At 37.4% G+C, this 288,358-nt stretch overlaps 2 protein-coding genes, 2 long non-coding RNA genes and 1 pseudogene across 4 annotated transcripts; 2 read left to right on the forward strand and 3 right to left on the reverse strand.

Moving 5' to 3' along the window:
• Positions 1–41,211: 41,211 nt before the first annotated feature.
• Positions 41,212–108,520, reverse strand: FAM171B (family with sequence similarity 171 member B). Its single transcript, XM_058711871.1, has 8 exons — positions 108,164–108,520; positions 68,469–68,702; positions 62,464–62,556; positions 59,167–59,325; positions 55,201–55,371; positions 51,759–51,875; positions 45,987–46,110; positions 41,212–45,726 (listed from the first exon to the last, which is right to left on the reverse strand). Exons 1-8 carry the CDS (start codon positions 108,375–108,377, stop codon positions 44,382–44,384), a joined length of 2,457 nt encoding a protein of 818 aa, XP_058567854.1. The 5' UTR covers positions 108,378–108,520; the 3' UTR covers positions 41,212–44,381.
• On the forward strand, positions 51,780–56,563 carry LOC131501587 (uncharacterized). The gene is made up of 3 exons (XR_009256836.1): positions 51,780–51,883; positions 54,106–54,262; positions 56,375–56,563. It is a non-coding gene; the product is annotated as an uncharacterized LOC131501587 (long non-coding RNA).
• Positions 108,521–110,027: 1,507 nt separating the features above from the next.
• On the forward strand, positions 110,028–122,726 carry LOC131490377 (tRNA selenocysteine 1-associated protein 1-like; annotated as a pseudogene).
• Positions 122,727–125,712: 2,986 nt separating this feature from the next.
• Positions 125,713–218,787, reverse strand: ITGAV (integrin subunit alpha V). Its single transcript, XM_058711908.1, has 30 exons — positions 218,475–218,787; positions 207,440–207,567; positions 181,532–181,623; positions 179,013–179,127; positions 173,786–173,847; positions 171,339–171,384; positions 168,176–168,301; positions 166,105–166,149; positions 165,272–165,315; positions 165,128–165,184; positions 162,758–162,810; positions 162,201–162,403; positions 156,944–157,135; positions 154,399–154,444; positions 152,937–153,044; positions 151,113–151,171; positions 149,453–149,607; positions 147,604–147,741; positions 143,589–143,656; positions 141,608–141,755; positions 140,987–141,079; positions 138,580–138,659; positions 138,121–138,201; positions 137,296–137,401; positions 136,525–136,683; positions 135,719–135,829; positions 131,125–131,238; positions 130,916–131,023; positions 130,196–130,318; positions 125,713–129,478 (listed from the first exon to the last, which is right to left on the reverse strand). Exons 1-30 carry the CDS (start codon positions 218,657–218,659, stop codon positions 129,383–129,385), a joined length of 3,141 nt encoding a protein of 1,046 aa, XP_058567891.1. The 5' UTR covers positions 218,660–218,787; the 3' UTR covers positions 125,713–129,382.
• A 42,071-nt stretch (positions 218,788–260,858) lies between these two features.
• Positions 260,859–267,557, reverse strand: LOC131501601 (uncharacterized). Its single transcript, XR_009256839.1, has 2 exons — positions 266,415–267,557; positions 260,859–261,152 (listed from the first exon to the last, which is right to left on the reverse strand). It is a non-coding gene; the product is annotated as an uncharacterized LOC131501601 (long non-coding RNA).
• Positions 267,558–288,358: the final 20,801 nt, after the last annotated feature.

Below are 288,358 nucleotides of genomic sequence, written 5' to 3' on the forward strand. Positions count from 1 at the left end.
TCTTGATGATGACAGCTTTGTAGTAGAGGCTAAAGTCTGGGATTGTGATGCCTCCTGCTTTGGTCTTCTTCTTCAAAATTACTTTGGCTATTCGGGGCCTTTTGTGGTTCCATATGAATTTTAGGATTGCTTGTTCTAGTTTTGAGAAGAATGCTGGTGCAATTTTGATTGGGATTGCATTGAATGTGTAGATAGCTTTGGATAGTCAATTTCAAAATTGACATTTTGAAAATATTCTTCCAATCCATAAGCACAGAATTTTTTTTCCATTTCTTTATATCTTCTTCAATTTCCTTCATAAGCTTTCCATACTTTTCAGCATACAGATCTTTTACATCTTTGGTTAGATTTATTCCTAGGTATTTTATGCTTCTTGGTACAATTGTGAATGGGATCAGTTTATTTGTCTTTCTGTTGCTTCATTGTTAGTGTATAAGAATGCAACTGATTTCTGTACATTGATTTTGTATCCTGCAACTTTGCTGAATTCATGTATCAGTTCTAGCAGACTTTTGGTGGAGTCTATCGGATTTTCCATGTATAATATCTTGTCATCTGCAAAAAGTGAAAGCTTGACTTCATCTTTGCCAATTTTGATGCCTTTGATTTCCTTTTGTTGTCTGATTGCTGATGCTAGAACTTCCAACACTATGTTAAACAACAGCGGTGAGAGTGGACATTCCTGTCGTTTCCTGATCTCAGGGAAAAAGCTCTCAGTTTTTCCTCATTGAGGATGATGTTAGCTGTGGGCTTTTCATAAATGACTCTTATGATCTTTAAGTATGTTCCTTCTATCCCGACTTTCTTGAGGGTTTTTATTAAGAAACGTTGCTGAATTTTGTCAAAGGCATTTTCTGCATCGGTTGACAGTATCATATGGTTCTTATCTTTTCTTTTATTAATGTGATGTATCACGTTGATTGATTTGCAAATGTTGAACCAGCCCTGCATCCCAGGAATGAATCCCACTTGATCATGGTGAATAATTCTTTTTATATGCTGTTGAATTCGATTTGCTAGTATCTTGTTGAGAATTTTTCATCCATATTCATCAGGGATATTGGCCTGTAGTTCTCTTTTTTAAATGGGTCTCTGTCTGGTTTAGGAATCAAAGTAATGCTGGCTTCATAGAATGAGTCTGGAAGTTTTCTCTCCCTTTCTATTTTTTGGAATAGCTTGAGAAGGATAGGTATTATTCTGCTTTAAATGTCTGGTAGAACTCCCCTGGGAAGCCATCTGGTCCTGGACTCTTATTTGTTGGGAGATTTTTGATAACTGATTCAATTTCTTCGCTGGTTATGGGTCTGTTCAAGCTTTCTATTTCCTCCTGATTGAGTTTTGGAAGCGTGTGGGTGTTTAGGAATTTGTCCATTTCTTCCAGGTTGTCCAATTTGTTGGCATATAATTTTTCATAGTATTCCCTGATAATTGCTTGTATCTCTGAGGGATTGCTTGTAATAATTCCATTTTCATTCATGATTTTATCTATTTGGGTCATCTCCCTTTTCTTTTTTGAGAAGCCTGGCTAGAGGTTTATCAATTTTGTTTATTTTTTCAAAAAACCAACTCTTGGTTTCGTTGATCTACTCTACAGTTTTTTTAGATTCTATATTGTTTATTTCTGCTCTGATCTTTATTATTTCTCTTCTTCTTCTGGGTTTAGGCTGTCTTTGCTGTTCTGCTTCTATTTCCTTTAGGTGTGCTGTTAGATTTTGTATTCGGGATTTTTCTTGTTTCTTGAGATAGGCCTGGATTGCAATGTATTTTCCTCTCAGGACTGCCTTCACTGCATCCCAAAGCGTTTGGATTGTTGTATTTTCATTTTCGTTTGTTTCCATATATTTTTTAATTTCTTCTCTAATTGCCTGGTTGACCCATTCATTCTTTAATAGGGTGCTCTTGGAGGTTTTCCAGACTTTTTCCTGTGGTTGATTTCAAGCTTCATAGCATTGTGGTCTGAAAGTATGCATGGTATGATTTCAATTCTTGTATACTTATGAAGGGCTGTTTTGTGACCTAGTATGTGATCTATCTTGGAGAATGTTCCATGTGCACTCGAGAAGAAAGTATATTCTGTTGCTTTGGGATGGAGAGTTCTAAATATATCTGTCAAGTCCATCTGATCCAATGTATCATTCAGGGCCCTTGTTTCTTTATTGACCATGTGTCTAGATGATCTATCCATTTCTGTAAGTGGAGTGTGAAAGTCCCCTGCAATTACCACATTCTTATCAATAAGGTTGCTTATGTTTGTGAGTAATTGTTTTATATATTTGGGGGCTCCCGTATTCGGCGCATAGACATTTATAATTGTTAGTTCTTGTTGATGGATAGACCCTGTAATTATCATATAATGCCCTTCTTCATCTTTTGTTACAGCCTTTAATTTAAAGTCTAGTTTGTCTGATATAAGTATGGCTACTCCAGCTTTCTTTTGACTTCCAGTAGCATGATAAATAGTTCTCCATCCCCTCACTCTCAATCTGAAGGTGTCCTCAGGTCTAAAATGAGTCTCTTGTAGACAGCAAATAGATGGGTCTTGTTTCTTTATCCATTCTGATACCCTATGTCTTTTGGTTGGCGCATTTAGTCAATTTACATTCAGTGTTATTATAGAAAGATACGGGTTTAGAGTAATTGTGATGTCTATATGTTTCATGCTTGTAGCGATGTCTCTGGTACTTTGTCTCACAGGATCCCCCTTAGGATCTCTTGTAGGACTGTCTAGTGGTGACGAATTCCTTCAGTTTTTGTTTGTTTGGGAAGACCTTTATCTCTCCTTCTATTCTAAATGACAGACTTGCTGGATGAAGGATTCTCGGCTGCATATTTTTCCTGTTCATCACATTGAAGATCTCCTGCCATGCCTTTCTGGCCTGCCAAGTTTCAGAAGAGAGATCGGTCACGAGTCTTATAGGTCTCCTTTTATATGTTAGTGCACATTTATCCCTCACTGCTTTCAGAATTTTCTCTTTATCCTTGTATTTTGCCAGTTTCACTATGATATGTCGTGCAGAAGATCGGTTCAAGTTACGTCTGAAAGGAGTTCTCTGTGCCTCTTGGATTTCAGTGCCTTTTTCCTTCCCCAGATCCGGGAAGTTCTCAGCTATTATTTCTTCAAGTACACCTTCAGCACCTTTCCCTCTCTCTTCCTCCTCTGGAATACCAATTATGCGTATATTATTTCTCTTTAGTGCATCACTTAGTTCTCTAATTTTCCCCTCATACTCCTGGATTTTTTTATCTCTCTTTTTCTCAGCTTCTTCTTTTTCCATAATTTTATCTTCTAGTTCACCTATTCTCTCCTCTGCCTCTTCAATCTGAGCTGTGGTCGTTTCCATTTTATTTTGCAGCTCATTTATCGCATTTTTAGGTCCTTCTGACTATTCCTTAGACCCTTGATCTCTGTAACAATAGATTCTCTGCTGTCCTCTATCCTGTTTTCAAGCCCAGCAATTAATTTCATGAATATTATTCTAAATTCACTTTCTGTTATATTGTTTAAAACCTTTTTGATCAGTTTGTTAGCTGTTGTTATTTCCTGGAGATTATTTGAGGGGAATTCTTCCGTTTGGTCATTTTGGATAGTTCCTGGAGTGGTGTGGAACTGCAGGGCACTTCCTCTGTGCTGTCTTGAATAACTCGTGTTGGTGGGTGGGGCCGCAGTCAGACCTGATGTCTGCTCCCAGCCCACTGCTGGGGCCACAGTCAGACTGGTGTGTGCCTTCTCTTTCCCTCTCCTAGGGGCAGGATTCACTGTGGGGTGGCATGGCCCGTCTGGGCTACTTGCACACTGCCAGGCTTGTGGTGCTGGGGATCTGACTTATTAGCTGGGGTGGGTAGGCAAGGTGCACAGGGATGGGAGGGGCAGACTCAGCTCACTTCTCCTTCGGTGATCCACTTCAGGAGGGGTCCTGCGGCAGCGGGAGGGAGTCAGACCTGCCGCCGGAGGTGTGGATCCGCAGAAGCACAGCGTTGGGTGTTTGTGTGGTGCCAGCAAGTTCCCTGGCAAGAACTGGTTCCCTTTGGGATTTTGGCTGGGGGATGGGCGAGGGAGATGGCACTGGCGAGCGCCTTTGTTCCCCGCCATTTGAGCTCTGTTGTCCCGGGGCTCAGCAACTCTCCCTCCCGTTGTCCTCCAGCGTTCCTGCTCTCTGAGCAGAGCTGGTAACTTATAACCTTCCAGATGTTAAGTCCTGCTTGCTGTCCGAATACACTCTGTCCGGCCCCTCTGCTTTTGCAAGCCAGACTCGGGGGCTCTGCTTGGTCAACGGGCCACCCCTCCACCCCGGCTCCCTCCCGCCAGTCCGTGTAGCGTGCACCACCTTGCCGCCCTTCCTACCCTCTTCCGTGGGCCTCTTGTCTGCGCTTGGCTCCTGAGACTCTGTTCTTCTAGTCTTGTGGCATTTTACTGGGTTATTTAGGCAGGTGTAGGTGGAATCTAAGTGATCAGCAGGACGCGGTGAGCCCAGCGTCCTCCTACACCGCCATCTTCCAATCGAGCGGAACTGACATTTTTATAAGAAAGTCTGGAGCTATGATCTGAAAACATCAACGAGGAGTACAGAGAACTTGACCCCACTCCGTGATCCTGATGCAAGGACAGTGTGAGAAAATAAATGTTTTCTGACAGGGCTTCAGGAAAGAGAATTTCTCAGAAGGAACACACGTTAAAGCAAGAGGGGAGGGAGGAAGGAAATGAAGCATTTTATGAAAAGACCACAGGTGTAGGGAGCTCATGGTAATGGAATCAGAAGTCCAGAGAAAAAAGGTAGGGGTTTGGGTTGGGAAGCGAAGTGTGCTGTTAGGGGAGTGTTGGGAAGAAGGGAAACACAAGGTATTCTAGAAATTAAGGTGAGCATAAGAAGATGGGACTTTTCTTGAGAAGTAACCAACAAATGGAAATTTGAGGCAGAGTTAACAGGTCATTTCTAAGATTGACTTTTAGTTGCCACTCGGTTGTGGACAGGTAGGGAGACTCACAGGTGGATATGACCTTCAGCACTGGATGCTCCTTAAACTCAATATCTCAGTCACAAATTTATAGGCCCAGTCGTGTTGCCAGGTGTTATGGCAACGAAGCATGTAGTGAGGCAGCAGGAGCCTAAATCAATGGAAGGTTGCTGGGCAGTGCAGCTGTGCACTGGTGGGAAGAGTAACCAAGAACCCAGGGGGAACATGGCAGGAGACTTGGGTGAAAGGAAGCTGGCTGGCTAGTTGGCTCAAACCCTTTTCTGTGTCTCTTAATTTCACCTGTCAGAGTGTAAGAGCTGAAAGAATTTGGAGGGGGTCCTGGGTTTTTTTTTAATGAGGAAAAATAAAGTTTAAAGGGTTTCAATGTCAAACCCAAGGTGAGAAGCCAAAATGAGAACAAAAAGTCACATTTTCTTCTAGTCTGACACTAGAACATAGTGGTGTTCTTTCTCAGTCTCTTTCTCTGAGTTTCTTTCAGATTTTAATTGAGGGAGTATTATATTATCCCATTTTAAACAAATTTTTTTTATTTTATGTTTTCTGGAGCTTGTAAAGAAAAAATATTGTTCTTAACAGTGAGATGTAGTTATAGTCAGTATTATATGGAGCACATACCTTCATGAATATTATCATGTTCAGTTACTCCATATAATGTTTCCTTTACACATGGTAATAAATATTTTATTCAAAGCCATTAAAATGAAATATTCAGAGGTACACATTTGCAACAACATTTCCAAAAGCAATTAGAAGATTGCAAACTGATGGAAATATTTTCTAAGTGATGTCTACTGTGAAACAAGTTCTACTTTTAATCTGTTCTTTGAAGAGGATGACCAAATTTTTTTAAGTTAAAATGTCATAATGGTTGGATGAGTGAGTGATCCCTTTGGGCTGGAAGGAGCATTTTTCAAGTTGGAATAGGAAACATTGATTTATATAAGACAATTTGGCATATCCTGGATGTTTAAATCATTGGAGAGGCTCTACTGTTTGAAAGTTAGATTTCAGCTGTTGAATAAATTGTACTGTTTTGTGGCCATCTGTTCCATAATGAAACACATTTGTTAGATGTATACTTGTTCAAATATTTGAAATCCTGAGAGTAAGAACTGGAAGATGTAACACTAAAGATAAAATTGTGCTTCCCATGCAACTTAATTAGCATGTTACTCTTATAGTGTAAAGGAGCATGGCAGTGAAGAAAATTTAAATATTTTAAGTAGTTGCTTTTATTTGAAAAATGTCAATAATTGACCAGAAGTATTTCAGTGATATTTCAATGATATCTGAACAAAGAGCACCTGGGTGGCTCAGTTGGCTAAGCATCTGACTCTTGATTTTGGCTCAAGTCATCATCTCATAGTTATGAGATCAAGCCCTGCATCGGGCTCTGCACTGAGCATTGAGGCTGCTTAAGATTCTCTCTCTCAGAGTGCCTGCGTGGCTCAGTTGGTTAAACATTGGACTCTTGATTTCAGCTCAGGTCATGATTTCACCATTTATGAGATTGAACCCCGTGTCAGGCTCTATGCTGACAGCTAGGAACCTGCTTGGAATTCTCACTCTGTCCCTCTTTCTTTGCCCTTCCCTTGCACTCACTTCCTCTATCTCTCCCCCAAACCCCCCCAAAAAAGAATAAATAAACTTAAAAAAACACACACACAAAGTAGTTGGTATTAATTATAGGTAATATCAGCTGTTCACACTGAATATTTTAGAACTTTATACCTTTCCTAAAGTAATAGTTAAAACTGTGATTCAATTAAGAAAATGCATTCAAGAGCATACACAATTACATTTATTTTTCTATTATAGAGATTTTATAAAAATAATTTTTAAAAATGGAGGCATGAATATCCTGTTTGTATAGCATCAAATGATGTGTTTTTGACCTAACTGAAAATATTGTAAAATATTTTTGAGTTTTAAATATTTTGCATTTGTAAGATAAGTCAAGTGAAGAAATCTGGTCAACAATTACCAATCTTACATAAACATTGCATGTATTAAATATTCTGAAATTTTTTTGTTTATTGATGCTTGAAAGTAATATTTTTTAGACTGAACTTAAAGATGAAGGCCTTCTTATAGTTTTTCCCAATATGTGTAACTTTTATAATTGTTGTAAGTGTTTTGCAGTTAAGATTCAATCAAGTAGAACCAGAAAATGGTTTTCAGATTATGTTGTCTTTTTGTTTGGTAGGATTTTGTGAAATGAAAGGGGATTAGAAAAGGAGAAGCAGTAACCTGAAGGAATAGTACTCAGCGTACTGATGTTAGGAGGGAGCACATTTTTTGTACAGGGTAATGTTTTATTTCCTTTGTCCTATTCTGTCCCAATGCCAGGAGTTACACAGCCCCTTGAAATGGAGTGTTTTGATGGTGATGATTGATGCCCAGATAATGCTCTCTGGACCAAGGCTAAGGATGCAGGCACCTTACTGTATACATTTCTGGAAAGAATATCAGTTAATGTCCATTAGCCTCCAAATGGTAAATTTCAGCAGCTGCTTGGAGAAGATGGTGGGGGAAAAGTTGAGGGTCTGAGAAATCATTTCCTTAAAGCAAGATTTAAGAAGCCTGGAAAGTTTTCAAGACCTATTATGAAAATGAAAGCTAACTTGCTTGGCATCTAACCTGTATTTGCTTGGATTAAAAAAAAATAGTTGTTTTTATTGAAATATAATTGGCCCAAAATACTGTATTAGTTTCCGGTATACACAATAATGATTTTATATATGTATATATTAAAAATGATTACTACAATAAGTCTAGTTAACATCCATCACCACAGTTATATATTTTTTCTTATGAGAACTTTTAAGATCTACTCTCAGCAAATTTCAAATATACCACACAATATTAACTAAAGCACCATGTAGTACATTAAACCCTATTGCTTTTATGTAACTGAAACTTTGTATCTTTTGGCCACCTATCTCACAGATAACCCACCCCCACCACTAGCAACCACCAAACTGTTCATTGTCTGTAAGTTTGGTTGGTTGATTGTTTTTAAGATTCAATATATACATGAGATGATACAGTATTTATCATCCTTTGATTTATTTTACTTAACATAATGCCTGCAAGGTCCAACCATGTTGTCCAAAATTTCAGAATGTGTACACACACACACACACACACACACACACATATACATCACATCACATTACATTTTTGTTGGCTATTTCCATCATGTCTTGGCTATTGTAAATAATGCTGCAGTGAAAATGGGGGTACAGTTTGGTATATTGTATTTCCATTTTCATTTCTCTCAAGGTGTTTTTTGACTTCTCTTTCAACTTTTAACTTCTTTTTTGACCTATTCGTTGACCATAGCATATTGTTTAGTCTCTATGTTTTTGTGAATTTTCCAATTTTCTTATAATTTCTAGTTTCATACCATTGTGGTCAGAATAAATGTTTGATATGGTTCAATCTTCTTAAATTTATTAAGAATCGTTTGTGATATGATCTAACCTAGAGCATGTTCCATCTATGCTTAAGAAGAATGTGTATTGTGCTGCTGTTCAATGGATTATTCTGTAAATGTCTGTTAAGTTCATTTTATGTAATGTGTCATTTAGGTCCAATGTTTTCTTATTGATTTTCTGTCTGGGTGATTAATCCATTGATAAAAGTGGACATTAAAGTCCTCTACTATCATATTGCTATCTATTTCTCACTTCAGGTGTGTTAATACTTCATATATTAGGTGTTCCTATATTGGGTGCACAAATATTTACAAATATTATAATCTTTCATTGGAGGAACAGTTTTATCATTACATAATAACTTTTTAAATTTTTATGTTGCTTTCTTTTTGAAGTATAGTTGACACACAGTCTTACATTAGTTTCAGGTATATGACACAGTGCTTCACCAACCCATTTGTTATATTATGCTCACCACAGTGTAGCTACTATCTGTCACTATGCTAATACCACTTACTATATTCCCTCTGTTGTGCCCTTTATCCCTATGAGTTTATTCCATAAATGAAAGCTTATATCTCCCACTCCCCTTTACCCATTTTGCCCATTACCTTACCCACTTTTCTTACAATCTTGAGTTTATTCTTTGTATTTATGAACCTGTTTCTGCTTTTGTTTATTCATTTGTTTTTTAGATTCCACATATAAGTAAAATCATATGATATTTGTCTTTCCCTGACATTTTACCCAGCATAATACCTTTAGGTCCATCCATGTTATTGCAAGTGGTGAAATCTCATTCTTTTTCATGATATCCCTGTGTGTGTGTGTGTGTGTGTGTGTGTGTGTGTGTGTGTGTATGTGCACACGTGCTCACACGCAGGTATACTATGTCTTCTTTATCCATTCAACTGTCAGTGGACACTTGGTTTACTTCCATGTCTTAGTTATTGTAAATACTGTTCAATAAACATAGAGGTGCATATATCTTTTGGAATTAATGTTTTCATTTTTTCTGGATAAATACACAATAGTGGAATTACTGGATCATATGGTCATTGTAATTTTAATTTTTTGAGGAACCTCTATACTGTTTTCCATAGTGGCTGTACCAATTACATTCCCACCAACAGTGCATGAGGTTTCCTTTTTCTCCATATCCTCATCAACACTTGTTATGCCTTGTCTTTTTATTTTAGCCATTCTGACAGGCATGAGGTGATGTCTCATTGTAGTTTTCATTTGAATTTTTCTGATTAGTGATGTTCAGCATCTTTTCATATGTCTGTTGGCCATCTGCATGTCTTCTTTGGAAAAATGTCTATCCAAGTCCTCTGCACATTTTTAAATCAATTATTTGGTTGTGTTGTTGTTTGTTGTTGTTTGCTGTTGATTTCTATAAGTTCTTTATATATTTTGGATATTAACCCCCCATCAGATATGTTATTTGCAAACATCTTGTCCCATTCAGTAGGTTGCTTTTTCATTTTGTTGATGGTTTTTTTTCACTGTGCAGAAGCTTTTAATTTTAGTGTACTCCCGATATTTTATTTCTGCTTTTGTTTCCCTGGCCCAAGAGGAGATATCTGGAAAAATGTTACTAAGGTCAATGTGACTAAGGTCAAAGAAATTACTGCCTGTTTTCTTCAGGGATTTTTATGGTTTCATGTCTCACGTTTAGATCTTGAATCCATTTTGAGTTTATTTTTGTGTATGGTGTAAGAAAGTGGTCCAGTTTTATTCTTTTGCATGTAGATGTCCAGTTTTCCCAATACCTGTTTGTTCAAGAAACTATCTTTTCCCCATTGTATATTCTCTTTTGTCATAGATGGACCATACAAATTTGGGTTTATTTCTGGACTTTCTGTTCTGTTGATCTTTGTGTCTATTTTTGTGCCAGTATTTTACTGTTTTGATTACCACAGCTTTGTATATATCTTCAAATCTGGAATTGTGATACCTCTGGCTTGTTTTTTTTCTATCTCAAGATGTCTTTGGCTCTTCAGCGTCTTTTGTGGTTCCATACAAATTTTAAGATTATTTATTCTAGTTCTGTGAAAAATGTTGTTAGTATTTTGATAGAAATTTCATTGACTCTATAGATTGCTTTGCATAGTATAGGCATTTAAATATTAATTCTTTGACTCCTGGAACTTGGAATATCTTTCCATTTGTGTCGTATTCAATTTCTTTCAATGGTGTTTTAAAGTTTTCAGAGTAGAGGTCTTTCATCTCCTTTGCTAAGTTTATTCCTAGGTATTTTATTATGTTTGGTGCAATTGTAAGTGAAATTTTTTTCTAGTTTCTCTGCTATTTCATTATTAGTATATAGAAAAACAACCAATTGCTGTGTATTAATTTTGTATCCTGCAATTTTGCTTAATTCATTTATTACTTAAAGTTGTTTTTTGGTGGGATCTTCAGGGTTTTCTCTGTGTAGTACCATGTTATCTGTGAATAGTGACAATTTAATGTCCTCCATACTAATGTGGATACCTTCATATTTCTTTCTCTTGTCTGATTGATGTGGCTAAGGACTTCTAATATGATGAATAAAAATAGCAAGAGTTTCCATTCTTGTCTCATTCCAGATCTTAGGAGGGAAAGCTCTCAGTTTTTCACCAATGAGTATGATGTTAGCTGTGTCTTTTTTTACAGATGGCCTCTATTACATTGAGGTATATTCTCTCTAAAGCCACTTTGTTGAGTTTTTGTCATCAACATTATAAATTTTATCAAATGCTTTTTATGCACCTATTGAAGAGATAATATGATTTTTATCTTTTGTTAATGTGGTATATATCACTTTGATTGATTTGGAAATATTGAACCACTCTGGTGAATAATACTTTCAATGAATTTTTTAATTCATTTTAATGCAGTTTGCTAACATTTTATTGAAGATTTTTGCATCAGTGTTCATCAGGGATAATAATGACCTTATTTTTAAATATTAATATAATATGATTAATACCATTAGAAATTAATACAGTGATATTATACAAGTTGTCATGGGTCAGTTTACAAGAGAATGATTTACCTAAGGTCACAAAAATTGATTCTTGCCACCATTAAATGTGAAACAGTTTTGACCCTTATTACTAAAGAGAAGCCAATCAATGTTGAGTCAAGGTAAATAATGTAGTATTTTAGGAAGTTCAGCTTGCTGGAGTCTGGGGATTAGGTTGGGGGGAAAAATACAAGAGATAAGAACACCAGTGAGAGATTGTTGCTATACCCCAGGTGATGCAAGAGTCAAGGTACAGCATGGTACAAAAGAACCAGCCCAGGCAATGGCATCAGAGAGTTGAAGATACTGGCTCTACCACTTACCAGCCATGTAGTATGGGGGAGTCATAGAATCAATTATCAATTTTATAATGACATTCTTTTCTATTATCACAGTCTTTCTCCTAAAGTCTATTTTGCCTGAAATAAATGTACCTCCCCAGCATTCGTTTAGTTTCTATTCGCATATAATATCTATTTCCATTGTGATATTTTTAGTCTATGCATTCCTCTAGTCTATGTATTTGTTTTTGTACCAGCACCTTACTGTTTTGATTACTATAGCTTTATAATATAGCATAAAATCAGGAAGTATGGTGCCTCCTGCTTTGTTTTTCTTTCTCAGAATTGCTTTTGCTATTTAGGTGTTTTGAGTTACATATAAATTTTAGGATTCTTTTCTTCTGTAAAAAATGCCATGGGAATCTAGATAGGAATTTCAACAGGTGGCTTTTCATAGTATGAATATTTTAATACTATTCCTCCAATCCATGAACATGGGGTAATTTATTTGTATCTTCATTTTCTTTTATTAAAATGTCTTACAGTTCTCAGTGTAGAGATCTTTTACCTCCTTAAGTTTATCTCTAAGTATTTTATTGTTTTGATGTTATTGTAAATGGGATCAATTTCTTTATTTTTAGATAATTTATGGTTAGTGTTTAGAAATGCTCCTGATTTCTATTTAACTTTGTATCTTGCAAATTTGCTTAATTAATTTATTTGGTTTAGTGTTTTGGTGGGGTCTTTAAGATTTTATACATATAAAATATATCATCTGCAAATAGAGACAATTTTACTTCAGTTCTTTTTTTTTCCATTAAAACAAATTTTTTTTTTAATTTATCATCAAGCTAGCTAACATACAGTATATACAGTGTGCTTTTGGTTTCAGGGGTGGATTCCTGTGATTCATCGCTTACATACAACACCCAGTGCTCATCCCAACAAGTGCCCTTCTCAATGGCCATCACCCATTTTCCCCTCTCCCCTGCCCTCCCCCAATCAACTCTGTTTGTTCTCTATATTTAAGAGTTTCTTACGGGTTTGCCTCCCTCTCTGTTTGAAACTATTTTTTCCCTTCCCTTTCCCCATGGTCTTCTGTTAAGTTTCTCAAGATCCACAAATGAGTGAAAACATATGGTATCTGTCTTTCTCTGACTGACTTATTTATTTCATTTAACATAATACCCTCCAGTTCCATCAACGTTTATGCAAACGGCAGGATTTCATTCTTTCTCATTGCCAAGTAGTATTCCATTGTGTATATAAACCACATCTTTATCCATTTATCAGTTGATGGACATTTGGGCTCTTTCCATGATTTGGCTATTGTTGAAAGCACTGCTATAAACATTGGGTTACAAGTGCCTCTATTAATCAACACTCCTGTATCCTTTGAATAAATTCCTAGTAGTGGTATTGCTGGGTCGTAGGGTAGTTCTATTTTTAATTTTTTGAGGAACCTCTACACTGTTTCCAGAGCAGCTGCACCAGGTTGCATTCCCACCAACAGTGCAAGAGGTTCACGTTTCTCTACATCCTTGCCAACATCCATTGTTTCCTGAGTTGTTAATTTTAGCCACTCTGACTGGTGTGAGGTGGTATCTCAGTGTGGTTTTGATTTGTATTTCCCTGGTGATGAGTGATGTTGAGCATCTTTTCATGTGTCTGTTGGCCATCTGGATGTCTTCTTTAGAAAAGGATCTATTCATGTCTTCTGCCCATGTCTTCACTGGATTATTTGTTTTTCTGGTGTTGAGTTTGGTAATTTATAGATTTTGGATACTAACCCTTTATCCAACATGCCATTTGCAAATATCTTCTTCCATTCTGTCCGTTGCCTTTTAGTTTTGTTGATTGTTTCCTTTGCTATGCAGAAGCTTATTTTGATGAGGTCCCAATAGTTCATTTTTACTTTTATTTCCGTTGCCTTTAGAGATGTGTCAAGCAAGAAATTGCTGTGGCTAAGGTCAAAGAGGTTGTTGCCTGTTTTCTCTTCTAGAGTTTTGGTGGTTTCCTGTCTCACATATAGGTCTTTCTTCCATTTTGAGTTTATTTTTGTGTTTGGTGTAATAAAGTGGTCCAGTTTCATTCTTTATGTTGCTGTCCAGTTCTCCCAGCACCATTTGGTAAAGAGACTGTCTTTTTTCCATTGGATACTCTTTCCTGCTTTGTCAGAGATTAGTTGGCCATACATTTGTGGGTCCAATTCTGGGTTCTCTATTCTACTGCATTGGTCTATGTGTCTGTTTTTGTGCCAATACCATATTGTCTTGATGATTACAGCTTTGTAGTAGAAGCTAAAGTCCGGAATTGTGATGCCTCCCACTTTGGTTTTCTTTTTCAATATTACTTTGGCTATTTGGGGTCTTTTCTGGTTCCATACAAAATTTAGGATTGTTAGTTCTAGCTTTAAAAAGAATGTCGGTGCAATTTTGATTGGGATTGCATTGAATGTGTAGATTGCTTTGGGTAATATGGACATTTTAACAATATTTGTTCTTCCAATCCATGAGTATGGAATGTTTTTCCATTTCTTTGTGTATTCTTTAATTTCTTTCATAAGCTTTCTATAGTTGTCAGCATACAGATCTTTTACATCTTTGATTAAGTTTATTCCTAGGTATTTTATGGTTCTTGGTGCAATTGTAAATGTGATCTATTTCTTGATTTCTATTTCTGTTGCTTCATTATTGGCGTATAGAAATGCAACCAATTTCTGTACATTGATTTTGTATCCTGTGACTTTGCTGAATTCATGGATCAGTTCTAGAAGCTATTTGGTGCAAATCTTTCAGGTTTATTATGTAGAGTATCATGTCATCTGCAAAAAGTGAAAGTTTGACTTCTTCTTTGCCAATTTGGATGCCTCTTATTTCATTTTGTTGTCTGATTTCTGAGGCTAGGACTTCTAACACTATGTTAAACAACAGTGGTGAGAGTGGACATCCCCGCTGTGTTCCTGATCTCAGGGGGAAAGATCTCAGTTTTTCCCCATTGAAGATGATATTAGCTATGAGCTTTCCACATATGGCTTTTATGGTGTTTAAGTATGTTCCTTCTATCCCAACTTTCTTGAGGGTTTTTATTAAGAAAGGATGCGGAATTTTGTCAAATACTTTTTCTGCATCTATTGACAGGATCATATGGTTCTTATTCTTTCTTCTGTTATTGTGATGTATCACATTGATTTGAAAATATTGAACCAGCACTGCAGCCCAGGAATGAATCTCACTTGATTGTGGTGAATAATTCTTTTGATATACTGTTGAATTATATTTGCTAGTCACTTGTTGAGAATTTTCGCATCCATGTTCATCAGGGATATTGGCCTGTAATTCTCCTTTTTTGTGGGGTCTCTGTCTAGTTTGGGAATCAAGGTAATTCTGGTTTCATAGAATGAGTCCAGAATTTTTCCTTCATCTTCTAGTTTTTGGAACAGCTTGAGAAAGATAGATATTAACTCTGCTTTAAATGTCTCGTAGAATTCCCCTGGGAAGCCATCTAGCCCAGGACTCTTATTTGTTGGGAGACTTTTGATAACTGATTCACTTTCTTCACTGGTTATGGGTCTGTTCAAATTTTCTATTTCTTCCCATTTGAGTTTTGGTAGTGTGTGGGTGTCTAGGAATTTGTCTATTTTCTCCAAGTTGTCCAGTTTGTTGGCATATATTTTTTCATAGTATTCTCTGATAATTGTTTGTATTTCTGTGATATTGGTTGGGATCTCTCCTCTTTCATTTGTGATTTTTATCTATTCAGGTCCTCTCTCTTTTGTTTTTGAGAAGTCTGGCTAGGGGTTTATCAATTTTGTTTACTTTTTCAAAAAAACAGCTCTTAGGTTCAATGGTCTGTTCTACTGTTTGTTTTTTTTTAATTCTATATGTTTTATTTCTGTTCTAATCTCTATTATTTCCCTTCTTCTTGCTTTGGGGCTTCTTTGCTGTTCTACTTCTATTTCCTTTAAGTGTGCGGTTAGGTTTTGTATTTGGGATTTTTCTTGTTTCTTGAGCTAGGCCTGGATTGCAATGTATTTCCACTTAGGACTACCTTTGCTGCATCCCAAAAGGTTTGGACTGTCATGTTTTCATTTTCATTTTGTTTTCATATATTTTTTAATTTCTTCTTTAACTACCTGGTTGACCCATTAATTCTTTAGTAGGATGTTCTTTAACCTCCATGCATTTGTAGGCTTTCCAAATTTTTTCTTATGGTTGATTTCAAGTTTCATAGCATTATTATCTGAAAGTGTGCATGGTATGATCTCAATTCTTTTGAGGGCTCAAAAGGTTTTGAGCCCTCAATTTATTGAGGGCTGTTATGCGATCTATCTTGGAGAATGTTCCATGTGCACTCGAGAGAATGTATATTCTACTGCTTTGGGATGAAAAGTTCTGAATATGTCTGTCAAGTCCATCTGGTACAGTGTATCATTCAAGGCCATTGTTTCTTTATTGATTTTCTGCCTAGATGATCTGTCCATTGTTGTAAGTGGAGTATTAAAGTCCCCTGCAATTACCGTATTTTTGCCAATAAGATTGCTTATGTTTGTGATTAATTTATATATTTGGGTATACCAAGTTGGAGGCATAAACATTTACAATTGTTAGCTCTTCTTGGTGGATAGATCCTGTAATTATGATATAATGCCCTTCTCCATCTCTTGTTACAGCCTTTGGTTTAAAATCTAGTTTGTCTGGTAGAAGTATGGCTACTCCAGCTTTCTTTTGACTTCCAGCAGCATGATAGATGGTTCTCCATTCCCTCACTTTCAATCTGAAGGTGTCCTCAGGTCTAAAATGAGTCTCTTGTATGTAGCATACAGATGGATTTTGGGTTTTTTTGTTTTTATTTTTTTTAATTCATTCTGATACCCTGTGTCTTTTGATTGGAACACTCAATCCATTTACATTCAGATTATTATTGAAAGATATGGGTTTAGAGTCATTGTGATGTCTGTAGGTTTCATGCTTGTGGTGATGTCTCTGGTCGTTTGTATTCTTTTCAGCATTCTACTCACAGAGTCCCCGTTAGGATTTCTTGCAGGGTTGGTTTAGTGGTCATGAACTCCTTCAGTTTTTATTTGTCTGGGAAAGTCTTTATCTCTCCTTCTATTTTGAATGACAACTTTGCTGGGTAAAGGATTCTTGGCTGAATATTTTTCCTATTCAGCACATTGAATATTTCCTGCCACTCCCTTTGGCCTGCCAAGTTTCAGGTCTGCTACTACCCTTATGTGTGTACCCTTGTAGGTTAAGGCCCGTTTGTCTCTAGCTGCTTTCAGAATTCTCTTTATCTTTGTATTTTGCCAGTTTCACCATGATATGCCATGGAGAATACCTATTGTTGTTAAATCTGAAGATGGTGTTCTCTGTGCCTCCTGGATTTGGATGTTTGTCCCTTCCTCAAATTAGAGAAGTTCTCAACTATAATTTGTTCAAGTAAATCTTCTGCCCCTTTCTCTCTCTCTGAGAGTTCTTCTGGAACTCCTATGATATGGATATTATTACATTTCATTGAATCACTTAATTCTCTAATTCTCCCCTCGTGGTCTAGTATTTTCTTATCTCTTTTTTCTCGGCTTCATTGTTTTCCATAATTTTATCTTCTGTTTCATTCATTCTGTCCTCTGCTTCCTCTATCTTTGATGTCACTGCATCTAGTTTATTTTATACCTCATTTACAACATTTCTTAATTCATCGTGGCTATTTCTCAGTTCCTTGATCTCTGTAGCATTAGATTCTCTGCTGTCTTCTATGCTTTATCTAAGCCCAGCTACTAATCTTATGATTATTCTAAATTCTTGCTCATATATATTGTTTATATTTTTTTAAGCAATTCTCTGGTTGTCATTTCTTCCTGGAATTTCTTTTGGGGAGAATTATTCCATTTCATCATTTTGGCTAGTTTTCTGTCCCTTGTGTGTTTTACTAGCTTATTGTGTGTACTGCACCTGTGAGCACTATTATATTAAAAAGGGGTCATACACTGTCCAGGGCGTGGCCCCTCAAGAGGTGTTTTTGGAGTGTGTTGCATGCTCTCTGATGTTGTGACTCTGGTTCTTTATCTCCCTACTCGTAGTGGTGGTTTGGGCCTTCAACCAGGTGTGCTTTGATTTGTTCTTTGAAGTAACCATTGAAAAAATTTTTTTTACGTTGGGGGGGAGAGTGGTAGAAGAAGCCTTATCCCGTACAAAGAGAGAAATGGCAAGGGTGGGGAAAAAGGGAAGAAAAAAAGTTGACCAGGCAGAAAATCAGAAAATCTATACAGTTTAATCCAGAGAGAGAGTGGGGAAAAATAAAGAAGAAGGAGATACAGAAGAGGTATAAAAAGAATAGATTAAAAATATCTGCTTAAACAAACCAACACTCAGAATAACCAGAACATAGAAAGGGAGGAAGAGGAGGAAGAGGAGGAGGAGGAAGAAGAGGAGGAGGAGGAAGAAAATATATATATTTGTATATATATATATATATATATATATATATATATATATATATATATAAGAACTGACCAAGAATCAAATCAGAAAATGCAAAACCACTGGACTGATACCTGATGGTGCCTTGGAACCAGTGGCTGTGCTGGTCTGGAGGAGGGGCTGTCTGGCTTGGTCGGTTTCTATCTTGCTCTGGTAGATATGCAGTTACCAGGTGTGGGGGCGTGGTTTGGTGTAGTGGGTCCTGCCTGCACTGTAGGCCCTTTGTCCATTCCCTGAAGCCCCACCTTGTTGGTGATGGGGAGAAAAATGGTGACACCCAGTCTCTCCCCCACCAGACCGGGTGTCCCACACAACTGTTCAGGCAGTCAGTCCTCACAGTGCTGTGTGGACGCAACAGTGCTGGCTTGTTCTGTTCCACAGTCTATGGTGCCTCCCAGGTACTCAGCTGAGATTCAAACCCTGATGTCTTAAAGGGTCCCGCTCCACATGCCCCAGTTCTGGGGAAGTGCCATTCCATGCAGCCCACTGACTAAGAGTCTCTGGCTGGTGGGCATCTGCAAGGTCTTCTGTCCTTGAAGGCTATGTGCTTCTTCCCACAGCACTCAAGGGAGAGAACTGCTCTTTCCAACTGTACCTCTGAGCTGCCTACCAAGCCCAGAGCTGGCTCCCCTCCTCCCCAGGCATGGGACCAGGGTGGCTGGGCCCAGTCTAGAGAAAGCCCCACAACCCTAGAATGAGGTAGAAATTGGTTCTTTCCATTTTCATTTCTCTCAAGGTATTTTTTTTCACTTCTCTTGTGATTTTTCTTTGGCCCATTCATTGGTTGTTCAGTGGCATGTTGCTTAATCTCCACATACTTGTGAGTTTTCAATTTTTTTTTCATGTAAGTGATTTCTAGTTTCATACCACTATTGTCAGAAAAGAAGGTTGATATGATTCCAATCTTCTTAAATAATATGTTTTGTGGCCGAACATATGATCTAACCTGGAGATCCCACCATGTGTACTTGAGAAGAATATATGTTCTGCTCCTGTTGAATAGAATGTTCTATAAATGACTATTAAGTCCATCTGGTCTAATATGTCATTTAAATCTGATACTTTCTCATTGATTTTTTTGGCTTGTTTGGATAAACTGTCCATTGATAAAAGTATGGAATTAAAGTCCCCTACTATAATTGTATTACTGTCTATTTCTGACTCCTAGTGTGTTAATATTTGCTTAATATATTTAGGTTCTCCTGTGTTGGGTGCATAAATGTATATAAGTATTGTATACTTTTATTGGATTGACATGTGTTTATCATTGTATATTGACCTTCTTTATCTCTTATAAAAATTTTTGACAGGTAGTCTATTGCATCTAATATATATATCTTTGCTTTCTTTAGGTTCCCATTTGCATAAACTATCTTTTTACTTTTACTTTTTACTTTCACTTGTGTGTTCTTAAAGCTGAAGTGAGTCTCTTGTAGGCAGCAAATAGTTTTGTTTTTTTTTTAATCCATTCAGTTGCTCTATGCCTTTGGATTGGAGAATTTAGTCCTGTTTAAAATAATTATTAATAGGTATGGACTTACTATTGCCATTTAAAGTTGTTTTCTGGCTGTTTTATAATTAATTTTTTCATTTTCCTTTCTTGATCTCTTTCTCTGGGATTTAATGATTTTGTGGTTATATGCTTAGATTCCTTTCTCTTCACATTTTGTGTATCAGTTATAGGTTTTTGCTTTGTGATTGCCATGAGGCTTTTGTAAAGCATTTTATAACATTTTGTGTGTCTATTATAGGTTTTTGCTTTGTGATTGCCATGAGGCTTATGTAAAACATTTTATAACAGTCAATTTTAAGGGGATAAAAACTAAATTTTAAAGGGATACTAAGGCTCTACATTTTTCACTCCTCACATTTTGTTTTCAATGTCACATTTTACATGTTTTTAGCTTGTTTAACATTAACAAATTATTGTAGTTATTTGTAATGATTTTGTCTTTTAACCTTTATACCTGAGTTATAAGTGATTTATCCATCATCATTATATCATTGCACTATTCTGAATTTAACTGTATATTTTCCTCTACTAGTGAGATTTATTCTGTTCTGTGTTTTCCTGCTACTAATATTCTTCCTTCAGCTTGAAAAACTCCCCTTAACATTTCTTCTAAATCTAGTTTAGTGATGGTGAACTCCTTCTGCTCTTGCTTCTGGAAAACTTCTTATCTCTCCTTCAATTCTGAATGACAGCTTTTCCAGGCAAAATATTCTTGGTTGACAGTTTTTTTTTTCCTTTTAGCACTATGAATATGTCATGTCACTCCTTTTTGCAAAATTTCTGCAGAAAACTCTTCTGATAGTCTTATGGGGTTTTCCCTTGTACATAGGTTTTTCTCTTTGATTTTGATATTCTTTCCTTGCCTTTAATGTTTGACAGTTTAAATAGAACATGTTTTGGTATGAGTCTCTAGATTCATCTTTTTCGATTTCTATTGGCTTTATAAATCTGGATATCTGTTTCATTCCCAGATTAAGGATGATTTCAGCCACTATTTCTTTAAATAAATTTTCTGCCCCTTTCTCTCATTTCTTCTTCATCTTGGATCCCTATAATGAAAATACTGTTCCTCTTGATGTTGTCCCATAAAGTCCCTCCCTCCCTCCCTTTTATTCTTTTTCTTTTCACTGCTCTGACTGTATGAATTCCACTGCCCTGTATTCAAGTTCACTGACCTCCTTCTTCTGCTTTATTTAGCTTGATGTTGGACACCTCTATTGAATTTTTCAGTTCAATCATTGAATACTTCAGCTGAGTGATTTCTGTTTGGTGCTTGTCTTATATTTGCTTTTTATTGAAATCCTCATTTTGTTCATGCATTGTTTCCTGAGCTCTGTAAGCATAGCTTTATGACTGTTATTTGAACTCTATCAGATATATCACTGTCTCCATTTCACTAAGGTCTGTTTCTATAGTTTTAGCTTGTTCTCTTGTTTGGAACATATTCCTCTGTTTATTCATTTTCCTTGAATCTCTGTGTTGGTTTCTGCACATTAAATAACATAGTCACATTTCCCAGTTTTGAGGAGTAGTCCTGAGTGTAAGATGAAACTTATTGTTGGCCTGTGTCTGAGTTCTTGGCTGTCTCTCAATTTTTTTGTGATTGTTCAGGTTGCTTCTTTGTTCCTAGTGACTCACAGTAGTTGACAGTGTACCAAGACTGTCAGTGTCCCAAAGGAGAGGATCACAGCACCTGAATGAAACCTCTTGGCAGCAGGACCCTCAGACAGCAGCTGGGAAAGTATGTCATTGGGTGACCTCCATGGAGAAACTAAGGGATGGGTTTTTTATCTGCTCCCTCCCTTATATATACCTTGGGGTATAGCTGTGGGGGGCGGAGAATGCTCCTACACCCATTAAGAACTGTTTCATTGTTTGCTACTGTCCTGTAGGTTTGTGAATGCAACCCCTGGGAGAACAGTCAGTTAAGAACTATTTCTTTGCTACAGTCAGGTGTGAATCCTCATGAATATAAGCCTTCTTGGCCACAAGAGTCAGATGATCTAGGTGTCTGTCCCTTGGTTAGCAGCCCCAACAGCTGGGGTACTAGACATGTGTGCAAGTTCCTTCCTTGGAGATATTGGTTACTTGGAGTGGGCTAGAGGAAGAGGTCAGGGGAAATATCCATGGACTTCCCTGGCCGTGGGGGAGGATCACACATCATCCTCTATATGAATGTTAAATTAGAAGTCTGAACTTTGGCAGCAACTTTCAAGGTTATACAAATAGGCCTCTGTCAGGGAAAGATGGAAGTGGCATTTTTTGCCCACTGCCTCTGTGCTGAGTCCCGGGGGAATAGTCACAGTGAATTCTTGTGAGTTCCTTAAGAACTATTTCTTTGCTTGCTACAGTCTTATTGATCCTTCTGGATGTGTGCCTCATTGGTTTTCAGAGCTAGTTATCTTGGGGCCTGTCTCACAGTTGGAACTCTTAAAATTTGGAGCATCATATTTGGAGTCCAAACATTTTGCTTCTCAGAGAGAAGCTGGGAGTTGGGAGTTCCTTCCTGATTGCATGGCTGTATGCTAGTAGTGAAGTTCATGATAAAAGTGTGTCTCTGCCTTGCCTGCCCATTTCAGTGTAGGTGATGTGGGTATTTTCTTGTTTTCCTGAATATAGGATTCACTCAACGAGTCTCTGGATTTCCTTCAGAGGGACTTGCCCCATGTGTAACTGTTGATTCAGTTGTGTGCTTGGGAGAAGGTTAATTCACAAGGCTTCTACGTTACCATCTTGGATCAAAAATCTAAGAAGTTTTTGTCTCCTTTTTTTAAGACTTTATTTTCTTAGGCAGTTTCAATTTTACAATAAAACTGAGAGACAGATACAGAGTACCATATGCCTCTTGCTCCCATACATGTATAGCCTCCACCATTATCAACATCACTCACCAGAATGGTTCCTGTTTTACCAAAGGTGAATCTATATTGACACATCATAAGCACCCAAAGTCCACAAATCACCAAAACCAATAAAGAGTGAACTTTAGGGTTCATTCTTAGTAGTGTATAGTCTTTGGGTTCGGACTAATGTAATAACATATATCCATTATTATCATACAGAATATTTTCACTGCCCCAAAATCTTCTGTGCTCTGCATGTTTATCCCCCCCCACCACAACTGATATTTTTACTGTCTCCATAGTTTCGCCTTTTCTAGAAGGCCATATTGTTGGAATCGTATGTAGCCTTTTTAGATTGGAATCTCATTTAGTAGTGTGCATTTAAGTTTCTGTCATGTCTTTTCATGTCCTGATAGCTCCTTTCATTTTCGCTCTGAATAATATTCAATTGTATGGATATACCACAAGTTTATCCATTCCCCTACTGAAGCCATGTAGGATATCTTGGTTGCTTCCCAAACTTCCACTTTATGGGAGGAGATATTTCCAAGGATTATTTTAATTACAAAATGGGTTATGTATGTTTACTTTGTTTCTTTTAATTTTACAAAATTTTTGTTGTGGTTAGTCCCCTAATATAAATTCTGAAAGTTTAAAGAGTTCCTCTACTACAAATATTATTCCATTGAGGATCTATTCTCTTTTTCTTTTGAAAAGTCAAATTAAATCAGAAGAAATATTTCTTTTCAAAAATGATTCTTATTCAATATATCTCCCTGAGATTCTATGTTTTTGACACTGAGAACCCAAAAGACTGTGTGTGTGTGTGTGTGTGTGTGTGTGTGTGTATACACAGATATGTATCTTTTGAAAACTTTACTTTGAGCTCTCAGGAAATTATTAATTTCAAAAAGTAAATGAATATAGAACAATTCAAATTTGACATAACTGTTCAGAAAATAAATAAACTACTCGCCATATTATGGAATCTCTATTTCAAGGGACAGAGCAGGTCCTTATCCTCCAGAAGCTTAATATCTACCAGGGAAGGGAGAGAAGTATGATGAGGAGCATAAGGCAGACTGAGGGAAAAGTATAAGCTAGCACCCCCCCCCCCACCAGGTGGGATATATATGATATTCCTTGGACACTCCAGGCTCCCCCAAAACAGAAAGGGACCAAAAAAAAATGGTTAAGTTGATAAGAGTCTTCACCAGTTTACAAGAAAAAGCCAATCCCATCAATAGCCTAAATCCAGGAACTCCCTACTGTCTTAATGTTAATGCCTTGCAAAAGAGAAAAACAACTTTAGCTTGACAATAGCTAGGCCTCCAGTAATCTATGAGTCTTTAGCATTTGAAAATCTCTTTGGAAACTTCCCTTTTGACTTTACCTCTTCCAAGTCCATGGTATATAACCAGTCATTCTTCACAACCCCAGTGCCCATGGGTCCTATCCCCATGCTTTAATAAAATCACTTTTTTTTGCACCAAAGATGTCTTCAAGAATTCTTTCTTGGCCATCAGCTCCAAACCCCACCATCACACCAAAACTTCATCAAGTAGACAACCTAGGTAATTTCAAACAGTGAGAATGAACAGAAAGCATAAGAGCAAGATAATGTGATAGGGAGTGTCTAGGGATTAGGGGTCAGAAGCCAATTTAGACAGGGTGGGAGGAGGTCTAAGGAATTCATCAGAGACCTTAATAACAACAATCAGAAATAGGCAGGAGCATTCCAAAGAGGGAAGGGCAAATGCAACATCCCAAGGCCAGAAATATCTTAGAAATTTCAAGGACTTAGAAAAATAAAAACAAAAACCAGTGGGTTTAGAATGCACTGTTCCAGTAGAAAGAAATGTTTTTGTATATGGGCCAAAGAAAGAATGGACCAGGGGGTTTTCCTGATAGTCCGTGAGATTTCCATAGCATGTAAGTCAGATCCTAAAAGACTTTACTTGCAGAGATGAGGATTAGAGTTGTGCTTCTCAAACTGTATTGCCCACAAATCACTTGGGAGATCTTATTAAAATCTGAATGTGAATGAAATGTGTGTGGGAGCAGCCCCTAAGAGTCTGCATTTGTAACAAGTTCACAGGTGATGCTGATATTGCTGGTCTAAGGACCACATTTACATTAGAAAAGTATTAGGTATTAGATTTACAAATCTTGCTCATCATCAAAATCACCTGTTTATCTTCTAGTAAATATATTTTGTTGTGGGCCGACCTACTTGGAATTTCTGGAAATAGGACCCAAGAATGTTAAAACAAAAACAATCACCTTAGGTGGCACAGCTACCAAGTTTGAAGAGTACTGACAAAACACTACAGGCCAGGGAAATAAAATATGGGAAGTAGGAAGGTGTAATCTGTAAATATAAGTTAGCTACTCTTTCTTGTTTAGAAAGATATTTTACTTTTATGAACTTCAGAAAATATTGTGTAGTTGGAATCAATTAAAGATTACTTTAAAGTGAGATAACATAATGATCTCTGGATTAAAAGATCAAGAGAGAAAGAGTTCAAGTTGCTGGGAGAAAGAAAGAATAAAGTAGGACTGAAACTAGGGACTTTTGATCCCTACAAGATTTCAGCTTCTAATGGGTTTTGTGGCCTGGTGTGAACCACTGGAACTCTCTAACTCACACTTCTCATAAATAAGATCTCTGAAGGTTTTTTTAGTCCTTACACTCTAGGCCTCTTTGGTAAAGGAGTATTTCTTCCCACCTGATCAGAATCACAATGCCATTTCCCCTAATGCTCTTTCCCCACTTGTACTAGGACAGGGCAGGAATCCTTTTGTAATCAAACTAATCTGGGTTTACTCCTTGGTGAGTTACTGTCAGGGAATAGGAATTCCTGTCCCCTCAAAGATCCTTCTAGCTGGACTAAGAATCAAGTTGACATGAGACAGATTAACAGGCGAAAATCAAATTTAATAGTATATGTACAGGGAATCTGCACAGACATGGGAATTCCAAAAATAGGCAAAATGAGGTATATATGTCATCCTGAACTAAGGAAAAGAGGGTGGGGGTCTGGGACTTCAGAGGAAAGGAATGCAATTCACAGGGTGATAAGAAGAGCAAATGTTTGGTAATTAGATGTTTGCCCTGCCATACACATGGGTCATTCAGATAAAATTTATCTCTGTTAATAACCCTTATTCTGGGGAAGGCCACCAGTTTAGCTGTTTCTGTATGGTTAAGGGAGGGACAAAAGTTTCTTTTGAGCCCATAGAGATTCAACTGCTTTCAGCTCAAAATACTTCATATGCCAAAGTGGCACATTCGCAGCAGGGGGAGGGGGGAGATGGGAAGAGGAAGGGAGAGCTGTCCTGAACCCAGTCATTACAGATAGAGACTGCACTAGGTGGAGGTGTCAAACAAAGGAAACTTTATTTGCAGCAAATAAGGCGATCACAGGGAATAACTTCCAAAGCCATGACTCCCCATGTGGGAATGAGTGGATTTCTTTTATTTAGGTAGGATGAATATTCAGAAAGGGGACTTTTGTCATCATATGCAGAGGTGGGCATAAGGTTGCACAGGCATACTTAGAAAACATACCTAGGCATGCATCCTATGTTAACGAAGCTTGTGTCTCTCATTGGGTGGAGATTCTAACATTATAAAGAGGTAGAAGTAACTGCTAGACACTCCAGGGTCCATCTGCATAGTTGTGAGTTGCTGGTCAAGATCAAACTGGTTTAGGCCAGCAGGGGCTCTTCCTGTTTGCCTCTAAAAAATAAGGTTAATATTCCTGTGAAGAAAAAGGGAGATCAGGGGGGTTCTTGCTGGTGATTGTTTTAGTCTCATTACCCTCTGGGGCACATTTTCACTATCACGGGAAAAGGTATCTATGTCCCCTTATTGTGGAAACCCCCAAACTTCACCAGTGACCTTCTTATTCCCCACCCAAGGTTCTGGAAGAAATACCACTAAGGTGTTCTCTTCACCACCATAGAAGGTGAGGTGAAGGGGATAGCTCCCTTTATAAACATGCCTCTCCAGAAAAGGTATTTCTCAGCTTCCTGGTGTTCCTCCTACATTAATAAGATGGGGGTAGGAAATGTGAAGTGAGTACCAGTTCTGCAAAAGGGTAGGTCTCAATAAACCCTTTGAAGAAATGGTTGGCCTGATAACTGAGCATTCTCTATACTTAAAACACATTTTTCTTCTATGGACTTGAGTCTTCAGGCGAAGGGGAAATTTCCTATATTTTGGTATGGTCTCTTAAAAGTTTAGAATATATTCAAACTATGAGTGAAAAGATCAAGAAAAAAACTTTTCTAAAAGCATTTTTTTCTGAAGAAAACTGTATAATTAAATACTTTAAAATTGTGTAACTTATACTTTGACTTAATAAAAAATTACAAAAAAATACTGGGGTGGCAGATGTTAAAAATAAGCCATTTTCCTTCAATTCATGAATCACTGAATAACAGGCCCATTAAAACATTCTTCGTAATGCCTTTTCAACAGTTATTGCTAAATCATTCTAGATAACTGAGCAATTATTACAGTTATATGAGATTTAGTATGAAGTATGAGAAGCAAACTATGCATGAGAGCATCTGAGCTGTATTACCCCATCCTATTAAATCCCCTAATTGACCTACAATATTATATTAGTTTCAGGTATGTAACACAGTGATTCGTATTTTTATACATTATGAAATGATCACCACCACAGGCCCAGTTACTATTTGCCACTATACAAAGTTGCTACAATATTATTGACTATATTCCCTATGCTATATATTACATCCATGAGACTTAATTTATTTTGTAACTGGAAGTTTGTACCTATAATCCTCTTCACCTATTTTGCCCATTCCCTGAACCCCCTCCCCTCTGGCAACTGTTAAGTTTATTCTCTGTATCTATGAACTGCTTCTATTCTGTTTGTTTTATTTTTTAGATTCCAAGTATAAATCAAAGCATACGGTATTTGTCTTATTTCACTTAGTATAATACCCTTTAGGTTCATTCGTGTTATCACAAATGGCAAGATTTGATTCTTTTTTATGGCTGAGTAATATATCATACACACACACACACATACACACACACACACACACACACACACACACACGTCTCACATCTTCTTTATCCATTCACCTATTGATGGACAAAGATTGCTTTCATATCATGGCTATTGAAAAAAATGCTGCAAAGAACATGGGGTGCATATATCTTTTTGAATTATTATTTTCATTTTTGTTGAATAAACACCCAAAAGTAGAATTTCTGGATCATATGGTGTTTCTATTTTAAAATTTTGAGGATCCTCCATACCGTTTTCCAAGTGACTGAACCAATTTACATTCCCACCTACAGTGCACAAGTGTTCCATTTTCTGCACATCATCAGCACTTGTTATATCTTGTTCTTTTGATAATAGCCATTTTGATTGGTATGAGGTAATATCTCATTATAGTTTTGATTTGCATTTCTCTGATGATTATTGATGTTGAGCATCTTTTCATGTGCCTATTGGCCATCCATATGTCTACTTTGGAAAATGCCTATTCAGGTCTTTTGCCCGTGTTTTAATTGTGTTCATTTTTTGTTGTTATTGAAGTGTATGAGTTCTTTATATATTTTGGATATCGACCCTTATTGGATATATCATTTGCAAATATCTCTTCCCATTCCATAGGTTGCTTTTTGAGTTTGTTGATTTTTTTTCCTCTGCTTTTTATTTTTGGCATAGTCCCATTTGTTTATTTTTGCTATTGTTGCACTTGCCTGAGAAGACCTGTCCAAAAAAAATATTGCTGTGAACAGTGTTCTATAGATTACCCTCTATGTTTTCTTCTAGGAGCTTTATGTCTCATATTTAGGTCTTTAATCCATTTTGAGTTTATTTTTGTGTATAGTATAAGAAAGTGGTCCAGTTTCATGCTTTTCTAGGTAGCTGTCCAGTTTTCCCAGCCTCATTTGCAGAGACTATCTTTTCCCCATTTTATATTCTTGCCTCCTCTGTCATAGATTAATTGACCATATAAGTGGGGGGTTATTTCTGGTCTCTCTATTCTGTTTCATTGGTCTGTGTGTCTGTTTTTGTGCCAATACCATGATTAGTACAGCTAATTTGATCAGTGCAGCTTTTATAGTATATCTTGAAATCTGTGATGGTAATACTTCCGGCTTTGTTTTTTTCATCAAGATTGCTTTGTCTATTGGGATCTTTTGTGGTTCCATGTAAACTTTAGGATTATATGTTCTAATTCTGTAAAACATGTTGGCACTTTGAGAGGGATTATGTTAAATCTGTAGATTACCTTGGGTATTGTAAACATTAAAAATATTATTTTTTCCAAACCGTGAGTATAGAATATCTTTCCATTCACTTGTGTTGTCTTCAATTTCTTTCATCAGTATCTTATGGATTTCAGAGTACAGGTCTTTCACCTCTTTGGTTAAATGTATTCATAAGTATTCTATTCTTTATGATTCAATTGTAAATTTGATTGTTTTCTTAATTTCTTTCTCATAGTTGATTATTGGTGTATAAAAACAGATTCCTATGTATTAATTTTATATCCTGAAATTTTATTGAATTCATTTATTCTGACAGTTTTTTGGTAGGATCTTTAGGGTTTTCTATATATAGTATCATGTCATCTGCAAATAGTGACAGATTTACTACCTTTTTTTTCAAATTGGATGACTTTTGTTTTTTTTATTGTTTGGGGATTTTTTTGTTTCATTTTGTTTTGGTTTGCTTTTGGCTTTGGTTTTGGGTTTTGTTTGTTTGTTGTGTTTGTTTTTGTTTTTGCCTAATTGCTCTGGTTAGGACTTCCAGTACTATGTTGAATAAAAGTGGCAAGAGTGGGCATCCTTTTCTTGTTCCTTATCTTAAAGGAAACGCTTTCAGTTTTTCACCATTGCATATGATATTACCTGTGGGTTTGTCCTATACAACCTTCATTATGTTGAGATATATTCTCTCTAAATGCTCTTTGTTGAGAGTTTTTATCATAAGTGGATGCTGAGTTTTGTCAAATGTTTTTTCTGCATCTACTGAAATGATCATATGACTTTTATTTCTCATTGTGGTAAGTGGTACATTGTGTTGATTGATTTGTGGTGTTAAACCATTCTTCCATCCCTAAAGTGAATCCCACTTGGTTATGGTATATGATGTTCTTTAATGTGTTGTTGAGGATTTGTATTTATGTTTATCGGGGATATCGGCCTGTAATTTTCTTTCTTTTTTCTTTTTGGAGTGTCTTTGTCTGGTTTTAATCATAGGGTAATGTTGGCCTTGTAAAATGAATTTGGTAGCATTCCTTCCTCTTCAATTTTTGGAATAATTTGAGGAGTTTAGGTATTAACTAATCTTTAAATATTTGGTAGAAATCACTTGTAAAGCCACCTGGACCTGGACTTTTGTCTGGGGGAAGTTTTTGATTAATGTCTCAATTCCATTCCTAGTAGTCAGTCTGTTCAGATTTTCTATTTCTTCATGATTCAGTCTTTGAAGACTGTATGTTTCTAGGGATTTATCCATTTTTTCTAGATTGTCTAATTTGTTAGCATATAATTATTTATAATATTTTTATGATTTGTATTTCTGTGGTATTGGTTGTAATTTCTCCTTTTTTGTTTCTGATTTTATTTACTTGACTCCATTCTCATTTTTTTGTGATGAGTCGAGCTAAAGGTTTGTCAATTTTATCTTTTCAAAGAACCAGCCCTTGGTTTCACTGATCTTTTCTATTTTATTTTTTAGTCTCTATTTATTTCTGTTCTGATCTTTATTATTTTCTTCCTTCTACTCACCTTGGGTTTTCTTTGTTCTTTTTTTAGACCCTTTTGGCATAAGGTTAGATTGAGATTTTTCTTGTTTCTTGAGGTAGGCCTATATCACTATATAAATTTACCTCTTACAACTGCTTTAACTGCCTCCTACAGATTTGGACCATTGTTTCATTTTCATTCATTTCTACATATTTTTTTAAATTTCCTCTTCGATTTCTTCATTGACCCATTGGTTGCTCAGTTGCATGTTGTTTATCCTCCATATGTTTGTGTTTTTGCCAGTCTTTTTTCTTACGATTGATTTCTAGTTTCATAAGGTTATAGTTAGAAAAGATGCATGATAGGGATTCCTGGATGGCTCAGCCAGTTAAGCAACCAACTTTGGCCCAGGTCATGATCTCATGGTTCACGAGTTCGAGCCTCACGCCAGGCTCTGTGCTAACAGCTCAGATCCTGGAGCCTGCTTCAGATTCTGTGTCTCCCTGTCTCTCTGCCCCTCCCCTGCTCACACTCATACACTCTCTCTTTCAAAACTAAATAAACTTTAAAAAAATTTTTTAAAGGTAAACATTTTTTAAAAATTAAAAAAAAAAAGATGAATGATATTATTTCAGTTTTCTTAAATTTATTGAGAATTGTTTTGTGGCCTAACATATGATCTATGCTGGAGAATGTTTCATGTGCACTTGAAAAGAATGTATATTCTGCTGATTTTGAATGGAATGTTCTGCATGTATGTTAAGTCTATCTAGTCTAACGGAGTGTTCAAAGACCCTGTTTTCTTTAATTTTTTAATGTTTTTATTTATTTTTGAGACAGAGAGAGACAGAGCATGAGCAGGGGAGGGACAGAGAGAGAGGGAGACACAGAATCTGAAGCAGGCTCCAGGCTCTGAGCTGTCAGCACAGAGCCCGGCATGGGGCTCAAACTCATGGAGTGTGAGATTATGACCTGAGCTGAAGTTGGATGCTCAACTGACTGAGCTACCCAGGCACCCCAAAGACACTGTTTTCTTACTGATTTTCTGCCTAGATGATTTATCCGTTGATGTAAGTGGGGTGTTAAAGTCCCCTACTATTATTTTATAACTGTCAATTTCTCCCTTTATGTCTGTTAATATTTACTTTATGTATTTAGATGCTTTCACGCTGGGTGCATAGATATTTACAATTGTTATACCTTCTTGTTGAATTGATTCCTTCTTTTTCTCATATTACAGCCTGCTTTAAAGTCTTATTTTTTTCTCATGTAAGTATTGCTACCCAGCTTCTTTTTTTTCCTTCCATTTTTATGGAATATCTTTTTCCATCCTTTATTTTCAGTCTGTGAGTCTGAAGTGAGTCTCTTGTAGGCAGCATATTAGATGGGTCTCATTTATTTATTCATTCACCAACCTATATTTTTTGATTATTTAGATCATTTATTGATTACTGATAGATATACAGTTATTGCCAGTTTTAAAATTTGTTTTCTGGTTGTTTCTGTGGTTCTTCTCTGTCCTTTTCTTCTTGCCCTCTTTTTTTTGTAATTGATGACTTTCTGTAATGTTATGTTTTTCTTTCTTTCTCTTTTGTATATTTGTTAAAAGTTTTGGGTTTGTGGTTACCATGAGGTGCATATATAACATCCTAAGTGTATAATTGTCTATATTATGATCACTTATGTTTGAGCACATTCTTAGGATCTTTTTTATTCCCTCCATCATGTTTTATATATATATTGTCATATTTTACATCTTTTTATTCATAATTTTCTTCTAATTATGTTATTTTCACTTAAGGAAGTCCTTTTAACATTTCTTATAAGACTGTTTAGTAATGATGACCTCCTTTAACTTTTGTTTGCCTGGGAAAGTATCTCTCCTTCCATTTTGAATGACAGTCTTGCTGAATAGAGTATTCTCAGTTGTGGGCCTTTTTCTGTTAGCAATTGGAATGGATTATGGTATTCCCTTTTGGACTGTAAAATTTCTGATGAAAAATCAGGTGATAGCCTTATGGGGTTTCCTATATATAAACTTTTGCTTCTCTCTTGCTTCTTTTCAACTCTATCTTAAATCTTTGACATTTTAATTATGTGTCACAGTGTGGACCTCCTTGGGTTCACCTTGTTTGGAGCTCTATCTGCTTCCTGAAACTGGATTTCTGTTTTCTTCCCCATGTTAGAGAAGTTTTCAATTATTATTTTCTTCAAATAAGTTTTCTGCTTCTTTCTCTTTTGATCATTTCAGTTGTGTTCTTCAACTCTAATTGCTTCTTTTTTATATTTTCTATCTCTCTGTTGAAGTTCTCACTGAGTTCTTCTATTCTTCTCTCCAGCCCAGTAAGTATCATTATGATCATTACTTTAAACTATCTATCAGGCATATTTCTTATCTCCATTTCATTTAGTTACTTTTCTAACATTTTATCTTGTTCTTTTATTTGCAGCATATTCCTCTGTCTCATTTTTCTTGACTTTCTGTGTTTATTTCTATCAATTAGGTAAAACAGCTACTTCTCCTAAATTTGAAGAAATGCTTTCCTGTATGGTCACCCCTGTGTGTAGAGTGTGTGCCTGGGGACTTTGGCTGGCTGGCTGGCTGGCTGGTGCTGTGGCTGATGTGGACAGGAGGTCCCAGAGCACTCCATGCTGGGGTTGCTGTGGCAGGATGGCTGGAGCTGAAGTAGACATGTCCCAGGTGATGCTGGGGCTCTTTGCATAGAAAATGCCCTATTAGTACAGCTAAAGCTAAATTTGGGGGCAAAATTTTGGTGCAAGCCAGAGGGCCTTAGGGTGTTCCACACAGGGAGTAGACTGGCAGAGTGGCGGGAGCCAAGCTGGGGTGCAGGCCAGGGGGTGACAGAGTGCTCTGTGCAGGGGTTGCTCTGGTATGGTAGCTGGACCCTAGGTGGGGCTCTCGTAAGACAGCTCTAGCTGAAGTGGGTGCAAGGCAGGGTATCCCGGGGTACTCTGTGCAGGGGGTGCCTTGACACAGCAGCTGGAGCCAAGGTGGAGTGTGGACCAGGGTGTCCCAAAATGCTCTATGCAGGGCATGTTCTGGTGGGACAGTTGGAACAGAGCACAGGCTGTGGTTCATGGGGTGATCCATGCAAGAAGCACCCTGGCAAGGTAGCTGGATCCCAAACAGGCATGAACTAGAAGAGCTCAAAGGACTCTGCACTGGGGGTGCCCTAGGAGCCAAATTGGGGTAGGCCTGGAGTGTTCCAGGGTGATTGGCACCCGTGTCACCTTGGCAAGATGCCTGGAGCTGTATTGTCCCGGTGCATGCCATGCTGAAGCCACCTTGTGGGGCTCACCAAGGCAGCAAGCCAGCTCGAACATCTGGACCCTGTTCCTGTCCATACTATCAAGGTAGAGAGGAACATAAACTATGGTATTTGCCAACCTCTCTGACCTGGAAAGAGTTCCAGCAACTCCCTTGCCATTTGAGAGGGTTCTAGGGGCTAGTTCCTTTATATTCTAGGTGTTTAAACCATGACTTTTTTTTTTCCTGTAGCCAGGGCATCCAGGGCCAGAGTAGACTAGGGTCCCAAGGCTCACTGAGGCACCAGGCCAGCTATGGTTCCCATCTGTGCTATCAAGATGGAGGGGGCGTATAAACCATGGCTCACCAGCCCCTTGAACCTGGAGAGTTCTAGCAGCAACCCCACTGTTTGGCAAGGTTTTAGAGCTGGTTTCTTTATATTCTAGTTGCCTTTTTAGACCATTGCTTTTTTTCTGTGTTCCAGAGCAAATGAATCTGTTCATGGTCCTGTAGTACTATTTCTCCCCACTGTAGTTCACAGCAGGAGGTTGGTTTTTTTCCTTACTGTGTCTTTGTCTTTCTTGCCATTCTCTATCTCTGTGTGGTCTGTATTTTGTTGTGCAGAAACTGTCCAGTCAGTCCTCAGTTCTTCTTCAAGAGGAATTATTCTATAAACAGGTGTAGATTTGGTATGTCCAGTGGGGAGGTGAGTTCAGGGTCTTCCTACATCACCATCTTGGATTGGAACCCACATCTTGCATCTTTTATTTTATGGAATTCATGTATTCCTTAATTATTATACAGTAAAACCTTGGATTGTGAGTAACTTGTTCTGCAAATGTTATACAAGACAAACATTTCTAATAAATTTTAACATGATAAATGAGTGATGTCTTGCAATACAAGTAGAACGTGACACTGAATGTCACATGATCACAAGTAAGCCAATGTTTCTGAAATTCGCTTTGATATATGAGTCCTTTGAATTTCAAGCATGTTTCCAGAACAAATTATGCTTGCAAGCCAACTTTTTAGCTTTTACTGCATTTTTTTTAAAATTAATTCTACTACTATCTTTTATCCTTCATACTTTTATAAGTAGTTGATCTACCACCTTTATTTATAAACCTCTTCTGGTGACACATCTACTCTCCTATATTTTCTTATTATTAATTAGTGCCTTTTCTTTTTAGCTCAGAGAGGTCCCTTTAACATTTCTTGCAAGGCTGGTTTAGTGGTGAAGAACTTTGGCTTTTGCTTGTCTGGAGAATTCTTAATCTCTCCTTCAATTCTGAATGATAACCTTGCCTCCGTAGAGATTTCTTGGTCGGTGGTTATTCCCTCTCAACACTTTGGATATCTCATGCCACTACCTTCTGGCCTGTAAATTTTCTGAGACATCTGCTGACACCCATATGAAAATTCTTTTATCCATATGTTGCTTATCTCTTGCTGATTTTAAGATTCTCTTTATCCTTAAATTTTATCATTTTAACTACAATGTGTTTCAATGTGTTTCTCTTTGGGTTCATCTTGTTTGGAATTCTCTGGGCTTCCTGGATCTGGATGTCTGTTTCCTTCCCCAGGTTAGGGAAATTTTCAGGTATTATTTCTTCAAATAATTTTTCTGGCACTTTTTTTCTCTCTTCCTTCTGAGATATCTATAATGTGAAAGTTATTTCCCTTTGATGTTGTCCCTGAGCTCCCTTAAGTTATCCTCACTTTTTTTTAACTCTTTTTTTCATTCTGCTGCTCTGTGTGGATATTTTCTGTTGCTTTGTCTTCCAGCTTCTTGATTTGTGCTTCTATTTCATCAATAATGCTGCTGTACCCCAATAGTGTATTTTTCAGTCCAGTTATGACTTTTGTTTGGTACTTTCTTTTATTTTCTAACGCGTTGTTGAAGTTCTTGCTGTCTGTGTTCATCTAATTCTCCCAAGTTCAGTGTCTTCATGACCATTACTTTGAATTCTGTATTACATAGGTTGCTTGTCTCCATTTTATTATAGTCTTTCTCTGGGGACTTGCCATGTTTTTATCTTGGAACATTTTCCTCTGTCTCATTTTGCCTGTTTCTGTTTGTCTATGTGTATTAGGCAAAACAGCTACCTCCCTTAGTCTTGAAGGACTGGTCTTGTATAGGAGCTGTTCCATGTGGGCCAGAAGTACAATCTCCCTTGGTAACCAGAACTAGGCTTGGTCACCAGAGCCAGGAACTATATGAGCATCCCTCATATAGGCTATTGCCCAGCAGCTGTGATAGGGCTACAGCTGCTGTGCAAAGCCCAGGGCACTCATCCAACCCACTTCTGTGCAGAATAGCCATGGTTCAGGGTGCTCACCTAACCCAGTTGTATCTTAGGTGCTGAATAGGGAGGGAAGGGCTCAGGTACTCCCTTGGCCAGTTGTAGCTTGGTATCTGTGAGGGCTGGGCAGGACCTGATGCTCTAACTCAGTCTGTCTCTCCACTGCTGAGCAAGGAGCATGGGGCTCAGAACTCTGACTTGGCCTTGTTCGGGGTTGGGTGTTATGATTTATGAGTGGGGTCTTGATTCTCACCCAGTTCAGTTATGGCACAGGGTAGGCAGATCATTCCCTCTGGTGCTCGCAGGTTAGAGGGAGGGCACCAAAAATTGTGCCCTTTGGCTCTGTTACTAGCATGTTAAGAATGAGATTGTAAAAATAGTGTCTGTGAGGACTTCCATCCCTGGATAAAGTCCCTGAAGATTTCTGCCTCTCCAGAAACTGCTTTAAAATTAGTAAATGTGTAGGGGTGCCTGGGTGGCTCAGTCAGCTGAGCGTCCGACTTCAGCTCAGGTCATGATCTCACACTCCATGAGTTCGAGCCCTGCGTCAGGCTCTGGGCTGACAGCTTGGAGCCTGGAGCCTGCTTCAGATTCTGTGTCTCCCTCTTTCTCTGCCCCTCACCTGCTCATGCTCTGACTCTCTGTCAAAAATTAATAAACATTAAAAAAAATTTTTTTAATAAAATAAAATTAGTAAGTGTGTCTCCCTTGCTTATGGCTTAGTCTTAGATCTCAGGGCAAATGAGTTTGTGTGCAAGCCCTATGAGAGTGGGATTTCTGTTCCCTATAGCTCTACGATTCTACTGATTTTTATTGCCCTGATTTTCAATGCCAGATATTTTGGGAGTTCATCTTTCCAGTGCCAGCTCCAAGTGTTGTGATGCCTAGTGTGGGAATAGTCCCTTCACTTCTCAAAAGAGAGTCCCATATTTTGGAGATCCTTCCTGATTGTGGGGTCACCACATCTTCAGTGGGATCCATAACAAGGTCATGTCTTTGCCTCTTTTATTCTTCTCAGTGCATCTCTTTGTTGTGAATATGTTGAATTGTTGTGAATACATTGTTCATCTAACTCTCTGGTTCCTCCCTTTCAGAGGAAAATTATTCTATATATAGCTGTAAGTTTGTTGTGTTCCTGAGAGGAGGGTCTTCCTACACCACCATCTTGGATCCCCTTCCCCCTAATTTTAGTGATTCTCTTTTTTCCCCTCAATATCTAGTGGTCCTGATGGAAAACACAATAATGGCTGTAAGAACTCAGTCAATTATCAAAGTGTAGCCTTCAAATACCAATTAGTTTGCAGTGATGCTAATGAAACCTTAAATGAGATAATGTTGGTTAACAAGGTTGAACCACAAAAAGCAACCCCTTATAATTTGAATTCATCAAATGTAGTGTCAAAAAACAATAACCAAGAGTACCTAGGTGGCTCAGTCAGGTAAGCGTCAGGCTCTTGATTTCGGCTCAGGTCATGATCTCACAGTTCATGAAATAGAGCCCCATGTTGGGCTCCGTGCTGGGCATAGAGCCTGCTTAAGATTCTCTCTCCCTCTCCTCTGTCCCATCCCCCACCACGTGCACATGTCCTTGCTCTCTTGCAAAACAAACAAACAATAACTAATATTTGCCTAGCCTGTGCTTTTCCTCTATACCACCTTATTTAAGTTTTCCATCAGCCATGTAAAGGAGGTATTACCGTTGTGGGCGTAGCTAGATGGCTATAACATGAGGAAATTGAAATTTACTAGAAATGTGAATCACCATGATTTGAACCCAGATCCTCCTGACTTTTGTTCCTATGTTTGTCAAATGTTTACTGAAAATCTACATTGTGAAAATGCTATACAGAAAAAAATTTCAGTGAAGAGGATAGAAATTAACATAAAAATAGTTATTCATCACTTTTTCTTAAAGTTTATTTTCAGAGAGAGAAAGAGAGCGTGCACATGAGTGGGAGAGGGACAGAAAGGAAGGGAGAAAGAGAGCCCTGCACTGTCAGTGAGGAATGAGCTCAATGTGTGGCTCAGTCTCACAAACCATGGGACCATGACCTGAGCCAAGACCAAGAGTCAGACACTTAACTGACTGAGCCACCTAAGCTCCCTGCCACTTATTTTTAAATAAAATTCTACTTACAAAAATTGAATTTATACCCAATGAGATATAAAGTGAAAGTCACATTCATAAAATTTAAGAGGAGACACTGAAGTCACTCTTTTTTCCAACTTAAATACATGTTTATTTATAAAAGTTAATATTATTGATATTTTATTTATATTTTTAAGTTATTTATTACACAAATAATTTAATGATTTCAGTGGAAATCTTTTCTCACCTTACACACTCTTTCTGAGACATCTCCCCTTCACCTTTAATTCCAAACAATCATCTGGAATTTTCCAAGTCTCTACTATCTGCATAAGAACTAACATCTGATGTTACCTGAGTAGCTAACCCAAGATGGATTCAAAGATGCAGTGGAAATCTAGATGCCCCACCAAACCTTATAACTCAGAACATCTGAAAGAAAAGGACTAATCTCCCCCCAGACACCCCCAAATCCGTAATAAACACTAAATGAAAAAAAATTAGTAACAAGAACTAAGTATCTATAAAAGTACACGTTAATAATGAAACATTTCTGTATCTAATTTACACAAATCTTTCAGAAGTTATCTAAATTAGAAACCAGGGTTTCAAAATAGCATTTATAACAGAAAGCTGGATATTGGAGGCAAATTTAAGCTGAATAAATATACTTGAAAGACATATTTCCTATGTAAAACAAAAATCTACATTTTCTGGACTGAACTATAGAAATATATAAAATAAAAATTATTTTCAGCCAATTACTCTATGTTGCTTAATAGCCACAATTATGCTTTTCAATACAGTATTTAGGAAAGGTTTTTAACAAAGCTGTTCAAGTGTAATAAGCCCAGAGACTCCTGGGAATATAATTATCTGGTTTGTTTTGAATCAGACTGTCTGCGGTTAGTCGAGTGTTTTAATAAGGTCTATAAGGATTAGAATCAGTCAACATATGAATTATGAAACTTCTAGTTTCAGGCTGAAGTACAGACAAAAAAAACCTAAATCATGTGGGAAATTGGGTATCCCTACAGGACTATGAAGTATTATTTGCAACCATAGCAAGTATAGGTTTGAAAACCAGGAAATAAAAGCTTCAATCAAGAAAGGTTTTATCAAAGGGAAAAAAAAAATCATATATTTCTCAACATGTAAACTTTCCCAACAGAAGCAGGTAGGTATTTATCTACTATAGCTAACAAAGTGAAAAGAAGTGTTATTGCAATGTTTTGATAAACAACTCAAGTAATTTTAAAATATGATCCTTAAGTTTATCTAATTTAGAAAGAAAATAATTATCACAACTTTTTCCCTAAGAAAATTGCCATATATATAAAGTGAAAATGTTTTTCTATCATTTGAATTGATTTTATTACCTTTTTGGTATTTAACATTATAAATTGATTAAAATCAATATGGTTTATTTCTAGATGACTTTTTTCTAGTCAAATTCTGAAAATGTTTTTATAAAAAAAAAAAAACAATGGACATAAGTCCATAATCCTAAAATAAGCAGAGGTTCAAAATAAAGGATAAAGAAAGTAAGCAAATCAAGGATTTTGATGGAGCAAATAAATCCAAATCTAGGGACAATAGAGCAGAGTTCTTGAATTAACCCCACAATTGATTCAGAGAGAGCTAACTGATAGAATTAGTTTATTTCACTGTAAACCATAATAGAGAAATCTACCTATAAAAAGAAGGCCAAAAAGTGATTTTAAGCAGTCTGGATAAAAGAACACTGTGGTATAATTTTAATGGGCACTATATTAACAGCATGTAGTTTAGAGAAATGTCCTTAATTAGCTGTCACGATTATCAAGTACTGATAGATTTTTTTTTTAATGTTTATTTATTTTTGACAGAGAGAGACAGAGCATTAGCAGGGGAGAGGCAGAGAGAGAGGGAAACACAGAATCCGAAGCAGTCTCCAGGCTCTGAGCTGTCAGCACAGAGCCCAAAGCAGGGCTCGAACTCACAGACAGCGAGATCATGACCTGAGCCAAAGTCGGACTCTCAACCGACTGAGCCACCCAGGCACCTGTGATAGGAGATTTTTTTAGTGAATTTATCAGAAGTGATTAACCTAACTTCATCCAACTACCTCTCCTATAGTTCTTACATACTAGTCGTCCCATATTAATTTCCCTTCTGAGATGAGCCTGTGATGACCAGCTCATGAACATCATCTGTTTGGCAGCTATGTTTGTGATTTATGAAATCTATTTTCTATTACAATCCATTCCCTGTGAGCTTGGGTCTTCCATGACTCCTCCAGAAACTGCATTATTTCTGTTAAGACTCTATACTATCCAGTGGGAGATCAGGCCTTGGAAAAAAGGTAACCACAGCCTGGCTTATAGTCTGCAGGGATCCAAATGTGTCTGTCTCAAACAATAGTGCTGGGTCATAATCAATCTCCACTATAAATGTAAATGGATTCAGAGCCCAATTCCCATTAGAACTAATCAAAGGTATTTCTACTACAATATTAATTTATATAGGTTATACAAAATGTCTGAAAACATGGCAGCCAAGATAAGGATTCTAAAAGATATTCTAGGTGTCCCTGGCTGCCTCAGTAAATAGAGAATTTGCCTCTTGATCTCAGGGTTGTAAATTTGAGCCCCATGCTGGGTGTAGAGGTTATATAAAAAAATCATACATACTAAAACCCCGAAGTGCAAACTGCCTGAACTTAAGTATGGTTCAACTAGGTGAGCAGAAGACCTCTTGAAGTTCTAACACTCTTAATAGTGAACAACCTTTGTGTTAGTATCTTGTATCTGCTCTTATGTTTAAAGTCCAAATAATTTTTTTTTCAACGTTTTTTATTTTTATTTTTGGGACAGAGAGAGACAGAGCATGAACGGGGGAGGGGCAGAGAGAGAGGGAGACACAGAATCAGAAACAGGCTCCAGGCTCCGAGCCATCAGCCCAGAGCCTGACGCGGGGCTCGAACTCACGGACCGGACCGCGAGATCGTGACCTGGCTGAAGTCGGACGCTTAACCGACTGTGCCACCCAGGAGCCCCCCAAATAATTTTTTAAGTGGAGAGGTGATATTGTATCTTGTTCTCACTTAGGAATTTTGGGTACTGCAATTTAGTTTATATTCTATCACACAATCTTAAGAACTCTTCTCATTGAATGGAAAAATAATTTCTCTATACTTAGCTTTAACAGTAAAAACGTGAACTTTGGAAAACATGAAATATAAAGAGAAATCAAATTCATTATATAACCAAATGGTATTCAAATATATAATATTTATTGTTCCATAGGGAGTGTAATAATGGGTGAAGTAATAACTAAATTATTATTCATTATTAAATGACAGTTTAGGGAGAAATGTTTTGTAGTTTACCCAAAATTAAAGAATGAATCAAGTACATTTTTATATTTATTATCTTTAATGAACTATGTTTAACATTTTACAAATCTTCAGATTGTTACAGTTTTCAGCAGTAAATATAGTAATAATGGCAATAAACAGTGAAATGTGAGATTTCTCTGTTGAAATACAAAAGATAGAAATACTTGGAAACAAGAGGGCAAAATGTCAACTTAAGGTTCGAGATGGAAATTAAAATGGTCAAATTCTTTACAATGTCAATACATTTTGAGGGACATTATTTGACCCACAGATTCCTAAAATTCTATATGTATTGATATCAGAGGATTCAAACACAGAGAGTGATCTGAAAATGATTGCCAAAGCAAAGAAGTGCTTTTATTCCTCAACATTTGTGACCTTCGTGGTATACTGTGTATTATATAAAAGGGCATAAACCCTAAACTGCATAAATGTCGTAAAAATTGATTTTATAAAGTCTCAAGATCATAATATGTATTCAAAAATACACACAGCTGTGCTTTCATAAACGAATCCATCAGTTAATTGAGGGATAATTTTGCTTTTAAGATATAGCCAAAGTATATACAAAGGATACACAAATGTTAACAATTTGTGATCAAAATTCTCTAGAGTTACATTTGCAAAAAACTGTGTTGGTTTTCAATTTAAAAATTTAAGAAATGTGAATATTGTAGGCTTATTATTACTTGGGTTAAGAAAAAGTTAGATGGCTTCAGCTTTTTTAACAGGAAATTTGTGAACTACTCAAAATGAGAAGTTACACATTTTTGATCATTAGAAAAGGTAAATTGCCTATACTTCCCCACTGAGAACAGAATGTGCAGTGTATTAAAAAAAAATAAGGTTTTATTCTGAAACCAAAGAAAAGGTATTTCTAGAAAAGCCCCTGGGGATACGTCTTCTCATTTCCTTTACATAAGAATGAATAAGTGGCATACTTCAATGGTGTACCATTATGTCAACATGTGTATTCCATTACCAAAAAGATGAAATATTTTTATTTAAAGGTAGAGAAAATATAAACTTAAGATATTGAAGTGCAACATCTTACTATATAGTTTCTAACTTCATTCCAGCACAACATAATTTATCAATATAACCTGGATTCAAAGAAACACACAAAAGAGAGAAATGTTACTTGCATGCAAAATTCATTGTTCCAACATGAAACACTAGGTCTATATTTTTTAATTAAAACCTGCACATCTGTTTAATTTGGCTAACAAAGAAAATGCACATTAAAGAAAGATGTTCTCATATCCTTCCAATAAAGCAAGTCTATATCAAAGGCACTTCAGCAGAGCACTAACTCCTTAACCTTTTCCAAGTCCTTTTCATTTATGCCGCTTTTAATGCATCTTTCTGTAGACCAAGAAACCTCCTCCTCAAAAAACTAGACCTAGGTATTACCCCAAATATTTAGCTCTTCTGTGGATTGGGTAAAAAATGGGTTTTTAAGTTCTTTGGGTTAATACAGAATGGGAGGAGTGTGATCTGACAGGTTAGGTGTTACAGGAAAAACTGAAGTAATTGTAGGAAAAAACTGGCTGAAGTCTATCTTGGGGAAAAAAAAGCTGTTGTCTTTCACTGGATATCCATCTGTAATTTGACTACAGCTAATATGGCTAATTTTGCTTCTTTCAACTTGTTTATGTGCCTTGCGTGTCTATGTTGCTCCCATGTTGAGTAGACGCGAATGAGAAATAAAGCAATTTAGTTTTATTTTTCCCCCAAGGGACAGGGGAAGCTGCTTCAGACATTTGCCTTCATGGGGATTTTTAGAAAATTGGATGAGTTGATTTTAATTAACAAGGAGCTTTATTTTTAGGACATATGAATGACAATTCAGAGTTGAAGACACTTATAATTAAAAACAGCTGTTGAGTGTGTTCATACTGAACTCTTTGCTATGATGAAAATAACATGGATATATTACTTCCAAAACTAGAAAAAGAATTGTAAATTCTGTAAGTGATTTAAGAAGAGACCATATGGATATATACCTAAATTCTGGAGATATTTTTGAGTCTTAGGGAAATAGAATTTCTTCTCCTGTTTATCAAAATTTCAGAAAAAAATGAAATATTTTAATAATATTTAGGTGTTCATAAGAAACTTAATTTTTAAACCAAGTTTAAAAGGTTTAAGTGAATGAATTAAAAAATATCTTAAAGCTGCCTACATGTATCAATGAATCTTAAACTAAAGATATGGGTTGTTTTTTTGTTTTGTTTTGTTTTATGTTCAGACTGGTAAGAAGTTTTCCTTGACAGCTAAGCTCATTTCTCTTTAGAAACGGGGAAATTTTTTTAAATAAAAATGAAAGTATCAGAGCATTCATTTTCCATATTTCTAAATAACAAATTAACACCTTATTATTCTGTGAGGTTATATCTAAAAACAACCAAAGAGCTGGCATTTTCCTCTCTAACCACCAAGTAGCTTCTTGCCCATCTTAAAAGTAAGATTTATTTTTGGGTTGACACAGTACACATGCTGTTGACTGCAAAAAAAGAAAATATTGTTTGGCCTTTATGTTCTAGAATAACATCAATTCCCAATATTTGTCCTTATTTTCAGGGACAGGCAGAGGAGAACATAATAGTAACCTTTCACAACACTATGATGCCTGAAGAATACAGTTTCATTCCTAAATGTTTCACAGGGGCAGTCATCAAAGCAGAAGCAACATTTTTTGAAAGCAACTTTAGGAGTACACATTTCACAGTTGTTCTTTAGAGAGGACTAAAGTGGCTGAACATTTTCAGATAAATTACATCTTGAAACTATTTTACATTTTGAACTCTTGGATACTTCAAATTCATCACCCAAAAATAAATGAAAAGAATAGGCCAGAAAAAGCATTCCTTGGTATCTTTCTCTTTTGTTAGTGAATTGCCATTTTACTATTTACTCTGCTTGAGACATGTCCAGGGACCATGAGATTGCTCAGTCTCAACTTCTTAGAAAGTTCATACAGCAATTTACACGAAGCAAGAATAAACAACACGAGAGAGCAGAGACACAACCACCCTTGATGTTAATTTATGGGAATCAGTGGACGTTCCTCTCGCTTCTTCCAGATATTAGTCTTGCTATCTTTTTTGGCTAGTGGTGGTCTGCCCCTTTTTTTAGTGGGGGACATATTGGCTTCAAAATCTTCAACAGTGCTTTTTCTTCCTGGAGACTCTTCCCCAGGGTGTTCCATGATAGCTCCACTCCCTCCATCTAGAATGTGTCTTAAAGCTGGGTCCTCGGGGGAGCAGACAGTGGTTCCACTCTCACTGCTGCTCAGGTCTAAATCTTCTAAGTAAAGGATCTTAGGCTGATGCATGCTTTTGATGAAAGTTTTCTCCCTCTCGAGTTTTCTACTTGAGTGGTGCTCATTCATGTCCACCCCAGAGTCCAAACTCGTGTCATTGCTCTGGGCTCTCTTGCCCTTTTTCAGGTCTATGAAGGAATGTCTCACTTGTGCGACTGGTTTTCCATCAAGAGATACAAACCATGCTCTGGGATGGGGGGAAGGCTTTCCTTTGGACAACTCCAGGAGGGTCTGTTCTGAAATTCCTTGAAGCTCTGATGAAAAGGGAGTCATTACAACAGCTTCATTTAGTGTTCCAGGAACAGAAACAGATTCTAGTAAGCTGTTTGAATACCGGCTCCAGTCTGAAGTTTGGGATGGCAGGCTCTGTTGACCTTCGAGTGGAATATTCTCTTCCCTCGCATCTGGGGGCTGTGTGTGAGAATGCACTGGCATTTTGGGCAACGTCTGTGTAAAGTTCTCTCTACTAACTGGTTCCATCAATTGGCCATAGACTAACTGTCCCTTTCTTGGCAAAGTAGCTGACTTAGCAGCATGTAACTGCTCTGGAGTGGAGAAAAGGTCAGATGTTTGAAGGATGGCGATGGGCTGGCTGTAGATGTGCATAAGCTGTTCAGGAATGTGGGAATGTCCATATACCTCTTCATTACCTGTGAGATACCTCTTTTCCTCTTGTGCATCACCTAGAGATGAAGATGGTTTGTTGTTAATGTGTTTAGGTTGTTTGGACCCTACATTGGGCTCCAAAGACTGTGCTGGGTTTCTTGAGTAATTATTTGGATTGGCTGATAGAAATGAAACCTCTTCATTGTAGACTTTAAAATTGTCCCGAGTTTTTACCATGGAAACTCTTTCTTCTGCTTCTGCCTTTGATGGTTCCTTTTTCTGAGGGCTATATGAGGAGTTTTTGGCATTAAATAACTGTGACTTGTCCTCGGCTTTTAATGCAACTTTGACTGAACTGATGTGGTTTATGTGTGTTGTTGAAGTTGTCTGGTCTCTCTTGAGGACCTCGAGTTTAGTGATATTTCTTTCTCTCTTCTGCGGAGTACCACACTTGTCCCTAAAGGAGAAGAGATAGCAGAAAGTGTTCAAAACTTATGACCTAGAAAATTCATTTTTAAAAACCATCCCATGATATATTATATATATATAATTATATATATTATATATGCAGTGCTCTTAGACTGTATCCAGTTTTATTTTAATCAACATATTTTAAAGGTCACACTGATTTTTATAAACTGTCATACCCAGAACACACTGACATGATACTATGATCAGATAGTTTTCTGTGTTTATACATGTTAATATTCTTCTTACCTGCAATAACAAAGAAGCACAGCAAAAAATCCAATGACAATGACTATTGTTCCTCCTAATATGGCTGTAAGAAACACTGTGTGGTAGGCAGTTATATCCCTTGAGTCTCCATTTATACCTGAACCTAAATGGTTCAATAGAAACAAGTAAAACAGAGAATTTATTATTTTAGGTAGATCAGATTTTCAATCATGTCCTATCCTGGGTAAAGCAGATTAAGTGTGTGTACACAGCTATACTTGTTTGCTCCCATCCAATGGCGGCTTCCCTGTGGGTAGAACATAACTCCCTATGTGTTGGGCTTAATCAGTTCTTGTTCTGTTCAATGAAATGTGAGCACCTTAAATGAAGTGGCATGAAATGGCCCTGCCCTCTTGCTAAGATTTTCTAGTATCCAGACAGAATATCCAAAAGTGCTGCTATTCCTTCAACCTAGGTTCTGGAATGAAAACAAATGCTGAGCTGAACCAAGCCAGGCCCAAAAGTCATGAGGCCCTGCTGCTGGGCCAGTGAGGAAATCTGCTTCAAGAGGCAGTAGTAAAACTGACTCCTGTTGTGTGGTAGCAAGATATGTAGTGGAATAAACTAGGGGAAAATATTTCTGTGCAGAGAGGTTTGGGGATAGAATGTTGGTAGCGAGGGTTGACTTAGTAGCTATATTCAATTATAAACGAAAATCTAAAGATAAATTCAAAAAGGAATTTGCCAAGGTAAATAGGTATGAAAGGTTCTCTAGAGAGAATCTAAAAATTGGGCACTCGAAGGATTCAGAGTTGCAACTTTCAATCTGGCCTTTAGAATAAGACACCATGCAGAGGCACAAGATACCCACCGTCTTTCTTTATGAGAGCACAGATATACACTGCTGTTGTAATCACCTTAACTGCAGTAAAAGTAGATTAATGCACTAGGATGATCAGTGTAGGCTATTAAGATTCTACATGAGGGGTGCCTGGGTGGCTCAGTTGGTTGAGCCCCCAACTCTTGACTTCAGCTCAGGTCATGATCCCACGGTTGTGGGATTAAACCCCACACTGGGCTCCACACTGAGCATGGAGCCCACTGAAGATTCTCTCTCTCTCCCCTGCATGTACTCTCTCTCAAAAAAAAAAAAAAAAAAAAAAAGGAAGAAAAAGATTCTGCATGAGCATAAATGCAATTAATTTTGAGGTAATCTGTTTTAATATCACTAAGATTTCACTTTGTTAAAAAACGCATATAGGGGCACCTAGGTGGCTCAGTTGGTTAATCGTCCGACTATGGCTCAGGTCACGATCTCATGGTCCAAGAGTTTGAGCCCCTCATCAGGCTCTGTGCTGCCAGCTCAGATCCTGGAGCCTGCTTTGGATTCTGTGTCTCCCTCTCTCTCTGCCCTTCCCCTGCTAGTACTCTGTCTCTGTCTCTCTCAAAAATAAACAAAATGTTAAGAAAACTTTTTTAAATACATATAACAAGTCTACTGATCATTATCAACTAGAGTCTAATATGAATTCAGGGTGATAAAGTGACAAGACTGGTCAGACAGGTGGTTCTCTGGCAATCTCTACCACGAGAAACATCCAGAATGAGGCTTTCAGCTTCACCAAGGACCTAGAAAAGACTGAGGATGACAGACTTTAGATCCTTTAACTTTTGCATCATCTTATTTGATAAAAATAAAATAATAATAATGGTAGTAAGAAAGGTTTTGGAGAAGTAGTATTGTGGTTATGCATACAAACTTTGGAGCCAGAGTGCCTCAATTAGAATCCCAGTCTCACTATTTCTTTTTTCTTTTCAGGGAAACTTATTATCAAAATGTAATTTCTTGGGGCGCTTGGGTGGCTCAGTCAGTTAAGCATCCCAGTTCAGCTCAGGTCAAGATCTCACGGTTCATGGGTTCAATGATTCTGTGCTGACAGCTCAGAGCCTGGAGCCTGCTTTGGATACTGTGTCTCCCCCTCTCTCTCTCTCTGCCTCTCCCCCACTCACGCCCTGTCTCTTTCTCTCAAAAATAAAATAAACATAAAAAAAACTTTATTAATGTAATTTCTTTAAATATATACCCTTCTCCCACCCTCTACTCTCTCTGGGGAGGAACAGAATATCCCCAGGAGATTCCATGTATAAAGTCTTATATGGTGAGGATGAAGTATAAAAATACTATTAACAAAAGGGAAGAAGGTACCTGTTGCTACCTTAACCTTCAGAAACCCCCAGCCTCCATTACCACATGCCCCTTTTGCTCCTTTAGATTTGAGTGTAGAATAAGCCCTTCCTCTAGAGGAGGACTCAAACCCAACATCATCATTTATTTCTTTGTAACATTCTCATTTAGTTTTGGGGCAAGTTTCATTACTTTGTGTCTCATTTCATATCTATAAGATCTCACCTATATGGCTTGTTATGAGGATTAAGAGAGTTAATACTTATTAGGGGCATCTGGTTAAGTATCTGACTCTTGATTTGGGTTCAGGTCATGATCTCATGGTTCCTCGGGCTCTATGCTGACAGCACGGAACCTGCTAGGGATTCTCTCTCTCCCTCTCCCCCACTTGCCCTTTCTCTCAGAATAAATAAACTTAAAAAAAAAAAAGTAAGTACTTATTAAAACACTTAGTGCTTGGCACATGATAAGCACTCAGTGTACAACATCATTGTTATTAAATGAAACTTCACTGGCACTCCAGTATTAGCCACACTTTCCTATATATATGGTAAGTGTTAACAAAGTATTTATCATATCTGATAGACAACCAAGTACAGCACTCATAATATGAAATTTCTTCAGAAAGAAAAGAAATAAAAGTAACATTTCTATCTGCAGATTCTAATTTAGGATCCAGGGTTGCAATGGAGTAAAGTTTGATTATAACTGGGTGAAATTCAACTTCTCTAAAAGTCTATGTTTCCACAATACAGTAACACTTTTCATAGCACACAATTCCAACAGAACTCCCTTTTGGGCACACGAGGCTGATACTTTTGGGTTTCTCCCAAATTTTATATACATGACAACACCAAAAAGTATGCATCTGTGTGTTTGTGTGTATGCCTAAAAAGAGTCAAAAAGGCAGGAAATTATATTTTCATTTAAATATATTTGAAACTGCATATTTAAAAACTGTCATAAGTACTTGTTTATTAAACTCTACTCAGCTGTCTACTTGCCTATAGCAATCACTTGATTTTAATTTCTTGCACTTATTTTCCAAGGAATTCTAGAATTCCATTCAAAATGTATTTTAAAAACAGATTTAGTATGTTATTGGCTAAACTTTAAGTAGCTCCAGCACCTAGTCCATCAGAAGACCAATGTTGATTTTACAAAATGTGATTTTACTCACAATCTAAAATTTTAGGGGGCATTAAGGATCATCATATCCAACTCCTACCATTTAGAAATAAGAAAACTAACACTCAGATAGGCAAGTACGTATTTCAAACTCAGCCGGATAAATTATCGGCAAAGCCAGAGCTACAATCAAGCTATCCATATTTCTAGTAGAGTGTTCCTCTGTGATAGGCTCACAGAATGGATTTTTCAAAAGCATCACTAGAAGGTATCTAATTCAAACTAAATGGGAATCCCACATTTCTATTTTCATACTCTGATTCACACAAAATCTTCTCTGAACTATAAGCTAAAACAAAACTGCCACCTACTTTGGAAAATTTGGCTTTTGTAATTCACAGTCATCTTCTATAAATTGATTTCAGGTATATTTTTAATGGAAGGTACACTTCTCTATAAAACTCAAGTGTTCCCTGGGTTATTTTTATTGGAAATGAAATAACTGGGATTTAGTTGAGCTGAATATTAAATATTAATTGTTCTTTTTCATCAATATTTCATTATAGTTGCAAATCTAGAATGAAATACGGCCAGACAGCTGGCAAGACTGCAGGATATTTTGCATCATGAAGAACAAAAGTAACCACCCTCTGGTTTCTGAATAAATAATCTCATAAGTACTAAGTTCAAACAAAAACAGAGAGAACATCCCCCTTGATCATAATGGTTAAATGGCTCATATTTCTTCTATTGGAATATTACATGTTAGCTTCATTGAAAAAAAAAAAAAGTCTTGTTACCTGGCATGGTTTAAAATTCAAAGGCTGTCAATATAAAATGGTAAAAATTAAACTATTGAAAAAGACATCTTCAGAAAGAACTGAGAGCCTTCGAATTATTAACAGGCCGCCATAACAAAGTTAGGTGACAGAAGGCTGCAGAGAAATGTATGTACAATGTCATCCACATCCTGGGTCAGGGTGTGCACTGGGGCTGTGCCTGACTAGCGTGAAATAGCCAGGTTGCAGCTGCCTCTCAGCTGGGAGCCAAAACACTCAACAAACCAAAAGAATTCTCTGACACATGATTAAAGATGTAGGAACGACATATGCATTCAACCTTCACACTCCCCCAAAGCTTCACTAAAATGACCCTGATGGTTTTGCTTGGTTTTGTTTTTATAAACAAACCCACAGGTTAAAGGAGAATGTCGTAAGAGACCAGAGCAAGAAGATGATGAAGGCTGGAAGCTGACTTAGCAAAGCTGGCGACAGGCAAAGCCACGAAGCAATTCAATTGATACAGTGAGCACCCAAAAGGCCCAGAAAATGATACTAAGCCCGTGGTGCAATCAGACTACACTACCGCAGGTTAGAAGACTTTAAGAAGATTTAATGGATAAAACATGCAATGTTTGAGTATTTTGAGAGATTTATACAACTCAAGATGCATGTATAGGATTTCCTTACTTTAAATCATATAAATAATCTGATAGTATGTCCAATCTAGGAAAAATAAAATACTCATTTGACCTAGAACATGAATAGATCATTCCTAGTGGACAAGACTCAGTTTTTGTCCACCCTCAGCTCCTATGTCAGGCCAACCTTCATTTGGGGTATCACATGTCTTATATTGAGAAAATCTGGGGACACTATTTTTCAATAGCCCTCACCCCAGGGGTGTGCTCATGACCCATGTCCAGGCAAACCAAACTCTTTATCTCTAGAATGAAGGAACAGTGTGAGGAAAAGATCACAAAGGGTTGGAGTCAGCTGTACGTGGAGCAGCAATTCTGCAAAGACAGTCAAGTAGGCCTGGTAACCGGGTGCCCTAGGATTCCTGCCTTTTAGAACCTAGTTCTGGGGCACCTGGGTGGCTCAGTCAGTTAAGCGTCCGACTTCAGCTCAGGTCATGATCTCACGGTCTGTGAGTTCAAGCCCCACGTCAGGCTCTGTGCTGACTGCTCAGAGCCTGGAGCCTGTTTCAGATTCTGTGTCTTCCTCTCTCTCTGACCCTCCCCCATTCATGCTCTGTCTCTTTCTGTCTCAAAAATAAATAAACGTTAAAAAAATCTTTAAAAAAAAAAAAAAAAGAACCTAGTTCTTCAGCCTTCCCTGGGATCCTATGAACTCCCTGCATCCTAATACATCTTATGTAATTATCTAAGATCTGTTCCTGTTGCTTGCAACCCAACGCTTTAACTGATCTGGGTAAAATTTATTCGTGAAAAGTAAACGCTTTATTGAACAAACTTTACACTTTACGGATTCATCAGACATCATGCTATAAAAACCTCAGAGTTCACAGAGCTTAATCTTTTCTTATACACATGAAAAAAATTAAAAGAAAGTGGAGATCAACAGACTAGAAGCTTTTTCCAACATCATACAGTCTGTAAGTGGCAAAGTTTAGAATAAAATTGAGATCTAGTGATACCAATTCCAGTTTGACTATTTGGATTTTTTCAAATGCCTTTTGTTTCATTTTTACAATACCTCTAGTTCCTGGAAGTGGAGCAGCTATCCAGTAGCCCAAACGTGGTGCATCGTATGTCCAGACGAAGTGATTGTTATGTTCCTTGACCATTCCCTGGCCATGATTTACCCAAGCACCTAAAAAGGTAAGTAAAAAATCCCAATCAGTTAGCGTATAGATCTTTAAGGCTGATAGGAGTTTGCTGATAGTCATGTATAGACTGTTTTTGCAGAACTCTTTCAAAAATTATGAAGACTCTGGCAATATATTATCATGAGATAATACATATTATATCAAAATATAGTTTATATTGTAATATATACAATGGGATGATTTGAATGATTGTTATGACTAAAGGAAAGAAAATCATTATAAATAAACTAAGAATGTACACATTATTTAGAGAAATCACAACTCTCCGAATAATGTTTAAATTGTACATATTGAGATAGGTCTTAAGGATGTGAATAGTGAAATTGAAATTTATCAATAGGTGGCTATTTGTCACCTGTTCCAGGATTCTGAATCAACACTTGTAATATATGTTTTATGGCCTCATTAATTTTTTTATTAAATACTGTTTTGGTCTATTACTGTTGGCATAGCTCTTTTAGAACGAAATTTTTAAGAATGTTTTTAAAAATACTATCTAATAAAATGCCATCCATAGAAAAAAATTCAGTAAAACCCAGATCTTTTATAAAGTTCAGCATAACAAAGTTTTTTATAAGTTCAGTGTATATTTGTACTTGGTTTATTAATTCACTGTAATGATATACCTACAACATGTAAAACAGTATTTAATAAGGTAGACAAACTTGAAATGACAGAAATGCATCAACTTACTGGTTTTTAAATAGTCATACAATTAAGCATTATATATCGAATATATGAATTTAAAAATTTTGTTACTGGAGGGTACAAAGCCTCTGTCAGGACGAATAATCAGAAATCAGAACTCAAAACAGATATTCTTTAAAATGTTGTTTTAAAACAATTCTTTCATTCAACAAATTAGGAAATTCAGGCCCAAATAAGTGATTTGTTCAAAATCACATGGCTGGTGGGGTGCTTGGGTGGCTCAGTTGGTTAAGCACTGGACTCTTGATTTCGGCTCAGGTCATTATCTCATGGGTTTGTGATCGAGCCCCGCCTTAGGCTCTGTGCTGACGTACAGAATCTGCTTGGGATTCTCTCTCTCTACCCCTCCCCTGCTTGTGCTCTCTTTCTCTCGCTCATGCTCATAGTAAATAAATCTCTCTCACTCTCATAATAAACATTTTTTTTTTAAAAATCACACTGCTGGTGAATGGACTAGAATCTAGGGCTTAGAGCTCTTAATCCAATGATTACAATATATTATATTTGGTTTTAGTCCCCAGTCCTTACACAGAGCTTTGGAAATCCTTGGAGTTATCTATGTAATAAAATGCAATGTTACCTATGGAAAGAGTACCTCTTGTAGTTCCTAACAAGCCACTTTCAACCACACCTGAGTTCATGTTAATGAGGTGATTTTTGGAAAGTCCCTGTGGATTGGGCTGGTTGCCAGGGAAACCCACCAAGTGATTAGAAGGTTGGAATTTTCAGCTTCACCCTACTCCTGCAGAAAGGGGAGATGGGCTGAAGATTAAGTTCAATCACCAATGGTCAATGACAATCATGCCTACATAAAAATACCTGAACTACAGGGTTCGAAGAACAGAGCTGGTGAACATATGGAGGTAGTGGGAGGGGATGCACCTAGAGGAGAGGATATTCTTCTATAATAAATTGATAATATAGTAAGTAAACTGTTTTCCTGTGAGCTGTTCTAGCAACTATCAAGGTTGAGGAGAAGATCATGGGAACCTCCAGTTTATAGCCAGTTGGTCAGAAGCACAGATGATAAACTGGACTTGTAATTGGCCTCTGAGGTGGGGGTTAGGGGACACTCTTGGAAGACTGAGCCTTTAACCTGTGGAATCTGATGCTAATTCTAGGTAGGTAGTGTCTGAATTGAATTTTAGGATACCCAGCTGGTAGAGAACTGCTTGGTGTGAGAAAAACACCCCCACATTTGGTGACAGAAGTGCAGTACTGAGTATAGAATCACATTGAGAGACTTTCTCTTACAACTATCCTTTTTACTTATATACATGTTTTTAAAAACAGTGGCAACTATATATTATTGTTTACATTTTGTAGTAAACAGGTATTTGGATTTTTTTTTTCTTTGCCTAACTACCCTTCCAATCCAACTGCAGTGAAATCTCATTCCAAATCTCTTTTGAAGGTTAACTGCTCCATTTTCTCAGTCCACATGATTAGTTTGGGCCTCTAACACAGAATCTTAAGCCTAAATAAATCTGTACATTCTATTTGCAGACCACAAAGGCTGGTTCGGAGATGGGCATGAAAATTCTATAATTGCAGTGAATCCAAGAGCTTGTGCAATTGCTACTGGGAAAAGAATCTCTTTCCATTGGACTTCAACCTGTGTGTCAAGTCAGAGCACCTACACTCTCTTCTTGCCACTCTGAAGGTAAATCTTATCCCAGAAAGGTATTAACACAGAGAAAACATGAGAGAAATCAAATCCTGTGAAACTGTCTAGGCTCTGTATCTTGACTCATCCAAAACAATTGTGGATCATATCCCCCACCCCCTCCCCCCTTTTTTAGTAATTTAAAGACACTCTTCTTATTTACATGGAAACACAAGAACAAAACCAAGGGAAGCAGAGAAGGAAAAAGTACTTCTACTTAGGAGACTAAACTCAGGACCAAAACTGGTACCTGAGATTTTTTTTTTTTTTTTAATAACCACTCTGTATCTTAATAGCACAATGTCGTTTATTTTCATGAAATTAACATACATTTCTTAATTGCCTTAACCAACCTTTTAGCTATAAGTTCATATTGCTTATCGAAACAAAAACCTAGAAGAGTAGAAATAGTTTTTTAAAAATTTATTTATACTTTTCTGTTAAAGATCTTGGGAAATATAAAAGGCAAGGGAGGGGCGACTGGGTGGTTCAGCCAGTAGAGCACACGACTCTTGATCTAGGTTATGAGTTCAAGCCCTATGTTGGGCATAGTGCTTACTTTAATAAAAAAGGAATGTGAATAAATAATACTATTCTTTACATGTAATATATTGGCATCATTTTCCCCACAATTGTATTATATTAATCAAAGTGGGGCCAAATTCTGGTCATTGATAAAGTGCTTAAAATTGTAACATTACTGATTTAGTGCTCTACTAAAGATAAATCATTCAAATATAAATGATATATTTTAATGTTTTAAATAAGACACATTAATTTTTAATTATTCTATAGTCAGCATATAAAAATTTGCCAATTATACCTCAATAAAGCTGAAAAAATCTTTAATAGTAATATGGAAACCTATCTTTAAGATCAAACATTCAAACACCCAAAAGGAAAATATTCAGAGTATTTTCACGTAGTTCACATACCTGTGTTCATATCAAATGTCCAGGCAGGTATCTGATCCCCTGCACTTACATCATTTGTATGTATAAGGGGGAGAGAAACTTGAATAGAGCCATCCACCTTTAATTCTTTTCCTCCAGAATATATTTTCACGCATATTGCAGCAAGAGGAGTCAATTCAGTACTTTCAAAACCTAAAAAAGAAGACAGTTTATTAAAACCATATGTAAAATACACGTTGTAGTTACATATTAATAACAAAGTAATATGGGCCTAAAAAATCTAATTCATTTATTTCACCTATGGTTATCCACTTTAATATAAAATAGATACTGGGTCCTCATGAAAGAACTGTAAAATATATCATAAATATAGGTTATACTCATGTAACTTGACAAATCAACATGAGCCCAGAGATCTAATTCTTTCAGAGTCATGTGATTTAAGGTCACCAGAACCTAATTCAATGTTTTAAAAACCTACAAAACAACAGCAAAAAAATACAGTTCACAAGTGTCCTACCCAAATAAAGGTTCTACCACCTCAAGTCATCAATGCAGATTTGGGTCTATAAGCCAGTCTCTCCTGTCCCCAAGAGTGTCTGTTTCAAGTACAAGAACCAACAGACTGAGCTGTGTTCCTTGAAGTTACCTCGTGGAAAAAACATTCTGATTCAAAATGCAAATTTTCACAGGTTTGACAAACATGAAACAAAATCAGCAATATTGTTTGCTGATAAAAGTAATAAGCTTTGATATATATTTGATTAATAGCATAACTGAAGGAATATAAACAGACTAAATATTAATACAATATTACTTAGACTTCAAAGCTTGAAAGTAGGGAAATGAGATTAAGAGAAGAATTGGTTATAGTGTTTTGCCTAAGGTTTTAAAGTATAATTATACATACAATTTATAATATGCCTTCTTAAACATCAGGAGCTACCTATATTTCTCTATTACTGACAGGAAAAGAGTAGAAAATGCCTTTGTTTTGTTTTTAAATATTAGCGATGCCAAAAATAATCTATACCAGAATATTTATAATGAATAAAGTAATATGGTTACAGATGTTAAAATTTAATATAAATTTTCTACAAATAATTTGATAATTTTAGATTTTCCAAGTAATTTACTAACACATTAGAAAGAGTTGACTCTAGTGTATTTATTACATATAATTTGCTCTTTGTAGATAAACCTGAATCTTTGAATTAAAAGCTAGAGTTTTGTTCATCATTTAACAAATAGTTATAACAGAGCCCCTATTGGCACCACCTACTCATCTTGGTTCCAAAGCACAGTGAGTACATGATCTCTTGAGATATGTTTTTCACAATCTGCATTACCATCAAGAATGCTTTTTTCCATTTCTTTGCTCATTGTCAATTTTTCCTCCACCGGAATGTAAATGTATGGTAGAAGCTGCTTTATCAGTGCTTTAAGGAAAATCTGGAAAGGCAATGTAATTGCATGGTCATAAAAGTTGCCTCTCTAAGGAGGGGATGTTTGAGCTGCGGCCAAATGATAAGATGCCATCCATACAAAGACCTCAGAGAAGAGCTTTCCAGGAAGAAGAAACAAGTGAAAAACCCCCAAATCAGAGATGATCTTGGCATGTTTAAGAATGAAAGAAGGTTGGAGGGCAGAGAGGTAGAAATAACAGAGGGCCTTCCAGGCCCTGGAAAGGAATTCTCATTATCACTACTACTATATCTGGTGTGTATCTTCACTTGTCAGAGCAATTACTGGCTTAATGAAAAACTTCAATGAAATAGAAGACAATTAGCCTTGGTAAACTTCCTGAAACACTAATATAAGATAAGCAAAGTAATGGCATACATATTTTGTAGACCAGTTACACTAGTACAAATCCAATGTAAGCACAAATAAATTATTATGTAATCTGTAAGTAGTTATAATTTCTTATGTCAAACTGTTTAGTAAAGCCAGCTGGCTTTCTGAGGTGCCTGCTCTTCACTCCACTCCCACCCCTTGGTTCTGTGCATCGGTGGCTTTACATCCTAAACGCAGCTGAAATTATGAGATCAACTCCCCACCATGTGAGATAAGGCCAACTCAACTCAAAAAAGAAGGAAAAGAGAATGGTACAAGAGAAAAAGAGACTAAAAGATAATGATAAGGACGCAACTTGAAAAAAACTTTTACTCACAGACCACTAGAACTGTCCAATACAATAGCCAATCCAATACAGTAGCCACCAGCAACATGTTGCAATTTAAAGGACGTTAGTGCTTTAGTTCCTCAGTGTACTAGTTATATTTCAAGAGCTCAACAGACACATGTGGCTAGTAGCTACCATATTGGATAGAGCAGAAGAACATTGCCATTGGCGGCACTGCTCTAGAACTTTTAAAATGTTAGCAGCACTCTCAGGATAACTGAAACTGTGAATGAATAGTCTCAAAAGCAGGTGGTAGAGGAATGCTGGAAGGAAGCACCCATTATGTCCCCTTCCCACTGGGCCTAATGAGTCTTGACCATAAAAACTCCTCAGGACCACATGAGCTTCATTTGTGATATGGTAGACTGGTCCCATCCTTGTAAATGTTTTTATTTTGAGCATCCTATAACTTCCATCTGGAAAATTTTGGCAGGTGTCTTAGATTGGCTTCTTCAAGAAGCTAAGCCTGAGATATCAATTTGGGAGGAAGTACCCACCATTGAGGGAGTGGAGACATATAAAGAAGGAAGACAAAAAAAGATTATTAAGGAATAGATATGTACTCTTTGTACTCTTGTCTATTAGTTGAGAGCTTGCCCTAGTGAGGGCCTCGCCTGCTTGCTGGACCACGGAATGCCTTTAGGCAGAGTCACAGATGTGTGCAGCAGGAGACACAGGCCCATAACAGAGGAGGGACAGTCATCTTGCTGGAGCACCAATAGCATCGGCTACAATAGGTAAGAAAAAAAACCCAAAACTAACCAAAACATCTATACGCTTATTACTCTAATTTCTGGTTGTTCCCCAAATGAAATGGAACAAAAAAATTATAGACTGAGGTGATTTTTAAAAACAGTGGAGTTTCAGTTATATGTTGCCACAGGTGGTAGAAATAGTGGAACAAAGGTGGATGTACAGAGAAGAGAGATTTTACGGGGTTTATTCACGGGTATATTAAATAAAATGTAAAAGCCCATCATCCTCTTACCTGTTAGGTTGTGACAGCCCTATACTGTGTGTGTATATATATAGAGAGAGAAATATATATATATATGCTGCTGAATCTGGAATACAGCTGACCCTTGAATAACATGGGTTTGAACTGCACAGGTGCACTTACGTGCATTGTTTTTGATAAATGCAGTACCATAAATGTATTTTCTCTTTCTTAGGATTTTCTTAACACTTTCCTTCCTCTAGCTTATTGTAAGAATACAGTAAATAACACATATAATATACAAAATATGTGTTAATTGACAGTTATTGGTAAGGCTTCTGGTCAACAGTAGGCAATCAGTAGTTACATTTCTGGAAAATCAAAAAGTTATATGAGTTTTTTAACTGGGGGGAGGCAATCTCTACATTGTTCAAGGGTCAACTGTATATGTTTTTTAAAAAGTTATAATTTTACTAACTTAGAATATCAAATTTACTTAAGAAAAACTTCCAGTTGGTTACTCCCATCTATAAACTTTTTATGTCTAACAATTATTGACAGTTCTGATTAATTTGATAACAATAATTGAAGGTCAAATTCTAAAAATACGTATAAACTTCTTTAAGTCAAATTTTCATTTTTATGTATTTTTTTAACCTGCAAAGTTATACAGTATCATTACTATTTTCTTTGGATAGAAATATCCTGTACATTAAATTTTTCATTAATTTAATATAATGTATGCAGAAGATTATGGTATAATTTTTCTTTCACTGGATAAAAGGAAATTGCCTTATGACATTTTAATAACTAGCTTTATATACTGTTTCTTTTAAGTATTATTTATATAAAAGCTAGATAGTACCTGATTTATTGAGCATAATTCCAGTTGTATACAGGAAATTGTCCACTTTCAAAAATTGTTGTAGAACTGTAAGATAGCCTGTTACGTTGCTAATATGATGGTTGTCAGGTAGTTTAATTAAGGCTTTTGAAAACTGAACACTTGGTTGAGATTTGGCATCTGGAAAAAGGAAACTTCATTAACAAATGGACAAAACAAATGCATATTAGGCATAACATCATTACTCAGGACATTTTACGTTAACATCTCCTTATAATTAATATTTTAAATTCTGAATTGAAATAAGAAATCTTCCTTTCTTTAGGTCACACAAGGCACCTTTATCCTGGAGACCACTTGATTCTACTGCCCAGAATTTCTTCATCCTTTTTGGGTTTTACTCTAGGAAACCGCATACCGACCATTTTAGCCCATTTGATTCACTTGGGGTTTAATTTCTGTAACACAAGCTAATGGTGCATGCCAGAATGGGCTGGAACCAATCCAAATGTCAGGTATTCAATTGATAAATGTTATCTCATGTTAATAACTTTGAATTGACTATCCTTTAATATAACTTACAAAGTGAAAATTCAGTGATAGTATTGATATTTCTGTAATCAATGTATTTTTAACAATTTAAGGGTCAACTCTTAAATCCTTGAAACTTATCAGAAATATCAGCTATTGCTTTGGACTTTAAGGTTGCTGACAAAGACAAAAGCAATCAGTTCAATTATTAGAATTTTTAAAGTGTCAGTTTCTAAATAGTTACATCACAAAACATGACAAAGATGTAACATAATTTTCAAAATCAGTGTATTGTTTACATATGAAGCTAGAAAAACTAATACCTGGAAAGTAAGAGATATAACTAAAAACAACACATTTATATTATTCTTATTTGGTTAAATTGAGGGTATAATCTAATACCTTCTGATCACTTTACAAGTACTATCTACACCTTACTCTGTTAAAATACCTGCCTTAAAAAAGTGCTGTGGAAATATTTCACATTAATAGAGGCTGAGACATGAAAACTGAATGTAATATTTGACCCTAAACCAGAGTGACCAAAAAAAAAAAAAAAAAAAAAAAGGCGCCAGTGGACAAAATTGGAATTTGGATGGTAAGTTATCCTATCAACATTAAATTGGCTGAACTGTGTTGTGGCCACTTAATATCCCAAATCTTAGGAAGTGCATGCTTAAGTATTTAGAGGTAAAAGGCCACGATGCATGTAACTTACCTTCAAATGGTTCAGAAAAAAAGTATGCATACCCAGAGCACAAATACACATATAGTAAAGCAAATGGAATAAAATGTTATCAATAGCTAAATTTGAGTAGAGGGTATACAGGAGTTGTCTCTTATCCTTGCAACTTTTCTATATTTTGAAATTATTTCTGCATTTGAAGTTATTTTCAAATATAAAGTTAAAAATATACATGTGCTTCAATTATGCTGAAACCCAAATTTCTTATAACTGCAAACATGTACACTAAGTAAAATGTCTGTCTGAGCCTCTGTAAGGTTTTCCTGAAGTTTCTAATTTCTCCTGCTCCCTTTTTATCACAAACACACACAAACCTAACACATTTTCATTGTACAAACTGAACACCTTTCTGATCAAATCCTGGAAGAAAAAATATCAATGTTTTATGGAAGTTGAGAAGTGAGATGTGTATCTTCCAAGGAAGGATTTATCATCTGCAGAAACACCCCTCCTTTCCTGCTTAGCTTTTCAATGGGTCAACTCTTAGGACACTGAGGTAGTAAAAGGAAGCTATCTGAGAACTCAAGAGAGCCCAGAGTGTTCTCATGGAGATATAGACAGTATCTCCCAGATAAATGAGTGCTCACCATTGCTTGGTAAAATGCAAAGGAGTGGCATATGGACATGTTCACACTAATCTATTTCATATGTTCTGGAGGAAATTACAATTTGTAATGGGGTTTGAAGAAGACAGTATGAAGTAGGAATGTGTCAAAACACAACCTTAACAAGAAGGTGCTGCTGAAGAGGGACTGTTTTTACTAAGGTCCCAGCAGCATAACGTGTACCCTTTCTCTATGGTAAATGGTTCCTATTTACTTTTTATCCTTCTGCACACCATGCCACATGCACCCATCCTGCCAGGCAGAGCAAACTTGCAACTCAAAATTCTATTAAATCTATTAGATTTCAAGAGTAAGATTCTGGTAATTTCCTCAGTAAATTAATCACATCCTGGTTTAATTTTTTTTCCAAATATTTTCTTTAATATTTTTGAAATAAGATAACTTCTGAGGGGCACCTGGGTGGCTCAGTCCATTAGCAGACTTTGGCTCAGGTTGTGATCTCACGGTGAGTTCAAGCCCCACATTGGGCTGTGTGCTGACAGCTCAGAGCCTGGAGCCTGATTTGGATTCTCTTTCTCTCTCTCTTTCTGTTCCCTCTCCCACTTGTACTCTCTCTCAATCTCTCTCTCTCTCTGCCCCTCCTCCTGTCAAAAATAAACATTAAAAAAAAGATAGCTTCTGAAAATGAACTTTCACAAACAATTTCTTTTTACCATGACTCTTATTGGACTCTTACTTTGAGGATTTTCTGCCTTTACCAATCAGTCATTACTATTATGCTTTAGTCTTAAACATTGATTCCCCAATACAAAAAAATAATTTTTTTGTCATCGATAGAGGTTTTATATAACATGCAGTAAAAAAGTGCAAAATGTGGGGGTTCCCCTAAGAACTAGCTAAGGAAGATGGCAGGGGGGTAAAGGTCATGCTGGAACTGTCATTCTCAGGGTTGGTAAAGCAGAACTAGAGGTCATAGTTTAAATCAGACTCCAAATAAAGCTTCCTGTATTCTGGCCCATGGGATATGCAAGTGGGGTAAATTCCACCTGCTATGGAAAGACCTTACCCACTCTCAGGCCCTTCCCACTCAGGGATGGAAGTGCCTGCAAATTAGAGTCCCAAAGTTCCAACCTTTTCCTAATTTCACTGACCACTAAAGCCCAGTGAGAGATGTGATTTGGAAAGAAGCTCAGAATCTCAGTGCAGTCTTTCGGAAACTCAAATGTTCCTACTGGGGCCAGGATGCTAAAATAGTAGAGAATGATTCCCACTATACAAACCCCCATATTGTTGTTTGACAGTGAAATAAGAATCAGTTAAGATCAACTTACAGCAGCACTAATCATCCTTGAGCAATTTAGACTTTTCTCCAAGTTACAACTAACATGAATTCATTAGTGAAGAACTACAGTAACATAATTAAAGTGATTATCACTAAGTTTTTACCTACAAGTTGAGAAGAAGTGTTGTACTTACCAGCTAATTTTCCAGTAATTAAAACAGTGTCTTCAAATAGCCATATATTTGCTTGGCTTTGCGGGAACAGCGAAAGTGTAACTGATGAATATACTGTGAAATATAGAACAATTAAAATATTTTATTAAACGTGGGGAAAAACTAGGTTAAATATAGTCTGTTCCAGCAGGCCCTAAAAAGTGGGAAGGGGGGGGGGGGGGACTGTGGAAAAAAAGGAAAAATAAATGTAAAATACGATGAAGGGGGAAAAAAGAGTATCACAGTAAAGTCAGGGGGAAAAAGGTCAGGCATCACTATTTTACTAATCCTTTCTATTTCCAATAGTTTGTACCAAAATTACTAATGATGTTCTATAACCCCAGACATGTATTGTCAGATTAAATGCTTGAATAATCCTCTGTTTTCTCTATACAATTGTTACTTGTTGTTTCCTTATGATTAAAATAAATAAATAAAACTTTGGCTCCACAATTCAAGGTTCTCTAAGATAGAGACTACATGCACTGATGTTTTTTTCACTTCCTGCATAAGGGCACAACTCTCTTCACCACACAGTATGGTTTGCCAGCTCTAAGTTGGCAGAAGAGGAAACAGTTTAATGCATTACAGAACAAATTATCCACAGTCATTGGTAGCAATGCAGGATGAGGCCAAATCTGCCTACAAGAGTAGGTACCTTAAATAACGGGTGGGATCAGTAAATGCAGATGGCCTGAAAGATAACAAAATTATTTCAAGATCAGAAGTGTGTGGGGGAGGGGAGACCATTTTATAAGCAATTAAAGATCAAATAAACTTACTAAAAATGAGTTCTCATTTGATAGCTCTCTTCTATTCGATACAAGCACTTAAAAGAAATAACAAAATCCTAAATCACTTAGGACAGGATAAAATACATTTGCATGGAAATATGTTTTAAGATATTTCAAAGAGCTGTAAAGACTGATAAGAGGATAAAACACAAAAATATATGAATGGGTATAAAATGAAATACACCATTTTCCTACAATAGGAAAAGAAATACCAAACAAAAGTACAATTTCAATTCAGAATACATTGATAGCTAGACTAATTAGTGGCTTTATGAAATTAGAAAGTGTCAGGGTAGTAGCTTGGACCTTGAGATGATTATAAGTAGAGCACTTTCCCACATTTGGATACTTTGTTAAAAGGGGGGGGGGGGGCAGCCCTCACAGCTGAAGGTTATTAAACCCGAGGAGAATCTTTTGAACTTCACGAAAACTTATATGTGGATTTCCTTTCACTTAAAAAAAAAAGGTTTCTCATTATAAAAGGGATGAATATCCACTCTAGAAAAGTTGAGAAATACAGAAAAAAAGAATAAAGTGATGGCCCTCCCAATCCCATGACAAAGACAACCACTATTAATAATTCAGTATATTCTTCCTGGCTTTTTCCTGTGATTTTTTAAAAATAGGGAGTACAGGGGCGCCTGGGTGGCTCAGCCGGTTAAGCGGCTGACTTCGGCTCAGGTCACGATCTCGAGGTCCGTGAGTTCGAGCCCCATGTCAGGCTCTTGTGCTGACCGCTCAGAGCCTGGAGCCTGTTTCAGATTCTGTGTCTCCCTCTCTCTCTGACCCTCCCCCATTCATCTCTGTCTCTGTCTCAAAAATAAACGTTAAAAAATAAATAAAATAGTACAATATTATATGTGGAATATTTTTACCCTGTTTTTTTCATTTAAGATAAAATAAGCATTTCCATCCCTGATTAGAAACTCTTCCTAACATTGTCAATGTCACTTATGTCCTTTCTTGAAATATCAAGACTTAACCACTGTACTAGTATCACATATTTAGTTTTCATTTTTACCATTATTGCAAAAAATATTTGAATCAACATTCTTATGTACAAAGATCTGTCAACTTTAGTTATTTATATATCTATTTTTAGGATGGACTCTTAGCAGTGGAATACTGGGTCAAAGCTGAAGATTTTGAAGACTTTTGACACACATATTTCAAAATTGCTAACCAGATAATTTTGCTGACTTGTACACCCACCAACCATGTTCGAGAAAGCTCACTATACCTCACTCTCTCAGTACTATGTTCACTTTTAAAAAACTTAGTTCTAAGGTGAAAAATCTAAGAAATGTGTATGTCTTTGGTACAGCAAATCTGAGACTATCAGGAAAATAAAACAGTTTGTCACATCTAGTAATCTTTTTGTTTTTCTGGTTTTGAAAAATTCCAGGTAAGGATTTTGCCCATTTACCTTATTTAGTTAGGACCTGAATGTTTTCTAATTTGTATGAATTATTTACATATTGAGGCTATTACTCTTTATTGTCTAATATTTTCCTATTTTTAGACATTTTTTGAAATATAATTGATGTATGACTTATTAACTGCAGGTGTCAACATCATGATTCAATATTTATATATATTGCAAAATGATTACCACAGTAAGTCTGGTAAATATCCACCACCTTACATACATTTTTCCCCCTGTGATAAGAACTTTTAAGATATACTCTCTTAGCAACTTTCAAATATAGAATACAGTATTATTACCTATAGTCACATGCTGTATAATACCTTTGTTAAAAATAGTGCAATCTAGCTTTTACGACATCTTTCATTGCTTTTAGGTTTAAACAGGCCTTCCTTATAAAAAAAAAATCATTTTTGGGGCACCTGGGTGGCTCAGTCAAACGTCTGACTTCAGCTCAGGTCATGATCTCACAGCTTGTGGGTTCGAGCCCCATGTCGGGCTCTGTGCTGACAGCTCAGAGCCTGGAGCCTGCTTTGGATTCTGTGTATCCCTCTCTCTCTTCCCCTCCCCCCCCCCCCACACACACTGTCTCTCTCTCTCTCAAAAATAAACATTAAAAATTTTTTTTAATCATTTTTATTTTCTTGTATTTAACATAATTTGATTTTCCACATTTGAACTCTATGAGCAATATATCTGGAATATGAATCCAAAATATCCTAATACTACTTTTTTTCAGCCTTTTCTTAATGATTTATACTGGTACCTTATCATAGATTACATTTTCTTATACATGCTACTTAGTATCTAATTTGTATCACAGTATTACAGAATTTTAATTGTGTAGCTACATATTATTTTAGTTATATGAAATGGCAAATCACCTCTAGTAAATCTTCTTTTAAAATGATTTCCAGGTTTTTACTCTCCAAGAATTATTTTGCCAAGTTTTTTAATGCATTAAATCTATAAATTAGGAAGAAGTGAAATCTTTACAATATTCAGGCTTTCTAAAGAAATACAATGCATTCCATTTATCCAGGGTTTTAGTTTTTTTTTTTTTTTAAGGTCAATCAGTAACATTTGTAGTTCTGTTTTCCCCAATATATGGTTATTTCACACTTTTTGTAGGTTTCCTGCATATTTTGTTTGTCCTTGTTGTTTTGAAAGGGATTTCTTTTCATTATTTTTCATAACTGGTCACTACTTCTGGTATATAAGAATATGTATTGACTTGTACCAATGCTAATTCTATACTTAGTAGTTCTGTCAAATTCCATTAATTCTGAGATTTTTAAGATTCATGCTTTGTAATTTTCCAGGGATATGATAACTGGAAATAGTAATGTCTTTGATTCTTTCTTATACTTATCCTCTTTTTTGGTCTGTTGATATATTTTTGCTCTGATAAGAATCTATAATGTAAAATAATATGGACATCTGTGTTCTGTTTCTTATTTTCATAGGATCACCTCTACTATTTTATAGTCAGGTATGAATTCGAGATATTTACCATGTTAAGGATATCTTTATGGTCCTAGTTTTTAAAGAGCTTGTTCTTAGTTGGGCATGGATGGTCAACTTGTAACATGCATTTCAGAAAATTATTGATGCTATCTGATACTTCTAAAGTGTTCCACTAATATGATATGTAAAATTGACAGAGTGACACATTTCACATCCTTATAATCCTGCAAAGAAGAAAAATCCTACTTGGTCTTAACAGAATGCTATATTTAAACAATGGTGAAACTCTTTTGTATTATTCTGTTTAGGATTTTTGTATTTAGAGTTATAAGTAAGATTGGTCTATAAAGGAGTACATGTGTATATGAGAGAGAGCACATATGAAGGCATTTAATTTTTCATTACCTTTGTTAGATCTCAGAATCAAGGCTGCACTGGTTTTATAAGATGATTTGGAGTATCTTTTTTTTAAAATAGCCTTTTGCGGGGGCACTTGGGTGACTCAGCCAGTTGGGCGTCTGACCGGCTCAGGTCACAATCTTACAGTTCATGGGTTCACGCCCTGCATCGGGCTCTGTGCTGACAACTCATAGCCCAGAGCCTGTTTCAGATTCTGTGTCTCCCTCTCTCTGCCCCTCGCCTGTTCACACCCTGACTCTCTCAAAACTAAACATTAAAAAAATTTTAAATAGCCTTTGAATTAAGCTATTTTTATTCAGAACATTTATCCATGGTTATGGTCTACCTCATCTAAAATCAATATAGTCATTTATATTATCACAAAATTATTAGATTTTTTAAGATTATTGCTTTGATACAGAACATTTGATTTTTTAAAGATTTTATATATTTTTTCTTGTCTTTTATTTCCTTATTTGTTTAGATTACAGATGCATAATTTATTTTGAAGAACTAGCATTTTGTCAATTCTCTCTACATTTTCTAATTAATGTCCATCTACTTCCATCTTTATTTACTTTTTCCCATCTTTTAGTTTCTTTCATTATTTTTCTAATTCTAATTTAATGAATAAGTGTGCTTCATATCCGTCTTCTAAAAAAAAACTAAAGTGGGGCGCCTGGGTGGCTCAGTCGGTTAAGCGGCCGACTTCGGCTCATGTCATGATTTCGCGGTCCGTGAGTTCGAGCCCCGCGTCGGGCTCTGTGCTGACAGCTCAGAGCCTGGAGCCTGCTTCAGATTCTGTGTCTCCCTCTCTCTGACCCTCCCCCGTTCATGCTCTGTCTCAAAAATAAATAAACGTTAAAAAAATTTTTTTTATAAAAAAAACTAAAGTATATAAGACCAAGAATTCACCTCAGACTTTTATATCCCTAGTCAGATTTTTGAGTCATGATTTTATTAAATCTCATTCACATGAGTCCTAATTTATCTAATTCATTGTTCATTTTCTTTCTCATTCTAAACTTGAATAAGAGTTCAAGAATTCAAATGTTTCCAGTATGAAACCAAATTAAGTATCTAAATTCTAATAACCATCACACACAAAAAAAAGATTGATTACCTAAGTATCATCCTTCCAATCAGACTTGCATTCTAGTATCTTCTATGGCCTGTACTTCTCAATATCCAATTAGTCACACTAAGTCTTATCCACTTATTTTTTTTTCCTCAGATTTATTGAGATATACCTGATATAACTGTAAGTTTAAGGTGTATATGATGATTGGCACAGTAATTACCAATTCTTCCTTCAGTATGCCTCTTATATTTACCTCCTCCCTTTCATTCCCTCGCTTACATCAGACTGTTACTGTCCACCAGGAGCACAACCACAGCTTTGTAGCAAGGCTCCCTGAATCCATTCTAGCCCTGTTTTTGGCCTAAACATCGTACACTGTTAAGTAAATTCAGTTTCCAAACAACTTACAGTTATTGTACTCAAGAATCTGCACTGCCTTATGATTCACATAAATCTAAACTTTTTGCCTCTACTTTCAAGAACGTCCTTGCACCATCTGGCCCACCCTGCTCCTCACTAATCCTCTGGGCATGCCAAGCCTCTCACCGCCACCTGCAGACAAGCTCTGTACCAGAGCAGAGCTCTTGCTCAGGACTCTTTCAGGCCTCTGTGAGGAAAAGAGAAAAAAAAAAAAAAAAAAAAAGACTTTCATGTTTTCTTCCAACTGGCACTCCTTTCTAACCTCTCTGTATTGACTTCACATGGGTTGTCTCATTGTCAGTTTACCAGAACAAGAGATTCCCAAAGCAGGAAAAAAAAAAAAAAAAAAAAAGTCATGTACATTTAAGTAAAGGCTTTTACACTGTTGTTAAGTGCTTACTTGGCATTTTTCCAGTCTTCCAAGGCAGAGGTGTCAACACGTAGCCATCCTTGTAAGCAACAATGGTTAAGCTGAGCCCTAATTTATAGGGTACTTTTATCAACACTGCTCCATTGTTCTTAGTTACTGTGGAATTTGTTTTCGTGTAGTTTACAAACACTTCTACAACTGCTTGACTCAGGTACTGACGACTGATGATGTCATTCACCTGTACTTTCAGCATAAATACAGACACTGGAAGAGAAAGAAGCCAGAAATAACAGCATGTCAGATCCTAGGGTGCATATGTCACTATACCTTAAAATGTCATTCAAGACATCTGAATAACCATACAAAACTGATAAAATCTGGAAATACATATGTATGGATGCATTGACACAGGGGGAGAAACATTCCAACAAATTCATTATTCTTTCTAAAACTGAATAAATTTTTATTATTAATAAGGCACAGTGTTATTATCCCAATTTTTTTTCTGCCAGTAAAAAGGAGAAAAAAAGGAAGCAGTGAGTAAGAGGAAGACAGAGGTTCTGTCTTCAGAAAAACCCATTTTCACTTGGCCTCACTAATTCTAATGCTATCAAGTAACTAATTCAAAATATAGTCAAAGTTCCTAGAATAAAATGCAATCTCACTAAACCTTAGTGCATGACTAGCTCCTTTATTTTGTTCTGTTGTCTGGAAAGCATGGGATGTGTTTCAGTTCCAAATTACCAAATATCAAAATAAAATCTTTAAAATACCAAGAAGTATATTATCTGTTAAATATGTAAGAAAGCACAGTAAGATAATAAATTGAGGAAAATAAGAATTAACTGGTTTCTAACTTAAACCTACAGCTTTATAGATCTTTGACAATATGTTCATGGATATACCAATGTTAATGTCTCATAAAAAAAACTTGTATCACCATGGAAATGCCTTTGTAAAGCCTGTACCACAACTTTACCACCTTTGCCAAAGATGCCTTCTCTTCCACTATTAATGGGCTTTGGAGTCAGTCGATGCCCATCTCTGCCGTTCCCTAGATGTGTGACTTTGGGGAAGTTACCTCTCAAAGTCCATTTGCTCATCTGTAAAATTAGAATAGTAACTACTTTGAGGTAATAAAATGAAATAATGCAAATAATGTGTTCAGCACAGAGGTTAGCTGTCACTTAATATCATTAATAATAAAAATTATTTCTCCACAGTTGGAGACCATTTCACAAACATTAGAGTCATCTGTAAGAAATAACTCATGAGGACTGATGTTGCGGGTATACATTTGCAAAAACCCATTTCACTCCAAATATTTTTTCACAAGAATAGCACGTCAGGTAAAAAATCCTTGTCACCATTGCCTGAGCTGCAATATTACTACCAAACTATTCTTACACCTTATATACTCTAACTTTGTTAAAAATAAACTAGATTTTAAATTGCTTTTGGACCATAACAAAGACATTTTAAATACAAATCGAACTACTGCAGTAAACACCCAGTCCTAGAAAAGATGCAATCTAGCAGGCTAGAAAAGAGCTCTGATCCTTTCAAGACTCTAAAATTCAAGTTAAATGTTATTCAAACACCATTATCTATTTAGACACAAAGATTTTTTAGTATATTTCCTCTTCTGTATGATAATAAAATGTTAATAATATATAGAATAATAATTATAACCACAAGAACTAAAATGTGTTGAGGGTTAATGAGTCAGGCATTGTGTTCATTTTTAAGTGCATCATTCCATTTACTCTTCAAAATCCTAATTACAGAGACATTATTGTTTCCCTTATCATATATATTGGTAACTGTGGGTTAGGTTTGTAAATCATCCATGGCCAACCCGCAGTAGATGGAAGTGACAGGACACAAACTTGGGACCATCTCTCCTCAAAGTGTGTGCTCTTAAGCCACTGCATTACAACTGCCTGATTTAACTCTTTTCTTTTTAAGTTTATTTATTAAGTGTGAGAGAGAGCACAAGCAGGGGAGGTGCCGAGAGAGTGGGGGGGGGGGGGGGAGACAGAGAGAGATTCCCAAGCAGCTCTGCACAGCAGTGCAGTGTGGAGCCTGGTGCAGGGCTCGAACTCACAAAGCTAGAGATCATGAGCCAAAACCAAGAGTCCGATGCTTAACCGACTGAGCCACCCAGGCACCCTGCCTGATTCAACTCTTAAAAGCAATCCTAACCCCAGTTTAGAGTGAAGAGATGAGAAGAATGAATTGGGAAAAAGGAAAGAAAGGGGAGGATTATATTCTGGATAGCTATACCTTAAAATGAGGTTCCATTAGTCTGTCTAAAAAGCTGTTAATTTCCAGGACAACAATCTCTATATATTCAAATGTATATATGGAGAATAGAAAACAAAGCAAAATATATATTACTGATATTTATCCATATCTATGCCCTCTCAGCATTTTTAATAATAGGCAGCTTTGTGGGAGGTTAAATTATTTGTGATTAGTCATTACTATCATTGCTTTTAATAAATTCAGGAGCATCAGGTACTAAAAGGTCAACGAAGCCTTGGTTTTTAGCACCTACTGTTCCTCAAATTATTTTCCCATCATTTTATAAGTTCAGCCCATTACTCTAAAATTTAAAAAAAATCATGTAACATTTAAAATCAAAATATGAAGAAGGGCTGTGGATAAACACATGTTCCTAATGCCAAGCCTTGCATGTATATTATCACATGCTTTTATACTTTTATAAAATATGTGATATCAAGTCTACTTTACCAATGAAAAAATGAGAATTCAGGTAAGTAATGTGAACTGCTCCAAGTCTCGCTCATTTTAAGAGGTCTTGTTAGCTGAAACACGTCCCTGTGAATGACTGAAAAGCCATCTTTACACCATGTAACAGGGAGTCTTGGGATCATGCTACTAAAATTAATTCAAGGAATATATTGTTGCAATTACTGAGAAATGCTTATATAACATGAACTAAAAAGAAAAAAGGGGGGGCGTCTGGGTGGCTCAGTCAGTTAAGCGTCCAACTCTTGGCTTCCATCCAGGTCATGATCTCATGACTCATGAATTCATGCCCTGCATCAGGCTCTGTGCTGACAGTGCAAAGCCTGCTTGGGATTCTCTGTCTCCTTCCCTTTCTGCCTCTCCCCCGCTTGCACTCTCTCGGTCTCAAAAATCAATCAATCAATATAAAAAAAAAAAAAAAAGAAAGAAAGAAAAAGGAAAAAAGGGAGCTCCCCAACAGACACACACATTAAACCATGGCCTTAAACTCATATGGGAAATATAGCTCTTGTGTAAAAAACAAGTAAGACACGTGACACAATGGCCTCCTAAACTAAACGTCCTTGAACAGGTCCACCTAGAATAAAAACTATGTGTAGAAGACAAATAGTTGCCCCATTCAAAATAATTCCTCCAACTGCCCAGCTCCTAATCCCCTAGATGAAATTTACTGAGCCGCTGGCACAAAGTACCTCGCTAACGGGGGCCAGAAAGATTCTGTTAGGACCTCAAAATGTGGCTGAAGATACATAGAAGCAAATGGTTGCCGAAGCTGAAACATCTTAGAAAGTCTAGGAGCACCTACCCACTGAGCTTTCCAAAGTCTCCCTGCCCTTTGTCCTTCCAGAGGTGGGTTGTACAGCTCCTCCTGCTGATCTGTGAGCTGTAGCATCATCCCTCCCCAGAGGCCCTTTATTCCTTGTAGCCAGAGGCAGATTCTGTTGCTTCCAAAGCAAGCACCTTGGATGATATAGGATACAACTGTAAACGCAGCATGTGTTATTTAATGGGCTACTCTATCTTTCGTAAGAGAAGGTACAGGAAGGAAGGATAATGTTATGTACCAAAAACAGGATAAAGCATATAAGAGGGAGACTGCACATAACTAAAAGGGAATTAAGATTCGCTAATAAAATTTAATAATGGGTCTTATTCAAATCAAATGTACCCACAATGGCTCCTTCAACAGCATCTTCAGGAGTAGGAATTCTGGTTAATTCCTTTGCTATAACGATTAATTTCAGAAATTCGGAGAGCCTTTGATTTATAGACAAACTCCAGTGTGTAGTAAGATCTTAAGTGAAATTCATAAAAAATCCAAACCTGTGTCTTCTGTCTCCTCCTGTAAAAGTACAGTTGTCAAAATAAGACACACTAAAGGCTCCTGACATTCTGAGGCTGGATTTGATTCTTAATGTTTTCCAAAACATTTTTTAATCCAGAATGGATGGTTTTATTTTTCCACATGTAATAATTATGTTAAAGAATAAATTTGATGAGAAAATGATTATCAAGTTCAGGAAAAAAATGATTTGCAAAGGTCAAATATTGCCGATCAAAATCAGTGTTCCTCTGAAGAGATCCCATATTTCTGCTCCTTAGATCTATTAGACTCAGGACATAATGTAGCCCTGACCAGCAGGGTCCTCTCTAGCTCAATTTGGAAAAAAAACTAATGCTATTTATGACATGCACACACACACACACACACACACACACACACACACACCAAGCTGAGTGCGAGAAACTTTATCCGTGTTGTCCAATTTCATCCTGATACAAACCTGCAAGACTTTCCCCCCATTTTAAGGCAAGGAATCTAAGGCTAGAATTGCACAATTAAGGCAGGATTCACAGACAGGTTCATCTGACTCCGAGTTCTATGCATTCTACTCCCCACATCTCTTCTTGAAAACCAGTAGGGATTTGGTTTTTACCATATTCAGTAGCTTACTTGTTTCCTTCCAACTAGTGCAGAGAAGAAAGTGCAGAGAAGAATTTGCTGGTCCTATGAGTCTTTCACCCCATCCCTAGGCTGGGTTTGTGTGGCCCCAGCATAAGCAACAGCAAAAATAGCATTAAAAAAAAAAAACAAAAAGTCTCAGCTGGAAGCATGCTTGCTGCTATTAAAGGGGCATAAACAATTCTTTCTCCTACAAATAAAAGGACAAGAATAAAGAATTGCCTGCCCAAGACTTAAATAGGACACTTCTGATTTCCATGGTGTTAACATTTTGATTAAGCAAACAGGGCTGGCAACCAGATATTATAGATGTATATATAATCTCCATAACAATCCCCCTACTAATTATCCAACAAAAATACTTTGGCATTTAAATGGGACAGATTCCGCGATTAAACATATAATTTTCAACCACAGGTGCTTTTGTCTCCATAATCTATCCACTCTTCTCCGTTGCATTTTTCAGCTTTTCATGCACTTATTATTTTCTCTGTCACTTAATTATAATCATTATGTCTTGCCCACATAATCTTCTCTTCAATATGTCACGATTAGTTTAAAAATGGTTCAATATCAAATGATTTCAACTGCACCCTTAGAAAACATATAATCTAGATGTTGAGAGAAACAAGTAAAAATAAAATACACATCAATGAGCACAGTCCTAAGGTTGCTGGGGAAAAAATTAACTATCATATAATTAAAAGCATTGTTAAGTAATGAGAATAACTAAAATTCAAAAGAGTACTCTATACATAAAGAAGTGCTCTTGAAAAAGCATATTAGAACCAACACTATATTATGATTTTGCTATAAGATATAGATGAGTGAGTCAGTCTAATAGGGGTTTTAGAAAAATAAAGCTAGCTATTTGTTTGGGTGACATCTAGAGCTTGAAGTGGGTGGGCTGATAAATTATAACCCCACTTCTTCTCAAAAGAACTTGACATCATCTTATTATGTTGTTACCATTATGTAGGTTACAACTGTATCCATAGAGTTGTACCTTATTTTCAGATTTCTACTGTACAAAAACTAGCCCCCTTCTTTTCTGTTATATTTCAAACATCTACAATAATTTCATTTAATATGCAACATTTTTCTCTCTATGAATGTAATGCTAAAAACACAGTAGGTTTATAAAGCTTTTATAAATAGATCACAGATCAAATTTTAAGTATAAGATACTCTGACAATAAAATAAATTTTAAAACTTTACTGAGGTTTAAGCATTCAAATGAGAACTAGACTAAAAATGAAGAGCACAAAAATATAGTGGAATAAAATGGTTGGGAACAATTAGAAATATTCACCTACATTAATTCATCAAATGTTTATTGACTGCTCACTTTGGGCCAGATCTGCAGTAGCTAGGTATTAGGGATAAAAACATTAAGAAGAAACAGTCTTGCCTTGAGGATTAATTTAGAATCTATATAGATGACAATCTGTATGATAAGTATCCACCTCAAAGAGATACCTTCATTCCCAGGTTCACTGCATTATTCACAACAGCCAAGATATGGAAACAACCTAAATGCACATCACTGCATAAATGGATAAAGAAAATGTGGTATATACATACAGTGGGCTACTACTCAACCTTAAAGAAAGAAGGAAATCCTGCCATTTGCAACAATACGGATGGACCTGGAAGACATTATGCTAAGTGAAATAAGCCAGACATATAAAGACAAATGTTATGATCTCACTTATGTGTGGAATCCAGAATAATCAAACTCATAGAAGCAGAGAATAGAATGGTGATTGCCACGGGGTGAGTGGAGGGAGAGGTGATGGTCAAAGTGCACTAAGTTTCAATTATAAGATAAATAAGTCCTGAAGATCTATACAGCATAGCTCCTATTGCTAATAATATGTATTATATATTTAAAAATTGCTAAAAGGGTAAATCTTTAAGTGCTTACCACAAAAAAAAATTCATTGTTAATAGGGATGGGAGGAAACTTTGCAAGGTGATGAGTACATCTATGGTCTTGATGCCTTGATGGTGATGATGGTTTCATGAGTATAACTCCAAACTCATGGAGTATATACATTAAATATGTACAACTTTTTACATGTCAATCATACATTGATAAAGTAGTTTTAAAAAGTATCGAAAACTGTGGATTTAGTATTTACTTTAGAATCAGTTCACACTATCATTTTTTGAACAGGGAGAATGTTGATATTTTGAGTTCAGATCTCTAAAGGGCCTGCCCATTCATTCTTGCTTGTTTTCCATAATCTGACTTTTTGGTCCATTATAATAGAGACTTTGTGGTGAGAACCCAAAAGATGACAAACTTCTGGCTATGACCCAAATCAGGCTTTATTTGTACCTTGCCATTTTCATACAAGATATCCAGTCACAGAAATTTTAATTTAGCGCTAACTATATAAATATCTTAAAATGTACACAGAAAACATCTGGTCCCAAATTCCAATGTCTGGGTATTTGAAACCTTTAGTAGAGACGTAACAATCATGATTTCACTAAAAAGAATATAAATTAATTCCCAACTCTTTAGCCTGGCATTCAAAATCTAAGATCTGGTCATCACCTTCCTTTCGAGCCTTATCTAATTAGGGGTTGACAAATGACAGCCTACAGGCCAACTCTGACCCACCACTTACTACTGTAAATAAAGTTTTCTTGGAATACTGCCCCAGTATTCATTTATATATTGCCTACAGCTGCTTTCGCTACAACAGCTGAGTTGATAGTTGCACCAGAGGCCATATGGCCTAAAATGATCTATCTGGCACATTACAGAAAAACTTTGCAGACCTCTGGTCTACTGTCACATAAATGGGTCAAGGATCACTATCCAAGACCAACCCACTTTCTTGCTACATTATTCATTTCTTTCTTTCTACTGAAAAGTCTCCCTTTTTTTTTTCCATCTCTCCCTGCCAAAATCCTACTCCATTCTTTAACATTTAGCTCAAACACCCCCTCTTCAAATAAATTTACTCTTATTTCAGTCAGATGGGAACTTCTCTTCTGTACCTGCTAGTCTAATGGCACATGATATATTCTGGCCTTTGCTTTGCTTTCTGTTTGTCTTCTCTGTGAGAATAAGTTTCTCCACAATCAATGCATTTCAAACTCAGCCTTGTGTTTTGCCAGAGTTTAGTAAGGGATTTAGAATATGTATTCTGAATGGAATAAAGGTCAGGAGGAAAAGTGGGGAGAAGGAGAGTAGGAGAAAGAGGAGAAATAAAGGAAGAGAGGTAGAGGGAGGAAGACACAGAAGATCAAAAGTGGCCAAACACCAGGGAAAGAATGATAACTGTAGAATTTCCACAGAGGCCACCTGAAGTTACAGCCAGCTTTCTAACCCCACTATTTGGTAAAATTTTGAGTTTAATCTCAGTTACCCAGTGAGAAATATATTATTGCAACGATCACAGCAACAAATAAATATTAAGATTCCTTTTCCTTTTCCTTTTGGAAACTAATATCTTTCCATCTTTTTCAAAAGAATATTTGACTGGGAAATTTTGACTAGAGAATAATATAGAAGTAGCAAAACTTGCTTAATAAATATAATGCAACTGTATTACAGCAAAGATTAAAATTAAAATTTTTACTTCTGTTACAGAATAATACCAACATAGTTTGACAACTCTTTCTCCCAGGGTACCAGCACAATTTCCCTATTTGAGTTGGAAGGAGGGTTGAAAGTTCAGCAAAAAAGCAAGGACAACAAAGAAGCTCATAAAGAGAAAGGAGCATATGATTCCACATTCTGTAATGCAGAGTGGAAAGGGCTGCAACAGTTTACTCTTTCTGGCATTTCAAATGTGGACACATAGCCTTCTTTTAAAGGAACAAAAGGGTGCTGAATTAAAAAAAAAACAAAAACTCGCTAAAATAAAAAAGTCTCCTTTTCACTGATTGCTTAAGTACCAGATTGGATCCAAAATTCTTACTGGCTCTGGAGTTTAACAAACAAACAAAAATCTGTTCCTCTTTGAAACAGAAACAAATTTATTTGCAGTAAATTAATATTACAGAGGAAATGTCAAATCTAAAAAGAAATCAAAGAGTTAGATTAAGAACATTATCTCCAAAGGTGAAACATGCTATAAAGCAAATAAAATACATATTTTCTTCATTTCAATCAGGGGCTTCAATGAGTATGATTCACCAAAACTAATGAAAAGAATGACATAAAAAGAATCCTTATAATTTAAGAATAAGCACATTGCAGACGACTCAATAGGGAACAAATGAGAGGGCTGGGCCATTAGCACTTGGACTCTGTTCCTTCTTACCCATGCAAAAGACCTTTTCCTCAAGGCAAATAAGTCAGTCTGACTCCAGCTCCTAAAACATACTGTCCAACTCACTCCACAGGTATTTCTCATCCTTTTATCTTTTCTTCCCAATTTTTCATCCTGCTTCTTAATCACTTACAATTACTCCCTCACTCACTCACAAATTCACTCATAAACTATGGTATACAGGGGTGCCTGCGTGGCTCAGTTAGTTAAGCCTCTTACCGGAGATCAGCTCAGGTCATGATCTTGCAGCCATGAGATCGAGCCTCACATTGGGCTAAGTGTGTAGCCTGCTTGGGATTCTCTCTCTCCCTCTCGCTCTCTGCCCCTCCCCTGCTCACACATGCTGTCTCCCTCTCGCTCTCTCTCTCTCAAAATAAATAAACAGTTAAAAAATTTTTTTAAATAAAGTTTGCCATATATGGAGGCACTAAATGTGGAGCAACAGAACCTAGAATCCAGAGAGGAAAGGTTAGGGATCAGTTTTTCACTTGTTTGAAAAGGCATTGGTACCAGCTCCCACAGAAGTACTGGGTACCTAACACAGACTGAGGTGGAGAAAGGGGCTTGCTTGACAAGCTAAAAGAGCATGCCCCATTGCTCCAGGCATATACAGGAGCATTCATCAGTTAACACAAACAACATCACAAGGGCCGAATTCCCAGAATCTAGCCAAGGAGCAATCGTGACTACGATTGGTAGTCACGTGACTACCAATCACGTGATTGGTAGCAAACTATGTTGGTAGTCACGTGACTACGATTGGTCCAGGCCCCACTGGACACATGCAAGGACTGAGCAACCAACTCTGCTGTGTTAACACTCTCCTCACACCCTATTTTTCCATAATACCTTCTTTACATACTATATAATTTACTCATTATGTTCATTTTGTTTCCCCTACCAGACTGTTAGCTCTATGAGGGGCACCTGGGTGGCTCAGTTGGTTAAACACCCGACTTCGGCTCAGGTCATGATCTCACAGTTTGTGAGTTCAAGCCCTGCATCAGACTCTGTGTTGACAGCTCAGAGCCTGGAGCCTGCTTCGGATTCTGTGTCTCCCTCTCTCTCTCTGCCCCTCCCCAACTTGCACTCTAACTCTCTCTCTCAAAAATAAATTTAGAACATTAGCTCTATAGCATGGACTTTTTCATTTGATTTACTCCTGTATCCTCAAATAACAATCCTTACTTTTGAATGAATGATTGAGTTAGTGAATGAATTCCTTCCTCTGATACCATTAAGTAAGATCACTGGCTCAGAACTATTTAACTGCAAGGGAGGATGCAAATGTGTCAACTGAGGTAGATAAGCCTTGAAGTAGAGGGCAGGACAAGGAGATGGGTAAGCAATCATTTCTGTACACAGACTATTTGTAAGTGATGTACTTCAAGCTAAGTGCACGGTCTTTGATTCATTACCACTTCTTCCTTCGGTAATTTCTTTCAACAGATACATTCATTCTCATGATATTGAGAAAGAACTTCAAAACACAAGTTTTTTGTTAGAGCAACCATTGTTGCTTTAAGCAATTATATGAGGATCAGTTTCCACCAATTATTACTCAACTTTAATTTGTAGGATAATACTCCAGTAGATTACCAAGAAACCAGAATTGAAGTTGGAAGTAAAAATGGAACAAAGTAATTTACGTGAAAAAAAAAAAAGAGACTACTAGAAAAACCCCATTTGGGAAAATAATAAAATAAATAAGAATATTTTTAATATAAAGTTTTTATTATATATATTTCACAATGACTTATGTTTCTTAATACATTGCTACTGAAAAGGAATAACCGTTAGGAATCTTTGAGTAGCTCGTGTTTTCCCCTAGGTGTTTCAAATATATGGGAGAGACAAGAACAACTTTAGAGAAACATTCATGAGAGGGAAGAGTGATGAAACAATGGAAATCGGGTTGGATGTGTTAGCTTGGGTACAATACCCTGTTGGGGATGATCTAAGTATAAATTGCTTAAATTGAACACAAAGTACTATAGCCTCCTTTGCAATTTAATGATGCAGTGTTCTTCAGTACTCCCAATTAATATAATTTATGAAATCTAGAGAAGACTATGTCATGCATGCCAAAAAGAAATCAAATTATTGCTATTTATATACCATCCTGAAAAAGGATTTAGTATACCAAACCGACAATGTCCCCCAAAATTACCGCCCCCAAGTTTCTAGAAAGGATGTAAAATCTCCAAACTAAATAATTGTAGAGTGTGATTATTATTTTCAGCTGCACAACTCTGACTCAGGAGACCTGGAGTAAGAGAGAACTCATCGCTAAAGTCCCTGTTAACACCTTTCTCTAGACTGGGCTTTAAGGTAGGTCAACTGTCTGTACCAACTGGGACAGCCAGCAGCCTTCATCTCCTGCCAGGGGATCTGTCCAGTACTGCCCAAAGACCGGCCTATCTATCCCTCCTGCAAACAGGAAAATTTTCTTTACCATTGTGTATAAAATGAATTAGAACTTTAAAGACAACTCAGAATCAAAGAATACAGTACTGTAAAGTACTTATTAGTACAGTGCCTTGAATCTAGTTAAGCACTTTTTTTAAGTACCTCTTTTTAATGGTTCCATATCTTAATGTTACAAAGAAATAGTGTGATTAATCTCCTCTCTTAGAATGTATGCAGAGGTTTAGCAACTGAATATCTAAAGCCAATGACATAATCAACAAATATTTAGGAAACAAATCTTCCGTGATACCTAAAACAAAACAAAAACATCAAAAGCCCGAGATTTGGGGCCACAGTTGCCAAACTGTGCTCAAAGCCAACAGAGGGGACATAAATTCAGAGGGGTAAAATTCCACGCAGGCATGATAATAACAACATCCTCTGGACATCGCAGAAACTGGAGACTGCCCACGATTCAATGCACTACACTCAAATCAAGGCCATTCCATTTTGTGAAGTTGGGTGTTCAGTGACTACTCTGATAAAATGCAAATACTGCATGAAAATGTATGTCAAACAGGAAATGAAGACGCAGTGTTCAATCTCATTCCAAAGTCTGAGAAGTTGTGCCATGTCTAACAAATACATCCCATTAAGTAATTAGCAAGTATTTTTTTCTTGAAATGACTACTAAGTTGTTAGGTCACACACACAAAAAATTACTGAGACACTACAGGATCTGTGAACAAAGAAAATTTAGGAGTCTTTGTATTTGTTTGCTACACAGTTTTATTAAGTACCTACTATATGTAAGGTCTATACTGGTCACTGTGAGAGATAAAAGGAAATTAGTTGCCCTCAAATAAGTACATGAAAGAGTCAAATGGAAAGAGTGAGGGTACCAAGAAAAGTGCATGCAGAGTGTTTGAGTTGAGAGAACTGTAGAATTACACTATTCTGGTTAACAATGTTATGAAGCAAGAAATGAGTCATATGTGAATTCTGAATGTACATCTTTCTACAAAGTGCCTGTTCACACTTTATTGTCTTACTATAAATATTCCAGGAAACAACTGTTCTTTGAAAACACATGTGTTATTGTAAACACATATGTGTCTACTTAACTCTTTTTTGAATGCCTAATTGTTTAAATGAACAAATAAGTGAAATATTAAATGAAAATCTTACAAAACCTCAAGATTATCAGTTTGCGTAAAGTGTCACTATTGTTACCGTTTCTAGTACACTCGACTCCCTTGACCTAGGACATGGTTTCTCAACCTGGGTAAACATTAAAATCATCTGGGGGGACTTTTGCTGTATTCCCAGGCCCCACTCTAGTCCAATTAAGTCAGAATCATTGCAGATGGGGTCCAGGGAGTCACAGTTTTAAAAGGTCCCAGATGATTCTAATGCATAGCCAAGGTTGAAACCACTGACCTAGGATAAAGGATAAGTATATCCCAAAGGGGCAGGGATATGACCTAAAGCCATCCTCTTCAGTTCAATTGTTCTGTCTCTTTTAATATAAAAGAATTTAAATTACTTATCTGGGATTGAAATGGGCATGCCCATTTACTCCAGGGCTTGCTGGTGGTTCCTGTTGCACACCCCTAAAGGCGTGAGCACCCCAGAGAATCGGAGACATAGGACACAGATGTGAAAAAAACCTAACCTTAGTGGCTGCGTCTGCTGATAGTTATTGTTAGTTGTTTAGGTTTTGTGTGTGTGTGTTTTTTAATCACCGATAGCTGCCATTTTCTAATCCCTTATCTCTGGGTCCTCATATTTATTTATTTAAGTAGACTCCATGTGCATCATGGAACACAACATGGGTCTTGAACTCACGACCCTGAGATCAAGACCTGAGCTGCTATCAAGAGTAAGCTGCTTAACTGATTGAGTCACCTCTGTGTCCTCATATTTAAAAGGGTTTGGCACCACTCAATATTTTCCATTAGTTTTCTTCTTTTTTAATGTTGTATATAGAAAATACAGAAAAAACAGAGGAAAATAAGGTTGAATTTCCTAATTCAACCTCTCAGAAGTAACTTGGATTCCATCCAGTACTTTGAAAATACTTAATCCAGTACTTAAAAAAACAGATTTACAAAATTAAGATTACATTGTGTATATGTGTGTAACTGTGTATATGGTTATATAAGCATGAAGTAAGGTATGAAAAAAACTCACCACATTAACTATATCAATTGGGTCATTGAGGGAACAGAATACCATTTCACTTGCTACAACATGTGACATGACTTACTACAGTGAGCTTGCATTATACGTAGGAAAGAAAAAAAAATAAGCCAATAAAGAATGTTATAAGCTGGGTTTTTCAGTTAAGATTGTATTGTGAACATGTATCAATAGTATTAAATATTTTTCAAAATTACCACATTTCACTACTGAAGAACATTCTATAGGTTATTATTCATTTAACTTTCTCCTATTAGTGTATGTTCAGTCATTTCTATTTTTCACATTTGCAAATAATGTTTTAATTAAAAATCCATGTACATAAATGTTCATCTGAATTTTCAATTATTGCCTTGGTAGGAGAAATAATAGGTCAAAGTATAAACTGTTTAAAGCTTCTTGATTTGTATTACTAAAATGCTTTCCAGAAAGTTACATCCATTTATACTGTAAATGTAGAGTATTCATATTTTATTTTACCATAGTTGATATATCATCAACATGACTGCTCCCTTACCCCAGGGAGTTAAGGTGAAAACCAATATTCAGTAAAGTTTCAAAATCATTCTATTGTCCTTTAAGTTTACCTTTTATTCCCAACATTGTTAGTTGCTTTGTCCTGTTTTTTCTTCATACCTCTTGATAGGGTGAGAGAGCCTCTTATGAAGAAAATTAAATATACGAACAACAGCGTAAGAATAACAGGAGCCCATCATACCCTCTTTGGTTGTTTTGGGATTGCATTGGTGAATTCATGGACTTTATTCACAGTAAAATCAAATGAAAAGGATTTAATAAAACATCCATTTTCCCTTTTACAGAGTCTTTCTTTCTTCTTTCTATATGCAAAGTATGTTGAAATCAATAAAGAGAAAATGGAATTTATTTAGAACCTGCCAGACACATGCTTCAGCGTGTCTTTTAGAAAGGGTTTGAAACCTACTATCAGCATTTTGTTAAAGCAGATGAGACCCACCCTGCTGGGAGAGTGGTTAGATTTAAACAGAATGAGTCCAGCATTTTCTCCAATGCTTCTCTGACACTCTAGTAGCCTTTTCCTGGTAATTAGACATCTGAGAGGAATACTGACCAGTAAATGGAAATTCAGGTGCTACACCAAAAACAATGAGTGCCTAAAGCATTAGCCCAGCATGAATTCTACAACATATACAAGATGCAGCCTAGTATTAGTAGATAGCCAATATACTGCCAGACCTGGAAATTTTAAGCAAAACGAATCATTCATTATTTTTTCAGTGAAAAACTAACATGAAATTGAAAGATTTTAAAAGACAAAGCAGATATGACAATGCACATGCAGTATGTGTTTTGTGTAAAAGAAAGGCCTATAGGTAGCATGGCAATATTTTTGAACTTCAGATATCAATTAAACTCACTTGAGTAAACATTCATTGCATCCTGACCAGGCATCAGATGAAGTGCCAAGTCCAGAGGGAGCATATACCATAACTTCTATTTATTCAACACCTTCTTTGTGCAGAAACTGTGCCAAATTTTTATGTATGTTATTATATTTAATATTACACAGTTTCAAGTCTGAGGTAGTTGAAAATCCAGTGGGAAAAGTATACAAAAATAATATAAACAAATTATATACAGAAAAGGGAAATATGAATTCTAAATGAGGGATGTTTTCAAGTAGGAATGAATTGAGGCTGAACTTGAAGGAAGAGATAAATTTTATTTTTTTAATGTTGTATTTATTTACAGAGCATGAGCAAGCATGCAGACAGAGGGAGACAGAGAATCCCAAACAGGCTCTGCACTCTCAGTACAGAGCTCGATGCAGGGCTCAATCCCACAAACTATGAGATTGTGACCTGAGCCAAAACCAAGTCAGACGCTCAACGAAATGAGCCAACAAGGCATCCCGGAAGAGATAAATTTTGAAGTACAGAGTTGAAGTATGGACATGTAAGTAACATGGAACAGCGTGAGAAAGGGTACCCAAGTTTCCAAAAAAAAAAAAAAAAAAGTAAATAAATGCAATGTTAAGGGAATAACAGTCAGTTGTAGCAAGTAAGAAAAAAGGAATCTGGGAACAATGGGAAATGACTGAATCTCATTCTATTCTCTGTGTAATGAAAGGTTGAGAAGCATGTGACAAGATCAGGAGAGACATGCACGATCTCCCTGGGAGCAATCTGTAAAATGGACTTGGATAGTGAGAAACCGGAGGTAGCTATTGAAATACTTTAGGATCAAATGAAGAAAGTCAAAATTAGAGTAGAGGCAGTATAAAGAAGGATCAGAAGCAAAAACATCATCTGGCAACTGATACGATATTGCAATTGAGGTCAACTTAGAATAATAAACTTTTGAGCTTCAATGACTAAGGGAACAGAAAAAATACTCTTTTATTCAACAAGTATTGAGTAGCTGATACTTGTTGATCAAGGTGATAGGCATTGATGTTTAGCCAAATAGCACAAGATCTTGACAGTGTGCCAGGAAGTTCAGTGGGAGGCCACAGGCAAGCCGACAGGCCATTTCAACTGAGCACCCAAAGTGTTCCAATACCTCAAATGCTATGGAAACAAAGAGCAGGGACACCATGCCAGATCCCAAGGGTCCATTATGGTTCCTGACAGAAGTGAGAGTTAAGCTGATATCAGAAAGCACCTGTGACCTTAACAAAAGAAACCATGCAGACAGGAGAAAATTCTAGATGGACTGGGCCAAAATGCTGAGTCATAAGCCAGCAGAGGGCAGGAACTACAGACAAGAGAGCATAGAATGGAACCAAAAGGGGATGGAGAAGAAAGAGTGGCATTTGAACAGAAGCACCCATTACAGTAGATTCATCTACTGTCCTTCTGGAAAGAAATATAAATTAAATGAGCTTTCAAATTTGCCCATCCTGGTCATTATGATCTAACTCCACTTAAGAGATTTCCCCCTCTTTATACCAGAGCAGCGATTTTTTAATCCCTTTGACAATCTGATGGATCTATGATCTCTCTTTACTACTACCCCCACAACACACACATACACAAATACATGTACCCATAAATACACAAAAATGTTGCTTGTGATTTCACTGAGCTCAAAGATTCCCATAAACTAAATTTCTAAATGTTGCTAAGGACATCAACAGGTTCCCTGTGTCACATTTTTTGAAAACAGAAATGACTGTTAGAACTATCACTGCTAACTTCAAAACTGTGTTTTAACTTTATGCATACACATGGGTCATTTTTCCCAGAGAGATAGTACAGTTCATTTTAAGTTTTTTATTTGGAGAGAGAGAGAGAGAGAGAGAGAGAGAGAGAGAGAGAGAGAGAGAGAGAGCACACGAGCACACATGTGGGGTAGAGACAGAGAGAGAGGGGAGAGAGAGAATACAAGCAGGCTCCATGCTGTCAGCACAGAACCTGATGCAGGGCTCAAACTCACAAACCATGAGATCATGACCTGAGCTGAAATCAAGAGTCAAGACACTTACCCGACTGAGCTACCCAGGTGCCCCAGTATGGTCTATTTTAAAAGCCAAACAGCCAGAGTACCAATCCCAGCTCCATCTCTTACTACTTAAAGTGATTGTGACAAGTTACACAGCCAATCTGTGCCAATCTCATCTGTGAAATGAGAACAATAACAGCACCTGACTATAGATACGCCTCATTGGGTTAATGGGGGATTAAATGAAATAATATACAGTACTTAAGACAGCACCTGACCATGAACATTATACTAGTGTTTAGTATTATTTGTCCATACTTGTAAATATTTTTTTAAGCTTCTGAAAATATCTCTAAGGAATACTCTGACTTCACTAAAACCTCCCCAGAAAAGCTAGCACATATTTTGTACACATTTTAGCTTGTATAATTTGGCATTTCTGGACATTTTTCTTTTACTTTAAGAAATTGGTAAGGCTATTTACTTCTGTGAAACTAAACAACCTCAATAAGATACTTTTGCATGAAAGACAAATTATATAAGTATAATGCAATAGAATAATTAGTATTTACAAAAATATTAAGTGAATTTTGATAAATGATTCACATTTGTGAATTACCAATGAGAAAAAAAGACTTCATTTGTCTTTATTACTTCTGTTAGGGAAAGGTATTAATCATACATTTTAACCTTCATTTAATCTATCTGGAATGAACTGGATAAAAAAGAAGTCTAGTTCAAATAAGAAATGTTATGTATTCAACAAACATTTATTAAGCAAGAAAGGTTAACACTGGGTGGATAAGAACACTTTGCCCAGGGAGTTACATTGTTCTCATTGTCTTGTATCTATTAACTCATCTCAAGTCTCATAAACCCAATTTACAAATGAGGAAACAGGATTCAAAAAGTAAACCACTCATATCTCATTGCTACAAAACTAGTGAAGATAGTGTGTTGCTCAATTAAAGACATTATTCTTTCTCAAGCAGAAAATTCAGGCATCCAAAAGGTGATATCAGCCATTATGGAATATTGTAGAACATTAGATGAACTTCTATATAATTCTTTTCCCCATCTCAAGCAATGCCAAAACTGTATATATAGAGAGACATATTTATCACTGAACAAGATACACTCCTTTTTTCCACTCCCAAATCTGAATACAGGTTTCTCTATACAAGCTATATAATTCAATTTCTGAAGCAGTCAACTCTAGAAACAAATCATATATGCAAGAATAAAAGAAGGCACCCTCACTCCTAAGACAGACTGTTCTGCAACCATGGTAATAGGTAGCCACAAGAACAAGCATTAAATTTCCTTAATCAATATAGAGTTCTATATAGCCTTAGAACCACAGAACTGGTTTGAAGCTCCTTTAACCAACAAATCATTGACAACTTGGCTCACTGAACTTATTCCTGTAAGGCAACCAATCAATAACCAACGGTCTCAAACATCAGCCAATGAGGAAAGGACTCACTCCGATAACAGTGCCTCTGTATGCCAACCAAACAGCAAAAATCTCAGAGAAGCCAGCTTCTACTGACGTTATCCCATCACCACCTCTGAAAGTTTCCCAACCTCTGAATCCAATACTTCCCCAGAAACATTATGTGAGTTCAGTTTCTTGCTTTGCTGAGAAAATCTGTGCCTGACTAGCATGGCTCCCTCTCTCAGTAAGCAATAAATTTAGCACTTTTTGTTTGTTTGTTTCAGACATCAAAGGGTAGCCTCATCCATTGACACATAGATGCTGTTTCAGGCCTTAGCAGACACTAAACACAATATTTCCCACGTGAAAAAATGATTTCACTAACATTCTTCGAAGCCTAATACTGCTTGCTGCATCTTTCACACCAGTACTAGGTATGACATGAGATCATTTTCCCTAAGTATCATTTTCACTTTGAACGCTTTGAAAGCAAGATTACTTCATAAATAAAGTAATTTAGGAGAAAATACATATGTAATTCTAATATTTCTTGAAGCTTACTGGGAACTAAAGACAGAATAAAGTATGTAATACATACGGGTTTTGAAGAACTTGAAAGATTTAAATTATTTCATCTTACGCCTGTACACAAAAATAAATTCCAGATGGATTAAACACTTAAATATGAACTGAAAAGCCTTTAGAATTAAATACAGAGGGTTTTTTAAATTACATCAGATTAGGGAAAGAATTCTTAAGCTGGATACATAAATATGATTAAGAAATTTTGCTACATCAAAATGTTTAAAAATTTCCACAAAAGACTCTAAAAAACACTGTTAAAAGACAAGCTAGACACTGGAAAAAGGAATCTTCAAAAAATATATATAAACTATAAAGACTACTATTCAAAAGATACAGAAAACTACAAAATCAATAAGAAAAAAGAAGACACAAAGAGACAATGCATATAAGAAAGACAACTCACAGAGAATAAAAGTAGAAAATTTTGGAAAAAAAAATGTTTGGCACCTATCTATAACCAGGAAAATGCAAGTTATACAATTACTTAATTGGACAGACCCAGAAACATTAAAAATGTACACAGCATATGATTTGGCAATTCCATTTCTCTGTATGAACACCATATAAATTCTTAGAGTCATCTAGAAGAAGACACCTGCTAGATTGACCACTATCCACTACATAATAGCAAATTGCTAGTTAAAACCTAATTGTACATCAATGTGCCTTATTTATATCATGGAATACTATGCAGTAATTAAACCAAATTAATGAAATGCGAATGTATCAACAAGTCCCCCAAACACGATGTTGAATGAAAAACATCAAACTGCAATGTGTATAATATGTACATATATTTCTTATAGATTTTCAAACAAAAAGATTGACACCCACTTCAGAATAATTATATAACATATAATAATATAATAATTCTGGATAATGTAGGGTAAAGGAATGAATCTTCAATCTTTATTTCCTAAAGAGGGAATGAGAAATCTGAAGCAAATACAGCAAAAAGCTAATATTTGATTAACTTCAGTGGTGAGTACATGGATGTCCAATATATATAGATCATATTTTTATGTTTGAAATATTTCATAATTAAGATGAAAATGTTTTAAATAAAAGCAGAAGTACAGGAATTTATTCCTACAGTGAAGATATGAGTAATTCTAAAAATACAAACCAAAATCTTAGTTTCTATTTCCTGCCTTAAGTTCTACCAGCTAGTCTTCTTTTTAGACACAATAGGAAAAAAAATTCTATTTCTTTCCAGCCACCCTGCCTTACATAAGTTCTAAAGCTGTGGTGATCAAAAAGCAGGTAATTAAGCTATAAACAATCAGAAAATCAGCCCCTTAATAATTGAAAGTCTGTCTCCTCATCCTCCTGTTCCCACAGCACTTTAAAACTCTTGGGGCGCCTGGGTGGCTCAGTCGGTTGAGCGTCTGACTTCAGCTCAGGTCATGATCTCACAGTTCGTGGGTTTGAGCCCCTCATGGGGCTCTGTGCTGACAGCTCGGAGCCTGGAGCCTGCTTCTGATTCTGTGTCCTCCTCTTTCTCTGCCCCTCCCCTGCTCATCCTGTTTCTCTCTGTCTCTCAAAAATAAATAAATGCAAAAAACAATTTTTTTTAAACTCTAATGAGCATATTATAACATCCTGCCTTGTATTGTATTTATATATGCTTATGTCCTCTCCCCCTATAAACATTAGATATCTTGAGAGTAGAAAACTTGCTCTCCAATGTTCTACTATATGCCCATCTCTATTTGACTGTTTGAATAATTTTCCATCTTAGAATCTCCATATATCATATTTAATTTTTCACTATTGGCCTTTATAGACTAAGAAATTACCATCTCTAAAGTTTTCTAATTCTTTCTCTTATGACAAAGACTAAGAGAATAGCATAAGCTGCGGTATGTTAAAAATTGAGTGATAGAGGTGGGGCCACCTGGGTGGCTCAGTTGGTTGAGTGACCAACTCTTGGTTTCAGCTTAGGTCATGATCCCAGGGGTTGTGAGATCTAGCCCAACATCGGGGCTCCATGCTCACTGCTTAAGATTCTCTCTCTCTCCCCATCTGCGCCTCTCCCAGGCTCACATCTTCTCACTTGTGCTCTATCTAAAATAAAAAAAATTTTTTTTAATGAGTGATAAAATCTTATAGTTAGCCAGCCATCAGTTTAGACATAGCTCTCTTATTAGCCTTTGCCACACCTGTCAATCAGTTTCATCTAACCAATCAAGAAGCACACATTTATTCATTGATCCAACCATTCAGGAAGCTATTACTGTGAACCCCACACAAGCCCAAGGTTAATACTGCATTCCTGCCATTTGCCAGGCTCTGGTAGTTTAGAGAAAAAGAGATCAGTTTGACATGGCTCATTGCTTTGTTTTCAGTTATATTCAAAGAGGACAAAAAATAATTCCTACACTACTTGCTCTGGTTTATTTTTGTCCTATCAGCTTTCCAAACCTTTGTCTGGTTTATTACTTTAAATTTAGATACAAACCATATATATGTGTGTGTGTGTGTGTGTGTGTGTGTGTGTGTGTGTGTGTGCATGTGTGTGTGTGTCTAAATTATATATCATGATATATATATATATATATATATATATATATATATATATATCATGGCTAGGAATTTTTAATAAATTCCTGATGAATTCTATTTGGCCTTTATAATTCATGACTTTCTCCTGCTTCCTACTTAGAGAAATAAGAATAGCAAATCATTTCTGAACACTTTTCTCATAATGTATAGTTTATAATTCTATCCCATTCTTTCATCCCATCTTTTAATGAAAACTGCTGAAATTTGTTTTGTTTGCGAATACTGTTAACATTAGAAAATTTTTAAACTGGTTAGGTGCAAATGCCATACCAATTTGAGAATTCAATCAGCCTGGAATTTCACAGAACACAATCCTCTAGATCTAATCAATATGTTAATCAATCAGCTGCCTCCATTAGGATGTGAATGTCCCTCTCTGCTGTGGAGCAGTAACTGAGTACTGGAGACAAACATGATTTACTGCTCCTCTGAGGTATGCATTCAAAAATAAATAAGATTTCATCTGCTTTGCAGAATTCTTTTCTAAGGAGAGTGTTTCAAGACGCACTATTTTAATGGACAAATAATACTCTCCAGCATAATGCCAAGGCTAGCAAAAAGAAGGGAGAACTGCAAAACATTCTTGTTTCTTCCATAAAAAAGAAACACTATCCTTTGAATACAAAGTCTTCCAAAGGACCAGAGCCAGTATTCCTTGGCTCATTTGCATGCTGAGGATATTCCCGCTCATGTTAAGATTTTCTGGACAGAAAAAGAATAATAAGAACTACTGTTTGAATTCAGTCTTTCTTAAAAGCCAATTTGTCTTCTTAGCAAAACAAAAGGAATCAATATAATAGTGAAAACTTGAAGCTCAGGGATGAATACCTCACTGTTTTTTGGCTTTCAGGTAGATTTTGTTTGCTTGAGGTAACATTCCAAAAACAATGTTGTTTCTAGATTGTTTTAAAAGAAAAACAGTAATTTTATTCCAAATATACTTTAATATTTCTTATTACAGAAACACATATGCACTTTTAGAGTCTAATTTACAAAGAAACATAATAAAACAATGAAAACAGATTCAGCCTCATTTACTAGAAAGTTGTAAAACTGGCACATTTACCTTTCCTGTCTACCTAGTCAAAACCCTTACGAACATACTATCAAGAACATGAACCAAGACAGAATATTTGTACTGAAATATTTCATTTCCTAAAAATAATCTCTATTAATAACAGTAATTGGCAAGCATCTGTTAAGTTCCAGGTATTTCACATATATCAACTTAATGCTTAATAACAATTCCACAAGGTACCCCAGTTCCCAAGAGCATACCTAAGGAGGCAGAGCAGATTTCTGAAGTTCAGTTGCCTGAACCCCCAAGCCCATGGTCTAACCACCAAGCCATGCAGCCCTAGAATGATGCCTCTCTTGGTAAGGAAATTAACCACAGATACAGGGGTGAATACAGAGAACCCTATACTCTGCCCTACCCAACAACACCTAAACTGTGTTTCATCTCACGCTCTCCGGGGCAGCCATACTGGCCCTCTCATAGGTCTCAAATTCACAAAGTCCCCTTCCTCCCAACATTACAACCATAAGCTAATATTCAGCTAAGCATCCAGTTCTTGACAGTGCCAGTAAAAAAGTTTGCCCTGTTTTATTATGCTTTCTGTGAGAGGACTTTTGTTTGATAATTATTGAAGACTGATTAATTAAATGTACTTGTTTGCAATGTAGATTTAGAAATTTGTTCTTATAATTCAGAGGCCCTAGGGCAGGATTTTGAGAAGATAAAAAGGTTGTCGTCAGCAATCCCACATCTAAATTAGCACCTTGAAGTGATAGGAAAATGAAGGTGGGAAAAGGAGGGGAGCAGAGAGTGAGAGGCATGAGCTTATCATCATGGACCAAAAAGTGACAAAACTAAGTGTTGATAAGAGACAAAAATAAATAAATAAAAGTAAAAATGGAATGAAACAAAAATGTAGGGCAGGGAAAGGGAAGGACTCGGAAAAGCACTCCAGGTTTAAGCCATCAACTCTGGTATAATAACATCATGACTGACTGACAGTTCTCAATCTCAAAGCACCATATAGTATTATTCAATTCATCATCTTTAAAAAAAACTTAAAAAAATGAATTTTAAGATTTTATGTTATTTTTTAATTTAAATCCAAGTTAGTTAACATATAGCGTAATAATGATTTCAGGAGTAGAATTGAGTGATTCATCACTTACATACAACACCCAGTGCTCATCCCAAGTGCCCTCCTTAATGCCCATCATGAATTTAGCCCATCCCCCGCACCCAACACCCTTCCAGTAATCCACACTTTGTTGTCTGTATTTAGGAGTCTTTTATGGTTTCTCTCCCTCTCTGTTTTTATCTTATTTTCTGTTTCCCCTCTCTTATGTTCATCTGTTTTGTTTCTTAAATTCATTTCAATACTGTCAGCATCTGTCGCAAACTCATAAGTCTAAGAACACATATATTTTTTTTAATTACCATGTGTTTGGAGTACGTAGTATATGCCCAGCACTGTGATAGGCATGAGGAGTAAATACATAAATAATAAAAGATACTGAGAGTTCCATAGATATTTCTAAGGATATGGTCATAACATGCTATGAATCAACACACTTTTATTGAGAACTTACTGGATATTAGGCATCCAGATGTAAAATGAGTAAATGAATAGATCTATGATCTGAAGGAATTCAGAAGCTCAAGAGAAAGACAAAAACACACCAGAAAGCTAAAATTAGACACTAATTTAAAACACCATGTTATCAAATACAGAATCACCAGATAGAGATTGTAAGTGGTCTAGTAAGACAGAAATAATTATGGCCTGGGAAAGCTTCACAGAGAAAGTAGAACAAAGTTGGGTTCTGCTGGAGTTAGGGGTAAGACAGAGGTAGGCCAGTGCCAGTGAGGAAAGAAAATATCTACAATTTTAAATTTTTCCTCGAGTTAGAACTTAGTGCAGGAAATAATATATTGAGCTAGCTATGGGGCTTTTAGTTAACAGAAATCCAACCAGAATTTGCTGAGGTAAGAATGAGAATTTATCAACTCATTCAAGGAAAGGCTGTACGAGCAAAACATGAGGATAACAATTATCTGACTGGATCTTGGGAATGACTGAAACCAGTAACCCCATCTCTCTCTGTATACTGGCTTCTTCCTTCCCATTCACAGGCTACTGGCTCTGTCCACATAGTAGCAAGCAAGGCTGATGATAACTCTCAGGTTTTATAGGTTACCATTTCCAACCACCAAACATGGATGGATGGGGGCAGCAAAGGAAAGGGTAACTAAGGGTCCAGACATTCTGCATATGACCGCATAGAAGTTACACGTAAAACAGCTGACCTAGATTGGTGGAAAATGACCAAAGAACAAAATAAATTCGAAGCCTAGCAGAACATCTCATTTTGGAGAGCCACATAACTGACTAAAATGCTCCCTTTATACAAAGCACAGTCCTACCACAACATGGTATACGTGTAATACAAATAAAATGTTATTTGCATAAATATAGAAGCCAAAGTGAAATCTTAAGAATTTGTCACATACAATCTATAAGGTTTCTTTATTCATTTGTTACTTGAATCTCCACCTTTTCCTCATTTTTTATACAGCTCACTAAAAAGTTCTTAATAATTATTTTACCATTTCAAAAGAATTATTACTTACCCACAGAAAGTTACCTAGCTGTTAAGAGAGGCATGCTAAAGCTTTCAGGGATGAAAAGTCAGGATGCACAGGACTGGTTCTGCAACATTGAGTGTTTGGGTGTGTGTGTGTGTGTGTGTGTGTGTAGAAAGATAGATCGTAATAGAGATAAAACAAATACAACAAAATTTTGACAACTGCTGCATCCTGGTGAAGGATATGTGGATAGTCATTGTATTATTTTTTTCAATTTTTCAGTATATTTCAAAACATTCATTATAAAAAGTTGGAGGGAAGCAGAAGGCTGACAGAAGACTTCAAATTTTAATGACAATATAATGAAAGCTTAAGAAAAGAAAGCAATGTTGCAGGAAGACGTATGCAGTAAGGGCATATGGTCTGACTTAGAGGGAGGAAAAATAGGGAGACCTAACAGATTATTGTAACAGACCAAACAAATGGAGTGTGGGCTCGGACAGAGAACGTGGCTGTAAAAATAAAACAGAAGGAATGGACACTGAAGACATGGTGATAGATACTTAACAGAACTCATTGAGTGACCGACCGGTAATGGTAAGAGAGGGAGAAGGCAGAATCAATGATGATTCCAGGTTCTGCAGGTCAGATAGTTAGAGAAAGGATTGAATAAATATAATGGGCAGAGGGCAGATCTGCTGGGTTGAGACAATGTCTTCCATTAAACAGATTTATATACTGCCTCTTCCATGTAAATACAGTTCACATTTTGAATGGTGGGGTATGAGGTAGTCTCTTCCTTAGACTCTGAAAGCCGTGAAAGACAACACAACACACAAGTACCCTGAGAAACAAACACACTGGGGCTAGAGCCCAAGGGAGAACAGCCACAGGCAGCCCATATGCTTTCCCTGGAAAGCCACCTGCTTCAGGGTCTCAATTCCCCTAGCTTGGAAGACTTACAAGACTTCAGGAGTTTAAAGAAATTTAAAAACTGCATTATAGAATGTTTTCAGTGGTAAGAGCAAACTTCAATTATATCCACAAAAAATATATCAATGTATATAGCTGAAAGTAAGTGTGATGCCCTTTCTCTTGCTTTGGTAATTTTCAGCTAAATGGCCTCTTGCTAGGAGTACGTCTCTAGATTAAGTTTCATGGAGAAAAACTTCATGAATACATAATATCCCTATCTATTAGGTTTCATAAACTTTCTGATTTAGCAAAAAACCAGGTAACTGCTTTGTACAATTACCTTTCTTAAAAGTCTCAATTCAGATGGTCAACCACAATCATTAACAAAATATATTTTAAATCACTCACTTTTTTCTGGTGGGGTGTGGATATGAAATTTAGGGTCACTGAAGGGGAAAGAAGAGAAGCCAAGTTGTTTTCATGACAGATTTGGGTTATGGCCACCAGGCTGGTACAGATGAAAGAGAAAGAGATAGGAGACATCAAGAAACAACTGGTCTGTGTTGTGTTCATGTTGAGGACTAACATATGAAGAAAACAGCACAGGAGAGCCTGGGTAGCTCAGTCGGTTAAGCGTCTGACTTCGGCTCAGGTCATAATCTCGTGATCTGTGGGTTCGAGCCCCCCATGTTGGGCTTTCCACTCTCAGCAAGGAGCCTACTTCAGATCCTCTGTCTCCCTCTCTCTGCCCCTTTCCCCACTCACTCTCTCACTCTCAAAAATAAACAAGCATTAAAAAAAATGTAAAAAGAGAACAGCACAGTTTGGTCACGATACCCCAACTGGTTTAATGGCAAAATATTTCACTATAAACGCAAAAGGTACTGATTGCTAGGTCACAGCAGATCTACACTGAAAGAAATGGCTTATGTTTGAATTCCTTTAAGAGAAGAGTATGCATCATCAATCTGGTGTCTTCAAGAAATGTGGGCACTGTGGAAGAAGCTACGTTATTTTTTTTCTTTTCTAAAAGCCTCAAAACAATGAGCCATAAAAGTAAGAAATAAAAAAAATTCTAGAGAATACCAAAGATAAAAGGGAATAGAATTATTGTATTGTTATATTATTACATATTATATTGTTCTATTATTATGTTGTTATCAAAGAAGTGGAAAAAAGTCTAAATCAAAAATAAGAAAACAATTTCGTTCTTTTGTTTTTTACATCACTTTGAAACTCACCTTACGTGTGCTGTCTTCCAGGAAACAGGCCCAATTATTTCCCCCCAACCTGTGTGTCTCCACAGTATCCTATACACTCCGGCACCATAGCTCTTACCATACTCTATTATCATTTATGGTCTCTTTATCTATGTCCTCACCGGGTGTACTCTGTAATCAGTCATGATGAAGTGCCTGGCAAATAGTAGAAATTCAGCGAGTTTTGTTTAAAAAAAATAAGTAAAAAAAAGATGAATGAAATCAGTCACTGTAGGAATCTTATATGTTACCTCTGGCCCCATATATAAATGAGCATATGTTATACTGAATTCAAGTAAATACATCCCTCTTCCCATGTATTTCTTTCAAACCAAGCATACTCTTGACCCAAAACATATATACTTTGGCCACTTCATTCTGAAAGTCCTACAGCCTTTTCTCTATATTATATCCTTTTTCTATATACACTCTCTAGAAAAGCCAACTCAAGCATGGGTATGAAAGAAGGTACTCAATAAGCTATTTCTCTATTTGGAGTCATTCACTTATTCAATAAATATTTATACAGGATACAACCCCAACCAAAATAATTATTGCACCTGGCCTCATCTGGCCTCTAATCTAGAGAAGACAAATATGGAAATATGGACTGGGTGCCTAGCTACAAACCAATTACATACCTTGAACAAGTAGGAGGTGCTTATGAGAGCATATAACAGAGGAACCTAGCTCAGTTTGAAAAGCCAAAGAAAACCTGTTTAAAAGAAGTAGCATTTAAGCTAATATCTAAAGTTTGAATGCAATAACCCAGGTGAATTGTGTGTGTGTGTGTGTGTGTGTGTGTGTGTGTGTGTGTATCAAAGATCATGAGGTACAAAACCTATCACACTCAAGGCACAGAGAACTGAAACAGTAATAAAGAGAAAACGAAGCGAAGACTGGAATCATACATCCTTCAAAGCCTTATAGGTGAGGTTAAGACCTTTGACTTGGTTCTAAAGGTCATGGGAAGCTTGATCAGATCTCTCCTTAAAAATAAAATAACCAGGGGCGCCTGGGTGGCGCAGTCGGTTAAGCGTCCGACTTCAGCCAGGTCACGATCTCGCGGTCCGTGAGTTCGAGCCCCGCGTCAGGCTCTGGGCTGATGGCTCGGAGCCTGGAGCCTGTTTCCGATTCTGTGTCTCCCTCTCTCTGCCCCTCCCCCGTTCACGCTATGTCTCTCTCTGTCCCAAAAATAAATAAAAAATAAATAAATAAATAAATAATAATAATAAAATAACCAGGGGTGCCTGGGTGGCTCAGTCAGTTAAGTGTCCTACTCTTGATTTTGGCTCAGGTCATGATCTCAGGGTTCATGGGATCGAGCCCAGCTTCAGGCTCCGTGCTGAGCTTGGAGCCTGCCTAAGATTCTCTCTCGCTCACTCTCTACCCCTCCCTTGTTCGCAAGCACTTTCTCCCTCTCTCGCTCTCTCTCTCTCTCAATAAATAAATAAATAAATAAACAAACAAACAAATAAATAAAATAACTACTATTGTGGGGGAGGAAATGATATCCATGGTTGCTCCGGGAAATATGGATTTTCAAGCACTGAGAACAGACTGAAGGTGGCCATTACTATGCTAACCTGAACCAGAGTATAAGAATACCCTCAGCCAGAGCAGGGGCAGTGAAGATGGAGAAAACTTAACAGATGAGGAATACTTGGGAGATCCACTCGGGATTTGGTGACTGACTAGAGGAAGGGGAAGGTGGAGAAAATGGCAAGCTTTCCTTCCCTTCATCTTTCCTTCGTAGGCTAGTGAGACACTTCACTGGTTCTTAGTAACAATAAGGAATGGAAGGAAGTTTGAAGAAGGTGGTCAAAAGGTAAAAACTCCCAGTGATAAGACACATAAATTCTGAGGATTATATTTCATTGGTTTTGAAAATTTTTAAAAATATTTTATTCATTTTTGAAAGGGGGGGGAGGGGTGGAGAGACAGGGAGACACAGAATATAGAGCAGTCTCCAAGCCCTAAGATGTCAGCGCAGAGCCTGAACCCACACACAAACTGTGAGATCACGACCAACTGACTGAGCCACCCAGGCACCCCTGAGGATTATAGTTAAAAAGAACAAAAGAATAAAGGAGATTTTTCTATTCTGGAAGTTGTGGTGAAAAATCAAGAGTCTGGTTTTAGACATGCTTAAACTGAAATACCTATGATATATCCACATAAAGATGTCAAAATAATTGGTGGATATATTCAGGAGCGAGCTCTAGGGAGTCTTAGCATATAGATGGTATTTAAAGCATCTTAAGTGGATGAGATCACCTCATGAGAGGCAAGAGTGGGAAGAGAGTCAGAGAATGTTAAATTAAACGAAAAAATAAACTATTTTTCAATTTTTATGTTTTAGAATATAAAGATATTCTAGCTACCTATATATTACAGTACCAAACATTTGATGGTTAGAATATTAATACTTAAGCATAACTTTTTAAAAAATAACATAATTATTGCATAGCAAACTATTCAAATCTACAGACTTGAGATTGTATTATTTATAAGAAATACTGAAAGGCACCTGGGTGGCTCAGTCGGTTAAGCATCCGACTTTGGCTCAGGTCATGATCTCGCAGTTCGTGAATTTGAGCCCTGGGTCGGGCTCTGTGCTGACAGCCCAGAGCCTGGAGCCTGCTTCAGATTCTGGGTCTCCCTCTCTTCTCTGTCCCTCCCCTGCTCATGCTCTGTCTCTGTCTCTCAAAAATAACAAAAACATTTTTAAAAAATTAAGAAATATTGAGAAGGAAGAAAGGGGAGTACATTGGGCCAGCAGATTTTCATCTGCCTTTGTTAGATCTCTATCTTTAAGCTGCTGGATCCATGATGGGCCCCATGTACAGTCCCTGCATAGAGTTCCGGACTCTGAACCAGTCCTTATGTACATGAAGCACAATGATCACAGTAAGACTTGGACTTGTCAGGGGCGCCTATTCCTTTTCTACCTCCATGTCTGTGCCCCATGCTGTTTTCTGAAGCTACAACATTCCAAGTCACAACACATGCTATTATTTATCTTTGGAACATCAGAATGTGTTGAAATACAAATTTCTCCATTTGGATTTTCAAATGAAAGAATTCTGCAATACAAAGTTATTCCTCAAAACAAAGAAAATTCTTCACTCTGCCATTCATCTTCATAGCATCTAACTCTTCCAATGTAATCAGTTATTAGTGAAACTGGGAAAGGCATGAATCAAAAAAGTGAGTAGAAAAATATGGGTTTCAGTGAGTTTAGAAACAATATTAATTTTCAAAGCCCAGAACAGCACTGGTAATGAAAACAGCAAGTTTAATTGCTAGCAGATTTAAATCACTGTAAGCTGAAATTACTATTTTGACCCCAAAACTGTTTAAAGACCAAATATTAATGCATGTTTCAGTGGGTGAGGAAAGGCTTAGGTTTTTATAAATGCCTTCTTGGGGAATTAATAACAACCAGTGTACATCCTCATCTGCTAAAACTGATTGAGGTATATAATCAGACCTGGAGGGATTAGATGACTCACAAAATCATCAGAGCCCTTGTTAACTGAATCTCAGTGACCCTACCCTTCAGTGGAAGAGCCAAGAGCCAAGACACAGAGAGTTTCTGTGTTGACTGCCAAAGAATTCTGAACAGAGGGTATTTTCAGGTATAAGGTATCCTACCAGTTCATTATATAATGAAAACTGGATATAAAACAATTTGAAGTCATGTGATTTACCAAAAGATATATGTTGCATATTGGTAGTCATTCTACAAATGGAATGGCAGCCATTCCTCAAATGGAATTGAAAAACCAGAGAATGAAAGAATTGACCAAGGCACATGCATCCTAAGCAACCAGTTCTTTAAGGGTTAAAGCCTTTTGTCAGGATTAGTTATGCTGCGGTCACACTTACTAATTTTACCCATCACGTGTGTACAATAACAGAGAAACTCCACATGTTAAGAACATACAAAACTGTTATTTGAGTATGAATGTTGCCTTTCTTCTTTTCTTGAGTCCACTTACAAAGGCCTAATTAACCATAGCAGGTTTTCTTAACATTTCTGGGGTCAAGGATTCCTTTGAAAATCTTACAGATACTCCGAATACAAGATAATTGCAGACTACATAACTAATTTCAGGGTGTTCATAAACACCCCACACCCTTCCACTGGCTGCCTAGAACCTCTATCTTAAAAGGTAAAAAGGACAGTGAGTCCCTTATACATACAGGAAGGAAAAACATTCACAACTTGTAAGTGCTTTTCACTCCCATGAAATTGCTTACTTGACCCCCTCTCCTACTCGTCACAGTGAGCTCTATTACTTCTGACTTCTTTTCTCTTCAGCCTCAGCCTCCAGGCTTCACTTCCTACATTTTTACATCCCACACCTACCAAGCTTTATTAATTCACAAGACTTCTTCCCTACTTGAAATACTGTGATTCAGAAGCAATTTTAAAATACACATCCTTTTGATTCTTCTCATTCACAAACTTGAGTCAGTTGATAGAGAAAGTTTAGATTATAACAAGGATCACTCGACTTAGTCATATTTACTATGAAAGAAATCATCAAATCATTAACTATCAGTTTTTATCAGACTTTGTAACTGCCAGGTGGTACCACAACATCTAAGATGTGGAAGTCTTCTAGCTTATGTCATATACTTTTCAAACATTGCCAGGGCAAAGCACTTAGGGCAAGGTCATTTCTACCATTCTAGTTCTAAGAGCATGGGATTTCAAGAAGACTTATTATAATCTACAAAGTGAAAAATTTTTAATTTTTAATTATTACATATTTTCATAGATATTAGACACTGCTCCATTATAAACAGCACTGGAAGATCAGATTAGTTGTTTCATACATTACTATCAAATATTTTTCTTGTTTGTGATCATGAATGAGAGTTAAACTCTGATTTAGGAAGTATTAAGACAAAGCTTTTCTGCTAAAAGTCCAGAGTCTAATAGATATATATCATACACTGTACTTTGGAAAGTACTTGTTTTATGAAGAGAAGTTATCTGTCTTTAAATGTAAATACTTGGAATACACTAATTCATTTAATATAAATAAGTAGGTGGACTTTTTTTTAACTTCAGGTATATAAATTGAATTGAATATCATCTGTGTTTCATGACACACTCTCATCACTGATCCATGCCTAGTTCCTTTTAGTTAGTGAAATATTTTTTAAAAATACTACTATACCCATTACTCTTGGAGGCATTTTTCCCCCTTACATAAAAAGCACAGCCTCCCTGTATTTTATTTTTACAATAAATTCATTTTATAATTCTTTTAATTGTAAAGTGTTATTGTAATCATTTTAAATTCTTGTGGTACCTTTGGTAATCTTGTCTCAGTCACCCAGACATTTACAAACAAACTCTACTCATACAAACATGCAGCATGTTTAAAGTTCTGAAGAAACATAATCCATTTAACTATATAGAGTCATATTTTGACAACTTAATTTCTACCCTTTCCAAAAACATGAGAGCAAGCATGAGCGGAATGGGTGACAAAATCCAGTAAGTCACAAACCCCAAGACACTTCTATTCAACTCCTGGTTATAGTTAACCTGGTAGGAAAAACAAATCATCCATCTATCCATCCTGTTTCTATTTCTGTTGTAATAAAAGAGAGGAATAGGTAGGTGGGAATAAAACTATGGATGGTGGCTTTATTTTAGTTTAGAAAAGCCAATCGATATAGGATTATACAATATCCCTAGAGGACTTACCCCAGAGATAACCCAGGGCCCTCAACGCATGAGCTCTGTCTGGTTTGAGCTGGACATTCTACCAGCTTCCAACTAACTGGTCACCTAAAACCCAACTATCATTTAGGTCCATAGATATGAATCGGTATTGGCTTGGCTATAGAAGTGTTTTACATTTCAACAGAGCTAACAAGTGAATTAAAACTACATACTTTTTAAGTAATTCTCTACTGAACAGAAACAAAACTGGACTAAGTACAATAACTGATAATGCGAATGAATGTTTAATTTTTCAATTATTCTCTAACTTGTTATGATATAGAAACTTACTTCAGAAAGAAAGCACACTAAATGGAAATTGAAATCTCAGTCATATATAAACGAAATTCATTTTAAATCTTAATTTCTGTGCAAGACATAGAGCCCTAACATGGAGATCTTAACAGGCATCATCAACTGAAGCTTTCGAGAAGCATAATACAGTATCAAGGCAGTCTGGGTTCACTAGACCAAAGAAGCAGATTCGACATGTTAGTAATGGTGGCAAATGATTACCACTTCCTTGACACACTCTACCCTACATGAAATGAAATCACACATTTCAGGGGCGCCTGGGTGGCTCAGTCGATTGGGCGTCCGACTTCGGCTCAGGTCCTGATCTCACGGTCCACGAGTTCGAGCCCCGCGTCGGGCTCTGTGCTGACAGCTCAGAGCCTGGAGCCTGTTTCAGATTCTGTGTCTCCCTCTCTCTCTGACCCTCCCCTGTTCATGCTCTGTCTCTCTCTCTCACAAATAAATAAACGTTAAAAAAAAAATTAAAAAAAAAAAAGAAATCACACATTTCAGGCCCAAGTAAAGTGGCCTTTATACTCACAGACATCATCGGCAAGTACTTTAAGAATACTGTCTGGTCCCGATGACACAAACAGTCATAAGAGAATTTAAAACGCAAAGAATCTTGTATGTTTTAGACATATGGATTATGTGTACACAAAGGCCAATTAAAGAGACCTCTCCGAACAATCTTCAGAGCAAACAGAAGCTATTTCTTAAGCTTATGATGTATTGCATTACAACACATAGTTTTCAAAGTTTTAGAATTTTCCAGGTAACTACTATAAAGTATACTTTTTAACAATAGCAGATGGAACATATTGTATCCATTTCCAAGCTAAGGCAATTTGGACAAAAAGAAATTAAGGCACATTACACTAAGCCAAGTGAATGAATGACAATACTGTAGCTAACCTAGTCAAACAGAACATTGAAAGAGAATCCAGTTCACTATTTATACACTTGGCTGTGGAGGTGTGGCGGGAAGAGAGTTTCGTTTCAGAAAAATATTTGGTAGTTTTTGTTGTCACATTAAAAACATTAGAAAACCACCACTAAAACAAACTGGACTCAAATTCAACACAATGGCCTGTGTTTTTCAACCAGTAATCAACACCAAGATATAGCCTTGGTTACTAAACCCTTTGGTTTACTAAAATCCTGGAAAGAAATCATAATTACCCCATCTGGGAACATGGCCTTTAAGGCATGAGTACCTTAGATAGAACAGTCAATTTCTAATCCCATTTCTCCTACTGATTTTTAAATTCATTGGAAGAGAAAAAAGTAAATAAATGCTTTCACGGATAGATTTCCATCAGGTTGTTTAAGTCAATAAGTTTTAAATCAAGTTATTGAATGTAATAGAAAGTATATAGTAATAGTCTATATCAAAGTTCAACATTTTTAAGTTGATTGTTATTAAGTGTGAGAGTGCCTGGGTGGCTCAGTCGGTTAAGCATCTGACTTCAGGTCAGGTCATGATCTCGCGATTTGTGGGTTTGAGCCCTGCATCAGGCTCTGTGCTGACAGCTCAGAGCCTGGAGCCTGCTTTGGATTCTGTGTTTCCCTCTCTCTCTGACCCTCCCCTGCTTGCTTGCTCTCGCTCTCTCTCTCTCTCTCTCCCTCAAAAATAAATATTAAAAAAAGGTTAAGTGTGGTGGGTTCCAGCTATACAAAAGTGTGCTGGGTTTCAGCAATTCCACTCTGAGGCATTTACATAAGTGATATGAAGACATACCCACACAAAGATTTGTCCAAGAATGTAGCAGCTTCATTTACAATGGCTAAAACTGGAAATAACCCAAATAGCCATCAATAGAAAGAAGCAATAAACCAAAGTGGAGTAATTCATACAATGGAATAAGGCCCAGCAGTAAAAAGAAATAAGCTATTGAACATTCAACAATATGGATGAAACCGATGGAAATTAGACTGAGCTAAAGAAGCCAGACACAAAAGAATGCCTGCTATATGACTCTGTTTTATGAAGCTCTAGAAAATGCAGAATTGATCTATAAAAATAATTAGAACAGTAGTTGTCTTGGGGTGCCTGGGTGGTGCAGTTAGTTAAGCGTCCGACTCTTGGTTTTGGCTCAGGTCATGATCTCCTGATTCATGGATTTGAGCCCCTCTAGGGCTCTGCACTGAGGGTGTGGAATCTGCTTGGAATTCTCTCCCTCTCCCTCTCTCTCTCCCACTCTCCCCACTCGTATTCTCTAAATAAATAAGCAAACAAACAAAAAAAGAACAGTAATTGTCTCTGGATAAGGGGCAGGGATTGCCTGGGAGGTGGGCAGGAGGGAACTTTCTATGGTGATGTCAAGGTTCTATATCTTCACAGGGGTGATGATGGTTACATGGGCCTATCCATATACCAAAAATACAAAATAGTACAGTTAAGGTATGTACATTTCAATGTATGTACATCCCCCCCCCCCAAAAAAAATCCCACATAGTGGAAATGGGTGGAGGTGTGGGTGAAACAATAACAGCAGAATTCAATCACTGTTAAAGCTAGGAGACAGGTATGGGCTTTTTTTTAATGCTAGTCTGTTTACTTTCTATATATTTAACATTTTCCAAAATTAAAAAAAAGGCTAGAAATATATATCAGTGAAATGTACAATCAAAATTTTATACCATGAAAATATATCTCTCAAGAAGCTTTTTCTGTATGCAGAAGACATTTATAAAAATTCACAGAGGTGCCCTGTGTCTGTGCTTCACGTGGAGAATTTGAAATGGAGCTCATTATTTTCTCCAGCTCACCTCGTCCCCACCCCCAGCATGTCTCCCATCTAATGGACCATCAGAGTGAATATGATATGGTTTCTCAGCTACCACCAGCCCCCAAATTAATTCTCCACTGGTCTCTCAAATATTTATTTCTAACAAATACTGGTGCAGATGGAGAAATTCGAGCTGCTGCATACACTGGAGAAAACAATGGATGTGACAGACCTCGACCTCAGTCTTTATTCTCACTACTCTCTGAAGATGGTGTTTTAGAAGTTAATGAGAAAATGAAAATTCAGGTTTTTTACATCCTGATTATTTCAATCTCATATTCAACTTCTTTAACCTTACTTCCTAATTTCTCAGCAACACAAAGAGACATAAATTTTCAGAATAACAAAATCCAGAGAATACTAATCAAGGACAATGCTTAATTTCTCTATTATGGACTGACAAGGCTCAGTCATATACCAGTCACTAACTATGCCTTATTAGATTTCCAAATGTTGCCTGTAACAAGTTCTATAGTCCCAAGAATCAGAAGCACCAGAGGCAAAGAATAAAGTCAAGCTCAATTACAGCTATATAAAGGTATATAAATACCCTCCTAGGTCATAAGAGGATTATAAGTGCACTTGGGTAAAGAATCTTGAGTCCTCTTATTATGTCTTGTCAAGTATTAGTATCAAACAGTTCTCTATGGTCAGAATAAGATAAACACTGAAATTAGCTAAAGATCTAAATTTCATAACCTCTACTTACAAATATTTCTACCTAACATTCCTTTATTTTTACATATCCCCTGCTAAATTCCAGTGAAGAATTTCACAAGGAAATTAAATAGCAAAACACTCAAAAGATCCTTGATGCCAGCATTTTTGTTTATTCATTCATTCATTCATTCATTCAACAAATTTATCTATGCCTGTGGGCAACAGATGCTCTTCCAGGTACTAGAAATGTGTATAATAATTTAATAGCAAACAAAACAAGGTTGATGCCCTCACAGAACTTATGTTCTAGTAAGAGGAGGCAAGCTTATAAGAAGGGTTGAGGGTAATAAGTGCAGGGAGAAGGATCAATACAACAGGGCATGCAGATTACTACTTAATATAGCTGGTTAGGAAAGGCTTCTTTGTTACAGCGATGTGCAGCAAACCTGAGGAATGTGAAGTTCCAGAATTCCGGGCAGAGAAAATGGCAAGTGCAAAGGCCCTATCCCAGAGTGGCACTTGGAAAATGAAGAAACAGAGAGCCAGTGTGGCTACAGTGGAGTGAGTTAGGGTCAGAGATGTGAGAGATAGGAGGGGGAGGGGCACCAAGAGGATCTAAGCCTTCCTGGGCCATTTTCAGGGTCTGGGCATCTAGTGTGAAAGAGATGGGAAGCCACTGGAGCACTGTGAGCAGAAAACAGTCCTATTTAATGTTTTTAAAAAGATCAGGAGCTGTGAGAGGAGAACAGGCAGTAGTGGAACAAAGGTTGAAACAGGAAGACCAGTTCGATCCAGAGATCACAACGCGCTCAGAGGAATATTGTAACTCATTTGTTTTTTGGTTGTATTTCGTTATACTCAATATTCCAGTAACTAAAACTGCAATCAACTGGACTGCTCTCTTGTTTGCCACTGGCTTTGGGGAGTTAGTTTTTGAGGGAAAAGCAAAAGTTAAAAGAGACTACTTTTCAGGCTCTCATTTGACCTACTAGTGATTCCTTTATTTCAATGGACCTAACAATAGGTAAGACAAAAACTGCTAGTTTGCAAAATAACCTTTTTCAAAAATATTTTCAAAAATATCAGGAAACAGATTTTAATTTGCAGCTACACACAAAAGTTCTCATATTATTGCAGTTTTTCATAACCTTTATCACAACATATATCATAGTAGTCAAAACCCCCTTTAACTAATTAATATTCCTGAAATAAATATATAATTTCAATAAATATATCGAAATAAAAATACGTGTCAAACCACGGAGTCCATCAACGCTTTCTCAGAATTCTGTTTTGTGGTTAGTTTGTGAAATGACCCTCATAATGAAGACAAGCTCTCAACTGTGCTTCTACGTCTAATTTCTGTAAGTTTAGCAAACAGCATGTTTAACAGCCTCGCCCAAACCCTGTTGGTGGCACTTTCAGTTATAAAAAGCTAGGTAGGAAAACCATCATACAATGCATACCCTTCAGGACTTCTAGCCACGCTTGAGTGTTATTAATTGGTTTTAAGAGGGTGTGAGAAACACAAGCTTTCCTGCACACTTCGGTGATTTCATCCTATGTTCCCAGCACTCTGATAAATTAAATCATCCTGTCTGTCATGAATCGCAGCTGGCATGCCTGAGTATTGCTCTTTGATGATGAACAAGAAGTACAAAATAAGATGCTGATTCCACTCTTCAAAATCTCATTTTCAGCATTTCATAGGTTACCAAGCAGGATTTTAAAAACAAAAACAAATGTCAAAATACGGTTCACTTTGGTTTTGTGGGAACCTAGGCCCACTTGCCAAAAATATCGATAGCTTTTTTCCTTTCTAAATAGCAGGCAGCATCTACAGCAGGGAAGAGCACTGGGGTGGGGGGTGGGGAGAGGCTATTAAAATGGATAATCCAGCTTTCTGTTTACCCATCGAGCTTTAATGGGGGGAAACCAGCCAGGAACTGAGGGATTGTTAGAGCCACACAAACTAGAGTGCATTTCCTCACCCTCATGAATAATGTCAAGAATCTGCCTCCTTAAGTTCCACTAACAAGTAAGGAGATTCCCCTCTCTGGAGGCAGGCTTTGCTGTAATCACATCACTACTGACTTATGGTATCGTTCCACCTCCCCTTTACCCTTTTCCTTCAACTACAAACTCCTATTCCATTTTGTTTTATTTCATCCTAGTATATTGAAGGCATTCTTGCAAACTGACTTAAACCATTCCTGGGCTAAGAAGAGACAGAAATAATAAAATAAATCAAGATTTCTTTCTCCAGATCTAAATTTAAATAAACCAGGCGGGGCGAGATGATGAAAAGCCGTGTGGGTGTCTATTGCAAGATTTTCCCGTCTCTAGGAAAGAAAAGAATAAAGAACAGAATGCTAAATGGATTTGGGAACGGAGCGTGTGTGTATGTGTGTGTGTGTGTGTGTGTGTGTGTGTGTGTGTGTGTGCGTGCGCGCGCGTGCAGTCATTCTCAGGGCAAAAGGAAGAATTCAGGAAGAAGGAAGAGAAAAGAAAAAAATCAATCGAGGCAGTCATTCACCCCTACCCCCTCCCGACCCCTCCCCACCCTACTGCAGTGCTCTGCGCTTCCCAGAAAGCTCAGCACCCCAAAGGGCAGTTTCCCGAAACCAGAGCACAGCCCGAGTCCTGGACAGACAGTCTGGGGAGATCGGGGAGGTGGGGATGGGTAGGGACAAGCGATTGGAAGTGAGCCGGCCACGGGAGAAGCGAGGAGGCCAGCGACGCCAGCTGAGATCCCCCGCGGCGATGGAAAGGCAGGGCCGGGCTACCGGGACCTACCTGGAACAGTGAGGGTGGAGGATGCCCCCGGCACCTCTGGCCTCTCCTCCTCAGCCTCCTCCCGCTGCCGCTGCTGCTGCTGCTGCTGGATGAGGCTGAGGTCGGATCGGCCGAGCTCGGCTCGAGCGGCCGCGGGGACCAGCCGCGCCTTCAGCAGCACCGCGGCCAGGCCGAGCAGCAGGGTACAAGAGACGCGCCGGCTGAGCCTCGCCATGGCCGAGAGCCAGAGGGCAGCGGCGGCATATTGCGGGGCTCCCGGCGGCGACGGACGCCAGGGCTGCGGGCTCCGGCGGCGCCCGCTCGCTCGCTCCCGCTCGCGCGGTCTGCCTCGCACGCCCTCGCCGGGAGGAGGAGGCCTGGGAGGCGGAGGGGACGGGGGTGGAGGAGGAGGGGAAGTTAGCATCCTCGCGCACGTGATGCGCAGGGCGGGGCGAGCCGGGAGCCGGCGGCCGCGGCTCAGCTGTCACCGGCGGCGGAGCAGCTCGGAGGGCCGGGGCCGCGCGCAGCGCTGGGGCTCGGGGCCGGGCGGCGGCCTCCGAGGGGAAAGGAGCGAGAAGAGCCTTTCTGGGGGCTGGTCGGCCTTCAGATCCTCCAGCCTTACGGAAACACCGGGGAATTTTGCAGAAATGGGAATAAAATTGCCCCCACCTGGACCCGAAGTAGAGGAAAAGGTGGTGTATTGATTACTCTCCTAAAACACTTAACGCAGCACCCACCCATCAATTAGCCAGGATCTGTGGCCATTCGGGCTTTGCCGCATCACAGCCATCATTGGTTATCCAACACTTAAACTACAGTTCTACCAATTTTAACTGAACTTCCTCTTTCTGCTCAAGTGGGAATTTCTTTCTTTATTACAAAATATTCCTGATTACATTTTGTGTGATTGTAGCCTACACTTCTCGCTTACTAAAAAAACATTTATTAAATAAATGCACACTAGGTTCTTACTATGTGTCAGCATTCACTCAGGTGCTTGAAATAAGCAAGATACAGTCTTCCTTGCATTCTAAGGTTCGCTACCTGTTAGGGCAGGGGAAAATACAAGCAAATTATAATCCAAGGTGGTGGTTACCACTGGAGACGTACGTGCAGAAGGTTGCGCTGAGTTTGGAAGAAATTAACTATGTGGTATATGGAAGTCGGCTATAAAACACCAGAGGACCTGGGGTTTTAAGAAGAATAAGAGTTCCATACGTAGATGGGTACAACCAGGAAGTCTTAAAAACAACGGGGCAGAGGCGCCTGGGTGGCTCAGTCTGTTAAGTGTTGGGCTTCGGGTCAGGTCTTGATCTCATGGCTTGTGAGTCTGAGACCCCACCAGGCTCTGTGCTGACAGCTCAGAACCTGGAGCCTGCTTCGGATTCTGTGTCTCCCTCACTCTCTGCCTCTCCCCCATTCATGCTCTGTCTCTGTCTCTCAAAAATAAATAAACGTTAAAAAAATTTTTTTAATGGAACACTATCTAAGTGTGTGAAGCCCAGAGATGTGTAATAGTACCATGTGTTTGGAAATTTGAGCAATGATTGTGACAGAGTGGCAGTGTTTTAGATTAAAAAGGAGAGTGAAGATCAGGTCATTAAAAAAAATAATAGCAGACACCTCTATAATATTTACTGTGTCCATGCACTGTTTAAGCACTTCATATGTGCTAACTCCTGTAATAACCCTCCAGATGTACATAAGGACATTGACATACACTGCAAGTGATTAGGAAGTAGTGAAAGAAATTAATCAGGGAAGGGACTTGACACCAGTCTACCTAGCAGGGTCACTTTGGTATCAGTATGAAAGTAGGATTACTGAAGGATAGATTGAAGGAGAGGAGGCCAGTTCAGAGGTGTTTCCAAAAGCCGGTGAGGAGATGCAGAAGTCTTGTGACACTGGAAGGGAGAGGAAAGGCATGGGAGATTCAGTTCTTAGGGCTAGAACCAACAGAGATAGTTGATTGGGTGGGGAAGGGAGATATGTTCAGTATGACACCCAGATTTTCAGACTGAGGATCTTGAGTGGCTGCTTATGTCATCATCAAGATTGACTGGTAATATAGGCTACAGAATAGATGATAGGCTGTGTTCAGCTGTGGTCTCTTTGCATTTGGAGATCTCCTAATATAATACAAATGTTATCTGATCGTGACATCATATCATTTCCATCATAGTTGATTCAGCTGTTTTGGTTGATTGGATGTCCCTTTCCACCCTCACCATTTTTATGTGTCTTCCTCCTAATGTTTCCAACTTCCTGGAAAAAAAAAAAAAAAAAACTCCTTGGTAGTGGAAAATTATTCTTTGCCCAAGGGCATGAAAATAATACCTGTTTAACCACAAAGATAATAATAATAATATAATAATAGGCATGTTATATATATTATCTCACTGTATCTTTAGAGCAATCCTACGAATTAGTTTTCATTATCCTGTTTATCAAATGGAAACACTGAAGATCAGAGAGGCTACTTACCGTCTTGGTCAAGGCTGTACTAATAATATGTGACTTTGTCTTTCTGCACTTTTTGAAGCTACATGAGCTGTTTAGTGATTTCTAGACAAAAATAAACTATGTGAGCTATGTAAGTTTTGGAAAACAGATGTCAAAGTGAGGTCCCTCACATTAAACACTATTGTTCCACCCCTGCTTTGCCCTGCCTGTGTGAGCAGGAGCTACTGGTGGGGGGCAGGGTGGGGGGTGGAATGCAGGGAGCCTTTATCAGCCTCATCAAGCTGTTTTTGTTGCATTTTCTTCCAAGTTACCTCTGCTCCTGGAGAGAGGAAAGGAGAAAATGGAAACGGCTCCAAAAACCTGACTGGCAGATCAGAAGGGAAGGAAGACTGCCAGGATTTCTGTCATCTGCCTTATGGTGGCCAGATCTTCTTTAATATGTTAAAAGCTGACCTTCCAGAGGCAAAGCCACTGATTTCATGGCCCCAGTAGAGGGTGGACATCAAATCCTTCAATACTGTGGAGTGTTTAAAGAAAAGCTTTGCCTATCAAGATGGTTCTTAGAGGATTCTTAAATGTTCCAATACTCATATAGTTTATGCCTAATTTCTGCGCAATATACAAAAACCATATTATCTCATGCGATCAGGGCTAGTATTTAGTGAATCAAAAAAAGTTGGTGAAGAGACAAATCAATAGATCTTAAATATGTTTTAAACTGTTTGTTTTATCTTAAAATAAGTAAATGTACATTTATTTACCACTCTTTTGATATAGGGCCAAGATATTTTTTAAGTATCTAACCACAACCTAGGGTTTGAAGTCATAAACCACAATTATAATGAACCTCTATGATTTGCAGTTTGAGTTTAAGTGGAAGGAGCTCTTAAAGACTCCTGACAAGCAAGCTGAGTGCCAATTCGTTCTATTTAATTTTTTCCCAATTTTTTACAATTTTTTCACCTACTTCGTGTTAAACTTTGTTTTCATAGAAAAATACACTTTGCTCAAATTTATATTTCATCCATTCCTTAAAATACATAGCAAAAATAAGTTTCAGAAGAGACATAACTGAATTTTTGGCACACACGCAGAAAGCAAAACCAAGCAGACTTTCCGGAAGGTGAATCCTGCTAACTCCATGTGGGTTACTTGTCAGTCAGTGTGTTTTACAGAGGAATGGAAGCTGCCAACTGATGTAGGAAGTTATTTTCAAGTTCATAATCTAGGATACTGTTCATGCTTGATACAATGTAACTATTAGTGTTAGAAATTCTTCATTTTTATTTAAAAAAAATACTTCCAGAGCCATCAAAAAGCAAATTATACTACCATACATATACTATATAACTTTTCACTGCCTAAGATCTACCTCCCAATTGCTCTTAGCATAAAGTCCATAATCCCTAATAGACTTACAAAGCCATTTACAATCTATCCTCTGACTACCTAGGCTCATCTCTGAATATTTGCTACATAAACACACTTTGCTAGGCACACGTGCATACACACACAGACACACACACACGCACACACACACACACAGAGCGTGTACAGAGAGAGACAGATAGCACCAGTGAAGAGACAAAGCATTTTTTACTCCCTGAAATTAGACTCATTTGAGTTGCCCCTAGACCTTCACATGTTGATTTCTTCTGCCTGGAACTCTAGTCCTTCACATCTTTAATTGGTAAGCTCCCATAGGGCCCAAAAGGTTAGTTTAGATATTCCTTCCTCCAGAATACATTTCCTAACACCCTTAGCTTTGATTAGGTGCCCCTCATATGAGCTTTCACATCACCTCATATTTCCCCTTAGAATTCTATTATTTAAAATGGATTGCTCCTAAGAAGAATAGGGTTAGATTCCTGTGAGTCTCTGGTTCACATTTTTATCAACTGATCAATGCATAACTTGTTTTATGTGTGTCTTTGCTTAAAGACACCTTATTTATTACATTTTGTTAGTTCATTAACATTGAGCTCACAGCCAATAATACTATAACTCATGCCTGAAAGAAGTTTTTCTAACACATGTACTTTCTCTGTAAGAAACATCACAGCCTTCTTGGGCTTAGGAACACTAGACAGCTCTTCAGCACTGTAATTAAGGGCCATTTTAAACAACAGAATAAATAATGGAAAGTACAAAACTGAAAAAAAAATTGGCACTGCGTAGACCACCAAAAGGACACTTATTATGAGAGCAGGAGGAAGAAGGAAGAGCATCACCTTGCTTGACCTCAGCTGGGAATGTGAATGCTGTGTAACTCAAATTTTTCACTGATCTGCACATTTCTGTGAATAACCATGAAAGTACTGATTTGGGGGTGACAAATACATTTCAGCAAACAGGCAAATTCAGAAATATGGAATCATGAATGAGGAGGAACTACTCCTGTGTGTGTAATCTATATAATACATTTCTTTTGGTGTAAGTAAGAAAGATTGGATAAAAGAAATTATAGGGAAGTCAAATGATTCTGAAGAAAAGATGAACACTATCAAGAGTTAAGAAAGAATCTGCCCCTGCAGTCCCAGAATCCAGGCATGCCCTAATGCAAGGCTAGCCCCCTATATACAAGGCCAACACCTTCAGACTCAGCGTCCAGTCTAGCTCCTATGGCCCCAAATTCCAGGCCTGCTCCACTGCCTGAATGGCCCCTGTGGCCCCAGTCTCTAGGCCCACCACAGCACTAGACCAGCACCCATGCACCCAGGCTCAAGTGGACTCTGTGTCCAGGACTTCCTCCTCGATTCAGGCACCACGCTTGCCTCCATCAACATCCATCAACATCCAGAAATCAGTTGTGATACACCACAGTAACAAAATGAAGGATAAAAGTTTAATAGTTTAAAAGTTCTCAATAGTTTCAGAAAAAGCATTTGACAAAACTTAACACCCTTTCATGATAAAAAACATTCTCAACAAATCAGGTTGAAGAAATGTACCTCAACATGAAGGCAGATATGACAAGACCACAGCTAACATCATGCTCAATAGTGAAAACTGAGGAGCACCGGGGTGGCTCAGTCAGTGGAGCATCCAACTTCGGCTCAGGTCATGACCTCACAGTTTGTGGGTTTCGAGCTCTGCTTTAGGCTCTGTGCTGACAGCTCGGAGCCTGGAGCCTGCTTCAGATTCTATGTCTCCATCTCTCTCTGCCCCTCCCCAGCTCATGCTCTCGCTCGCTCTCTCTCTCTCTCTCTCTCTCAAAAGTAAATAAACTTAAAAAAATCTTTTTTAAAAAGAGTGAAAACTGAAAGCTTTTCCTCCAAGATCAGGAAAAAAACGAAGATTCCCACTGTTACCACTTTTAATAAATATAGTACTAGAAGTTCTAGCCAAAGCAAATAGAGAAGAAAAAGAAATAAAAAGCATCGAAGCCATAGAGTAAGAAGTAAAATTGCAGATGACGTGATCTTATATATAGAAAATCCTTAAGACTCCATCAAAACTATTAGGACTATTAACAAATTTAGTAAGGTTGTAGGATACTAAATTAACATACAAAAATCAGTTGCATTTCTATACACTAATAATGCACGATTCAAAAAAGAAATTAAGAAAACAATTCCCTTTACAATAGCATCAAAAACAAAAGCAAACAAAAAAACCTTAGGAATAAATTTAACCAAGGAGGTGAAAGACCTGTACACTGAAAACTGTAAAACACTGATAAAAGAAATTAAGACACAGAATTGATGAATAGAAATCCCTTGTTCATGAATTGAAAAAAATAATATTGTTAAAATGTCCAACTCCCTACAGCCATCTATAATTCAATGCAATACCTATCAAAATTCTAGTGGCATTTTTCACAGAAATAGAAAAAATAAGACAACATAAATAAAAGGCATCCAAATTGGCAAGGAGGAGGTCAAACTTTCACTGTTAGCAGATGACATGCTACTCTATGTGGAAAACCCAAAAGACTCCACCAAAAAATTGTAGAATTGATCCATGATTTCAGTGAAATAGCAGGATATAAATCAATGTACAGAAATCGGTCACATTTCTATACACCAATAATGAAGCAGCAGAAAGAGAAATCAAGGAATCGATCCCATTTACAATTGCACCAAAAACCATGAAATACCTCGGAATAAACCTAAACAAAGAGGTGAAAAATCTATATGCTGAAAACCATAGGAACCTTATGACAAAAATTGAAAACGACACAAAAAAATGGAAAAAACAATCCATGTTCATGGATTGAAAGAACAAATATTGTTAAAATGTTGATACCACCCAAAGCAATCTACGTATCCAATGCAACTCCTATCAAAATAACACCAGTATTCTTCACAGAGCTAGAACAAACAATCCTAAAATCTGTATGGAACCAGAAAAGACCCTGAATAGCCAAAGCAATCCTGAAAACGAAAACCAAAGCTGGAGGCATCACAATTCAAACTTCAAGCTTTATTAAAAGTTATAATCATCAAGACAATATGGTACTGGCACAAAAACAGAAACATAGGTCAATGGAACAGAATAATGAACCCAGAAATAAACCCACATGTATATGGTCAACCTGATCTTTGACAAAGAAGGAAAGAATATCCAATGGAAAAAAGACAGACTCTAGCAAATGGTGTTGGGAAAACTGGACAGTGACATGCAGAAGAATAAATCTGGACCCTTTCTTATTCCATACATAAAAATAAACCCAAAATGGATGAAAGACCTAAATATAAGACAAGAAACCATCAACATCCTAGAGGAGAACACAGGCAACAACCTCTTTGACCTTGGCCACAACAACTTCTTACTTGACATGTCTCCGGAGGCAAGGGAAACAAAAGCAAAAATGAACTATTGGGACCTCATCAAGATAAAAAGCTTCTGCTCAGCACCATCATTAGGAGCAGAAAAGAGTGAGACTACATCATTCGTAAAAGCTTCTTCACAACAAAGGAAACAACCAACAGAGACAACCTATGGAATGGGAGCAAATATTTACAAACCATACATCTTATAAGGAATTTAAGCAACTCAATCGCAAGAAAACAAATAAACCAATTTTAAAATCGGCAAGTAGAATAGAGAGCCCAGGAATAAACCCATGCAAAAACTATTTATGACAAAGAGGCAAGAATATACAATGGGGATATGACAGTCTCTTCAATAAACGGTGCTGGGAGAACTGAACAGCCACATGCAAAAGGAATGAAGCAACTACTATTTTACACCAAATACAAAAAATAACTCAAAATGGATTAAAGGCCTGAGGAGCAGCTGGCTGGCTCAGTAGGTGAAGCATACAACTCCTGACCTCGGGGCTGTGAGTTCAAGCCCCACATTGGGTGTAGAGATTCCTTAAAAATAAAATCTAAAAAAAAAAAAAATGGATTAAAAACATGAGTGGAAGATTTAAGCTATAAACTTTTAGAAGAAAACATAAGCAATAAACTCCTTGACATCCACCTGGACAGTGAGTTTTTATTTTTATTTATTTTTCTCTAGAATTTTTTACTTTTGTACATTTGCCTGATTATTAATTTCCCATAATAGACTCTTAAAGACAGTGAGTTCTTAGATCAGACTCTAAAAGCAAAGGCGACAAAAGCAAAAACAAAGAAGTGCAACTACATCAAATTAAAGAGCATCAGCAAAACAAAGGAAACCATCAGCAAAATGAAAAGGCAAGCCGGGGCATCTGGGTGGCTCAGTCAGTTAAGTGTCCGACTTCAGCTCAGGTCATGATGTCACTGTTTGGTTTGTGGGTTCCAGCCCGGCGTGGAGCTCTGGATTGACAGCTCAGAACCTGGAGCTTGGAGCCTGCTTCAGATTCTCTGTCTCCCTCTCTGTCTCTCTCTCTCTGCCCCTCCCCTGCTTGTGCTCTGTCTCCTTCTCTCAAAAATAAATAAACATTAAAAAAATTTTTTTTCAAAAAAAATGAAAAGGCAATCCATGGAATGGGAGAACATATTTGTAAATAATATATCTGACAAGAGGTTAATATCCAAAATATATAAAGAACTCACACAACTGGACAATCCGATTAAAAACTGGGCAAAGGACTTTGGTGGGCATCTGACTGGTTCAGTTAACCATTCGACTTTTGGTTTTGACTAAGGTCATGACCTCATAGTTCATGAGATTGAGCCCAAGTCTGGCTCCGTGCTGAGAGCATGGAACCTATTTGGGATTCTCTCTCCCCCTCTCTCTCTGCCCCTCTCTCTCTCTGCCCCTCTCTGTTCATGCTCCCTTTCTCTGTCTCTAAATAGCTAAGCTTATTTTTTAAATAAACTTTTTTAAAAAATTGGGCAGAGGATCTGAAATAGACATTTTTCCAAAGAAGACATGCCAATGGTCAACAGACACATGAAAAGATGCTCAACATCACTCATCATCAGGGAAATGCAAATCAAAACCACAATGAGATACCACCTCACTCACACCTGTTACAATGACCAGAATCCAAAAACAAGAAATAACAAATGTCGATGAAGATGTGGAGAAAAGGGAACCCTTGAGTCCTATGGTGGGAATGTAACTCTCCAGCAAGGAAAACAGTATGGAGGTTCTTCAAATAATAAAAAATATAAATTCCATACAATTTAACAATTCTTCTTCTGGATATTTATCCAAAGAAAATGAATAAACTAATTTAAAAAGGTATCTGTACTCCCATGTTCTTTGAAGCGATTTTTTAAATAGCTAAGATATAAAAACAACATAAGTGTCCTTCAGTGGATGAATGGACAAAGAAAATGTGTTACACAGACACACAGACACACACACACACACACACACACACACACAATGGAATACTATTTAGCCGCAAAAAAGAATGAAATCTTGCCATTAGTGACAACACGGATGGAATTGAGGACACTATGCTAAATGAAATAAGTCACACAGAGAAAAAAAATACCTATGATCTCATTTATATGTGAAATTAAACAACAACAATAACAACAAACCAAGCTCAGATACAGAGAATGGATCGGTGGTTTGCCAGAGGCAGGGAGTGGAGGGTGGTAGAAATAGGCAAAGGGTGTCAAAAGTTATAAACCTCCAGTTATAAAATAAATAAGATACAATGTGCAGCATGGTAACTAATATGAAATGCTGTATTGTATATTTAAAAGTTGCTGAAGAGACCTTAAAAGTCCTTAAAATATATATATTTATGTAAGTAAAATATATATATTTATGTAAGTAAAATATATAATATTTATGTAAATTATATATATATATGTATATATACACATATAGTAACTGTGTATGGTGACAGAAGTTAACTAGACTTAGCGTGATGATCATTTTGCAATATATACAAATATCCAATCATTATGTTTTACACCTGAAACTAATATAATGTTAAATGTTAATTACACCATAATTTAAAAAATATATTTTTGAATGTTTATTTATTTTTGAGAGAGAGAGAGAGAGAGAGAGAGAGAAGGGCAGAGAGGGAGACACAGAATCTGAAGCAGGCTCCAGGCTCTGAAGGGTCAGTACAGATGACTACTTTGTAGAAATTGACACACTGATTCTAAAATCCATATGAAATTGCATGGGACCGCATATAGCCAAAACAATCTTGAAAAATAAGAACAAAGTAGATGGCGCTCACTGGTATCCCAGCTGGCTACTTCTCTGTAGAAAGCACAGATTTGGCCACAGCTAAGAAGGGTTTGCATAAACTTAATGGGATACTTCTCCAGGAGCCACACTTGCAAAACGTTTTAAACTAAACTATGCCACTTATGGGAAATAACCAGATAATAGCCCTGAGTACTCCCTTTTTTGAGGGGGGAGGGCTGACTCCAGATGTTGATTTTGGCAAGTTGTATGTATATGGTTGACTGTCAACATCTGCCCCTCCTGTTGAGGAGGCAAGGTGGTTTTGGACTAGGCAGGCAGGTGTGACTAAGGGTTTTGGTTTTATGGAATTCACAGATGAACTGGAACAGAAGCAAACCCTGATAGAATGCCAGGGAGCAGTGAGACTGGGGTCTAAACCAGTGCTTTTGAGCATGACAATGGCTAAAGTGAGCCATATGAAGCCAGTGGAATATAATCAGATGTGTCTTCATAGCTACAGCCAGTGTTACTAGCAGTACCAGAATTACCATGCCTAGTGGAGCTATGACCAGAGAACACAGGCAGCAACAGCTATAGTTACTCCCAATATGGCTACACCCAGAGCACCACACAGACCTATGAAGAAGTTGGAGATAGTGCACTGAATGATCCCTCGCCATAGCTGGATGTGACTAAGGCCAACAAGGAGTTCATGGAGCAGAGGAAGGAGCTGTATGATGCACTAATGAACTGTCACTGGCAACCTCTGTACATGGTGTCTTCAGAGACCCCCCCCCCCCCCGCCATGACACAGCCAAGACAAAGGAATAGCCAGAATGAACTATGTGAGGGAGAAGACAGAATATTTTGCTTATTTTTTTTTTCTTCCAAGATTTTATTTAAATTCAAGTTAGTTAACATATAGTGTAGTACTGTTTTCAGGAGCAGAATTTAGTGATTCATCGCTTATATATAACACCCAGTGCTCATCCCAACAAGTGCCCTTCTTAATGCCCATCACCCATTTTAGCCCCCATCCACCTCCTCTCCAGGAACCCTCAGTGTGTTCTCTGTAGTTATGAGTCTCTCATGGCTTGCCTTCCTCTCTGTTTTTATCTTATTTTAATTTTCCTTCCCTTCCCCTATGTTCATGTCTTGTGTTTCTTAAATTCCACATAGGAGTGAAATCATATGGTATTTGTCTTTCTCTGACTTATTTCATTTAGCATAATGCACTCTAGTTCCATCCACATCACCGTAAAAGGCAAGATTTCATTGTTTTTGATGGCTGAGTTATATATATATATATATATATATATATATATATATATATATGAACATTTGGGCTCTTTCCATAATTTGGCTGTTGTTAATAGTGTGGCTATATACATTAGGGTGTATATGCCCCTTCAAATCGGTATTTTTGTATCCTTTAGATAAATACCTACTAGTACAATTGCTGATCATAGGGTAGTTCTAGTTTCAACTTTCTGAGGAACCTCCATATTGTTTTTCCAGAGTGGCTGTACCAGTTTGCATTTCTACTTACATTGTAAGAGTGTTCCCCTTTCTTCTCATCCTCACCAACATCTGTTGTTTCCTGAGTTGTTAATTTTAGTCATTCTGATGGGTGTGAAATGGTATCTCATTGTGGTTTTGATTTGTATTTCCCTGATATTGAGTGAAGTTGAGCATTTTTTCATATGTCTGTTGGCCTTTTGTATGTTTTCTTTGGAGAAATGTCTGTTTATGTCTTTTGTCCATTTCTTCTTAACTGGATTATTTTTTTGGTGTTGAGTTTGAGAAGTTCTTTATAAATTCTGGATACTAACCCCTTATCTGATATGTCATTTACAAATATCTTCTCCTGTTCCCTAAGGTGTTTTTTAGTTTTGTTGATTGTTTCCTTTGCTGTGCTGAAGCTTTTTATTTTGATGAAGTCCCAATAGTTCATGTTTGCTTGTGTTTACTAGACGTGTCTAGTAAGAAGTTGCTACAGCCAAGGTCGAATAAGTTGTTTCTGTGTTCTCCTCTAGGAATTTTGATGGTTTCCTGTCTCACATTTCAGTCATTCCTCCATTTCAAGTTTATTTTTGTGTATATTGTAAAAAAGTGGTTCAGTTTCATTTCTCTGCATGTCGCCATCCAGTTTTCCCAACACCATTTATTGAAGAGACTTTTTTCCATTGGATATTCTTTCCTGCTTTGTCAAAGATTAGTTGTAGATGTGGATTCATTTCTGGGTTTTCCATTCTGTTCCATTATTCTATGTGACTGTTTTTGTGTCAGTACCAAACTGTCTCAATGACTATAGACTTTTAAAATAGTTTGAAGTCTGGAAGACTACAGGTTTGCTGTTCTTTTTCAAGATTGCTTTGGCTATTCAGGGTCTTTTCTGGTTCCATACAAATTTTATAATTGTTTGTCCTAGCTCTGTGAAGAATGCTGGTGATATTTTGATAGGGATTGCATTAAATGTGTAGGTTGCTTTGGGTGATATAGACATTTTAACAATATTTGTTGTTCCAATCCATGAGCATAGAATGTCTTTCCTTTTCTTTGTGTCATCTTCAATTTCCTTCATAAGTGTTCTACAGTTTTCAGAATACAGATCTTTTACTTCTTTGGTTAGGTTTATTCCTAGGTATCTTATGGTTTTTGGTGCAATTATAAATGGGATTAATTCCTTGATTCAGAAAGAATCCTTGGGTACCTGGGTGGCTCAGTCAGTTAAGCGTCCGACTCTTGGTTTCAGCTCAGGTCATGATCTCACGGTTCATGAGTTTGAGACCTACATCTGGCTCTATGCTGACAGCACGGAGCCTGCTTGAGATTCTCTTTGTTTCTCTCTCTGCTCCTCTCTTGCTCACTTATGCATGTGATCTCTCTCTCTCTCTCTCAAAATAAGTAAATAAACTTTTAAGAATTTTTAGTTAAAAAAGACAGAATCCCTTTTAAACAAATTATTGCAAGAACTTTTACTTTTGGAAATATGATTTTTAAGATTTAGTAATCGACTATTTCCTTACATTATGAATATTCCTGCAATACTGCTGTCTTCATTTGATGGTGAACCATTTCATTTGAGTTTTAAAACCAAGGGACCAACTGTTGAAGAGGGCTGAACAAGGTTAACATTTGTATTTCTTTGAACAAAAATCATTTACTCAGGTAGATCTATGCACACTCCTGGAGATAAGGACAGTTTGGGATTATTAACCAAAGCAGATCATATGATTCAAACAGTTACTAAATCCCAGTTTTAGAGGTCTCCTTAGGTAACAGGCATGTAAATCACTGAGATTATAGTCAGAATATGTAGATTACCTGCTGTAGGTCAAAGAGTGGGCAATTTCATCTATGGAATTTCAGGTAACCCTCTCCACCCAACAAGTTTTCCCAAGTGTGGTGGCTAGGTAGAAGAGAATTCATTAGCCATTCTAGCTGGGATGGCCCAATGTGTGGTAGGAAGTGATGGAGCCAGATAAATATAGACCAAAGTCTTAAGATATGGAGTTTGTTAAAAGACCGGGTCCAGATTTTCAAAAGCCTGCATTGTTTTAGGGGCAAACCTGTTGAAGAGCATTACCAGGCCATCTATGTGAAAGCGCTCCAGTGTTGACCTTAATTATATAAATTCCATTAAATAGGTATACATTTTTTAAAAAGAGAACCCAGGAAACTAGGACTTATGGTTTGGAAAATTCTCAACATATCTAGATTGCAAAAGATGCAAAAATTAAGAGATTCATTGTCAAAAGAGTTTGCAGTAAGGAGAACACAGAGATTGTGCAAACTTCTGCTAGTATCTCAGAAAGTTTTCTTTGAAGAGATTAAGCATGTGACTCATAGATCCCCTCAAACATCTCAAAAGTAGCCAAAAATAGAGATAGGATCATTCAGCGAAGATATGTAGAGTAGCATCTGGTATGATGGAGTGAGTCTTCTTGATGTACACAGGAGATCCACAAGGTTCTTGAAAATTTTACATCAGCAGAAGCACTGCCAGATTTGTCTAAAAGGGCTGAAGTACAGAGTGAAAAAACATATGGGGCCCACAAAGTGTTCCCAGCAGAAATAGGCTGATAACAATACAGTACTCAGCTGCAAACATGTGCTACATTTCATGGTGGTGGTTGGAGGGTGGGGCAGGGGACGGTAAGGACCACTCAGGGTGTTGGGGCCATGAGCCACAGAGAATTATTCACAGACTTTGAAACCAAATGGAGTTTCCCAGCTGGATTTTTAAGTTGCTTGGGACCAGTGACTTCTTGTTTTTCCTACTTTTTTTCTTTTTTGAACCAAAATATCTCTGTTAGATGCTGTTGGGAACAGGGAACTTTATTTCCTTAGTTTCACAGGCCCACACATAGGGAGAAATTGTATCCCAGGATGGACCATAACTCAAGCCTCATTCATACCTAATTTAGATGATTTAGATGACAAGATTCCGGACATTCAGGCTAATGAGATTAAGGAGGGATTGGGGACTTTGAGTTGCTGCAGTGCCAGTTTGGCTTTGGGTGACTTTGAGATGGGTTTAATGTATTTTGCATGTGAGACTGAAGTAAATCTTTGAGGCCAGAGGTGGACTGTTGTAGACATAATGCAGCACTCCTCCCCACCACCCACGAAAGATGTCCGTGGCCTAATCCTTGGATGCTGTGTATATATTACCCTTCATGGCAGAAGGGCTTCACAGTAATTTAAAGCTAATTTATTGTCTAGGGCATGATAAAGGATTGATGTTCATCCAATGACCAAGATTGCATAGACCTATGAGAGGATACAGAGTGGGTAGGGTGAAGAACTAGATTTGGAAAATTAGAGGTGAGAAGAAGAGACCGTCTCTCCCATGGTGTGCAAACCAGATTCACAGGTCTGTTATTGAACCACTGCTATACTGCATGCAGCTGCTTTACGGTTCTCTCGAGAGACTAGGACTGTCCAATGGGAATAAGGTGAATTTAGTTACTGCTATGTCATGTCTGTTCCTAGGAGTCACTGAGTACCTGTGAGATGATTGAGAAAAGAGGTTCATTTTTTGCTAGTAATTTAACACCACTTGGTGGTGAAATGCTTGGCTTTGGTTCAGGGGTAAAGTCAAAATCAAAAAGTCAAAGCCAAAATTGGTATTACTACAAAGTAGGAAATTTGCATATTCTTTAATAAACTCTTCCCTTTCGTTCCCTCACTAAAGTACACTGAGAAGTTCAAACTCATTTACTTGTCTTCTAATTAGGTGATAATATTTCTGAATTTTGAAGGTGTTTGTGTCACTTTTAATCTCAAAAACAACTTTGCACTGCTCAAAGATGAGAAAATTTATAAACCATCAACTTTTTATCTCTCATGGGAAATTTAACACGTATCCTACACAAGATCAAGAATAATTTCTATTACCCAGGTGGAGACCATAATTCTCCAAATTAAGTACTAATAATTATATACAGCACTTAGTACTTTTTATGAATAACTTTGTAGTAACTAATATTCTAACTACAAAATTGGCTAAAAAGTAATCCCTAAAGATTCCATTTTGATACCCTAATTTCTGAGAACTGGAACAGAACTTTGAAAGAAATTAGGGTTTTGTTTTGTTTTTTTAGTAACATGAAGGTAAATTACTGAGTAAAGCTCAAGTCCAAAATCTAAATGCTCCTTTTATTAAAACAACACCAATATATATTTGTTACTTTTCAGGAAATAGGGCTGATAAGGGAAGTGAAGCAGGGTGCAAAAGGAAATCTAACCATATAACTCTCTAGGCAATTCAGAACAGTTGAGAAAGTGAATAAAAATATTACTTGGAAAAGTATTGGTGTCGCACCAACTAATGTGCAGGCATCTCAGCCTATTCACTAGATAGTAACAAATCTATTTATAAATGGTGACTAGTAATCTAGGCATTGTGGCACAGCAGAAAGCATAGGGAACTAGGAGTTTGAATATATAAACTGTAGCCCCAATCCTGCCAGTAAAAATTTGGACATGAAATCAACTCTGGGCATCGTTAACAGTACGAAAGGGTGAGGTAAACCCACTCCATCTTGTGATTTTTAGCTGTTTGACCATGATGCACATAGATAGTGTTTTTTTGTGATTGTACTGTTTGGGGTTCATTGAGCTTCCAGACTGTAGGTTGCTACATTTCATCAAATTTAGCAGCTTTTTGGTTTCAAGTTAGTCTACCCCATTTGCTCTCCTGACTCCTTTTCTTTTATGCCTAGATTGACTCATGGATCAGGAAGGCTATTTATTTTATAATCCCTCCTCCCACCCACTGTCCGCCTGCAGTGCTTCAGTTTAGATGAATCCTATTCATCTCCAAATTCAAGGAGTCTTTCTTCTCTTTTGTCCACTTTTAATCCCCCTGATTAAAAAATCCCCCTGAAGTTCTGATTTCAGATATTGCATTTTTTAGTCCTAAGATTTCCACTTGAATCTCTCTTGTTAACTTCCAAATCTATTTTGAAATGCCCATAAACTTTCACGTTTTTCTAGAGTCTTTAACATATTTTTTATAGTTATTTAGTCATGTCTGCTAAACTGTTTGTGGGTCTCTTTCTACCGACCCATTTTTTTTTCCTTCAAACCATGGGTACATTTTCCTTTCTTCTCATTTACACACACATGTGACATTGCAGATAAGACATGGCAGTCTTTATAGGTTATCTTCCTCTCAAAGAAACTGCCTAAATGAGCAAATAACTCACAAGTGAGTCACCTCAAATTTGTGGAAGCTTGATTTTTATGCTTTGTTAGGGTCGGCCATTGGCTTTGCTCTTCCTCCTAGGGCCAATTAATCAATCTTGGGATGTAGTATTTATTCCTAAGGCATAGGAGTTTTCAATGGAAAGAATGGGTGTTTCAAAGCTCCTGTCACTGGGTAAGACATAACTCCAATCTTGTTTCTCCTACAGCAGACAGAGCTAAAATAACTGTGTAGCTCTTTCAACCTTTTGTTTGTTGTTTCCTTTTGGGCTCCTTGGAGTTTCACTAGAGCAGGGTCAGAGTCAGGGTCGGAAAAGGATTTGAAGCGTGGCTCCTTCTTTTCCTGGATTTCCCCCTGCACCTTTTAGCCATGATGGCAATACCATAATTGCAGGAAATGAGAGGGCCCTTTTCTGCTTGCATTCTACCCACACAACAGAAAGTAACTTCCAGGAAAAAGGTGGTTCCCCACTTTAAGAGTCAAATCCCCTTCACTTTCTGCCAGCATTTGGTAACTTCAGTGTTTTCAAAAAGTTTTTTTTTTTTTCCTTTTTCCTTTGTTCATTGTTTACCATTGTTATCTGATAAAAGCCACCCTGCCATTATTGGAATTTGAAACCCATTTTAAATGTTCAATGTCTATGATTCTGTGATCTGTAATAGGTGTCTTTTAACATTCAGTTCCTTTTGCTCTTTTGTGTTACTTTTCTTCAAATAAATAGCACTCTTATAGAATTCAGACTTTTAGAGATGTACCTCTTTGACGTCATCTTTTTAGTGCATTATTACTGGCTTATGTGATTAAAAAACAAAACATCACAGAAGGAAAATATAAAGTCCATACACAAAAGTGGCACCATATGCTCAAGTTTATTGAACAGACACAAGTTACACATTGGAAACTAAGCAGAACACTGTACCAGTTTTCACTAACTCAAATCAAGTCAGCAAATGACAAATTTTAGAAGACGCTCATTTTATGTCTCACCCAATGTGGGTGATCATAAGAGAAGCTTAACAAAGAAAATTACATTCTATGTTATTAGATAGCAAGTTAATTTGATATACATAGCTTCCAAGTTACTTTGAGATATTTCAAAGAATTTCAAAACTAGTAGGGAATAGTTCATGCCCAGCTTGAAATAAAATGTAGAATGTACCTTTTAGGGGTAAATAACTTCATTTGTATATCCATAGCAGAATCACTCCTTCCTACTAATCAAAAAATTACTAAGTCTCTATTTAGATTAGGTTCACTAAATTAACAATGACTCTGAAATTATCTAGGTTTGGTTACATTGTTATATTGCACTTGAGATCAATAATTCAAAAATCCAGGACTTGGTACCTCTCCCAAGAAGTTCATTATCTATCAGAAATTACAATGAAATATACGCATATACGCATGCTACATGTCCATAGGTTCATTGTTCAACCTAGCCTACCAAGAAGTTAAAGGGAATACTCTCCAAAAACCAGAGCATTAAGTTATTTCATTGGCCATTTTTGATCCTTTATTCAATTTCTGAATTTTACATTTTTTAATTTACCAAACTACCCCATATACACACTACCTAAGAGCACTTACAAAGTGGCATTAAGATCGGCAATGGTCCTACACACATATTCCAAGAATGACTTATTCTTCTCCAAGCTTGGTGTTACACTCTGCAACACAGAAATCTCTATCAACTTACAGATCGTTTGCTTCATAAAAAGCAGCTGAGGAATTACATACTGTACTTTTGCCACTTACATCTCTCTTGGGGTCATCATTAACCATCAAAAATCGTCCACAGTTCTCTTAAGGAAGCCATTATAATAAGTATAGTCTCTTTTCCTAACACTTTAATTTTCTCTTTATATGAAGTATTGATGAGAATTTACTATGAAGTAGTAGTTTCATAACACAGGTAAAATTGTGGCACTAATGTTTTAATTGTTTTACACTTCAGAATTATTAAGAAATGTATCAGAATTATTACCATCATGATTTAGCACAAGAGAAAGGGAAAGGGGAAAAAAGGAAAGGGGAAAAGAAAAAAGGAAAGAATGTCCCCCACGCAAAATGTTTCTCAAAGTATCAGTTCTAAAATAAATGCCTAAATAAGAAATCAACAACAGTATCAATATTTCTCACCAATATGAAATGCTTTAAATATCCTCTACCTCACTCATGTTTTTAAAAACTGATCAGATTATAAAAAATTTACACTCAAGATGGAAATCACAAACATAGCAGTATTTAAAATGTTTGCAAATTAAAACAGCTTTCATAGAACTATTGTTTGACACTTTAACCAAATACATTCACATGCTGCTTTAGGGTAAGAAGAATCCCAACATTTTCCCAAACATTTTTCTCGAAGAGTAAGCTTCCAAATTAATACTTCTACCATATGTTTGTAAAGATATACATTTTCATTTTTTAAAATACTATTGCTTAAAACTACAATTCATAAAGGGAATTTAAAACATCATACTTCCAACAACAACATCCTTCAAGCTCCCATACAAGATTATACCTTGAGAAAGAGGCCATAAAAGGAACAGAATGTGCAAAAGTAAACAGTAACATTTTTTTTTTTTTTAAGAGTGAATTTCTATCCAACATATACTTTCAGGGATGACTATTATAAGGTGGGAAAACAGGTAAAGTGAAAGTTGTCACAGACCAACTTAGTGCCTGGTGGCAGACCCTAGGATAAAAATATTTTTTTTCTTAAAAAACTTTAGACTTACTGGCAATAAAAATACTTACTGAATATGACTATGACCTTTTAAGCTACTAATGAAATCTATACTACAAAACCTATTAATTTTGAAATTCATTAAAGCTAAATACAGGGTCTTGTCATGTTCTAACATATATAACTCACGTACCTCTGTTTTATGAATATATTCTGGCTTAGCCACTTGTGTAGGGAATTGAACACAAGATAGGGCAAAGTAAACCTCAATTATATTTAAAGCATAGAAAAATATTCAATTATTTAAGGGAAATATTTATCATTGCCTAATGAAGACAGCAGTTAAAAACTTATTAAACTCACAATTTCTAAAGCACAACATGATGTAATTGCACAAAAATAGGTAAAATTAAGAGTCATTCCCAGACCTTGAGGAACTGTGAATAAATCACATATTCCTCTAGAAGAAATCATCACCCTAGAGGCATATAAAACTATAACATGCCACCTGTGCAGCTTTTATATAAAAATTCCTAGAAAAGTAATTTATGTTAATAAAACTACAAAAGTTTTAAAAGGCTCCCAATAATTTGAATTGCTTATAAAAGTAACTTTTAGAAGTCATTTCGATAGCGGAGACTGCTTTTACCCATGATACCTTGCTTACATAAGGTAGTATCCACAGGAGTAGAATCATGCTGTTGCTAAAAGCAAACTAGTAAGCTACTTTAAGAATTTCAACTCCAAGCATTTGTCACGGGGTTGGGAGTTTAGATGCACGTTCCTGCAAACTGTAAAAATCCCTCATTAATCTCAACCTATTCTTAGTAACAGTTTGGGAAATATAAGGAAAATTACATATACAGGAAGAAAATAAATTAATCCCAACTAAAAATTCTTGCTCTAAAAGCGTACCATTAATAAGTAACTCTACCAGAGAACTACAAACAGAATCTTATAATTTAAATGCTTTCTTTTGTTGTTGTATTGTAAATATCCAGGCATATACATTGGAACACATGTACTTTGGAAAGGATTCCCAACTGCATATGGCTTTAAGCATCATAAGATCAGGGACAATTAAACTATTACACAAAAGAGGCATTTTTGATTATAAACTTTTTAGTACAGATTGGCTTAAAGGATCTGAAATAGAACCTAAACTTCAACAAATTCAAATGTACTGAAATGGACTGTGGAATAAAACAAAAATAAAAATGTAATAGCATCTACCCAACTGTCATATTAAAATACTAAACTTTTGCTATTCCAGGAAAGAATTTTGATGGATCTGCTTTTTTTTTTTATTACAGTTTATCATGTAGGTTTAATATTTTAAAATCCAAGTTCATGCAGTTATAAAGTTAGAAGCTTAAAAACTCAACTGTAGTGTAATGTATATTAACATTAAGTTCCTGCACAAAAGATGTGGATCCGAAGGTCCAAATATGGATTGCTTTGAAACAACAAAAACAACAACAAACAAAACCCAACATACAAAATCAGAAACAGTAATTGTAGGAGGTACTATTTTGTATAAAGTGGTAACTCAGGCACTACCTGTCTTATGTACACAGAAGAAGAACTATCACTTGAAATTTTATTATTTAAATACCTAAAAAACACAAGTCAGTGGATGTGCATTAAATGTATGTCTGAACTTAATTATTAGAAAAAGGTTGACAAATATTGCTCTTGTTTTGTGGTTAATACCAACAGGCACCATCAGCAGTACAGTCTTGGAATTTTATTCCTTGTGAAGGAAACTGAAACCTATGATGAAGGTGGTAATTCTCATGGGTCAGGATGTAGCATAACTTAAAAATCACAGTTAAGTTTCTGAGTTTCCTTCACCATTTTCATGAGGTTGAAGCTGTTCCCTTTCTTGCTCTTCCTGAGGTGGCCGGACACGTTTAAAAAAGCCCATCTGTCAGTTGAGGAAAAACTAACATTACTGCCACATCAGTGAAGAATATTACAAGTATTCTGAGTGACTATATTATCACCAAGAAAACTTAAATGGCACATCGTACAACTTCCTTAAGATATGCGGTGCTCCTCTCAACAATAGCCAAATTATGGAAAGAGCCTAAATGTCCACCAACTGACGAATGGATAAAGAAATTGTGGTTTATATACACAATGGAGTACTACGTGGCAATGAGAAAGAATGAAATATGGCCCTCTGTAGCAACGTGGATGGAACTGGAGAGTGTGATGCTAAGTGAAATAAGCCATACAGAGAAAGACAGATACCATATGTTTTCACTCTTATGTGGATCCTGAGAAACTTAACAGAAACCCATGGGGGAGGGGAAGGAAAAAAAAAAAAGAGGTTAGAGTGGGAGAGAGCCAAAGCATAAGAGACTCTTAAAAACTGAGAACAAACTGAGGGTTGATGGGGGGTGGGAGGGAGGGGAGGGTGGGTGATGGGTATTGAGGAGGGCACCTTTGGGGATGAGCACTGGGTGTTGTATGGAAACCAATTTGACAATAAATTTCATATATTGAAAAAAAAAGAAAAGATATGCGGTGCTCCTTATGTATCATTAAAGTTCCTTCTCTATTCTTCCTTCTTTTCCTTCTCCCTTGCCCTTTTCTTCTGCTTCTCCCCGCTCCTGCTCTTCCTAAGTCCATTACTTACCCTGTACATTACAAACACCAAAACAGCCAGCAACAGCAATCCTGCTAACACTGCTAAAATGATCACCCACACAGGCACGGGCATGGGTGCAGGCTGAATGCCCCACGTGACGTTAGTGGTAACCTGGTGGGGGCAAAAAGGTTTTGAGTTTTAAAAATAATTCACCGAATCATTCAACAAATGTCTAAATGCCTACTACATTTTGTTTTAATGATACTCACATTATTTTCTTTTGTTGTATATGATAATTTGTGATTGATTACATATATGGTATCAATAGCATGCACATACAAACATAAAATTCCCAACAACAGGTTAACTTCAGAAGTGATAAAGTGATTTTTAAATAGTTAAATCCATCTTTGATATATTAGTCCCATTTTTAATCCTTAAATTAAAGATCTTTATAATCTTTAGCCTTCACCTATTATAGTTAACTTCCGACTTTCTAACTTTGTGGGGAAAAATTCCCCAAATTTCCACCCATGAGATTTGTATAAGATAAGAATCTCTTACACAGGACAAGATGCTAAAGTAAAAGGTCGACCTTTAATGTTCTGGGGTGAGGGAGTTAAATAATATTTAACTAGGTTATAGACCTATCAACCAACTTGTAAATCACCAAAACAGTGAAGGTGTCAATATTTAAAATAAAATAAAAAATATCTATGGCATTGGACTGGGTGCACTTAATTGCATTTCCCCAAATTGATGACTTACTAATGTGGAGTTGAAGATATCCTCAATTGGAAGGTTCTTATAAGGAAACTCAATGACATTAAAAGAAGCAGATGACTTCAGAGAGTATGAATGATTCTGGTTTTCTTTCTGTATGGAAATAACAATGAAATGATTTCCTAGATGGGAGGCCTTTTTCATGTCTTTGAGAAAATGGATAAACTGGCTCAATGCTGCATCTGTCCACTTACATTCATAAAGGTCTCAGTCCACAGCAGGGACTTTACATACAGGATTGCACTCTTTCCTCTGTCTAGTCGTCCAACCTGGCAGACAATCTTCAAGCACTCAGCAATTCCACAGCCCTGCCAAAACAAATTCTTTACTTATAAAAAAATGCCTATCATTTCTTCAGCATATGAAAATTGGACATTTTAGTTGTTTTATGTGAAAGCCAAAGAGATAATCCAGATTCTTTTGCATTATAAGAAAAATGTTTAAAATGCATAGGCTAATAGTGGAGTCTATGAATGCTTTTGCTAAAGGGGTTGGTTTACAGGACACCTGGGTGGCTTCGTCAGTTAAGCGACCAACTCTTGATTTCAGCTCAGGTCATGATCTCATGGTTTGTGAGTCTAAGCCCTGAATCGGTTTCTGCGCTGACAGCATGGAGCCTGCTTGGGATTCTCCCTCTCCCTCTCTGTCTGTTCCTCCCCTGCTCCTTCTCGCTCTCTCCCTCCTTCTCAAAAATAAATAACAAACAAACAAACACAAACAAACAAACAAATACAGGGGTTGGTTTTAATGCAATGTGGTATAAAAGGATAAGACCTACAATATTATTAAAATATATATTTTTTATGGCTAGTATTCAACATCCTTTAGGTAAACCCAGAGCATGATCATTTTAGTAAGACATGAAAATCAGATTAACAATACACCTGTAGAAAAGAAAAAGAAACGGAATGAATCTTGAACAGCTATTCCACGTTTCTGCTACATTCAGTGTTTTTATCAGTAACTCGAAGGCAGGCAGTCAAAGATAGCAAATATTCACCACCTTCCATGTGCTGGTCAAATTGCATTAGACATGTCACACGCATAGTCACAACGCTACCCAGCAAGTGAACTTGCAGTCTATGACAAGGAATAGCTTCTTTGATCTGAGGAAGGACATCCGTGAAAAGCCTGTAACTCACATCACACTTAATGGGGAAAGAACAAATGCTTTCCCCTTAAGGTGACAAATAAGACAACAATGCCCACTCATTGACACTTTTATGAAAGTTGTTCAGAAGGTTCTAGCCAGTATAATTAAGCAAGAAAACAATCAAATAAAAGGCATCCAAATTGGAAAAAAAGAAGTAAACCTCTCTCTTTTCAAGATGACAGGATCTTGTATACAGAAAACACTAAAGAATCGACAATAAAATGATTATAGCTAATAAACAAGTACAGAAAAAGAACAGAATACAAGATTGACAATTAAGTTGCATTTCTATATACCAGTAATGAAAAATCTTAAAATGAAATGAAGAGAACAATTTTATTCAAAAGACCACCCCGAAAGAATAAAATACACAAAAGTAATTTAACCAGGAAAGTGCAACACTTAAACACTTACAAGTACAAAGTATTTTGAAAGAAATTAAACATTTAACTAAATGGAAAGATATCTCATGTCCAAGAACTGAGAGACTTAATATTATTAACATGGCAATACTCCTATATTGATACAGATCCAATAAAATTGCTATCAAAATTCCAACTACCTTTTCTGTAGAAATGATCAAACTGATCTTAAAATTCATATGAAATTATAGAGGACCCTACATAGCTAAAACAATCTTCAAAAAGAAGAAAATGTTGGAGGGCTCACACTTCCAATTTCAAAACTTACTGAAGAGCTATAATAAACAATTTGGTACCGGCATAAGAATATGTATACAGACCAATATTAAGAGTCGAGAGTATAAAATTTAGAAAACCAAAAAACTTAGGTGTAAATTTTCAGGATGTCAGGTTTGGCAATGGTTTCTTGACTGTGACAGCAAAAGTACAGGTAATAAAAGAAGAAAGACTTGACAAATCTGAACTTCTTCAAATTTGAATACTTTTCACATCACAGGGATACTATCAAAAAAGTGAAAAGACAACTAACAGAACGAGAAAATATGTGCAATAACAGCTCTGAAAAGGGAAGTATCCTGAATATATAACGAACTCTTCATGACCTAACAACAAAGGCAAACAACCCAATTTAAAAATGGGCAAAGGATTTGAATAGACATCTCTCGAAAGAAGATATACAACAGAAAAGATGCTTGGCATCATTAGTGATTATTGGGAAGTACAAATAAAACCACGATGAGATACCACTTCACATTGACAAGGATGACCATAAATTAAAAAAAAAAAAAAAAAATTAAGGCAATAGTAAGTGATGGCAAACGTGGAGAAGTTGAAAAACTCGTATGTTGCTGGTTGGGAATGTAAAATGGCACAACGACTTTGGAAAAGTTTGGTAGTTTCTGAAAAGTTAAACAGAGTCCCCATATGACCCAGTAATGGCATCTCTAGATTTATTCCCAAGAGAACTAAAAATATATGTTCACACAAAAATGTGTACAAGAATGTGCACAATGGCACTATTCAAAATAAACAAAAGGTAGAAATAATCTAAATGTTCATCAACTAATGAGGAAACAAACAAAATGCCATATACCCATAGAACGGAGTATTATTCAGGCATAAAAAATGACTGAAGTATTACTGCATGCTGTACCATGGTGAACCTTAAAAACATTATGCTGAGTCAAAGAAGCCAGACACCAAGGCCACATATTTTATGACTGTCCAGAACAGACAAATCTTTAGACACAGAAAGCAGATTAGTGGTTTCCAGAGACTGATAGCAGGGAAGAATACGTAGTGACTGTATAATGGGTACAGTATTTCTTTCTGAAAGTGATGAAAATATTCTGGAATTAGATAATGGTGGTGGTTGCACAATGTTGTGAGTATACCAAAAATCACTCCGTTGCATACTTTAAAATGGTTAAAATGGTGACTTTTATGTAAGTTTTATCATAAAGTTTTTTAATGTTGTTCTGTAGGAGGATAGAACACACAGGATCAAAAGTAGGGTGGGGGTTAAAAGTAATTTCTATTTCACATGGGTTGGTCAGGGAAGTCCTGTCATAATCTGACATTTAAAGACATAGAAGGAGATGGGGAAATAAGCCACAGGGAAATCTGGACAAGGAGCATTCCAGGAAGATGGGAGAACAATTTTCAAAGCTTGGAAGTAGAAACATGCTTGGGGATGTCTATTCAATGAAAAACAAGGTAGCAAAAACAGGAGGTAGAGAATAAGGAGAGGAAATGCAAATAGCAAGGTAGAAGGGCCTACATTTTATTGGGCCTAAAGGCTTTGCATGCTCAGGCTTCCTCTCTGACTTAGCTGGGAAGGCACTGGAGTAACATGACCTGATCTCCATTTAAAAGGATCACTATGGCTCCTGTGTGGCTAACTGTAGTGGGGGAAAAGGCAGAAATATGGAGTCCAGCTAGAGGTTTGGCAACAGTCCACATGAGACACAAAGGTGGCCTAGGTGAGGCTGTGGCAGAGGTAAAGTTGCTGAGAAAGGACCAAATTCAGGGTCTTTTGATAACAGATACTGAAAGAATTTGCTGATACCCAGGATGTGAGGTTTGAGAGAAAAAGAGGAGTCAAGGTGTCCAGGTTTGGGACAAAGAAGGGAGTTGACACACTGTAGAAAGAGTAGAGTTGGGAAAACATTCTTAGAATTAAGTTTAAGATTCTTACTAAATATTTAAGAGAAATTCCAGTAGGCAGTTAGATAATGGAGCTTGGAGTTCAATGCATAGGATCAGCTTTGAAATGTAAATCAAAGTCATCCAGAGATAGTATTTATAGCCACAAGAGTGAATAACATCTCTCGTATAGCACTATCTGATTCGAACTTCCTACGATGATAGAAATGAGCAGTAATGGACATATCTCTACGTCCCAAAGTAGAGTAAAATGTGACTGATGTCTATAATATTAGACAGCACAGATCTAATCAATGAATACATGCAGAGCAGACAAGAAATCTGAGGTGTAAGCCCTGAAATACTCTACAGAGGTAAAGGTCTGGAAACAGAGATTAGGAAGTAGCCAGTTGATGTAGGTGAAGTACTAAGAGAGCAGAGTCCTAGAAGAGAATGAGGAGTGTTCCACAAAGGAGGAAGTGATAAATTATGCCAAAAGCCACTGAACAGTTGAGGCGGATGAGAACTAAGAAGAACTATGGAATTTGCTGATGTAAAAGTAACTGGTGTTCGCTATTGAACATAAACACTATACAAGGTTCTCTGCTAGTGGATGGTTTGAAGATCTGTTAAACTTCAAAAATTTAAATGATTAGCCCTTTATAACCTTATAGTCATTATACTGGCTGACTCAACAAAAGTTAATCATAGCGCTAATTATTCTTGTAATATATTTTTGTTGATGCCTCCTGGGTTCTTCTTCCAATATTGCATGAAAGCCTCCAAGATCAGGATGAGGTCAAGAAGGAGGTCAGTTAAAGGAGTAAGCCAGAAAAATAAGCTGGAACATGAAATATTTTTATTAGCAATTTATAAAGATAGATCATTTGAAGAAACTCTGGTGTTAATTTGAATAGGAACATGGAAAGTAAGAGGAGTGAATAGTATAAAAATATATGTAGTTCTTCCAAGCACAGCTGTTGTTATTTTTGAAATGTTCTTTGGCATCAGTTCTATAATCACATATTTTTAAATGTTTAAAGTGCTTGTTGTTGAAATGGCGCTTACCAAAGTGTGAACATCTCCTTCACTGAGGGTGAGATCCCGCTTAGTGATGAGATGGTTCCGGTCACCTTGCCCAGCAATTGTGTCATTCTTTTCAGTTTGTGAACTTGAGATCTAGGGTTACAGAGAAACTGGTGGTACATAATATTGGAAAACATTCTGCATTGACATTTTGGCATAAACTGCTACATGTGATTAAAATATGATGACTGAAAATGTGGCATGACAAATTCACCACTTAATATATGGTGCAAAGTAAGCACAAAGAATAAAGATCAGAGATTCCCTAATATGTGGGAAAACGTTATCTCCACCGAGCAGTGATTTTCTCCCTTGCACAGCTAGAGGGGAAACTGATAAGACACATGGAAACAGCCTGAAATGTCACGGTACATATCTGTGATAAGTGTCAATCATGAGTATATATTTTTTTGTTCTGTTTTCTAGTTAAGAAAAGAGCCAGGGTAAGTAAAATGTTAGATCTTTCTCCAAAGACAAAAATTTCAACAACAAAACACCCCTGACACAATATTGTATGTGGATAAACCACAGTGCAATGGAACCACAGTCAACTTAGGTCACTACATAAATAAATGACTCATTAGGACTTCACAGAGGAATGAATCAATCCTTTCTCATTATACAAATAAACAATTTAATCCTTAGTATACTGGTTATGAAGTAAATTATTTCTGCAGAGTAGGTGTGTGTATTAAAATGGTTGTTTTATTTCATGCATTTCTTTCACAGATTTAGAAAGGAAAGCTTTAAATATCATCATAATAAAGAGTTGCTATTAAGCACATTACCTTAATTCTCAAAGGGTTGATTTCCATATCTGAAGTACAGTTCATAGGTCCATCAATATCATATTGAAGGATATATAACAGAGTGTTATTGTTATATTTGTAAGGCCACTGAAGATTTAGCATTGCCTTGCTGAATGAACTTGGACCATTGTTTCTCAGCTAATGGGGAAAAGATAATGTAAATACTTTGAGCAAAAATCAATTCCATAATCCCCCTCCTACATCAACCTTAGGAATCATTAGTGATAGGATTTGAATAACGGCAGAGTTTCCAGTTATTCTGACGTTACAACATGATCATTACGAGGCAAAGGAGATCAAACTCAACATTTACCTCTAGTGTAGTGCAGTATGTGTCAGAATGAAAATACAAACAAAAGAGGAACGTATGGAAAAGTTTTTGATGAAAGATGGCACAGAAAATCTTGATGATCTGCTACAGGCACTTTCAATTTTTAGGTAGAGCTGCAAACCGTCCATATGCAAATACTCAGCAATGACCTAATGGCTGTTATTTAAGTAGAAAATAATTGGTTTTGGACAACAATTTGTATGAAGTGCATTCTTTAATCAGTTGAAGCTACTTGTCTTAAAAAGAGGAACTTCTGAATAGGGAACAAATTCAAATAAATCTCTGGTACATCCTTAAACTATGCAGAGTTTACATAAACACTAAACAAACTTGTTTTGTTTTGTTTTAACAAGTAGCCTATCTGTTCTTCTCTTTAAAGGCTCTCCACCAGGTATCAGTTAAAGTCAACAACCGCAAACCTCATAGATGTGCTGAACAACTGGCCCAACATCTTCTTCAGTCTCCGGGTTCTCCTTATGCTCCCAGTTTGGAATTGGAAGAAAGATATGATCGGGACTTGAGACTCTAAACAATGACCAAAGAAAACCTACCATGAATACCAAAATGATATGGTCAGTTCAGTTTCAAAAGTACCCTGTATCCACATGAATAAAATCAGAATCAACAAAATATATATATTTAAAAGGAAGAAAAAGCTGTATGTATGTGAACACGCACATCCACCTACACATAAACTTCTCTGTATTGAATCTAATGTAACAGGTGTATTGATAAGTCAATCTGCATGCAAGTTCAATACACTTATTTTGTGCCTGCTGTTGCCATGTCTGATTTATTTCCAGAGGGTTACCAAGTAAATATTTGGAGCTTTGGAATAATACAGCTAGGTCCTTCTTTCTACAGAAGCTCCAGCTCTAGTAAAAGTATCATGAAATATGAGTGCTACTCCCCAAAAGAAGTTACTGGGCCTACTAGTTGCTTTTTAAAAGTAACTGCATTTTAAAGCAGTTTAGGGGCACCTGGGTGGCTAAGTCGCTTAAGTGTCTGACTTCAGCTCAGGTCATGATCCCACAGTTTGGGGATTTGAGCCCCGCATAGGGCTCTGTGCTGAGAGCTCAGAGCCGGGAGCCTTCTTCAGATTCTGTGTCTCTCACTCTCTCTGCCCCTCCCCTGCTGTGCTCTGTCTCTCTCTCTCTCTCTCAAAAAATAAATAAACATAAAAAAAATTTAAGGCAGTTTAAATCTCGTAAGAATGTGACACTCAACTTGGTAATCATACTGACCCTCTTATCTCAACAGCAGCTAAGACAGCGAGGTCAACCTTGTAAGATACAACTGGGCTTACTTTGTCAAAGAGATTGGAACTGAAAAAGAAAAAATATAGATATATTTAGGCCTGAACTGAGCATAATTTTCATCTAAGACATACAGGGGCAAATGCAGTGAAACTAAAAATGAACAAATTAAAAGTAAGAAAGAAAAAAACGTACAAAAATAATTTTCATTAGCATTTAATTCCAAAAAGATGATCAAATTTTACTTCTTTTACTTTTGTTTCACAAGCTCAAAACTAACAAAATTATTCTTGTGATAGGAATATTTATTTTAAAAATGGTATAGTCAAGTACTGGAATTTTAGCCAGTTTTATTCCATAACATTTAGAATATCTTACATAATATATTTATGACAAAGAATATTTCCTCAATGGTTAATATGAACTGAAAACAAGTTGTTTTCATACCTTTGGATTTGTAAATCAAATTTCACAGAAGTATCCATCTCTGATTGCTGGTGTACATTGAAACGAAGACCAGCTAGGAGCTGGAGGGGGAGGAAGGGATAGTAACGTTAATCAAAACAACGTCTCATCAGTGAAATTTAAATTCCAATGTCCAAATCAACGAGTTTTTCTAAAATAGGATTTTTCTGAGCTTATAATAAAACTGAAGGTATTCTAACAAAGATAATTAAATCTGATCTTCTATTAAATCTTTTATTCCATATACATGGGCCAATCCACAAAGGAGCCTATTAAACAAGTATTAACATAATTCTATCTCCTCATAATACCTGATATTAACTTCATAAAAATGCCAAAGTAAATATCTGTTGATTCAATGAAAATACACTGATTTGGTGACAGGAAGTTAACAACTGAACTTGTAATGGATCAGGAAGCAAGAAGTGAATGGGTTTTAAAGAGCAAGAAAACCTGGCCACCAAAGGCATGAGGGGCGGGGCTGGACCCAGAATTTCCCCACCTCTCTCACAACTCCATTGCCACCAGTTTCCTAAGTTTCGCAGGGGGGAAGCTGTTACCTTAAAGAAAACAACGGAGCTAATAAGGTAAGAGAAAGCAGACTTCTTAGGGAATCATTTATCATACATAAAAACAAGACTGGGGGACTTCCATCAAGCTGCCTTTCACTTTACAAAGCCTGACGCTGGCCACCTGAAATAACCTGAACTTATCCACACTGGATGAGCTGTGAGTGAGAAGGCCAGAGAGCATGAGAACATAGAAAAATAAACACAGAAAGCACAGAAATAAACACAGAAAAATAAGCAAAGAAAAATAAAAAGCATTTCACTTGTTAAACATCATTATATACATGTGGAAAAATGCAACTCAGGGTACTTTGTTCGAGGCATCTTCCCTAAGAGACCATATATTTAGAAATAATAATGACTTTTAATGTTAAATATTCTTAAAGAAATGTGGAACTTTTATTGAAATATATTTGACATATAACATTGTGTAAATGTAAGGTGTACAACATGTTGACTTGATACATTTATAAACTGTAATATGATTGCCACTGTAGCTATAGTTAGCATCTCTCCATGTCCCATAATTCCCATTCCTATTTTATGGTTATAAGGATCTAGTCTCTTAGCAAGATTGATGATTATAATCCAATATTGGGTTTTTTTTTTTTTAATGTTTATTTATTTTTGAGAAAGAGAGTGAGTGCACGAGTTGGGGAGGGACAGAGAGAGGGAGACAGAGGACTGGAAGCAAGCTCTGCACTGACAGCAGAGAGCCCCATGCGGGGCTCGAACTCATGAACCTGCAAGATGAAGACCTGAGCCAAAGTTGGACACTTAACTGACTGAGCCACCCAGCATTGTTTATACAATATTGTTTATATTCGCTATGCTGTGCATTAGATCTCTAAGACTTATTTACCACTAGTTGCAAGTCTGTACCCTTATACAACATCTCTCCTGTTAGATGTTGTTTAAGGATAAATATGGAATATGTAGCCCCATATTATCACAGATCTTCAAATTACCAAAGTCTTCGTGCTATTAAAGTAAATCCTATTGAAAAAGTAACATGAAATACATTCCCATTTTCCTTTGATACTAGGAATTCTACAAGACACATTTTTGTTTACTTTTTAGAGCATTTGGGAAGCGACCCATTGAGCGCATCTTTTCAAGCTCCTGGGCTCCCTTCTCTACCAACTCAAGGGGAGCCTGATCCAACACTAAGAGCCTCTTTGATTCTATTCAGTTCAAAGATATAGGCTTCCAAATTCATGAGATAATTCTATCTCATGTAATAATGACAGTCTTAGTATTTGTCAGAGTAGTTCTAAAGATTCGTTAGGTTATGGGGGCGCCTGAGTGGCTCAGTCGGTTAAGCATCTGACTTCAGCTCAAGTCATGATCTGACAGTTCATGAGTTCAAGCCCCGCATCGGGCTCTGGGCTGACAGCTCAGAGCCTGGAGCCTGCTTCAGATTTTGTGTCTCCCTCTGTCTGCCCCTCTGTTGCTTGCACTCTGTCTCTCGCATGGTCTCAAAAATAAATAAACATTAAAAAAAAAAAAATTAAAGATCCGTTAGGTTAAAATACCAGAGTTACAATTTGAGTCCTTAGTTATTAACCCATGTTCTCATCCGTTTAGCAAACTGAAGGCACTGTAAACACGGCTTACTGACTACAGTGTAGCAGCACAATCCATTATTTTATTATCTTGCTCAAAACCCAACAAAACTCTGCTAATCATTACATTCTAAATCAAAACCCATTTAAAGATATTCTGAAATATTTATTAAAAATGTACTATGAACAAACCCATAGAAAATTTTGCTATTTTCTTTACAGGAAAATAAAATCCATTTAGCTAAATCATCTTACTTGAGTTCCAGCCTTCATTGGGTTTCCAAGGTCACATACCACCTGGCGGGTTTGGTTTTCTGTTTTAAATGCACAGGAAAGTCTAGCTAAGGCCTTTGATAGGTCAAAGAAAAAAAAAAAAAAGATTGGAAAGATTATAAATTAGTGACCAAAACAAACAACAAAAAAAGCAGAAGCCATAGACTATGGAGTTCCTAGATGACATCATACAATTGGATAGTTAAGTTTCTTGTTTCAAAAATATATCCATTTGAGCAAATGAGGGGTGGGTATTGTGTACAATTGCCACAGATGCATGTAAAGATGTTTCTGAAGGATCCCTAGAGGATTTAGATACATGACCTTATTATCCCTAGCAAATTATTTGATGAACAGTCTTAGATACTTTATCTATCTGACCTTGTTTCAGGCCTTTCGCTAGCAATTCTAAAAATGTCCTATCAGTGCCTTATGCAAAGTACTGGGCTTGAAAGGAATTATGTAAGACAGGCACTCTATTGCCTAGCAATGTAGCCTTAAGTAGAAGGGCTAAGCTCGCACTACACTAAATAGGAGAGTAACTTATTAATGTTAATGAGACCTATGAGTGCATTTCGATTTTTAAAGAGTCAGTTTGCTTACTTCACTATTACGGACAACCCCGATGAAATCAGCCTGGGGTGGGATGGAAACGATGAGCTCAGCTTCATAGGCACCTTCTCCTTGATTCTGAGCCTTAACAATCAATGTCAGAGGATTGTCGTCTCCAATATAGATCTTCTTTTGATCACTACAAGTTAATACAAATATAGACAATGAAAAAAGACTGCACGGGGAGAATATGATTGTTCCAAGAAACAAGAGAAACACAAGACAGCACTGACATGTTCAACAGTGTCTCAAGATATTTTAAGACTCTTTCACAGCTCAATAGGAAACTGGAAATAGCACATTGGGTGCAAATCCAATGCTTCTCTCAGTAAAAGAAAGCATTAATGTCACTAGCATATTGCTACCAGTCATATCTATTACTGAGGTAACTTTGTATCTCTTTGTAGTACTTTTTAATTCCCTGATTTTTCCTTAAAAGCTGAATAAGGGCCACTTGGATGGCTCGGTCAGCTAAGCATCCAATTCTTGATCTCCACCCAGGTCATGATCTCACGGTTCATGAGGTTGAACCCTGTGTTGGGCCTGAGGTGACAGCACAAAGCCTGTCTGGGATTCTCTTCCTCTCTCTCTGCCCCTCCTCAGCTCACTCACACACACTCTCTCAAAATAAATAAACTTAATAAATAAATAAATAAATAAATAAATAAATAAAGCCGAATTAATCACTGTCATGATTCTCACAATATTCTTTAAAATTCTGGGGCGCCTGGGTGGCTCAGTCGGTTAAACGTCCAACTTCGGCTCAGGTTGCGATCTCGCGGTCCGGGAGTTCGAGCCCCGTGTCGGGCTCTGTGCTGACAGCTCAGAGCCTGGAGCCTGTTTCAGATTCTGTGTCTCCCTCTCTCTGACCCTCCCCCGTTCATGCTCTGTCTCTCTCTGTCTCAAAAATAAATAAACATTAAAAAAAAATTAAAAAAAATAAAATTTATATATCATTGGGGTGCCTGGGTGGTTCATTCAGTTGGCCATCCGACTTCTGCTCAGGTCATGATCTCATAGCTTATGAATTTGAGCCCCGCATCAGGCTCTGTGCTGATGGCTCAGGGCCTGGAGCTGCTTCAGATTCCGTGTCTCCCTCTCTCTCTGCCCCTCTCCCACTTGCACTCTGTCTCTCTCAAAAATAAACATTAAAAAATTAAAATATAATAATAAAAAAATAAAATGTATATATCATTTAAAATACTAATTAGAGGGGCATCTGGGTGGCTCAGTTGGTTGAGCATCTGACTTCGGCTCAGGTAGATCTCACGGTTCGTGAGTTCGAACCCCGCATCAATTGGGCTCACTGCTGTCAGTGCAGAGCCTCCTCAGATCCTCTGTCCTCCTCTCTCTCTACCCCTCACCTGCTCACACTCTCACTCTCTTTCTCTCTCTCTCACAAAAATAAAATAAAACGTTTTTTTAATGTTTGTTTACTTTTGAGAGAGATACACAGAGTGCAAGTGGGGGAGGGGCAGAGAGCGGGAAGGAGGTACAGAATCTGAAACAGGCTCCAGGCTCTGAGCTGTCAGCATGAACTGAGAGATCATGACCTGAGTTGAAGTCAGATGCTTAACCTACTGAGCCACCCAGGTGCCCCCAAAATAAAATAAAACATTTAGAAACGTAATAATAATTTTTTTAACTTATAATCAGAATCCTTTAGTTAACAGGGTATTTACAATGAAATATATCTTTAAGAAGATATACTGCTACCTTGTAACACTTCTCTGCTGAAGTGTTCATGCTGAATGGAAATAGATCTGTCAACCAAGGCAAGTAGTGAAAACAGTGCATATCTTTTTAAAGTTCAATACTGATAGTTTTACTATTAAAGAAAATCATGAATTATCCTTCAACATAACTAGTTCATGTTAAAATACAGAATAGGATATTCTATATTTGGATAGAAGAGTGTGTTCTTCCATTTAAATTTCTTGTTAGGCTGTTTATTGTTTGGAGTAACACTTACCTATCTACAGAAACTTCCAACTTGGGTTTGCAGACATTGTCTTCCCCACAGTCAAGCAAAATATGGGCCTAGAAAAAAGCATTTTATTTTTTCTATGTGAAAAAACACCAATACAGGATACATCTGCAGTGTAGATCAATATACGTGGATGTATGTGAATATACACATACACACATATATTTATATACATTCATCAAGTTATTTGCATAAAAGGTGTCATGGCTGCTTATTTTTAAACAGGTCGGTGTAGGTAGTCAAAAATGAAAAAGAAGAAAAACATTCATAGGATATAATACAATTAGTTGGAACCTTTCAGTTCTATCTCAACTGAAGCTGTTATGGTGTGGGAAGGAAGTGTCGTGTAGAGAGAAAGTAACAGTCAAGAAGTGAGGATTCAAAAAAATGAGAAAGAAATGAAGATTCAGCGTGAACCTGCTGCTACTAGCTAACTTGTGTGATCGTGGGCAAAACAAATTTCCCTTTTAGAACTTCTTGTTGCAGACTATGCCTCTGCCAGCACCCTGGAAATATGGGGGCAGAGTGTCAAAGAATAAGGAGCTACGGGTGCATGGCAGCAATTCTGACAGGCAGATCAAAGGAACAGAAACTGGACAAAATGAGGCCAGAATATGTGTGGCCACTTGGAAGGAGGTGAAGGAGAAGGGACTAGAAGCACTGAAGCCAGTCCAGGAGGGGTGACATAAGCAAAAACTGAATTTTCTCCTTTCAGATCTGGCTGTGAGAGTGCGGAGGCTAGAGCGGTACGGAATGGCACGGAACACCCAAAACACAAAAACAGTGGGAAGTAGCAGAAGAGACTGGGTAGAGTGTGAATGAAGGAAATACAAAAACTGTAAAAAGAAGAAAGAGAAAAAGATGAAGCCATTCTTGGTTTGTCTAGTGTTAATATTCAAAGAGCTTCAAGCCCAGGGGCAGACAAAAAGAAGAGAGAAAATGACTTAAAGGGGGAAAATAATGAGAGGCTTCCTCTTCCAAGTCACAAGGGATAAACAGCCACACAGAATAAAATTACATGATACAGATCTTAACTGCCAATTTAATTGGAATGAAACAACAATATACGTGAATTAATTAAATGACACAGACGTAAGCAACTGCTATGCGCTTCAACAAAGGGGAAAAGGGGGAAGGGCTGGGACTATTACAAGAACTTTGTGGTGATTCCATAAGTCATACCAGATACAGTCATTGCCAAACTCGTTTAGGAATAAAAAGTAGATTTTGTAGATAATAACAGTAACTAGTGATATGGTGAGTATTAAGAGACCCAGTCAAAATGATGAGTATGTTAGGTCTGGAATAAGAAATATGTATGAAATATTAATAATACTGTGGCAAAGGGATATTTGCCTAACTGCTACCATACACTGAAGAGAAAGGATTTAGCTGGCATTGGTGTAACCACAGTATTAAAGCTATTAGAAAAATAAGTTTCAGAAATGGAAAAGCACACAGCAATGCCTTCCATTCATAGAGAACTAAATCTCTCTATATTTAACATCTTGCACAGGGTAAGAACTTAATCTACATTTGCACAAATAAATGGAGGGCAGGAAAAAAAAAAAAAAGCCACTCTTCCTACAGAAAGCACTCTGGTCTCTTAACTGCAAAGGATTAGGCTACAGAAAGGGAAACTCAACAGCTGCCCTGTCCATTACAATAGCCACCAGTGAGCCACATGTGGCCTCTGAGCACTTGAAAGGGGTCTCAGGGGAGCTGAGAATTGATTTTCAAATTTTATTCAATTTTAATTAATTTAAATTTAAATTTAAAAACTGATACTTGATTCCATTACTGGAAAACTGTTAGTATGTTAAAACAACTTGGGTATGTGAATCTACTTCTTCAACTATAAACCATATGAATTCCAAATACAGAAAAAATATTTAGCATCTGAATTGAGATGTGCTATAATCATATAATACATTCTGGATTTTGAAGACAGCAAAAAATAGAATATAAAATATTTCACTAACAATTTTTAAATGGATTATGTGCTGGAATGACAATAACTTGGATATTGTTACGGGCTGATCTGTGTCCCCCCCCCAAAATTCACATGCTGAAGTCCTGAGTGTGATTTTACCTGGAGATACGGTATTTAAAGAGGTAATTAACGTAAAATGATACCATCAGGGTGGACCCTAATGCAACACAATGTATAAGGAGATTGGGACAAGACACACGCAGAGGGAAGACCGTGTAAAGACAAAAGGAGAAGGTAACCATTTATAAGCTGATGAGAGAGGCCTCAGAAGAAACCAACCCTGCCAGACACCTTGGTCTCAGACTTTAAGCCTCTAGAACCATCAGAAAATAAATTTCTATTGTTTAAAACAAGCCACCCAATCTGTGGTTTTTCATGACAGCAGTGCTAGCAAACTTTATATTATTAAGTTTAATTTCACCTGTTTTCTACCTTAAGAAAATGTTGCCAACTAACAAATTTAAAACCACAAATGTGGCTCATGTTAGTATTTGTATGGAACAGCAGTACTCTATGGAGAAAGTGTGGTAAAACAAGTCTGTAATATGACCACTGAAATGAAGGACCCATCTTAGAAAGAAGTAAATAATGGGAACAAAGGATGGATAATTAACCTAGAAACAAGATTATATAATAAAGCTAAGCATGCATAGAGAGCATGCCTCTCTTGTGTACACAGGCACTGCTGAAACATACGTAGGACGCAAAGGACACAACAATGAAGGAGAGCAGGAAGAGAAGGAAAGGAAGCTAAATATTACTGCTGAAACATACGTAGGACGCAAAGGACACAACAATGAAGGAGAGCAGGAAGAGAAGGAAAGGAAGCTAAATATTATTAAAGTTATTATTTCTCTCCAAGGGTTTTCAAAAGTTATCCTACTTACTTAGGTAACTTTAAAACTGGATTGGTATTAAAGAGACTGGTGATCTCAGTAAGCTACTCAAAAGTAATGTTAATGCTAACAATTCTATAATTATAAAGAGAAAATAATCATAACTCCTATATCAAAACACATAATGTAAAAGGTCAAGTCACAACTTTTTCAAAAAGTATAAAACTGAATGACAGATCCTAAAAGGCTCAGATGTTCATTATTAAATTGTTAATTAACAAAATACTGTATATCCATTAAAAATAAGAAATATACACAATATGAACTAATAAAGAACTACATTTTCAAGTTCTATATTGCTGGTGGCAGAAAGTATATATATACATTATATATGATACAATGTGTACAAAGTAAAAAATATAAGTTGTTAAAATATAAAAATAATTGTTAAAATATAAAATATAATAAAAAATAAATATAAATATATAAAAATTGTTAAATAATAAAGACTTAAAATATATTTTAATTCACTTTATGTTGCCTTACACAGTCTTCTCAAATTACAAATAAAAAAAAAGCATGAGACCTTAGTAACTTAGACAAAGAAGATATAACAACCTAAATTTAGGGTAAAGTATTCTGTGGGAGTAGAACTATTAATCTAACAGTATAAATATGCAATAAAAAAGCGGAAGAAATAGGAAATGCAATATCTGAATACATGGGTTTTACACAGGACTTTCTTAAAAATATCGTAATATAGTTTTTAAGAAATTTTGTTTGATTTGATGAAAAGAATGACTTCCATACTACATATACATATGTGTATACATATGCTATTTTTTACAATTAAAATGTAAATCAGAGAAAACATATATATAAAACTTATTCAGCAAAATACTAAAATAGTATGTAAATACATTGGCACTTTGTTTTCCTTGAACTATTTTACTGTTTTATGAATATGACCCTGTCTTTCTCTGCATATAACTAAGTTCTGAGTGGCTTCAAATATCTCTGACCTGAAAATTCAGATACCTTCCCCTCTGACTCTGACTAGAAACCAACATTTAAAAAGCAATCCCTTATGATATTTAAAAATATGAAGTGTAAGACTTTAAAAAAATTAAAGTATAAAATTAGTGATAAGTGGAGATAGTACATACGGTACCTGTCGACTAATGTTGGCAGGAGTGAACTGGTTAAGGATAGGTTGCAAGCCTGTCACATCAGCAGCTGTTCTGTAATCCAACCGATACTCCATAAAAACAGTAATCGGAGTGAGTTTGTCTCTAAATTCAGATTCATCCTAGAAACAGAAAAGCTTCCAATCAATGATAACATCAGTCTACGACATCAAAGTATCTGGAAAAATCTGTAAGTGCACAGTACAAAGGCAGCCATGTTTGACCTTGATCCAATTCTACCAAAACTCTGAAAAACTACAATTATATAAGAGTAAGACTAGAATGTCCAAAAAGACTGGTTATTCAGCAAGGACGCTTAATCAATTTTTGTTTATAATACTTGATTCATACAAAAATATACAAGGGCATGTTAATAAAACAGGCACTCCACAGCCAATAGAATTAGAACATTACTAATAATTTTTCTAAGTTTATTTATTTATTTTGAGACAGAGAGGATGAGAAAGGAGGGAGAGAATCCCAGGCAGGCTCCACATGGCCAGTGCAGAGCCCAACACAGGGATCGAATCCACAAACCAGGAGATCGTGACCTGAGCCGAAACGAAGGGTCGCATGCTTAACTGCCTGAGCCACTCAAGGTGCCCCAAATATTACCAATAATTTTTAAGTTACCCATGTACTCCCTTTTCATTTCTTCCCTCGGCCTTTCTTCTCAGAGGTAACCACCATTCTAAATTTTAAGTACACCATTCTCATTTATTTTCAGTAGTTTTACTACACTGTATATGTCCTTAAACAATATGTTCTTCTGTTTGCTTTTCCTTTTTTGTTCACTTAAAAGTGAGGTCATATGCATTTTTCTGTAACTTGCTTTCTTTTTAATAAATTTTTTTAATGTTTTTATTTATTTTTGACAGAGAGAGAGAGACACAGAGAGAGACAGAGCATGATTGGGGGAGGAGCAGAGAGAGGAGACACAGAATTCAAAGCAGGCTCCAGGCTCTGAGCTGTCAGCACAGAGCCCGACACGGGGCTTGAACTCACGAACCGCGAGATCATGACCTGGGCCGAAGTCGGACATTTAACCGACTGAGCTACCCAGGCGCCCCTCTGTAATGTGCTTTCTATTCAACATTCTTGTTAAGGTTTATCCATCCTGTTGCAAGTAGCTGAGGTTAATTTTTACTGTTGAGTAATATTCATCATATGATAATAAAACCATAATGTATTTATCTATTCTCCTATCAAAGGTTATTTGGGTTGTTTTTGTTTTTGCTTTTACCAAAAAAACAATGAATATATAGATATATTTACATATACGTGTGTGTGTGTGTGTGTGTGTGTGTGTGTGTGTGTGTGTGTGTGTATTCTTCTATATAATGGCAAGTAGGAGGCTCAAGTCAGACCCCTGGCTTGCAAAAGTCCCAGATAAGTCTGAATTCCTGTGCCAGTGGTATCCACTATTACTGTTCATCCTTCCCCAGACACTCTGGCTCACGTATCTGCACACAAGTCACAAGTCAAATTTTGCCAATGTAGTTTTTTAACTGATTTTTTATTTATTTATTTTTTTTGGACCGTGGAGATTTATTTTATGTTTTGAGAGTCTAGCAACATTTAAGAAATAGGTTTGTTATAATTTATTCAGTAGCAATGTCGCAGAAAGACCAGTTGAAATATCCAGTTTGTCAGGAACAAAAATCCATTACTCAGGTTTGATACATTAATAAGCTAAACTTCCTCAAGTGTATTCTTCTGTGTTTTCCTTTTGATTTAATACCCAAAAATTCACACAAAGTGAGAATCATTTAGATGAAAAGGAAAAAAATTAGTAAAAAGTAAAAGACGATGAAGGAGAAAAGTATCTCTTACCCGCAGATATGCTATTAGTTCCTCACACTGCATCTGTCCCCCCCTTGAAATAGTCATGTTCTTGGAGTGACCTGGGGACCGGTTATGGAGAAATAGTGCTCGTCGAATTGCTCCTTTTTGCTTGAGTTTATCCAAAAGAAGCTCCACCTGGAAATCTATACAAAGGATTTATAACTAATATAATCGTTATGAACACCTATCTGTCCTAGATAGCTGAAGTTTTCATGTAAACAAAGATATTTATTCCTTAAGAAGCAATTTCCTTGTAATTCACTAAAAATGTGTATACATTGTAGTGAGACTACAACATATTAATCCTGAATATTTGCTAATTAATAATCCAACTATCCCCAAAGTAAAGCCACATATTAATTCATACAATAGATAATGATGGTAGTAAAATAACTATCAGATGCAAGGGGAATTTTTTCTTTTAATTTAGGCCGAGAGGAAGAAGTTCAGAGCACGAAATATATGTGAATTACGACTCCCGCCATCAACACAAGTAGCAGCAATTTCCCACTGACTGCGATTAATATTTACTAATATGCACCCATATTATTCCATTAAACACTATGACAAATAAACAGTTTGAATCACCTGCAACTACTACTTTTAATGAAGCTACCATATCAGACTGTCAGATAAATATGTCCCTCGTGAAGCAGGTGACCTAATATAGTTAACTAGATCAAGAATTCTATTAAAGCAAACATGCAACCAATAGTCTGAAGCATGGTATTAGGGTGACTTCCTTCTAAGATTCAGCTCTTCTTTAAGTAGTTTCTTCAATGTCAAAACCAAGTTTCTAAGTTTCTCTAAATGTTGAACCTCATGTTAACTTTGGGTTAAAACGCAAGGTGATTTTGCTTCCAATTCTGTTCTACCCACCCACACCACTCTCCTTGTGTCTCTCAAACACACTAAGCATGCTCTTGCCTCAGGCCTCTTGAAACTGCCATTTCCTCTGTGCAAAATACCCCTCCAGACATTCCCTACAGGTCTTTAGTCATCTTCCAGGGACCCCACCTTGCCACTCTATGTGAACTTCCATGCACACACACACACCCAGCAAACTCAGTCCTCTTCCTCTGCTTTGCGGTGGCTTCTCAGCACTTGTCACTAACAATGACCAATCTTGGCTACAATTACTTAGCTCTCCTGCCTTGCTCTCCGGACCATATAAACCATATGTTGGAAAGGAAGAGTCAAGTTAGGAATTTGCCGTGTGGGTAAATTGGATGGCCCAAACTTTTTCTCCATCTTCCACTATATCTAAAGCATTTCTGCTGCTTAGATTGCTGGGGGTTTCTCTGAGACATAAAATACGAACTTTTCAGTAGATCATCTACTTATAAACAATGATACCTATTTCCCCTAGAATTCATTTATCTCTCATTGGTAAGTGTTTAACTTTCTGAAGGCCATCTTTACCATTCAATGGGCTATTCTGTTCACAATGTCAACAAATAAATATGTATTTATATCTGAATTAAGAGTCAACAAGGTAATCATGTTGCAATGCTAGGTGCCTTTAAGCATACATATTCAAATAAAGAACAAAGATAACAACTATTTGAGTAACTATTCAAATATCCTGAAACATTTTTAAGTGCTGTATATGCAGAATCATTCTGTAATTTTTCCATAGAATACTTACTAATTTTCGTGGGAAGTGCTCCTTTGCCATCTGCCTTTAAGCAGAACTTGACATTAAAACTGTAGAGAAATAAAAATATATACAAATCCTGTAATCCAGTTTAAACACATTGCTGAGTATCGCCCCCAAATCTCATATTTCTAATGCACAGTTTATATAGTGAAGCCTTTTATATCTTTCTTCATGTCATAATACCATTCTTGAAACATGAAACACAAAATACACAGACTGTCCTAACACATCCTTCAGTAATTTAAGCACCTTTCCTTTCATGGTATCTTCATTTCAAAAAAAAAAAAAAAAGAATCTCTGAACCTCCTCTCAAGTTTATAGAACCTGTTGATAAATCTAAGTGAGAGAAAGGATGGGCCAGACATAAAATAATCTCATTTTTTTTTAAAAGCCCCCACCAAGCTTCCTTTAATTAGAAAGCTCCTCTAGAACAGTGTTCTTCATGATTTCTTAATGGGTCATGCAATCAGTTCAGTGGGTTGTGTCAACCAATATCTTAAAAAAATAAATCAAATAAATAAAACTGACTGAAGGGTAAGATTTCATGGAACTTTTGTTTTAATTACACACATGTATTTACTGGATTATGATGCAAAATGTATTTCATACAATGTGCCATAACCAAAAAGATACAAAAGCTACTGCTCTGGTTAGTATATATTCAAAGCTTTACAGTTATTAGCATACTTTTAAATATATTACTAGCAATTTCACAGGGGCAGGCAGGGTGAGTGAAGGGAAGGCCATAAAACTTAAAGCTAAAATCTTGAAAACTTCACTGCCAATCAATATAAGATAAAATGTTACTAAATTTTTAATGCAATCCAATGAAAGAAATAAAATTTTGAAAAATGTTTTCTAATAACTATAATAATTTGAAAACAAAATCAGAATTATTTTTTCATTAGCCTCTTAGAAGTAAAATTTTCCCAGCTTCTAATCATTCCTCACTGCATCTGTAAAAGTTCTTTGATTTTTGAGTAACCAAGGAACTTAAAGAACAGTGTTCCCCAAAGTGAGGTACTCTTGGTGATTTTACTAGTATATGGGCCAAGGTTTTTCTTAATTTTATATTTATTTTGACATGTATGAGAAAGGTACTGGGGTTTCTCCATATTATTTTTAAATATTTTTAAGTAAAACATGAATTGATTTAAAGAAAAAAATTCTTTTAATTATAAATACAGGTAGAATGAAAGTATAGCAAAAATCATACACTAGCAGAAAATAGCGTACAAATAATGAAGACTTGAGAAACACTGGACTAGAGAAGAATTCCGATATTAAACTTACAAAAAATTATATTTTTCTTTAGAAACTAGTTAGGGGACAAGTAGAAGAACAAGAAGAACAAGAAGAATATTATATTGGTAATATACTACTTATAGATTTAATATTATTTAACATTTAATAATATTTCATAATAATAATTAAATAATGTATTTTTCATACAACTATTCACAGATATTAAATCTGGAAAAGATCATCTCCTTTAAAAATAAAAATGTTCATGGGTCTGTTTAGAATCAAATAATGAGTTCTGAGATCTAATTAGCTTTTTCGTCTTTTTGAATATATTCATTGAGCATGCATCATTTTTTTTAATGAAGTTTATAGTAGTTTGTAGCATATTTTTAGAGCCTTCTACATATCTACTCTGGAACAACATTTCTATAATCCAATCTATGAAAAGAGAGTAATACACATAGAAACTGTTCTGCAATATTTCAGCCCCCCCTTCATTTTCAATTGTTTTCATAATGACTGTACCAATAATCACAATAGTAAATATTATTAAACTAATGCCCTTACCAGGAAACTTTGAGATCTGTCCCAGGCAATGGGCAGGTTTTATTGTCTTGATTTAAAATGCTAGGGTACACTTCAAGGCCAGCATTTACAGTTATAACTGGTCTGGCCCTGGTTTAAAAAAAAAACAAGAAAGAAAGAAAAAGAAAAGAAAGCAAAAAGTTATTTACAATATTAGATTGATCTAAGCATTTTAGGTTTACATTTTTTGTATATATAACAACGTTTTCTAAAGCATTGTTTATAACAGCAAAAGGAATAAAAACAATCTAAACACAGAATGACAAACTGTCCCTGTTTGCTGAAGACCATCCTGACTTTAGCACTGACAGTCCCACATCCTGGTAAATCCCGCAGTTCAGGCAAAGCGGGACAAGTGGCCATCCTATCTGAACTCAGTCCACGAAAGCAGAATGGTTAACCACGTTGTGGGGTATCTACCTAACGCAATGCAATACAGTAGGGGAAATGAGTGACATAAATCCAACTGTGTGGATACGAGATGATCTCTATGATATATCCAATATAATTTTTATATGACAGGAAAAAAACCCACCATGTACAAAGGATGCAAACGCAAACACATACACATAATTTTTTAATGCACAGAATAATTCTGGTAGGGTATACTCAAACTAGTAACTGGCGTGAAAGGAAGTATGTTATTTTTGTTTATGTCCTTTCTGATTGAGTTTTTACTACATGCATTTTACTATATGTATTACCTTTTAATAGCAATTTTAAAAACTGAAATAACAAATTAAAATAAATAGTTTTCCAAAGTTCAGATGTACAGGTTTAAGCCCTGTATAAAAATATAGTAGGCTCACGGCACTGTGCCTACTCGGTCATGATAAATGATTGGGCACACGTGGCCCCAAGAGCCACAATCAAGTTGACCCAACATAAATTCCATTACACAGAACTCAGGTTAGTTATTCTGGCATGTATAAACATAGCCCATAAAAGTGTAAGCATCTTCATGTACTTGGGATGCCAGATGACAGTCTAAAGCATGAGGAGTTGATTAAATATAGAGAATAACTGAGAATATGGATGAAGCTGAGAAATACAGGTTATGTGGATTCATATATATTGCTCTAATAAAAATATTGATTTGGGAAGTCATTACATACTGCCCTGTGGTCACAGAATGCTGTGGCATAAACATCAAGTTAACTTCTTGCCTTTTAGAGGAAAATGTAAACTCATATAAATTTTAAAGAGAGATTTAAAACACAGAAGAACATCTTTGAACATAATTTAAATAACAAAGAGAAAATTCTGAATGCGTTTCTAAATAAAAAAATCTACACCTTCTTCTGCTTTGGGATTTCCTTGTATAAATGCTGACTGAGCAAGGCTTGACTAGAAAGAACAAATTTTATCATTACTTCAAGAAAATTAAACTGAAATTCAAACAGTGGTAATATTCCTATATTACAGGATATGGAAACGTGCTCACCTGTATAATACAGCTCTATCTACACCAAAAGCTCCTACAATTAAGTCTTAAAAGAGAGTAGAAAAACATGTAAATAATAATAATAATAATGTTTTAAATTCATATACCATTCTATAAAACTTTCAGTGCATGTGATAAAGATTTAGACATAGTCTCAAAACTATTCTTCATTAAATGGTTGTAAGATAGTATCTCAAAGGCAAAAACATATGAAAACTCTAAATAAGGTATCAAATGGCATACACTCCACATAAAACTAATCTTTCATCCAGGGAGACAAGCATATTTTTAATGGATACTTTGTAAAGATGAGAATCTTTTTAAAGGGTACTTTATAAAAATTAGCAATAATAAGGAAGTGTATATCACCCAAATGCATATACCCCTCAAAGGAAAAAGTTTTATAAGTGCCTGTGGATTTTACAATTTCATTGCAAAGTTTCATTACAAGTCTAAATTTCATTATAAATTTTCCCCTTTGTTACAAAAACAAAACAAAACAAAGCACATTACATATACATAGAATACTTAGAAGGACAGCAGATAGCATTCAAATTAACAAGAACAGAATGCATTAATTTTTATATGCAGCTGGTACAATGGGTTCGTGATTAAGAAAATATGAAATAAGAGCTCTATTTCACAATATACCCAAGGTAAATCTGAGGAAACCCTTTCTAAGCAGACAAGTACATAAGGAACCAGAAAGATGGGTAGATTGGATTACCTAAAAATTAAGAACTTCTTTATGCCCAAAAAGCAAATACGACAAACTGAGATGTGTGTGTGTGTGTGTGTGTGTGTGTGTGTTAAGGGGTTACTATCCACAATATTTAAGACACTGTCCTAAGGAAAAAAAAAAAGAAAGAAAGGAAAACAACATCCCAATAGAAACAGAGCAAAAAAAAAAAAAAAGTAAAAAGGGAATTCACAAAAGTAAATACATATAAACAAAAATGCTTACCCTCCCTGATAATTAAAAACTATAAAGTAGAACAAAGTAACATTTCTACCTATCATATAGTATAATATTATTTTTATAAAAACAACAGATGACCCTCAGTGTAGGCACCCATGTGGGTAAATGATTGCTCATTCTGGTGAATGCTTAAAAAGAGCTGCAAAACCTTCTTTTTGAGGGCATGGGATTATAATTTGATGACATGTATCAACAGATTTTTTTTTTTTTTAAGTGCCGTATCTTTGACACAGCAATTATAGAATTTTGTCCTGGGGCGCCTGGTGGCTCGGTCGGTGAAGTGGCCGACTTCGGCTCAGGTCATGATCTCACTGTCAGTGAGTTCAAGCCCCGCGTCGGGCTCTGTGCTGACAGCTCGGAGCCTGGAGCCTGTTTCAGATTCTGTGTCTCCCTCTCTCTGACCCTCCCCCGTTCATGCTCTGTCTCTCTCTGCCTCAAAAATAAATAAACGTTAAAAATTTAAAAAAAATAAAAATAAAAATAAAAAAAATAAAGAGAAAAAAAAAAAAAAGAATTTTGTCCTAAGGAAATAATTAGAGGTATGCACCAGAATTATATGCAAGGATATAAATGCCGCAAAATAAACTTAAGTAAGATCTGATACAGACATTTGATAGAATGGGAAAAATATGATTCATATTTAGAAGAATAATTAGCAATATGGGGAAACATTTCTGATACTTGGAGTGAATAAAAAAATATGCTATTAACAGTGCCTAAAGTATAATTCTGTTTTGTTAAAGAACTATATATGAACGCATTGGAAAAATGATTGAAAGATATGCTTTGCTGTATTTTCTAAAAGTTCTATAACAAATATATTGCATTTATAACCAAAAAATCTCCTGAAATAACAGTAACAGACAAGAATCACATTTCTGTCCTATTTCCAAAAGCACTTCAACACACTTGTATATTGGGCTCATACGAACTGTTTCAATAATAAAGGTAAACCAAGTCTTCTGCATTATATCTCATTTAAAGAATGGACCCATTATGACCAGATCCGTTATAATACTCCAAGTATATAACTGCTAGAAAAAGGCCTCTGTTCCTGTCCTGGTTCAAACCAAAAGGCAACCTCAGGCAAATTACCTTTCTCAATCTTTTCTCATCCATAAAAATGGCATAATAACAACCTAAGCTAGCCTATATGCTTCACCAGCCTTACTGGGAGAATTAAATGAGATAATGTATCTTTTAACAATCACAATGATTAGTCTAGTCCATAAAAATGTTAGATGATTAAAAAATACAGGAGACATTTAAAATGCTAGAATGAACATTCAAAGTTTTGTCTGACATTTCATTACAGAGTTCAGGACAACAAAAGAAGAAACTCAGAGTATATGTTTTATATTGGAAGCTCCCAGGAAATACAGCTGTCTTTGTCTCATATCCCCTTCGGTGATGAGAACAGTGCCTTAAAGTACATAGCAGGGGTATGAACAATAACTGAAGTATTGAACTGAAATAACTTATGACGTAAATCAAGAGAGCAGTAACAAACTATTCGCTATTAGGACTGAACAACCTAAGAAATTGTATGTATTTCTAGGAAAGCACCTGGATATCCATTCCTGTCTATATCCGTGGCTCCTTTCATTGAATAGCCAAAGCTTGGTGGCATGCTTCGAGCAGCCCACTTCCCTTCAAGGATTTGAGACGGTACTGCATTCAAGCCTGTTAATCTTCCATTGAAAATATAAACAATTCCTTTTTTATCTTCGCCCCCATAGGGAGCAGCAATGGCAATATCTGTGGGGAGGAAGGAAGGGAGGGGGGAGTTTGGAGAGAAACAAGAAGGAAGAGAAGGAGGAGGAGGAGGAGGAAGGGAGAAGGAAAGGAGAGGAGAACAAGGGCAGAGAGGGAAGTCTTAGTGTTACTATTTATATGGCAAAGATCTTAATGCAGTTATCTTCCTTTCAAAAGTTCCCCTTACAGCACTTTGCTTTTAGGGAAGACCTACATTAGTACCTGTTTTTGCCAACTGAAAAAAATCTGAAGAGGATTCGCTTTTACAAAGAAAAGCAAAACTAGCATTCAGTGTTTGTTTTACAATGAACCGTTCTAAGAGTTGCTGCTCCCCAAGCAGCAGGAGGGGCACCCTGAGCTCCTTCTCTGGGAACCACAGCCCACTTCTCAGCATCAAGCTGCCCGTAGTGCTCAATGGTGCCTGTGAGCATCTATGCTTTATCTCAACTTATTCTTTGCATCCATTAGCAAGATGTGTCCTAAGGTATCACAAAACCCTGAGAGTGGTTACTTTTTGGGTCTGGGAAATTGGGGGGGTTTGGAAAAATTTTCCATATACATCAAATTAATGATAATTGCTTCTTTGCTTGAATACCACTTCTGCTAATGAAAGTTTTCATGGGAAGGCTCCACTTTCGGACAGCAGGGCGAAACCTGTATTCATACAACCCACTTACCACAATAAATACTGATTCAAAGTTTAGCAGAATACTCTTTATTCCAAAGCAACGATCTAATTCAAGGAGATTCAAGCAAAACTATGTCGAAATGACATTAACTTGGAGCCAGATATTCTGGGTATGACCTTGAACAAATCACTTAACCTTTCTGGACCTCAAAATACTTCATCCTTAAAATGGAAGGGAGGGGACACGTCAAAAGATTCATCTAAGGTTCATTCCAGCTCTCAAGACTCTAATTTCGGTGGGCATGGTTTTTGTTTTTTGAAACTGCAGTCTGGCTCAGAAATTTGAAAGTTAGGACTTCATCTCCACCTTGCTCAGCTTATATTAAGATAACACAAGCAAATAAGAAGTTTGAAATTCTTCCCAAAAAGAAAACAGAGAGAAAAATGGTCACCATCACCTTTTGAAACTCTGAAATACATTACAAATATGCTCACTTCCCTGTCTCTGCTGGTAGCATCCTAGACAAGCCATTCTCATCCTTTCCCTGGAGCCCTAACGCAGCCTGAGTGGCTCCCACTTCTGTTCCTGCCCCTAAAATCCACTCTCCTCAAAACGGCCAAAGGTTAATATGCCACCTGCGTTCTTAAAACCCTTCATTTCCCAAAGCATTTATTTTATTTTATTTTTTTAACGTTTATTTATTTTTGAGACAGAGAGAGACAGAGCGTGATCAGGGGAGGGGCAGAGAGAGAGGGAGACAGAGAATTCGAAACAGGCTCCAGGCTCCGAGCCGTCAGTCCAGAGCCCGACGCGGGGCTCGAACTCACAGACCGCGAGATCATAACCTGAGCGGAAGTCAGACACTTGACCGACCGAGCCACCCAGGGGCCCCCATTTCCCAAAGCATTTAAACACTACCTGATTTGTGTAGTCATTCCACCAGTGCTCCCCACCCTCCCCTACCACCCCAGTGCTAGCCCTCACTCACCCTTCCTATCAATCCTGACCTTTTCCTCTGTTCCTTAAACACACCAAGCTAGTACCCATCTTTGGATTTACACTTGCTGCTCCCTGTGCCTTCACAGCTCTTGCTCCAGGGCTTTTCAAGCTCTGCTCCTTCTGTTTATCCAAATCATAGATCAAATGTCATCGTATCAGAGAGGTTCTTTTTCCCTGACAACAAAGTCATGCACTCTCCCTTCTCACTGACACTGTCTAGGCACTATCACGTTAACCTGCCTTTTTTTGTTTTAACCCACAGCCTTTATCACTACCTGAATTCCCCCCATTATGTATTTACTTTGTGGGTCTTCCATGAAACATAGGCTTCACAAGAGCAAGGATGTGCCCATCTTGCCTGTGACAGCCACTATGCGCCAGTCATTCCAAACTGCCTCAGTTATACCTTCCCATACACAAACTGCTTCCAGCCTCCGTGATGCTGCAACCCCTGAGACACCAGAGACCTTGATCATTTATCTTTAATGTAAGAGCATTATGCCCAGCATTATCCCAAACACGGTGATGATTGCCTTCTAATGTTTACATAAAAGTTGCCCCTATTGATGCTAAATTCCTTAAGGACATGGATGGGCTCTAATTTATTCTGTCATTTTTAGCACTTGGAATAGGGCATGGTGTGCAGTAAGGACCAACTAAGAATTTGTTATCCTTCAAAAAAACAGTAGTATTTAAATTATATAAGAGTCCTTCTTTTCTCTTTTTTAAGTTTCAAAGGTAGGCATAACTTCTAAATTGACACAGGCATTAAGAACGCATTTATCAAAGCACCCGGGTGGCCCAGTTGGTTGAGCGTCCGACTTTAGCTCAGGTCATGATCTCACGGCTTGTAAGTTCGAGCCCCGTGTTGGGCTCTGTGCTGACAACTCGGAGCCTGAAGCCTGCTTCAGATTCTGTGTCTCCCTCTCTCTCTGCCCCTCCCCACACATGCTCTGTCTCTGTCTCTCAAAAATGAGCAAACGTCAAAAAAAATTTTTTTAAATATATATTTATCAAAATATAATTTCCCAACAGAAGACAACTCTAGTGTTGAAAAACCATTTAACAAAAATTATCTTTAACTTTTCCAAACTTCTCATTATTTTATATATCCTAATTATCTTCTTGTTTTCTTGGCTGGCATCTGTCCAGTCTGGAAAGCCCTACTTTTTCACACAACTGATTTCTTCCTTTAATCATTTTAGTTGCTCTTTTCTGTGTTTTCTTCCCCTCTTTCTGGAGGAGTATTGACAAAAACTGCACCTTGTACATAACATATACAAAACATAACTTCACTGTTTTGTTTTCAGTGTCCCTCTTAATGATACCTAAGGTTTTCATAGTGGGTGTAGGTAGAAATGGGGGAATATAGGATGAACAGCTTAACAAAGGGTTAATGTCATCAGGCTTACACAAAGAAAAGATCCAGGTTATAACTAACAGTTCATATTATATATATAAAATATAGATACATATAAACTGTAAGTATATATAAATAGTTGCATAAATACAGATCAGATCATTTTCCACTCAAGATACCATCATTCACAAGCCACTATTTGAGGCAATAAGACTCCAGGAGAAACTTGGGGAGAACAAAATCATCCTTTCTGGTATCCATTTCTAGAAGTAAAATCTGTTTGTCAAATCTCTGTAAAACTTCATTATTTTTTATCTGTTGTTTATAATTATTGTATTCACTGGTAACAGTTTGATAAAAATATAGAAAATGGAATGAGCTGTTGGCCAGATCATAATACTGAGGGAACTTCCTTTAAAGTGGCTGGAATACCCTTAAGACAAGGTGATGGCAAACATGCCAGGCTCTCCCCGAAACCCCAGAGACAGGGGCCCTGCTATAGCAAGGCAGAACCTCAAATTTGGCCCTGTGTTTTCTAAGTCGTTTTGCTATCAATAAGTAATAGCTTGCTCTGTTCTACAGTATTCTTTTCAAGTTCTATTTTAAACTTTATACCAGAGTTCCTTTGATTTAAGTTCTCTTGGTAGTACAAATCTTTAAGACTCTATTTTAGGCAGCAAGATGTTTCTGTGAACAGTTCTTACTAACACTGAAAACATCTAGAGCTAAGGTTAGAAATGACACTCCCAGTCATGACACAGAACTACCCATGAGGTAGGAGTAGAGGAGTCTTGAAGCCTAAAAGGTGTTTTCTTTTTCCACCACAACTTGGAAGATATAAAATTCAACTGTATTTTCGAAGTTTTCTCTTTAACTTATAACTTTAAATTTTAAGGGGCATATCCCCATATATGATCGATTATTCAAAAAACCAAAAGTTCAACTTTCTAATCTGAGAGTTTTGTACCAGTATTCCTTTTTTTAAGAAAAAGAGCGCCTGAGTGGCTCAGTCAGTTAAGCGTCCAATTTCAGCTCAGGTCATGATCTCACGGTTTGTGAGTTTGACCCCCATGTCGGACTCTGGGCTGACAGCTCAGAGCCTGGAGCCCGCTTCAGATTCTGGGTCTCTCTCTGTCTGCCCCTCTGCTGCTTGCACTCTGTCTCTTGCGTTGTCTCAAAAATAAATAAACATTAAAAAAAAATTTTTTTTTAATCTTGATAATTTATAATCTATATTTTACTCTAAGTTAAAAGCCACTTTGATTTTTAAAGATATCTACAGATATTGGAGTGCCTGGATGGCTCAGTTGGTTAAGCAACCAACTCTTGATTTCAGCTCGGGTCATGATCTCACGGTTTGTGAGATAGAGCCTTATTTTGGGCTCGGAGCTGACGGCGTGGAGCCTGCTTGGGATTCTTTCTCCCTCTCCCTCTTCCCCTGTCCCATTCTCACACATGCCCATGTGCACACATGTTCTCTCTCTATATATAAATAAACTTAAAAAAAAATAAAGAAATTATTAAATGGGACTATTATAAAACAATGAGCTTATATTTTTTACTTGCCCTCAAGAAGGGAGTTTTAACATCCTTCAGAACTCTCAGAACTTCTCAGATACCCACAACAAAGTTATGGCTTTAAAAATATTAAAGGCAAATCGTACCTCTAAGGGATGCAATTAGAATCCACATTGCCTTGACAATGTGCCTGGGTGCATTTTTTACATTTGTATCCAAATGGACAGTAGAGGGCACTGCTGCTAAGCAGGACAGAGACAACAAATCACCAGCTTACTCTGGGCTCCCTGGGAATGCAAATTTCCTTCAGAATTTAACCATTCCAAAATTCTAATTTGAGGCTGTATGAATAATAACTTAGGAGAATAATTTTTTTTAAAGTTTGCTCAGATTTTTAAGGAAGAAGAGCAACTGTCGTTTAACCTGGAGTCACTATCAATCCAGTGCTTCCTTCCAGGAAGGAGGTTTGCTCGTATGAACAACCACAGAAGAAGGTACAAGACTTTTCCAGGTAGACACAGAAAATTATGGACCCACAATTACTGAACTTTGTTGATCTTACCATTGAAGCCATCCTGGTCCAGATCCCCCAAAGGTGCTATGGCACTGCCGAACCTCGCAAAGACCTCAAACCCATTCAGCTTGGTCGTCTGGAAGTCTCCTGAAGGTCTTTGCAGGGACACTGAAACCTGTCCCACCTCTTGGAGTTTGCCATCTGAGCCACGATCCATGAAGAGAGGGGCTCCAATAAACACATCTGCGTAACTAAAAGAGCAGAACCTCTTTCACCAACGCAAGATCAAATTCCACCTGTTAATAAAAAACTCAATTTCCCTCTTTCCACATCTCTCATAACCAAACTGAAGCAAAAAATCATTTCAAATTCAAATCTTCCTTCAACTCTTTTAAGAAACTATGAGTAATTCATAAAAATTACTTTATTCCTTCATATCATAAAAGCGAATGAAAGAAATTATGAACATCATGGAGGTTTTCTCATATTCACGAGAAACAGATTAGAAAGGGGACAGAGAAACAGAAGAAAAAATGTTTAATTTTGGCAAAGCATGTATAAACATGAGAGGAAAACTGTTTCTGGAAACATCTTTTTAAACTTACTCATCCCCATTAATGTCAGTGGCAGCGACAGAAAATCCAAAATATGCAGCCATCTGGATAACAAAAAGAAAATGAAATGTTTACTTTCATCCAACTAGCTTTGACAGTTAATATTTATTATATATTTAATCAAACGGAAAAGTTTTTTTTTTTTTTCTCTGCACATAGTTTCAATCTAAATTTCTTCTCTTTTGGGGGCACCTGGGTGGCTCAGTCGGTTAAGCATCTGACTTTGGCTCAGGTCATGACCTCACAGTTTGTGAGTTTGAGCCCAGTGTCAGGCTCTGTGCTGACAGCGTGGAGCCTGGAGCCTGCTTCGGATTCTGTGTCTTCCTCTCTCTGCCTCTCCTCTGCTCATGTGTGCACATGCACGCACTCTCTCTCTCTCTCTCAAAAGTAAACATGAAAAAAAAATTAAAAAATAAATAAGTAAATAAATAAATTTCTTCTCTTTTGTTTATTCTACCCTAAGTCTAAGCATAACTAATGCTCCTTCCCAGGCCTAACCTATTATCACCCTTCTTCTCCACTGCCCCAAAAATGTCATACATACACCATCAGAAAGATAGTCACAGACAGAAGTTTTAATTGAGCCCAAGAAGTTATCAGTGGGAGTCTATGCAGTAAAGATAATAGATAATAATTATTAATAGATCATAACTGGCTCTCCCTATGTGACCACTGCTACTCTCAAGAAATTACTGTTTAGAAAGATATTGGAATGACTTTGTTCTTGTCTCACATCTCATCTGATTACTTGCCAATAGCTTTGCTTTTGAGTTATACACAGTACAACTAGTTTTGGGTTTATTACAGGATTATGTGAAGGGAGAAGGAATGTCCTTTCTTCCACTACAGAAGACTGCTAGACATCACAGACAGAGCAGACTGGCTGGAAATAAACCTGAAAAGAAAAGTTCTAAACACAGCCCAACATGCAAAGCAAAACTAGGAGAGATGACATTTTAAAGATGAACTAAGGTGAGGAATGAGTCAACAAACCACAGACAGGAAAGTTAGCAAAAGCTTCCAAATTTTGACTGGTGGAGATATCAGGAAGGAATGATATGGGAGATTCCTGCATCATCTATTTTGGGTTGACAGAGTATAAGTGAAGAAAATGAAAGGTGCAGTCTGTATCCAATTGCAAGACCAGAGCATGTGTAATAAAATGTATTGTATTTACAGTGCAATTTAAGAGAATACTATTTTGGGGTCTTAACCTTGCAAGGCGCTTGGCCTGAAAGTGTAAAGAAAGGGCATTTACTTAGACAAGTTTTTTCCTGGGCACTAGGATTAAAATGTTTTCATTTGATTTGTTACTACAACCCCATAAGAAAGTTACCAGTACCCCTATTTTTACAAATGACCCACCAGATTTACAGTGGCATATACCTTGTCCAATGCAGTTAAGACTGCGAATGAAGAGCCCAGGTCTGTCCTAAAGCAAAGCCCATGTTCCTCCCGCCCCACAGCAATAAAGAAAGCATCATGGACTGCGTACGTGATCCAGAGACATACACAGACATCTGACAGGAGAAGGTGCTTGAGGTCAAGAAGTCAAAACCTCACAAAGGGATAACCACCCCCTGCCACGACTCTAACGGGCTGTCAACTGTGGGCCGTTTGTTCCGTGCTGTGAACCAACACTGACCGCTACACGTGGGATGAGGTTTCTGGGGGCTGAAAGTCTACTTCCTCATCCTATCAATCCTCTTGCAAAGCCCAAAAATCTCTACTGAATAAGAAGTGGGCTTGAATCCCAGATCTGCCACCTGGGATATAATTATTTTTTCTGTAGCTACTGATTTTTCCTTTGCCATTACTAACTTGGCATTGAATTCTCTGAGATATACGAAACAAAATGTTATAAAATGCCTGTACCTGCAGAGAATGTCTAGTGCCTAATAGTACTACTTTTTAACTGAAGAATGTTTTATTTCTTGAACTACAAATGAAGTTTACTGATGACATCTATAATATACACATCTGTGCCATGCTTCGTTTTGCATCGAAAAAAAAAAAAATGAAAGGGCATAGATCATTCCTTAAAGGAGAATTTAATGTCATCAGCAAAGAAAAAGGAAGTTTTTGTGGTTTTGTGTTTTTGACATGTGTGTGTGCAGTTTGTGGATTTCCTTAAAAAACAAGCCATCATGTGCAATTACAAAAGGCTTTGTTTACACAAATTACTCTGGTTGAAACAAAGGTGAATTCTTTAAAGCCTATTTTACATTTACAACATTGAATATTAAACCAATATTCATTACATATTCAATGTAAACCATTATGATACTTACAAGAAAAGTTTTAAGACATTGTTACAAAATGCTGATGTGGGGAAAAAAAAAAAACATTTTAAAAGCATACCTGCTCACCAGTAAAATTGTGTAAGGAGGACATGTTTTTCCCATCATAAATATAAACCTGTGGAGAAAAAAAAAAGCATATGAAATATAGTAAAATATAAGATAACCTAGAGATTTTTTTTTAGATTCCTTTTAATTTTCCTACCATTCCCAAAGTCCTTGCTGCTCTTGGAACGCCTGAAACAAAGTCTGAAACAAAACAAAACAAAACAAAACATAATAACTCATATTTAAGACCAATACTGAAAATTGCAGGAGGAAATGGATATCTCAGAAAGCTTTAAGTTCTGTTTTGTTATTTCAGTAGAAAACAACAACAACAAAAATTCTTTAATGGTACTCCATAATAAATGACCATAGTATTTTTTAACAAGATCAAATCCTTACAAAATACAGAAAGATTCTTGAGAACCCTCAAAGAAATGCATGTGTGCCCTCAGGAATTTGTAATCTTATTAAAAAGAGAACAGCTAAGATCAAGTGACCTAAGAACAAAGGAAAGGCAGTGACACCGAAATGTGGTCAAAATCAGGTGAAGTCTGTGATTCATAAATTGAGCTCTGAAGGGAGATGGATGGACAGACAGAGGATGAGGTAACAATCTTACATACAGAGCCCAGAAAGTTACAAGTTATGTCTACAGGAAGAAGGAACTAAGACCCTCCAAGAGGACCAAATCTGCTGAAACGCAAGAAGGAAGGAGCTGAAGAAAAACTGAAACGCCAAGGGCGGGAAAGAAGTGGATGGGGGAAAACACAGGGGCACTCAGCAACTGGCTGGTTCAACTTTCAGCAGCTGCAGAGAAAGTTTAATGTAGACCAACCTTACATCAATGTACTAACATCTCCCCATTTCTGTTACATTCTATAACAATGGTTTCAAAACCCTTTAAGTGCTGAGGTTTTTCAATGTCACCTGTTTTGAATGTTTAGTCTATATTTTTTAAGAAGTGGTAAATATAATTCAAGTGCATCATACCATCGATGCCATCACCATTGAAATCTCCGACAGCCACGGAATAACCTGAATAGGAAGAACAAAATGTGAAACTCCATCAAGGCACAGTCACCTACGGCATACTTGCTGAGTAGGCTTCCCTTGAAAATATTTTCAAGAAGGATTGACCCTTGAACAATGGGTTTGAGCTACACAGGTACACTAATACACAGGTTTTTTTCAATAAATATAGTGCAGTACTGTAAATGTATATTCTCTTCCTTATGGTTTTCTTAACATTTTCTTTTCTCTAGCTTACTTTGTTGTAAGAATACAGTATATAATACACATGACATACAAAATATGTCTTAATTCACTATGTCATTACTAAGGCTTCCAGTCAACAGTAGGCTATTAGATTTTGGGGGAGTCAAAAGTTATATGTGGGGCTCCTGAAGGCTCAGTTGGTTAAGCGTCTGACTCTTGGTTTCGGCTCAGGTCATGATCTCATGATTTGTGAGATCAAGCTCCACACCAAGCTCTGTGCTGACAACACGGAGCCTGCTTGGGATTCTCTCCTCCCCCGCCCCACGCTCCTCCCTTGCTCGGTCTCACTCTCAAAATAAACAAATACATAAACATTTTTTAAAAAGTTACATGCAGATTTTCAACTGTGCAAGGGATTGGTGCACCTAAGTCATACAGTGTTCAAGGGTCAACACAATTCCTTTAGTTATGCAGTATTTTGTTCTCTAGAGGTAACAGATGCATATGTACATGCTAAACGAATCTAAAGGAAATAGTTAAACCCTAAAATAGTATTTTTCTATTAGAAAAATAAGACGTTAATCAACTTTACAAAGGAGTCAGTTAAAAATGGTAAATTTCTCATAGATACAGAGTAGAGATTGGATGTTAGCAGAGGTAGGGGATAAAAGGTGGGCAAAATACATGAAGGTGGTCAAAAGGTACAAACGTGCACTTATAAATAAGTCATGTGATATAACCTAGAGGATGGTGACTGTAACTAATACAACTATGTTGTATATTGAAAGAGTAGAATTTAAACGTTCCCATTACAAGAACAACATCTGTAGCTGTGTGTGATAATGAATATTAACTACACTTATTGTGAGCATCATTTCACAGTATATAAAAGTATCAAATCATTATGTTGTATACCTAAAAGTAATATAATATTACAAGTCAACTGTATCTCAATTTTAGAAAAACAGGGTAAATCTGTAATTTATCTTAAAGGAGCAAAAAATAACATATTTTTTTTAATCAGCAAACTACTACTGCTGTCCTAAGTCCTTGGTTTAAAGAGTAAGAGAGGGGCGCCTGGGTGGCTTGGTCAGTTAAGCGTCCGACTTCAGCTCGGGTCATGATCTCATGGTCCATGAGTTCGAGCCCCACATCAGGCTCTGTGCTGACGGCTCAGAGCCTGGAGCCTGTTTCCAATTCTGTGTCTCCCTCTCTCTCTGCCCCTCCCCTGTTCATGCTCTGTCTCTCTCTGTCTCAAAAATAAATAAACGTTAAAAAAAAATTAAAAAAAAAAAAAAAGAGTAAGAGAAACCTAAAGGGAGAAAACAAAACTTAATAAACTTTAAAGACCAAAGTTTAACACAGTGAATAACACAGAGAATAGAAGCTTAGGAGTCAGACTGCCTGGGTTTGAATATTAGAACATCAAGTTACTAAGTGAGTGACTTCAGGCAAGTTATTTTCCCTTTTTTTCTTTACCCACAAAGTGCCTGAATTTCTTTACCTACAAAATAGGGATAATAGCAGTACACTGTCACAGACCTGTTGTAAGGATTAAATAAATTAATACAGATAAAGCATACTTAGAACAATGCCTAGAATACATAAGCATACTTTAAAAGTTATCTATTACTATTAATTGTTGTATAAATAATCACTCTTAAATTTCAACTACTGAAATATAACATAACCTAAGTATTCATTAACAATTTGAAGTTATGTTCCTGTTCCTTATATTTAAAAAAAATTCAACATAAAAGATTGTCCTGCTTAAAGCAGCATATGCAAATACAGGGCAAATGCACTGCAACTCCATATAATGAATCCATATTTTGGTTTTACTTACCCAAGTAACTGTCATCAAAAATAGCTTGAGCAGTCCGAGTTGCCAACTGGTTATTATACTGGATGCTGTAAACTTTGGGGTCATATTTAGATACAATTTCTGCCACTTGATCCGAAATGAGCTGACCTGAAAAATATATATATAATAACTTTCTAATGGGAATTTATGATGCAGATGATGGATGGCACCAGCACAAGAGTAAATAGCATTCAAGGGGTGCCCAGCTGGCTCAGTCGGTGGAGTATGTGACCCTTGGTCTCAGCATCGTGAGTTTGAGCCCCACACTGGGTGTAGAGATTACTTAAAAATAAATATAAAATCTTTAAAAAAAGAGAGATTGGTATTTCTAATTATTAGCCTTAAATAACTCTCCATAATGCTCAATCTGAAAGTTGATGTTCTGTTCAAGCTAGTTCTTAAAATTAGTCACTGCTAGGAGTGCCTGGGTGGCTCAGTGGGTTAAGCATCCAACTTCAGTTCAGATCATAATCTCAAGGTCTGAGAGTTCAAGCTCAGCGTCAGGCTCTATGCTGACAGCTCAGAACTCGGAGCCTACTTCAGATTCTGTCTCCCTCTCTCTGCCCCTCCCCCACTCACCCTCTGTCTCTCTCTCAAAAATAAATAAACATTAAAAAAAATTTTAAAAAAGAGTTTGAAAATCTACTGAAATAATTACCTTTACTGTTATAAGAAGAATGAATCGATTGCTTTTTTCCACAAATTATTTGGATACCTTTATGAAGAGGCCTGAATGGGTGAGTTCACTTTTCTTCACAACCTTAAGGTAGACAAGAAATCTAAAGCACTACACAAAAATCAGATTGTTCCCGACCCCAAGAAAAGTTGGCTGACTTATCAAAATGCCATCTCCATACATGAAGAACATAATCTCCTCATTTCTGCTGTTTCAGAAAAAAACCTCATAGCCAACATTTATCAGTCTGTTCCAATCTGTCCAGTCACAAAGGTTTAGTTTAAAGGTAGGAACACTTTCTGTTTGGGTCAATAATTTATCCTCTGTGCCTAAACAGACCTAACACATAGCAGGAATTCAATAAATATTTCTTGAATCAAAGAACACAGGAAAATTCTATCATCTCTTTTGAGTAAAACATTACAATTTTTTCTATTCATATAGAGATAATTCTGAGATCTGTGGAAAAATTCATTCTGACATACCTATTAATTCAGGTTAAAAGTGGATGATTTTAATCTCATTAGAACAAAATATTATCTGCCCAGCTACTGAGTGTTTCAGTTACATTTCCTATACCATTTACTAATAAAACTCAAATCAACATGGTATTGATTGTATCTGTCCTAATTTTTAAATAGGAATGAATACAGACTCTGTATAATACTCAAGGTATTAAAAAAAACTCGTCATTTAAACATGTTCACAGCTGTGTCTCTTAAAAAGGCAGAGATAACTATCAGTCCTGACTGAGAATTACAAAATCAGTCTTTGGTTCCCAGGCATCCCAGCAGACACTTCCCTCCCCTCCACCGAATTACATAACTAGCAATGGAGAAGAAAAATAATTCCATGTTTTTTCTCTTACTAGAAAGTATTAATCTCATATGCGATTAGAGTTATTTTTGTGTTCATTTTAAAACTCGAAAACTCTGTTTTAATCTCATATGTGATTAGAATTATTTTTGTGTTCACTTTAAACCTCTAAAACTCAATTAGAATCTTCCTAAATCATTTTTCAATAAATGTATATAGTTCACAGGAATCCAAATTCTTTCATTTAGTGTGTCTCACATGCTGATCCATCTTTCCCCGATTTTTCTCTTTTCTTCATTCCCTCCTTTGTCATCCCTTTCAACTTTTCATTTATTCCTATTTCTCATTCCTTCTTATTGTCTTTCTATCCTATTTTCCCCTTCAGTAAATCTCTTTCTTGAGTTTCCCTTTCTGTGAAACAAAAGCAAGTGTGGGTTTTCCTATGGAAAAGCAAGTAAGGAAAGCACAGTATAGAATACAGAAGTAAAATTCAGAATTAGAAAGTAACTTGCACATCCATGCAGTCACAGGTTTTTCCAGTTCTTCCAAATACTGATAATGCTTAACTGTCAGAATGCCAAGAAACAAAAGTTCTGACTCTGTGAATAGCATTTATTAGCAGAAAACAAACGTGAATAAATTAAATATATAATTGTGTGTATATAATCATAAATGAAACATAAAGCAAGTAAGCAAATTTAGGTACCTGTTTTCAAACTTCCAGCAAATAATGATGTTATGCATTTGTTCAAATAGTAATTTTATTGGGCCTCCCAGAATGACTGAAGAATGCAGTGTTTTATCTATATATTGACACCAGTTTAATTACATTCTTTTGAAACTTCCCAAGACCCACTATTTTAAAAGCTCCCCAAAACGAAGAAGTCATTCATGATGTCAATGGTTAATGAGAAAATAACCATTTAAATATTCTAATGAACAAATTGGAAATACTTTAAAACCATGAGCCTTCAGAATACCACAGTTTGCCTGCATAGATCAGTTCCACACACTTCCTAATGTTTACACCATAGACGCTAGAGTACAGAGACAAGAAAGCATGTATCACAAACAATAAAAATAAATTGTTTTAAAATACTTTGTAGATTTACTTTATAATTTACCTTAAAAATATTGTTTACTTTCTACTAAAAATATATATAATATATATTATGTATTATAATATGCCACAAATTTTCTAGATATTATATTATATATAGGATGTTACAGTGCTTTTTTTAAAAAAAATACTGTGAAACAGATAGCAATTACACATTTAAATTGTATTTCTCAATTTCTTTCTTTAAAATAATTCGAAAAATCGTATAGGCACATGGTAAGCCAAGCAAGCATTAAACACAATCATTATTGAGTAATTTAAAAAATATTATCCTAGGGGTGCTTGGGTGGCTCAGTCGACTAAGCATATGACTCTTCACTACTGATTTCTGCTCAGGTCATGATCTCATGGTTAGTGAGATCGAGTCCCATGTAGGGCTCTGCACTGACCATATGGAGCCTGCTTGGGATGTTCTCTCTCCTCTCTCTCTGCCCCTCTCCCTACTCATGCTCTCTCTCTCTCTCTCTCTCTCTCTCTCTCTCTCTCTCTCTCTCAAAATAAATAAATAACTTTTAAAAAATATATCAACCTACCTTGCCAATAAAAGCTACCAGGACCACCAAGAAGTACTCTGTCAGCCTAGATTAAATCAAACAACAAAAAAATACATATTTAAAAATAGGTAGATTTAAAAACTGAAAGCAATGTAATACCCACAAAAGCCATATATATATATATATATATATGATATTTAATACACATAAAAGCTATATAAACATAAAACAAAATCACAAATCTCAAACTCTCCTAACTCATTTTCAGTAAATTTTCATTGTACTTTTCTAAAATACAATAAAAATGTTTTAAAAGTTATGACTATTAATATATGAAAATATACAAATATATACACACATTGGTTCTATAGATCTGGCTGGTTCGCAACTTGTTAGGAAGTACTACTATAAAATATTTTTGAGTTATAGTAAAACAAAAAGTCATTAATTTTGTATATTACATTTGTGACTATATAGGCAAATTTTCTTTCTAGTAATCATTAAAATTTTTTTGGCTAGAGATGCCTCGGGAAGCTCAGTCAAGTATGTGACACTTGGTTTTGGCTCGGGTCATGATCCCAGGGTTGTGGGATCGAGCACCATGTTGGGCTCTGTGCTGGGGATGGAGCCTGCTTGGGATTCTCAATCTCTCTCTCTCTCTCTTCCTCTGCCCTCCCCTGCTCACACACTCTCTCTCTCTAAAATAAAATTAAAAAAAAATTTTTTTTAATGCTTTGAGAGCACCTGAGTGGCTCAGTCAGTTAGGCATCTGACTCTTGATTTCGGTTCAGGTCATGATCTCACAGTTCATGAGTTTGAGCCTCGCATCCAGCTCTGTGCTGACAGTGTGGACCCTGCTTGGGATTCTCTCTCTCTCACTCTCTCTATGCCCCTTCTCTCAAAATAAATAAACTTAAAAAAAATAAAAATAAATAAAAGAAAAAAATGTTAAATTCTTTGGCTAATGAAAAATTATTTTTAGTCTCTTGCAGATCTAAACAGGAATGAAGTTAGAAGGTAAATTTTTCAGGGTATACAATATATACAGTTTACACTTGACTAGCATTTCTTGTATCTGTAACCAACTATAAGTATCTAATTCAAGATAACTGTATTTAGTGTTTGAGCATAATGTTTTGGACATTTCTTCCCCCCTGCAGACAAAAAACTAATTCTTCCCCTCCAAACATACATATAGTCCTTTCAAGCTTTCAACAGACAATTTTCTGTCCTGGCTATGTAAAAGGTACTTCTAAGTTGTCTGCTGTAAAATGACACCTTTTTTCCAGAAATGAGTTAAAGAAAGTAAATAACTAATTTAGTAGTGAATGGTTGCTATATGAGAGTATTTCTGGGGTTATAGTTGCATAAGCATAGGTACAGAAAACATAGGGACTTTTTAAAATATAACACCTCTTTGAAAATATATCATGGAAGTTTAACCTAATATTATTAATATACTTTACCTCTCTTTGTTTTGCTTCCTCAAATTTTAAATTATGAGTAATTATGAGTAAATTTTGAATTATGAGTTTCAAATTGAATGACTTAAATCAATTATGTAATAAGGAAAGTTAACTATAATTATAGTCCCAGTCTAGAAAAAAAAATTTTTAAATAAAGATAAAATATAAATTAAAAAAACAAGAAAATGCTTTATTAATTTTCTGAATTACACAATTGTAGTTTATATCATTTTAATAAATTTATGGCATTTGTTGCTCACACTTTCTAAGAAAGCCATATTAAGGTTTCTAAGGAAGCTCTATTTTTAATTAATATATTTGAGACTTCTATCTCAAATAGAGAAATTAATATTCTCAATTTGATATTCAGTATTTTCACATATCTCACCAAAAAATTCCCCACATACACAAAAGAAAATGACATAAGGAAAAGTATTTAAGAAAAATTTCCTTTGAAAACATAAACTGAATTGTTATTTCAGGAAAACAGATAAAAACTGTCAACTCTGGAGAGCATGCTCGCTTAGTTAAAAATACAGAGTCACGCATCTGAGATGTTTCACAATAATTAAGCTGCTTCAGCTTTACTTGGTGCCTGTAGGCACATAATAGATGGCAAGCATGCATGTTTCTGAGCTTTTATGTAACTAAACTCTAATTCTGTAATCAAGCTCCCAGTGACAGCTTTTGTGAATTTCAATCAAAAAGACAAAACTTTAGTACTATATAAATTTATCTAATTAGAAATTTTAATATAAAGTCGTAATAGTTATCTGTCATCTACTGAGATCTTTTAAGTGTCCCCCACTCTCATTTTGATGTCTATTTCAAATAGGCAACGTCCACTAGGGAGAGAATATGAGGCAAAGAATATCAAAATGCATGGGACATTTTTATTAGGTGTTTTCATAGAACAGGTAATAATTATAAAGAAGCTGAAGTATTGAGCAAGTAATTTTTAACAGTGGTTTAGATAATGAGGTAGATCTGAATCTCATTCAGTCTTAAATGAGAACTTACTTTGGTAAAATCAATGCTGAATCCTCCTTGACAAAATCCCTGTCCATCAGCATCAATATTTTCTAAAATAAAAAGATTGGAAATATACACAAACCCAAAAACAAACAAATGACATAAAACAAAACATGAGAAAAATCTGTATCACTGTAATCATAAGATAATGTATTGTTGAACTGGGAGTGTTCATTCAATGTGGCATTTAATGAGTTATTATCACACTCTAAAAAAGTTACTATGCATTTTTATCAGCACCATTTTCTCAGATAATGGCAACAGAGAGAGATCAATGTATCTGGAATGGTCACCAGGAAATAGAAACATCACCTAAGATGGTAGGTTTCAAACTTATTTTTAACCATAACCCACAGCAAGACTATAGTTTATACCACAGTCCATATAACCCAACATATATGTTATTGTATGTGTGTATAACAGATACATGAATCAGACAAAATTTCATAAAACTATCACTATTACCATGGACAATATATTCTGATACTTTCTATTTTATTTCATTCCTTTTAAAAAAGAATTACTGGTTATGATCCACTATTCTGATTTCATGAAACAAAGATGAGTTGTGATCTACAAGTAAAATTCCAGTTTGAATTTGAAATTCCAGTTAACACTCTACAAATTTATTATGAATACCAGTAAAGAGATACATACACTCCTAATACATACTGACTACACATACATTTTACAGCCAACAACAACAACAACAACAACCACAACAACAACAAATCTATTAAAAACGTACTTCAGGATTTTGGGAGAGGGCCAGACCCTAACTTAATATTCAGCAAAGAGCAAAATACAAAACTATCTTCACAACATATTTAGAACTGCAGTCTAATGAAAGTGAACATCTTTAAACACGACACTGATTATTTTCCAAATGACAACAGATTCAACAGTTTGACTCTTTTGTAGTTACCCTTTATTTTGTAGTTCTCACAAGGGGACAATTTCTGGACAAGTAGCCAGTTCATTTAGATTAACTCTAATCATGAGTAAAACTGGACCTAGAGCACAGGTAAGGATGAATCTGAAGGCTCTCCCTTGTTTTATTTCGAGGATAACAAGGAACAATAAAAATACTACTCTTTAGTTATTAAGCATTTCCTATAGACAATTACAATATGTAAATAATTATGCTTTCGTATTACTAAACTTGCCACCCAAACACAGGAACCAAAAATATCTATTTTCAGTATAACTGAAAGGACAATTTCCAAATATTCCCATCAAAATTTTTGAACCCATTTTAAAACCTGGGAACTGCCCCAAGATTACACACTTAATAACTAAATTTAGAAGTTGTTTTATTAAAGGCCTCAAGAGTGTAATGCTGCCCCAATGTGAATTTTTTTTAACAGGAGGGAATGGGAGAATGTGGGGCTGGGGTTTCCAGTGTATGTCCAGTGTTTCTAGTGAATCATACTGAGGAAGTCTGCTCCGACCTCAAGTTGGCTCTTTATTTCCTTTCTTCAAGTTGTATTTAGGGAACTATTTTAGGCTATTTTTAGAGACATCCCTTTTTGATTATCATACTGTACAGTTATCTCCTTTATTTGGTTTCTCAGAACATCCCAGCAAGAAAACATGACTGTCCTTTAAAATTTTATTAACAGGTACATATTAAACTGAATGTTTATGACAATGTGAAGAATTTTATGTTAACTACAACTATTTCCGTGAAGGCTTTTGTTTTTATTTCTACAGATGAATAATATTTCTCCCATTAATCAAGCCTGACAGCATTATAAATAATATTACTGATTATGACAGTAAGAGCAGTTAATGTTCACAAAGCCCCTTCTGTGAGCCAGGTACTGTATGAAAACATTTTCCAAGGTATGATCATTTAAATCCTACAGCAATCCTATGAGAGATACTAGTATTATGCACAATTTACAGATAAGGAAACTAAGCCTTACAGAAACTTAAGTAACTTGACCCCAGTCAACGAGCTAGTAAATAAGAAAGCAAGGATCTGAGCCCAGGTGTGTCCACACCACTAAACTGCACTATCTCAAATCAGCAATGTGCTTGTAATTTCCTGAGTTAACAATCAAGGGGAAAGAAAAGCCAGCTCATTATCATTACTGAGAAAAATCTATGTACACATGTCATCAGAAAGCAGAAGGAACAAAGGACTCAGTCCGATCACGGAATTAAGAGCATGTAAGTTAAATGATTTGTGGGTCAGGCACTTTTGGAACAGAAAGTCATCTGGCCTATTGTATAAAGCCATTTGGTCACAGATAGTTATGAAAAGCCAAAAGCAAACATAATCAGGAACAAGGAAAATTTTTCACAGACAATGAAGTTTCATTTCCAGCGTGCCCACACAGGTCATGTTGAAAACAAAAGCAAACAAACAACAACCCCCCACAAACTACCACTACCAAAACAAGCAAAGGTATCAAGAAGTTAGCAACTTAGCCCTTCAAAACTGGCACCCCCATGCAAAATCAATCATTGGTTGAACAATCTATGGAAGCACGAAGAAGATACAAAATACAAAAACTCTATCTCTGAAGTCTTTTAACTAAATCAGTGTTTCACTAATAGTGAAAACAAAGGCCCAGAGTGGTTAAGTGTACCACCAATAGCTATCGCCAGTTGCTGACAAAATGCTAGAATAAACCCAGGTTCTCAGATTCCCACTCCTGAGCATTTCTTCACCTCTGGTCAAGTTGCTCTTTGTAATTTGGGTCTGTACATAGCTTCATATTTCAAAGTTTGAGCCAAAAAACATGTACAGTGATCAATGGATACTGAAAGCCAGATTTATTAGGATGAAAGGCACTCACTTCGATGTTTTGAGGTTATTCTTTTGCTTTTTCTAAGATTTTAGGTTTTATTATTTGATTAACGATCAGCAAACTTTCTGTGAAGGACCATATGGCAAATATTTCAGACTTAGGGGCCAGCCAGTCTCTGTGGCAACTATTTAATTCTCCCTTTATAAACAACATGTAAACAAATGGGTGTGGCTGCTTTCCAATAAAATTTTATTTACAAAAAGAGGCTCACAAGCCAGTTTGCTGACCTGATTTGGATGTTAAATAATTTAGAAAATAAGGGTTAAAATGAGTTTATAATTTTTGTGCCTATATTTACAATTTCTGTGCCTAAACCAAATAAGCAAAAGCATTATGTAACAGATACATCATGCAAATACTGCCTTCATCCTTTAAATACATGTTGAGAAAAAAAAAAAATGGTCATTATAGAAAAGTCAAAATGAAAAAACAACACTAGCCTAATCTAACAGTATATCCACATGAATGGATCATTTCTAGAATGCTTGCTTTCAGAAGGGTACCAAGTATTTCACATACCCAGAATTATCCAAACCTGTATTCGTGAAAGCACAATGTATTCTTTAAGGAAAAGCTGTGGTTAACCCTGAGGCAATTGAAATGGAAAACATATTCCACTGTTAGTATTTACAAGGGAAGGGCTCGTTTGGAATAAGACAGAACTGGGTTCAAGTCCTCATCAGATCACTCACTACTAAAGATGTAGGAAAAAATTACTTCCGACAATCTGAATCTCAGTTCCCACATCTATCATGTGAGAATAGGGTGATTTTTACCTTTATGTCCATCACATAAATGGCAAGTTACAAACCTGGCGGGCAAGAGTTAGCTCATTCCTCATAGCTATAAAATTACCTTCTCACAATAGCAACGTTTTTGCAATACAGAAATTGCAAACACAAATTTAATCCTCACATTTTCCACATACCAAAAAGACGACAGGACTCTAACCCAAACAGCAACATAAAGGTGGTGATACAGCTGGCATCAAACACGGAGTATAAACCTGCCAGCCTCCTCTGTGCTGTGATGCGGTGTGCTTTCTGACCAACCCAAATAAACAATGCACTTCTAGGGAGGTACCATTCTTTTGATGTTTACTTCTCACAACATGCAGGGTCAAGTTGGTGGGTGAAGAAATAAGTGTTAATAAAACCATCTGCAGCTTCTTGGAAGTTCAACTGCTTAAAATTTTAAGGACTGAACAGTTCCTTTGGCCTGGTGTCCCAAGTCACCTAACACGGACAGAAAGAATCTAGCAGTTAACAGTCTTACATGTTAGACTTCTGTTCCTGATTCTCTCTACTAAACTATCTGGTGACCAATGGAACATAAAAAAAGAAACAGCCTAAAAAGTGCTCTAGATATAAATACCATAAGGCACTTCAGTAAGCTATTTTTACATTTCTTGTAGAAAGAGGATCTGGAGTGGTGGCCACTGACCAAAGACGGGAAGGCAAAAGAACTGGAATCTCCTTTGGAAAAGCACGATCAAAACTGTAAGGACTCAAAATCACCTGTAGTCACCACATGAATTTCATTTGAAATTTCAAATAGTGTGAGACAACAAAGTGAGATCTTTTGGATCATCAAAAGAAGAGTAAGGTTGATAACAGACTGACAAAGAAACTGACTTAAGAGGAGTGCCTGGCTGGCTCAGTTGGTGGAGTGTGTGACTCTTGATTTCAAAGCTGTGAGTTCAAGCCTCATGTTGGGTGCGGAGATTACTTCAAAATAAAATTTTAAAACAAAATTTTTTTAATTAAAAAAATAATAAAAGGAGGCAAATTCAGACTCAGAGTCCTGAGCTCAATGTTTTACCTTCCTATATAAACTCTGGCTGTTTAAGACATATATATGTCTTAAAGACATACATACATATATATATATGTGTGTGTGTGTGTGTGTATATATATATATATATATATATTTTAAACATTATACACACATACATATATACATATATATATATACGTATATATATGTATATATATACGTATATATACGTATATATATGTATATATATACGTATATATACGTATATATACGTGTATATATATATATATGTATATATGTATATATATATATTTTTTTTTTTAAACATTATTAATATAAAGCTCTAGTTCTTAAACTCTGGTATCCATCAAATCGCCTTGAGGAGTTTTCCTAAAAATGCGGGTACACAGGCCTGAGGTAGACCCACTGCATCAACTTCTTTTGTTTTAGGAAGTCCCGCATCTGTGTTAGAGAAGGTCAATGGAACATCTTTTGACTAACACAACATGTCTACAATTTTTAGACACACACGCGCGCGTGTGCGCGCGCACACACACACACTTTTAACAAATTAGGCTTCCCAACCCTCATTTAAAAGTTGGTACACTTCTTATACATACTTGATCTGCATGGAGCATACTCTACAGTCTTTGCTCCATCCTGAAGAAAGCATGTTCCAACTGGCTCTCTCTCCTGTTTCATTTCAGTCCTCCAGTGGTACAGTGGGGCACAGGCCTGAAATCAAAGGTGGTGGTCCACAACATAAAAATTCCCTGAAAAGATTAGTGTTTCAGACAATCTACACTACCCCAGAATTGAACAACACTTTCTAAGCATTAATAGAAAGTAACCACACCTATCCTATACTATGAATTCCATATCACAACAGTGATAAGTACCTTTTTCACATATTTCATTTTCAAAATGGCAAAATTATTTCATGTAGCACTTTTTTTGATCAGCACTAAGCTGATCGAATCAACATTGTAACTAAATAACATTCTTACACACGTAGACTACACCCCAAATTATAAAGCAAATAATTTATTATTAAGAAAAAAGTAAAAGACTTTGCAGTGCTCATTTGATCTACTTTCCAAATAAATTGTGACCCTTCTGTTTTCAGAGTTATGGATTTTAACGCCATGCACGAGCAGTAGAATAATGTATGCTTTAATAACATAGTAATCTACCAAAATGTAACAGTTTAACTTGCTGGCAAAAAAGTTCAATGAACTTTCTGTAATACTTTTTGAAGAAAACATTAACACAAATGTTGCAGACTTCAACAGTGGGTTACTCTATATTTACCCTGAAAAAAGTGAAAGGAGATGATTGTTGCTACTTCTCTATATGTACTTGATGTTTCGTGTACAAGGACTATTTGCACCTGCTTACTTCTGCTTCTTTGCTTTGTGCCTAGAATGACCCACTCTCAACCCCATCCTTGACCTCCAATTAGACACATCCTGTAGAGTTCCTTTGAAATTTCAGCTCCTAAATAAATTCTTCCCTAATGCCCCACCATCATATTTTAAAAAACAGCAATAAATACTATGCAGGTAATTACAACAGGGAAGGGCTTTCTGGGGAAAAGAAATGAAAGCTGAAGTCAGAATGACAAGGAGCTAGCCAAGTGAAAATCAACAAGGTGAGCATAAATCAGGGACAGGGAACAAACACACTAAGGTACTAACTGCAGTGACCTGGCACATGGAAGGGATGAAGATTAGTGTGGCTAAAGCCTGCAAGACGGAGTGAGATGATGCCAAAGAGACAAGAGCCAGTGACCTGGTTGTGGGGACGCTTATAAGCCAGGATAAGCAGGGATTTGAACTCTATGAGTGATGGAAAGCCACCTGACGGTTTTAATTAAGAAGATGAAATGCTCTGGTTCACTCTGGCCCTCCTCTGGAAAAAGTATTGCAGAGGAGGAACCGCAGAGGATGGACTGCAGGAGAGGAAGCAGAAAGAGGAGATGCGCCACTGCAGGAACCCAGGGAGGTTACAATAGTGGCTGGGTACAGGGTGGAAACAGTGCAGGTGATGATTTCTAGATGGATGTGGGATACATTCTGGAGGCAGAACTGATAGGGCTTGCTGGTGGAGGGGATAGAGAGTCATGGCTGTAAACAGGCTGGGGAAGTTTCATATGGAGAGCATTATCTTTGTGTTTGTTCCTTTCTGATGAAGGGTAACAAGAGTTCTATTTTGGCTATGTTCATTTTGAGTAACACAGGAGATATCCAAATGGAAATGCCATATAGCTAGTTTGGAAACACTCTGAAAATCCAGGGAGAATTAAGAAATAGAGATATAGCTTTAGGGATTATGACATATAGACTGTATTTACAGCCATGGGACAGGATAGGAACAGCCAGGTAAAAGGTGTAGTTAGAGAAGATGGTGGCCCAGAACCCAGCCTAGGACACTCAACACTTAGAAACTGAGCAGAAGAGGAGCTGCTCAAAAAGACAGTGAGGATCAGGCAGGGAGATGGGAGAAAACCAAGAAAGTACAGTGTTCCAGAAGCCAAGGGAAGAAAAGCAGTTCAAAAAGAATGGGCTAACTGACCTTGTTGAATGGTGCTGAGTGGCAAGAAACATTCAACAAGTACCAGTGATTTCAGTGACCTGAAAGCCAAGGGTGACTTTAGCCATGCCTACCTGAGCTTGACTGTGGTTGGGAAAAGAACAGGCAGTGAAGAAGTAGAGGGGATAACTGAAGAAAACACTGAAAAAGTTTCTGAAAAGAGGAGCAAGGAATGTGGCATAGCAGGGGAAAGAGGCAAAGGGAAGGCTGCTGTGTTTTTAAAAAGAGGTATTAGTGCCTGTGATTAATCACAGGCACACTCATCCTGAACCCAGCTGGACAGAAACACCCTGAGGGGAAGGATCAACAAGAGTGGAGAAGGTAACAAGGCAGGAATGAAGGTGGAAAGTATCAGAAAGCAAGTCTGTGAAGGGCAAGACAGAGAAGATCTTTGATAGGACAGCCTTTGATCAGGGCTATCTTATCTCATCTTGTCCTGTACTCCTGAGCACACTGAGTTTTACTACTAGCTTTCAAGCAGAAACTTTTCTGTGTTTCCACATAAATTGACAAAATTCACCTACAAGTAAATATCCAAAAGACTTACCAAAATTTTATCCTGTTTTGATCTCACAGATGCTCCAAACCACTGGTGGGACTTAAACTCCAATGGATCATCCTTGGCATAATCTCTGTTGCCTAAGAAAAAAATATATTCTTATTATAACAGAGTTTATTTCAATCCAGACACACAAAGAGTATGCCTTTGATTAACCAAATTTGATTAATCAAATGCCACATTAGCTATTTATCTCGTGTACTTGATGAATAGCAGGAACTTTCAACTAACCAAAGAAATAAAATACAGGATGACTAGAAGTGTCCCAGGGTTGTTATTAACCCCCATTAACTGTAATGCAGATGTGAAAAGGTAATACTAAGTAAAGTTTCCCAGTGGCTAAATTATAAGATAACTATTAAACACTTATAATTACCTACTGTGCTCCTGAAAGTTCTATGATATAAATGTATTTATGAAAACAAAAGGCCTTTGTAAAACACGAGTAGTAAAAGACTAAAGTAAAAGACAAAGACAGCGCAAGTGGCATTATAACACAGGAGTTAGAATCTAGGAGACGTGATCTGGCTGGTGGGAAAAAGAATCAGATTTGGTACACTACATGCAAATATTTATTTTCAGTTTACACTTTCGAGAAAATGATTCCCAATGTACTAGCCACCCACGTAAAGTATTGCAAATTAAAAAGAAAGAAAGAAAGAAAGAAAGAAAGAAAGAAAGAAAGAAAGAAAAGAAAAGAAAAGAAAAGAAAAGAAAAGAAAAGAAAAGAAAAGAAAAGAAAAGAGAAAGAAAGGAAAGGAAAGGAAAGGAAAGGAAAGGAAAGGAAAGGAAAGGAAAGGAAAGGAAAAGAAAAGGAAAGAAAAGAAAAATCCTTTCCATGAGGGGTGCCTGGGTAGCTCAGTCAGTTAAACGTCTGACTCTTGATTTTGGCTCAGGTCATGATCTCACTGTCCACAACATTGAGTCCCACATCCAGCTCCATGCTGACAGCACAGAGCCTGCTTGGAATTCTCTCTCTACCTCTCTCTCTGCCTCTCCCTGCTCACACTCTCTTTCACATGCACATCTCTCTCTCTCTCTCTCTCTCTCTCTCTCTCTCTCTCTCTCGGTCTCTCTCTCAAAAATAAATAAATAAACATTAAAAAAAAATCCTTTCCATGGAAAAGCTCTTAAATTGATCAAGGAAAGAATTATGGAAACATATCCATAAAGCATTTGGGGAAGGAGAGACTAAAGTCTAGTATGTTCCTCTTAAAATCTATTTATAATAATCATTCTTTACAAACATATATTTCAAGAACTATACTGGACAAAATATAGCAGACAAGGATCAATTTTAAGACTGCCAGCCAATATGTAAATAGTCATCACAAGGTTCATGTTAAATCTATTTCCTAAATCTCACTCATCTAAGGTAGTACTTATGGTTATTCAGTTCCATTCTGAAGACTTAAAACCAACTGAAGATTGAGATTAACCTTGAGATTAATTGAGAATTTCAATAATTCTAGATGTAATACAGACAAGGTAAAGGATATAATACTGTTCACTATATTATTCTTCTTTTTCATTATTTTAAAAAAGTTTTCTTTAATGTGTGAATCTCCAAAGGCCTCTTTCTGTACTCTTAATACAGATGATTTTTGTCAGTGGTCACAAAAACACATTTTTATAAGTAGGGGGAAGGAGAAATGGAACTTAGCCAGTATATGCCCTTCACCATGAAAACCAAAGTTTCCCAACAGTATGGTTGGCTTGCCTCTGAAGCCTGTGTTCACCAAGCCATCATCACTGGGAACACTACATGTCAGTTGACACACAGGTCACTAATCAGTCCATGGACTCACTTACATTTCCCATCCTCCCACAGTTACATTAAAGCCACATAAATAGTTCTTGCCATGAAGCTAAGAGCAAAAGTGGCAGATGTTGCTTCCTGTTCAAGTAAAAGTGGATATGAGCTCACTAATCACTAAGCAAATGCAAATCAAAACCACAATAAGATATCATCTCACACCAGTTAGGATGGCAATTATCCAAACAAAACAAAACAAAACCCCTAAGATAACAAGTGTTGGTAAGGATGTGGAGAAAAGGGAATCCCTGTACACTGTGGGTAGAAATGTAATTGATACAGCTATTAAACACTATGGAGGTTACTCAAGAAATTAAATGTGGAACCACTGCATGACCCAGGAATCCAACTTCTGGGTATATATCCAAAGGAATGAAATTATTATCCTCTAAGGGGTATCTGCACTCCATGTTCACTGCAGCATTACTCATAATAGTCAAGACATGAAAGCAACCTAAATATCTATTGAAAGATGAATAAAAAAAGGGGCGCCTGGGTGGCTCAGTCGGTTGAGCGTGACTTCGGCTCAGGTCATGATCTCGCGTTCTGTGAGTTCGAGCCCCGCATTGGACTCTGTGCTGACAGCTCAGAGCCTGGAGCCTACTTCGGATTCTGTGTCTCCCTCTCTCTCTGCCCCTCCCCGGCTCGTGATCTGTCTCTCTCCCTCTCTCTCTGTCAAAAATAAATAAACATTAAAAAAAAACTTAAAAAAAAAAAGAAAGATGAATAAAAAAGAAAATGTGGCATATTCATACAATAGATTATTCAGCCATAAAAAAGAAGATCCTGCCAGTTGAGACAACATGGATGGATCTAGAGACTTAGGCTAAGTAAAATAAGTTAAGACACAGAAAGACAAATACTTCATTATATCACTTATTTGTGCAATCTAAAATAATCAACTCATTAAAAAACAAAACAAAAAAAATAGATATGATATGAATACTTTGTGTTTTCTCTCTCTCATCCATAAGTCTGTAATAGATGGTGGAATCACATGGTACAAAAAACTTCAGCCAAAGGTGTTTTTGTTTTTTATTTTATTTTTATTTTTTTTTTAAGTTTATTTATTTTTGAGACAGAGAGAGACAGAGCATGAACGGGGGAGGGTCAGAGAGAGAGGGAGACACAGAATCTGAAACGGGCTCCAGGCTCTGAGCCGTCAGCCCAGAGCCCGACGCGGGGCTCGTACTCACGGGCCGCAAGATCATGACCTGAGCCGAAGTCGGACACTTAACCGACTGAGCCACCCAGGCGCCCCTCAGCCAAAGGTTTTAAAATGTAAGAACAGCCAAATTCCCCACACTCAATGATGACATGAGCAAGAAATAGTCTTCTTTTTAAGTGAGTGAGATGTGGGATTTTGTTTATAAAGCATGTTGTTACTGAAGTATATAGCCTAGCACAGCTTGAGTAATATACATTCTGCTATTTCCAAAAGGGCCTGACCAAAAACTACAAAGAAGCTTAGCCGCTAGGCAGACTGGGTTCACCTGATAATTTTTCAAGGATTTAAACCATAACATGTATGGTTACAAGTTACTTAATATAAACTTTTTATTCCACTGCAAGCTACCTGTTCTCTTACTGTGCTGCAGACTCTATTCTATTCCTTTCTACAAAGGAAATGAAGTTATTTTCCTCCTTATATTAATGAAGCAGGAGAAATACACTACAACTGTGAAAGAAACAGCTGGTGCTCAGAAAGATTCACTTCCACTCACTGTCCCTTGAGGCCACAGATAAACTCAGGTAATCTTAGCCTAAGGGAATTGAGTTTATGAGCTAATAATGCATGTGAACTGAAAAGTGCAACATGCTCAGAACTGCTACTTCCTGCTTCTGCTTTCAGGTAAGACAAAGCCTTTTCAGCAAGACCCTAAACTATGTCCAACTAGAACCAAAGCTTTTTTTTTATATATTTTGTTAATGTTTATTTATTTATTTAAAAAAAAATTTTTTTTTAATGTTTATTTATTTTTGGGACAGAGAGAGACAGAGCATGAACGGGGGAGGGGCAGAGAGAGAGGGAGACACAGAATCGGAAACAGGCTCCAGGCTCCGAGCCATCAGCCCAGAGCCTGACGCGGGGCTCGAACTCACGGACCGTGAGATCGTGACCTGGCTGAAGTCGGACGCTTAACCGACTGCGCCACCCAGGCGCCCCATGTTTATTTTTGAGAGAGAGAGAGAGAGAGAGAGCGCACTTGAGCAGGGGAGAGGCAGAGAGAGAAGAAGACACAGAATCCAAAGCAGGCTCCAGGCTCTGAGCTGTCAGCACAGAGCCAGACACAGGGCTCAAACCCATGAAGTAGGAGATCATGACCTGAGCTAAAGTTGGATGCTTAACCAACTGAGCTACGCAGGCACCCCACAAAGCTTTCCTTTATTAGAGGAAATCTTAGGCTGTACCACATCAGAAAGATTCAAATTAAGGCTCCATATAATTTCTCATAATCTTTAAAACTGACATTTACAAAAACAAAATGATGCAGAACCAAAATCATGATATTCTTAATGCAATTTTTCCTGCCTACAAGACCTAATACAGATTCCTCAAAAATGTCAATGTCATAAAAAACAAAATAGTAGGGAAGATTCAATATTAAAAGAGAACAATGAGGGGCTAATTGCTAAATTAACTGATGAACCCTCCAGAAAATGGTGTGTAATATATATATTGATTATTTAGTTAGTTGGTAATCATGATCCTGAGATCAAGACCTATGCTGAGATCAAGAACCAGATGCTTAATCAACTGAACCACCCAGGGACCCCTAAGATATATTTATTTTTTATGTAAGAGTTCCCTTCCCCTCAGCCCCCAGTCTCTTGAACAAGTCACATTCATTCCCATTTGCAAGCCTTTGTTACTATGGCCCCCTAACCTTAAAAACTTTTATTCCTTTCACTATTGATTCAAACCCTTTAGTTGTGGGGCTCCTGTGTGGCTCAGTGGTTGAGCGTCCAACTTCAGCTTAGGTCATGATCTCACGGTTCATGAGTTCAAGCCCTATATCGGGCTCTGTGCTGACAGCTCCGAGCATCGAACCTGCTTTGGATTCTGTGTCTCCCTCTCTCTCTCTGCCCCTCCCCGCTAGTAGTGCTCTGTCTCTCTGTCAAACACAAATAAACATTAAAAATTTAAAATTTAAAATTAAAAAAAAAAAAACCTTCAGTTGTAGCTGTCCATTCATGATGCTAAGGCATGATGAAACGGGGAGTCTGACCCTAAGGAAATACCTAACAAGGAGACAATCATAGGAACAAGCCCTTATGGTAGAACAATGGCAGAGGAATGTATGAAATGTTACGGGAAGAGGGTGGCAGAGTACAAGGAAGAGAAAGCTTTCTGGGCCAAGGGAAAATCTTGTGGCCAGAGATTAAAGAGTGGATATACTCGGATTTTTTACAAAACTGTGAGTTGTTGGCTATGACCAGAAAGAAGGGTCAGGAGGGGAGTGGTTGTCAAGAGCTTTGCTGCCATGCTAAGAACGGGCTGCATGGGGTTTTTGAATTGCCCTCTATGCCCAGCAATTGTTCTTTAACTGTATTCCTGAAGGCTGAAGAGAAGTTTCCTCTTTATATAGTATTATCCAGTTTTCCACTGAAAAACTGTCACCATGATTCCTTTTTTTCTGAAGAAATAGACTCTTCTCCAAATCTGCATGTGGTAGCAACATGGTAGGATACTGCTCTGCGCTAACACCATGTGCTTCTCATTCGCTACCACGTTTTATTTCTTATTTTAAACAATCAAAAACATTCACTGCTATAATGATTAGGATACCTGCCTTTGCAGATAAACAGGTTTAGCTTAAGCTAGAAAAGGTCATGAAACAGAATTACAAATTTTACAATTTTCTGTTTTATTTGCATCATCACATATTGTGGAGCACAAAAATCCATAGCTCTCTCCATTTGGCAAGCCATTTCCCCCAAAAGTTTTTAATGAGAGTGAAGGACCACCAATCAAATGTGAAAAAAAAATCAGGCAATGCGGTTTTTGATAACACAAAATGCATTTGAAACACCTGGAGCTTTACTAAAACTTTGGTACGGCCAAAAACCAAACAGCCATGTCTTAAGTAACATATGATTAAATGTGTTTTCAATTATATTACCAAACAAAAGGAGTAAAATATATTTGGTTATAACGCATTGGCATACATCGGCATCCAAAACTTAGGCAAGAGTCCTCAAGGAAACATGTATTACCCATTGCTTTAAGTGTCTTGAGTTTCAACAGGGTCACAACCTCAGATTACCCAATTTTTGAGAAGTTTCCTAAACAGGAAGTTTTCCTTTATCAATCTTAACTCTTTTCCCAGAGACCAAGTCTTAAAATGCTTGACTCAGGCAGAAGTTTTGCTCAGAGGAAGTGTGAACAAAGAAGGGGGTGAGGAGAAAAAAAAGAAAAGTGTGCTCTCTGAACTGACAAGGAGTTCATTCATAATCTGGCTAAAACTGGCAGCTATTCTGGGGCCTCAGTGAAGTAAACATTTTGAGTCACAGCCCTGAAGTCACCATTTCAAGTGATGCTGGAACATCACAGGCTGCTTGGCCCATGCCACCAACCTCAGAAGGGAAATTAGACCCAGAGAACTACAGATACTGCAGTGATGAAAGAAATGTCTCCTCAGGCAACAGTTAAGAAAGCACAAAGATTTCTACCCATAGTTCTGTGAAATACCTTGGAAGACTAGCTTGCTCTCCCAAGTAAATCAAAGGGGAAAAGAGTGTCTCACACATAGTGAAAATGAGAAGAAACCACCCTGAATTTAAAAAAGTGGCATGAAACTAACTCTCTATTAGTCACTTTCAAAAATACACAGGGGAAAAAGTTGCAGAGAAACTTGACATTATTTAGCAAGTAAATCAGTAGAGGCCTGAAAATTTAATATCTTTTTGTGCCAGCTTTTAAATCTGTCAATGGCATTTTATCAGACTCCCGTGATTGAAGACTTGAGGACAGAGCATATTGAGCAGAGCAAACTTTAGACTCTGTTCCCTGCTTAATGGTCAGCTCTTCTCATTTCCTCTCATTCCCTCAGGGTGTTTCAGAAGACACTGTCAACATTCAGCTTGCTCTGGAGGGGATGCTTTTTTAAGACAAAGTTACTTTATCACCCTAGAGTCAATTTTGTTTTTTGTTTCTTCCTTTCACACCTAAAGAATACCCTTTGGAGTAACAAGATTATGTCATCTTTTGTGAAAAGGCCAAAGTGAAAAAGAAAGCCAAAGCATAAGAAAAGCAAGGCAATAAACCTCTATTTGGAAGTTACTTCTGTTTTTAATCATTTGGTTCCTATTTATAATTATAGGACTCTATGAATAATGAAATTATTTAGGTCCCTCAGAGAGCTTATTCTTTGCTCAAGAAAAGTGACTATGAACACAATGTAACATATAGCATCATGATACCTATAGTTAATAATACTGTAGTGTACAGAAGTGCTAATCCATAGGGGCACATGTACGCCAATATTTACAGCAGCACTATCAACAATAGCCAAATTATGGAAAGAGCCTAAATGTCCATCAACTGATGAATAGATAAAGAAGATGTGGTTTATATATACAATGGAATACTACTTGGCAATGAGAAAGAATGAGATCTGGTCATTTGCGGCAACGTGGATGGAACTGGAGCGTATTATGCTGAGTGAAATAAGTCAGCAGAGAAACACAGATATCATATGTTTTCACTCATATGTGGATCTTGAGAAACTTAACAGAAGACCATGGAGGAAGGGAAGGGGAAAAAAATAGTTTTAAACAGAGAGGGAGGGAGGCAAAACCGTTAACAGGCTCCTAAATACAGAGAACAAACTGAGGGTTGATGAGGGGCGGGGAGAGGGGAAAATGGGTGATGGGCACTGAGGAGGGCACTTGTTGGGATGAGCACTGGGTGTTGTATGTAAACAGCAAATCATGGGAATCTACTCCCAAAGCTAGGAGCACGTTGTATACACTGCATGTTAGCTAACTTACATTAAAATAATAAATAAATAAATAAATAAATAAATAAATAAATAAATAAATAAAATAAAAATAAAAATAAAAATAAAAATAAAAATAAAATAATACTGTATTGTGTATTTTAAAGTTACTCAGAGAGTAGATCTTAAAAGCTCTCAGAATAAGAAAAAAAGGTTCTGTAACTATGTATGGTGACAGATGTTAATTAATCCTATTGCAGTGATCATTTTGCAATATATACATTATGTTGCATATATCATTATATTGTATACCTGAAACTAGTATATCAATTATACTTCAATAAAAACAAAATGAAACAGTGCCACCCCACTGTCATCCTTTAATAAAATAGACAATTTACAGGCTTCTTTAAGCAGCTTTTTACCTCAACCATCACTTTTTGCTCAGTTGTACTTCATGCAACAAATTTGCCTCAAAGAAAACTCTGCCAATATTGTTTGCTTATTTATGTGAAAATCAACAGGCTGGAGGAAATCTCTTTGATCATTCATTTAAAGAAATAGATCATGTACCTCTTATGTATACATGCAAGGAATATAGCAGTAAATGAGACAGATAAGGTCCCTGCTTTCAAGGAGAGACATAATAAACAAATAATTATATAAGATACTTCCAGAAAGTCACAAATGCTATAAAAGAAATCTGAGAGAAAACAATGAAGAGGTGGTCAGACAGTGCTGGTATTTGTAACCTAATGCTATTGTAAAATAATGTATTGTACTGATTTGGAACTGCAAATATTAAGATACGATTAACATCTTTGAAATCTGAGTGTGTATTATAGCCAATGGTGACTTAAAATGAGCAGCGTGTTTTAATAATACATATAGCACCGTTTAACATCAATGGCACTATTACATTTATAGTCAACTGATCTTTTTAAAGGTGCCAAGAAAATTCAATGGGAAAGAAATAGTATTTTTCAACAAATGGTGCTGGGACAATTGGATAGCCTTATATAGGCAAAAAGATTCATGAGGAACCCTATCTTAAACCTTACCAAAGCAAAACAAACACAAATAGATCACAGACTTAAAGTAAGAGAGCTAAACCTATAAAATGCTATAAGAAAACAGGAATAAACGTTCAAATTTACATAAGGCAAGATCTAGAAAACCAAAGTCCAAGAGATAAAAGGTTGATAAATTAGACTTAACAAAATTTTAAACTTTTGACCTTCAAAAAATATCATACAGAAAAGTGAAAAGACAACCCACAGAATGAGAAAATATCAACAAAGCCTATTTTCAAAAGGAGACTTGTATCCACAATGAACACTCATACACACACACACACACACACACACACAAACCCCTTTTCCTTGCAACTAAAGGTTTTTTTTTTAAACCCAGTTAAAAATAGACAGGGAACCTGAATAGATATTTCTCCAAAGGAGATAAACAGATGCCCAACAAGTACCTGAAAAGATGTTCTACATCATTAGCTGTCAGGTCAACACAAATCAAAATCACAATGAAATGCCACTTTCATACTCACTAGGATGGCTGGAATTAAAAAAAGATAAAATAACACGTCCATACGGATGTGGAGAAACCAGAATCCTCACACACTGCTAGCAGGAATGTAAAATTGGTGTGGTCAATTTTTGAAATAGTTTGGCAGTTTCTTGAAAAGTTAAACACAGAGTTACTATATGACCTAACAATTCCACTCATAGGTATTCATCCAAGAGAAACAAAAACATATGCCCAAAGACTCGTACGTGAATGTTCATAGCAGCATTGTTTACAGGAACCAAAAAGTAGAAACAACCCAAATGTACATTTACTGGTGACAGGATAAACAAGGAAGGGATCAAGGAATACTTCCGGGCAATAGAACAGGAAAGGAGCATTTACACATGTGGATGAACCGCCAGACGCAAAAGACCACATAGTGTATCATTCTATTTATATGAAATATCCAGAGAAGGGATATATACAGACACAGAAAGTAGATTTGTGACTACTTAGGGTTAGGGGTGCAAATGCGAGAGTGGCTGATAATGAACATGAGGTGTTTCTTTTCAAGGTGAGATACATGCTCTGGAATTACATTGTTATCTGTAAAACTATATAGTAAAATTCATTGAATTGTACACTTAAAAATGGTACACAGGTGAATTTTATGGTAAATTATATCTCAATAAAGCTGTTTTAAAAAGCAGTGACGGGGGCACCTGGGTGGCTCAGTTGGTTAAGCATCCGGCTTCGGCTCAGGTCATGATCTCACAGTTTGTGAGTTCGAGCCCTGCATCAGGCTCTGTGCTGACAGCTTAGAGCCTGGAGCCTGCTTCAAATTCTGTGTCTCCTTCTCTCTCTGCTCCTACCCCATTCATGCTCTGTCTCTCTCTCTCCTTCAAAAATAAATAAAAACATTTAAAAACATTTTTTAAAAAAAGCAAATGACAAACTTGTCAAGTGCAAAGACAGCTGCAACACTAAGCAAAAATGTATATATAATAAAGACCTCTTTTCAAAATGGACAGAAATAAACAGATGCATTAGTCGGGTAACAGATCAAGAATAAGAACAGGGGAGACTGGGTGGTTCAGTCAGTTGAGCTACAGACCTCGGCTTAGGTCATGAGCTCATGGCTCATGGATTTGAGCACCACATCGGGCTGTGCTGCAGCTCACAGCCTGGAGCCTGTTTTGGATTCTGTATCTCCTTCTCTTTGCTCTTCCCCAACTCATACTCTCTCTCTCACAAAAATAAAAAAAAAATAAATAAAAAAAATTATTTAAAAAAAGAGTAAGAACAGATAATACAAAAAAAAATACAAAGAGCTAATAAACATGAGGAAAGACTTAACCTCACTAGAAATCAGAAATGCAAATTAAAACAAATGTTTCACCTGTGGGACTAAGAAAGCCTAGGAACGTCTGGTTCAGGGATAGGTTGTATCATTTTTTTCCTACTTAGCAAATATGTATCAGAAGTATGTTAAAAAACACATTTCATTGGCTTCTAAGTCTCATTTCTAAAAATCCTAAATAAAAATACCAACAAGCCTTAATAAGCATGTTTGCTTTGTTAACAATATTTTTCAAAAGCAGCAAAATGTCCAATAGTAGACTGACCAAGTTATCATTTTATGTATTTGTGTACACACACACACACATACACACACACACAAAGTATATACATAGGCCACAAGATACATACACAAACATGCTATACACACACATACAAATATATCTTATGGACACTAGTTTCCTGGGTGGTTGGGATTTTTTTACCTCTTGATGTTTTCTTAATTATTCAATCAATGAATATGAATTATTTGTATGTTTCAAAGGTGACGAAAAAAGTAGTGTGGATATATATCCACTAATCTTCACATATAAAGCTTTAGTTATGAGCTTCTACATCCCCTCCTAATCGACTTTATTATGGTCACACTTTCATCTCCCACACATTAAAGGAGTTTTAGCTCACAAAATTCAAGAAAATTTAGTAAACTGAATAAACATTACTATTCTTATTCCTCTATTCTGTTTTTAGAGTCAAACTATAGAGCAGAATATTGCAAAATATAATTCATCAAAAAAAATAAAAATCAAAATTCTAGAAATTACTGAAGACCAAAATGGAGGTTAATGATTTGACTTAGTAACAAAATACAGTTTTTTTTTTTTTTTTAATGCTTATTTATTTTTGAGAGAGAGAGAGAAAGAGACAGAGTGTGAGTAGAGGAGGGCAGAGAGAGAGGGAGAAACAGAATCCAAAGCAGGCTCCAGGCATCAATCTGTCAGCACAGAGCCTGACACGGGGCTCGAACTCAAGAACTGCAAAATCATGACCTGAGTCAAAGTCAGGTGCTTAACCAACTGAGCTACCCAGGTGTCCCTACAGTTTCTTAATTTAAGAAATTCTGATAGATAATATGTAGCAGTTAGATATTAGTATTAATGGAAAGGTGATTTGCTTTATAAACTTCAAAATGTCTTTAAAAGTCTCTAGAAGCATAATTGTATTGACTTAAAACACGAGAGAAAAATCCCTAACCTCAAAGTGTTTGGAGTTACAGACAACTGAAAAACTAATTATTTGTGAACATAAAAATAAGTTCTGGGGGCGCCTGGGTGGCGCAGTCGGTTAAGCGTCCGACTTCAGCCAGGTCACGATCTCGCGGTCTGTGAGTTCGAGCCCCGCATCAGGCTCTGGGCTGATGGCTCGGAGCCTGGAGCCTGTTTCCAATTCTGTGTGTCTCCCTCTCTCTCTGCCCCTTCCCCGTTCATGCTCTGTCTCTCTCTGTTCCAAAAATAAATAAAAAACGTTGAAAAAAAAATTAAAAAAAAAATAATAAGTTCTGAAATCACAATCTATGAACATGAGAAACTGTTACTAATTCTAACACAGAGGTGTCGAGAAACATCTTTTGCATAAAATTAAATGTAATTGTTTTCCAAAAGCAAACAAGAAGAGAGTCAAAAGTAGAGCCAGAAGAAAACATGATGAAGCTTGTTTCTCTGGGGTTGGTATTTATTTATTTACTGAGTTATGACTACCACAAGGAACAAAGAATCAAAATCTCCTTCTCCTTCCATGAGTAATTCTGATGGCTCTGCTGGAGCCAGCACAAAGAATACAGGCCCTTTGAAAACATCCATTGCTTTATCAATGCTGGTTTGTTTTTTCCTAGAGATGAGAAGGAATGATCCTGAAAGCATTTAACAGTTTTAAACACCAAGTCTTTACTGAAGATTAAAAAAAAAAAAAAAAAAAAGCCGAGTCAAGTTAAGTCTTAAAATAATGAGTCAGGTCAAAGCGAGCCAGGGAAAAGATGGATTTTAAGGGACCCTATGAATCTACTTTTGATGAAACACTTAAAGTGTTACTAACTGCATGAGTATTAGTTGACTAGTAATAAAAGAATTAGATTAATTGATTTTTAGGTTGCCTCCCAGCTCTCCCGTTAATAGAATTCTGCACCAAGGGATGACAGGTTATACCAAGAGAAACAGTTTCATTCACGAAACACAAATTCCTGGGGGTGTCTGGCTGGCTCAGTGGGCACAGCATGCGACCCTTAATATTGGGGTCATGAGTTCAAGCCCCACGTTGGGCCTAGAGCCTACTTTGAAAAAAAAAATTCCTTAGATTTATTTTGTATTAACAAGGGTAGGGACTCTATTTTTCTTTGTGTTTTTAACTTCCTAATCTGTAGTCCCGTCACAACTGTAGAAAGACCTAGACGCAACACTGAAAGAAAATGTACAAAGTCAAACTTAAGCTGTTTTTGAGACGGCCTGATTATTTTTATTGCAATGAATGCGAAATTGAATGGCACAGAGGCCAGAGAGCAGCTGAAAGTTTTCTATTTGCTATTAAATACAAAGTGTAGTAATAACATCTAGAAAATATTCCACAGCGTTTTCTTTACCAGAGAACCAGCAAGGCCAGTTTGTGGGTTTGCCCACAGCCTACAGCCAGGCCCTTCTGGGAATAAGTGCTGAGTGTTCCAGCAAACTGTTTTGGGTAGACAGGGGAGTAACCTGACTTGTGACCTTCTCTAGGACAGATACTGTTAATGAGAGGTGACACTCATTCACTGAATTTGGAACACAAATGTAGAAGCTTCTCCTGTTTTTAAGAGACATGTTTAACAATCATGCAGGGAAGCCGTATTTCTAAACAGAGACTTTGGCCAGGTTTTCCTGTCAGTGCTGATCATCAGTGCAATCTTTTCGGAAAAGACTCATCACTGAGGAAACGGGGCAGTAGTCAGTCTGTTCATAACATCCGCTTCATAGAAAAGGAAAGCAAGAAGAGGATTTTCCCAAATGTCACCATAACAGGTTAAAATGCAAACCCAGATATAACCCACTTAAGAATATCTACAATTATCTTTATTTCTTTCATTTTCCATAATTACTCACTTCCCCACAACTGTTGTCTGGGCACGATATAAACAACCTTTTCTTTACTTGTATACCTCTTCTTTCTTTAAAATACCTTCAGGCATCTTACTTGCTCTCCATGACAACCCTTAGGGGTAGGTATTACCCCTGGCAAACTTAAGTCACTTGCCCAAGGTCATATCTAATGAGTGTCAGAGCCAGACCCAGGGCTTACCTCTTCTAAGTCAAATTTGCATTCCTTATACCCACAGAGCCAACGCAAAAAAGGATAAGAGGGAACAAGACCTACTTATGTAAGCATGCCCCTTGCTCCAAAGTAGCTTGCAGTGTAACCAGTATCAAACAACAAAATATATAAAAGGGCACTGTGGTAACAGAATAATGCTCCCATGCCCAAAGATGTCCGTGTCCTAATCCCCAGAACTTTACATATGAACGTGTCCTTGCATGGCAAAAGGGACTTTGCAGATGTGATTAGATTAAGGAACTCGGAAGTGGAAGATTACCCTGGATTATTTTAGCAGGCCCAATGTAATCACAAGAGGAGGCAGAAGAGTCAGTGTCAGATGATGTAGCCTGAGAAAGACCAGATTAGCCACTGCTGGCATTTACGATGGAGGAAGGAACCACAAACCAAGGATGCAGGAGGCCTCTAGAAGCTAGAAAGGTACCAAAACAGATTCTTCCCTAGAGCCTCTAGAAGGAACGCAGCACTGATAAAAACACTGATTTAACGCAAATCCCATTTGGACATCTGACCTCCAGAACTAAAGATAATAATATTGTGCTATTTTAAGCCACCAAGTTTAATGTAAGTTGTTACGACAACAAGAAATCAATTCAGGCATGAAGACAAAATAGAGAAAACAGACCACATCTATCCTGCTACATGAATATTCTTGATGTTGTTTTGCATCTCAATATAATACATTTTAGAATATTTTTACTTCTAAAATATATTAAAGTATACGTTAATTTTTTCTTAAGTCTTAGTTTTCCACATCCCTATTCAGATAAATTAACTGTGTTTTCTACGTTATCAGTCATCTTCATACCCTAAATGACCTTTTGTTTCATTAATTCCACAATGGTTCAAAGTTCATACTATTCTGTCAAATAGGGAAAAATCAGTTTCAGCCATTATGCAGACCTTGGTTAAAACCTACTAATGATGTGCAGTCACTAGATCAAAGGGTTTAAAAAATTCAAGAGGGCAGGGCGCCTGGGCGGCTTAGTTGGTTGAGCATCTGACTCTTGATTTTAGCTCAGACCCAGGGTTGGGGGATGGAGCCCCACATTGATCTTAAAACCTGCTTAAGATTCTCTCTCTCTCTCCCTCTACCCCTCTCCCCCGCTTGTGTTCTGTCTCAAAAAAACAAACAAAAAAATTAGTTTAAAAAAATCCAATTGTACTATTTCAATCACTACACAAGTATGTAAAATATTTGAAAGACACTAGGCTTTCCCTTTTACATTCTAGCTTTGGCTCCGTTTACATATAAAGTCAAGAAAACCAGCAGGAAAAAGAAAAATAAAAAGTCACACAAAAAAATACAACTAGAAATGAAATAAAGGTTATGTTTAAAGTTAACAACAGGGGCGCCTGGGTGGCGCAGTCGGTTAAGCGTCTGACTTCAGCCAGGTCACGATCTCGCGGTCCCTGAGTTCGAGCCCCGCGTCAGGCTCTGGGCTGATGGCTCGGAGCCTGGAGCCTGTTTCCGATTCTGTGTCTCCCTCTCTCTCTGCCCCTCCCCCGTTCATGCTCTGTCTCTCTCTGTTCCAAAAATAAATAAAAAACGTTGAAAAATAAATAAATAAAAATAAAGTTAACAACAACAACAAAAAGATGAGAAGCACAAGTCAATAGCTTGAAAGAAAGTCCTCAACAACATATGTGAGAGCAAAACTTCACAAATCTAAGAAATAAGAAATTTTAGACTGAGGTTTCCTTTTGTTCCTGCAGGCTCTGTAATACATAAATATCATTCAAAAATCAATTAAGCTTGCCACCTTGCACTGAGTTTTCTACTAAATTAAACTTTTAATCACAGAACCCTCCATTTTCCTTTATTGTTTGAAAGGCATATGTATAATATTTTGAAGATATTCAGGGCAATATTCATTATTTCATATAACATAAAATTCTACTGAAAATAATGACTAGTAAAATTGCTGAAAGTGTTATTTTCTAGGTAACGTTCATGTCAAGTGTACTTAGTTGGGCAAGGAACCAAGGTCTACCCACTGAGATCTAGATCTTTTCATTTTTAATACAGTGTTCTACGTGTGTTAGGCTTTACAGTCAATGGATTTGGGTTGACTGCTAGGGTACTTTTTTAAAGTTTTTGTATTTATTTTGAGAGAGAGAGGGAGCGAGGGGGAGGGACAGAGAGCATGGGAGAGAGAGAATCCCAAGCACACTCCACACAGTCAGTGTGGAGCCCAATGCAGTGCTTGAACTCAAGAACCATGAGATCATGACCTGAACCAAAATCAGATGTTTAACTGACTGAGACACCCAAGTGCCCCTAGAGTGCCTTCATTTAGATGTCTCCTCAGCTTACTTCCACTTTCATTTCTCATCATGCCCTCAATGCCCTCACACTACACATAGAAACTTTATACTCACATACAGATTCCACGTATGTGGGTCACACAGAATTACTTTTCATTCATAAATATCTTTTACTAATCTATGCACATACTGTTTCCTCTACTTGGAACCCTCTTCTATACGTAGTGAATTCCATTTCCTTTTTCATTAGCTAGATCATATGTCACCAAGTGACCTGGGAAGCCTTCCTCAAAGGCACCAGGCAGAGTTCGATACTTCCCAGTTATGCCTTCTTTATTTCGGTATAAATGTATTTGTGTCTACCACTCAGAATTCAAATAAAATAAATGTAGATTGGTCTTCCAAAAATATTTTTGAAATCTTCCCTCCTCTCCACCTACCCAAAATCATGCCCTGGAGTAGGAAGGAAAGCACACTAAGCATATTTATCTTTTTGTTTAAGAGCTTCTTTAGTTTCTTTAAGTGCTATGCTGTCTTTAAGACAAAATCCAGACTTCCTTCCTTAGCTACTACTATGTGTCTTAATGTATGTGACCAGCTACAGTGAAATCACCTTCCAACAAATTTATACACTGTCTAAGCATCCAGTTACATCTTTGGTAAACACTGAAAATAAAATTAGCCCATAAATTATTTATCACTCAGTAATAGATATACCATGTATTCTTTAATTTATTTATTTTTTAATTTACATCCAAGTTAGTTTGAATATAGTGCAACAGTGATTTCGGAAGTAGATTCCTTAATGCCCTTTACCCATTTAGCCCCTCCCCCACCCACAACCCCTCCAACCACCCTCTGTTTGCTCTCCATATTTGAGTCTCTTAGATTTTTGTCCCCCTCCCTGTTTTTATATTATTTCTGCTTTCCTTCCCTTATATCCATCTGTTTTGTATCTTAAAGTCCTCATATGAGTGAAGTCATATGATATTTGTCTTTCTCTGACTAATTTCACTTAGAATAATACCCTCTAGTTCCATCCATGTAGTTGTAAATGGCAAGATTTCATTCTTTTGATTGCCGAGTAATATGTACGTACACACACACACACACACACACACACACACACCACATCTTCTTTATCCATTCATCCATTGATGGACATTTGGGCTCTTTCCATACTTTGGCTATTATTGATAGTGCTGCTACAAACATTGGGGTGTATGTGCTCCTTCAAAACAGCATACTGGTATCCCTTAGATAAATACCTAGTAGTGCAATTGCTGGTTTGTAGGGTAGTTCTATTTTTAATTTTTTGAGGAACCTCCATACTGTTTTCCAGAGTGGCTGCACCAGTTTGCATTCCCACCAGCAGTGCAAAAGAGATCCTCTTTCTCCACATCCTCGCCAACATCTGTTGTTGCCTGAGTTGTTACTGTTAGCCATTCTGACAGGTGTGAGATGGTATTGATTTGCATTTCCCTGATGATGAGTGATGTTGAACATTTTTTCATGTGTCAGCTGGCCATTTGGATGTCTTCTTTGGAGAAGTGTCTATTCACGTCTTTTGCCCATTTCTTCACTGGATGATTTGTTTTTTGGGTGTTGAGTTTTGTAAGTTCTTTATAGATTTTGGATACTAACCTTTTATCTGGTATGTCATTTGCAAGTATCTTCTCCCATTCTGTCGGTTGCCTTTTAGTTTTGCTGATTGTTTCCTTCACTGTGTAGAAGCTTTTCATCTTGATGAGATCCCAATAGTACATTTTTGCTTTTGTTTCCTTGCTTCCGAAGAGGTGTTGAGTAAGAAGTTGCTGTGGCCAACGTCAAAGAGGTTTCTGCCTGCTTTCTCCTCAAGGATTTTCATGGCTTCCTGTCTCACGTTTAGGTCTTTCATCCATTTTGAGTTTAGTTTTGTGAAGATACACTATTTATTCTTAAACGATGTTTTCTTTCTATTACCTTATTTTCCAACCAAAAAGAAAAAAAGGCACCCTCTTGCTTCTATACTTTTTCTTCTTTTGAAGGACGCTAAGTTTTGTTTCCTGACACAAGCTTATAATCTATCTTTTCTTAGTTGTGTGAGAGAAGCCAGGCTTTTCCTGACTTTCACAGGCAGGAGACATAGACTCAGGCCTTCAGATACTACCACAAAAGCTTTGAATCTCTAGCAAGTGATGCATAGAGACAGGGATGTGTAAGAAATTATTCTCCTGCTGCTGTTCCATGCTCAGCAACAGTGATTCCAGCAGCAGTAAAACACAGGACCAATGGTTCCTCTGCTAACTTCTGTGGCCCATTTTTTAGAAAACTAGTGAGTTATCAATATCCTTCTAATAACTTCCTGTTCAGCTAAATTTAGCCAAAGTCAATTTTTATTGCTTTTCACAAAGAACCCAAACCTATATGCAAAATACACACACATGCATTCTACCATATATACCTGTATCTATATACCCTACCTCTCCATACACTACTAGCATACAATGGTGAGCAGAAACAAATTTGTTCCCTGCTTTGAAGAGCTTAGTCTAGCCAGGAAAACAAACACATCATAACATAACCAGGAAAAAAAATCAATGTAAATTTTAGCTCAATGAAGAAAAAGAGCTTCAGTTAGGGCACTAAGACTGTCTGTATAGCAGAACCTGATGGAACAGAGGAGGAGGGAAATTGGTAAAGGCTGTTCACAATATACTATTTAACACCAAGCATTTCTAGATCAGCAAAAAGCACCCTATTGTGGAGCTGGCTGAGGTCTGTTCTTTTTACAGGAAGGGCTAAAAGTCACTATTATTTTCTTAAACAGTCCATGAAACAAAGGAGCCTAAAATACTTCATGCAGTTAGTTACCAATGTCAAATGTTGTGGCAAAAATCATCAGGGAGCCTTCTCAAGGCTCAACTGAAGTTTCAGACTCACAAAACTGCCAAAGGCCACACATAGCACCAGTCTATTTAGAGGATATAGGACAGAAGCAGACATCCCTCCCTGATCAGAGTGCTTACGTGACTTTCCCCGTGCAGTAGTGCATACATACGGATATTTAGAGCTCTTCTCTTCGCCTCACTAGGTAACAGCTCACACAGGAAGAAACAAGATATGGTGGGCAGAGAGGACCTACCCCAGCTTCAAAGCTTCATGCCCCAAAGGAATGGTACCTCTTATACTTCACAGCCATTGCTTCACAGCCATTGCTTTCAGAATTCCCACAAAGGACTGCCATTTATAAATCATTGTACTCAGGGAACCCTAGAGCTGCATACAGCATCCCTATCATGTATTTTCAGTCTATTTACAATTTCTCCCAGTCTAAATGCAGTTACTGACCCAGGACCATTTTTAGCATAAGCAATGATATCTAGTCACTTAACCACTCAGGATCCAGTAAAATAGAACAAAAAGACAAGATCAAATTGGCATGCAGATAGGAAAGGGTTTCAGTAACCATTTTCCAACAGCCAACTACTGATAACATTCAATGTCACTATCCCTGTATGTATTAATTCAGTTAGGCTGCATTATGCTGTAATAACAAGCGTCCCTAAAATCCATTAGTTAAAAATAACAAAGAATTATTTTCTACATGTACATCATAGATTAGTAAAGCGTCTATGCTTCACGTCTTCCTCACTCAGTGACCCAGGCTGATGGAGGCTCTATCATTTAAACTATCACTACTTACTATGGCATCTGGTAAGAGGAGAGGAAGAATAACTCCTAATCCTTCTACTCACAATTGATACACTTCTACTCATGTTTAATTGGCTAGAAAAAAGTCACATGGGCATATTTAAATTCAAGGTTTTGCCACAGTTTTAGAAACACGATACTGATGGACAGTCGTGATATCTACCACATCATATAAACCAGATATAATTTAAAAAAATGATTTTATGAATTTTATTTCCAAAGTATTAGAATCAGCATGGAGCCCTTTTAAGCATTAAAGTCTCTTCTGCACCCAGAAACACAATAAAGTAGCAGATAAACTACCTAATTTAAATTCTTCATGATCACCCCAGCAATGTATTACAGAATGTAGAAAGGTAGGTGATTTTCCCAACTAACATTGGAAAAATGACAAAGCTGGACAAGCTTGTCTGACTCCAAGGCCTATTTCCTTTTCAAGACATCACAATGTACAGCAAATACAAAGTCAGTGGAGAAAGAAGAGTCACAGGGCAAACTGTACCACAGCATTAAGAAGGTTAGGAACAATAAGGGGACATGAGAGTTCCAGTCAAAGAGCAGAGACTTTAAAATAAGGAAGGAATGGTCAGTGGAGCAAACTGTAAAAAGTCCAATAAGATGAGGGGTCCAAAGTGTCCACTGAAGCAGGTGGCTACTAACGATTTCAGTTAGAGCCACTGCTGAGTTGCCAGACTGAAGTGACTAAACATGGAAAGTGATGAAGTGGATTCAATTATCCTGGATGTGAAGAGACAGAGAAAGGAAAATGACTGAGAGGAGATAATGTTCAAGGGGAAGCTGTTTTGATTAGTTTTTCAGGTAGAAACAATTTAAACATGTTTGAAAGTCAGGGAAAGGAAAAGTCAGAGGAAGGGAAGGGAACAGAAGGGAGAAAAGAGAAGGAAAGAAAAGAAAAGGAAATGAAAGAAAAGGAAAGGAAAAAAGAAAAAAATAGGGGCGCCCGGGTGGCTAGGTCAGTTACACATCTGATTCTTAGGCTCAGGTCATGATCTCACAGTTCAGGTTCATGAGATTAAGCCCTGCGTTGGGCTCTGTGTTGACAGCAAGGACCCTCCTTGGGATTCTTTCTCTCTCTCTCTCTGTCCCTCCCCAGCTCGTACTTTCTCCCTCATTCTCTCTCTCAAGTAAATATTAAAAAATAAAAAGAGAAAGAGAGAGAGAATGAAAGAAAAAGGGCAAATGCAGAGCAGGGACAGAGAGAAATGAAAGAACAGGCAGTGTCCATGAGAAAGCAGAGGGAGTAAGTGGTAACAATACAAAGCAGCTTGTATTTACTGAGCCACCGCAATGTGCCAGTCCCTGTACTAAGCACATTACATGTCTGAACTCACACACATATTAACTCATTCAGCTGAACACATACCCAGGAGCAAGTCTGATGAGGACAATGCATCGGGCAGCTGGCAGTAACAGACAGTGCAAGTTAAATAGCTGTAAATGCAGAACCAGGGTTTGAGCCCAGGTAGTTCGCCTCCACAAACCACACTAATATGCTCGGCTATTGTCTCCCTTGACATGCGACTGAGATGAGGGAAAGATAGACAGAAAAGCCACTACCTCCCTTGAGATGCTGAAAAAGATAAAAAAGATATTTGTGGTGCAGAGATGTTTATATGTTTGGGCTTGGATGGAATGAGCTCCTCAGGAGAGGTGTAAGGCAAGTTTGGGGGATGCTTAAACGTAAGCATTTCTTCCACAGTCAAGACACAGTCTGACAGTGTCTTTCTAGATACACATTATTCTGACTAGCTTATTGCAATCTATATTATCGTCTTTTCTTCTTAAAAAACAAAACAAAACAAAACCTACTTGGACAAAAATTCTAATTGTAAAAAATGAAGTCTTAATTTATATATTCCTTTTATGAGGGAAGTCTCAGAAGTTATACAACATGATTACAAAAATATCATCAGGAAAAAAGAGAACAGACCAAAAAATACTTATCTATACACCTATAACTAAAACTTTATTTCTTCACTATAGGAAAGGCTCTTATGATCCATTCATTCACTCACCTATTCAATTTGCTGAGCACCAACTTGTACTAGGCACCAGGCATTGCTGTAGGCCCTAGGGCTACAGCAGTGAACAAAACAGATTAAAACACACACACACACACGCAACTGTTCTCATAGAACATACAAACTAATTGAAAGAAGGAGACATTAACTACCTTACATAAATACCTTATGTAGCAATGTGAGTATTCCAGGGAAAAATAAAGCAGAAAAGAGGACAGAGCACAAAGTGGGAAAGGGGCAATTGCAATTTTAAACAAATGGTCAGGGAATGACTGAGAAGATGGTATTTGAGCTATTCTTGAAGGTAGGGGTGGAGGGGGCACCCAATGGACATTTGAGAAAACAATGTTCCAGGCAGAGAGAAGAGCCCAAGCAAGGGTGAGGTGGAAATGTGTCTTTTGTTTATGAGCCACTGCAAAGAGACCCAATGAGGCTGGAAAAGAATGGAGAGGAGAATAGCAGAAGATGAAGTTAAAGATAAAAATAGTGGACTGAAACTCAGGGACCTCTCGGCTACTATAAGACAGATGGTAAGGTATTAGTGGAATCTGAACAGGAGTGTTATAATCGGAATGTTTTAAAAGAATCACTCTGGCTGCTGTAGAGAACAGTCTGGGAGTATCCAGGGCAGAAGTGGGGAAAACAGTGACACATACCAGCTCTCTTCCAACTGCTCCTCCAGGTTTCCTATCCACCCTGCTCTTGGCCCAGGATGTTGACCAGGATGAACTCACGGACTGCCGTGTCCCCTGGCTCCCATGTGGATTCCACCAGTGGGGAGCACACACAGGATCAAAGGGAGGGAAGAGAGTGAGTCAGGGTGGTTTTTTTCCCCTGCTCCTCCCTTCCAGTTACTCTGGACTGGCTACTGCCCTTGGACAAAAGCCACAGCTCCTGTCCTGTGGCTTTCTCCACCTAATCCTCTGAATTCTAGTACCCACTCCCTTCCCGATCTACCTTCAGGCCAAGGGGTCCAATTGTAATGAGACCTTGCACAGTACTCTTTTAAAATAGTTCTTTTACTAAAAGCTCCTCAAACTATTCCAATTTAAGCATACCATCTCTTTCCTGGCAGTACCCTTGCTAACTCAGGAGTCCAGGGCAACAGTGCAGGTGGGAGACAATGGTGGCTTAGACCAGGATGTTAGCAGCAGAATGACAAGAATCAGTTAGATTTTGATTTTCTCATAGATGTAATGTCACGCATAACTCCAGATTTTGGCATAAGCAACTAAAAGGATAGAATGCCATCAACTGAAATTCATTTCTTAAAATCACAAAACAATAGAAAATATAAGTAAATATAGTAAATAGTGGTGCACAAGAAAAGGAATGCTATGGCTTACAAACAAATGCAAAGATGATTAATCTTACCATTAAAGGAATGTAAATTAACATAATCATATAAAATATACATAAATAGATACATAATATGGATAGGATAATTACAACATAAAGTTGACAAAGATAAATGTATGATGATAAATGGTGTTGTCATGGATGTCAGAAAAGGAGGAATTGTAAAATTCTTCCCATTGTAAAATTGGGGGAATGTAAACCTCTGTGAAGAATAATTTGCCACACCTATCAAAACTTCAAATGTACATATTTAAAAATGCTCTGCTAGGACTTTATCCTACACACATACTCACACATTTGCATAAATACATACATGTAAGATTTTTCACTACTGCAGTGTTTATAATTACAAAAGATTAGAAACAATCTAAATGTCCAGCAACAGGAAATACAAGTTAAATAAATTAGGTTATATACACTAAAGAATAAATACCATCAGTATTTTGCAAAGAACAAGATAAACTCTTGCTTATATATACATATGGAAAGGAAAACTCTACAAAAGATTTATATTGTTGGGAGGGGTGGGGAGGAGTCAAGTGCTTAACAGAAATATTGAGTATATTCTTATTTGTGAGTCTTTTAAGGATATACACATATGTGGGAGTAAGAAAATTCTAAAGCGATCAAAGAAATTGTTTAGAACAACTGCCTCTAAGCAGGTTGATGTGAGAGACTCCTTTTTTTCATTGTATACCCTTTTTGGACTGTTTGAAATTTTTTTTTTACCAAGTGCATATATTAATTTGTTAATAAACAGAACAGTATATAAAGCTAAATTTAAAAAAAGCAATAAATAATCTTGTGTTCCATAAAAACCTATGGTGTTGAGTACAGAAATATATCTGAAAAGTACAACCTATCAAAACTAAAGTATGGTTTCATTTTATTATTTTCTTATTTTGTTAGAAGATATAAATGCCCTGACCCGTATTATTTTGAATCACTGGTGTTTCTCCATTTGTAGTCAAATAGAGCCTACTGACATACTGTTGGGGTTTTCCAAATGTCAGCCATATATGGAAAATACAACAGGGCTTAATGTAGATGATTTCAAATGGAAAAAAACAAATATGTGACCTGATTTCTATTAAGAGTTAACTTAATGACAGACACTCATTTTGGCACTGACCAGAATGCCAAATGGAACAGCCTACACCATGATTCCTGTTTCACTAATATTATAATTCCCAGAACTAATATATTTTAGAACTAGCAGGAAACAACAATATGGAAAAAAAATTAGTTGTCTTTAGGCTTATCTTAAAATATTCTCTCAAAGCCAGAAAATCAAAATTGTTAAAAAAATTTTGTAAAACTATTTTACCAAAAGAATGCCACATTATTTCTTTGAAGATTCTCTAAGTTTGCACAAATGTAGACAAATATACCAACACAAATATGTACAGGATTCTATATATTTTATTTCATTGATGTAAATGTAAAACTCAACTTTTTTCTTCCCATCTTCCTCATGCTATTTTTCTCCTTTCCACCACAGTCTTGTCTGACACAGAAATTTGTCCCTATAGAGAAGATTTTAATGTTATCCAAACCATAATGCATAATTTATCCAAGAAATTTTGGGTAAGAATTTTTTTTTTTAAGTCAACCAAATCTACTTGAATACAAAAATTCCTCAACTGGTTTTGGTAGCACCACTCAAGGTTTTAGATTATTTCATGATTAGGGACTTGATGTATAATTGTCAATAAGTCGCACTTCAATTTTGCTGACAAAGAAAAAGACAAAAAGCCTTGTTCCTTCTTCTCAGAAGAGACAGAAAAACACTTTAATATACTTCCCCAGATTTCTGCAAATTCACACAGTTTGAAACTGAAGACATCCAAAGCAGTGAAAATACAATGTATTTTTAAGACTTTTATACATATATGACAAAATTGTAGGAAAAATGTTAAGTCTTTTGTCTTCATGTAACCTTCCTAGGGATCTGAAGTGCTTATATAAATTGTTTTATTAAGTTGTTACATTTAAGCTAAAGTAAGTTCTTTTAAAAATTAAATGATACTAAATAAATATCTAATGGGGGGAATGAAGAGGTTTCGGGACAGCACCCACACCCCTCCCCCATGTGCCATTTTGGCATATGGATTATTTTGAGCTGAAGGCACTTGAGATCCTGTGGACTCAAGAGACTTTTGTCGCTCCCTTAACCACACAGATGAAGCTAAATTGAGTATTTTTCTCAGAATACGGGTTATTAACAGAGACAAACTTTATCTGAGTGACCCATCTGTATGGCAGGGCAAACATCTAATTATCAAACATCTGCTTCTCTTATCATCACTCCATGAAATGCATTCCTTTCCTCTGAAATCCCAGACCCCTAACCCCTTTCTCCTTAGTTCAGGATGACATATTATACCTCATTCTGCCTGTCTTCAGAATTTCCATGTCTATATGGATTCCCCATGCATACATGCACCTATTAATTTTGATTTTCTACTGTTAATCTGTCTCCTGTCAACTTGATTCTTAGCCCAGCTAGAAGGGCCTTTAATGGAGACAGAAATTCTTGCTCCCCAACAGGAGGGAAGGGAAGAGAGGGTAAAGGAAAAGGGGCCACTGTTGCAATATTTACCTGTGGCATCGAATTCGATTGGCTGGCACCCGCGGTGAGAAGACCAGTCACACTTGAGGACTTGCCCTCCTTCCACAATCCCAGGCTGGGTAGTGTTTGCTTTGGGTGCTCCCACCAGAAGAAACATCCTGATAAAATACAAAAGGGAAGATAAGATTTTAAATGGCACAAAGCATAAACAGTAACCTATGATTTAGAAAGAACAATCATTCTCTTGCTATTATACACAATTATTTTTAACCATTCACTGAGGGCATAATCTATCTTCTATATTCATTTGATGCTCTTACATACATACATTATTCAATACAGTTTATCCATGCTAATAACATCTTATAAGGCAACTTCAGAGTGACATGTCATTTAAAAATCTGTGCTGGTCAAACTGTACACTTTAAACATATACAGTTTATTATATATCAACTGCATCTCAAAAAAGCTGTTAAAAATGTGTGCTGGCTAGAATCTGGGACAGATGTTTTGATTTAGGGTTTTTTGGAATGGTGTTTTGTGTGTGGTCTGCCATAGACTTTCTATATCCTGAACGCTAAGCAAAAATGAATAAATAAATAATTCTAAAGCATTGTAATTCTACATACTATCATTTTTTCTTTTTGAAAACATATCTTGTTTTGGAACTACTGTACTTCAGTAATTTTTTTTTAATGACTAATAAATTTATCTTTTCAGAGGATTAATCTAGTCAATCCTGGCCAAAGAATAGGATCGCTATTCAATTTCTTATCAGGATAAAATAAGGAGACAAAATAATACAGAGTCCAGTTTTTAAGCAAAAGAGACCTTTTCATTAGTTTTTTTCTATTCATTCAGAAAAAGAAACAGCTTGAGTGTCTTGTCTACATAGAGCACAGTGCTGGGCACTGGGGACAACACCATGAATAAAACAACCTCGTTTCCTGTTCTCGGTGGTGTTTACATTCCCTTTGGGAAGAAATAGAGAACCTGACCAAGAAAATCAGTCATGCTTACAAATGCTGTGAAGGAAAAACTTCTTTACATAAAGGAAAGTAATCTTGAAGGAATGGAGGGGAAAGACTTACTTTACATAAGGAGAAGTCAAAGGAAGTTTTCTGTAAAGAAGGAAGAGGAAAGACCTCATTTAGATAAAGTAGCAAGGAAACTTATTTTTAAATAAACCGAGATGTACAGGATTAGATGGTCACCAAGGAGTGTTTGTGTGTTGGGGTGGGGGGAGGGGTTGGGGGGGGAAGGCAAGGTGAGAAAGGTGGGATAAGGGTGTGGCATGAAGAAGTAGATGGGAGCACCCCGGGCAGAGGGACAAAGACCCTCAGCAAGAAAAAGATCAGTGTTGGAGAGTTTCAAGAAAAAGGTGTGGCTGAGGCAAAAGAGCAAGCTAAGAGTGACACATGATAAAGGTGGGGAGCTTGGCAAGAACTAAATCAAGCAGGGCCGTTCAACTAATGTAATACTCTTGGATTTTATCATAAGGTCCATGTGAAGCCTTTGCATTTTTTTTAAGCAAAAGAATGACACAATCTAATAGAGAAAACTATATTTGGTGCCTTCTGGGGAAAGGATTAAGGAGGGAGGGGAACAAAATGGAACAAGGAAAGTAAGAGACTTTCAGCAGGGAAGGGAGGAGATAATAGTGACCTAGATTGGGAAGGCGGGTGGAGAAGGAGATGGGTGGGCAGACTTTGGAAATAATCTGGAATAGAATGAACAGGAATAGCTGGTGGCTGTAATATGGGGGAAAGGGAAGATTAAAAAATGTCACCCAGGTTTCATTCTGAAGTGCATGGATGGGACAACAATTTACTGCACAAAAAGAAAAAAGCCTAAAGAGTAAGGAAGCAGAAGGCAGATTAAATATTTACAGGAAAACCAAGAATTCAGTTCTCAATGTTACTCTGAAGTATCTGTTAGACACCAATTGGTAGTCTGGAGCTCTGAGGAGAGTTTTGCCTCAGAGATCATGTATTGAGAATGTCAACTTAGAGTAGATGGGTTCATGCCGGGAAGCTTCAGAAAGAAGAGAGGCAAACAGTGAGCTCTGGGGAGCAACAGCCTTTAGGAGTCAGGTAAAGAAAGAGGATATAGTAAAAGAGAATGAAAAGAAACTGACTGAAGTATAAAAGAAAACAGGATATAGTTATACACAGAAGGCCCTCAATAAATGCTACCACCATTATTATTTCACTTCCTCATTAAACATTTAGTCACTTGTAGCATAGAAAATACTTCACTGCCTTTCCTTTTTTTTAAAGTTATGAACAAAGCTACATTTTAATATGAAATGTGCTCATTTTAACTTTTACTTATCAATTTCAATTTCATTTCTTCCCGGTGGTATCTGCTAAATCATACTTAGACTCGTCAAGAGCTGGCTGCATGACTGACTGGCTGGTTTACAGGAATCCTGCTTTCTGATATTCATCTTAAAACTCCATACTCGGGGCGCCTGGGTGGCTCAGTCAGTTAAGCGTCCGACTTCAGCTCAGGTCACGATCTCGGGGCCGTAAGTTCGAGCCCCGCGTCGGGCTCTGGGCTGATGGCTCAGAGCCTGGAGCCTGCTTCCGATTCTGTCTCTCCCTCTCTCTCTGCCCCTCCCCCGTTCATGCTCTGTCTCTCTCTGTCTCAAAAATAAATAAAAACGTTAAAAAAAAATTAAAAAAAAAAAAAAACCTCCATACTCAATAAAATAAAATAAAAAAAAAAACACTCCATACTCAAAATAAAGGCAAAACTCCCAACCGAACCACACCCTGTTTAATAAAGCTTTATGCAGTCATATTTGGCATCAGTAAAACATCAATGCTGGCTCCTTCTCATCACAACCAACTTAGTTTTCACTCAGCAGGAAAAAAAAAAAGGCTATGAGTAGGAGAGGCCATACCCCCCATGAATAAGAGGGCACTCAACGTCATCTAGACTCCTTTACTGCAGGGGAGCTGGTTAATAGCTAAAATATTTATGTAAATAAATATAATTTTATATTATAAATATAAATAAATATAAAGAATTTTCCATTTCAAAAGGTCAAAAATTTGGCCATACACATCATAAAACTTCCCCTATTCATCTGGATTAAATGTTTTTTTTTTTTAATTTTCTTTCAATGTTTATTTATTTTGAGAGAGAGAGAGAGAGCATGAGCGGGGCAGAGGCAGGAGAGAGGGAATCCCAAGCAGGCTCCACACTGTCAGCACAGAGCCCCATGCGGGGCTCCATCTCATGTGCCCAAACTGTGAGACCATGATCTGAGCTGAAATCAAGTGTCAGACACTTAACCGACTAAGCCACCCAGGTGCCCCTGGATGCAATGAGTTTTGAGTGCGTGATAGGGAAAAGAACATTTCAGACAAGTATACTTTTCAGGGTCTACACCTGAAAAGGCTGGGGTCAAGTCCTGCAATAGTCCTAATAACCATAATACAATCACAGGTATACATATGATTTCAGTGCTGGGTAACAGCCAGGTTCCAGATGAGGACCAAGGAGGTGGTTCTCAGAATTTGCCTAGAAATTTCCAAGAAAAACTCATTTCCTGACCATCACCACATTGCACATTATAGAATCTTTTATAATTATTTTTAATCAAAGCTATTCTTCCTACCTTATAATAAATTGCTTCCTTGAGGGGTACCTGGGTGACTCAGTCGGTTAAGTGTCCGACTTCAACTCAGGTCATGATCTCAGTTAGAGCCCCTCATCCGGCTCTGTGCTGACAGATTGTGTGTCTCCCTCTCTCTCTCTCTGCCCCTCCCCCAGCTCACACACTCCCTGTCTCTCTCTTTCTCTCTGTCTCTCTCTCTTAAAGGTAAATAAATATTAAAAATAATAAAAATAAATAAATTGCTTCCTTGAAAGTAGGAGACTCTAATTTATCTTTGGGCCTGGCACATAACAAGCACTCAAGAAAAGTTTTTTTAATTGACAGGTAGGTAGCAAGTAAATTCAATAGTTACAGGCTTCAATCTTAAGAAAGCCCTATGTAAATAGCCATTTCCACTACCACCAAAAATCATCCTCTATTAAACATCCAATTATTTAAATTACCCTTACAACAATTTCTTTACATACATATTTCTTCTTAATTTTGGATTTCAGACACTTTCTTTACTTGGGCACTATAAGAGAGGGCTGGAAAGTTACCCGCAGAAAGGGGCTTCAGCAAAGACACAAAAAAGGACGTGGTAGGAGGGTTCTGAAAGAAAACTGCACTCCACTGGCAGCACAAAGTTCGCATTCCTTGGATAAGACCATGAACATGGCTGCTGCTTTTCATCCGGCCATTTGCACATTGTAGGCATGAAATGATGGGTAATTAGATGTACTAACATGGGTGTTCGTTAGGTTTTCCTAAGCATACTTTCATGTACAGTCTTGCACATTGGTGAAATGCCACAGAAATGGTAGAATAATATAAAAGGAATGTGTGAGCACTGTTAATTTCTAAATGCTAGGTTAATGGGGGAGAAAAAAAAAGCTGAGGAATAAAAGTACTTTGTCCAAAGTGTCAACATGATATTTACTTTTAAAGAATATTACAGAAAGTTTTTAAAAAAGAAAAATGGGGAGATGGAGAAAGTAAACTGCCTTAGACAAATGTTAAGTCCTAAGAAGGAGCTATATAAAGAGAAATTAAATATTTATAGAGAATAAAAAGTAAAGGATGATAAAAGATGATATTTGAGAAAATTAAGGAATATAAAAGCAACACAGACAGAAAACAAAAACAAAAACCGACAGAAAACAGAAAACAAAAGCCCCGTTGATGTATTAGGAAGATGAATTTTTTTTTTTTTTTTTATTTTTTATTTTTTATTTTTGGGACAGAGAGAGACAGAGCATGAACAGGGGAGGTGCAGAGAGAGGGAGACACAGAATCGGAAACAGGCTCCAGGCTCCGAGCCATCAGCCCAGAGCCTGACGCGGGGCTCAAACTCACGGACCGCGAGATTGTGACCTGGCTGAAGTCGGACGCTTAACCGACTGCGCCACCCAGGCGCCCCAGGAAGATGAATTTTACATCACGTATTTTTTTACTAGAATAACAAAATAGCCTGCTAATGAAATGCTTTATAAGAATTAAGTAATTATTGAAGTTCATCTAAGAATGTCTAACTAATGTCTGTAACAGCTTAATTAGGGTAAGAGAAGTGACAGAGCTGAAAAAATTTGGCAATATAAACAGCACTGTCTAATAAGTAGTTTGATACTATAGGTTACAATTACCCGATATAAATCAACTGAGAAAGTCACTTGTTCAATATTTGAGCCTCAGCTTCCTGTGTAACAATGCCCACTGTGATTACTTCTAAAAAGATTTCTGAATGTGGACAGTAGACAAAAACAAACTTAGAAAATCTGAAGGCATCATAAAAATATAAGATGATGGCCCCAGAATTAATTAATAAACTATTCTCTCTAATAAAGTAGAAAAAAGCTATTTTCAAAAATGCTTTCCTTTCCTCAGTTTCCTCAAAGGATCATTAATTAACTTAAATGCAAGACCTCAAGAGGAAAAAAAAGGAAGAAGGGTACAAAGTAGGGGACTTGCAACACTTCCTGACAAGAGTGGGGAGCTGGGGAAGACACTTGGGGTTAGCTGGAGCTGACAGAGATTTCGCTGATTAGCAGTGAAAATCTGAAGCTGAGCAACTCCGTTTCACATGCCTGCCGCCTTCTGCTGGCAGACTCCATCTCCTCCCAAAAGTTTACCCAAGAACAGAATCAGGATCCTTATCCTCACTATTCTGGTCAAATGACTCAAGACATGTCCATCATTATGGTTTACATACACGGGCAGACTATTAATCAACATCATGCCACAAGAAATTCTGAAAGATAAAGAGCAGAGTGTGTTGGTGGGGGAGGAGGGGTAGAAGAAAAAGGGAGTGAGGAGAAAGTGCAGGAGAAGGGGGGTGGGGGAAGACAGGATGGAAAACAAAAAAGGGGGAGGAGAGGTACAGGAGGAGTGGGGAGGAGAAAAAAAAGAATAGATGGGGAGGGAGAAGGAAGAGGAAGCGAGAGGGTGACAAGAGGATCAGAGAAACCAACCAGGAGGATGCCTTTCGGATGCACTTCCTATCCAAAGTGGACTTTAAGGGCAGTTGCTTCAGGGAATGTGACCTTCACTACCAAGGAGAGGCAACCAGCCAAACAATGACAAGTACATTTTTTAAACCCTCCAAATGAACTAAGTTATTTGGCTGTTTCAGCACTGACTTCTCCAAGATAAAGCATGTCTAATATATCTGGCTGACTCCGGGCTGACCAGTGAATGAGCCTTCATCAAAAGCAACTTTCGAAAAATTACCACACCCGTATATAGAAAAAAATGTGTATAAAATAGCATGAATGTTTTTTCAGAGAGGTAATTCCAGTCTCAGATTTACTTTTCATTTAAAAAAAAGTGCTGCAGGGTCAATATTTATATGACATGAAACAAGCACAGTAACTGTAAATTCTAGACATTTTCTCTTTTCTTTTATAATGTCCTATAAACCCCGGGGGGCTTAATCAGGAGTAATCAACACAGAGCTTGCCTTTTAAATTATAAGGGTAGAGTCTATATATGTATATTATTTATGACAAGAATAAACAACCAATATAGCCAGAGCCACACAAAGTTCACAAAAATGAGCTGGCATCACTATGAGAAGGGTTATGAACATGGTTACAACGCTGAGGTGAGAAACTGTGCATCAACATTGAAAAGTACATGCAAGTTGTGTCAGGAAAAGGGGCTTCATCCAGGTTAAGCAGTCTGGACTTTCTCTCTGGCCATGGACGTACTGTTGAGGAAATTTTAGTAGAGCACCAGATCAAAAAGATGCTTCACAAAGATAAAACTATTAGAAACATGTAAGATCTAAGAGCCAAAGGATGGGAGAGGGATGAGGATCTGAGTGCCACAGACCACCCTTCTGACTAAGCTGAAATCAAGGAAGCTGAAGTCAGGTGCAGAGCAGAGATGAATGCAAGAAATATTAACAAGGAAGAATTTCTAGGACCTTCTGTCTGGTGACTAATCACTGACTAATATTAGGGGACTACAGTAGTAGAGACAAAGAAAAATAGAAAATGAGAGGGAGGAATATGAAATTATTTCCAGGGCAACAGAGAAAATGATGGCACCATTATTAGAAACAAAGGTGCAACTGACATCACCACTTGGTGAAAATGAGTGGAGGTAAGATGGGCTGGTCAAGGAGGAGAGATCCACAGGCTGTGGGATTATGAAGTTGAAGCTCTATTTTTAAATCCAAGATGCTGCCAGGGCAGCAGTTTTATTTTAAAAGTTTTCCAGGTGCTGCAAACAGGAAGTCAGAATTGAGAACTACTGAATGTGCTGTAGGACCTTCTGCGACCAAGGCAAACTCACCCACACCTCTTCCTTGGGGTCACAGGAACATGAAGCAATTGTAAACAAGGCTTCATTAGTATTTAATGGGTGAGGGGGGGGGGGCAAGAATTCCAATCCAGTGTTGCTCATTATAGCATTATGTAAAAATAAATATATATGTAAAATGAGAACTGTATACCTTATATTTGAAGAATAAATAAGAAAATTGTCCAGTTACTTTCTTCTTAAAAATTTAAAATTTGTGGGACACCTAGGTGGCTCAGTTGGTTATGCGTCTGACTTCAGCTCAGGTCATGATCTCAGGGTCCATGGGTTTGAGCTCCACATGAGGCTCTCTGCTGTCAGTGAACAGCCACCTTCAGATCCTCTGTCTCCCTCTCTCTGGTCCTCCCCCACTAGCACTTTCTCTCAAAAATAAGTAAACTTAAAAATTTTTTTTTTTTAAATTTGAATCCTAAAATTAAATGGACTTTAATTTCATACCTTGTCTTTTGATCCCAACTTGCTCCTGACCTGACACCAATCCACTCTAACAAAGACTGAAAACCTTTCTGGCCTCAGTGTCCTCATCTGTAGCAATGAGTTTATCTGCTTCCCTATTTCCCCTGGTGCTTTGTGCTATAGAGTGAATTGAGATACCATAAGTAAAAGTGCTTTGTGAGTTATAAAATAGGCTAATCAACACAAGGTATCATTATCCTAATTAAACCTAAGGTGCAATTTTCAATTTCTCCAATTATTCCCCCAAGAAAAATGTGACTTTACTTCATGGCCTGTATATGATCTTTAAATTTTATGTAAGTTTGGCAATATAGTCACTGTAAATTAATGTATATAGGGGAAAAAATGCAGAATGCTGACTTATTATTTTTCACAATTTTAAATCACAATTTTTGTGACCTTTCACTTTAAACCTAGGACTCATGATTGAAGGGATTTCTTGAGGAGTCACCTTAATATTTTTAGTATTATTTATTATTATTTAGTATTTAGTATATTATTTAGTATTATTTATTATTACATAATAAATATAATATTATTTAGTAATATTTTTAGTATCCTTAGTATTTTTCCTTTTCTTTAATAGTGACTCATTAGTTTTCACAACAATATGAAAATTAACTCAGTAACAATTTTTTATAACAACAAAAATGAAACATAAAATAATTCTACAGCTTGCTGGGAGTATTTAGATACCAAAAGAAACTGAAGCAATGGAAAGAGACTTCATTACTGTTGCTTCCTCATTGATCGAGGGATTCTTCTTTTAGGAGAAAGGAGTCTTTAATAAACACTTTGTTATTTGTGGATTTTTTTTTTATTTTAGAAGTTTATAATCACACCAAATAACAACAACAATAAGTGCAGCTGTTAATATAAATCACATCCTCATGTTCCTTGGATCCAATGCTTGTTAAATTTAAAAGTATCTTTTACAAAATTAAGCATAATTTTACACTAAGCTTTGTTAAATCTGAAAAGCTAAGAAGAAGCCTTTGTTTGTATGTGTTGTTTTTTTTTTTTTAATCTGAAAATTGATGTCTGTTTACGGTAGACTACACCTAGAACTCACTAGTCTATCAGTAACAAAGTCACTGATGAAGATTTCAAAATATTATACGGAATCAAAGCAAGTTCAATTTTACCTTACCATTGAAGGCCCACATGAGAGGTCATGCAACCTGTGTATTCATAATATATTCAATAACTACAATGATTAGTCAAAGATTAGCCATCCAGGCTGGCAATCAAAGATGGTAAACCTCTCATGACAACAGTTCGATATTACTGCATTTTCCATAGTAACAACACTTAAAGTTTATCATCTTGTCATTATCTTTACACTGCTAAACTCAGAGGGTTTCAACTTATACCATTTACAAAACATTCCATCAGCTCTGAAGTATTTAAGCGCTAACTCTTGCTAATTTAAGTACCTACTCTTGTCAAAAGACAATATATTTTCTCAAAACTACTAGAATTTCAGGGGCGCCTGGGTGGCGCAGTCGGTTAAGCTTCCGACTTCAGCCAGGTCATGATCTCGCAGTCTGTGAGTTCGAGCCCCGCGTCAGGCTCTGGGCTGATGGCTCGGAGCCTGGAGCCTGTTTCCAATTCTGTGTGTCTCCCTCTCTCTCTGCCCCTTCCCCGTTCATGCTCTGTCTCTCTCTGTCCCAAAAATAAATTTAAAAAACGTTGAAAAAAAAATTAAAAAAAAAAACTACTAGAATTTCTGCACTAATTAAAGCTAAAAGAGCACCTCTGATGACAACTAAAATCTGTACTATCAAGGCATACCCTTGAAGCTATCTGGAAACAAAAGAACTTTCAAATAACAGATAAGGCTGGCAGAATGATTAAATCAAATGAGGAGGGAGTAAATGTTGCCCAAACTTAGTGATCATTTTTTTATCATTTTGGAAAATCTGTGCTTAGGTCTGGATAGATAGAAAGCGCTGAAACAGAAGACAACAAACAAAACTGAGTTCGCCACATAAAACAATGCCTAGTTTCCACTAATTGCTTCCATACTATTTACTGCTGCAAGGTCGTCACCTTTGATGAATCAACACTCAGACAATCATCAACACCTTTGATGATCAACGCTCAGACAGTATGAATAAATCATTGAAAAATATTTAGATCACCCTCAAATTAGGCACACACGAGTTGGAAAAATGGTCCTATCAAAGTACTGGCCATCAAAATTATTCCCCTTCTACCGCCTCAAAAATAGTACCTTCAATACAGAAAAAAGAGAAGGGAAAAAATGTTAGAATTTCCAAGAGCCCTAAGAATAGTCTTCCTTCTTGAAAACAGGACTTAAACGTCAGAAGGCATCCAGTGAACACCTATCAAATCAGCATTTCTAACGCTAGTATGGGGGTGAGGTGGTGAGAACGATGATGTCAGGTTCGGTCAAGTCAGAGACAACTTTGAATCCAATAGTGACATTAACTCTGTTACAAATCCTGACGGCCTTTGCAACGCGAAAACGTTAGCAGTTTGAAAACATAACTGAATTCTTAAATACTGCAGTATTCAAATGACCCGCAGTGAATGAAAAGTCAGCAAACACCCTTGTTCTTTGTGAACAATGACCTAAATAATGAATCACTATAAAAAGAACACATGATACATTCAGTTCGTCCGTTCGCCCTCAAATGTGCAAAGGTCTGACAGTATCAGAGATAAGACACAATGAGTTTACTACGACGGTATGGTCATTTTAGTCATCAGAATGTCTGGAAAAGGAGCGAACGAGAAACGGAATCAGCTCGCGAGGCGGAAAGTGTGGGGGAGGGCTTTTTAAGTCTGCGAAGCAGGCTACGGGGAAGGCGAACTGGTACCGGAGAAAAAAGAAGTTCGGGAATGAGCCTGACCTAGCCCGAGACGCTAGCAGGGGCGGCGCGGAGTCCGGCGGGACCAGCCTTTGTTGCTTTCCCACTTGCCCCGAATTTGAAGCGCACGTCTGCTTCAAAGCTGTCCGTCCGGGGAGAGGCGAAGGGGGCACTGAGAGGAGGCGGTGGGTGCCGCGGAGGTTCGCCTCCCCAGACCGTCCATCCGCCCAGAACCTAAACCCCCGGTGGGGGTGGGGGGACGGACAGTCTCCCCCGGGGAACGCAGGGTGGGCGCGCGCGGTGGGGGAGGGGGCTGACTCCCCTTCCAAGTGCGGCCACTTACGAAGACGCGCTGGGCACGAAGAAATCCACCGCGAAGCCGAAGTAACTTCCTTCGGGGCCGGAGTACTCGGCAGGACTGTCCACGTCGAGGTTGAAAGCGCCGCAAAGAGGCAGCAGGAATCCGGGAAGAAGGAGCAGGAGGCGGCGCGGGCGAAGGCGCAGCCGCCGCCGCGGCGGCGAAGCCATCGCCGGAGCGCGCGCGGGGCGCCGAGGCCGGAGCCGCGGCCACCCCTCCCGGAGCGCACGGTGCCCGCGGCCCGCCGCCGCCTGCACGCGCCGAAACTGGCCGGCCGCTCGCTTCGCGGCGAGTCCCCGACAGCGCCCGGGGAGGCGGGAGGGCTGAGCCACCGAGCGGCCGCCCGGGAAGTGGGGCGCAGGGCGCGCGGGGCGGGGACAGCGGCGCCGGCGGCCCCCGACCTCCCTCCCGCTCGGCCGCCCCGCGCCTGGGCTCCCGCTCGGGACTGCGCGGGTGAGCGCCGCACCCCCCGCCTGAGTGCTGCCGCGGGCGGTGGAAGGAGGTAGAGAAGGGGGAGGAGCCGGCCCGGGAGGCCTGGCAGCGGCGCTGGAGGAAGTGAAGGAGGAGGAGAGCCGTCCTCCGACTGGAGAGAGCCGGGTGCACTTCCGTGCGCGCGGTCGCCTCCCGTCCCGAGAGCGAGGTGCCAATGCCGAAGCCCCAGTCCCTCAGAGCCCCGGGCCGCGGCAGCGCTGTTGGACGAGGGCCTCGGACCCAGCTCCAGGGGGACAGTGGTGCACGTAGGGATGGCCAAGGGTCCCAACCCGCCAGCGTCCAGGGGCACCCCACGCTCCCGGGTCCCGCCGGGAACTCCTGTGCTACTTTTGTTTAAAAATGAGGACAGCTTTATCCGCCTCTCGGTTTCTACTCCCAAAACCCTGGCAGGCTCTCACAAACGAAACTCTGTAATTAATGGTCGTTTTCCTCCCCCACTCTATCCCACACACACACTGAACTTAATTATAAACTTTCAGAATGCTAGCACAGCCCCTTCCAGGAGTCGTGTTAAAGCTGAACTTGAAGGATTGGCAGGGCAAAGAATTGGCAGTAATCGTTTCAAATCAAGTCAGACTAGTAGAAACCTTATTCCTAGTTTATTAGCTGAAGTTGGGTGATTGCGAATAACTAACGCATTGATTTAGGACGCGTGAGTAGAAATAGAATTTTAGAGTTGGAAGAAGGAATATACACCATTGAAGTAAGGCCTCTGTGAACTTGTTGCTGTTAGGGTTTCCACGGCCTCCAGGCTCCTGACAGTTCCCCGGACTTACTTGAGAACTGGAACCTTGACCTCTTTCTTTATATTCTGTAGTCTTACCACCTGGCCAGGCAGATAGTGAGAAATCGTTAAAATGTTGGAGATGAAATGATGAGTAAACTTTGTCCAGAGAGGGGACTTTCCTATATTGTGTATCATGTGTGAAGGAATTTGGTGAACAAGACTGAGAGTATAAATGCACTGCATAGACCTTAAAAACCTACAAGTACTGGAACAGTAATTTTGGATTGTTTTCCCAAAGTAGGTATTAAAACTGAATCACAATGCACACTAATTTCCTAGCTTTTAATTAATCTTGTGAAGGAGCATGTATTTAAGTGGAAATGAAATGTCTAATTTGAATTTTTAGTATTTAATTGCATTATATATTTTGATTCTTAAATTTGACTCCAAGATATGTCCCCAAACCTTGGCCATCTTTCACACACCATGGCCCAGCACTTGTCTGAAGGAAATTACCTCGTGAGGCAGGTGATCCTGGACAAGTATGTAGAAATACAAATGTTATCTTTCCCCTCACTCTGTTCCAGATGCACTGAAGAGGCAAAAACTCGAAGGGTCTTTTATTCCTTAAAAGCCTGATAACCAATCCCTTTGGAAATCTGTCCAGCCAGGAATAGCAGAAGATTATGGAGATTTAAACTCTAGCTGAAATCAGTAAGGCTTCCCACTCCCCAACTTCTGATCCAGGACAGAGATCCAGTAGGCCAGAGGAGGGAAGAACACCAGGAAAAGGAAGAATACAAAGCAATGGCAACACGTATGTGCCCACCGAAATTGAGTGAACTCAGGTCCCCATTTCTGTTAGGAGACCGTGAACCAAACTAACCCAGTATCTTAAGGCACTCTTGAATAATAAATGCAGGCATCTTTGTAACAGAGTTATCATGCTTGAGCAGTCACCTACCCAACACCTTGCAAATTCAGGGAGTTTATTATAGTACGTATCAATTCAGCCAGCACTTATTCGGAATCCACAGTGTACCAAGGCATTGTGTCCATGGGAGAGGGAGAAGCATATTTTATTCTATGGAAGAAAAGCTGTGCCTCTCACCCAGTCCAATGACGCTACTCTTCACATGGTAACAATTTCCCCACTTAAAAGAGCTGGATAATAATATATCTACATTAAGTACAATCACTTTCTTACAGAGGAAATAAAATATTAGATAGTAAAAGGAATTTTGACTTTGAATTTTACCCTCTGCCAAGGCTGTCCTTTAATTAGAATCTTGATTCCATTGGTTTCTATAAATTCAAATGCCTGAGTTCAATTGCTCAGTTCACCCAGTACTAGTTAATGACCCTGGTCAAATTACTTCAACCATTCTGTGCCTCGATTTTCTTATCTATAAAATGGGAAGGATGATAACACCTACTTATAGAATTGAACAGTACCTGTTGCCATCAATACTTTTACTACTGTTAGTTTAGTACAGTGGTAATAGTAAATTTGTATGACATGAAATTTGTATTATTATACTCTCTTAGTTCTAGTACCTATCCAACAATTCCTTCAATAACCACAATCAAACTAGAACTCCACTTGGCTTTGTCTCTGCACACACAAAAGCACAGTCCAGTTACTCCAAAATAATTTAAGAAAAATTTCAAATTTTTATCTCTCAATATCAAGGTGGATTCAGTTCATAACTCATGGAAGCCCTTCTGCAACCCCCTTCTTCTACTCTCCATTTCTCTAGAGACTTTAATCCACTAAACTCAACCCTACAATGTTGCTGTTGCTTTTTTTGTCTGACTCTCTCCTGCCTCTCCTCTCCCAAGTATTAACGAGGGAGATTTACTTGGCCTCTCAGGCTTCATCCCCACTCCCAACCCCAGTGCTGTCTTTTCCTATCTGAAAAGATAAGATGCCAAGCCAGCACCCGGTGCTCCTTGGGTGGCTGGGAAGGCAACAAAAGTAGAAAACTTACCTCCTTTTTAGGTTTGCTTCCTAATCTACCCCTACAATGTTAGGATTATTCACGTCTCTGCCTTGGTTCACTGCACTTCTTGTTCTACACATCCCCTGCATGATCTTATTCATCACCACATTCTTGCCACGCCCCACCTCCCAAAGTGGCTTTAGCCATATTAAATTAATTACTTACAGTTTCTACAGAATGACATCTTGGTTCACAGGGCTCTGTCTTCCTAGAAAACACTAGCCTTTCTCTTCGACCACTTCCCCCAGTCTTCTTCTTTCTGCCACATGCAAACATACACAAGGTCCTCTATCTAGCTATTTCCTACCCTTCTTTCAAAATGTGTATCAGGCATCATTTACATCCTCCATGAAGCCTTCTATAAAGAACCATGCCTTCTTGTTTTTGTATCCTTTATGCTCATCACTGAGCTCAACAATGGAGTTAATTCTACTCCCCAGAGACTTACTAATAACTAACAATTTTATTAAGCTTACTCATTATGTGCTAGACTCTGTGTGGAGCATTTTGATGTGTATTAAGTCATTTGGTAATCATAAAATCCTATCAGGTAGATTCTATTAGTAGCCCAAATTTAAAGGTGAAGAAACTGATTCTCTAGGAGATTGAATAATTTTTCCAAGGTCACATATCCCTGTGGGTAAGGAAGGGAGCTAGTAATGATCTCCAAGGCCTTCCCCATTCCTGAGAACCTGAGGCTTCAGTGACCTCACCAGGCTAACTAGGATGGTTGTTCATAACACCCATGAAATGAACCCACCTGGTCTTGCTCAAATATTTTCCCCCTACACTAGGCAGAATAAAGATGCCTACTGAGGATAAACTGGCTCGTATCCACGAACACTGAAAATGAAAAGGGGAAATGTTTCTTGTCCTCATCTATATGTCTAACCCTCATCATAAAATTTTCATAACAGCAGGAACTCAATCATTTGTTGCCTTTAGATCAGACACTCCTTCCATATAATAGGAAAAGTTAGTTACAAACTTAAGGTTCAGACAAATGCTGGGGGAAATGTGGAAATATCTTAGTTCCCTTGTTAAAAAACAAGACAAAGATAACTAGTCTTTCGAAGTTTCAAAAACAAATATGCAACTCTCCTGACTTGTTTTTGTTTTTGTCTTTAAACGGGTTTAACTTATATACGTTACTGTTAAATTGAAATATTTGCTATGAAGGTAGTTCCTTTTGATTTTTCCCCTGAGGACTGAATATGTTGATAAACCAAAGAAAATATATACTGTCTTTTCTCTCTAGCTTGATGAATAGATAATATTTCACCATCTGAATATCTCTTTTCTCTCCAACACGCTTTCAGTTTACTCATTTCACCTGGTTTTTAAATGTTCATCTTTTCTCTTTAATACCAATGGACTTAATGGTCCAAACGGAAATAGCCATATTGATTACTTTTGTATAAAAATCCTAAGAACATGACATGTATACATGTAAATATTGAAACTTAATAATGATATCACTACATAACTTCAAGTGTGAAGAGAAAGTGAGTGGATTAAGAAATTATATATAAAATATATTGCTTCCATTAAGTCAAACTTAAATTTTAAATATCGAGCCATATTTCCTCCTGGAGATGTACGATTATTGAGCACCTTCCTTGTGGTCCTATTGCCATGAGTCCTTTTTTAAACCCTTTTCAGGGTTTGGATAACCCATGATAGAAGATATCCTAGAAAACTGAGATTCAAAGACCAAATTAGAAATCACAACACAGAGTAACTTTAATAGCCATGAATAGAAAAAACAAGCACTTGGAATTCTGTGCCTCAAGGGAGCAGAGCACCGTGGGCAGGTAAAAGTGTCTGTGTGGTCTCTTCACGTCTGCAAATCTGCTGTGCTCACCACTTCCTCTGTTCCTGAGGTTCTCTTTCTTTTTCTTTCTTTCTTTCTTTCTTTCTTTCTTTCTTTCTTTCTTTCTTTCTTTCTTTCTTTCTTTCTTTCTTTCCTTCTTTCTTTTTCTCTCTTACTTTCCTTCTCTTTCTTTCTTTCTTTCTTTCTTTCTTTCTTTCTTTCTTTCTTTCTTTCCTTCTTTCTTCTTTCTTTCTTCATTTCTTTTTCAATATGTAATATCTTCTTTCACCTGGTCTCCCACCCCAATTCCACCCAAACTTTAGCATTCAGTTCAAGACTCCTCTTTTCCAGAAAACGTTACATAGTTTCAGTTTCTCCCTTCTCTTTAAAATGACTTGTGTTTCCAAGTCTAATCCACTCACAACTCAACATTTAATTGTATTTATTTCCTGGAGTTTTTGACAGTATTTGAATAAAATTTTATTTAATATTAATTCTTGGTATTCCCAGGCATCTCAGGATTTTTTTCCTAGTGAAATTATCAGTTCCTTATAAATAGGAGCTATGTTTTCTAATTTATATATTCTCCCACAGCATTGAATACAGTGCTGAATTTATATTTCAAAAAATCACTAATAACTTATTAAGAATGGGGTGCTTGGGTGGCTTAGTCAGTTAAGTGTCCGACTCTTGGTTTCGGCTCCGGTCATGATCTCACAGTTTTCTCAGTTTGAGCATCATCAGGCTCTGCGCTGGCAGCACGGAACTGCTTGGGATTATTTCTCTCTCCTTCTCTCTCTGCCCCACCCCAGCGCACTCTGTCACTGTCTCTCTCTAAATAAATAAACTCATGAGAGAAGCAAACATGTTGATCTCAAGGCCCCCAGCTTTATTGAGTCATAACTGACAAAACTGTAGTGAACATGTTGCTCTTACTCATAATTAAATGTTCAGTGCCCAGCACAGTTCTTACTGAATATCAAGAAACTAAGAAGTATTTGCTGAAGGATAAATGGATGAATGTATGAATAAAAAAGCAATTGTTACTTTTATAAATTGAACACATGAAGTCAGTAACTCAAAAAACATTCTTGCATAAATGAATGAATGAATATACATTTTTCAAGAAGTAGAAAAGCCCAAGAATATCTAGTAAATTCATTTTATAACTAGCAAAGAAATAGGATTAAACTGCTCACTTTATCTAGAATAGTGTTTCTAAGCTTTGTAGCTGTTTTTCATTCCTGGTTGTAATTTGGGATTAGGTTTTGGGAATGAAGGAGATAAAAATTAATCACAAATGGCAAGAAATGTCCTGTGCATTCCTGGAGTTCTCTGCATCTCATTGTGAAAAACCACTCTGCTCTCAAGATAGGCATTTTTTTGTTTTAAGTTATTTATTTAAGTAAGCTCTACACCCGATGTGGGGCTTGAACTCACAACCCTGCGATCAAGAGTTGTATGTTCTTCCAACTGAGCCAGCCAGGTGCCCCTAGGTATCCGTTACTTCAAGGACATGTCTGGTAGTTTTCAGAATTTCCCTTCAAATAACCAACATGTTGTAAAAATGTAAAAGGGAAATCGTGTATATTATTTTATTTAAAGTAATTAAAAATTACAGCATCCTCTTACACTACAACTACTTAAGAGGATTTAATTTGTTTTAAAGGCTTGGAGTGTTGATGTGTGCCAAGACATAGACCGCATTTCTCAGTACAGCACTTATCATACAAAAAAAAAAAAAAAAAATCCATGTTTGAAAGAGGGTAGTGCTGTCCAAATTACTGTTCTATCACTGAAAAGTCAAATTAGAGGCTTAGGTAAAAAAAGCAAAGTGTTTGTGGTATGTACAGAATTAGCAAACACATTTTTAAAAATAATCCATTGAAAAAAATGGAATTTCAAAAGAACACTATGTTTTATTTATATCATGAGTCATAAAAGGAAGCACGGTATAATTTAAAATGTCCCTGGCACTTGATAAATGATTGCTAATACTTTCCTCCTACTAATCATTTTGTATAAATGTAGCCTTGCTGTAACTGGAGACTATAACCCAAACTTCTAATTCCTTTTTCCTTCAGATTATGATAAACATAAAGTCATAATCAGAAGATCTTTAAGAACTATAATCTGCAATGTTTTACATATATTTATTTTTTCCCTGGAGAAAATGGCAAGAAAATGTGTCATTAATGACAAAACACACCATTTTTATATTGTACATGTATGTATATTATATGTGTATAGTTCTTGAAATCTTTCCCTTAGATACATGCTTTAATCCTACTATTGTTTAGTAATATGCCATCTATATTATTATTGAAATTTTTTTAGTCAGTAAAAATAAACTCCATATTTCAAAAATACATAGCTAGACATGTCTACAGAACACAATTTTTCAGGAGAAATTTTAATATCAAGAACATAAGAAGGTGATATTATTGTAGCTATATAATACTATTATACTGTGCTATTATATAATACCTTATAGTATTATATACCAATGAATGTTATTGAAGTTATATAACTTAGTGTACATTACATATGTATTCACTTTTTCATGCCCTATCATATAAAAAGAGCTATGTAAACCTACTTTTAACACAAATAAAACATAAATTTATTCACATGACTATTGAATTGTTTTTCTTTCCACTCACTCCTCCTAAACTGGTCTTATTAAAGAATATGTTACTCATTCATTTATTCATTGGATATTTATTATTAAGTGTCCTTTATATGCCCAACACTGCAATTAGAGCTTGAATTACCAAGACAAATCAGATATGATCCCTGCCAGGAGCTTAAAGTTTAATTAGACAAATACGTAAGTAAATAGTGCTCATTTACATTTATTAAGGGACATATTTTACTATTACCAAGTGCTCTATTAAAATGCTGTATACGGATTATGCCTCTTCATAAAATACAATTACTGCATGTGGGTAATTTTAACCCATTTTACAGATGAGAACAATAAGTGTGGTACTGTTAAGATACGTCCCCTTTGGGGGGTGCCTGGCTGGTTCAGTTGGTAGAGCATGTGACTCTTGATCTCAGGATCATGAGTTCAAACCCCATGTTATGTATGAAGCCTACTTTTAAGAAAATGTTTAAAGTATTCTCCCTTCAAGATGTGGAGCTAAATCCCTCACCTCTTGAGCTTGGACTGGATTTCATGAATGACTTTTAATGAATAGAAGAAATGACTGTGCAATTTTGTTGACGAGGACATAAAAGGCACAGGGCTTCCTTTTGCTCTATCACATGGGAAGCCAGATGCCATCTGGTAAGAACATACAAGGTGCCCAGGGAGAGGCCCAAATGACAAAAACCTGAGGTCTCCTTCCAACAGCCACCTGAGTGAGTGGATTTTTCAAAGTGGATTCTTCTTCCCACTCTGGCCTTCAGTTGATTGCAACTCTTGCCAACATTTAAACTCAAGAAAGAGTCTGAGCTAGAAACCATCCCTTTAAGCTGCTCTTTAACTACTAATGCACTGAAACTGTGACATAATAAATATTTGTTGCTTTGAGCCAATACATTCTGGGGATAATTTGTTATTGAGTAACAGATAACTAACACAATGAGTTTAGAGAAGTTATGTCATTTTTCATTAGGGTCACAGAGCTAGAAAGTGTTAGAGATTTTTACACACAGTCTATATAGCTAAAGTGACCATATAATTTATCGTCCAATTGGGGCACTGTAGCGAGTAACAGGGATGTGGATAATAATTATACTGATACAACAGTATATGCAGGAACCATCTAGGGGAAACTGGGGCATAGGATCACTCTAATTACACCCTGCTTTTTATTGTTGCACTACTCTGTCTCCTATATAAGTAAGTGTACACAACGTGACTAGTCCAACACTGGAAATAAAAGTACAACGAAAGGATAATCCATCTGCTCTCACAGAGACTGCTAGCTACCTACCCAATATTCATTGTCCCCTTCTTGTTTGGTAATAAAATCCTTATATTGTGTGGTGGCAATAATATGTCTAGATGGAAAACAAAAACAAAAACCCCTGCATTTCCCAGCTCCCTTACAGACGACGAGAAGGTGTTGGTAGAAATTGTCAGGTAGAGCTACCAGCCTCTTAGAAGAGGGCTAGTTTAACTATCAGGAGCCCTTTTTCCTCAGCAATGTCTCTACAGCTGATGGCTGGGACACAGATGTGATGGTTAGAGCTGAAGCAGCCTCTGTGAGAACATAAAGAAGCATACTTGGCAAAAGAGGGCATGGTCTAAGAATTACAGAGCAGAAAGTCTGGGTTTCTGAAAACCATGGACCTATCATTCTGGTCTTGGATAATAAACATGCAGATTATATTCTATCAGAAGAAAATATACCTCTTTGTTTAATCAGCTATTGCTAGAATTTTCAGTTACACCTTGACTACCCTAATCCTAACTGGTATACCCACCTTAATTCCTCAAACAATAGCTTTAAATTTTTAGTACCAAACATTTATATTTTTACCCTATTTTAATAGAAATTATTCTAGATATATTGACCACTCTTCCTACTTTTTCAAGTAGCTAGAACAGAAGCATTGTATGACAGTTTTCTTAATGACATAAAGTTCTTATTTACAGAAAGCAGAATCAGTTCACTTTTTAGTGTCTAATAGAGTTTAATTTGCTCTATGGAAGCTGTTTCAGTTGTTGGTGTTAAAGAAACAAATATGAGTTAAGTTCTTATGAGCCATACTCTTTTAGATCAGCTGGTGCCTTCATCGATTTTGTTCCTTTTAAATGATTCATTTGGGGGGTTTTCTAAACTCTCCACTCTTACTTCCTCTAAAAGCTTGAACACTAATTAAGGATTTCCACCTTTCAGTCATTATGGAAATGTGCCAGGGGATTTTCATGAAATGTTAAATATTTGGATTTAATAGAAAATGATTACATTCATAAAGGTGTTAGATACAGAGCTCTTAATCACATAATTGCATTAGGTCTAGCTCATAGGAACATAAAATAATTAAATAAAAGGCTTGGTTCATGTTCAGCATTTTTGTGAAGCTTAAAGGTATTTCTACAGTTAGTTTTCTTTTTCTTTTGAGTTTTAAAAAGATAATTACTATTATGGGATGTTTACACTAATGCTACTCTTTAAGCATAAGTGAGATTCTTTAAGAAACCAAGTTAACTTTTTTACTCTAATTATTTCAAATTAGTTAATCTATTTCAGTTTAGAATACACTTATCATTAACAATATTTTTAAACAGTTATTGTAATAATGTGCTTCCTATAGAGAATAAATCGTTTCATACATCTAAAAAATCTAGGATAAGGATATAGAAGAAAACTTCAAGAACCATCTAACAATTATGTCTGACCCAAAACATAATGGTGAATGACATTTATTAAAAGTAATTTAGGGGCACCTGGGTGGCTCAGTCGGTTGAGCTTCCGACTTCGGCTCAGGTCATGATCTCACGGTCTGTGAGTTCGAGCCCCGCGTCAGGCTGTTTGCTGACAGCTCGGAGCCTGGAGCCTTCTTTGGATTCTGTGTCTCCCTCTCTCTTTGACCCTCCCCCATTCATGCTCTGTCTCACTCTGTCTCAAAAATAAACCTTAAAAAAAAAAAAGTAATTTAAACTGGGGCTCCTGGGAAGCTCAGTCAGTTAAGAGTCCAACTCTTGATTTTGGCTCATGTCATGATCTCACAGTTCATGAGTTCAAGCCCCATGTTGGGCTCTGCGCTGAGAGTGGGGAGCCTGCTTGGGATTCTCTGTCTCCCCCACCCCTCTCTCAAAATAAATAAACTTTTTTAAAAAAGGAATTTAAACTAAGGCCGAATGATAGAGATGATTTGATAGAGATATGATAGATCCATGTTGTCAAATAGAACTTTCTGCAACAATGGAAATATTCTGTATCTATACTGTCTCAAATACTTGTATCAGCCACATGTGGCTATGGAGCACTTGAAATGTGGCTAGTGTGACTCAGAAATTAAATTTCAAATTCTACTTAATTTTAATTGCCATGTGTGGCTAGTGGCTAGATGGTATTCATACAGAGACGAAAGAATGAGATTTGCTGGGATTCTACAGTCTTTCCCAACTTCATATTACATTACCACAGCTACAAAAATGAGTGGTTAAACTTTATTTTCCCATGTTCTCTATTCTGCACATTTTCCCTGTTTCTAATACCTATAATTAAATCACTCATTAATTTAGTCATCACAGAACCACAATGTGTCAAGCACAGTAAAAAATCAAAATCTGTTCTGGCGTTAACATTTCTAACCTTTCTGATTTTCCCTCTTCCTGCCTTCATTAGCCCTTCCTCTCTGGGACAGATTTCTCATCTTCAACTGTGATAACTAGGTAGCAGGCTGTGAAGACCATACCCAAATACTGGAACTTTCAGGTTCACCAGAGATCTCTCTGCTTGGGTAGAGCAAAGCCATAGCAATTGATGGGCTCCTGCAGGAGCACTAAGGGTTCTGAGTCAGATTCCAGTTGCTTTTAAAGTAAATAATATGATTTAGTTGCACATCTGAGATGTGCTTCTGGTGGGTTGGAATTCCCACTCCTGCTAGCAACCTTCCTGATGATTCTCAGGATTCTCAAAGGGGCTTCAGCCTACATGGAACTCTCCATCTCACTTGCACCTCATTTCTGCACCTGGTCTGTTCACTCAACACTGCACGTACCCTAGCTCAACCCAACATGGAACATGGTCCCTTTTACATAGAATCTACAAAGCAACCTAAATGCAAGGTAGTCACGTGTAACAGAATTCTGCAGAAAGTCTGAGGGCAGTGGTGGATACGGTATGTTGCAGGTGAATATTAGACCTGTTCTTTTTTTTTTTTTAAGTTTGTTTGTTTATTTTGAGAGAGACAGAGAGAGAGAGAGAGAGAGAATGAGTGGGAGAGAGGCAGAGAGAGGGAGAGACAGAATCCAAAGCAGACTCCATGCCGTCAACACAGAGCTTGACTTAGGGCTTGGTCTCACAAACCGTGGGATCATGACCTGAGCAAAACCAAGAGTCAGATGCTTAACTGAGCCACCCAGGTGCTCCAATTGACCTGCTCTTTAAAGCCCTCCCCAGGGGCGCCTGGGTGGCTCAGTCGGTTAAGCGTCCAACTTCGGCTCAGGTCGTGATCTCACAGTCCGTGAGTTCGAGCCCCACGTCGGGCTCTGTGCTGACAGTTCAGAGCCTAGAGCCTGTTTCGGATTCTGTGTCTCCCTCTCTCTCTGCCCCTCCCCTATTCATGCTCTGTCTCTCTCTGTCTCAAAAATAAATAAACGTTAAAAAAAATAAATAAATAAATAAATAAATAAATAAATAAATAAAATAAAGCCCTCCCCATTCCCTCTGTGGGAACCTCCCCTGCTTATGACTCCTTCTCAGACTGCTAACTGCCCATTGCGTCGCATCCACCTCCAACAGACACTCTTGTCTCTTATCCTCACTCTCAAGCCCCCATTTCTCCTCTCTGGGCTGAGACTGTCTAAATCTCTCTAACTTTTATAACCTGAGCAATTCAGGCTTCTCTTTGTTTTGCCCTCAAAACCTTGGGACTTACATTGTCAGATTCCATTTTTCAAATAAAAAACTAAGTAAAATGTATCTTCTTATCCTAAAAAACATTCTGGTTCCAAATTTTGAAATAAAATTGTCTGTTTTTCATATAACTATATATGCTATATAACTACATATTACTCTAAAGTAGTTTCAGAGAAGGCTTGTTATAAAATTAATAAAGTGTTATGGGGACTGGAAGGCAGAACAGGCATTTATTTATGTTTCTATTTTAGTATAGCCACAACCAATATGGATTACATAAGATTTTGTAAACATGTCTGAGAATCTTACAACCTACTTACAATATTGTCTTCAATAGGAAATATTTCATGAGCACTAGAAAATGGCATGACAGATACTTGAAAAACAAATCATGAAAATGAATTATTTTTTTTCTTAGAGTTGACTTACAGAAGCAAGTGGGCAATAATAATTATTTTGACAAAACTATGCCGTGTCACCTATAACACCTTTCAACAATGCATAAGATAGGTCCATGTATACTTTCACTAAGTGAAAACACTTACTGAGTCAGTACTACGGGTAAGATACCATGGCACTGTGGCAGATCCTACAGGGCTTTCAAGAATGGAGCGTTTGTTAGGACTCTTTCAAAAGCAAATGACTGGGGCGCCTGGGTGGCTCAGTCGGTTGAGCGGCCGACTTCGGCTCAGGTCATGATCTCACGGTCCGTGAGTTCAAGCCCCGCGTCGGGCTCTGTGCTGACAGCTCGGAGCCTGGAGCCTGTTTTGGATTCTGTGTCTCCCTCTCTCTGACCCTCCCCCATTCATGCTCTGTCTCTCTCTGTCTCAAAAATAAATAAACGTTAAAAAAAAATTAAAAAAAAACAAAAGCAAATGACAATAACCCAACTCACATTAGCGTAACCAAAAAGAGAATTTCCTGGTTTCACATAACCAGGAAACTCGGGGCTGGTTCTGGCTTCAAACACAGCCCAATACCCAAGGAATATAGTTCCCACCCTCATCCTCATTTTCCTGTCTTTTCCAGCTCTGTTTCCTTCTCTGGTTTAGTCTCACCCTCTCCTACTGCTTCAGATTCCTCAGTTGAACAGGGAAGATAGTTATCTACAATCTCAGGTTATTTGTCATAGTTTGGCAATTCCATCCTAGCTGAAAAATCTGTCTTCCTCTCAAATCAATATATCAATTCCAGGCAATGATTCTTACTGGCTCTATTTATAATAATTGCTTACCGTTGAACCAATTACTATGTTCAGAGGAGTGAGATATTTTGATTGGTCATACCTCAGTCAGGTGATCACTCCTGTGGCACATTACTGTAGTAAATAGGATGCTCTTAACCATTCAGGATGGAGTAAAGATGAAGCCAGACATACAAACATAATATATGCCCACTGTGAATTGATAAGTAACATGCCTTGTCCTCAAGGACTTTTTCTTATATAAATCTTAGTAGTTATGGAGGACAAAAAATGCCCCATATGTGCCCAAAATTTCTAATTTCAGTATAAACCAGTTGTCTACATTATAAAACATTTAAATATCCCCAGCATCCTTCTTACTATTATGTAAATCTGGTTTTATTAATTTTAAACTAAGTGTGAAAACTATTTGATCATTAGCATAATATTTTTGTGGTTGAAATGCTATGTTGGCTTAGAACTTTTTCTGAATGATAAATTTATCTTTAAATATTGTGAAAACTATGTCAAATCTAATAAGTCATTTCCTCAGTTAACTCTGGTTTTGTGGCTATAATGGTTTGAAAATTGTTCCTTGGTTTAGCCATACTTTGGTTGCTACCATATTTAAAGACAATTTATTTTAGGGTTGACAGAAAAAGCTATTATTTTTATAGGAATTTTATTGGGTAGAAAGTATAATTTGTGTTATTTTCTACTCATGCTGTCATGGTATATAGAAAGAATTTTAAAAACCTGATGTTTGCATCATATATTTTTACTAAATGTGTCTCACATGCAATTGAGTGAAATACAAGCTTTTGTTGCCCTAAGCCACTTAGATTTTTGAGTTAATTTTATACTCTAATATAATCCTAAGTAATCCTGACAAATATAGATGTGTTCAGTGGTAAGTTATCATAATTTATAAATGAAAAGATTCTCACCATAATTCTGTAAATATTGTAACTTTTCCCTTATTGCATTATGTACAGTTTATATTCTAGGCAAAAACACACATACATTTGAATGATTCCCCTAACAGGGAATTATTTCCACCTTTTTCCCCAGAGAAGGGGAAAAAATCATAATTGGGGGAGTGTCAGAGATTCTTCAATGCCAACTATCTGTGCATACCGATGGTTTTTTTTCTTACTCTATTTCAGCAACTAAACTTCCACAAACAGCTCCTGAAAAGGAAGGTTTCTGGGTAGAAGTTATACTACTACACGAGAAATCAGGGTTTTTATAAGTTATTTCACTTTCACTGTGGCAAAGAGAATTGACCTCCCCAAACTACTTGGGGAGAGGCAACTATTGAGAGTTTTCTGGGTTCTCATCTCCTCCTGAGAGCAAACAGGAACCACGAGAAGACTAAGTTTAACTTGTCATCTGCCACTGGGAAGCGGCCATCTCTGCTTCTAAAATACCACTTTATCTTTCTCTTAAGTAACACTTCCTTCATGCTTTAACTCCCTCTCGTTCAAATGTTTCTTGGCAATGAATGGAACCTTTTCTTCCAATGGCATATTAGCAGAATTCACATAAATAAAACAGACAAAAGCAGGACCCAGACACTTCAAGTAAGTATCACCACACAGCACAGCCAAGAGCCATGGTGTTACATTCTCAAACTGGATTAGTTATGACGCCCCAGCACGGGGATAGGAGCAAGGTGGACACATGAGTAAAAGCTCGAGTCATTTCTTTCTAGCAGATTCCCCTTAATCTTTCTGTCATGACTTCAGGATATTCACCTGCAGTTCATATTGCTCTCCACTCAGCTAAACCTTCCCGGGGAATCTGCCTTCCCTGTTGGCCCTTCTCCTCCTTTCATGATGTTCAAGACAATCCACACACTCTTTTTCTGCTTCTGCCTCAACTCTGCCACATTTCTTATACCTGACCTCTTACTTCAAGACTCTAGCCATATCATGTTTCTAAATCTTTGTTTCCCCAGGAGGACGGTTACTGTTACTTCATTCAACCCCCTCCCCAGTGAACCCATATTAGAGGAAGAGGAGGAATAGGGACCTGGGATCTGCTTTATTTATTTTTTTAAATAATTTTTTAAGTTTATTTATTTTGAGAGAGAGAGATAGAGAGAGAGAGCACAAGTGGGGAAGGGGCAGAGAGAGAGGGAGAGAGCGAGAGAGACAGAGAGAGAGAGAGAGAGAGAGAGAGAGAGAGACAGGATCCCAAGAAGGCTCAGTGCTGCCAGCACAGAGCCCGATGGGGGGGCTCAAACTCATGAACAGCAAGATCATGACCTGAGCTGAAACTAAGAGTCAGATCCTAAACTGATTGAGCCACCCAGGTGCCCCAGACCTGCTTTTCTAAAACAAACAAACAAACAAACAAACAACCAATTTCCTCTGGGAAATTGTTTTAGTTACCTATTGCTAAATAACAGTCCTCCCCCACCCCTAAATCGAGTGACTTAAAGCGATCTATTATTTCTCATGATTCTATGTGGGTTGACTAGCCGTTTCTCCTGGTCTCACTCAGGCAGCACCACTCTGGTGGACGCACAGCTGGAATGGAAGGTCCCAAATGGTCTCACTCACATATTTGACCATTAGCGCTGGCTGTGCTTCTCACCTTCCATTTGACCCCTGAAACTAAGAGCAGCTTCCTTACATGGCATTCTCAAGGCAATGTTCCACAAAGGTGGAAGCTGCAAGTTCTCCTGAGGCCTAGGCTTTCCTGGCACAACATCATTTCTGCCACATTCTATTGATCAATAGCAAGTTACAAGGACAGACCAGGTCCAAAGTATGTGAAATAGACTGCATTTCTGGATAGTCAGTGGCAAAGCCTTTGTGGCTGTATTCCCCAACACACCATAGAGCATTTCTAAGTATATATTAGGTACTTAATACTTTTAGACTTCATCATCATGTCTGCAGGGATTGAAGTGGTTATGAATCTCCTGGAATATGGGATTTGTGGGCTTTTATTTTTTCATGCCCAACGTGGGGCTTGAACTCATGACCCCAAGACCAAGAGCTGCATGTTCTACCAACTAAGCCAGCCAAGCGTCCCTTGTGGGCTTTGTTTTTAAATGGAAGTTTCTGCCTGTATTTGCTAGAAACAAGCTAATTTATTTTCAGGTCCTGAAAACAGGATTGCCAGTATCATGATTTTTTAAATAAAAGGGCCTGACCTCAGCAGACAAGATGTAGAAGCTCAGAAAAAGAGTTGGTATCTATCTACACTTCCATTTTCAACCTACTCAAAATCAACTATGGAATTATTTAAGGAAAGTCATTAATATACAAAATTGCAAATTTTTCGCAACTATTTTACTCAGATTTTTCTCTCTCTTTTTTAAGTTTTTAAATTTATTTTTAAGAAAGAGAGCGAGTGGGAGCAGGGGAGAAGAGAGAGAGGGACACAGAATCCCAAGCAGACTCCACACTGTCAGCACAGAGCCCAAAGTGGGGCTGGAACTCACAAACCATGGGATCATGATCTGAACCAAAATTGGACACTTAATCGACTGAACCACCCAGGCACCCCCAGATTTTTCTGATAAAATTTTCCAAGTTAAAAAAGTTCAGAATTGGCTAATGTAAATTTATTTTCCTCTTTTACCATAGCTTTATGCTTTAGTGATTTTGATAAAATGGTGAAACCGTAGGACAGAGTAAAGGATTGAAGCCAGCCTGAGAAGTGAGGTAGAAAGTTTAAGATTAAACAAACATTCTAGGAGAAAGGACTGAGAGATCAGATTGCTTGTTGTTGCAAAGCCTGCTGTGAGTCAGTGACAAAGGGAGGGTGGCCATCCAATCTGCACCCACATCTCTGCTAAAAAATGTACTACTTTATTGCAAACTACATGCAGTATTGAGAAAATGGATCTAAAATGTATTTTTGGAAAGTGGCCTCTGAAGAACTTAAATACCAGTAATTCTTAAGAAAAATGCCTCTGCGTGCAATGTGGAACAAACCGTGAAAACATCTTTTAGTCGACTAATAGAAAACATGTGATTATAAGCCCTTGTGTTTGCCTGCAGCCTAAGGTTATAGCATTTTATATATTGTATTATATCTAACATTTGCTTTGGAATTTTCTTTCTTTTGGTTTAGACTGAAGGAAAAGTTTACCAAGGTTTATGTCTTCCTGAGTCAGCAAGTAAATTTCCCATTACTCTCCCAGTTGGGTGAGTCACCAGCCTGGTTTAGGAAAGTCACAGAGGCCTGGCTGTCTGTGCCGGATGAGAAACTTTACAGTCAATCAGTCTAGACAGATTAGGGGACAGCCACTTGGCCATTTATGGTATCATTTCCTCTTTTTTGCTGGGACAGCCTAGAGAGCAAAGAGACACTCCTGGGAATATAACCAGGGTTACTAGATTTCACAAAGAAAAGTACAGGATGCCTGGTTAAATTTGGATTTCAGACAAACAATGAACTATTTTTAGCATACATATGCTCCATGCAATATTTCTGACACTCTTTTACTTAAAAAAACAATCGCCGCTTATCTGAAATTCCCATTTAACTAGGCATCCTATATTCTATCTGGTACCCCTGAATATAAGGATCTTACCTCATATCATCCACCATTTATTACTCTGTGGAATGTCACAGAGGTGGAAGTCTGTTTCCTGAATTTCAGAGAACAAAAGTTGAGCTATTTTTTCTTTCATCTTTTATTAATCATGTAATTACAGTCCAACATCAGAGAAAGACAAACTCATCAAAGACAAGAATTCTGTAGAGCAGTGATTCCCAGACTTTAATTGTACACATGTGATGCATTGGGTTCTTGGCAAAACTGACACTCTAATAAGCACCCTGGGGTGGGGCCCGAGATTCTGCTTTTCTTTTTTTTTTTTTTTTTTTTTTTTAAATTTTTTTTTTTCAACGTTTTTTATTTATTTTTGGGACAGAGAGAGACAGAGCATGAACGGGGGAGGGGCAGAGAGAGAGGGAGACACAGAATCGGAAACAGGCTCCAGGCTCCGAGCCATCAGCCCAGAGCCCGACGCGGGGCTCGAACTCACGGACCGCGAGATCGTGACCTGGCTGAAGTTGGACGCTTAACCGACTGCGCCACCCAGGCGCCCCCGAGATTCTGCTTTTCTAACAAGCTCCCGGATGACAGCGATGCTGCTGGACGTGGACCACCCTTTTCAGTAACAAGGTTAGTGTTTCTCAATCTTGGTTGCATATTAGAATCACCTGGGGAGCTCTGAAGACTCTTGATGCCCGAACTGCAACCCATCCAAATTAAATCCAAATTGCTAGAGGGGGAGCCGGGTGTCAGCACTGTAAAAAGCTCCTCAGTTGCTTCCAGTGTACAATTAATGTGGAGAACTGCTGTCTTTGAGGAATCCACTTTGCGCTGGTTAATGTTTGCTATCACTTGGCTGGGAAGCAAAGCCTTTCAAAAAAATTGGCAGGGCAGTCATTCCACATGAACTGCAATCTTGAGAGATTGAAATGGGGAGAATTGCCACCACTGTCTTTTCAATGTGTCCACTTCCAGTTATACTTTCTAAGCAATTGAGGACAGCAATAGATTTTATTATTTTAACCATTAGATCACTAAATATTGTCCAAATTTGGAAACTTTATGTCTGTAACACACATTTTCCCGTGAGTCTCAAATAATTTATTTCTCTTAACGTTTCTAATAGAAACCAAGCCACCACCTCAGAGTGAGTCTGGCTTGGAAAACACTGGAATGTATCATCTGTTACTCTTTGTGAAGCTTGGCTAGAGTCAAGGAATGTGACTTATGGAAGACATTCAAATCTTTAAGGTCTTATTGTTTTTCACATAAAGATATGTCAACAAAAATAAAAGTGTGTCTCCAAAGCTACTGGTAAAAATATAGCATGTTTATAACACATGTTCACACAAAACAAGTGCTAACATAAAGTTAGCTGTGGAAAAGTTCGACAAAAGCCCTCTTAGCCAAATACGTTCCTCCTTTTTCTTCTAGTTTTGTCACTTTAGTGTCATCCATTTTAGTGCTATCTCCCCTTAAATCACAATCTTTTCTGTAGTATTGTTTAGCTCAAAGAATGCTTTCTGGGTTTCCTGTACTTTGCACTCGTGTGTTATCTTACAGATTTATTTTCTTCTTTTTAAACTTTATCTTGTTTTTTGCTTTGTTTTGTTTTTGTCCGTGTCATTCATCATGCATTCTCTTCTCATGCTCGTGCCTAGCCTCCATCACTTCCTTGCTCAATTCCCTACCTTGTGTCCAAACATTCTAGAATCGATGACTAGACTTTTCACTCACCAACTTCCCTCACCAGCTCCAGGAGTTACCATACCCTGGGAAACAACCCTAAGAAGCTCACACATGCCCCGGACCCTGGGTGGCCCCAGCAGCAGGTTGAAAGGCTGCCAACATGAACAGTTGGCTCAGAAGAGGCACAACAAGACCATTAGGGGGTGGATGGCAAATTGTTCTGCAAACATTTAACTGTGGCTTCTCTCCTTGGTGTGCCCTTTCAGAGAACTTTTGCCCAGGGGAGAGCAGAGTGGAAAGTAGCACTTAGGCAACAGAAGTTTCCCACTTCTGGAGGAGGAAGTTAACCTGATCCATCCTGCATACAAAGTAGTCACCTAGAAATGTGTTTGTTCTAAATAATGGTAGTTTACTCTTCCTGTCATGAGAGGCTTAAAACTTAGCCCACAGTATAGCAGTGTACAATAAAATAAAACAGTAACTAAGCTAATATTTATGAAGCATTATGTGTTTTGATATGTATTAGACCTTTAAATCTTTGTAACAACACCTATTACTATGGCTACTCTGATTTTTTTTTAATTTTTTTATGTTTATTTATTTTTGAGGGTGGAGGGAGGGAGAGAGAGAGAGCACACGTGTCAGTAGGGGAGGGGCAGAGAGAGAGGGGGACAGAGGATCCAAAGTGGGCACTGTGCTGTCAGTCAGTGCAGACAACTCGGGCTTGAACTCATGAACCGTGAGATCATGACCTGAGCCAAAGTCACTTAACCAACTGAGCCACAGGTGCCCCAGTTACTGTGATTTTAAAGATGAAAAAACTGAAGGGCTGCCTGACTGGCTCAGTTAGTAGAGCACGTGACTCTTGATCTCAGGGTTGTGAATTCAAGTCCCTGGCTGGGCGTGGAGCCTACTTTAAATACATAAATAGATATGGAACCACAAAAGACCCTGAATAGCCAAAGCATCTTGAAAAAGAAAAGCAAAGTGGGAGGCATCACAATTCTAGACTTCAAGTTCTATTACAAAGCTGTAGTGATCAAGACAGTAAGGCACAAAAACAGACACAGATCAATGCAACAGAAGAAAAAACCCAGAAATGAATCCAAACTATATGGCCAAATAATCTCTGACAAAACAGGAAAGAATATCAGTGGAGAAAAGACAATCTTTTCAACAAATGGTATTGGGAAAACTGGACAGCAACATGCAAAAGAATGAAACTGGACCACTTTCTTATACCATACACAAAAACAAACTCAAAATGGATGAAAGACCTAAATGTGAGACAGGAAACCATTAAAATCCTGAAGGAGAACGCAGGCAGTAACCTCTTTGACACTGGCCACAGCTACTTCTTACTAGATATGTCTTCTGAGGCAAGGGAAAGAAAAATAAAAATGAACTATTAGGACTTCATCAAGATAAAAAGCTTCTGCATAGAGAAGAAAACAATCAATAAAACTAAAAGGTGATATTTGCAAATGACATGTCTGATAAAGGGTTAGTATATTTATCCAAAATACATGAAGAACTAACAGAACTCAACACCCAAAACCCAAAATGATCCAGTTAAAAATGGGCAAAAGACACCCAGATGGCTAACAGACACATGGAAAAATACTCAACATAACTGAACATCAAAGAGATACAAATCAGGAGCACCTGGGTGGCTCAGTCACTTGAGGGGCTGACTCTTGGTTTCATCTCAGGTCAGGATCTCACGGTTTGTGAATTCAGGCCCCAAGTCCAGCTCTGCACTGATGGCACGGAGCCTGCTTTGGATTCTCTGTCTCCCTCTCTCTCTGACTCTCTCTGTCTCTCCAAAAATAAATACACAAACTTTTTTTTTTTAAGTTAAAAATTGGAACTACCCTATGATCCAGCAAAATTGCACTCCTAGGTATTTACCCAAAGGATACAAAAATACTGATTCGTAGGGATACATACACCCTGATGTTCATAGCAGCATTATCAACAATAGCCAAATTATGGAAAGAGCCCAAATATTCATCAACTGACAAATGGATTAAGAAGATTGGCATAGGGGTGCCTGGGTGGCTCAGTCGGTTAAGTGTCCAACTTTGGCTCAGGTCATGATCTCACAGTTCGTGAGTTCGAGCCCCGCGTCGGGCTCTGTGCTGACAGCTCAGAGCCTGGAGCCTGCTTCACATTCTGTGTCTCTGCCCCTTCCCTGCTCATGCTGTGTCTCTCTCTGTCTCAAAAATAAATAAACATTAACAACAACAACAAAAAGATTGGCACACACACACACACACAGATTAGTCATCAGAAGGAATGGAATCTTGTCATTTGCAGCAACATGGATGGAGTTAGAGCGTATGATGCTAAGCGAAGTAAGTTAGTCAGAGAAAGACAAATACCATATGATTTCACTCATATGTGTAATTTAAGAAACAAAACAAATGAACATAGAAAAGAAAAACAAAAGAGAAGAAAACCAAGAAACAGACTCTTAACTATAGAGAACAAACTGATGGTTCCTGGAGGGAAGATGGGCAGGGGGATGGGTTAAACAGGTGATGGATATTAAGGATGAGCACTGGTGCTGTATGTGAGTGATGAATCACTAAATTCCACACCTGAAATTAATATTGCACTGTATGTTAACTATCTGGAATTTAAATTAGGACACGGAGGAAGAAAAAAAAGAGGCTGATGGGGGTTGGTGGAGGGAATAAATAGAAGGAAGGAAGGAGGGAAGAAGGGAAAGAAGGAAGGAAGGAGGAGAGAAGGAACTGAAGCTTAGACAATGATGACTTTCCCCACAGTCACACAGATAATTTGTAGTGTACCCACGATGTGAATCCAAAAAAATCAAGTTATTGGTGAAACCCCAAGTATAGTTCAGCTACCATGTGTATGTCCAAGCCTTCAGCTATGCTATACCACCTCTTTCAGTTCTTGCAGGAAATAACAGGATCCTAAAGGACTTTAAATATTTATGGTAGTAAATGCATTAACTGTAGTAGTTTTCTCCAAACTGAACCAGTGGTTAAAGAGGTTACTAGAAGTGTTAAAGAAGTGAATCACAGTAATAATTTTCTTCCCTTTTCAATTTTCTTTTAGTTTTTCTGATTATAACAAAAATGAAATCTCAGATTGGTGCTAACGTGTATTAACATCCCCACTCACATTTGCTGATCTTCCTTTTTAACAAAGAAGGGCAGGCCTTGGAGTAGGGATATTTAGCAGACAATACTATCTACTGAAAAGTTAGTAACATTGTTTTATATTCATTCGAAGGTTACCTTCTATCTATGGCAAATGATTCTATTTTGTTTTGTTTATGGCAGGAATGTATATGCTCTTAAAACTTAAATACCTTTTTTTAAAAAAGTACATCATAGAGTAGATATGCAAATGTGTGAAAAATCACACCATTGGTACCTAAATGGCTGAAGTCTGGAATATATAAACAAAATAAGAAAAAAAAATACACAAATACATTCTGCAGTCTTATTTCCACTAGCTGCATGAAAATGTTTGTTAATTCCTAGACTTAAAGAAGACAGAATGTTAACTGCCTTTGAATTCCCCTAATCTCTAGACTTTAGGGTTGGTTCTAAACTACAAAAAAAAAAAAAAAAAAAAAAAAAAATCAATTATTCTTCATTCCCTACTACGTGGCGTTGGAGTAGGAAAAGAGCTTTTGACTCACTTTCAGAGGCTACAGATTGGATCCAAGCTCTGCCACTAACCTTAGGTAGGTCCTCATACCTTCTTTGAAATCAGTTTCCCCATCAAGAAATAAAGGCCCAAATTGAATTGTTTCTTCTAACCTTTTAATCTGCAATGCTGCAAGTCAAGGTGTTTTCAGTGCTCTGCACACTGTGAAAATCAAGGGAAACCTCACTAAAGTGAGGTGAGAAGGGGAGGAGCTATTCTACCCAACTGTCAATTACAGTTAGAATTGTCAGTTGCAGACTCGTGGACAGGGAAGAATCACCAATTACACCCAAACAGGCAAATGTATACATTGAGTCTTCTACAAGAAATCCACCAGTTCAGCAATTCAGATAACAAGAAACCACCAACCGACTTTCATTCACAACAACCCCTCCCAACTTCTTCCTTCTCCCTAACAATCCTCTCCTTTGTGTGTTGGGCTTGCTTATGGTTTTGCCATAGCTTTCACGTCCCAAATTGCCATTCTATACTATTCCCAAATAAAACCTTTTTTTTTTTTCCTGGTAAAATAACTGTTTTATTTTTAAGGTTAACACTTTCAAAATGCTTATCTAGATGGATCTTTGTGTAGGTCTGCACAAATAACTTATGTTTATTGAGAGGATATAAACAAATTAATACTTTATTTTGTCAAGGCTCGGTTTTTGTCAAAAGTCACTAAACTTAAAGATTCATTTGGGGGTATGAGGAGCGTACTCTTACGGGTCAGCTGCCTGTTACAACCCATATTATTCTGGGAGGAAGCGAGGCTTTCACTTCCTTTACACGGTTCAAAGAAAGTAGCCTAAATTCCAAGAATGCCAGCAGCACTTACCAGGCACTGCACTTTTCCCTGTGTTTATTCTTACGTGGGCACAAAGTACAATTAATTACCACTGGTCACTGGAATAGAACGTAATTATGGCCTGAAAGGATGACCAAGCTGCCTCTTTCAGAATGACTAACTGCAGAGAGACACTTGTCCAGAGCTGCTCATCTACTTGATCAGCTCAGCGAGTTGTTGACCATGTTCTGGATGCGATGGCCCAATTTTAGTCAGTGCCCGTAAACCTGCAAGGTTCGGGTTGCCTGATAAAAACTAAAATCAAATTATATATTGAAAATACAAAAAGGCAGAAACCCAAGACTGGTCCTTGTTGGCTGTATGAGATCATAAACCCCAAGTTGTACAATGCAGATTTTAATAAACACCTTTTCAAAGGTTATAGCATAGTTGGAAGAGAAGAGACACAATCTACTCCATAATCAGGCATTGGTTATAAAGAGGGATACGTTATGTTTATTTCATTCCAGTTTACCACCTGGCATCAACCACATAATTCTCCCATTCTGCTCTTTTTTATGTTCACAACATCTTGAGCACTTTATGCATGAGATGGCTCTCATAAGACAAAATGGGAAGTGTGGAAAGAACAGAGTGAGACTTAACTGCATTGAGATCGTGGGAATGCAGAGATAAACACCTGCAAAATAATGACTTTCCCATTAACAATAACCATTACAGTTCCTGCATTGGAGTCCATATTACTTGAAAATAATAATGTATTTGTAAAATGTCCCATACAACAAATCTCCTAAGAAAAGTTTGATATAAAAATATCTAGCTCTGTGGTGCCTGGGTGACTCAGTCGGTTGAGTGTAGAGCCTGCTTGGAAATCTCCCTTTGCCAATCTCTCTCTAACCCTTCCTCCCTCGCGGTCTCTCTCACTCTCTCTCAAAATAAATAAACATTAAAAAAAAAATTAGCAGGGCGTCTGGGTGGCTCAGTCGGTTAAGCATCCGACTTTGGCTCAGGTCATGATCTCGCAGTTCATGACGGGTTTGAGCCCCGGATTGGGATCTGCCCCTCCTCTCTCCCCGCCCCCCTCTGTCTCTCTCAAAAATAAATAAACATTAAAGCATTAAAAAAAAATATCTAGCCCCATGACCTGGATATGACACAGGGTAACAGTGTTTCTGTAGTTTTGGTTATTGCCAGAACTCTAGAGCAATCAACCTGAGCAAACTCTCAGTTGACATTGTTCAGTTTGGAGTAAACATCAGTAAATTTCCAGTTTGTCAGGATTGGTGGAATAGTTGGGGAGGAGAAAAGAGCTAACTGGAGCAGAATCCGAATTTTTCAAAACATTATATACCCACATCTCTTTTATTTATCACCTCCACTGGGCACTCTCACCTGGACTCCTCCCCTGCTCATTCAAACAGCCATATATAACAAATCACAAGCAGCTTAGAAACTTGAAAAGATGTGAGTTTTGTCATTTATGGTTAAAGCAACCGATGGGTCTCTTCACAATGTGATTTATAAAAATCTTCCCACGGTTCTCACCAATCTCAAAAGCTTTTTTTGTCGTAACTTGTTAAATCCCTATAGAGAAGCAAGGGTTTAGTTTTGTTTTGCCTCAAGTCCTTGCATGTGATTTTTAGTAATAAGTTTACTCTAAAGAGATTTTGCCTTCAGACTGAGGTTTTCCTATGGAATTCAATAGCTTCTATTTTGCCCTGTAGGAAACTAGGGTGGCCTGATGTTTGGAACATGGTGTGGGACCTGTAAAGCTATGTTTTGAGCTCCAGTTCTGCCACATTTTAGCTGAGTGACCTCAGGCAAGTTACTTAACCTTTCAGTGACTTTTTCTTTTCCAGTTGTTCTATCTGGTCCTTTTCCAAATCCACCTGTCCTTTTTTTGTCTGTTTACTTATTTTCTTTTTTTTTTTTTTAATTTTTTTTTTCAACGTTTTTTTAAATTTATTTTTGGGACAGAGAGAGACAGAGCATGAGCGGGGGAGGGTCAGAGAGAGAGGGAGACACAGAATCAGAAACAGGCTCCGAGCCATCAGCCCAGAGCCCGACGCGGGGCTCGAACTCACAGACCGCAAGATCGTGACCTGGCTGAAGTCGGACGCTTAACCGACTGCGCCACCCAGGCGCCCCTGTTTACTTATTTTCAAGAAACTTATTTCATAGCCTGTTTCTTTTTTTTTTTTTTTAATTTTTAAAGATTTTTTTAAGTTTATTTATTTATTTTTAGAGAGAGAGAGAGCAGAAGTGAGAGAGAGAGGGGAGGAGAGAGAGAAAATCCCAAGCAAGCTCTGCACTCTAAGCACAGAGCCCAGTGCAGGGCTCTAACCTATGAACCACAAGATCACAGATCGGAGCGGAAAGGAAGAGTCGGACGTTTAACCGACTGAGCCACCCAGGCGCTTGGTAGCCTATTTCTTATTATTCTGTTTTCCCAGGTTCATGGAGGTGCTAATCTCCCTAATTACAGTATCTGCTGACTCTCATTCATGACAAATCATTTTTTTATGTATCCTAGAATTCATCAGGGATGGTTTTTGCTATGGAAACTTCCTGTGGCTTTTCTTATGGATATGTTCCTCATAATGCTGTTTCATTTGTTTCTACCAGACATCACTGATCTCCCTGGCCCAGAACCGAATTGTTTGGACAGAGATAAGTGTCCTTTTGGGGGCTCCCATACAAGTTTTTTCTCGTTCTCCTTCCAAGGATGAGAGACCTTTGCAGGTCTTTGTCCATGTAGAAACCTCAGTTTCAAATCTCTGCCTTAGAGATTTGAAATCTCTAGAGAAACAAATCTTCTAGAGAAATCTCTAGAGAAACAAATCTCTTGTTTCTGTTGAATGGTAGATCCAAATCTCTGGCCTTTAAGGCCTGTTTCAAACTTAGAACCACCCAGCACAGACATCGTGTCAGCTCACTTTACTACACCAAGTTTTAGTTCGCTCCTAATGCCTGGTAGTTTCCCATTGTTCTTTGCAATATAATTTATTTTATTTTGTCTAACAGTGTTAGCAGGAAGGGCTCTTATTATTTAGTCCTCCATGACACCAGAACTGTTTTCTTACCTCTTGAAAGCTGGATATCTGATATGTGAAATAGGGATAATGATGGCATATACCCTGAGTGGTTTGGGTAAAGATTAAATGAGATAAGGATTAACGTTCCTAGGGATGTGCCACGCATAGTTGACTGTATAATAAATGTAAGCCTTTAGTGGCTGAATGCTGTTGCTGGTATTGTCAGTATTCACCAGGGATTGATCTGTGATATGACTGTTGACACTTGATGAGATCAACAATTTGATACGTCTATTGCAATTCACCAAATTAAGTTGGTGGTTCTCTCTCTGCTAGATGCAACAGCATCTTTGGTTGTTATGCTTGGCTCCTAGCAAACTAGAGAGAACAGAAGGGTTGGGATCTACCAGTATCTCCGTCCCTGTAAGGTGGCAAGTTGAAAGTAAGAAAAACTAACATGAAGGGAGGGGGGAGAATTAGTAAAAAGTCAGTAAGATTAGTGGTAAACTAGGACAGGTTTTTAGCTGCCATGATAAAGGGCCAGGTATCCGAGACTAAATGTGGATATTGAAAATTTAGTTTACTGAAGGCCATTTATCCAAAATCTAAAATCAAAGTAGGGTCATACTTTGGAGGCACGGGAAGAAGCTTTCAAAGTATAGCATAAATTATTGCCACATAGCCCAAATATTCCAGGAGTTTCATCTAGAAATAAGGCAAAGTAGAATGTGAAAAGAGGCCATCTGCTGGAAAGCAGTTTTGGTTAGCCAGGGCAAGTGGACTACGGATCTCCAGCCAATAGTAGAACTTTCTGTAGAAGGTCATGCCTGGAATTAGAGGCCTGGGAGTGTGGAAACGTCAAGCACCTGAGAAACCCAAGCAAAATTCATCCAAGTAAATAAAGCATATCACATAAGCCCTCAGGGAGATTACTTGATGTTATACCTGGAATGGCCCAGGTTGGACGCAACAGTGGGCTGGGACTGGCACCCAGGCTACAGGAAGTATAGCAGAGATACAGGGCCTAAAGGAGAATGAAAATCCAGGCAGACAGTACAATTGAAGTGTCATTCGGAATAAAGCTAGCAAATTGACAAAGTTTAGGCATCAAGCAAAAGTCTGAAGCCCAGAATGCCAGAGCAGAGGGTTTGAAATTGCACACAAGCGGTAGATCATGGAGAGTCACACTGCACTGCGATTGGAATAGAATGGATTTGTTTCATAGAGGCTACCAGGCTCTCCCCTTAAGGAGTGCAGAGGGTACCCCTATGGGCACTGAGTTTATTCAGGCCCAATTTAACGTTCTTCATAAAATAGCATGGCATGAGGAGACTAGAAACCTGAGATGTGTGAGTCTTGGTAGAAAATGACACACAAAATAATCATACTTGAGTGCGGAATACTTTCTAAGTATGGATTAGAATGGCAATTAAATGAAAGAAAGGTTGTAAACATCTGAAAACCAGGCCTGTGTGGTAAAATTGTGGCTTCCCTATGCAGTGAAATATGATGCTGGCATTAACAGGATAATCATAAAAAAGTTTCCATAACTTCAAAGTGCTCTTGGGTGATGATGCTTTCCCTCTCCCACAATACCTTGAGTTCTTCCTCTCCAACCTGAGCCCAGGTGAATGGCCCTGAAAAATAAGGGTGGTGAGAAAAGAAGGGCCATTCTACGATCAAGGAGCTAGTGACTGGAGAATCCATCATCAACATTCGCGAGCACATCCATAAAGTGGGTTTCAGGAGGCGTGCCCTGTGGGCACTCAAAGAGATCCAGAGATTTCACATGAAGGAGATGGGGAGCTCCAGAGTTCCCCTGTAGACACAAGGCTTGGCAAAACTATCTGGGATAAAGGGATGAAGAATGTTCCACACCCCATCCAAATGCAGTTTTCCAGAAATGTAATGAAGGTGAAGATGCACCACACAGAAAGCTCTGGGCGCTGGTGTCCTACGTGCTGCCACCACAGTCAAAAATCTGCCGACAGCTAGTGCACATGAGAATGAACAGCTGACTGTCAACTAAAATTATAAGCTACTTATAAGAAGCTTTCACTATGTTGAGTGGATAAAAGAGATTCATTACAGAATTTCAGATTTCATCAGTTATAACTTGTGTTCAGCTGCTAGTACTAAAAATGAATGAAACAAAATGCCAGTCCTTAAACAAGAGAAAATGAAAATCCTTATTCTTCCTCACACAAAATAAGTCCAGAGCTGGCAAGGCAGTTCCACCGTTACCAGGCACACCTTCTCTTTTTTGAATCTTCAAAGTTGGCTAAAACGTTGCCAATGCTCTGGCCCTTGTGTCCATGTTACGGGCAAAAAGAAGAAGCAAATAAGAGCCCAAAGGGATCATGCTAAGGGCATGTCCTCTTTTGAAGGGGTGCTCCCAGAAGTCTCCTGTTTTACTTAGAATTAAATTAAGCAAAAAGTAACAGATGATCAGAACAACAGCGGCTTCAGTATGGCCAAAGTTTATTCCTTGAGGAATTGAGCAGCCTAGGGTCGACATGGCGACTCTCCTCCAAAACACCCTTGGGAACTCAGGCTCCTCCTGTCTTGTTGGGTATTTCTTGACAACTTCCATTCCAGGATCACCTCATGGATCAAAATAGCTGCTCTAGCTCCGGCCACCATGTGATATTGTGATTTATAGTAAGAAATATATATTTGGTCTTCAACGTTTCTAGGACAGAGCTCCTTGAAACCCTTGGAAATTCCAAAGTGTTCAGAGCAATATAGGTATCTTTTGTTTTTCTTAAAAATCACCTTTCAACCACATCAGAGTTTATGTAATGAGGTGATTTTTGGAAAACTCATAAATATGGGGGCTTTTTGTCAGAGGAACCAACCATAAGTGCTGGGAGAGTGGTGGCCCAGAGAAAGCATGAAAGCTGTGCACTCCTTCCCATACACCTCGCCCTAGGCATCTCTTCCATTTGGCTGTTCCTGCGTTATATCCTCTTATAATAAACTAGTAATCTAGTACGTACACTGTTTTCCTGAGTTCTGTGAGCCACTCTAGCAAATTAACAGAGCCCAAGGAGGGCATTGTGTGAACCTCTGATTTATAGCCATCTGTCAGTAGCACAGGTGACAACTTGGGCTTTCAACTGCCATCTGAAGTGGATGGGTTGGGGGGCATTCTCATGGGACAGAGACCATAACCTGTGGGATCCGGCACTATCTCCAGGTAGATAGTCTCAGAGTTGAGTTAAATTGTAGGACACTCAGCTCGTATCACAGAATTGCTTGGTATGTGGAAAGCCCACACATCTGGTATCAGAAGTGTTTTGAAGTAGAGAGTTCTGACTGTAAGTAGAGTATTGAGAGCAGATAGACACACAGAAAAAGTGACAGAAGTGTTTTTCCCTTTACATAACCATATCTATAAAGCAGCCAGTGGAAAAGAGAAGAGATACAGAAGAATAAGAGACAAACAGCCCATAATACCTGCCTTTTCAGGAAGTTTTCTGGAAGCTTCCATACAACCTTTCTGCTTATATTTCATTTCTTAGAGCTTAGTCATTTGGCCACACCTAGCTTAAACAGAGGAGGATAAATATAGCATTTTTAGCTTAGTGCATTAATAAATCAAATAAAATCAGGATTCAAATACTATGGACCATGCATATCGGCTAGGCAATTGGCAGTTTTTGCCACATCGATACCACATGATCACACTTATCTGATTTAAAATTTTTTTAATGTTTATTCATTATTGAGAGATAGAGAGAGACAGAGCATGAGCAGGGGAGGGGCAGAGAGAGGGGGAAGACACAGAATCTGAACCAGGCTCCGGCCCCCAAGCTGTCACCATAGAGCCCAACGCGGGGCTCGAACTCACAAACTGTGAGATCATGACCTGAGCTGAAGTCCGACGCCCAACTGACTGAGCCACCCAGGTGCCCCACAATTGTATGATTTTAAAACAGAACAATGAGACAGAGACATAAAGACATGCACATGTTGATTGGAACCGAGGGCTGGAGAATGACCCAGAACTTGGGAAAGAGCAAGGAAGGACAGACAGGCTTAGGCAGTATGCTGTGTGCATTATGGGACTTCATACAAGTGCTGAGAAGTTAAGGATAAGAAAAGAAGGGATAAAGGGAAATGTCTCAACTGGAAAAAACATGGACACTGAGGGTCTGAACAAATGTGCTCCAAATATGTATCTTTTTTTTCTATTTTGTTTAGTGTCCCTCACTGGCCACTTCTCCCATTGTAGACTCTCACAGAGGTGATCATCATCTCTCTTTTGAAACATGTATCTCAATTGTGAGTTAGCACTTATTTGTGTAATATACAGATCAACAGCATAAGCTTCATTAAAGCAGGAACAATGAACTTTTTTGCCAATAACTATAGCCCATGTCCAGCAGAGTGCCTGGTATGTAATAAACAAGCAAAAAAACCCTACTGAATTAATGAAATGAGTATGTAGAAGACACAGCGACAGGAAAAGGATGCTGATAGAACACATAACAAGACAAGGTCTACAATGGTGCCTTTCAAAGGTAAAAAACACATGAATTTGTGAGGCATGCATATCTTTCCAGAATAGTCTTTGCTATGAGCAGTTGCAAATTGGGAGATACAAGCTTCCTTGTAATTACACATTATTCTGTTCTTTACCACCAAAAGATAGATCTTACATATATTGTTTTAATTTATCTCTACTTAATTGAATCATCTTGTTTCTGTCAGACCTCGAGCTCATTCTCTCCTACCCCTTCTCAGTCCTGTGACATATATAAATTGCCATTATTTGGAGTCCAAAAAAGTATTGTCAAGATTCACAGAAGGATATAATGTTCCTTCCCATCTTACAATACTGCTACTTATGGAATGTATGACCATGGGAAATTTATTTAACTGATCTATGTCTCTGTTTCCTGAGCTGTAAAGTAGGAATAATATACCCACACATCAGATTGTTGAAGGATTATACAAGGTAATCCACATAAAGCTCTTGTCAGTAACTGTCTCCTCACTTGCATTCAGCGTATGTTAACAATTATTACTTGGGCACAGAACAGAATGTTAGGATGTGATGCTCACATTTTCCATGGGTAAGCAAGACCCTCTTCAATCATGGCCTCACAAGAACACTGCTGAGAGAAAGGACCCCAGCAGAGGGGGCAGTAAGAACAGAGGAGAGGGGGGCGGCAGGGACAGGGTTTTCCAAGGTGCCACAGCCAGTAAGTGGCAGTGCCATGAGGTGGGAAGGAGAGAGAGGGGATGGAATCCCACCCATATGGCTCTTGGGGAACTTCCAGGGCAAAGTGGATGGTAGAAAAAACTTGATTTACAAATTTCCTCATAAACGGAGCAACAACCCCAGCTGCAGCCACGTGAGTCATGGGTTCTGGAGAAAAATCAGCACTGACTCAATGGATTAGAGAGAAAGGGAGTTTCCTTAAGGACTAGCTCCTGAATCAGCCATTGTTTGCCTAAGATAAAATATACACTACCTGCAAGTCGTGGTGGGCAAAAACAAAACATAAAACTCTCAAACACAAGCTAGTTTAAGAAAGGAATTCACTGACTCACATCGTAGCAGCATTCTCACACAGAATCCTGATGCCGGGGCTTTGTTTTTTAGGAAGGAAGTTTACTTGTACTGGTATGGCTCAGTTGGGTTCCTACCCCAAATGCCACGTGGCCTAGTTTTTTGTATATTTTCTACTTCTTTGTCTCCCATATATGGTAACACACACAAACATGCAGTCTGATTAAGTAGTCTGATGTTACAAGCTTGTGAGGGATAGTGTCACATACACGTATAGCCAGGTTGCCTTGAGGTATTGTGTTTTGCTTTTTGTTTGTTTGTTTGTTTGTTTTGTTTTTTTGTTTTTTCTTTCCTTAGGGAGGGGACCCTACCACAACCTAACTGAAAAATCCAGGGGTAAGAAGCTCTTGATATCTATCTCTTTAATCTATATGAAGATCCATGTGTGACATGCTCATGCTTTATTCTAGGTCTCCTCATAGTGACAAAAGAGTTGCAATAGCCCCCAGCCTCACAACATTTCTGGTTAGAGTCCAGCATGAAAGAAGACTGCCACCTTGATGGCTTCAAGTCTAGCAGCCTCAGCATGATTGATGTGCCTGTGAATTAATAATAATGGACACCATATAAAATGGTGCTCTGGTGAAGTCTGGTGAATATAACACGCTCCAGAGCTGCAAGTAGAAGTAGCTGTCTGGCAACCACATGGATTGAGAGTGGGGAAGGGTCAATCCCCAGACATAGATTGTGGGTGGTCACCAGAAGTAGTTAAGTAGATGTTGGGCAGCCAGAAAAAATATTTACCACACTACCCATTGCCATGTACTGTAGACACTGGTAAAATGCTACTTATTGTATTATATACGGTGGGAATCCTGAGAAAACACACCCTTGCTCTGGCATTACATATGCAACACCCTTAGGGGCTAAAGGGTACTAATTCACACCCTAGAGTTCTTAGCCGTACTGGGCTATCCTCCTCACTGGCATATAATTCAGGCTGTTTTTTCAGGTTGATGCCATTGTTCCTCATCAACGGGTTTGTCTCCCTGTTTTACTGCAAGCTGCTAGACGGCAGGGGTCTACCCAGTGCCCCACGTAATGTCAGTATTGTACGTGATTTTGTTCAATGATTCATTGGCTTAAGGGTTCTGTTTCCAGTCAGATATGACAGTCAGAAGCATCTGAGCTTTCGTTGGCTTTAAAACAGGAATTATAAGTATTTTTGGCAAGTGTGAAATCATTGTAACTCATGTTCTTTGGAAACACATTTTGAGCTACATCCTGCTGACTGGAAAGATATATACAATCCCTCAACAGAGCAATTGCTCATTCAACAGTTACATTTTAAATGGAAACAAAGTTTCAAGTAATTAATTTGGATCATTTACCAGCTGCTTTTAGCAGTTAGGTCCATGCTACCTTTCTTTCTGGAGGATAACAAACTTTTCTTTCAGCTGTAACTAAGGTATGAATTAATCAATTTATAGCTTAAGAAGCATCTATTCAAATCTAAGGCACTGAGCCTGAGCTTTGATCCTGGCATTGGAGGAGCATGTGTGAGAGACAGAGAGATAGAGACAGAGAGACAGAGGCAGAGAATGATCAAGATTGATGAGTTGTCTGAGGAACGTGGAGTTCAGGGTGATACAAGAAAATGCTAACAAGCAAAATCAAAGTCTGATGAACATGGGAATCTAAGAGGAATAAGCAGAGAGGCTGAGTCCAAGCAAGAGGCAATTGGAAGCAAGATTAATACAAATACTGTTACAAACAATATTGTGGTAGCGTCCCCTCCCTAAGGGGAAAAAAACCTCAAAAAACCCTCAAGGTAACCAGGCTATGTGCGTACATGACAACATGCCTCATGACCTTGTAACATGAGATCACTTAATCAGACTGCATGTTTCTGTGTGTTACCATATATGGGAGACAAAGAAGTAGAATATATATATAAAAAACTACGCCATGTGGTCTTCGGGGCTCAGTTCTTCGGGGTACAAACCCAACTGAACAGTGCCGGCAGGAATAAAGTTGCTTCCTGGAAAGAAAAGCCTTGGTGTCACTACTCTCTGTGCAAGAATCCTGCTACAATATCATACATAATATATTAATAATAATATCTATATGATACCATGCTATAAGGTAAGAACTATCTAAGTGCTTCATGCAGGAATGTATATTCTGTATTCTAGGCTACAGGTTTAACAAGGGTAGAGAATGTGTTTATCTTATGTAGGCCCCTTGCTCAATAAGTATTGTTGAATAAAATGACACTGGATTTATGAAAAACAAACAAGTGGGATAAGGCATGGAAAGTCAGGGTCAGATACAGGGACATTGCCTAAGCAGCTAAATGAAATTTCTGACTCCTCCTTCAGGGTGTCCCAGGCCTTGGTTGTGGCTAAGGAGGGGCTGTTCAAGTGTGTTACAGCCTATCAGACTCTACCCAGATTTTGTCCAGGTTCCAAAGATAATTTACATTTTTTAAAATGTTTATTTACTTTTGAGAGAGAGAGACAGAGCATGAGTGGGGGAGGAGTAGAGACAGAGGGAGACACAGAATCTGACGCAGGCTCCAGGCTCTGAGCTGTCAGCACAAAGCCTGACACAGGGCTCGAACCCACGAACTGTGAGATTGTGACCTGAGTCGAAGTCAGACACTTAACTGACTGAGCCACCCAGGTGCCCAAATATAAACCTTGATTTTTATTAAAGCAGCCACCAAAAGGTAACTAACTGAATGTCTGTGGCATTATGAAAATCAGTCTGTGTGTGTGTTGCTTTCTTTACCCTCTTGCTTCCTCTCGCTAACCTCCCCTAACCTACTCGTACATACTCTGGGAATTCTAAAGTGGATGCAATACATCTCAGCTTGCAGGAACTCTGGATGGAGCTTGTCATCTGGTGGTAGGCTTGTGTGCAGGTATCTTTCTGGAGCTTCATACTGGTAGCAGCAATGGAAGCAACTGTCCTCAATAACTGAGTGGTGTATATACCTACTTGTTTTCGTACCACATTGCTCTTGATTAGTGCTAACTCAGCACGTCCCAAGAGAAAATCAGTTTAGTCTGCCAGGCCTGCATTTAATCAGCAAGGAACTTTTCATTTCCATACTAATGTCTTCAGGTCGCACAGCCTGTCATGTTTTCTTAGCTAAGCAAGGTGTCTTAGTAGTAAACTGAACTTTTTGAAGAAAATACAACATGTTCAACGGTTGGGGATTGGCATGAGGAAAAAGAGGCATCTCTAAACAAAAGACTATCACTTAAATACAATTTTTACAATGGAAAAACAAGTCAATGGAAAATGAAGCAATTGAAGGATGCTCTTCCCAACTGCAGAAGGCCATCTAGATTCTGGAAAGCAATCTGGGATTTCATTATTGATGTGACCATATAATGGTTTGATCACACAATAGTAGTTTTCATTTTCAGGCTACCAAGCCAGTAATAACCTTTTTGTGACCACGAGAAACCTCGAGTTGTTGAAATTGCTAGGGGTGGAGAAGTGGCGTGTGAACGGGGGAGGTCTGGATAGCAAAGCAATACAAAAAGGGTCATTAATATGTTTCAGCTTATGAATATCTGGGTTCTACAGGGAGCCTGAGTGTGAATTCTGGCTGTTACTTATTAGCTCTATGAGTTTGGATGAATTTTTAAAATTCCCTGTATCCCATTTTTCTTTGTTTGTAAAGTGGAAATGACATTAATTAATGCTTCATAGAGTTATTGGGATGATAACTGAATTAATACAATGAAAAATCTTGCAACAATGCCTTAACTCATGGTAAAATTCAATGTATATTGCCACGAGTACTGTCATTATTATTACATTCACATACATCTCTAAACTCCTGTATGTCAATCATTTTTCTTCCATTCCTTGTTTCACAGATCTGATTATTAGTTGAAGATAGACTTCACCGTCTTCATTGAGGCCAATCCTCATGTTGCCCAGTGGAGGGACTTCAGCTGGTCTCAAATACCTGAGGTTTCTGCCTTATCATTTGCCTCTCTGCAGGGTTTGGGAGAAGGGTCTAGGCTGTGTGCTCCTTGGATCTGTCATGTGCTGACTTGGTACATTCCGGTCTGGCTCTCCACCAAACAGTCAGGGTTGGCCTTGTGGGGAAGATTCGAGCATGTTTAGCTCTTCCATGAGAGGTCAGATGATGAGCCTACCATTTTAGAGGTATCCTGTCAAATCATTTGGTCATATTTTCTGATATAGTTTTTGTCAATAACGAAGCTGATGCTTCCCCACCAGTATGACTTCAATGTCTTTTTCTCATTTGGCTTTGACTCAGAGGGAGAATAAAATGTTATTTATTGGGTCCCCAAATTCTCAAAACCAATTATGTGGAAGGTGCTAGGAGGTTACTGTACGTGACACATTGATGACTAAGATACCTTCACTTCCTCAGGAGCTTGAAATCTAGTAAAAGTAATGACAACTTTTCATAAATAACTAGAACACTTAAAATAATAAAAGCAATTTATATGGGAAATGCAAAGGAGGGAGAAATCACTTCCATCCAGAGACATCAAAAAAAAAAAAAAAAAAAGGAAGAGATAGTATTTAATGTGATTATTACTCCAGAATGTACTGGAAAAGGGGAGAGAATTTTAAGCAAACAGCAGTGCCATGAAGGCAGAAAATTGTGAGTATGTATGTCATTGAGAAGGAGGGTGGTGAGGAGACATATGTGGATAAAGAACACATAGTTTACTCTGGCTGAAATTTAGAGTATAAGTAAGGAAGCAGGGGAAGAGTCTGGGCATGCATGGTCCATATAGTGGAAACCCATGGGAAGTTTTTCAACGGGACAGTAACTTTAGAGGTGCATTTAGTGAAGATTAATCAGGCAATGATACATAGGCAGATTTGATTCAGAGGTTGAGGAATAGGAGTAATTGGGTGGAGCTGAATCCCTATTTGTTCGATTCTAAGCCTTGGTTTTTCAGAATAAAGCATATAACAAAGATTTTTGTTACAGGGATAAGACACTTAGCTAAGACTTGGATATTAGTTTGAGATGCCACTGGAATGAACATTCAGGTGAGTAACTCCAGTCACTCCTGGCTCCATTCTATCCTCCAAGGGGTAGAAAAATAGACTTCACCTTGTTATGGCAGCAACTGAAAAGGATTTATTGCCACTTTTAAATGTTTATTTATTTTTGAGACAGAGGGAGAGAGAGAGCACGTGTGTGAGTGGGGGAGGAGCAGTGGGAGAGGGAGAATCCTAAGCAGGCTCCATGTTGTCAGCGCAGAGCCCACACAGGGCTCAAACTCACGAACTGTGAGATCACAGCTTGAGCTGAAAATAAGAGTTGGACCCTTAATTGACTGAGCCACCCAGACACCCCTTATGCCACTTTTAATCAATTACATGAATTCTGAAATTTATTAGCTTTGTATCCTAGGCCTTTTAAAACTTTCTCAGCCTTAATTTCCTACTTTATCAAAGAAAAACCTCACTGACTTCTGGAAGTAAGAGAATATAATACATGGACCTACCTTGCACAGGTCCTGGCATGAGTAGGTGTTAAGAAATGAGAGTGACCACCATTGTTATCATCCTTACAATCAGGTTCAAATACTGGTTCTCTCATTTATTAGCTGTGTGCTCATTTAGCCTTTTAAACCCTGATTTGCTCATCTTTAAAATGGTGATAATAATGGGGTACCTGAGTCAGGTCATGATCTCAGTGTCCTGGGATCCAGCTCACATTGGGTTCTGTTCTGAGCGTGGAGCCTGCTTAAGATTCTCTCTCTCTCTCTCTCTCTCTCTCTCTCTCTCTCTCTCTCTCTCTCTCTCCCTCTGCCCCTCTCCCCTGCTTGTGCTCTCTAAAATTAATAAAATTAAAAAAAAATAAGATAAAAATAATATAATAAAGTAACTACAACTATGGTTGTAAAAATTTATGATGATCTATACCGAGGACTCTCAAGATGATAGTACCAGCAGCTCCCAGAATTTTTGTGAAGATTTAATATGTTTTTAATGTAAAGCATTCAGCATGATAACTGTCATATAGTCAAGACTCTACGTATTAGCTATCACTATACTACTCCTACTCCTATCACTACTACCATAATTGCATTAGGTAAATACCTGAGTGTCACCTCTCCATTAAATGTGTTTTTTTTTTTTTTTAATTTTTTTGTTTATTTATTTTTGAAAGACAGAGAGTGCAAGTGGGGAAGGGAAGAGAGAGAGAGGGAGAACACAGACTCCAAAGCAGGTTCCATGTTCTGAGCTGTAAGCACAGAGTCTGATGCAGGGCTTGAACACACAAACTGTGAGATCATGACCTGAGCTGAAGTTGGATGCTCAGGCGAATGAGCCACCCAGGTGCTTCAAGAGAAAGATCTTTATAAGGAGGGACAATTTTTGTAAGAATTCAAATAGGAAAAGTAAATGAAAACACCATCAAGAAAGGTCCTTGATGAGGGGCACCTGGGTGGCTCAGTCGGTTAAGCGTCCGACTTCGGCTCAGGTCATGATCTCATGGTCCGTGAGTTCAAGCCCCGCGTCGGGCTCTGTGCTGACAGCTCAGAGCCTGGAGCCTGCTTCAGATTCTGTGTCTCCCTCTCTCTCTGACCCTCCCCCGTTCATGCTCTGTCTCTCTCTGTCTCAAAAATAAATAAACGTTAAAAAAAAAAAAAATTAAAAAAAAAAAAAAAAAAGAAAGGTCCTTGATGAAATAAGATCCTAGAAGAAACAGGGAGGAATGGAAATAGAGCTTTATAAAGGCAGACATATCTTTCCTGGAGGAAAGAGTAAAGAAGAAGAGTGGGTACAATTAAAATTGCCAAGTAATATTGAGATAAAGCAAATAGAATTCCACCAAGTCTATATCAGATATCTTGGATTTATCATACTGATAAACAAGAAAGTGACTAGTGTATTATGAGAGATGGCCAGGAATGAGGTAGGAGCTGAAGGGCATGGGGAGCCATATGGGAGATCTATTGTTGAGACTTGACTGTAGCTGAATATAGTTATTTCTGGGCAGCAATGAGAGCTTAGTTAAAATTAGATACATTAAATTGTTGTAGACCCAGCCTACTGACTTTCCCTAGAAATGTTTAATGTCCAGGTAGTTTGAGCAGAGAAAGCTTATTTTGCGTTATATTAATATTGACCATGCTGAGGCAGGAATGAGAAGATAAAAATGGCAAGCATGCCATGGAGTGGTTAATAGTATATTCCTGACATGATGTGGTATATTCCCGGCCTAACAAATGAGCCCAGAAAAAAGAGGATAAATTGAAGAAAAGAGAGAGTTCAAGACACAAATGGATATGATGAGGAGTAAAAAAAAGTTAAGATCATGAAGGAATGGAAGGACGTGAGGTTAGAATATGAATTTTCAGGGCTAAAGACCTTAGAAATGGAGCAACATCAAGTAAGATGAATTCCAGGGAGGCCTTGTCAGAAGGTAGCCCTAGTGGAGTAGAACTCTACTTCAGGAAGTCCAGAAAGCAGTGAGGAAAGGCAGTGTAGGAATATGAACCAGTGGGTCAGTGAGAGTGGCCCCAAACCCCAGCCCAACCTACTCTGTAGTTAGGTGACCCCATGGGAGTTACTAAGCCTTTCCACATCTGTTTTCTCATTGGAAAATGGGGATCATATTAGTGCCCAACTTTTAGAATTGTTGTGAAGACTAAATGGGATAACATAACGTGTCTCACATTTGACACCCAATAAGGGCTCAAAGTATAATTTGTATTAAAATTTAGTGTTACTTTGCTGTATTGTCATGAATCACACATCAGTGTCTATACTTGGGAGGATGGCAGGGTTTAAGGTGGAGAGGAAGACTGTGGGTTGAGTATGAAAGTCGATGAGAAAAATATCCGGTTTGAGAGATAGGTGGATAATTGGATAAAGAACGTTAGAAAGCCTAGCTAAAAATGCCCTCAACAATAGGCAAAACAAGAAATTCTCAGATAGAACTATGCCAAAGCTTAGAGCCACTGGCTTAATGATATCCTGGATAGACCTAGATGCCGCCTCTGCTTGTTGGCTTAGGCTGTTCCCCATCACGGCTCCGGTACTGTGGCAGCATCAGTTTCAGGTATCCTCAGGAAATGAATTTGAGGGATCATTAGAGGACCGCTTTAGGATGTGAGGGGGTTAGCACCTCTTGATTTCAGTTTCGGGAATAAGACAACAGAGAAGTACCATCTCATATTTTGTCATACACATGACACTGCAATGAGCAACCCTATAGATGCCTCATTAAACGTTATGTGAAGTATTTTCCAGGACGAATAGGGAGATGTAGCATTCCAAAGAAGCACATTTTAATGTCGAATCTCACAAATGGCATTACTGCTTTGCTCTTCACTCTCATTGGTGGTATATAAAAGTAAAACTTTCCATACTTGTCCAAATGTTGATAAAATCCAACTTTTAAATATTTGCTAATCTGGCAGATGAAAAAAGTATTTCATGGCTCTTTCAGTGTGCATTTTCCTGGTTACAAATGACGTTGACCAATTTGACAGTATGGAAACCAATTTGACAATAAATTTTATATATTTAAAAAAAAATGATGTTGCCCACCCTTTCAAATAAATGGTTCTGGGTCATTTGCACTTACTTTTCTTTGAGTTTCCTGTTCATAACTTTTGCTTGCTTTTCTATTGGGTTGTTCATGTTTTCTTAATTTACAGAAATTCTTTACATAGTCTGGATACTACATGGCAATCTTTGATTGCTATTTCTATATTTTGTCTTTTAGCTTTGTTGAAGGCATCTATGGTAGGAAACAACTTTTCATTTCCACAGAACTTTTGGCACTCTTAGGTTCTTAGGCTGTTTTACTGGCAGTAACTAGTTATTTATTTTTTTAAGTTAATTTTTTTTTTAATTTTAGAGAGAGAGAGAGAGAGAGAGAGCGCACATGAGTGGGGGAGAAGGGCAGAGGGAGAGAGAAAGAAAATCTTAAGCAGGCTCCACACTCAGTTGAGGAGCCTGATGTCGGGCTCTATCTCACAACCCTGGGATCATGACCAGAGCTGAAAGCAAGAGTCAGACACTCAACTGACTGAGCCACTCACTCCAGTAACTGGTTGGTTCATCTTTAGGGTGAACCCTGCCCAAAGTCAATTACAGGAAGCCCTCTACACAGTGTTACTTAAAAGATAAGGAGAAAAAGACCCAACTGCTCAAATGTAGTTCAACCCCGGAATCTGATGCCATTGAAGTTCCCCACATGAGTCACTCTCAAGGGACTTTCTGGGAACTTGGATTTTAACTGGGCAAAGGATGTTATTATCCTGCTCAGGCATATTAGCTGATTCCCGTATTGACAATGATTGTATTCTCTGATTAAATGTTTTTGCCATCAATTTTTATTGGAGGAAATGAGGTGTACAGGTAAAGCAAAGAACCGCTGACACACAGAGCCTGGCCTGTGTTATTGAAGAACGTTTGTGGAGAGCTTAGATAGCGAGAGGGAGCTTCAAGGCACATTTTCTCTTTGTCAGATAGGAAGAAAGGAGAAAGACAAAGGGAATGTTCTCAAAGCAAACTGTGATTTTTTTTCTCCCTTTAGCCAAAATTCTTTTTGTCTTCGAACACTTGGGCTACTTGCTAGGTCCATCAACATGTGATAGGTTTCCACTGAAATTAGACAATACTTCTTTTATTCTCTTATTAAAGCAACCTTAGACAAGCAGTTCTACAGCTACGATTCAATAGATGCTTTTGAATATTGCTCACAAAAGAATTCTAATAGGGAAAATCATTTGAGATTGAAAATGAGGGGACTAAAAAAAAAAAGTGGCATAAAAGCCTTGTCTTTGGCCGTGTAAGTTGCAAGAACTTGCTCCATCCCTGTAAGTGGTTTTAGTCTCTGAGAGAGAAAATATTTAAACAAAGCAGATGTTGATGAGTCACAGTTAGGCTCTTCTAGTTTGGAAAACATGGTTTATTTGAATGTAGAGCTATTGTTTGGAAGGTGGTTGGCTGAAGTCCTTAATTAAAAGCCTAAATGGTGGATTTCCTGTGCTGTCAATACCGAGGAAGTCGGAACCAGATGATCTCTAAGAACACTCTCAACTCTTAATATCCTACACTTTTTTATGAGCTTCGTGCCTTTCTCGCTTTTGCCCCGGTTATGTAGCTACCAGATGATATCTCCCCCACCCCCTTTTCTGCTCTGAAGACGTGACTGAGGAGTCAAATCAAGCTTCTCTCAGGAAGAACCAACACCTAAACTGAGATCTGGAGGAGGGAGAGGCGTGACAAAGTGAAAGAGTGAGTGGGTGGGCAGCGGCATTTCGGTCAGAGCAGTAAGCATTCACAGGGGTCCTGTGGCAGGAGGAAGCAATGTGTGCTCAGGAGCTTGGAGGCAAGGGGATAGAGACATCCCCCAAGGTCGTTAGGAGATAACAGACAGGACTTGGTAATCACTTGGATAACTGGAGACAGTTCTCTCAGATTACTTGCTACTCTCTTCCTCATTTTTTCTCTCCTAGCAGCTAACACTTCAGCGAGGCATTGTTTTAAGCACTTTATATGCATTAACTTGACAATAACCCAGTGAGTATATGGTAGAATATATGAACTCACGATCCTACCTGAAAATCTCCTCTTTGACCATTTTCTGCCCCTCACATACTGAGCTATCCTTCAGATAGCTATACAAAGTTTTTGTAGGGACAAGCCCAGGGTTATTTGAGAAAAGAAGAAAAAGATGGGGGCATGCAAATGTGTTTTGTTCATGCCGAGTCTCAAGGCATGGGACTTAGGAAGAAAACTACTGAAAACCACAATCCATTCATGTGGTATCCATTTAATTGTGACATATAATATTTATTGAGTGCAATTAATTTATTTGTGATGAATAATATTTATTGTGCCAGGTACTGTTCTGAACATTTTCAAATATTAGTTTATTTAATCTTCACACCTAACCCTACTATTACATCTGTTTTACAGATGAGAAAACCAAGAAAAGTCTCCAAAGATATGTCGCTATTAGCAGTGATGGGAAGTGGGAACTAATCCCACCATGAGGCGGCCTGCCCTCTAAGGCTATGCTCTTAAGCACTAGGCATCACTTGCTCATTTGCATGACTGCCCAAGCCTTGTTACATCCTGAAATTATTCTCTTCTTCTTTCTCTAACAGACTTCCTTATTTACAGTAAAGAGAAAGGTCCTCACAACAAACATGATAGAGTCACTGAATTGGCAAGAAAACACAGAAACTTTTGTGGACCTCTCTCAGGACAACTGCAGAAACTGCCTTTTCTTCAACAAATGAGAATATGGAAATAATTTTGTGGCCAATGAACACGAAACACTTAAGATATGCACCAAGCCACCAAGTAACTCTAGATTCCTGAAATTGGTAGTATGAAAACAGCTCTAAAGCTGCTTTTGAGCAGGGATTATGGTCAATCCTACACCAGGAAAGTAATTACAGTAGAAAAAAGAAGGACCATTTTCAACAAAGTTGCAGAATTTCTCTGATTTGCACTAAGCATTTGTCACTTTCTTGGCATATGTTTCTCCTTTCATCACTGAACTGTAGGAGAGATCACATGTTTCAAGTCAGCCTCACTCTCATTTGGGTTCAAATCAAATTCCACAGTGTTCTTTTGGAAGAAGGGGTTTCCCCGAAATTAAAGAGAGTTTCCTCCACTTTTATGGAGATCTAAAGAGGCAGGATTTCAGTTCCTCTTGTCACTTTAATCACTTTCTTGCCCCTCTCTTTCTCCATCTTACTCTCTTAGCAGATAATAAAGCCCTTTACTGTATTTTCTACTTGCCAATCACTGTTCTAAACGTAGTACACCTAGTAACTCAACAACATCCTGTGAATATATGGCAGAGTAAGATGCAGGTAGGTTGGTAGACAGAGCATAAAAAAGCATAAAGAGATCCATATAAATGCTTCTAGTCTCTCTGTAAGTGAGAAACAGGCTCTATTCATTTTACAGATGAGGAAGCTAAAGCACAGAGAGAGTAAGCTGTTGGTTGGCAACCACATAGCTGCAAAGTGATAGAACCATGATTCAACTGTGAGCAGTCTGATTGCAGAGACCGTACTCCTAGCCTTCAAACGCTACTGCAAAACTCCTCCTTGGTTGAATTCAACTCTGTACTCCCCCCTGCCTGTCCTTGGGAAGATGAACAGAATGGAACAAAATGATCATGCTGATTGTTCACCTTCAAATGCATGGCTTGGCAGAGCCCTGAAAGCCTACTCTACTTTCCAAGTCAGCTCATTTGTGCATTATTGCATGCCTCTTCTCTCTTCAAGCCTCTGCTGTGCTTCTCCAATCTTCACTCTGCTGAGGACTAAGTTCCCATTTCACTGAGAAGATAGAAACAATCAGAAGGGAACCTCCACATGTTCCCACCAACACATCTGCAGATCTACTTGCATTGGGCCCAGTGTTTGCTGCCTGACCTCTTACCATGGGTGAATGTCTATGCTCCTGTCTAAATCCAATAGCTTCTTATTATGCACTGCATCACATTACCTTACCTTCTCCAGGATTAGTGTCTTTCAAATCTATCCTCTTTTTTTTTTTTAAATTTTTTTTTTAACATTTATTTATTTTTGAGACAGAGAGAGACAGAGCATGAACAGGGGAGAGTCAGAGAGAGAGGGAAACACAGAATCTGAAACAGGCTCCAGGCTCTGAGCAGGTCAGCACAGAGCCTGACGCGGGGCTCGAACTCACAGACTGCGAGATTATGACCTGAGCCGAAGTCGGCCACCCAACCGACTGAGCCACCCAGGCGCCCCCAAATCTATCCTCTTTACTGTATCATCAATTCTCCTACGTCTACTAAATCATTGCCATCAGTATACAAATATTCTGTACTCTCTCCTATATTAAAAACAAAACCAGACTTTCTGGGTTTCTGGTCTGTCACATAAAGAGGTAAGCAATTGTCAGTCTGTCCTAACAATAAGTAAAAAGCTGAACACATTGAAAAATCAACAACTTTTCTTAGATCCATCTGAGAAGTGAGGTCACTGGCAAACCACTACCTCCAAATTGGAGAGACAGACAGGCAAATATAGAGAGTAACATCTTACTGGAGCAGAAACCTGCATAAGGACCATTGTTGCAATAGGAAAACCTGAACTGGACTTGATAAATTACTGGGAGCTCAGTGTGGACAAGGCTGAGAGTTAAAAACTCCAGGGCGACTCAAGCATTGGGAACTCCCCCCCCCCCCAATTTTGTGAGTTTTATCTCTAGGAACTTGACTTGGTTCTCACAGTGAATAGCAGAAAAGAATCTGCTTATGCTTCTGGCAGGGGGTGGGGAGAGAAAAGAAACTATTCTGAATTACACAAGAGCATTCTCTTCTTAACAAGGCCTGCCCACAAGAAAAACTATATTATAGAGCCTAAGCTATTGAGATTTTAGCAGAAGGGAAATATCCAATTCCAGCCAGCTCTAGACTTCCATATGGGAGAAGGGAAATACCCAACCCCAATCCCTTCTAGCCTTACACATGGGGGAAGGGAAGTAGCCCCCTCCAGCTCCCACTAGCCATCTTGTCCCACCTGGGGGGCAGACACTGAGAACCATTTGTGAAGTTCACAGTTTAGAGTACTTACTAACAGACTACGACCTAATCATGGACTTTAGAACACTTTCTCTCCCCCCACACCTCACCACCACATTACTAAAAGCCTATTTAATTTACCACATTTACTTTTAACCCATACATCATGTCTGGCTAACAAGTAAAAATTAAAAAGCGTACTAAAAGGCAAAAAAATAAAAAATAAAAACAGTCTTAAGAGACAGCATGCATTAGAACTAGACTCAGATATCTTAGAGATGTTGGAAATATCAGATCAGGAACTTAAAATAACTATGTTTAATATGCTCAGTACTCTAATGGATAAGGTAAATAGCATGCATGAATAGATGGGCAATATAAGCAGGGAGGTGGAAATTCTAAGAAAGAATAAAAAAAGCAATGCTATAGATCAAAACAGCTGTAACAGAAATGAAGAATGCCTTCAGTGTGCTTCTTGGTACACTGAACACAGATGAGAAAAGAATCTCTGAGCTTGGTGATCTCTTAATGGAAACCTCCAAAACTGAAAAGCAAAGAGAAAAAAAGATGGAGGTGAGGAAAACAGAGAATAGAATAACCAAGAACTGTAGGACAGCTATAAAAGGTGGGATATATACATAATGGGAATAACAGAAGGGGACGAAAGAGAGAAATGAAAGAGGGAATATCACCACAGTTTCCAAGGACATTTAAAGGATAATTACACTGTTCACGAAAACTAACTCAAAGTGGATTATAGGCCAAAATGTAAAACACAATCTTAAATCTCCTAGAAGATAACATAGGAGAAAACCTGGGTGACCTTAGGTATGGTGATGACTCTTTAGATACAACACTGAAGGCATGACCCATGAAAGACAAAAATGATAAGGTGGACTTCATTAAAGTTAAACACTTCTTTGCAAAAAACAATGTCAAGAGAATGAGAAAACAAGCATCAGGGTAGGAGAAAATATTTCCAAAACATATCTGATAAAGGACTGTTTTCCAAAATATACAAAGAACTCTGAAAACTCAACAATAAGAAAATCAACAACTGCATTAAAAACTGAGTCAAAGACCTGAACAGAGACTCTATCAAAGAAAACATAGATGGCAAATAAGCATATAAAAAGATGCTCAACATCATTTATCATTAGGAAATTGCAAATTAAAATAATGAGATACCACTATACACCTCTTAGAATGGTCAAAATCCAAAACACTAACAATACGAAAAGCTAGCGAGACTGTGGAGCAACGGAAACTGTCATTGCTGCTGCGAATGCAAAATGGTACTTTGGAAGACAGTCTGACCATTTCTTACCAAAGTAAACATATCTTACCATGGGATCCAGCAGTTGCACTCCTTGGTATTTACTCAAAGAAGCTGAAGAGTTATGCCCACACAAAAACTTGCACATGAAGATGTTTCTAGCGGCTTGATTCATGATGGCCAAAATGTGGAAGCAACCAAGAGGTCCTTCAGTAGTTGAATGGATAAACTGTGGCACATCCAGACAATGGTATATTAGCACTAAAAAGAAATGAGTTATTGAGCCATGAGAAGACATGGAGGAAATTTAAATGCATATTACTAAGTGAAAGAAGCCAACTGGGAAAGGCTATACTGTATGATTCTAAATATGTGGCATTCTAAGAAAAGGCAAAACTGCAGAGGCGATAAAAAGATCAGCTGTTTCAAGGGTGGGGTGGGGGTGAAGATACGAATAAGCAGAGTGCAGAGGATTTTTAGGGAATTTGGTTCTGGGAAAGCCAGTCTGTGGAGAAGGTCAAAGGATTGATGGTTGCTAGGGTTTGGGGGAGGAAGAGGAGGAGGATGAATAGATGGAGCATAGGGTGTTTAGGTCCATCAAAACATTAGGTGGGATGCTTTAATGGTGGATACATGCCATTGTACGTTTGTCTAGGCCTGTATAACGTATATCACCAAGAGTGAACCCCAGTGTAAACTATGAATTTAGAATGATGAAATGTCAATATAGGTTCATCAATTGTAATAAATGTACCAATCTAATGTGAGATTTTGATGGTGGAGAGGGCTATGTGTATGTGTGCTCAGTGGGTATATGGGAAACTTCCGTACCTTCTCAATTTTCCTATAAACTGAAACTGATCTAAAAAAATAGTTAATTTAAAAGCAAAGCAAAACAAAAGCAAAAACAAAACAAAGAACCTCCCTGGATCTCACATTCCCTTCCAACCACAACCTCATTTATCTGCTCCCTTTTAGAGACAAACTCCTTAAAAGAGCTGCCTATAGTCACTAGCCATTTCTATTTCCCTGCTTCCCATCTCTCGAATCTATTTGCACCAAGGGTTTGCCCTCTTTCACCAAAAATGTGAAAGTCCTCATCTTACTTGAAATGTGAGCAGCTTTTGACACAGTGATATTTCAGTTTTTTTGATAGACTTACTTCACTTGGTTCCTGTGGCCACCCATTTTTAATATTCTCCCCCTCCCTTAATGGGCCACTCTTTTTTTTTTTTTTTTAATTTTTTTTTCAACGTTTTTTATTTATTTTTGGGACAGAGAGAGACACAGCATGAACGGGGGAGGGGCAGAGAGAGAGGGAGACACAGAATCGGAAACAGGCTCCAGGCTCCGAGCCATCAGCCCAGAGCCTGAGGCGGGGCTCGAACTCACGGACCGCGAGATCGTGACCTGGCTGAAGTCAGACGCTCAACCGACTGCGCCACCCAGGCGCCCCAATGGGCCACTCTTAATCTCCGTTTACTAGTTTCCCCCTCACGTCCCTAAATGCCAAGCACTAGAATGGACTGAACTCAATCTTTGGTCTTCTTTTCTGTATCTATACTCTCTTTCTTTGGTGATCTCATCCAGACTTGTGGTTTTAATTAATATTGATAACTAATAATGATGCCTCAATTCAAACCCCCCAATTTATGGGGTTTTGGGGAGAGTTGACTGAGCTAATATATATAAGCACTTAAATGACAGAGCTAATATATATAAGCACTTAAATCTGCATCTGGAACAGAATAAGCACTTTATATAATCAGCCAGAAACTTGCTACCTGTCTAATAGGCATCACAAATGTTACATGTTCAAAATCAAATTTCCAATTTTTCTCCCTTGGGTTCCCGCTCCTGTAGACTTCTCCAAATATCCCTAACTCTTTACTTCCTATCATATTTACTATCTAGTCTATGAGAAAACCCTGGTGGTTCTACCTTCAAAATATATTCAAGACTCAACACTTCCCATTCTCATCACTATCTCTTTGTCCAAGGACCTTCCACCCACTCTTTTGTAAATTTACTGACCAGTCTCCCCACTTTCTCTCATCTCCCTCTGGTCTAGTTCAGCACAGCAACCAAAGTGATCCTCTTAAAATGTAAGTCAAATCATGTCACGCTTTTGTTCTAAATCCTCCAAGGGCTGTGCATCTTATTCAGGGCAACAGTCAGTATCTGTGCAATGATGGCCTACAAGGCCTTACATCAACTGGCTTTGTGCTCCTCGGATTTCATCTCTCCTCATTCTTTGTGTAGTCCACTCTACTTCAGCACATTAGCCTCCTTGCTGTTTCTCAAATATACCAAATATATTCCTCCTTCCATTACTTTTGCATTTCATTTCCCTCTGTCTAGAATGTCCTTCCTCCAGATAATTTGCTCAAATGTTTCTGCTCATCCCTTCTTGCCTTCTCCAGTATCTCAAAGAATTTTCTTCTCTTTTACAGCATCACGACCACCAGGAGAGGACAAAGCCTGTAGACAGCCTGTAGACAAAGCCTGTAGACAGCCTGTAGACAAAGTTAAAACTTCAAAACCAGGTTCTTGATGACATCTTTTGAGCATCTAGATTAAGCCTTGCCTAATGACAGCCGTACCCTCGGACTGTTACATGAGGCAATCATGCCCTTTAGAACTTATTACAATATCTGGCAAACAACTTGGAATGCATCGTATGTGAAAAATATCATTAGCACTAGTATATTTTAATCATAATGTATTATTGTTCATATTCTAATGTGGTAGAATTGTATAATGATGAATATTAGCAAAAAGAAAACTGTAATTTGTGTAAACAAAGAATGGAGAAATATATTGTTTAATCTTTTCTTCTAAAGACATTATTATGTTGTACAACATGAAAAGAGAAAAGACAGGGGAAGGAGACAAAGGGAAGGGAGCTGACAGTTATAAACTGTTGGGTTTTGTGCTAAGTGCTTCACATGCATTTTCTTCTTTAAAATTCAGCAACCCCAGGGCAGACTTTTCCTCCACAAGTTACAGATGAGGAAGGTCAGAAGGTTAAGGTCATCGAGCTATTCACGGGAGTAGTCAGCACTTGTGACTAGGGCTGTGTTACTTCAAAACAAGCCATTTTCACCATGCTGGGTTTGGTCTTTAAATCTTTCTACAATAAATAAGTACTATTTATTGAGTCAGTGAGTGAAGCCAGAAACCAAGCGGGGGGAAAAAAATTCTTTTCAGTCTGCAAATGTCAAGGGTGATAATATGTAGCTGTGTTCTTACCATTGAGCTTAAAATCTTGCAACTCAGGCTTTTGGGAAAATATGAGGAACAGAAGAAATTTTCCATCAGCACTTTTAACTAATTAAAGAGTGATAAAATGTTACTGCTTACGGGGACAATAACCCACCTATTTCTTGGAACACATTCTATGATGGAGAAGGATATGAATCAACTACAAACAGAAAAATCAACTCATCAGTTTTTATCAGATGCAGTGAAATTTAGTATCTAGGGTAAGTGTTGGTTTAAGAGCCTCCCTGAACTTTCTTTTTAGTGAGCAAAAATTTTCGAACAGTATATGTCTAAGAAATTATGATTATTCCCGTTACATTGTGGTTTAAAGTATATTATGTTAGAGACATTTAAAGAAGGATAATTTGATATCTGTCCCAAGAGAGATTCACTTCAAATTATGGTAAAAAACCAGGTTAGTTCATTCAAGTAACATTACTCATTAAGTGTCTATTTGGGCTTTGCACTCAGTTGGATACTATGTACAAAGAGATTATGGTGTACTCAAACTAGTCCATAGCCTCTAGAAATCCTTGAGGGGCCCCTTCTTTTGTGAGTTCCCAGGCAATGCAAAAGCTATTTGGGATGAGCTATATATCCTGGGCACAAAGCAGGCATTTAAGTGGGCCAGCTTACCTCCTTCGTGGAATAAGAGAACTGAAATAAGGGCAGGGTATGCTTTCAAAATCCTTTGCACAACCAATGTACAATTAATCCTTTAAATGTCTTCTAAATTAAAATGTCTTGCATATTAATTACTTTCATTGCTATTCTTTGAATCAATGCCAAAATACTTTATATATTCTCAGTACTGAGATACAAATGGACACAAAAATTTTCCAGTAATTCTTATGAAAAACATATATATTTAAAAAGTCATCATTTGGGGTTTTCATTGGGCTGGTGCCATAGCAAGATTTATTGTTGATATTCTAGCCATGTTAGTTTGATACCTACTTTTCCTTTTAGATCCAACGTTTCGTTCATTTGTTGCTGAAAATGTCCTCACCTCCGTTAACATTTTGTGCCGTGCCGATTAAAACAAGTTTTTAATCCATATAACATTTTTGTTTGTTTGTTTCTGCCCTCTCAAGAATTTGTAATAGCAGCCAATCTCCATTTAGGACCACCAGTGTGTTACATGCTTTCCTTTCATATAACAAGGAAGTTGTTCATGGTGTTATATCATACAGTTGAAAGATTCCAAGAAAAAGCGTATTCAAGTCCAAATTAGCCACACCTTTCAACACACATATACAGCAGTATCTGTACATGGGCGGGAAAACCACTTGGCAAACAAGACGACAACACGGCTCAGGGAGGAGAGGGATGACACCCAGGCAATGAATTTTCACTTCTGAAGCCAAGAGGGCCCTTAGGCCTGCGCTTTTGCACTCTTCAATCCACTCTGGGATTCCGACGGTCCAGATTCAAGAAACTCTTATTAGTGCTGGGAGCCATGCCTTGCTTATATGGCTTATATGGTTTCTGGAGACTGGGTGAGGCACCTATGATTGTTGTGAATGTGTTTGGGTATGATGCAATTTTCAGGGACCCGAAGAAGCGAGAAACCATGGCTACCAAGATTTAAAATGTTACCATGATATAAAAATAATTTTAATCTTTCTTCTTTATCCAGTTATGGAATACACAACTTTGTCAATTTGTGGTCCTTGCGTAAGTATCGGGGGCAGTGTGGAAGAATGTAAGGAGAAAGCAACATTTCTTCTATGTTCAAACATGAGACTCCAAAACATATTTATAATAACACCTTCCAATTTAATGGGAAATATTAAGTTCTAACATGTCATTTTACTATTTTTATAAAAAGAAAAACCTAAAGTAAAATGTTTTAAAGACCTTCCAAGTTGCTAGAAATTAACTTGAATTGGGGTCAACTCTGGAAATAAGATTTTTTTTTCATTTAATGTTGAATATGTGAAATAACTCAAGAATAAATTTTGTATTTTTACACTGGATATGTATAACTTAATCCATTGTTTCAAAATTTTTATTTAACAGGTTAATTAGATAGTACTGTTTAATTCTTTTTTTTCCTGGGTTATCTAACTCAATAAATACAAGAAAATTTGATCAATGTAGTTAAAGCAAATCTAATTTATGCTCTGTACATGGGCTAATGTCTATCAATTTTAGTATATTCGACTGAAACACTAACAACAGCTGAGTAATTCATTAAGAATTGGAGGAAGATGGAGTGCATGGGATATGCAGGTAAGGGAGAAAATCCACATATTAGAGATCAAAATCTGACCCTTTCTGATGGTGCAACATAGTCAATAGAATTAACTTGGCTGCTTCTTGGGTTTGGGAATTGACTGCTAAATAAGATCACCATATCTGGTAACATTCAGGACTCAGTAGGCAGCAAGGCCTTTTTAGCCATTTTAAGAAACAGGAGCTGATTAACTCTGCTGTGTGGGCTCTTTTCTTGAACCATCTCAGGAATGAGCCTTACTGTAGTCTTCATTCTCCTGCACAGACCACCTCAGGACTTCAAATCTTACTTCTGGCCTTATCTAAAGGCCAGCAGTACTTGATTTACTTAAGTCGTTAAAAAGCTTTAGAAGAATCCAAAAATTGGATCATTTTGGAAAAAATACCAAGCCTAGAATATTCCTTTGCAATGTTCCTTTACAATATTCCTTCAGCAATGTCATTTGACCGTGCAAACTTGCTTTTGGATTTTTATGATCCAGAATCTGTTATGGTTTCCTTATGCTTACAATGTTTTCAACCATGAAATCAGAAATCGCTCATGACTCCTCCTCTCCTCTGATTATACTGAACTACGGGCCATAACTGCTCACATTTCTGTCCCTCTGCATGTCAAGATTTGGTTAAAGTATTATTTCTTGTTGGGTATCTTCAGGTCCTCCCCGTTTGAGTTAGGCACTCATCTCACATCCACTCATAGCACACGTACGTTATCTATGACACTATATTAAATTCACCCATTTATTTTTCCATCTTCCCCATTGGACTGGGGCCTCATGAAGAGGTTTTGTTTTTTTGTTTTTTTGTTTTTTTTTTAATTTAACCTCTGTTATCCCCAATACCTAGCACAGTGCTTGTACATGATACCTGCACAAGTGTTTGTTGAATAAATGAAAAAGTTAAGATGCTTAACAAAGGAACAAAACTGTGGGCATTTGACTATTTTTTTTCTCCTCCATGCTTGACTGAACTAGTCATTGGTAAGTAAACAGTGGTCAGTTTCTATGCTGATTCCTTCTCCTATAATGATTTCAGGTGAAATACTCTGCAGTTAATGCTATATATAATGACAGCACCTAATTAAAGCTATATATAATCACAGCACATTTTGGTCATTCTAACTATAAAGTTCTAGTTATAAAGACTATTGTGAGGATAATGTTACACTGAAAAGAAGGAAATGAGTAGATCACAAAAAATGGAACGAATGGATTCATTAAATGGCTAAGTTTTTGCCTTGGGAGTTCACTGGTATCAGTGCATAATCATTTGGGTCCCAGGGTTCATTCATTCTGAATGAACCTGCTGTGCCTTTGCCCAGTTAATTCATCTTGCAGATCCACTGCCCAGAAGTGAGTAGTTGAATACTCAGATAGTCTTCTAATTAAATCATAGTAATTTTGAATTTTGTATTGATAACCACAATACCCCCACAGTACACCAGCTAAGGTTGAAAATAAAGAGCTATTCATAAAATAATGCCCAAAAGACTGAACTGAGATTTGATTCTGCTTCTGACACTTAGTAGCTATTTGACCTTGGGACATTTTCTTAACCTTCTGGGACTCATTTGCTTTTAATGGAACATAGGGATAATAGTACTCAGATCACAGTGTTCTTGTAAGGAATACATGGAGACTAGCATGCAAAGAATTTAGCATGATGCTAAATAAAGCATGATGCTTACTGATACACAGTAAGTGCTCAATAAAGTGCTATCATCATCATCATTATTACTACTGTAACGGGCAGTTTCAATGTATATCAGTTGTCCTAGTATAAGTATTAAAAGAGTCTCTTCACTCTCCATGGTATCTCTTTCACACTCAAAAATGTACCAGTTTGGAAAATAAATAATATGATTAATTATGAAGAGAGCTGAGAGCCTGAGTAATACAGGGTAGTAATATAGAAGGATGGGTATGAGAGAAATCTTGGTGTGGTAGAATAATCAATAGGTATTTTTTAGTTCAAGTAGCTGGATAATGAAATCTCAATAACAAGGAGGACAAAAGAAAGAAAATAAGAATGAAGATTTAGGAGAGAAAATGCTGACTTTAGCTTGGAATCTGATGCTCCAGCAGGATATTCAAGTTGAGCTGTGTGGTAGCTTATTGGAAACGTGAGGCTGAAGATACAGTTGCCCATATGGAAGTGATTATTGAAATCATGAAAGTGAATGAGATTTCCAAAGAATAGGGAATAATTTAAGATGGCAAAGAGGCCTAGAGGACCTCAAGGAAGGCCTATCTAGAAGATTTCTCAAATTGTAAATACTAAGTTAATAGATAGTTAATAGATAATTCTACAATTACCTGATCATCTTGAGCCCAGTCAAAATTATCAACAACTGCCTATGTGGAATGAGTCTGAAAGTAGCTGGTCAAGAAACCAAAGGGCAACTTCATAAACTTCCCTGCTTGTTATCATTTCATGACATTTGCATCAACATTTTTCTTTTGAATGTGAATTCCTCCCAAGTGTTAGGTTATACACATATTCTTAGCCCATGACTAGAAGTGATTGATATGTAGGTGAATTTCCCTTTCTCCCTTCTAGATTCTTTGGCTGGTCTAATAATTAAATCGGCATAAAACAGATTAGCAGGAGAAAAATAAATTTAATTTTGTACTCATGGGAGCCCCAAAGATAAGAAACTTCAAAAAGTGACCAAAGCAGGCAGTATATCTTTCAGACAAAGAAACAATATTTGTGAAGATTTGACAAAACAAAGAGGTTTGGGCTTGAGGTAACAAACTAATGAAGAAGTAACAAAATGTGTGTGTGCAGCCTTCTTGGCCTTGAATTCCCTATCTCTGGTGATAAGAATACATTCTACCTTCTTGGTATAGGGAGGATACCTTCACATGGGAGATTTATTTCTTGCTTTCAGAGGGACACAAGAGGATCAGAGTGTCCTTGTTAAGTAACTTTAATTCAAAACAATCAAAATGCTGACGTGGCATAGTTTGGGGTGGCATATTCTGCTCCGCCCCAGATAGAAGGTAAATATCACAGTAGATGATGTGGACCACCTACGTATATACATTCTCTGTCACTCACTTTCCTGTACATTAACATATGTATAAGGATAATAATACTGTTTCCCACATAACTTGCCATAGACTGTCAAGTTGAGGGTTTGCCCACAATTTATCAGTGATGACATGAACACTAAAGAACAGAATTAGGTCTGTATTACCAGCGCATTCAGAACTACATGGTATATTGACAAATTGTTTAGCCTTCATATGTGAAAGCCCATGACTCACTGTTTGATTTATATAGAGATGAAAGTCTCACCCACAGAAGACCAGGTACACCTTAAAATTACTATATGAAATTGATACACATTTATAAAAAGACATTTGAATTTAATTTTAAGGCTGCTTTGATAAATGAGAAAATAATCTTAAGGTTGTTTTGATAAATGAGAAAAAAGTACACTTAAAATGTTACATTTTAGAAGACAAATTCATATTCTTTTGCCCTTAAAACAAAGCCATGAAAGCATTTCAAATGCAAAACTTCATTTAACTGTGCAGAAAGTTGAAATTAAATAGCAGGAGTTCCCGCATGGTTTTTAAACTTGTCTTTTATGTGTTTATGTACATATGTATGTATTTAAGTAATCTCTGCACCCAATGTGTGGCTTGAACTCATGATGCCACAATCAAGAGTTGCATGCTATACCAACTGAGCCAGCCAGGCGACCTAAACTTATCTCTTTTTTAAAAAAAAAACTTTGGATGTTTCAGTAAATACCAACATTTGTAATTAACTACAAGTCTGAAAACAGTGACTTTGCAACTTCTATGCTATCTTTCCCCTCCATTTAACAAAATTCACTTTTGGGAGTAAAAACAGTTTAAAGTAGACAACATATTTTTCCATCTATCTGAAAACAAATGACAGCCCACTAGGAATTAATTTACGAAGGAGAAAAAAGAACAGTATAATGAATCTTTCCAAGCAATTTCAATACATTCCAAACCTTAACCTACCGTCAAAAAGACAAATTGCACAGCAACTCTGCTAAGACTCTCTGAATAGCAGACGATGTGTTTTTAATACCTGCTTGGAAAAAAAATATATGTGTCAAGAATTCAGAGTCTTTACCAATATTGTGAGATGGGTTCAGGTAACATGGTAATATGCAATATGCAGAGCTCATTACTCATCAACACAACCAATCTTTCCAGGTTGGCACTGGGATTTTTCACACGTAAAACTGAAAATTTGTAGTATGGTCACCATGGGAAGCTTATTCCTGATGGTAAAAAACACATACAGTAATAAGTTGTCAACAGTCAACAAATAGCTCTAGCCAGTCACTATGTTGTTTGACATTAATGGCCTCATCTTTGTTTTTTTTGAAAATGGACTACAATATTCATGTTATTAACAAAAATTCTGTAAAACATTTTTGGCAATGTGCTTAGTAAAGAATTGCCTACACAGATACTTAGAAGTTTTCTCTTTTCCAGGATTAAACACCTAAATGATTATGTCAATGATATGTTCAGAGGATAAGGCAAAATAAACTGCCATCCTATATGTTCCTTGACTTTCTAGAACCTAATTTTTTTTTTAATGTTTATTTTTGAGAGAGACAGAGTGCAAGCAAGGGAGAGGCAGAGAGAGGGAGACACAGAATCCGAAGCAGGCTCCAGGCTCTGAGCTGTCAGCGTAGAAGCCCAACGTGGGGCCCAAACTCACGAACAGTGAGATCATGACCTGAGCTGAAGTCAGACACTTAACCAATTGAGCCACCCAGGCATTCCAGAACCTAATTTTTAAGGTGGAGATCTTGAACAGACTTCACTGTTCACTTCAAATGTTTTCTCCATTTTTAGGATGGCATTAACTTCAGTTTTCATCATTAACGTATAGGCAAGTAAATGAACCAAGAAACCAAAAGTGGTCAAATGTGCCAAAATATTTCTTAAGATCCAATTTAAAGCAACAGCTTTTGGGGTGGCACAACTTCTGGGGTGCCTGGGTGGCTCAGTCAGTTAAGCATCTGACTCTTGATTTTGGCTCAGGTCACGATCTCATTGTGAGATTGAGCCTGCTGAAGATTCTTTCTCTCCCTCTGCCCCTCCCCTATTCTCTTTCTCTCAAAACAAAAAATAATAAAAAAAAAAAAAATTAAATTAACCAACAGCTTTTAATCCAAATATATGGAAATAAAAACAAAACATAAAAATATGTATGTGTCTTCTCTGAGAAGGCAATCCACTAAGTATTTCAGTTTCTATAAATTTCTATAGTTTTAAATAATTTGTTGGTAGTTACTATGGCTTTTACCTAAAAAGTCTTGGGAAAGATAAAGCAGTAATTTGGGGGGAAACTTTTCTGTTTCACAGAATCACTTTTTTTTTTTTAATGTATTTAATGTTTTTATTTATTTTTGAGACAAGAGAGAGACAGAGCATGAGCAGGGGAGGGGCAGAGAGAGAGAGACACACACACAGAGAATCTGAAGCAGGATCCATCCAGCTCTGAGCTGTCAGCACAGAGCCCGATGCGGGGCTTGAACTCATGGAGTGTGAGATCATGACCTGAGCTGAAGACAGACGCTCAACCGACTGAGCCACCCAGGTGCCCCAGTTTCACAGAATCACTTTAAGTACAGATAGATCTTTCTAACAGTGAGTTCAAAGCAATTATGTACTGTAACAAGATCATACTTTCAGCCACTCTGTAGACCCTTTTGTTAATTTCCCCTTAAGTTCTTGACATTTACTTATATTACACCTGAGTTGTTTTCATGAGATTTTAATATTTCATACTATATTCACATACAGACTTTTTCTACTAAATGTTTAGCTATTAAAAAAAGAATCTTAATAGAATAAAGCAAATTGCTTTTTTTGAATATGAACACTCTTATATTTACAAAACTATTTCTGTCAAGTAGATTTTACAAGTAGTACTGCCTAGAAACATAAGCTACCTGGGTAAACATAAGGATCTGTGGTAAAGAATTAATGTGGGGGGGAGAGGATGGATTTGGTACTTTATGAATCCCCCCAGTTCTGTCAGGTTTTGAAGAGAAAATTCATCAGCAAGGTTCAATCAAATATATTCTGTATCAAAGAAGTAGTGCAAATCTAAGTTTAGACTTCACTTCCATATCTGGCCAAGATGTGACAATGAATTAGATTTACCTCCTGTTTGAAACAATTAAAAAGTAAGATGTCATATATAAAACAATGGTTTTCAAGACACTGAACATCAGACAATAGGTAGTGATCCCTAATAGACGGAAAACAAAGGTGAGTCCCTTGATTGCTCCCAGCTTATTGCCTGAAATTTCCAGGCCATAGGGCAGGAACGGGAAACCCAGGAGGAGATGGGAGTCCAGGAAGGCGAAGGCAGCTACAATTTGCAAGACAGAGTACCAGAGAGAAGAAAGCCACACACAAAGCCACTCTAGAGATATACAGAGGGTCCCCCTTGTGTCTTCAACTAAGTAGTACTGACAAGTCCAAGCATTTCAGGATACAAGGCTGGAGGGAAAAACCACCTAAAAGTTTTAGAAAGAATAATACCCAGAGTTGATATAGAGCCAGAATAGTTCCTGCTCTCAACAATCAGAGAGGAAAATCTCATAATTCATGGGGCATCTGGCACAGTACTCATAAAGTTTTTGCCTCACTTGCGGGGAAAATTAGACCTAGACTAAATCTGTGCCTAGTAACTTAGCTACATACAAAACTCAAGTATATTTACAGAAATACAAAAATATCCAGCCCTCAACAAGGAAAAGTTCAAAATGTCTAATATCTAATAAAAAACACTCAGGTGAAAAAAGAAGGAAAATATAACCCATAATGAGAAGAAAACTTAATCAAACTTAACACAGATTATAGCTAAGAAGAGAGAAGAAATAAAATGAAATCATACATAACATTCAACCTAAAAACAAGGTAGTAAAAGGAAAAAAGGACACAAAGAACAAACAGAAACAATAGCGAGATGGTAGACTTTAACCCAGTTGTATGTGTAATCACACTACATGTAAATGGTCTAAGCACCTCAGTTAATAGGCAGGGATTATTAGATTAGATAAAAAAGTAAGACCCAACTCTTGTTGCCTTAAAATAAACCCACTTTAAATATAAAGACACAGGGGCACCTGGATGGCTCAGTCAGTTAAGCATCTGGCTCTTGATTTCTGCTCAGGTTATGATCTCATGTTTCGTGGGATCGAGCTTCACATCAGGCTCTGTGCTGTCAGCTTGGGATTCTCTCTCTCTCTCTCTCTCTCTCTCTCTCTCTCTCTCTCTCTCTCTCCCACCCCCTCTCTCTGTCCCTCCCCCACTCATGCATGCGTATGTGTGTGTGTGCACAGTGCGCTCTCTCTCTCTCTCAAAATAAATGAACTTTAAAAGTATATATAAAGACACAAATAGGATAAATGCTAGCACTTATCAGTTATGACACAAAAGGGCTGAAAAACCCTATTGACCAATTTGACCTAATAAACATTTATAGAACACCAACCAAAAACAGCAGAAATGCACATGGGATATTCACCAAGATTAACCATACTCTGGGTCATAAAATAAGTCCCAATGATTTTAAAAGGATCCAAATTTAAAAAGTATGTTCTCCAGTCACGATAGAACTAGGAATAAGTAACAGAAGATTCTTGGAAGTTTTCCAAATATTTTGAAATAACACATTCCTAAATAACTCACTGGCCAAGAGAAATTAGGAAGTATTTTTAATTTGGATAAAAATGCAAATTTATAGGATATAGTATATCAGTACTTATGAAATTCAGCTAAAGCAGTAATTAGAAGGAAAAAAATAAATGTATGCTAAGATACTAAAAAAAAATTATGAAATGGCCAAACCCCTTGAAAGACACAAACTAACAAAGCTCACACAAGAAGAAATAATGTAAGCATCCCAATATCTATTAAAGATAATGAATTTGTAATTAAAACCTTTTCCATAGGGGCGCCTGGTGTCTCGGTCAGTTGAGTGTAGACTATTGATTTCAGCTCAGGTCATGATTCCAGGTCATGGGATTGGGATCAAGCCCTGCACTGGGGTCCTGAGCCTGCTTAAGATTTTTTTTCTATGCCTCTGCCCCCTCCCTCCACCACTCGCACAAGTGGTACTCTAGATAAACAAACAAACAAACAAACAAAAAAACCCTTTCTCCACAAGGTGGTTTCACTGGTGAATTCCACCATACATATTTAAGGAAGACATAATACACTGAATCTTCCAGAAAGGAAGACAAGGAGATATTTCACAAGATATTTCCCAACTCATTCCATAATGCAGGAACAATATTATTCTGATCCCCAAACCAAAGACATTACAAGAAAACTACAGACTAACTCATCAGTTATGAACATAGCCATAAGTCCTCTAAATACAGTTTTATCAAATCAAATTTAACAGTGTATTTTAAAAATTACATTAGAATCAAGTATAGTTTATTTCAGGAATCAAAGCTGGTTTCACCACATAACATGTTACAATAAGAAAAAGCCATATGATCACTTCAGTAGACGCAAAAGCCAACACCTGTTCTTCATTAAAACAAAACAAACTCCTCCAACTTTTAATAAGTTAAGAAGATAACTTGCTCAATCTATGTAAGGAATCCATGAGAAATCTACACTTAACATTACTTCATGGTGAAAGACTGAATGCTTTTCACCTAAGATCATGAACACAGTAAAAATGGTTTGCTTTTACACTTCTATTCAATACTTAATAAAAGTTCTAGCCAGTACAATAAGGCAGTTTGGCCTTTTAAAAATGTTTTATAAAGGGTCAAGTAGTAAATAAGTCAAGCTTTGTGGGGCCATTTGATCTTTGTGGCAACTACTGAACTATCCTTGTAGCATGAAAGCAGGCAAGATAATACACAAACAAGTGTTTCTGCATAAAACTTCATTTACAAAAACAGGTTTCTTGATTCATGCACAATAATGCAATAATGCAAGAAAAAGAAACAAAACATATCCAGATTGGAAAGGAAGAACACTGTGTTTATTCACATATGACTCTCAGATGATCATCTATGTAGAAGACATGAAATCTACAAAAAGAGTTACTAGAATCAGTGAGTTTAGCAAGGTTACAGAATACAATCAAAATGCAAAAATCAATTGTATTTCTGTATACTAACCATCAACAGTTGCAGACTGAAATTTTAAAAAGTACCACGTACAGGGGCGCCTGGGTGGCTCAGTCAGTTAAGCATCTGATTTTAGCTCAGGTCATGATCTCATGGTTCATAAGTTCAAGCCCTGCATTGGGCTCTGTGCTGACAGCTCAGAGCCTGGAGCCTGCTTCAGATTCTGTGTATCCCTCTCTCTGCCCCTCACCCACTCACACTGTCTATCTGTCTCTCTCAAGAATAAACATTAAAAAAATTTTACAAAGTACCATGTACAGTAATATCAAAATATATGAAATACTGAAGAATATGACAAAAGATATGTAAGAACTACATACTGAAAACTACAAAACACTGATATTAAAAAAGAAATAAAATGGAGATAGATACCATATTCATGGATCAGAAGATTCAATACTGAGATGTCAACTCCTTGCAAATCTGATCTACAGATTTAATGCAAGCCTGATCAAAATTCCATAGTTTTTGGTAAAAATTGGCAAGCTCATTATTCTAAAATGCACATGGAAATGCACAGAATCTAGAATAGCCAAAGCAACTTTGTAAAAGATTAACAAAGTTGGAGGAATTATTCTGATTTCAAGACTTTATTAGTATAAAGCTACAGTCATGAAGAAAGTATGGTATTGATGTAATGACAGATACATGAATCAAAATACAGTTAAAAAAAAAAAACAGCTGAATTGTCAATGATGGTCAACAAAGGTATAAAGGCAATTCAGTGTAGAACAGTCCTCCAATAAATCGTGCCGGAACAATTAGGTTGTTCACCATGTGCAAAAAATTTAACTTACACCTATACTTTGGACAAGATAAAAAAATTAACCCCAAATGGGTAATAGATCTATATTAAAACAGACCACAAGTGTTAGTGAGAATGTGAGGCAAACAGAACTCTTATAAACTGCTGGTGGAAGTATAAAACAGTATTAACCACTTTAGGAAACATTGTAGAGGGGTGCCTGGGTTAAGTGTCTGACCTCAACTCGGATCGTATCTTGTGGTTCTTGAGTTCAAGCCCTGCATTGGGCTCTGTGCTCACAGCTCGGAGCCTAGAGCCCGTTTCAGGTTCTGTGTCTCCCTCTCTCTGTCCCTCCCCTGTTCATGCTCTGTCGCCCTCTCAAAAATAAACAAACATTAAAAAAAAAAACATTGTGGAAATTTCTTAAAAAGTTAAAAATACGAACTACACATTCCTCTTTTATGTATTTACCCAAAAGAAATGAAACCATATATTCATACAAAGACTTGTATGTAAATGTTCACAGTAACTATAATAGTCCTAGGAGATAAACCTAAAATCTACCAACAGATTAATGAATAAACAAGTTGTGTTATATCCATACAAGAAAATACTACTTAGCAACAAAACACCAAATACACTATTGATACCTCCCGTAACATGGATATATCTCCAAATAATTATGCTGAGTTAAAATTTAAAAAAGAGGGGGCACGTGAGTAGCTCAGTCGGTAAAGCATCTAGGACTGACTCTTGGTTTTGGCTCAGGTCATGATCTCACGGTTGGTGGGTTCAAGCCCCACATCAGGCTCTGTGCCGACAGTGCAGAGCCTGCTTGGGATTCTCCCCCTCTACCTCTCTGCCCCTCCTCTGCTCACAGTGTCTGTCAAAAATAAACTTAAAAAACATTTTTTAAAAAAAGAGTACATATGATTTTATTTAAATAAAATTATGAAAAATGCAAACTAAACCATGTGTTGAGGTCTTATTTGCAGAGGTAAGGACTACCAAAGACCATGAGAAATATTCTGGTGGAGATGAATATATACAATATATCCTGATTGTGATTATTTCACAGGTACATATATTTATCAAACATAAAACGTATAGTCAAAATTTTTTAATTTTATTTTATTTTTGAGAGAGAGAGAGAGAGAGAGAGCAAGCAAGGGAGTGGCAGAGACAGAGGGAGACACAGAATTAGTAGCAGGCTCCATCCAGGCTGAGGTGTCAGCACAGAGCCCAATGTGGGGCTTGACCTCACAAACTGCAAGATCATGACCTGAGCCAAAGTTGGACACTTAACCGACTGAGCCACCCAGGTGCCCCAAATTGTATAGTTTAAATATGTATAGCTTATTATGTCAATTATACCTCAATAAATCTGTTTTGAAGACTTATGAAAAGAAAGCCATTTAGTTTTATCAAAGAAATTAATTCAGACATTTCTATCAATTTACCTCTGAAATTTGGCTTATTTTACACCTTTAAATGTTAATAACTCTGTAAGCTCACATTTCAAAGAATCAGTCTCCTATAAAACTGGCAAATTTGCTACTACGTGGATGGAGCTAGAGTGTATTATGCTAAACGAAATAAGTCAGAGAAAGACAAACACCATATGATTTCACTCATCATGTGGAATTTAAGAAACAGGACAAATGAACATACGGGATGGGGAAAAAAAGAGAAATGAACCATGAGAGAACTGAGGGTTGATGGAGGGAGGTGGGTGGGGGATGGGCTAGATAGGTGATACATATTAAGGAGGGCACTTGTCCAAAAAAAAGGAATGTCTTCCTGCCCATGGTTCCAGTCTCTGTGCTTTAATAAAATTACTTTTCTGCATTAAAAAAAAAAAAAAAAAAAAAAGAGGGCACTTGTTATGACAAGCACTGGGTGTTGTAAGTGATAAATCACTGACTTCTACTCCTGAAACCAATATTGCACTATATGTTAAATAACCAGGATTTAAATAAAAGTTTAAAAAGAATAAAAAACCTGGGGCAAAAATCTCCATGTCACAGCTACTGCGCAGCAAATTCCAACATGTTATTCTATTTCTCATAGAAAAGCTCAGTTTCAGTTCTACACACAAGTATGATGACTCTTACTTATGTATGCAATTGAATCAGATATAAAAACAGAAGTACAAGAATAAACCTGTTGGCAGTCTAAGTTTCTTGTCAAAGCCTCTGAAATATTATTGAAATACTATTGGCTCACTTTAATTTTTTCCTATGCTTTTATTTTTGCCTCTGGACAAGTTCTGAGAGTCAATTTTGCATTCACTCTTCTGATCTTCAACTATCAAAGGGAAGAGAAGATGAAAAGATGGACAGGCTTTTGAAAACTGTTAGCACTACTCAACTCTGTTCAGGAAGTATGAGCAGTAAGTGACATCTCACATTATGCATTTAAGAATCTGAAACTTAAAAAAAAATCTGTTATTTTCATTTGAATTCAAATAAACTGGCAGAGTTCTAGACAGCATAGAAAGCTCCTATTAAATTTCAATAGGGTGACATATGCTAACTAACTTGAATGTAAATTAAACAAGAAATTAAAAAAAAATAAACCTAAAAAAATTTGAATAGGTTCAATTTCCAATTACATACAGCTAAGTAAAGGTAGACAAAATAAAGACTAATGATGCTTAAGTAACAGGCTTTATTGTTGTCAATCATATCTCTTAACTTTAAAATGTTAATTGGCTAAATTCATTCAGGAAAACTTCAATTACAATTTTGCTGTTTCTACTCTTTGAATGGCATGTTTCTGGGTGGGGGGGAAGGGGCAGTGATAAATATTTACCATTGTCACTATCTCCTCCACATACTAGGTTTCTTCTAATTAAAATTTCCAGATATGGGAGCACCTGGGTGGCTCAGTCAGTTAAGCATCTAACTTTGGCTCAGGTCATGATCTCAGTTTGTGAGTTCAAATGCCACATCAGGCTCTGTCCTGACAGCTCAGAGCCTGGAGCCTGCTTCAGATTCTGTCTCCCTCTCTCTCTGCCCCTCCCCTGCTCATATTTCTCTCTCTCTCAAAAATAAACATTGATCTTTAGAAATGACCTGAAAACTGTCTTTTGAAGATTTAAATACTATCAAAAAAATGATTTGAAGAAATGTTTTTTCAAACGTAATAAAAAAAATTCTAGAGTGCATTTCTGTAGCACTTCCAATTTTCCATGAAAAATTTCAGAGTGCTTGCTAAAACCACACAGCATTTTGGTATGGCTTATTTATTATTATTATATTATTATTATTATTATATTGATATTCAAGCCTTTGAAAATTCAAACTCAATTATTTGCAAACAACAGAATACTATCTGATATTCTTCTCTTCAACAAATGTTTACCTTATTTCATCTTGTATTTCTTTGAATAATTGTGTTTACATAAACTGTGGGGTGGGGTGTGAGGGGACAAAGACATGTGAACAGGGTAAGTTTGGTTCTTCTAATTTTGGGAATTTTATCATAGTTTACTCCTTAATAGAAATAGCTGATTGAAATTAATTGCTAAGTGTCTGGTGATATTCTTCAAATTTGAAATATGGGGGCATGGAACTGTGCTTTTTCAAATGTTATAGTTAGCATTAATGTATTTCATTTAAAGTGAATTTATCAGGTGGAATTCATCATGCTTGTTTGTAATAATCAAGTACGATGTTCTCATACCCAGTTTTAGAAACCTTAAACGATTTCTTTCTTCCTTTTACATGCACATGACACATGTAAAAGATCAAGTGTATTTATGCTCTTGCCCAGATGAAACCTTTTGACTTCATGCAAATGAATTAAGAAAATTGATCCTAAACCATTTCCCTTGTTTTTAAAGAATATTGTTTGTACAGTAACATGCTATATATGGATATACGGTTCTTTTTTTTAAGTGTTTATTTATTTTTGAGAGAGAGATGGAGTGCAAGTTGGGGAGCAGCAGAGAGAGGGAGAGACATAGAATCTGAAGGAGGCTCCAGGCTCTAAGCTCGAACCCACCCAACTACGAGATCATGACTTGAGCCAAAGTCAGGCACTTAACCAACCGACTGAGCCACCCAGGCACCCCCATAGAATTCTATGACTAGCAAGTTATAAGACTACTTGTTCCAGTGAATGTCTTCCCAGTCTTCTAAATACTATTTTCTTATAGATAAGTCACCTGTGTTGATAGTTCCTTATCAATTTTAATAGTGATTATACTGGCTTTTTAAATAAAGTGCATCTACTTTTATCCTTCATATGGTGTTGACTTTTATACATATCATCAATCTGAAACCACATGGGTAATAAACCTACAAATTAAATAATTTTTTAGTTACCTCTAATGTTGAATGATCAATAATTAAAAAGAATTCTTTGCTGCCAAAAATCTTCTTGGGAGAGGGGAGGGGTAAGATGGGTGTCAGGGATGAATGGGGTCTCCTGTATATAAGCCATTTCACACATCTAAGGGTTCTTGAAGGCTGCATATTAAATAGTTGAGGCTTTACCCTTCCCATTAAAAGACTGAGCTGGGGAAAAAAATGTAGAAGACCAAGCAAGTAATTAACAAATGGCAATGATTAGCTCAAACTAGATTATATCATAATTCTTTTTGGTCCTACTTTTTTATTGAAGATAAATAGGCTGCAGCTATTAGCAATTAATTTCCACCCCTCCAGGGGTGGAAGATAGATCTGGAGTATAAAAGAGGTTAATTAAATATTTACTTTTCCTCCCATGATGGGTAATCAGTGCAAGAGATATAGAAATAGCTAATAATTCTTAGCATATTAGAAGAAAATGATCCATGGAGTGAGCCACCAATGTAGTTGGCTAATCTAGCTTGAATACAACTGAATGGGTGACAGCTGGTATAGTTATACATTGTCTCCACAAATTAACTGGCTTCTCACTCATGTTAATTCACAAAATTATGAAATGGATATAGTTACTACAGTCTTTACTTTCTTTCTTTTTAAGTCTTTATTTTCATTATCTATTCAATACTGAGTAAAATTTCAAGGATGAACATTCCTACTAATGCAATGGATTCTACTTCTTCTACACAGAACTTTTCTAAGTGAAATACACACAATATATACAATAATGCACAAACATGAAGTGATCTACACAATTAGTGTATTATACGTTACACTTTTTAAAATTTTTAAACTTTTTTTTCATTTTTGAGAGATGGGAGGGTGGGGGGGTGGGGCAGAGAGGGAGACACAGAATCTGAAGCAGGCTCCAGACTCTGAGCTGTCAGCACAGAGCCTGACACAGGGCTCGAACTCATAAACCATGAGATCACGACCTGAGTTGAAGTTGGACGCTTAACCGACTGAGCCACCCAGGTGCCCTTATACACTGTACTTTTAAATTGAGGGTCTCCATTACTCAAGTACTTTCAATGATGCATTCTTTGATACTATATTTCTATACATGCTACAGACAAATTTACTCAAAATGAATAATTATTAAATATGGAAACACCATAAAATTCTTAAAATATGTAGAGTAGTAAAGGTGGTAAGATGACCTTTGTCACTGAAATACAGATCCTTAAGACTAAGATAAAAAAAGAGATAATTTCAAGGATTCACAGGTAGAAATCTGCACATGTAGAATGAAACTGATGTATGTTCCTTTGAAAACATTAGTATTCCCTAGAGATTAACTACCAAAGAAATGGTAAATAGGATAAAAAGAGTGAGGGCTGATGAAATCTCCTAGGTTAAGGAGAAAATGAGAAGTTATTACATTTGGGAAAAGAATCTCATTTTATAGACTATAAGGAAATAAGTGCAAAGCCATAGTTCCCCTTCTGAGGAAGGCTTAACATTGTTAAGTTCTGAATGTTTAAACCACAAATCAATCTCTCTTTCTTTCTTTCTTTCTTTCTTTCTTTCTTTCTTTCTTTCTTTCTTTCTTTCTTTCTTTTTCTTCCTTCCTTCCTTCCTTCCTTCCTTCCTTCCTTCCTTCCTTCCTTCCTTCTTTCTTTCTTTCTTTCTTTCTTTCTTTCTTTCTTTCTTTCTTTTTTTTTCTTTCTTTCTTTCTTTCTTTCTTTCTTTCTTTCTTTCTTTCTTTCTTTCTTTCTTTATTGAGAGAGACAGAGAGCACGAGTTGGGGAGGGGAGGTAGACAGAGGATCCAAAGCGGGCTCCACGCTGACAGCAGAGAACCCAAAGTGAGCCTGAACTCGTGAACCGTGAGAAGCCAAAGTGAGCCTGAACTCGTGAACCGTGAGAAGCCATAGTTCCCCTTCTGAGGAAGGCTTAACATTGTTAAGTTCTGAATGTTTAAACCACAAATCTTTTTATTTATTTATTTATTTATTTATTTATTTATTTATTTATTTATTTATTGAGAGAGAGAGAGAGAGAGAGAGAGAGAGAGACAGAGAGCACGAGTTGGGGAGGGGAGGTAGACAGAGGATCCAAAGCGGGCTCCACGCTGACAGCAGAGAACCCAAAGTGAGCCTGAACTCGTGAATCGTGAGATCATGACCTGAGCCAAAGTCAGAAGCTCAACTGACTGAGCCACCCAGGAGTCCCATAAACCACAAACTTTTAAAATGAAGCTTCGTCATATAACTGAAATTA

Source organism: Neofelis nebulosa, chromosome 2 (genome assembly GCF_028018385.1).
Source record: "Neofelis nebulosa isolate mNeoNeb1 chromosome 2, mNeoNeb1.pri, whole genome shotgun sequence".
Lineage (NCBI taxonomy): Eukaryota > Metazoa > Chordata > Mammalia > Carnivora > Felidae > Neofelis > Neofelis nebulosa.

Bases quoted from the DNA above. Each gene is read 5' to 3' on its own strand.
- FAM171B (XM_058711871.1), bottom strand. From the start codon at position 108,377: ATGGCGAGGCTCAGCCGGCGCGTCTCTTGTACCCTGCTGCTCGGCCTG. The intron at 68,703-108,163 runs GTAGGTCCCGGT...TTTCTCTTCCAG, and splicing joins CTCCACCCTCACTGTTCCAG to TGTCTGTATTTATGCTGAAA. The intron at 46,111-51,758 runs GTATTGTAAAAA...TGAACCATTTAG, and splicing joins TCCACTTCCAGGAACTAGAG to GTTCAGGTATAAATGGAGAC.
- ITGAV (XM_058711908.1), bottom strand. From the start codon at position 218,659: ATGGCTTCGCCGCCGCGGCGGCGGCTGCGCCTTCGCCCGCGCCGCCTC. The intron at 207,568-218,474 runs GTAAGTGGCCGC...GTATTTTATCAG, and splicing joins TTCGTGCCCAGCGCGTCTTC to GATGTTTCTTCTGGTGGGAG. The intron at 141,756-143,588 runs GTAAGTGTTACT...ATTAACTTGTAG, and splicing joins TTGGAAGTTTCTGTAGATAG to TGATCAAAAGAAGATCTATA.